This window comes from Melopsittacus undulatus, chromosome Z (genome assembly GCF_012275295.1).
Source record: "Melopsittacus undulatus isolate bMelUnd1 chromosome Z, bMelUnd1.mat.Z, whole genome shotgun sequence".
NCBI lineage: Eukaryota > Metazoa > Chordata > Aves > Psittaciformes > Psittaculidae > Melopsittacus > Melopsittacus undulatus.
Window position 1 is genome coordinate 61,364,005 of NC_047557.1, and position 247,433 is coordinate 61,611,437.

The following is a 247,433-nucleotide window of genomic DNA, read 5'->3' on the forward strand; positions in this document are numbered from 1 at the left end:
AAGAAAATGAGTCTTCCATATTTTAAAGTGTGAGCATTTGATTTCTAGTAACAAGAGCTTTTCCTCCATGATCCTTTGCAATGTTTCTAAATCAAACAACAAAAATTGTATACATATACTGCATACACATTTAGTATATACTTTACATATGGTCTTACATCATACACAGGTAAATGTAGATGCTATTGAGAATAATCCTGCTCATTCATGAACACCAAATTTCAACATTGATAAAATGTATCTGCTTTAGATGTAAGAATGCATGGCTCTCAGACTATTTTATTCATTCTGACAGTCAAGAATGTTAATACTTCAAAGTGAATATTATTTTGTCAGCCAAACAAGTTCTTTATACTCTTCATGTTTCATTATTCAATGCTCAGAATATGCAAGATAATATGTTGGTTCAAAATAAAAAAATATTGCTTCTGTTAAAAAAACCCCAAAATACCAACAAATCCCCCACCCCCTCAAAAAAAAAACAAACAAAAAAACAACAAAACAAAACAAAAAACACACACAAAAAAACAAAGAACAAAAAAATCCCCAAGCTATCCAGGAAATTATAGTACAAACATACAGAAAGTTTTGTCCATTTGATTTCTGTCTGATGGTGTCTGCCCAAGAGCTGATGTCTAGGGACCTACCAGTTCATTATTGACAACAGTCCTGGGACCTCATGGAGCTGTTTTTTTCATCTACTGTCAAAAAAAGATGGCTCAGATCCTTTGAAATTACTCATTCCTATCAACAGCAGTAAAAAACTCTTGGGGGAAAGGGAGACCTTAACATTATTTGAAACGACGAATTGACTAGTAAATGAACATGAATTGTTTCCAGTAAGCCTAATCCATATTCAATTAAATCCAAAAGGTGCTTTTGTACGGGCTTCACATTATGACAATAGAGTATAGTAAAATACCCCTCTCCTGCTTCTCTCCCCAATGCCTAGATGCATTGTGTATCAAAGATCCTTTCTAATTATTTTTAACTGATTTGAGTCTTACAGGGCGGTGTTCTCCAAAATGTTTTAACTATTCCTCAGATTCATCTGTTTAGAACCTTTATAAATCTCAACATGTTTTATCAGGTGCAACACTTGTATTAGACAAAATTTTGACTGAGTTTTCAAAAACAGTCTTATAAATTGAATGTGTAAATGTATAATGAATTTATAATATAGATAACAAATAAAGCACATTCTAACAGCATATGAAATTATTATTTCATTTATCATAGTAGCCGGTCTTCAGAAATCCCTCTCTGTACAAATTTAGTTCAGTCATAGAAAATAAACAACAATTTCAAAATACATTTTTATTGAATGCTTGCGGTTTAAACAACCTTTTCATGGCACAGTAAAACACCTCTACTTCACCAGGAATGGCTAATACTTGACAATATAGAGAAAATCTTTGCCAAATGATGAGAGTTAACTTGTCTTAGAGCTGGTGTTCTGAGGAAACCAAGGATCTAAGCATAAAAACAATCAGGTAGAAATACATGACATTCATAATGAAAGTTTAGGGATGGTAAAATGACTGCTCCAATCTACCAGAGATAGCAGGAAAAGGAAAATTAACTTATGCTTGTTGCTTTTAATTCAAATCACACATCTTTTCTACCTCAGAAAGAAAAAGGATTGCTCCAGAAGCGCTAACAGTTATTTAAACATGGTAGAAAAGATACAGAAATTCCCCTCAGATGCTACAAAGTATCTCAACTGCTTCTGTGCAACCGCAAAACATAGAAGTAAATGGAACCCTGCATGTTACCTTTCACAGATGTCCCCTCTCATTGCTGCTTTGGGGGCAGAGATGAGAAGGAAAGCATAAGTACTGCTGGCTGTACAAACCCTGGGGATCTCCCAAAAGAAGCACCCCTATATTTATAGGCAACTGTTTAGGCAGATCCAATAGCCATGCCATCATTCTATTCCCTTCTTTCTACAGCACGTGTATCCTATATAAGACAAGCTGTCATTGCACAGCTCCGTCATCTCAGCAGATCAGTAGCAGATGTTGTGTAAAGCCTGGCTCCCTTCATCCCTTTCTGACCTTGCTGCTTCCTGCAACACCATCTGCATAAAGCTGCCAAGGAGAGTCAGCCACGAGATCCAAAGAAAGACAGATGGCTTTTAGCCTGTCAGACACTCAAGCATAGGTATGAAAGTAAAAGCTAGACTGATAAAGCATGGATACTATGCTCAACCCTTTAAAAGGAGACAAAGCCTGACATGAGTACAGATGGTAGTTTTGCTCTGTAACTGATATGGTTGAAGAGACAGGAGAATATTCCAGGATATTCTTCCTTGTAGGAATTTTTTTTCCCCATTAAACATGAACAAGACTTTCCAGATCAGTAGTGCTGACAGGCTGATGAAGTCCATGGAGTCTGTGATTTGGCTTAAATACTAGTATTGGGGTTTTTTTCTCAAGTAAGGACTTCAGTAGATGCCTCCTATATTACAGTTTGCCTGACACAGGTGGTTGCCTCCCTAAACTGTCTGTGTGATTGTGACCTACACAACAATGTCACTCAAGTAAGGCACATCTTTTCTAAACCTGTTTCATTTCTATACAATATAAAAAATCACTTATCTATCAATCTTTTCAGTCACCATAGTCATCCTGTTCCTCATATTCAGTGGTTGTCAGGTAGAGATACAATTTCACAGCAGCTGTGAAAATCACACTATTTCCAGAAAGGTCAAACATGGCTCACCCCACCTCAAAACTTGTGTCCCTTTGAAGACTATTACTGGTACCTCTGTTTTAATGCAGAAAATAGAAGAGACCTTTTTATGACATTGTTTGTCCTCACCCAACTTAACTGTGTTCTCTGACCCCAAGCTTCCTCATTGGTGAAATGAGGCCATAATACCTGTCTAATAACACCTACTGAGCAGTTTCTGAGTGCAAAGTACTAAGGCCAGTCAGTAATACAAGTGAAAGAGAAATGCTGTTGCTTCTGATTTCTAGTTTCACACTCTGGGCACTGGAACTTATAGCAACTTAGTTTTCCCAAATTGCAGAAATCTGATACTGGAATTTTACAAAGACCTGAATAACAAATGCTTACATAGATAGAGCTGTTTGATTGTCAGTCCAGGACTTGCTCACAACTATGGTCTGGTTTATCAAACTATAGTCTGAAGAAAGAGTAAGCACAAAGCTGGAGCTCTTCTAATGAAGTAAGCCTGTGAAAACGGTAACCCACATGCTCCTCCCTGAAATGTGTGAGGAAGCTAATATATATTCTAGTCTTCTTTTGTGGAGGAATTTCCTTTTTTAGCTGTGAACCTCATACACACTGTTATCACATTTGACACATCTGCAGTCTCCTGTAATGCTTCTGCGGAGGTACAGTGAAACATGTATTTATGAGAGTTTTAAACTTCTTAATGAAGAGCTAGCTAGTAATTGTGAAGGAGAAACACTTGCCACTATTAATATGAATAATAACACAGCTTGTTTTGACCTCACTGAAGTCCTTCACCTTTTAAAGCAGGGTAAAACCAATGAATGCTAAACACTGCAACCCTTAGAAGAGGCAAAACACCTAATGGAGGGCATTAATTAATATGTATATTACCACAGTAATATCAATAGGATTTCATCTTGAAATGACACAGGGTCTCCAACTCCCCTCTGACTGTGGAAGCAGGAGTGAAAGGAGCAGAGAAGCAACTACCCTGCTTCCTGGTCTTGCATCCTGCTCTCCCAGGCCACTAATGCTGCCATTTGTCCCAGCAAGCCCAATTGGAAAGTGGTTATTGTTTGACTTCACAGAGGTCAACAGTGCCGAACCAGGCACTTCTCTCCTTGAGTCAGCCAGCTATGCTAGAGAGAGAAAATGTGTGCCCTTGTTTGGTCGTCTCTACAGAGGCAGAGCTGGTAGCTGTTCCATCCAGCAGTCACTGGTAAAAGCACCAACATGTGTTCAGGTCAGCTTATTGACCCACTTCAGAACCAGACAGGTCCATATGAACCATCACCTGGGCTGGAGTCTGTCCACTGTTTCAAACAAGAGTCCATTCAAAGCAGACATAGCACTCATTGGTGCTTCCGCAGAGACTCTAAATTCCAGAATCCACAGGTTTCTAATGAAGTTTGGAGAGTTTTTTGAGGAATTTATTCCCTACATGAAGGAAATACTTTCATTATAGCAAATTTTATTCTTTTATCCACATAGCTTCCTAGATCTTGTGATAAAGCACTAGAATTTTTCACTATTTCTGGTATAGACTAAAAGAAGGAAGGAAAAGCTTTATTTCTTCTGCCGTGAAATCTTTAGTAGTCTGACTGTTAATGTCGCTTAGCTGTTGACAAGAGAACTGTCTTACACACATTTAAAGTGGGGGAGAAAAGCAGCAGCAAACTGCTCTGTGTTTAGTAAGTTCAATGTGAAGCTATGCAGCTGCATTTTGTAATTAAAAGAAGTAAGTGGAATTTACTTTGAGCTTGGAGAGAAGGAAATGCTATTCTACCCTAAACCTTTGTGAAATGGTATGATTAAATGCTTGCACATAACAGAGGTGCTGTGGAAAATTGATTCAATTAGCAGGTAAAAGGCGCTTCAGTTTTATTGAAAAGCAGCCTTGAAGAAATCACCTGCCACTCTGCAGGCTGGCAGCAGGTTTATTTCAAGTTTTCACAGATTTAATATTGTTACAGTGATAACTAGCAAACTGGAACATTCATCATTGAGAGGAAACTGGTGTGAGCTATTCATATTTTATGAATATTATGAATTTTATGATCAGTGAATGGATTAATTTTACAAATGTCTCTTTCACCCAAAAGGAAGGACAAAATGCTATCAAAAAGCAACAGCTAAACAAGAATTTTACCAAAACAGACCACATGGGGTTGAGTAGCTCTTTCATGCTCCCTATATCTCTGTATGCATCTTGTGATGAAGGTTGTGAGTTTGAAAGTTACTCACTTTCTCTTGAATTCACTTCTGGTATCGCTTTGAGACTCCCTGCATCTGATTAATGTCCTGTCTATACTACACTCTTTATCACTCTCTACTCTTCCCAGTAAGGAGAAAAAGGTGAGATCTAAAAAAAGCTGATTTCCATAAATCAGGAATTCTAAACATACAACCCCCTATACCTTTTCACTGACCAAAGACTTTCAAAAATCCTAAGCCAATTGTTTTTTTTTTCCCCTCCAAATCATGGGTTAGGTTAAAAGAATTCATAGAAGATTAAAGAAGTACTGTATTTTCATTCTGAAGAAAAGTTTTCAGTAATTTTTAGTTCCCAGATATTAGTCCTTTGAAAATCCCTTAACATAGGAGTACAATTGGCTAAAAATTTTCAGGTCAAAAGGAGAAGATGCTCTTACAAAAATTGAAATAAAACTCTAATCTGATAGGATTTTTTTTTTTTTTTATTCACAGATAAAACTAACCAAATATTCCAGGCAGACTGATAATTTTAATGAGAATTTAATCAAATGCTGAATTTTCTATCAGACTTCAAGGGAAAGTCAACCCTGACCAGAGGGGATAAAACTGGAAGACATGGCAGTGTCATGGAGCTTCTAAACTTTTTTAAAACTTTCCTTACCATTCTGGGCTGCCTTCTTTCTTTCAAGGGACTGCATAAATAAAGTTTGAGTAGATGTGTAGTATGTTGGTAAAGAAACTATTTACAAGCTGTCAGAAAAACTACTAGAGCAATTTCCCCACCTGCTTTATGTTTGGCTTGCACTTAGGACAATAACTAGAATTTATGAATTGTGAGATCCTTACCTCTACTCTTAAATCGCAGAGTTGATAGGAAGGGCCAGAACTGTGTAAATGCTCCCATTTCTGCCCAAGAAGACAGGACTTCAGCCAGGTCACCAAGCCCTGTTTCTTACCTGCAAACCAGAGGTAACAGGTGACATTTCAAAGAACTGTTTGTTTCAGAAGTTATATCCTTGAGTAAGAACAGTTGTGTGTGAAAAAAAAGTTGAATTAATGTTCTGGATGTGAAACAGTTGAACTAACACACTCTCAGCAAATCTGGAGACTGATCTTAAATTTCAGAGATCTAATGCTTGAGAGAAACGGGCAAAAGGAACTATGTGCAGTATTTCAAGGCACACAGTGTTTATCAAGATAAAAGCTTATGTCAGTGAGCTTGTAGGTGCTTTTAAAAATAAAGTGGTTTGGATAATTACAGATTTAAACATTAGGTGGGCATACACAGTATTCAGTGTATTGGCATTTGTTGAAATCAAATAGAGGTTTTCAGCATAAAAATACATTATTTTAGTATATTCCTTTTGTTCTTTCTCATTTCATCTACAGTTGTAAGTAGTCTGAAAGCTTTCAGGTTTTGCCAGATGGGGAAAAAGACATACAGAACTTAGCATAGCTTTAGTTTGTGATTTCATTTAAGATACATCTTTAAAACATTTGAAAAGGGAGAAAGTGTTGCTGTCATGAGCTTCTGAAACAAACCCAGAGCACAGAAAAGCACTTCTGCTCAACAGAAATGTCAGAATAACTATTTAGGGAATAAATAAATAAATAAACTAAAAATATGTGTATATATGTATATACCTGATATTTGCTAAGCACTTTGTAATCCCTAAAACAACATCATACCCTGTAAATAAACAAGTACATATAGCTCCATTTTTCCACAAGGTAAGGAGTAGGCTTGACTGGACTAAGCAGTAGTATCACAGTATGTATGGACTATATAAAGTGTAAAATTAATGCACACTACTACTTTGTAAACCCATGGACTCTGCAATCAGTTCCTGATATATCCCAGTTCAAAGGCAAAATGAAAACATGGGAGATCATATGATCAGCTTGATATACTCCATTTTTCAGCCTTGCATGGTTATAATTTCTCTTCTCTTCTGAATAATCCTATTGATATAGAAAACATATGACTACAATTTAGTCCTGAAAATTATTACAATGCCATGCTAGGGTCCTGACTCTGCAATAAGCTAAATATACTCAACTGCCATTGCAGAAATTAACTACCCGTAAGGTTAGAAGACTGTTTGGCATCAGTAAGCACTGCAGATCAGTGCTTGGCTGTCAGTAGAGAGCTGGCAAGAAGATGATCTAGTTTGGTGGTCCTTTTCTCCATCTGTCTTCTGTGGTTGTACCTACTATTAATTATTAAATAAATAACTAAACAAATAAATAAAAGATTTTGCTGAAGAACACCACAGTTGCAATCCTACATGTGCAATAAGGATACTTACAGAATACTCCTCTAATGTTACTTTTACAGCAAGACATTGCTGTGTTTCTCACAAAGTTATACTGCATTAATCGTGACTGGGATCAGAAAAAGCCTGCTCAACAAATGTGAATATTGCCCATGCCATCGAAAGAACCAGATCAACAGCTCCCACAAGAAGAAATGTCAGCAAAAGCATATAAACAGACTGAACTGAGTTGTAATGCTCTGACATTAAAAAGTAATTCTGCACATACTGGGTGGTCTAGTCAAGCCTTCTTCAGTCATGGAATAAGCTGGTGATGGACTGCTTGTGTAGCACACACTGCTTCCCTCCCTCAGTGAGGAGAAGGTGATTAGAACTGCCATAATCACAACTGGTAAAAAATCTAGGTTCAGTGGTTTTTCAAGGCAAAAAGCAGGAAGCTATGGTTATCCTCACTCAGTAAAATTTCTCCTAGAAGACCACTGATAGTCTTTTAGAGAGGGTGTTGAGAAAAAGCAGCTCACTCGTGGCACAGCTGAAAATCCTCTTACCAAGGCATCTGAAGATTTTATTTCATTAGCTGCTCTGTCAGTTTTGTGGGTTTACAGTTGCCAACTATTAATTTCAAAAGAATGTTTCACATCACTGTGAGAACACTACAAAAGAGTATGCACTATGGAATTAACTGTGCATAGGAGAAAATACTGAAAATTACTATGTGCAGAGATTTGATAAGAGTAGAAAACAGAATTGGAATAAGGAAAAATGTATTTGCCTAATCAGTGCTCTATCATAGCATGTATTGGAAGAAAATGTAGTTAAATATAGAAACTAGCGCGATTTTTAATTAGCAGTATGCTCATCTATGTTGTATGCCTGTGTACTTCTTGGAAGGAAAGCTCAGAGTTGGCTATCTTATATGGAAATGTTAGTCTGAAGGTCATACTTTTTTAAATTTATTTTTTATTTTTAGCTTTTCTGTATTTCAGCTTGTAGCCCAAACTTTCCAATTCAGACTGCCAGCAAGAGAAATCACAACTGTTCCATTTCCATTAGTAACAGGATGCAAAACCCACCTACCCCTGCTCTACTCCACAGGTGTTCACTATCTTTATTCTCAAGCAGCCTGATAGATTACTTAAACAATTCTATCTAGCTTTTCCTTTATTTTTAATCTTGCATTTTTCTGCTTCTTTTCAGCCTTGACAAGGAACTAGGTCCAAATATCTGTCTACATTTCCCACCTGTACTGTCAGGTCTGATGAGCAATGTTTCTTCTTACACATACAAAATCTCAAACACTCAAATTAGAATAAATAAAATAAAATTAGGATGCGGCTGCCTTTACTAACCGTAAGAACTGTAGAAAGGAGCAGTGGTGTTAATATTCTGTGAAGCCTGTCATATCTTGCTGCTTGCCCTAAAATAAACTGGAGGTGGCAAAAGCTGGTGAGCACTCAGCGATGGAAAGGTTGTGTTCAAGATGTGTGTATTTGACATCGTACTTGCAGTTTCCAATGTACATATCCTTGTGCGTGTGCATGTGTGTACCGGTACATGTACAGTCTGTAAGCCCACGCCACGAAGCCTGCTCTCCCTAGCACCAGACCGGGTGCACGCGCGGCCCCGAAGCCCAGCCACCGTCGGCGGTACCGGGTGACCTAGGGGCAGAGCCGCTCCTCGCTGCTTCCCCAGGAACTGCCGGAGCGTTCGGGAGCGAGCGGTAGGTATGTGGCCGAGACCCTCGAAGAGAAAGCCTCTCCTGGTTGGGAGCGGGCACCGGCTCTCGGAGGAGGTGCCTTCCGGGCGCCTCTCCTCCGCGGACCCCGTCTGAGCTCTGTGGGGAGGCTCCGTGCACTGAGCGGAAGAGGAACACCCAGGGCGTAGAGCGGCTTCTGACGAAAACACGAGCAAATCGACGACCCGTACCGGTCCGGGGAGCCGCGGATGGGAGTGGGACAAGGAGGGAGGCCCCGATGGCCCCTATCCGCGCCCCACCGTCAGGGCAAGGCGTGTCCCCCCGCGGGCGCGGGTAGCGGCGGGGCCGGCGGCAGGTGTGCGCGGCGGAGGAGGAGCAGGAGCAGGAGCAGAAGCAGACGGCAGCCGCCCTCCCGTCACGCAGCACCGCACCAAGCCCTGCTCTCCTGGCCGCTGCCGCAGGTACTGAAGGGGCCGCGCTGCGGGACCGGGACGGGTGGTGCTGCCCGGCTGGGGCGATGCTGGGGGGGGCGGTGGGGAGCCGTGGTAGGCAGGCAGCCAGCCTTCCCGTTGGGCTGACCCTGCTGTGGTTCAAAGGCTGAGGAGCCTGTTGTCCGGCCTGAGGAGGAACGGTCCCGGGGGGCCGGTGACAGCAGGGGCCCTAGCGCCCCTTGTCAGCACCTGCGGCCGGAGGCGACACGCACGAGGTTTTCCACAGCCTCTAGATGCTCCTCCTGCGGGCGCGGGAAGCCCACAGGAAGGTGGCTCCCTACTCGGTAACCGACGACCACGGGTATCTCTTGCCAGCAGCGCTCGGCAGCTCCCGCCGGGTCCGCCCGAGAGTGAAAGTACCGGGGGTCACTTTCCTGATAAACAATAACTGCGCTACAATGAAACGAGGGTCGCTCGAGATGGCATGTGCTTAAGGAGTGAACGGCGAGGACTGAAGAACAAATTTCTCTTACCCGAATAATATGTAGAAGAGTAGAGCCGTAGCCAGCCCCTGCTGTGGTTCCCACGTGTAATTTAAGGTAAATCCTCTCACAGGCCTACTAGCGCATTTTACGGCTAGCTACTCCTAACACGTACTGTTCCATCTCGTAATTACTTTTGTTTAGTCCTGTGCAGATCTCTGAAGTATCTCTTCCTCTGATGCCATCCAACATACTGATTTTTACTCTCATGAGTGCTCCTCCACCATATTTATGGATCTTTTCATATTTATGAGTGAAGTTGAGACCATAATGCAATCCATTTTTGACAACTACGCTCTAAGCAAAAACTTGAAAACACTCCACAATTTTGCGCTTCTCTGCTTTTCTTTCTCTGTATATACACTTCCTTTTTGTCTGTGGGCTACTTTAGTACTGTTTTTTCAGTGTGGGTTTTTTTGTTTGTTTGTTTGCAAGCCATAATTATTCTGTGCTAGTGTGTTTGAGACATTTCTGATACAGGCTGTCAGTGCTATCTTCACCAGATGAAGTCTCAAATTCAGCAGAACAGTGGCAGAGACTATGAACCCATAACCCATGGTTTGCTAAAATCTGTTCTGCATTTTTTTGTATTAAGAAGGAACCCTGAAGGCAATAGCAGTGTAATATCACTGTCCAACTTCCCTATGGCAAATATCAGTTTAAGTCCACTTAGCTTTGGTTTTCAGAAAACTTCTTAAAACACAACAGCAGCGCTAAGATGGAATTGTTCGTCCTGCACGTGTACTCAGGACACATAGTTTTAAGAGGGGATTTATTTACAGATTATTTCAGGATAGAACTTGTACTAGTGATGAATAAAATACCTTCTCAATCCATATCTAAAAAGAAAAGATTTCCATAACTTTAAATGCTGAGGAGCATCTGAGCCTGCGTGCGGTAGGATTAGGTACAAAGAGGATAAAAAAAAAATCATACTTCTACACCACCTCACTAGCCAAAGTGTGTTCTGAACAGGCATAATCTTTAATCCTTCAGTATCTGACATCTTGACACTAAACCAGCTACCATGGTTGTTGTGTAGACATGGATTTTTTTAATGCCTTCCACACCTGGTCTGGGAAGGCATAAAGAAAAGTTCAATAAACAGTTATAATTAGCCCAGTTTATGGTCAAATTCTCAATTTAAATGAAACTTTGTTTCATAGGGAATGAGTTTTGCACCTTTAAAGTCAGACATGAATTTTCACTATCAAGTAAGATAAAGTAAGCATTTTTCTCAGGGCAGTAGTCCACTCCTTGTAGACAGTAGCATAACAGTATGTAGAAACAGAGGAATCTTTAAGTATCTTTGTTATCTGGAAAGGTTGCATACAACTTTAAACTTAAAAGGAAGTTCATTAGCACAATGATTGGTCTCAGAGTTTGGACTTCGTGCAAATAGTTGCGGCAGTGGGTTTGTGTCTTTTTACTTTGAAAAGTGATCAGACTGCTTTAAATATTTACAGTACACTCTGCAGTTACAAAAGAGTGTCTAACTTGGGAAGAGAACCAGGATTTTCACTTTAAGATGGTGTGTATGAGTGTGTATGAGTGTATTTGGATGCTTGGCCACACGGCAAAGAACAAGCCAGTGTTGTCCTGGGTACAGGAAGCACCTTGTCCCTGCTTAATTTTGAGCAGTCCCTTGTCTTGAAGTTTCTCTTTCTTTGTGTTTGACCAAAATTATTTGAAGAAATGAAGCAAGCTGTCCTTTTTTTGTATGCTTCTTACAGCTCTCATGTATAGAACGATTTTTGCTCTAGTATGTGTGATTTACTTTTTTTTATAAAGTGTTGCATGAAGGAGCTGTGAATGGAAGGATAAAGCACAGGGCTGAAGAACTGAAAGTAATTATATTTATGAGTAAAAAAGAAATCCTTTTGTAAATCCTAATTGTTGTCTAAGGGTTCATTTTCTTATGTTATTTCCATTTATCTCAGCAATCCATGTGAGATGTGAGACCAATCCTGGTCTGTATCTTCTCGGGAAACCACTAATTAAGCAGTACTACTTCTCCTTAAAAATCAGTAGGGAGAACTGTCAAGTTCTGGCCAGACCAAGAAGTCACTACATCCCCTCCCATGATGTAAGAAGTAACATGTCTGGAGGTGGAAGAGTTACAGGATGGTCAGAATTAAGGAGAGTAAGCAGTTTTATTCTAGGCAAATCAAATCCCACAATGAAAGTACCATTCAGTGAAGAAGGGTTTGGTTGTTCTTTGAGGGGGCTGAGGGAAGAAGACAAAGGAATTTGCTTTTACAAATATAGGTGAATTTAATGTTGAGCTCAGCTCAGAATAACTCTGGCTGTCTCTTCAGCATCTTGGTCTTCCCTGGCTTGTTAGTGATGCTGTATAGTTGGCAGATGAACAGATGCTGTGAGAATGTATCAGGAAATGTTAGTGGTAGGAGGAATGTCTTTTTGGGAAGGAGCTGTGAAAAGTTTGAGAATAGGGCAGATGAATGAGTTCTTAAAGTTTGCCTTTTTTTTTTTTTTTTTAAGAGAGACATGATGTTAAAAGACAGTATAGTGCTGTCCTACTGTACAGTCAGTAAATCTTCGGATTTTGTCTATTGCTGCATTATTTCAGCATTAGTAGATGTGTTGATACAATTTTTAAAATAATGTGAGATGCAATTCTTTTTTTAGAAGAAATTACATCTCCCTGTGGTGACCAAAAAAAAAAAAAAAAAAAAAAAAGGAAATTTACGACTTGCAAAGACAAGAACTCCTGTTAGGAAATACCAGCACTGGTGGCACAAGCAGACTCCATTTCTTCCTGCCCTGGATCGGTTGGCAAGATTAACATTGCTGCAGATTGACTTTTTTTTCCCCCCCCCTACCATTAGAGTCCCACTTCCATTTGGTAAATAGCTCTTCTGTACTTTTTTATATTCCTCACCTGTTATATTTAATCAGGTCCTGAATGTATTTAATTTTATTCATAGAATCACTGTGCATGGAAGTCCATTTAAAAAAAATCCTTCTAAATGTGCTTTTAGCACAAGTATTGTGTGTGATTTCTGGGTGTCTCATAACAAACTAATTACATTTCACAAAACCTGCAACTCTTGGCTAGATACTAGAACACATATGGCCAGATGTCTTCTAGTTCTCGGTGTCCTAGCTGACTTTCAGATCCTTTCAGTGACTGTTTCTGCCACAAAGCAGAGAACTTCTTCTCGCATCCTTTGGTCTGTCTCTGTGAATAAAAAACGAAGTGCTAACAACTACTAGTCATTTGCAAAAACTTTGAAAGAAGTCAACTTTGAGCATTCCATAGGAAATACACACTTGAGAAGGAATTCAGTTTGCCAAAAGGGCTTTCAGTGTCTGTACAGCAAGTTCATTCTTTTCCTTTCCTCTGCTGTTTGGTCATATATACACTGCAACTTCTGTAAGAAGCAAAGGGAGTTCTGTCCTTTCATGTACTGCACACTTACTGGTTTCCCAGAGCATGGTCTTTTGAATGGAATGTGCAAGGTAGAAAACTTCTGAAAAGATCTACGAGTGTACCACTGCCAAATATTGTTAATACAAATGTATTTTTTTTTCCCCAAAGTCAGTGAATTAAAAACCTAAGTTCATATTTAGCAGTAAATAATTATCTGTTGAGATCTGATCTGGTAAAGTACTGTGCAGTAGTCATTTCCTCAAACTCAGTCACCAAAATAGGCCCTGACATTCAGAAGAATTGAGCCAATACTTCGTATAGTAAAATACAAGAAGCAGTTGTTCTTACAAACAGTATTTGCAAATTTTCAAGATAACCAGGAGATGAAAATTACAGGGAGTAAAATATGTAAGGTGAGGTTTTTAAAATGATGGAAATGAGCAGTGAGCTGCTGCTCTCCAAATGTGTTTTAAAGCTACTTTGCACAAACCAACAAGCAAACATTGGCACCTAAAATTAGTAGAAAAGAAAACAAAAAAATCAAACCCATAAGACCAGAGCCTGGTGTCAAAGTTTATTCTATTCTGAACTGTAACAATGTTGATGGTTACTAGTAAGAGGCCTTTATTTCTTGAATGCATGACTACAGCTCAAAAGGGGTGTTTAGAAATCTGTTGATAGAGATCTCAGGACCACCAAATCCTGGTTTAACTAAGTGGTATGATTTATGAAAGAAAAAAGTCAATTTCTTCCTGTGACAGTGTACGTGTACATAACCCACTTCAATACGTGATAAAATTACTGAGAAATTTTTGATTTATTGTAGTGGTTTGTTTTTTTTTTTTAATATAAAAATGTCCTAAAGTGTCTCTTTTGTAGATTTTATTCTTTTGGCTTAGAATTTAAAAATTCAGATAATGATAACTGACTTAATTTTGGAAGAACCAAGCAACAACTAAGTTAAAACATGTTTTCTGTATATTTACTTATGTAGACATAAAAAGCAAAGGGAGCTCCATATAAGCAATAAAAGTCCATGAGACTATATTAAAAAATCCATTTAGAGATTAATATTCCCTGGCAGCAGCTATGTAGACTTTCTCCAATGGGATACTGTTTTAGGTGAACCTTTCTGTTTCTGGGTGCAACAAGAAAAGCAGTTCATTAACAGCACAGACTTTATGCAAAAACATTATTCTGGCAAAATCAGCCATGCTCAGGTATCTGGAGAACACTTACTGAACATAAAAATCTTGTAATATGTATGAATAGGACAGGTCAAAACCAAAGTTTTCTTCCATTACTGTCTTGGTCTTGACATCATCTGTCTCTCTGAGACCAATTCAATGGGTTTTCCCCAGCAATGGCAGCTCAATAACTCCTCCAGCAGAAATGATCATTACCTCGTTCTGTAGTGATGCCTGTGGATTATAGATAGGATTCAGTGTATATATGCACCAGTCACACTGTTTCTGTTCCTCAGAAGCATATTCTTTTGACGTTGCTGGGTTTAACCAGTCGTATTAAGGGACTGGTGCTTTAAATTACTCTGTGTGAAGAACAGTAATTCCAATGTGCCATCCGAACAATGTTTGTGGCTTATCATTGTAAACTTCTTTTCTTTATGAGATTCTACTTCAGAGTTGCCAATTTGTTAATTTAGATATTTATAGATATTATAACTATTTCCTTTTAAAACTCCATATTAAAGAAACAGAAAATACACAATTCCCACAAAAATTTCTGTGTCCCCAGTATGTTGTCACTGATTCATCTACATGTTCAATAACCGGTCCTGTCTTTACTGGCAGCATATAAAATGTAGGTCGTGGGATAAGTGGGGAGAAAGGCAGCACCTGCAGGAGGTGCTGGGGAGCTTTCTATGAAAAGAACCTGAGAGGTCTGAGCCCAAAACTGAAAAACAAAGCTCCTATGGATTGGCCTAGAGCAGGATCAACCATACTTAAAAATCAGAAACCCAGAGCAATCCCAGTTAATTTGCAGAATTCTTTACAATAAAGGTGTTCTTGACACAGTAGAAAGCTTAATCAGTGTTTCTTAGACCTACTTAGCAACAGGCTGCTCACAGCAAGCTATTTTAAGAACATTTTAAATTGCAAGAACACATTTGCCAGACACCTGCCCCTGTAAGAAGTTACCCAGGAATAGTAATTAACACCTTTCTTTAAACTACATCAGAGAATTTCAGATAGATAGAGTCAGGAACAGTAAAACGAAACAGCAAAAAAACACGGAATAATTGATTTCATAACTAGATTAATTAAAAAAAAAAGTTAGTTGCAAAATCACTGATGAATAATAATGCATTTTCAAATCTCCAACTCCTCATAAGACAGGTAGAAGTCTGCACCTTTTTTTCCTTTGTTTGTAACAGGGTGCAGTTCTGGAAGTCCTAGTCTGTGAACTCTAAAGGGTGACAACAATTATTTATATGGTGGGTAATGCAAACATGTTTCACAAGTGTTATGGCTACTATGAATCAATTGCAATACAAAGGTAGCTTGATGCATATTGTATACCTACATACATAAGGACTACACTGCAGTTATGTTCCTGACAGCTTCAGGGCTTTATGGTGTTGAGGCATCAGTTTCTGCCTTCTACACAGAGTGGAACAAATGGGCTGAATTAATTTGGTCAGCTGTGAGCCACAGAGCACCTTATGCCTCATGTTGATGTACCTGATTTATATTTCCAGATTTAGTCATTCATTTGTTACACTGGGGAGGAGCAAGTCAATAGCTAATGCCACTACAGGCATGCAAATCTTTTATATATGCATTACCATGTAGTCCAAGTGAAACCCACAAGGTAGAAATAGTTATAGGCTTAAGCATTCTTAACAAATCACTGTGTTCTGCTTATTGGCTCTATATGCCTTTTGTAAGTTACAATAATCTACTGATAAGAGCATGGGTTTGTTAACACTCTTAAATTTATTGTTCAGACCCAAATGAGCCCTTAGTCCGGCAGTGATAAGTCATGGTGCAGTTAAATACAGTTTTAAACACCAAAGCCATTGTCAAGTATCTTACCGTATCCCATGGCCATTCAGCATATGCATCCTACACCATTACATCCAAAGTGAGGATTTCATTTTTAGGACAGCATTATAGTAACAAAGTTGTTTGATGAACAGTACAGAATGGGTAACACTTGCATGTTGCTACAGCATGTTTGAGGTTTTCCATTGTTCTTTAAGAACTGCTTCACCTTAGTCTATTTAAACAAATAAAGAAAGTAGCCAAGGCTGTTTCTTTGACAGCAGAAAACATGTAAGTATGTATTTGGCTTACATTTTCACAAAACAGCATTTACCCTTGTTACTCCACTTAAGAGCATTACATGTCATTTATATCAAACTTTGCTCTGAGCTGAAAGAAAAGACCATTATCCTGTCAAGCACTGTGTAGAGAAGCTGCCCATTAAATCCTTTTCACTGTGGAAGTATATACTAGCAGTACACAAAGTACTCCTAAAAAAAAATGCCACCCACTATTTTTATTATTAAAATACTATTAAAATGAGCCTTCCAGGTGCAAAGCTAAATTTAATACGAGGTTACAGAATGCCCTGTTCCTATAGAAAGATTGTAGAATTCGCAATCATCACTCACCTCAATCATAGCAACTTATTTGAGATACATTTTAGTGTGTTTGGCTACACATTAGCTAACTGAATCTGAGCTAGAAAAAAGTATTCAGAGAATCTGAGCTACTTCATGTTTTCTTTTTATTCTTTTACTTATGGCAACCTATTATTTCCCATTACAGCCTAGAAGGCTGAGTTGTCAGCTGCTAAATGATTTTGGGTTTTGGAGTTTTCACATCCAGGAAGAAGGAGGGATGTCCACATAACACCGATTAAGAATTCAAATACAAGGTTGAGAAATCTAAGGACCTCATATTCCAAAATTCTTCTTACTGTATCAATTTGTTAATCTTAAAGTCAGGAAGAAGCTTAACACAATTGTGATAAACATCTTTACCAGACTCAGTAATGGCAGTCATCACTGTGTTTGATCTGAAATAATTGTTGATTTCGTACTTCAGAAAAGTATTTGATGTCTACTTTCTTGCTTAGTCATGTGACATGCTTTACTGATATCTCCTGTAACTGTAGTTAAATTTTGGATGACAAGCATGATGACTTTGTAGCTAAACAAAATTAAATATCTGAAAGAGTAGGATCACTTTTAACTATTAAACATTGACAGAATGAAGGGACTTTATAGACTAAGTTGAAAAGCTATTTCAGAAGCTGCATCATCGCCTGCAGTGAAATGTACAACTCACAGCTTTAGTCCAAATATTTCTTAATGCAAGCGCTAACATAAGAGTCGCAGGGATTTCTTTTATAAATAAAGACTAAGGGAATACTTGTGAGTATGTATCACTGAATACTTTGGCTAGTTATATGTAATGCTATCTGGTTCTAGATAATTCCATTGAAATTATTTTTCTTCCCATTTAACTCAGAAGCACTGTGACTCAAAGTTGTTCTTCATGTTGCAGACTTCACTACTGGAACATGCCAAGTGTATTGCTTAATTCAAATACTGATTAAAATTGTATTTTATTCATATCTACATAAGTATGAATGTTAGTGAATATCGTTAAGCTGAGCTTACATTGTCTTTCAACAAACTCATAGGTCAGTATTTTTTAAAGTGAATAGTTAGACAGCTGATAAGGGTCATTTTATTCATTATCAGGTGAAGTCAGGGGTACTAGCCTGTCAAAGTTCAGTGCTGTGTAGCTAAATGCTCAAACCCATCCAACTCACACTCCTCAGTTGCTTCATTCTGGGGCCAGCTGTAAGATGGCTGATTCTTCCAGAGGAGAATTCAGAATTTAGAATTCAGCAAAATCTCAGAAACTTGGTCTCCATGGGATGCTTCAATCTGGGATCTTCCAAACAATCTCTCATTTTGAAACCACACATTTTTCAGTATCCAAAGAATGACAGATAACACATTTCCCAAAATATGTAGCCTGTACTATGTATCTGTTATTCCCACAGCCACCTGCAAAACCAGGTGCTTTAAGGACAAAAATAACAATTTAAAAAACATTTGTTTAGCTCTTGAAATAATGTTCATTGCAAAGATCAAAGGAGCTCAGGCTATGTTTTTTAAAAATATTTTTTATCTCAAGCTAAAAAAAAAAAATGATCAGGGGGATGTATATATGAATTTTGGGGGGATGGTATCAGTCATAGCTTAGTCAATTTCAATATGGAGATGATCCATAAAATTTTGCTCATTTTTTTAAATTATTATTTCATAGATGCAAAATCAAGACATAAAAAGACACCTCCAAAAAAAAAAAAACCCCAAACCCAAACAAAAAATAAAACAAAACCTAAACCACCAACAAGAACAAAAACCCAACAAAACCCAAAATCCAAGACAAAATAAACAAAAAAAGCACATGTATGCCTAATAGGCTCAATTCAAAACCCAGAGAAGTTAACTAGAATCTTTTCCAGGCTTTGTAATCTGATGCATCTTTTGATTCTGAAAGAAAATAATGTGTGTTAAGCTCTGCAGTAATCTCTTAGGTGTTGGGAGCAGGGGAGAGAAACCAGGAATTTTTTAATTTAGCCTGAAGAATACCCATGGAAAACTTAGTATGGTAGAATCTCACAGTTCTAGGAAGAGAATGATTACATTCAGTCAAATCCAGCTAGAACTAATAATGTTTTATACTGCAGTAAGTGCATGAATATTTCTGGATTAATAACCTATAAAATTCTCTATGGCCAAGTAATTTGATGTGAGGGAGGAATATATATGAATTGTTTCTAAAGGAATATGACAACACTTAAGTTTTCACTCAGTGGGTACTCTGATCAGCTGTAAATTTTCCTGTTTCCAGCTGCTGCTTTTGCATTCCTGATGCATTCCCAGCTGAAAACTTTCCACACAATCTTTGATTGTGAATCTGCTATGAAGTGGTGACCTGCTCATTCCTTTCGTCTTCTTCCTGGTGCAGAAAGTTTTCAGATTTTCAGAAACCTCCCAAACATTCCATGGGAGCGCAGCCCACAGGAGAGCTGCCACAACTTTGGCCTCACTCTTCCTACAACTTCATTGTTCACCAGTCCTGTAGGATTAAGAGTGTGACTTCTCAGCAGTGTTGTGTGCATGTTTTGGGTTGATCTCCTTGAAGTGAAGTATTTGTTTCCTTAAAAAATGTGCTTATTCTGCATTTAATGGGAAAAAGTACTTTAGCCAATGCAATAAATGAAAATTAATTAAAACACAATTAAGCCAATTTATGACAGACTCTTATCTTCAGAAATTTCAGGCTATTATTCTGAGGAAATTAGGCACAGTCTATAATTAGTGAGAAAATGTACTGAAATGGATAATGCATGTCAGAGGCTGCCAAAATACTTTTTTTAAAAAACAAAGATCCTTCAGGGAATGTCTCAAACTCCCAATTTTATGGAGATTCAGAATTTGTTTGCAGACCTTTACATTACCAGGCCTGCATAATTACAGGGATTAAACTGTGCCCGTAAGGCTGCCGTTTTCTCCAGATGCTTTCCCTCACATATGCACTATGAATGCCAGTGCAGCTACTGGTTCTGATAGTGGGAGCAGTATCATAGAAGAAGCTCCAGGCAGCTGCCAGCACTTTAAATTTTGGTTGTCTAAACCTGCTCAGAGCAGGTCTGTACATAATAAGCAGGTGATGCTGGGGGTTAGAAGGCATCTTTGTGTTCTCCACCACACAGTTCCCAATGAATCCCTTTCTCTCCCTGTCTTTCTGCCTTCCTGAGAGCGTTGTCTGCAGTGTTCATGTGGAGTTTTGACTTTTTTCAAGGTTCTTTCATACCTAAAGATTTGCTTCTGTGAGGAGCTGATTCTTGACCTGATTCAACCACTTTTCACAGAACGATCACAAAATCCTGGCATAGCTTGGGTTGGAAAGGACCTTAAAGCTCACCCAGTTCCAACCCCCTGCCATGGGGAGGGACAACTTCAACTAGAGTAGGTTGCTCCAGGCCCCATCCAGCCTGGCCTTGAACACTGCCAGGAGTGAGGCAGCCACAGCTTCTGGGGGCAACCTGTGCCAGGGCCTCACCACCCTCAGCGTGAAGAGTTTCTTAATGTCTAATCTAATATTTCAGTTTAAAGCCATCCCCGCTTGTCCTGTCACTACATGCCCTTATAAAAAATCCCTCTCCAGATTTCCTCTAGGCCTCCTTTAGGTTCTAAACGTTTCCGCAGGTCCTTCTCCAGGCTGAGCAAGCCCAGCTCTCTCAGCCTGTCTTCACAGGCTGGAGGAGAAGATACTTCAGCCTTCTGATCTCTGATCATCTTTGTGGCCGTTCTCTGGACATGCTCCAACACGTCCATGTTCTTCTTGTACAGGCCCTTGTTCTCGTGGGGGCCTTCAACCACCCTGACATCTGCTGGGGCGACGGTATGGCCTGGCACAAGCAATCCAGGAGGTTTCTCCATTGTGTGGAAGACAACTTCCTTCTGCAAGCAATAATGGAGCCGACGAGGAGAGGTGCCCTGCTTGACCTCGTGCTCACCAACAGGGAAGGGCTCGTTGGAAATGTGACTCTCCAGGGAAGTCTTGGGTGCAGTGATCACGAGATGGTCGAATTCGAGGTCCTCAAGACAGTGAGAAGAGCGTGCAGTAAGCTCACTGCCCTGGACTTCAAGAGAGCAGACTTTGGGCTCTTCAGGAACCTGCTTAGCAAGGTTCCATGGGATATAGCCCTAGAGGGCAAGGGGGCCCAAGACTCTTGGTTAAGATTCTAGGATCACCTGCTACAAGCTCAGGAGTGTTGCATCCCAACTAGAAGGAAGTGCAGCAGGAGGGCCAGGAGACCTCCTTGGATGGATAAGGAGCTGATGAGAAAAATTCAAAGGAAAAAAGAGGCTTATAAAAGGTGGAAGCAAGGACAGGTGGCCTGGGATGAATACAGGGATGTTGTCAGGGTAGTCAGGGACCAAGTTAGGAAAGCTAAGGCCCAATTGGAGCTAAACTTGGCAAGGGATGTTTAAGATAATAGGAAGGGATTTTATAGGTATGTAGCGGCTAAAAAACAGACTAAGGACAATGTAGGCCCCCTCTGGAAACTTTCGGGAGAACTGGCTACACAGGACTTGGAGAAGGCTGAGGTTCTGAATTACTTCTTTGCCTCAGTCTTCACTGGCAAAGGCTCTGACCGCAGCACCCGAGTCTTGGAAGGCAGACGCAGGGACTATAAAAACCTAGACCTTGGGCCCACTGTAGGAGAGGATCTGGTTTTGAGGCCATCTTAAGAACCTGAATGTACAAAAGTCCATGGGACCTGATGTAATCCATCTGTGGGTCCTGAAGGAGCTGGCGAATGAAGTTGCAAAGCCACTGGCCATCATATTTGAAAAATCATGGCAGACAGGTGAAGTTCCTGATGACTGGAAAAAGGGAAATATAACCCCCATTTTCAAGAAGGGGAAAATGGATGACCCGGGGAATTACAGACCAGTCAGTCTCACCTCTGTGCCTGGCAAAATCTGGGAGCAGATTCTCCTGGAAGGCATGCTAGGGCACATGGAAAACAACAAGGTGCTTGGTGACAGCCAGCATGGCTTTAGTAGGGGGAAATCCTGTCTGACAAATTTGGTGGCCTTCTATGACAGGGCTACAAAAGTGATGGACAGGGGTGGACCAGTTGACGTCATCTACCTGGACTTGTGCAAAGCATTTGACACTGTCCCACATGACATCCTTGTCTCTAAATTGGAGAGACATTAGTTTGACAGGTGGACCATTCGGTGGATAAAGAACTGGCTGGATGGGCACATGCAAAGAGTTGTGGTCAACGGTTCAATGTCCAGCTGGAGACCAGTAACAAGTGGTGTCCCTCAGGGACTGGTGTTGGGACCGGTCTTGTTTAATATCTTTGTCGCTGACATGGACAATGCAATTGAGTGTGCCCTCAGCAAGTTTGCCGATGACACCAAGCTGTGTGGTTCTGTTGATATGCTAGAGGGAAAGAATGCCATCCAGAGGGACCTTGACACACTTGTGAGGTGGGCTGATGCCAACCTCATGAAGTTTAACCATGACAAGTGCAAGGTCCTACACCTGGGTGGGAGCAATCCCAGGCACAGCTACAGTTGGGCAAAAAGGAAATTCATGGTAGTCCTGAGGAGAAGGACTTGGGGGTGTTGGTCAATGAGAAAATGAACATGAGCCATCTGCAGTGTGCACTCACAGCCCAGAAAGCCAACCATATCCTGGGCTGCATCAAAAGGAGCATGACCAGCAGGTCAAAGGAGGTGATCCTGCCCCTCTACTCTGCTCTTGTGAGACCTCACTTGGAGTATTGTGTTCAGTTCTGGTGTCCTCAACATAAAAAGGACATGGAACTGTTGGAACAAGTCCAGAGGAGGCCACGAGGATGATCAGGGGACTGGAGCACCTCCTGTATGAAGACAGGCTGAGAAAGTTGGAGCTGTTCAGCCTGGAGAAGAGAAGGCTGCGTGGAGACCTCATAGCAGCCTTCCAGTATCTGAAGGGGGCCTACAGGGATAGTGGGGAGGGGGGGGGGACTGTAGTGATAGGACAAGGGGTAATGCGTTGAAACTTAAACAGCAGAGGTTTAGACTGGATGTAAGGAAGAAATTCTTTCCTGTTAGGGTGGTGAGGCACTGGAATGGGTTGCTCAGGGAGGCAGTGAATGCTCCAACCCTGGAAGTGTTCAAGACCAGGTTGGATGAAGCCTTGGGTGATATGGTTTAGTGTGAGGTGTCCCTGCCCATGGCAGGGGGGTTGGAACTAGATGATCTTGAGGTCCTTTCCAACCCTAACTATTCTATGATTCTATGGAGGCTCCAGAGCTGAACGCAGGACTGCAGGTGGGGTCTCGGAAGAGCAGGGTAGAGGGGCAGGATCACCTCCTTCGACCTGCTGGTCACGCTTCTTTTGATGCAGGCCAGCACACGATTGGTTTCTGGGCTGCAAGCGCACACTGAAGCTGGCTCATGTTCATTTGCTCAACAACCAACACCCCCAAGTCCTTCTGTGCAGGACTGCTCCCAGTCCAGTCTCCACCCAGTTTGTAGATTGCCCCAACACCTTGCACTTCACACTATTGAACTTCCTGAGGTTGGCATCAGCCCACCTCGCAAGCATGTCAAGGTCCCTCTGGATGGCATTCCTTCCCTCCAGCATATCAACAGAACCACACAGCTTGGTGTCATCGGCAAACTTGCTGAGGGTGCATCAATCTCACTGCCCATGTCACCAACAAACATATTGGTGGAACAGTCCTAATGCTGACTCCTGAGGGACACCACTTGTTACTGGTCTTGAACTGGACATTGAGCCATTGACCACAACTCTTTGCATGCAGCCATCCAGCCAGTTCTTAATCCACCGAGTGGTCCATCCGTCAAATTGATGTCTCTTCAATTTAGAGACAAGGATGTTGCTTGGGACAGTGTCAAACACTTTGTACAAGTCTTAGATAACATCAGTTGTTCTTCTCTTACCCACCAGTGCTGTAACCCCATCACAGAAGGCCATCAAATTGGTCAGGCAGGATTTGCCTGAACAGATCTGAAGCCGTGTTGGCTGTCACCAGCCACCTCTCTCTTTTCGATGTGTCTTATCATAGTTTCCAGGATGATCTGCTACATGACCTTGCCAGGCACTGAGGTGAGATTAACTAGCCTGTCTTTCCCTGGGTCTTTCTTTTTTCTCCTTTTTAGAAATCGGGATTATGTTTCCCCTATTCCAGTCAGTGGGAACTTCACCAGAGTGCCACAACTTCTCAGATATGATAGGTAATGGCTTAGCAAGTTCATACACCAGTTCCCTCAGGACCCTTGGATGCATCTCATCAGGTCCTATGGACTTGTGCATTTTCAAGTTCCTTAGATGGTCTCTAACCTGATCTTCTACAGCAAGGGTTCTTCATTCTCCCAGTCCCTGCCTTTGCTTCTGTGACTTGGATGTGTGGCTGGAGCAGTTGCTGATGAAGACCAAGACAATAAAGTCATTGAATACCTCAGCCTTCTCCATGTCCTGGGTAACCAGCTCTTCTGTTTCCTTCTTGAGAGGGCCCATTTTCCTTTGTCACTGACATACCTATAAAAGCTCTTCCTGTTGCTCATTATGTCCCTGGCCAGATTGAAGTCTGTGTGGGCTTTAGCTTTCCTAACCTGATCCCTGGCTGCTCAGACAGTTTCTTTGTATAATTCACAGTCTACCTGTCCTTGGTTCTACCCTCTGTAAACTTCCACCTCTGTAAACTAAACAAGTTTGAGCTTGAGTTTGTCCAGTAGCATCTTGTTCATCCACACAGGCCTACTGGCATTTTTGCCTGACTTTCTTTTTGTCAGGATGCATTGCTCCTGATCCTGGAGGAGGTGATCCTTAATTATTAACCATTTGTTTTAGGCCCCTCTTCCCTCTAGGTCTTTATCCCATGGTACCTGAATTAGGTGATCCTGTCTCTACTCTGCTCTCATGAGACCTCACTTGGAGTATTGTGTGCAGTTCTGGTGTCCTCAACATAAAAAGGACATGGAACTGTTGGAACAAGTCCAGAGGAGGCCACGAGGATGATCAGGGGACTGGAGCACCTCCTGTATGAAGACAGGCTGAGAAAGTTGGAGCTGTTCAGCCTGGAGAAGAGAAGGCTGCGTGGAGACCTCATAGCAGCCTTCCAGTATCTAAAGGGGGACTACAGGGATGCTGGAGAAGGACTCTTCATTAGGGACTGTAGTGATAGGACAAGGGGTAACAGGTTCAAGCTTAAACAGGAGAGATTTGTGTTGGATATAAGAAAGAAATACTTTACTGTAAGAGTGGTGAGGCACTGGAACAGGTAGCCCAAAGAATTCTGGAATTCTATGATTTTGCCATACCAAGCAGATCACTAGAGAGGCCAAAGATGGCTCTATTGACATCCAGGGTAGTGAGCTTGCTGTGCGTCCTCGTCACCACACCAAGGATCTTAAATTCACCATTTTGTGGTCATTTCGACAGCCAAGGCTGTCCTTGAGCTTCCTACTCCCCACCAGCCCCTTCTTGTTGGTGAGAACAAGGTCCAGCAGAGCCTTCTCTCCTCATTGACTCCTCTATCCCTCAGAGAAAGAAATTATCATCAAGGCATTCCATGAACCTCATGGATGGCTTATGCTTTTGGGTGTTGTCCCCTCAATAGTTATCAGGATGGCTGAAGATCCCTGTGAGGACTAGGGATGTGAATGTAAGGCTGCTCCTATCTTTCTATAGAGGACCACATCCACTCAGTCTTCCTGGCCAGGCAGCCTGTAGCAGACAGCCACTAAAATGTTCCCTGTCCCTACCCTCCCTTTAATCCTGACCCATAAGTTCTCAGTCAGCTCCTCCTCCATCCCAAGGCACAGCTCCATGCAGTCCAGTTTGTCATTGACATAGAAGGTGGCACGATCCCACCCCTATCTCCCCTGCCTGTTGTTCCTGAAAAGCCTCTATCCTTCTATTCCAACACTCCAGTCATAGGAGCCATTCAACTGTATCTTGTGATGCTAATAAGATCACAGTCCTGCAAGTGTGTGCAGGTCTCTTGCTTATTCCCCATGCTACATGCATTTGCATTGGGGCATTTAAGCTAGGTCCCTGACAATGAAGCCAGCTTGCTGGCTGGAATGGCAGGAATTTCTTTGTTCTGCTCTTCACGTGGTCTCCTCCTGACCTGCCATCCCTCTCCATGCTCTGAGCATCTCTTGCTGGCACTGGCATCAAATTCATAGGACTGGGATGGACTGAGGTTTCCCTCCCCTGTCAACTTTAGTTTAAAGCCACTTTGCCTGCTCCCCTGTTGCAACATGTTTGAAAACTGTGAAGAGCAGTCAGAGTGGGAGAGGCTTTAATACATCAAATGAAGTTAGCCTGTAGCCTGTTTGCTTTCCCCTCTCATATTCTTATCCACCTGTACTGAAGAGAAGGTGTATACTGCTACTGAACCTTTTAACAGCGAGAACAGATGAAGGTGGTGCATTCCCCCATCCCACCTCTGCTTTTATTGCTTATAATTAATTTTTTTACTTAATCAATCTATAGATTCAGCAGCTGGTTTGCTTTGTGCATCTGGTAGCATCTAATATATTGCCAGGCAGTTAACCTGTTCATCTTGTTAGCTAGTAGGGTCTGCGGAGAAATCTATGAAAACATTAATTATGTTAGATGATTAATAGCTTCCTTCATTCTTTCACAAATAAATTTTGCTCACATTGAGCTGTGGAAGCAATGGTACTTTATCAGCAGATTGTCAGAACTGCCCTGTCCTGCAAGTTACCTGCAGTAGTTCTGCAAGCCTTATACAGCTCTGCTTTCAGTTTTGGTGATAGATTTTTCAAATAGGATGTTAACTTCCACCAGCAGCCCATCACTGCTGCAAAACACAGTTTTCACAGTAGTTTGAACTGTTTAGATTTTGGGTTATCACAGCATGTCAAATCCAGACTCTTTGGGATTGTCTTGGGTTCAGCTATAACAGTTATTTTTTCTCCTTCCTAGTAGCTGGCACAGGGCTCTGTTTAGTTTTTGCATTTAGTCTGAGAAGAATGCTGGTAACACAACAATTTTTGTTGTTGCTGAGCAGCACTTACCCTGACCAAGGGCTTTTCAGTCTCTCATGTTCTACCAGTGAAGAGAAGAACAAGAAATCAGGAGGAAGCAGAGACAGGACTCCAGACCCAAACTAGCCAAAGGGCTATTCCATACCACAGCATATCATGCTCAGTATATAGACTAAGGGGAGTCACCCGGACTGGCGGATGTCTGCGTGGGTCAGGCTGGGTATCAGTCGGCGGATGGTGAGCATCTCTTGTATTTATTTGTTGGGTTTTTTTCTCCCCTTCCCTTTTCAGTTTTATGTTCTCTCCCCTTGTTATTCCCCTTACTAGTAGTAGTAGCAGGAGTAGTTTTATATTATACTTTAGCTATTGGACTGTACTTATCTTAATCTGTGGGGTTTACATTCTTCCGATTCTTCTTCCCCTCCCCTGGGGAGCAGGTGGAGAGGAAGGGGGGGAATGAGTGACTGGCATCAGCTTAAACCATACAGCCAGGATATAGAGCTTTGAAATAATACCTCCCTTGGCCTAAGTCCAAACTATGCTGAAGTTCATACACTGTTCTGAACAACAGGCTTTCTTAGGACTGAAGTGATTGTATGATTGACAGATCAGAGAACATCAGTGATAACATACCCTGATCTTGCCTGCTGGCATTGCTGTTTAGTTTAGTTCTTGTTTATTATATGTCATATCAGAGTACAAAAATGCTCTACTGTTGTGAGTGCACTTACATGCAAGCATTCTGCAGAATCAGATTCTGAATATAGGCAGTTTTCAATTCAAGAAAGTCTTGGAAAAGCTGTTAACTTAAACAAATGCAGGGATATCGCCAAAGTGTTAATATAGCCACACTCATTTATAAGAGAATTATAAGATAAGTTATATATGAACATACTTGCTTCAAATATATCTATATAAACATTTTTTAAATGCTGAAAGGCTTAACAAATGCAAAATAGGCAAGAAAATGTTTTTTTTTTTCTGTATATCCACATTTTTTTAATGAAATAAGCATTTTGAACATACAAAATATTTCTCAGTTTGAAGAATTAAAACTTTTTCCCATCCAGAGATGCAGCAACCCAAATAGAAAATTCTAGTGGAATTCACTGATAATATTGACAAATGGTGGATTTAAGAGTTTTTTCTTAAACTGGATTTTAAAATAATTCCTAAGTGACTCTTTAAAATGTAGTGTAATTCACATATTTTCAACCTTGCACTGTTTTCTTAGTAAAGAATAATTGGTGGAAAAACAGACTTTCAGTTGTGTAAGACAGTGATAGCTTGCATGCTAATTATAATGTTCACTAAAGGCACAAGTGTTAAGAAGAACAAAAGATGCTGTCTTGTAGTGTTTTGAAATGTGATAAAGAGTTTAGTTTCATAATGTTTCTGTTCTATTTATGTAATATGGAAAAGTGTGTGTTTTCACTCCTGGTTTTGGACAGTTCTGTGTTGTATGTTGTTAAATGATCACTAGTGGCACAGTCAACACCTGAAGAAGGAGGCTACATTGTGCAACAGTCACAGCTTTGAAACAGTTTACCTGAACATAGCTTCTTCCAAGAGTGCTCAGGAACTGTTATGCTACCAGCGTGTATGGTGACCATGAATGCACTTGTCCCTTCTTAAAGATATTGTAGCCAGTGTAAATAAATAACTTTTCCTTTGCTTTTCTAACCTCACAAAATCCAGTGGGGGGAGGAGGTAAGGGGGAGGGAAGAAAAGAAAAGCCTCAGTGCTAATATAACGTTAAGGTGCCAGATCTGAATACAGAGCTTGGAAATGAAAATTAAAGGTGCAGTTGACAATTCCCGCAGCTGACGATATTGTCTGTTCAGCAGCTAGTATGCTTGGTGTTGCAAATGACTGACCTAGTCAATGCGTTCTAGGTACAATTATCAAATGTCCTTATTAGACTTGCTAGACTCACTAGACTCTTACATATCAGTCTCACCAGTTTGGCTAATGTACAACGCCAGGTACATGGTAACAGAAATGTATTAGAATATCTTTCCCCTCACCCTCTGCCCCTCTTTTATTCTTTGTTCAAAATAAATTAAAAACCTACAAACTAACCATCAAACAACCGAAGTGTGGCACTGTGGGCAAAGTAAATCACACGAGACTGTCTCTGGTTCTGTAAGGACTACCACTTTCCTCCTGAAAATCTGTCGCCTTGGCAAATCTGCTGCCCATAAAAAACCTCTGCAAATACTTGTGCAAATGAAAATAGATTACGAGAAGGTGGCAGTGTGATTTTTAAGTATGAATGAAGCTGCTGGTATATTTTCATAACAGCAAATGTTTGTGTTTAAAATATCTCATTTTTCTTTCTTTTGTGTGTGTGTGTGTGTGTTTTGGTTTTGGTTTTTGTTTTGTTTTGTTTAGGTCAATCTAGGATGAAGAGACTGACCAAATCTAGAAAATGGGTATTTAAAATGAAGTCACTTGAGAACATGCATCTACTACAGTATTTGGGCAACATCTTTAGGCTGACCATCCTCTCTCTGGGATTTTGTTGATGTGTTGGTAAGAAAGTCCTAAATATGTTATTGCTTTATGAAAAATAGTTAAGCAAACACTGTCTCTTCTCTGCAACTGTTGCAGACACAGAATTAAAAACTGGGCCCATTATCAGGGATTTTTTTTAGACCTCGTAGCCTAAGGGATAAAAACCAAATCACACTAGAGTTACTGTACAGTGTACTGTTTGATTGATATTCAGATGTTTTACATAACAGTGTGTAGCTTCTACCTGAATTTTGGTTTTCTGTTTTAGGTCAAACAAATCACAGTAAAAGATTACACAATTCCCACAGATGCCTTTTCAAGAAGTTCTTTTATGCAGAGCTGGAGGGCAGGCAAGATGTTGGCATAGCTGTTGACCTAAAAACCTGCTATGCCAACATATTGTCATCTTTCCTTTCTGTTTGCGGCAGAGGGAAATTCAACATTGTAGTAGGCATTTGGAACAGGGTTTGGTCTTTATAGATAACTTGAAATGCCATTTCTCTGGCACCGCTTTTGAGTCACATGTTTATTATGTGCATAAATACTAAAAGAGGGACAGAATGTGTGAGGTGGTTTTGCTACTAAAACAATGGTGCTGGGGAAGCTGTTTGTGGACAGGATAAGAATTGAGTGTTTCACTTCCTGTCCTGTACATGTTTGCAAAGAGATTATGAGTTGTCAGTTAGCAGCCTGCTTAGCAGGAATTTTGTTTACATAATTTTTTTCCAAAGTCTGGTTATATGTACCTTTCCTATGTACTTTTAATGTCTGTGCTTTCTGTTAAGAGCCATTTAGTAAAGGGTTTTGTGCAACGAGAATACACTGGTAGTCAAAAAATGAATGAGCACCCAGTAAAGAACTGTTGTAGCTGCATTCCACTGATCTATTTCCAGTACATAAATAAGAATAAAAGAACAGTAAAACTTTGAGGAAGGCCTCATGATTGCAACACAGGCAACCTCAAGAAAAATGGAAGTTATATGAATGAGAAAATTTGCTACATGTGCTTGTTATAGATAAGATATTACTTCACAAAATTAGAGTTCTGCTTAGAGAATCTAGAATTAGAGGCTCCATCAGGAACAGCAGTGCTACTTAAAAAAAACAAGCATAATGAAGAACTTGATTCCAGATTCTGTACAGTGGCAGTAGACTTTTACACTCACAGCTCTTCATGACACTCAAATATTGAGTTTGATCTGTGTATGGAAAAATAAATTAAAAAAAAAGGGTAAAAAGAAAAAAAGGATACATTAATTATGATTAGGTTGGGAATTTTTATATAAAAATAAAATTCTGACCTTTTTGGTAATTTTTCTGATGAATAAGAGCTTAAACTTTATCAGTTTAAAACATAAACTCATCTTTCCAGGTTTCATGGAAAACACTTCTAGAAAATGCTTTTTCTGTGCTTTCCACAGCATCTATGGCTTAGAAGGGTAGCACACTGGTCAGGCACACTGCTGCTACTCCTGTCTTAAGTTAAGGGATAGCTATCTGTATTTCTGGCAATTGCACATTTGCAGGGAATGTACTTCCTTGCTGATGAGTTTCTGGGCAATATCTTTTAGTTTTTGCTCCTAATAAGCAGTGCACATAGAACGCTATACAAGGAAAGCCCCGTTTTTTGAGTAACCATCTAAATAACAGGTCCTGGGTCTTCCAAAATTGAAGTTTCTGTCTGTAGGTTAGTTTGTATGTCTGAAGACAGTTTTGGTCACAGTTCTTCAGTGTGACATATCCTCACACTATTTTTCCTCTCCCTCCTCTCAACTCAAAAGATTTTCAAAAGCTGTTTGTATTCTATTAAATTTATATGTTCACCAAACATGTGACACAGGAATGGTCTATGTATTTTTTTGTCTCAACTTAGGCACAGATAATGATCTTTAAAACTCATAGCACCACTTACAAAAGTATTTGCTTTTTTCGCCCTTCCTTTGTGTTCATTAGGAAGGAAGTTATTTTACATTTGTATACTAACATTTCATAGATGCTTCATGGCAGCTCTTTCATCTTGAGCTCTGTTTATTATTATGTTGCTGAATTGTATGGTCTGCACTATACTTGAGCGATGACCCTCAGAATAGTCTTGCAGTTGTGGGCAGACAGCCTTCTTTCATCCCAAAACTGTTTCAGAGCCTGAAGTCCATTACGTGTCACCTCATGAACAAGCTAAATTAGAATAGGTCTCAAAAATAACCAGTCAAACCCAAAACCCCAGAAAATTACAACTCCAAATTTCAAAGGAAAAAAAAATTAATGTAATTCCATTTGAGAATTCTCAAATTTAGTAACAAGCCAAAGGAAGTCACATATTTTTTCTTTTAAAATTTTGAGTCTGCACTTTAAAAAATCACTTAGTGAATTGAATATTTTTTGTCTGACCCTTCTCCCAGATAAATGTCACTGTTGTAATGCAAACGTGTTACCCTGTCCTCGTAACTTCAAAATGTTAAAAAAGATGGTTCCAGGTAAAGCAACCCAGGCAAGATATACTTGGATCCATACTGACATGCAGACTGCTGTTTTCTTACACCCTTCACTCTGAAAAATAAGGCATTTCAGCAGGACATGGTGAAGAAGTTTTGATGTGGGTCAAACTGACTAAAGCCTGAAGCAATTAACTAGACAGAATATAACAGCATTCATTACAAATGACAGTACGTTATAGGATGCTTCTGATGATAATCTGAGATTATACAATGTTATAAATTCACAGGGTTTATGAGAAGAGGAATCTGTTTAGGCATGTATTTTAGTGTTTCAGGTGTTTTATTTTGACTGCTGCATTAAACTGCATTTCCTTCAAGTAATAATGGATTGGAAACTGAAACTCACATTCTGTGAACCATTCAGAATTTCTTGAGGTTTGTTGGACTGGCTCAAGAAGTTAAAATTTTTTAAACATTATGAAAAGTTTTGTTTTGACATTCATGAAAAATTGCATTTCAGCTGCACTGAAACATTTTGTTTCAGCTCCAGCTGTACACAATGCAATGTTTCAGTAATACACCTGGAGAGCATAAACAGTGTTATGCCTTATCCTCAACAAACTACATAGGAATAACATATTTTGTGAAGAGAGATTTATTACAGCAAAATCTTATTATTTCTCTAGGAAACTACTGCACCACAGAAATAGTATGTGTGGTATAAATACAGTAAATCATATCTACTATATCATGTAAAACATTCTCAATAACTCCACTTCAAGTGAAGGATAACATGTTTACTTATTTTGTGTGTGTATATTTAAAATTTACATTAAAGATGGTCTGATATTTCAGAATAATGATAACCAGTGCAGGAAAGAGCTGAACAGGAACAAAGAAAATGATCCATATCTTTCTTGCCAAATACAAGACTGGGCAGAGGTATAAGGAAGGGAAAGGCAATGGCCTGGGGTGAGATTCTGACCTTGCTGGTGCCAGCATAACTGCTGTTCCATCCCTTTCTAGGATGAAGACACAGTTGTGGAATTAAGTTTGTTGTTAATGAAGTTTGGTTTAGAACTTCTCTTTTATGAACTATAATCCTTAAAAATGCTCTGGTGCTGTACTTCATTTATCACGATCCTCCTTGTTACTAGTGTGTGTATACTCTGCTCCCCCTTTGACACAACAGTAAAGGGAGCTTGGAGGCCTCTTGGTGTTGCCAGAGGACAGAATTTGTCCAGGAGGGAGCAGGCAAATGCAGCACATAAGCACCGTCATTTTTTTCAGTCAACTGCAAAGATTTTTCTGTCCTGCCATAAGGAGTGCAATTGGATGTATAGAAGACAACAAGGTGAAGACTTGAATAAATAAATTAGTTTGAATCTAGGTTGGCTTTCTTAAAATATTATCTTTCATAATCAGGTAATTTCTTAGATTGTTTCCAAGAGCATATCTGTGTTAGTACTTGAAGAATACTCAGTTTTTGATAGCTCCACTGACAAATGTTCCCTAGCATTACATATTTTGGATGCACTTAGAAGCAGTTTCATTCATAGCTTCTGTCAGCTCTCTATATAGGATCTTTTAATTATTCAGGGGTAAATTGCATCAATTCTGATATATGGTTTCTTCACTATTAATTGATTATTAAGATTAGTTACTTATGTAAGTTGTGGGAGCACACTTTTATACTCACTGCTACATTTGTGTTCCTTTAGAGCTGGAGAGTTTTCCAGTGCTGAAATACATGCCTTATGGGAGTGTAAGAAAAAGGAAAATGGACATAACTGAATAGGAAATTGAATTAAACTGTCTACCTATTGCCATTCAAGGAGGAAGAAGTAGGCTTACTCAGGAAAGACAAGACAAGATAGCAAAGCAGTTTACTTAAGAACTGGAAAGAAGTGGAGGAAAGTTGCAATGTTTATGAGGAAGACTATTTCAAAGCTCTTCCTTCCTTTTCCATCACCTGATGGAACTTGCTTGTATCTGCTGCTGACCTATGTGCATGTGTAGAAATGTTTATTGATTGATTCATAAGTAGTTAAATATGTGTGTTTGTGCCCAGTAGCAATTCTGGAATATCTTGGTAAGGATCTACTTAGGTATTTTAATATTAACACAGCACCAAGTAATTCTTTAGTTACCTTTCCCACCTCAAAATCAGCAAACCACAATAAACATTAAAAAGGGCAAACACAAACATCATTCCCTTACACAGCAAAAAAGGAATAGCTACAATTCTTGTGAATAAAGTCAAGATTTCTTATACCTCTCTTTTACAGTCCAAAAGCTGGTAAATAAGAAATCGTCATGAAGAGCACAAGGAATTGCTCATGTCTGTCTCTAAATGGCTGTTCTTGAAGAGTGTGTCTGGATTATTTCTAATTAAGGTGGTACCTCTTCAGGCAATATACTGGGTTTACACTAATAACTCTCAGCTGGATCTGGGCTCCTGGCCATTAGCTTACACAAATACCCCATTTTCAGGCATAATATACATAACACAGCAAATTGATGTGATAATTTCTCTACTAGTTGTTAAGCTATTCTCTAGAAATATCCCAGAAAACACTATGCACACTCCACTGCTTCTGTCTTCTGCTGAATTTATAGAATAGGATGCAAGAAATCATCTGTATATATATTTAACAGTGCCTGGATTAGCATATTCTCATAATGATGTCATAAATCAGCTCAAAAGGGACAAGAAGGGCCCGTCCAGAATTTGGGTGGCACGAAAGGTATCCAGTGCAGTGTCACTTCTGAGCAGGGGTGACTGCAAAAATGTTATCTAGGAGAGGTCTGCAGCTGCTTTATGCAAACGTGTAGACCCCCTGTAAGGATGCTAGAAGATCACATAGTTTTTTAATACTTCTGTCTTTGACTTCAGACAGGGTAAAGAAAGGATGAAGAAGGATGTGAATAATAAAAACTTAACAGCTGTAACTGGAGGGAAGGAATGCCATCCAGAGGGACCTTGACACACCTGTGAGGTGGGCTGATGCCAACCTCATGAAGTTTAACCATGACAAGTGCAAGGTCCTACACCTGGGTCAGAGCAATCCCAGGCACAGCTACAGGTTGAGCAGAGAAGAGATTCAGAGCAGCCCTGAGGAGAAGGACTTGGGGGTGTTGGTCGATGAGAAAATGAAGATGAGCCGGCTTCAGTGTGCACTCACAGCCCAGAAAGCCAACCGTATTCTGGGCTGCATCAAAAGGAGCATGACCAGCAGGTCAAAGGAGGTAATCCTGCCCCTCTACTCTGCTCTTGTGAGACCTCACTTGGAGCATTGTGTGCAGTTCTGGTGTCCTCAACATAGAAAGGACATGGAACTGTTGGAACAAGTCCAGAGGAGGCCCACGAGGATGATCAGGGGACTGGAGCACCTCCTGTATGAAGACAGGCTGAGAAAGTTGGGGCTGTTCAGCCTGGAGAAGAGAAGGCTGTGTGGAGACCTCATAGCAGCCTTCCAGTATCTGAAGGGGGCCTACAGGGATGCTGGGGAGGGACTATTCATTAGGGACTGTAGTGATAGGACAAGGGGTAATGGGTTAAAACTTAAACAGAGTAAGTTTAGATTGGATATAAGGAAGAAATTCTTTCCTGATAGGGTGGTGAGGCACTGGAATGGGTTTCCCAGGGAGGTTGTGAATGCTCCATCCCTGGCAGTGTTCAAGACCAGGTTGGATGAAGCCTTGGGTGATTTGGTTTAGTGTGAAGTGTCCCTGCCCATGGCACGGGGGGTTGGAACTGGATGATCTGAAGGTCCTTTCCAACCCTAACTATTCTATGATTCTAACTTCAGTAACTCAGTACCTAACTTCAGGAAGCTTATTTGAGTAACTGACATCACTTTGGTTGTGTCTCTCAGTTCCCGGCATAGAACTCGTTAGTGCAGCCTATTTTCCTCTAGCTTTTCCACTACAAACCCGGACCAAAGTTACTTCCAAAAGCAGAAGTCTCCACGCAGTAACCAGCACCCTCTTGTGTTCATGGTGAGCTCAGGCTAAACCCTGTGCTAGGTAACTCAGGAGTCTCGCTCGCTGCTGAGGGTACCTTCATCTGACCCAAATCTGATGCACGGCAGGAAGCTGAAGGTTTACACATGCTCCTTCAATAGCTGGCTATTGCGGTAATTATGTACATCACAGTTAATTTGAATAAAAACAATTAGAAATCTTCAGTCTGAACAACTTCTGCCCAGTATTTCTCTGGGGCTGCCAACACCTTTCCAGGAAGCATGGAAGTTTCTCAAAAAAGAGTATACCATGTCTTCAATGGAAGGCAGAAAATCCTCAATAGGCTCTTCAGATCTCCAACACGATACTCTGTTAAGGATTCATGAAATGTAATTTGCATACGAAATAGTGCAATAACAATGAAATTGCATAAGTAGCTCCAAAGCAGAACCAGTGTCTAAATAAAAGCATAATTGATGCAACATACTTCTGGCCATAATAATTTCTTCAGAACCAGGGTATGCTACAAATAAATGAGCTAATTCAGCTTTCATTCTGCACTTTGAGAGAATTTAGGATTGCCATCTTTTGCCTAAAAAAAGCAGCTTGAATAATGTAACATGCAGACTGTACTGGTTTTTTAAGATCTGTGCTCTAATGCAGAAGAATATCCCCCTCTGCTGGACTTTGCGAAGATGACGGTTAATTTCATGAATGCAAATGAGAGAAAGAATTTATGATTGAGCTAGAGATTTCATAGCATCCTCCATGGATACAGGGCACCAAAGTGACATCCCTCCAGTCTGTCAATGTCTCTCCTATATGGAGGGCTCAAAGTGGACATGATATGCTGGTGAAGTCTGATGTATACCAATCAGAGGGGTATAATCGCTGCTCTTGCTCTCTGGGCTGAGCCCTTTTCACACCACCCTGGGTGCTGCTAACCCTTGTTGCTGCCCAGGCACTTGACTGATCCCTGCTCAGCTCACTGGCTACCAGGGCCCATGGTCCTGTCCATGGCATAGTCCCATTACATCAATGTTGGGGCCTGCCAATGGAACACAGAAGAGTTAACCAGACCCTGAGCTTGCAGCCATGCTCCCCACCTCTCTCAGGGTGAATCCTGTGTCTGCAGTTGGAAGTTATACCTCAACATTGAAATTAGTAGCTGAATGGAGGAGAGCCAAATCTCACAGAAGAGCAAGCATCTGCCTTCATTTCAGTTATCCTCACAGTACAGACTGGAGACTTATTCTCTCCTTGCAGGAAGGTGACCTTGTGTGTTTTTTGCCTCAGTTTTGCATCCAGATATTCCTTCCTATGTGACTTAATTTCACTGCAGTGTTTGTGGACCTGACAAACATGTCCTTTTTCCATTTCCATGACCATACCTGCCTTTGAGTCTGGGAGGAGTTAGAGCAGAGAAGGTGATCTATTCAGAAATGAATCTGTCAGACACTCTGTATCTGTTTTGTGGTCACCACACTCTTCTGAATGTAGCTCTAGAAGACAAAAACAGTGAAATGAGTTATCAGAAGTAATAAAACCAGAAGAAAACCCCACCTTAAACCTTATGCCAGTTTTCTCTTAGGCCCTGTTCTGATGCTCTGTTCTCTGTAACTTCTGCTGCACCAATGGGAAATGCTTTGGAAAATGACATCTCAGGCACATACTCAGTCTGAGTATAGAGCATCAGATGTCAACATAGCTTAAAAAGTAAACAGTTCTGGATAGAGCTCACTCTGATAGCACAAGTGCAAAACAGGACACTAACAGCTTACCACTGTCAGGTTTTACCAATAAGGCATTTTTCATCATTGCATGTTTGTCCTAAGAGGATATGGCAAAACACAGACTGGGATGAGCTGGGTTGAGCAAGCAATGCCCAGTTCCCAGCCCCACCAAAAATGCTTTTGGGCTAAGAGCACCACACTTCAGCGCCTGTGGTTAACGTGCATGTGTAGGACAGAACATCTGCTGTATATTTTATTTCGTTAGTTTTGCTACTGAACTTCTAGGGAGTCTTTCAGCAGGAGTGCGCTGCCACAGTGTGGTATCTTGAGCACTCAGAAACTCTTCAGCTTCTCGAAGAAGCAGTAATGCATTATGGAAAAGGGATTTGCAGACCCAGCCTGTAATGATCCTCTGTTCATCTCCATATCTCTTGAGCTGTCTATGGGCACTGTACCCCTCCTCAGCTGAGAGGTATAAAAGGCAATTGACCACTTTCCCAAATAGTTCCATGCAGCTGCTAATAAGGAACTCCACCAGCACTTGCACCTGCACATATCTACACACTGGTTTCAATTCAAGGGGCAGGAAAGGCATCAGCCTTTCTGACTCCTGACCCTTTCTTATCTGCAAAAAGTTGTATTCGTGTCCCTGCTCTTATGAAAAGCTCCTCCACAAGCATTTCACAGAGGTAACAGCAAGGTACTTCTCACTGGGAATGCTCTGATTGGTCCAGATTGGTGTAACAAGTTGACAAATTCAATGTATTTTCTCTTTTACCTCCGTCAGCACTCCCCACAGAAGCAGGTTCTTGCTCAACACATTTGGTACAGTGCAGATGGCAAGATTGCTTGAGTTGGTCCTGCTTGTTGGTAAGTTTTGCCTGACACAGTACAGCAAGAGACAGAACTGCTTGAGGATTAGCAGGCTGGTTCTAGACATTTTGCCAGTAACCCTGAGGAAACATGAACATAATGTAGCACCACAGTGGCTGCTACTACTTTATACTGAGACTACTGGCCACTCCTTATAAGGGTAATTCTGTGGAGCAACCTCAGGTCCTGAAAGAAGTGTTCTGACTTGAGAAATACTTTCTGTGCCTTTTTTCCCCCCAAATCTCACCTCACAGCATCAGTAAGTAGCTGTCAGAACCAAGGGGATTTTACAGGAATTTATCAGTTTGCAGGGAAGTCCCAGGCCTCTACCAGTCCCTCCATACTGGTGGCACTATTGCAAAACTTACTCCTTCAGTTCTCTCATCTTCTCTGAGGGTCATATCCAGTCCTCAATAGAGGTCAGCCAGCAAAAGCTTCAAGGGTGTGTTTCAGGGTAAGTCTTGCAATGCCAACAGCTTCAGATAATGCTCTGAATGCTCCCTCTGATACCCCAATGACGCTGGCTTGGAGGAGGCAGGTTGTTTTCTGCAGCACTGACAGAGCAGGCAGCTGCTGGGGTATGGACCAAGCAAACTCACACTAAGCCTGCTAGCAGGACTCCCCATTCTTCTCTGCCCTCTGCTATCCCCTAAATGTCAATGTGCCTTCATGAGGGTAACACTCAGGAAGACCATGAGGGGAGTTTCCCATGCCAAGAACAAGAGGCAGAACAGGAGGAACAGAAAAGGAGGCAGAGAATAAAAACACTCAACTTGGAATTGAAATCTGAGAAACAGTTTGGCTGCACTGTAGCTTTAGCCTGGGCTCCTGGTGAGGACAAAGCCAGTCACTGAAGAGGAAGCTGCAGCATGGCAGGGAGATCTTGCAACCCCAAATCAGAATTCACCTTCACAACCAGCACCAGCAGCTGTACAGTTTGGCTTCTCCTGTTAACATCCCCTCCTCTGTCTAGGGCCTCTTTCAGCTCCCAGTGTGCTTTCTTGCTGGAAGCTGGTCCAAATAGCCCCTCAGCTGATGGCCTTTTCATGTACAATATATCCAGGAGTTCCTGTGGGAAACATGGGAAACTGATGAAGATAGACCCTATGCTATGTAAATGTTGACGCATGAGTCCCGGACAACATGGAGATGATCAATGCGATCAAGCGATTGCCAAACTTTATTAGATACAGCACTCTTCTTATACCCTTACACCCTTAGGTTTCTTACGTAACAGCCTTGGATACTGATCTCTTATTGGTTAGTCTAGAGTTTACTACCATTTACAAAGCTAATGTTTATAACTTGTTATAATTGCGATTAAATACCTTACTCTAAAAATACAGTGGGAAACTACAACCTTGGCAGAGATCATTCTCTGCACGTTTTCAGTGGAAAATTACAGAGGCCTAACAAGACAATTGACCTTACTTATGCCTGCCAAGAATCTTCTTATTTTACAGTAATAAGGCTCAGGGTATCGGGATCGCTCACTATGTGGCCTTGTCTCTTTAAGAATTCCCACATGTAAACCTCTCTTGGAGACAGAGGCAAGTTTAGACAGGAACATGCACCATGCTTTACTGTGATGGGATCTAGATGTTGCTCCAGGGAGATCACATTGGGATAAAGCTCACGTTCCGCCAACACAGAAGTCATTTTATGCTGGTGAACTCCTCTCACTGCCACAAAGACAATTCTGCTTCCTTCCTAGGAGGAAACAGGGCACAGTTCAAGTCTTCATAGAATCATAGAATAGTTAGGGTTGGAAAGGACCTTAAGATCATCAGGTTCCAACCCCCCTGCCATGGGCAGGGACACCTCACACTAAACCATATCACCCAAGGCTTTGTCCAAACTGGCCTTGAGAACTGCCAGGGTTGGAGCATTCACAGTTTCCTTGGGCAACCTGTTCCAGTGCTTCACTACCCTCACACTAAAGTACTTATTCCTTACAGCTAAAAAGGGTCCCCAAGCCCCTGCTTGCAGAACAAGAGCAAACAGGGCTGAGATTAAAGGCTGAGCAGCATGGCTGCAGCAAGGTCTGTCTGCTTCCCAAGGTAAGGTGAGCTGGAGTTAAGGTGGACCCCAGCACAGGCAGTGCCCTCACCAACGGTGCACAGCTGGGTGCTGGTAACATGGTCCATCACCAATCCCAGGAGAAGCAAGTGATGAGCCAGGTCCACAATCCATCTGGGGAGTGCAGTCAGAGGAGACGGGGATGGAGATGGGACTGGAGGAAAGCTACAACATCTGAATACGTGGTCTGTGTGAAAGACAAGATGCCTTTGCACAGGTTGGAGCTGTCTCCAGGAGACAGGGCTGGGGACTGCAGGCCCATCTGTGAGCTGAAATGGGCCTCACACAGGCAGAGTAAGGAATAGGGTGTAGGAGGGAGGAATGTGTGTTGGGGGGTTTGTGTGATGGCACCAGGTAAGACTGCCCAGGCCCCTGAGTCCCTTTCAGTGCACAGTCCTTTCCCAGCAAGAGATGACATCCACCTTGCAGAGATGTAGACTTAAAGGTGGCTTGCTGGGTGTTGTACGTCAGGCAAAGTATAGGGGTGTGCTCCAGCTTGCTTTAATGATAATAATTAAATATTAATTAAAATGATGAATAATGTAAATTAATAAAAATAATTAAATAATAATAATTTTAAATCAACACGAATCTCATTCATCACAGTTCAGCTAACACTCTCATTTAGACAGAGACGGCTGCTTCCTGAGAATTTATTTCGTTCCAACACTGCCACCTCTTGTTCATCTGCAGATATTATTTTGCCCAGCTCCAGACTGTGGTGGATTCACCACCAACACAAAGGCATAAAACTTCCAGTACTTGTGTTAAGCTCACAGAAGGTACAGCATATACCTCACAAGGTATAGCAACTGAGCAGATGCAAAATCATGTACTTCCATGAAAACTGAAAACACATAGAAAGCCTCAAAACATCCACATCCATCATGTTGACTGGTATGTAATTGTTTCTTCTGGTAACTCAGCAAATGAGGTGCTGAAAGAAAGTTTCCTTTTTCAGGGAATATTTTTAATAATAACAAAACACCAACCAAAAATCAACAAACCAAAAAAATGTCACCACATTTTTGGCACAACAACAACCAAACAAAGAAACCGAACCCCAAGCACCAGCAAAATCCACCCCAGTGGAAAATGTCACGGGATTTTTCCATGGAGCGTGATATGTACTGTGTCCATGCAATGTTATCTCCTAACTCTGACTTCTGATGTGAGTCTCAGTTGTCCTCTCTGTACTTTCCCCATCTTGTACCCCAGAGGCTGCCACCCAAAGGCATACATTTCCCTGATGCTGATTAATGAACAGCAGTGTCTGCTTTGCCTCTGCCAGGGACACCAAGTCTGAATTGTGAGGAAGCCTGGAGACGACTTGGCTGCAGATGAGCAATGTGAATTGGTCATCTTTGTCTCTGAGTTTCTGACCAGGTGTTTTCTGGGAAGAGGTTCAGCAAGCCCCAGTGAAAGCAGGACCAGAGGAAGATGATTCACACTCTGTGCTAGAAGTAGAACATGGGCAAGGCCCGTAGAAACCAAGGAGAATAAAAAATCAGCATAACCCAGATAAGCCTAGCTCTCCCACTGCTTGGCATTTGACTAGCTCATTTAATTGGGGTCAGACTAGTGATAAGGATGGGTTTCCTGCATGGGTTCCCTTTCCAGCTGAAAGATCCAATGAAAAAGAAAACTAAGATCTTGAAATGTGGTTGCCAGCAGGCAAATAGATTTACTATGGATGAGTCCTAATGGGCTGACACTTCAGGTAAATGGGGATTTTTATGCCATGATCAATAAACACATTATTTCTGAACCACAGGTTTGAGACCAGCTCTCTTGCAGCTCTCTCTGCTGTCTGAATCCAAGATGAACCCTCAAAAGCTGTGGTGCTTGTTTTGGGTACTCAGCTAAGCTAAGTTGTGTGTAGGGTCCACCTTGGAAATGTTAGTATGCTCCCTTGCCCCCTCACTGATGTTGACTAAGAGAGCCTCACTTTCTGTTCTCATAAGTGTCCCAATCCAGTCACAGGGCTCCATTACCTTTTCTGAAGGCTCCAAAGTCAACTGAGACACAGGATATTCCAAGAAGGGTTTACTCTTGAATGGTGTTTCCACAACAGCTCAGAGCTATGGCAATAGGCTTTAGGTACGTCTGTTGAGATGCTCTGGGAGGGTCCTCCTTTCTGCTGTCTGAAAGACTGCCCTGCTGCTTAATCCAGCAGATCTGTTGGGAATGTGTCCTTGATGTTGACCTCATCAGTGACCTTGTACTCTGGGATCAGTGTCATAGGGAACTGGGTAGGAGCTGCTCTGCCCCTTCTCTCTTCCTTTTTGGTGGTAAGAAGGTTATAGTTGCAGAACCCAGACCCTTTGCGAAGACGTGAAGCTGAGACTGCTACAAGGCCACATCAAGTTCCTACTGAGCTGCATGGTGTGGTAGGACCCAACTCTCCCACCTGAGCCAAGAGAGGCTGTTCTGCTGCCTGGGGCTATTCTTCTCCAGACACATTTCGTGGATTGAACTGCATGGTTCACTTTGGATCGTCATCCAGGTCATCAATAAAGATGTCAAATGGTATTGAAGCCACTATTGCCCATGGTGTACACCCGTGACAACTGGCCTCCAGCTGTCCATCTCCCACAGCACATGTGGACACATCCTGTCAGCCCTGGGGTGCATCCTGCAGGGGCTGCTGGGGGCTGGGACCATTAGAGGCTGCCCCTGCTGTGGCCAGACCTGTCCCACTCCTACCCCACTCCCCAGAGGGAGCAGGGCAGGCACAGGTTTTCCTCCTCACCTGCTTTTTTCAATCTGCAGGGTAGAAATAACTGTAAAGTAATGTAAGAGGTCATGAGCATAATCAACATGATAAGATCCCTCAGGCTGGTGCACACAGTATCGCAGAGAATATTCTCACAATGACAGCATTACGCAAGTGAACCATAAAACCCTGTTTCTTCAAGTTAGGTTTTAAATTTAGAACTGGGATCTTTATTTAAACCACATTATAATTCTGAACACTGTTACCAGGCAAAATAAGAACTGTAAAACAGTCACACAAGCTTATTAATTTTTGACATATTTTAGTCCTGTATTTCATGTTTCAGTCAAACTTTGCATAAATGAACCACCAGTAAAAATGTTGCATGCAATCTACGCAGAGTTCAGTTCATTGAGCTGGCAGGGATACCTGGGGCTGGACTCTGGGCTGAGGGGACCACCGAACAGCCTGCATGCCTGAAAGCAACCAGCACCTAAATAAGCCCTTTTGTAGTATGTGTGTGTGTATGGGAACCAAGCCCAGATGCTACAAAAATGATTTCAATATTCCACAAGAGATGAAGAGTAAACACCACTACAGTGTCTCTGGGAAATACCATAAAGACACCCACAAGCACAGGTTCCAGTTTACCAGACCTAATGCACACCTCCATCTCTGGGAATGCACCATCACACCTCTCTTCTGCAGGCCAGCACCAACCCATGGGCACAAAATCTGCAGTCACATCTCGTAGCCACCTCTGCCTGGAAAATCACACTTCTGCATCCCTTCTCACTACATATCCCTTCCCCTTTGTAAAGTCCTCCCTGAACAGTGTTCCCACCATTTGCACCATGGTGCTCCCCTACTTTAACACCCCCCTTCTCCCCCTCAAATCCCAAAACATACAGCTCCCCCCTGACTAGTACTGCTTTGCCCATGTATGGCATCCCCCAACTATCTGGTCTTGTCTGCTCCACTAGCTTTCACGCCCTCTCTGCATGCTTTCAGCTTCTGTTTGTTTTCTTTTTCTCTCAGGGATATTAAGAGCTCATCTCTGTCCTGGAAAAAATAATATTAATAGTGATAATGGTAACAACAGCAATAGTAATTACAACAATAATAATAACTGTAATAAAAGCCACAATAGTAATAACTATAATAGACAACCCAGTGTGATGTCTCTTTTTGCACTCGGTTTTTCTGTACCTGTTTCAGCCAGGCTTCCTCCTGTTACTCCTTTACTGTTCAGGAGTTAAGCAAGGGCCTTACATATTTCTCTTTTCTCTCACGAATCTATGGGTTTCTCACTTAAATCTGTGCTCTATTCAGCACCAAATATGAAACCTGTTTGGAGGAGTGCTCTTTCCCCAAGCCTGCCTTGGCACTCACAGACCCTCATCTCCCAGCTGGTAGAAATAAAAGCTGATTCTGGCATGCACAGACACACAGATGAATTATGACTGATGGAGAAGCAAGAAGTGCTTTCAGAGGTCCATCTTTTACAGGAATAAAATGCAAAGCAGCAAAAACATGGTGATTGCCCCCCTGCATTGCCTTCCCAGCCCAAGTCTTGTGGCTGGGATGGACCCTGCACTCTCCCAAGGGAAAACCTGAGGTATAAAGTGTCTGTGTTCCCCACAGTCCCTCTGGGCACCAGTGGAGCAGGGAGCAGGTGTCAGCCTAGCCGCCAACCCCAGTTTCCAGCCCTGTCCTGAGCTGACTGTCAGCCCAGCTGAAGCATGAAGTGATGCAGGTGATTGCAGTAATTTTGGAGTAACCCTCAGCGTCTCCCTCTGAGTGCTGGGGATTCCCGTGCTTGAAATTAAAACTTCTTCCAAAACACTGTCATAAGAACAGTGGCTTTATTAACGGAGACAAAGGCTTATAACACGTTATGAGTTTGCTAAAACACAGTGTATTTATGGAGGACAGACAGCTTTCTGTACATCAATTCGTTGTAGAAACGTGAGCAATTTGGTCTAGATGATTAGGATATCCCCTAGTATTTTGCAACGGATCCAGTCAGCTTTCTCTCCGTGGTGGCTCCCGTAAAGTAACCGATTCCCGCCGGCACCCCCCAGCCAGGATCCCGCCGGTCCCCAAACACAGCTACCCCCGGGTTGCGCCGAGCTGGGACCCCCCGGCTGGGTCAGGGCTCTCCGCACACACCCGCCCCCCGCCACTTCCCGGGGGATCCCCTGGGCCCTGCCCCTCCGCTGGCCGCCACGGGAAGAAGCCGGGCGCCCCGGGGCACGGCACGGCGCCAGCCGCGCTTCGGGCACGGCTCGGCTCTGCACCGCACGGGAACGACTCTGCAGCTCCCGGTACCGGCACCTCTGCTCGGCAAGGCACGGGCTGGGTGTTTCCTGGATGGACAGCGTCAGACGGTGAAGGAGGGGAAGGAAGAGAAGGGAGAGGGAAGGAGAGAAAGAAAACAGCTCCATGGATGTCGGATATCGCGGACGGCTTTACACAGGCGACGCGGGGTCTTCTCGCTGCGTTTCCCAGGCGGACGAGACGCCCCGGGTCGGCACGTTAGGGCGAGGAGACGTCGGTGCCTGCGCTCCCGGCGGCTCCTCCCGGGGCGCCCCGCTCACAGGCACTTGAGGAGGAAGGAATTGCACGACGTCCCCCGGGGGCAGTCGCACAGCTTCCCGATGCGGGCCCCCTTCCTCACGGCGCACTGCTCCCCGGCGTCACACTGCGGGCAACGACAGGCGGTGAGGGGACCCGTCCCGCCACGCCCCGTCCCATCCCGCCCCGGCACTCACCATGGGCACCTGCCCGAACTTCTTCTCGTAGTGCGGCACCCGCTTGCTCTTCAGCTTCTCCAGCACCTCCTGCAGCGCCTCGATCTGCCGAGAGATCCCACAGCCCACGTCAGGCCGCTCCCGCCCGCCCAACGCCCCCCGCCCAGGCCTCGGCCCCCTGCCCCACCAGCTCCTTCTCCCTGGAGGAGCCGCCGCCGCCGCCGGCGGATCCCAGGTCGCGCCCGCGGCGCGGTGGTGTCGGCCCCTGCCCACGGGCACTCAGCAGCAGGGCGGCCGCCACCGCGCAGAGCGCCAGCGCCCGGCAGCTCTCCATGGTGCTACCGTCCCGACGGCCGCCGGCGCGGCCGCATTTATGGCGCCGTGCCCGCCCCCCCGTGCGTCAGCGCTCCCCGCTGCCGCGCCGCTCCCCGGATCCGCACGGCTCGGCTCGGCTCGGCTCCCCCTCTCCCAAGGGCCCAAGTGTTTGTGCCCCAAAGCCTCTGTCCCCTCAGAAGGGCTCCCCAAGGGGTAAACGGGCTGCTGCCGGACATCGGGTGGCTTGAGCCAGGTCGGTCCCATGTTGTGGGGGAAGAGGGACCCTAGCCTGTGGTGGTCGGGAAGGACAAGAAAGCAGGAAGCTGGTGGACAGTCAAAGGAGAGAGTGGAGGCTGGGCCATTACGGAGACCAGTCTTGGAAACCAAATCAGGGACCTGAGACAAGGGAGTCAGCAGCCCGTGGGCTAAGGAACAGCACAGTGCAATGGGAGGAAGACCCAGAGTGGGAGGATTAACCTGAAGATAGGGGAAGAAAAAGATGGTGAGCAACCAGCTGATGAGGGTGGGAAGCTTGAATGAGGACAGGTGCCAACAGGGTGAGAAGGCTAAGGGCCACCAAGAGTAAGGTAAAAAGCAACATCAAAATCCCCAAGATGAAAGCAATTGCTGGTACTTGGAGCAGAACTGTGAAATGATGCTTGATAATACCGCATTATTGAGCTGGTGCTCCATCAGCATCATCCATTGCCTGTGTGAAACAAGGCCACCTCCTTCTGGGATGAGGAAAAGCACAGTCGCCAAAAGGAGACCCAGCACATCCATTCAACTCTTCCTGCTAGCGTTTGGCTCTGCGAGCTCGGTGGCCTCATGTTCATCCACACTGCAGCCAAAAAGCTCCCTGACAGCGCCAAGCCTGCCCAAGCTTCATGGTCAGGATGGGGACAGGAGGAAGGCTCGAGCAGCTTCCCCCGATAGGAAGGGCAGTGCTATACCAAGGAGAGCATGCACAGTAAGGGGCAATGCTCACCCCTGTCTAGGGTCATGCCTCCAGGATGAGGCTAGCACAGAAAAGTGGGGAGCAGAGCAGCGGCTTTGCTTGGCATGAGACATTGGTCCCTCTGGCATGACAGCTATGGGGACAAGGAGCCAGTGAGGTCTGCCTGTGGGAGGGCTCTGCTCCCAACTCTGCAGTGGCACAGGGATGATCCTGACCTCCAGCCAGTGGCAGCAGGAGCTGGGCTGGAACTCTATGGGTGAAGGGAGCATATTCTGGAGAAGGAAAAAGGAATATGGAAAACCTCATTAACAAACCTATCCTAGCTGGCTGTAAGGGAGCTAGATACAGTCTGAAAAGACAAATCAATATGATCCAAAAAACCTCAACCGGTTGTTCAAAGAAAATCAAACAGGCCCAGGGATGTATTTGGCCAAACAGAAAGGCAGTGTTTAAAGGGACAAGATGAGTGTGGCTTATCGAGTGAATTTCAGCAGCACCATTTTGTTTGAGGCAATAAACAGACTCTGGTCTCTCCAGCTATCATGTTGCTTGTTCCCAGAGCTGCATGTTCATCTCTTGCTGTTACCTCCTCCCACACGCTCAAATTGATCATCACATCCAGCAAAGGTCTCCTCTGTAATTGCTGTTCAGAGTAGAGATCTTCTGCATGTTTGCATTAATCCTCCAGCCTTTTTTTGCCACAGGGAAGGCTGAGATGTCAGACATCAGCGGATCCCACATCCCAGGCTGGTGGAAGAACGCAGCTGCAAGAAGTATTGGAAATGATGGGCTTGCCAAAGAAGGCTTCTTAGACTAGAGGAATAACAGGCTAAGAAAAATGCAACACTTCACACGGAGAGGCAGATATATGGCCTGCTCAACTTTGAAAGCAGCGTCTGTGGAGCCTGACCAAAAATTCAAGCCATATTTTATAGTATGAGGATTACTCATGCAGGGCAGAGACACTACAGAGGTTCTCAGAAAACACCACCTTTTCCTTTCCAACTTCCACTTCCAGTACAAACCTGAATTTGTTAGGTCCCCCAGTAAAATTACTGTTGAATGTGGAGGCAATTATAAAATTGTATATCCAAGAGCCATTGTTTCTGTCTGGCCACAGACATGCACAGACCTGTAAGTTTCTGTGCCTGCTGCTGTCTCTGCAAATATCACTGTCCCCTGCTCCCTGCTCATCCCTTCTTGTGGACTTTGTCTCCAGCACTAGGGCATAAAAAAGCCATAGGACATGGGATAGCTGAATCATTAAATAGGAGGGTCAGAAGTGACCTTGTCAAGGAGCAGAATAGGGGCAAGGTATAAAAATGCACTGTTTACAGCTACAAAAAGGTGAGTACATTTTGGCAGCATCAGTAGCCTGTCATAAGACAACTGGCTATGAAATCTGGGGAGTCTATGGCACTGCAGGTCTCAGCTCCAGGTAATCCATACAAAATGCCATCAGACCTCAGAGACAGACAGCTTTGTGATAGATGGGCATTAGTTCAAGCTTCTCAAAGTAAACTTATTTTCTCTGTAACGAATATTACCGCAGGTGACGCACAAACAGGACACAGCCAATGTGCATTAATAACTATTATCAAACAGGCAGTTTTTGAAGTTGTACATAGTATATGCTCTTTCATAATCACACCCTTCCATCATGATCAATTAACTGAATGCAATTCTAAAAGTGGGGAAATAATAATGCAGGTGTCTATTGACACTGGTATCAGAACAATGGAGTATCCATTGAGCAGTTTTGGTGCATTTATGTGTTCTAGTTTTGGCTTGACATAGACACAGAGTTGGGTGGATTTTATGACTACTAGACCATAGAGATTAATGTGAAGCATTTGTTCAAGTGCTCCACTGAATCAGAGCCATGAAAGTGGACATCTGGTTTTAAATGGATGCTTTAAGGCTTTGCTGAAAAGCAGTGGGATTTTAGAAGTGCTTTGTTGAATTGCCTTAATTTATCAACCTCAGTTTAAAAAGAAAAAAAAAAGTTAATATATTGTACCACTGCTAGTTTTCTGAATTAAGACATTTCTTTGGCTAGAATCTGGAACAGGAAGGAAAATTTAAGATAAATCAGGGTTCTGCCACATTTGAAGCAATAGTAGAGTCCAGAGGCATACTTGAAAGATAACATCTGCTTCAGCAGAAGATACCAATTCATCTGGATCAGTAATGGATTGGAAAATGCCATCTAAATAAAACACGGGTTCTCACAGGAACACGAAATAACAAATGCTAACACAAACATTGAGGCTACAAACTCGCCATTAGGATAACCCCAAAATGGTGTTAGCTCCCCATGGGGTTAGCTCTGGAAAGACCAGAAGGGAACAGAAAGGTCCCCTGAAAACCTGGAGCACTGAATTCAAGGTCCTGGTCCCCCACAGCTTGTGTGCTTGATACAGCAAAGCCATTTCCCTTGTTCCTCAGCTGCCATCTGAGAAGTCAGTGTCATCCTAATTATCATGCTTTCCAGTAATTAAAGAGATTAATGGTTGAGCTGCTCCAATACTACAGTGAATAGGTGATACATACCTGAGACAGGTAGGACAAGTCTCAAAACTGTCACCCACAGCTCTTAATTTGCCTCTACCATCAGGAATCCTATGCCCTTACAGTGGCAGCTACCTTTTGTTTAGGTTTATTTCACATTCCTTTCATTAAACATCAAAAGGAGATCCTACTGGTAGAGTGATGGCAATGGGAAGTGAGAGTGACTGTGTACTGGAGTCCATATCATATAAACCTAAACAGTAGCTGCCACTGCAAGGGGTATAGACAGCATAAACCTATCAACATCACAAATGTGGTATAGGCTTGGAGTTCAATTCTTCTCTCCTGTTGGGTCCACAGACCACAGCTTTTCCAGCAGATCCCTGGGTGGCAACAGTCCATTTTTGCTATCAGAGCGCTGCACAGTGTGCATCGTGTACAGCCAGTGCCTACATACAAATCACAGCATGTTAACCTGCAAAAGCTTCTCCAAAATAGTCTGCTATGCAGTGGGGGAGCAATAATCACTAGTGATTCCTTGAATGGTTAATCTGCAGGGAAGGAGGTCTGGTTCTGTAACTCCCCTAACCAGAACAGGCTGACAGGATGCTAACAGCCCATGTGGATGAATTATATTTGTTAAATAAGTTTCCAAAAGTAAGATTTAAGGCAGAACATGCTTATTTATTCAGAGACATGTTTTGACATGGTTTGCACACATATTTAGAGGAAGCAATGTTGGTAACTGCAAATAACTGTCCTTTTAGACATAACAAGTTATAGGGAGTTCTCTTTCTCAGAAGTACAAATCCTCTTAAGTCCATCTACTTCCACTATCTGTATCCCAGGATTATCTGTTAACTGTCTCCAACTCAGAATGATTTCATTACCAGTCTCACTGGAAGATTATATTCAAAGAAAAATACTCCAAAGAGATTGATTTTCCTAGCATAAAAAGGCAGTACTTCTTATGGCTTTGGGAGAAACACTTGGGGGAAAGTGACCCCCCACAACTGACAGCAGAGAAACAACAGGTGCCTGAACTGATTACTCAACCATAGCAGGAGAAAATATGGAACATTTCTTCATATTGGAAGCTATTAATAGCAATCATTTCAGGCTTTGAAAACTTTTGTCTCCCTGGCTACATTTTATATATACATAGGGTCTTTTAAAAGGCATTTCAGAAGTCCAGCAACCATAAATAATGTCACTGCATTTTAGGGATAAAGAAATCCTAGGCCATACCCAACATGGTCACAGATTTGAGTTGTAAGACAAGAACAAGAATCAGTGGCATAAAAGCACAGCTCTGTGCTCAGCTGCCATTAACTGGAGTGCTTTAAAGTCTTACTCTCTGCTAAACGTGTATTTAATATATTAAGAACATGCAAGCACAACAGTAGATCTCATGTGTGCAGACCTACAGAAGTAATTTTACTAGCAGTGAAGAACACACCAGATTTTGGACATACTTCTCTGCAAAATGAGAGAGAAAAAAAAATCTTTTAGTGCAATGCAGACGCATACCAGAGACTCCACAGCTCAACATATCCTCTCCATCAGGGATTGTAGCAACAGGACAAGGGGGAATGGGTTTAAACTTAAACAGGAGAAGTTCAGTTTAGATATAGGGAAGAAGTTCTTTACTGTGAGGGTGATGAGGCACTGGCCCATGTTGCCCAAAGTATTAAGTGCTCCATCCCTGGTGATGTCTAAGGCCAGGTTGGACAGAGCCTTGGGTGGCATTGTTTAGTGTGAGGTGTCCCTGCCCATGGCAGGGGGTAAGAACATGATGATCTTAAGGTCCTTTCCAACCCTAACTACTCTATGATTCTATGATCATCCAGTCACAAAACCGTGTCACCCAAGGCTCTGTCCAACCTGGCCTTGAACACTGCCAGGGATGGAGCATTTACTATTTTGGGCAACCTGTGCCAGTGCCTCATCAACCTTACAGTAAAAAACTTCCTCCTTATGTCTAACCTGAACTTCCCCTGTTTAAGTTTGAACCCATTCTCCCTTCTCCTTTCACTACAGTCCCTAAAGAAGAGTCCCTCCCCAGCATCCTTACAGGCCCCCTTCAGATACTGGAAGGCTGCTATGAGGTCTCCACGCAGCCTTCTCTTCTCCAGGCTGAACAGCCCCAGCTTTCTCAGCCTGTCTTCATATGGGAGGTGCTCCAGTCCCCTGATCATCCTCATGGCCCTCCTCTGGACTTGCTCTGACAGTTCCATGTTCTTTTATGTTGAGGACACCAGAACTTCACACAATGCTCCAATGATCTTAAGGTCGTTTTTAATCTAAGCCATTCTATCATTCTACGATTCTATGCTGGGCTGTGTGTATTCTGCACTGAAAATCCCTATTACAAAGAATTAGTTTTCACTTCTGCATCTGACATAGCTGTGGGGACAAGTAGTTAGCTGACTTTCCCTCCACCTCCTGGGTACAGGTGAACTTCTCTGTCATGAAAACTCAGGAAGGCTACACTAGCATGTTATCCAATACGATTATTCCTATTAGCAATCTTTCCTCTCCACACAGGCCAGCACAGGATAGGAACTTGATCCATGTACATTAACTCTTCCTGAATTTGATTCTCAGTCAGTATTTCTGCCAATGGCTATTGGCAGAATACCAATAGCCATTGTATAATAGAACAAAGGTAGATAAAATCATCTTCCAAGTACAGCTAGCACAGTAGTTGCCTTCTTATTCTAGGCACACTACATACCAAGCATGTAGTTTCTAAAATGTACAGTATTTCTAAAGAGAACAAATAAAATGCCAGGCACTGAATTCTTGAAAAACATTACACTGCAACAAATTATGATAAATAGAAGATTAACTATTCAGTTAAGCGGTTCAGCATCCCAATATCACTGAAGTCACCAGGAGTCAGCTATGTGCTCTGGGTGAAACACTGATCAATGCAGGGAGAATGCTTTGTCTTCATGAAGTTAAAATTGCCAGAAGGATCACACAGCAAGATGCTGAAACACCTTTGCAGCCAACCCGCCCTCAAAAGTGCTCTCAGCACTCTGCAGCTCCCACAGATACCAGTACTCTCCCCAGCTCTTCCAGAAAACACTATGCATCCATCAGGTTCTGTTGTTGTTTTGATTTCAGGGAACAATACAGAAAAGCAAAGCTTTTTTGGATGAAAGCCAGAGACAGACCAAATGCCAACAACTGTGTGAAATCTGTAATTTCATGCTGAACTCCCTGGCTGCTCTTATAGTACTTCTTTTGCAAAAATTATTTATTAGCATGGTTTTAAATGAAATGCTTATTGTTGAATTGTAAAAATATTTTGCATTTATAGGAGACATACAAAGAAGAATTAGAAGAAATAAAGGAGCTGGTAAGTACCAAATGTGTAGCTTATTTTGTAAATTTATTTATATAAGAGATAGCATCAGTAGTTTCTTGTCAAACATTAAACATAATGGTACAAGCTGCAGCTTATTCATGAAATGCAGTGTTGTACAAGCACTGTGACTGATCTCAAATTACTATCAAAATACTAAAGCATTGTGTGATGATTCCTCAGTGTAAATAAATAATTACAATATTCATATTAAAATCACTATTGTATAAATCTTTATTTTTAAGTCACATTGACATTGTGGTTAGTTTGCCCTCCAGCCCAAATTAAAATATACATAGGTAATTCTGAAGGGCATACGTTTAAGTTTACATCCTGAAAATCCCAAATTCTGTCTTCTTTGTAGGTGCATTTAATGCTGCACTGAGGCTAAGGCCCAAAACCAGTCTTGTGTCAGCTGGATCAATAATTCCATCATCCCATAATCTAGAAAAAGCAAATAAATCAAGCAATCATTATAAAGGATATTAACACACACAGCAGGTAGGTCTTCAAGCACATGAAGCTGGAAATGGCTATACTAAAGAGAGCGGACTAAAGAGCTAAATTATACTTGAAGTCATGGAGTTAATTAACCTTAACCATTAACGCAATGGACTGGTATGTGTTGCTCTGGAATCTGTCTTCTAAAAGAAATTCTGGACAAAAGAAGAACGTCATGTCTACATATTTCAAATGACATTATTCATACTTCCTTTTAGTATGAAATCACCACCTTAGAGAAAAGAGACCCTCTTTGGTTTTTTAATATTTACACGGACAATGACCTTTTATCAATTACCTATCTTCTTCTAGTAAGAATGCTACTATTTTAAAGACTGTATTATATCATTTTTTACAATACTCAGGTTAGTTCAGATGCCAGATGAGAATGACATAAGTTTATCCTTTCATCATTAAAAGACCAGAGTAAATTCCAAGTATTTCCAGTATTTGTGGTATTTATTTTTTCTGAAGGCCATTTCTAAACAACTACCCTTAACTCAGACCTGAAATCAATTAAATTATAAACAAGCAATTACCAAATTCCCAAGTCCCCAGAATCTAACACATTTGTATACAGTCTCTTTGATATTATCTAAAAATTTAAGTACTTGTGGCATCAGTTCTCTGTGACAGCTGTACCCTACCCAAAATAAAATCCATGTCAAAACTCCCAGCAGGCCACAAAACTATAAATATTGTATAACGACTACCTCCCCAGCACAATACTTAAACAAGATACCACGTTGCTCATTGCAACCCAGTCTTGCTGAAATAAGCATGCATTGTAATCAGGGTCTGCAAAACATACACACAATATCTCTGGTTAAGACAGTGATGCTCCTCATCTATCCCATCTGCATTCTTTTTTGAACTTACTTCAGTGTTGGCTAATGTTTCATTGTTTGTCTATGGAAAATTAAAAAATACAAGAAAGTGTCATGAACAGGGACCAAAGGCTGACTCCACCAAGAGAAAGCACAGCCACTCCTCCCTAATTGAAGTTTCCAGCTGCAAATTTCCAGCTGCAAATTGACTATTGTTGAAGATTAAATGAAAAAAGAAATCTGTTAGACAGGAAATCACATATTTTGCACTCTCCTCTCAGTACTAAATGTGCCAGCCTCATCCCCTGAAGAAAAAGGACTGTAAACTGTACATAAACACATGCTGTTAAGTTCAAGGCAGCAGCAGACACTTTCCATCCTTGCTTTGTTCGCCATTTCCTGTGAAAGTTAATATTCCTTAAATCAGATAAAAATATTAAGAAACTGACATGCATTTTATTTTACAACAAATACATATGTCTGTCCTAGGATGCACAAAGTGGAGTTGCAGTAAAAGACACCTGTAACAAAATGAGGCATGACTCAGCCTAGGAGCCTGCTCTCCAACTAGCAGGGAGAGTAAAGCTTACCTAACTGAGAAAGTACATTCTAGTATATCTTATCCTGGTGCAGCTCCCAGGGTAGAGAAGACTTGTTACCCTAGATAGGGCACAAGAGCAAAGTTCAAGTACAAAAGAAGAAAGGAGTTTGGAAAAATTCACTGTTGGCTGATCAAAATTACACTTTATGATGGAAGAAATTTTACACCATGGTAGCTGTGACAAGAACTGACCTGACAGGTCCCAGCCAGTGCAGAAAGAAAGAAGTCTGGTAAAAAAAAAAAAACCCAAACAATTTCTTTCAAGGGGAAAAAAATGCTATCAACCCAAATTACAAACATAAGGAAACTAGCTCTATCTAATTTGTTCTCATTTTAGGATTCTCAGTTATCTCCTTTCTAGTGGGCTAATAAGCTATGCACTGGAACATTCAACAACCACACTTGCGTCTGCACAGAAGTGGTACTATCAGCAGATTTTATTGCAGAAGATACACAAGAATTGTCTGTATAATATTCTGGATAAGTGCATTGTATAAGCTCTTGTAGTCTGGTTCCTGTCAATAATTCCTTTCCTAATGTTAGATAGCTTTAAATTATAAGTAGTAACTCCTTAAAATATTTTGGTATATTTCAACAGTGCTCCATTCAAAAGAGACTCAGAGTTAAGTGCTTCTTTACCATACAGCAAAACCACTTAGAAGCTCTTACACAAAATAACCAAAGGACCACATATAAACTGATTTTACTAAGACTTACTTAAGAGCTATTTAAATTCTCTTCATTTTCCCCAAGATAGTGGTTATACCTATTCATATATTTTAGCATCATAGACTGGCCGAGACAGAGTATTTCTACAGTACTCCCAACATCATCCAGCATGCTTTGCCAGAGTTTAATGCATATTCTTTCTTTTCCCCCCTCTTCTCGTATGTTAATCTTGGTTTACTCTTGGTGAATGTCCTCAACATAAAAAGGACAGAGCTGTTGGAACAAGTCCAGAGGAGGGCAACGAGGATGATCAGAGGGCTGGAGCACCTTCCATACAAAGACAGGCTGAGAAAGCTGGGGCTGTTCAGCCTGGAGGAGGACTCTTCATCAGGGACTGTAGTGACAGGAGAAGGGGGAATGGGTTCAAACTTAAACAGGGGAAGTTCAGAGTAGGTGAGGCACTGGAACAGGTTGTGGTACAAGAAGTGGTAAATGCTCCATCCCTGGCAGTGTTCAAGGCCAAGTTGGATGGAGTCTTGGGTGGCATGGTCCAGTGTGAGGTGTCCCTGACCACGGCAGGGGGTTGGAATTAGGTGATCTTAAGGTTCTTTCCAACCTAAACCAGACTGTGATTCTATGATTAATCTTCTGAAGGGATGGAGAAGATACCTGTTAATAGTGAAAAGCAAAGTAGTCTGGTAAGGTCAAAGCAACCACAATCCCTTTGTTTTCTTAGGACTGTGAAAAAAACAACTGTAAGAACAATGTCAGTTATAGTAATTTCTATTTTTAAGCAAATTGGGGTTTTTGACTATTACAAGTTTGGTTGCTCTGCATACCAATTTTTTTATTGAATACTTGTAATTAACTTTATTTATGAAACACACTGAAACTGAATGAAGGAATTGACACTTTGTTAATAAGTCTGCTAAGGGCCTGGGAAGGGCAGGGATGAATTGAATAACAAAGAATCGCCAACTTAATGCAGTACTTTCCAAGCTGCAGCTTCATAGTGACTACCACTGTAATAAACACTTCCAAATATAAAGCACGTTTTAACGGCAGAGTTGTTTTTGTAACAACACAATTAACTTATATTGACAACCACAAAGATTTTATGTTGCACAGAAGTCAAGCTGCTTTCATATGGTCACCCCTGGCTTCTGCTTCTCTTTGTTTAAAGGAAACTACATTCTCTACAGGGATGTAACATTAATAATTAAACTACCTATTAAAACCCCACTGCTAGAACATGAGTCACAACTACACTCATAAAAAATGTGCAACTGAGACACTGTGAGTAAAAGAAATAAAGTTCCCAAAAGTGAAATGCTCATGTAACTTGTTAAGATGCAGACTTAACATTTCACTGAAATCCTTTTAGAAACCTGCAAGCAGATTGATGTAACTCATTAAAAAGGGTACTGCCTAACGACTCCCGTTAATTAAAACTGCTCACTGTGAAAGGCTCTAATCAAATAATTGATCGAAGTTTGATTAGAAAACACAACTGCAGGGAACATGATTGACATCCTGTACATATAACAAGTTGTAATTTACAAGCAAAATTTTAGAAACAGAGTAAATATGGAAATTTGTTTATACTTGTAACATCGCTAGGGCATTTTCCTTCCTTCTCACTACTATTGCTAAAATTTTAATGCAAAGCCTAATGAAGTCAACTGCAAGAATCACATCATTCTCCATGGACATGAAGGGTGAGGCAGACTAGTCCCATATTTTAGGAGTGAGGACAGCTTGAGAGAACCTCCAGACCAGCTGCATCTGAGCAGCAATACAGACAGCAGATTTTCTGCCCATCTATCATTCATTCCTCTCAGCACTGCAAAGCTGCTGGAGTGCTCTTGTTGGAGGGATCCAATTAACTCTGACAAAACTAAGGCTATCCAGATTCAATTTCAATACAGCACCCTGACATTTGGTCAACAATCAACTGTTCCTTTTACCATGCTTGGAGCCAGACAGGAAGCATCCTTTTAGAGGAAAAGGAACAGGTTACTTTGTCTGCCTGACCTATGGCAAATACTTGCCAATAAGCAGCTGCTATGTTGGCTGACAAATGGCTTGGCTTCAAGGTGACAGGTGGCTAAATCCCTCCTTCATGTACATTTCTTGCTGCAAAGGCAAATCATACTTCATTTCATTGTCTCTGCTTGGGCAGCCTATTCCACAGTAATGAAAGCTTTTGAGCTTATCAGTCTGAGCTCTTGCTTAGGAATTAACAATAAATGAAGGAGCAAGCCACACATGTCATAACACTGGCAGGAAAGCACAAAATCAGAGCAGAAAACATGAGAATATCTAATCATATACCTAATTATCTCTAGTAGACAGCAGAGAGCAATTAAGAGCTCCTAGACAATGCAGACTGTACCTACATGTACTGAAGAGATAGAGATAACAGCCTGGAGTGCCTTGACCTGCACTAGCCTTCTCACGAGCACTCTTCAGTGAAAAGGGGCATTTCACTTTCCCTGCTTTTAGCTAGATGGACTTCAGCAGGATTTCAGCTCTGACATTTGACTTCATGTCTCAGTTGGGCTTATTAGCTTGAATACAGTAACACATGAACTCAACCATGTGCAACCCAAACCCACACTAGTTCTCAGTTAGCTCACATCTGTGCACGTTAAGTTTCCTCTCCAAGCTACAGGCACAGTAAGAAGTACGTAATTACCCTGCTTTTTTAAGTGAAGGACAAGATGTCTAGTATTAATTAGCATTTCCTAACTCGTAGGCTAGGCAACCTTAGGCTATTTCCTGAGATGCCTTCTAGATTTGCAACATAACTTCACAAAATGGCCAGATATTCTTGAAACATGAACTGGTAGAAATTGCTCAGTAGAAAGTTTCTTGTCTAAAAATCACTGGACATTAGTAAGAACTTAGAATCTGACTTTTTTATTTTATTTCAAACTTAATCTTACATGTAAAACTTTTTTTCTGCAGATCAGTAATTTACTGTGGTAAATACTAACAATGGTCTGCTGATTTCAGAGAGAGGACATGTTTTTATATCACTGATATATACCGAATAAATAGTATGATAAATATATCCAATTATTTTCATTCACAATTACAAAGAGACTATGACTGTGTTTCCAGTGAACATATTGAAAAAAGCAAATGTAAAAAAAGAAATAAAACAAACCATTCAGATTATCTTCTCCTCCATGCTAGGGATTAATTTTAAAAACAGAAAGTTTGACTTATTTTTCAAATGTTATTATATCAGTGGAAAATTCTTCTCCTTAAAATTCAGTTACAGAAGATGACAATACATGTTTTCATTTTTCCTTCTTGTGTCAGGGCACAAGGCTTTGTTATACAGGTACTTGGCTTAATCTTTAAGGGCTAGTAAGAGTAATTTTTAACAGCTGAAACCATCTTTCAATTTGGGGAAACCCCCGTGAAATTTAAATCAATTAAAAAGATATAAAATTAAAAAGATATTAAAAAAAATTCTAAACCAGTGTTCCACCAAAAACCCCGTGTCAATAACAATTCAGGATTTCACAAAAGTATCCTCACTCATTACATGTAAAAACCTCAATACATAGTAACTTAGTAGCAGTGGGGGTTGTACACATGCATAAAGCCTCAGGAAGTTGAGAATATCTAGGACTCTGCAACACTACCACATAGGAGAAGCAGAGACCAAACACTGATGAGACTAAAACCTACCCTAAATCCAGGACCCACATGCTGTACAACAGCATCACTGATACCTGCCTAGATGAAACCATAAACCCTGTGCTACATATCCTACTAAAACAGGGCAAAATGGCAAGAGCTTCCATTTGATAAAGACACTAATCTGATTAAACATTAAAATGAACATAGATCCCCCAGGTACAATGATTTCAGTTAATCACACTATTCCAACAGAAACCAGCATAAAAGCTACCATTAATTTTATATCTTCCTTTAGATCACGATAAACAATTCATAAAGGAGCTCACTGATGCTATGCTGCTGCTGTATCAAGTTTGTCATACACAAGATTATGCAGGTAGGTTACCAGGTTACACAAAGAGGTCCCCTAACTCCTTCTCTTATTGGCATCTCTGTGGCACTGTCAGCATACCTTGTACCCACCTGTTCACACCATTTCTGCCCATGATGCCTACATCAAAATTTATCAAATCCCAACCACTCTGTACTTAGTTTGTTTCCAGACTTTCTTGCCAGCATGTAGGAAAATCATAAGTATCTCTAATTCAGCTACACAAAACCAGACAGACTTACAGTTATATAAGAGTAATATTCTTTCTGCAAAATGAGAAGCCACAGAGGCACAGCAAAGCTGTGTTATTACATGCTACCCTCTACCATCAGCAGCAGCTCAGGGCCTGTGCAGAGCTGGCTTTTGGATCCCACAAGCAGAAAAATGTGCTGGTAAACTAGTACAAACAGGATGAAACTGATGCAGAGTAACAATCAGAGACCAAGAAAGCCTCCAAAGTCAGTTGCCAGAGGATACCAGGATGCCATGTTGCTTCATGAGCCTCACTAGCTCCTGGGCATTTACTAATATTCCATTAACCTGAGAACAAAATGCTGCAAACGACTTCCCAACAAACATAAATATGCTGCACATATTCAGCCAATGACCTGAATCATCCAATACAGTCCCCTACCAAGATAACGACATGAGATTTGCGAATGATTTCAGGTCTTTCTGGAACTTCCGCTTTACCACTGGTCTCTTCGACTTGCAGAATCCCACTAAATTAATTCTTCCTAACATATGTGCAGCCACTCATTACACTGTTCAATGGGCTTTTGAATAGTGACCAGATACTACTTTGGGAAAAACGATAAAACTTATCCAGAACAAAATACTTAAGACAATAAACTCGATGCTACCATATCATTACTTACAGAACCAGCAGAACAATTCCTACAAGTGCATGCTATCTTCTGAAACAGTACAGAAGAGAGACTACAAAGTCTCTAAGACAGATAAAACATCGATTTGAAGCTTGTTGTGTTATACTCTTGTATACCAAACACAATCTTTGTTTCAGATTGCTCCCTTCTGTTCTTCAGCACCAAGATTTAGATACTGTTATGTCATGCGATTACAATTGAGATTTGGAAAAGTCATTTATATGTTACCTTGCACTGGAATAATAAGGGTTTCCTTCCTCCTCGAACCTCTTTATGATTGGCTCCTTCAAAGCTACTTCTTCTGCCTCAGATAACTAAAAAACCAGGCAAATAAACAAACAGATATTCTTTAATATTTTCTCCCACAATGACAGGAGAATTTTGTATGCAGCACCCAAGTTTATACCCCTTTTTATGTGATGTTGTCAATTTCATGTATTTGACAATGAAATTAAAACACCACTTTTCAAAACCCGTGGGTAGGAAAAGGAGTTCCAAAAATATACTTAACTGAGTATAAGAATAATTGGGTATTACCATCTGAAAAACTCCTGAAAAAAATGCTGTACTCAACAAACCCTATTCTTTTAACAAAACAAGTCTATGCTTTTCTAACACTGGGCTTCTCTAAGATCTAGAGTGGTCGCCACTGTAATTCAGAAAATTTTCAAGTTTCTAAAACACTTTACTGACATTAACTACAACTGTTTTTCTTAAACTTCTTTCTGTCTTTCATTCTGTCCATCTTAGGGATTTGGGAAATCAAGACAGAGAGAACTGAGGATGAATATATTCTATTCATGGAAAGCTCAAGTAACATGCAGAAAACAGAACTGTTGAGATAACACTTCCTTATTATGAATATGCAAAATATAAGCAAGTTTAAGACATCACAATAAAATCACCTATGAGATCAAGGAAACAGTATAAACACGAACTATGTAATTTAAAAAACACAGCAGAAAAGAGTATACAGAGAAACAAGAAAAGATTATTAAACAAAATTATAAAAAAGTAATTTTTAATTGGAATGCTGAAATGAGTCAAAACCTTCTAGAAACCTCTACAGACTTCTCCTGTCATAAGTTTCATAATTGTCAGTCACTGAGTAATTTGAAGTTGTGCTTTTTGTAAAACTGCCTAATTCAGAAGTAAATGGAAAGACGCTTCATTCTCACATATTCCTCTGCCTTCTCCAAAACCAGGGAGGATCCCTGGCGGCTCACCAGAACGAATAATCTGGTGCACAAAACACAAAAGTGGATGATATGAGAAATACTCCTCTTTTTAGGCAGACAAGAAATGCAATGAATAATCTTCACATTTACAAGGTGTAAAAGATAACATTTCACAAATCTTTCATGTTTGTCAATGCACTAGGTGGCATCCGGAGAATGACTGGAGTCTCACTCCATCACATCCATTCCTAGCTCAACAAGTGAGCAACTCCAGTGAAAGAGTAAACAATAATGACATTACTGTAAATGAAAGAATAAAGATGTACCTGTTTTCCCTCCCTTGCTTTTTGGTCCTTAGCTATCGTAGCTAGAACAGTTGCTGCTTGTTCCCCTCCCATCACCGATATGCGAGCATTTGGCCACATATATAGAAATCTTGGACTAAAAAAATACGTATTAAATACCAAAATAAGACATTGCCTTTTTTCATAGTAAATAAATACTTCACACTCAGCCAAGAATTCATTTTTATGCATGACAGTCTTACAGTGTATTGTTTTTAAAGACTGCAAAGTAACATCAATCCTTGCAGCATTCGGTTTGAAAATATTAAAGTTCTGTTTATTTCCTATATCCAAGCCCCTTAAAAAATTATTTCTTTCTTGAGACTCTTAATTTAATACTACCATCACCCAACCACCATTCCAGAATTTTTCTCTTTAAAAGTATTACCAATGACTTCAATAGTAATAGGGACCTTGAAAAATGAAAAGAATATTTATGTGAGTCTTGTCCAAAGGGTAAAAAAAAAATAAATCCTTACAGATTCTGCAAATATTACTCATAAAAAGAGACCCATGAAAGTGAATAAGGATTTTTTACACAGGCAGTACTCTTCACATGAATGCAGAATAAAGGACCAGCCCAAACTAGCTAGTGACTCTTCAGGATTATACAATATTTCCTCCAGGAGAAAATGGGCAAAAAAGCATGTCAATATATTTACATGTTAGATCTCCTGCATCACTTAATTCGAGGTTAATAATGAGCCTATAAATCTCTACAGGTTAGTCAGGCTGTTTTTTGCTTATGATGATATTCAATGAAAATTGTTTTGTTTTCCCAATAGCATAACTTCCGCAAGTACCATAATGGTACTTCCAGGATATGTTCTCTCAACTTAGTCTTATCTCCTGTCATAACTGGAAGTAACACTTACCTATATGCTCTTCCACACATCCCATAATTTCCAGCTCCATAAGAACCACCAATAATTACTGTTATTTTAGGTACATTGGCACAAGCTACAGCAGTTACCATCTTGGCACCGTCTTTTGCTATCCCTTCAGCTTCATATTCTCTGCCAACCATGAAACCTAAAGAATTACAATATGAAAGAAAGGCCCAGTAACTTTGTATCAATATAATATGCTATATGTCATATTCTGTGCTTTATAGCACATGCAGAAAAAATTAAGAACAAATAGTAATCCAAGGCCTTCACAGGCTGATGACAGGCTGCTTCCAGAACAGGCTGGAGATGTAGATGCAACAAAGCACACAAGATGCTGTATAAAAGTTACAGCCTCAACAGTTAACAACAAAACCTGCAACACAGTGAAACTTCAAAATACTGAGCTTACTCACCAGTAATATTCTGCAAAAACACAATGGGAATATTTCTCTGGCAACATAACTGGATAAAATGTGTACCCTGTGGAGAGAATAGAAAGGAAAAAAAAAAAAGGATAAGATCAAAAAAGAGTAAGCCATTAAAGTTGGTTAAGTGACCCTACTTTTACCAGCAATCTGAAGACTGTAATAAGTCTCCTTCCACTGAAGTCCACAAGCATCAGGAAGTACTGCATCATACAAAGTCAACTGCAAAACATATGTTCATTCTAGAAGAACATGTCAAAAGTGTGTGAGTTCAAGGGTGAAGCAGAAATTATATCCTTAAAAGCATTACTGCTGATACTGAAAGGCTGAACTGTTTTGACTCAGCCAATAGCTGGTTAAAACCACAGGCAGCTTCACAGTGTGGCATTTGATACTGAGTTTTGAAGGACTGTGTCGTAGAAATTAAGACAACCAGTGAGAAAAAAATATCTCCCTGTTTCCTGTATAAAAGAAAGTATACTCTGAAGTAGGTAAAGGCCCACATAAACCATTTGCTCATGGCCAGACCAATTGCTCTAACACTTCTTTCCTTTTTCTCAGGGCAAGTGCCTTCTCCCCATTTTCTAGGAAAAGACCATTTTCCTAGAAAAGATACAAATAGCAGATTCCAAGTTTCTGTTTCACAGAATCACATAATCAACTCAGTTGGAAAAGACCTTTAAGATCATCAAGTCCAACTGTTACTCCAGGAACTAGAGAAAAAAAAACTCTAGAAAAACATTATTTCAACCAGAAATAATCAAAATCAACAAAGCTCCTCACGTTATTTACACACTGCTGGTGAAAAAAAAAAAGTGTATATATGTATAAAAGGATGTAGCAATGTAGCTCAGCAACTGAAAAAAAAACTCTTCAAAATACAAAACCAGCAAAATTCATGCAAACAAAGAGAAAAATCATACAGCATAACTTTCAGGTAGCTTTTTCAGAGAAGCATTCGAAAAGTATAGTGACAATCACAGGAAAAAGATGTATCTAAATGTATTACAAAGATGCCAGAAGAAAAAAAGGAATATTGTTAGATTAAGATGCTTACAGAAGCAACATCATGGACAAAGCTCTCACCAGAAGTGAACCAAATGAAACGCTGCCATCTCCTTTTGCAGTACTGACATGGCAGCAAAAGTCAGGAGAGGAATGTTTCTTATTTATTTCCATTGGTAGGAAAAAAGTTGCAGCACTAAGTGATCACAAAAATACTGACAGTATTAGAAATACAAAGAGTTATTTTCAACTTGGAAACATATGTGTTAAAGCAAACGCTAGCCTAAAACAATGTCACTTACTGGCAGTGCTCCAAGTTGACAGTATTCCTTCAGTACGTAAAACTCAATTTCATGTATTATTTTATTACATCAATAATTCAAGTAAAATTACTTTCTTTCTCCAAATATCTCTCACGGCTTCCTTTTTCCTATAGATTTTCAATACTGATTTCCTCGCCCTTAGTTTGAGGAGCTTGCTAGAACAAAACTACCATATATAAATATTACAACAAAAATTCAACTGACAGTCATTTCTTGAAAAAATTTGGTAAGACTGCACGTTTTCACTCAGTCTAAGCCAGGAGCTGCTGCTTCAAAGTATAAAAATTAAACCGCTGGTAACAAATGAGCTGAGCACTCAAATCCAAGTTTGAAATTCTCTAGTAATAAATTACAGTATTTCACAGTTTACAGGTTAGGAATTATAACTAGTAGAGTAATTTATACGATCGCCATGGACTTTTCTTGTAATGGCTATAAATTCCAGGATTAGTATCTCATTTGTGGTGTTGTCACACAAATTCAAATGCTGTTTTTTCTAACTATATTTTCCTAATGATCTATCTCTGACCTTTCCTACTGGCTTTGTACCAGAAAAATCTACAGAACACTGTTTCTAAAATATGATCAAATATTTTTACAGCCTATTTATCTATTTCATGTTTACAGGAAAATTTGGAGCCAGTCTGCTTTCATATTATAAAAAGTTTCTTGTTTCAGTATCAAGTTGAAACAAGAAACAACGCAACAAGCTGTGTGGTTCAGTTAATACACTGGAGGGAAGGAATGCCATCCAGAGGGACCTTGACATGCTTGTGAGGTGGGCTGATGCCAACCTCATGAAGTTTAACCATGCCAAGTGCAAGGTCCTACACCTGGGTCAGAGAAATCCCAGGCACAGCTACAGGTTGGGCAGAGAAGAGATTCAGAGCAGCCCTGAGGAGAAGGACTTGGGGGTGTTGGTCGATGAGAAAATGAAGATGAGCTGGCTTCAGTGTGCACTCACAGCCCAGAAAGCCAACCATATTCTGGGCTGCATCAAGAGGAGCGTGACCAGCAGGTGAAAGGAGGTAATCCTGCCCCTCTACTCTGGTCTCGTGAGACCTCACTTGGAGTATTGTGTGCAGTTCTGGTGTCCTCAACATAAAAAGGACATGGAACTGTTGGAACAAGTCCAGAGGAGGCCCACGAGGATGATCAGGGGACTGGAACACCTCCCATATGAAGACAGGCTGAGAAAGTTGGGGCTGTTCAGCTTGGAGACCTGATAGCAGCCTTCCAGTATCTAAAGGGGGCCTACAGGGATGCTGATGAGGGACTCTTCATTAGGGACGGTAGTGATAGGACAAGGGGTAACAGGTTCAAACTTAAACAGAGGAAGCTTAGATGGATACATAAGAAAGTTCTTTACTGTGAGGGTGGTGAGGTACTGGAATGGGTTGCCCAGGGAAATTGTGAATGCTCCATCCCTGGCAGTGTTCAAGACCAGGTTGGACAGAGGCCTGGGTGACATAGTTTCGTGTGAACTGTCCCTGCCCATGGCAGGAGGGTTGGAACTAGGTAACCTTAAGGTCTGTTCCAGCTCTAATTTTGCTATGATTCTAAGTTGTACACCGTAAGTTTTGTTTTCAAGTGGCAAAGAAGGTAACAATTTATTTATTTACCTTTTTTGCCGACTCTGAGAAAAGAACTCCATTGTTTCCAATAATTCCTACTGGATAACCAAATATTCTTGCAAATCCTGAAGGGAAAAGATAAATTCATGAGTTTTCAAATATATTTATTTTATCATAGTGTATAAAGATAAGTCTTTCTTTTGGTAACATAAAATACTATTCTTTTGAAGAAAAGAAAAATGTTATTAAGAATATCAATGGGTGAGCCAAACAGAATGAATCCAACTGCAAAACCTGTGGGAACATATACAGAATAATTATAATATATGTCTAAATACCTGTAATTAAAGTATCCCCATACAAGGCTTTGAATTCATCAAATTTACTTCCATCTACAATTCTAGCAATGACCTTAAGAAAAAGTAGAAAAACAAAATTAAATTCAAAATCCTTCATAGTTTTTAATTTGTTTAGATGGAGACCAGGCTAACATATAACTTAAAATAAATGCTTTCCATTTAGAGAACATCAAACAGCCAATCATATAAATAGTCTTGAATGGCAGGCAAAGCCCATTTACTTTTTAAAGTGCAATTTTTCTACATGATAATGAAAAATAGAATTTCAAAATTAAGAATATTCTAAAAGAACAATTTCAATTATACAGAAACAAAGTTTACATATTAGTTAAATTTTAAAGAAAAATGCTACTGCTGCTTATAATGAACATTCATCAACAGACTGACATCTATAAAGAGAAAAAAATACACAGCCATAAGCCGCTTTCTTAGAGAAAAGTTTATTTTCAGCTTTTCTTACATTTGTGACATAAAAAAATAATGATGATCTGTTCTGAGGTTCCTCTGAGAGGCAAAGCAGCCATTTCAGATAAATATAGATCCATTGACAGCAAGCTATTACAACTTTTGAGAGTTTAGTGTCAGACTCAATAAAAGTGTTTACTTTTCTTTACCTTAAAGCAAAGCAAATCATAGTAATTTCTGACTAAATATTTTAAGAAAGGTACATACTAAGACATTTCCTAAAACAATTACTTGGTTGGTAGTGAAAAAGGCGCCCAGTATGGGATCTATGCAAGACATGAGAAAATATATAGTCTCAGATGAAGGTACTCAGGCATATAATTACACTACACCTGCAGTAGTGTCCAATAGTCTCCATATGTGGTTAGGGGAGCACCGAATTGTTTGTCTTCCTTACACTCTATAAATCTTTAAATATTTGGTTTTTACTTTCACAGGATTAACAGAAAAAGAAAGCTATCATATCACTCAGCCTGTCTGTAGAATGTATTGAGAAGGCAAAGTTCCCTATTTTCTAGCAGCTTTTTCAGAATGTTAACAATCTTTCATCCTTGCTCATCCTTCCTAAAAGTATAACAAAAAGAACATTATATTTTCAACATGTCATTGCCACTGCAATGGATCTGCTGGGAAAAAGAAAAAAACAACAAAAAACAAAGACATAAAAACCAAAACCAACCAACCAAACAAGTACCCAAATCAGATTTCTGTAGATGATGATACAAACAGTGATTTCCCACAAGAAAAATGAGTGCATGCTTGTATGGACATGTGGATCTTGCATTTGTGTTCATACCTCTTTGATGTCGAAGTTTCTTTTTAGCTGGCCGCCAACTATTCCGTATATTTCATCAGCAGGAAATAAAGGCTCTTCTGATGGTTCTATAGTCACCTGTAGTAATTTAACAAAACAATTTACACAACAAAGGAATTGTTAGTCCAAATTATGTCTTAAAAGAACCCAAACAATAATTACTTAGCCAACAGCTTTGAGCAGTCTTCTCTTCACCAACCACATCAAAACACCTGCACCAGCTTGTCCTCATTTTGCAAAAAGATCAAATTTCTTAAACTAAAGCTTGATAACATGTTCTCACTTACTGTTACCTTTGTTTCTGCTCCTGTGTATACCTCTGTATGTGCTCCATTTCTTCCATGTTATCAAAAATTAAGCATGTCCTCCATTTGCTCACTTACTCCCTGTACCCTATTAGGCAGGTAGTATCCTAAAAAACTGATAAAGACTTTTGCCATGATCAGGTGCTGAGGTTTACTCTTCAACTCATCCTTTCACATCTCCTGACAAATCAAGGCAATTTCTTCCCCATAAGCTATTCATTATTTTCTACGAGGAATTTTTAAATTAATAAAATATGATGACATGATTTAGGTCTACCCCTTCAGTTTTATACCTTTAATAGTCACAGAAAATGTTACTCAAAAAGATGCTTTAACAGGTATTTAAGTCCACAGGAACAATCATGTGGGCTTAAAATTAAATTAAGCATCTTGCAAGCCTGCGTTAATTTTAAAGCACAATTCTGTGATTCTTAAGCACTGTTCTAGTTACTTCACTCTTGCATGTAATCCCAGTGATTTACTGGAAATAATGCAGAACCAAAATACTAAAGAAATCTTTAAGGACAAGAACCACATCTCCCATTTTTAAAGTGTCTATAGTCAGAGACAAAAAAGGTGTTGAATAAACCAGACAAAAAAAAGCATTCCTAATTTAAACAATGCAGTGTTTCAGACCCTATACACTTACGTTTACTTTCTTTTGGAGATTTAAATTTCTTACAGCTTTCCTTGCTAGATGAAGTGCATGACTGTCATCCAAAGCATAGTGATCTGTTACACCAGATTTTCTGTATGTAAATAACAACAGCAACAGGAAGACTTATAAAAAAATAATCATCTGACGATGAAAATCTGAGGTTTAAAAACTTTAAAGACTTACAAAGTTTTATATTTATCTTTAAAATATAGATTCTACAATACAGCTCTCCATGTTTTGATATGAAATTACTTTCAAAATAAAACCCACACCTGAAATTTTCTTTGGAACAACACATTCAAGTTATCAGACATGATGTAAAATAGAAATTTTAAGTAGTAAAAAAATCTAAATGACAATATAAAAGATGATAAACACAGTACAAATGGAAATTAAAATTAATTTTAAATTATAAAGAAAACATGTTAACAAAAATGTATAAACTTCCCTGAAAAAGAATTCTTTGTTCACTTTAGTGAAGTAGAAATTACGCATTTTTGTAAAGTAACCTAACTTCATTTACTATTCTTTTAATTTTAGAACTAGAAATTGTACAGAATTCTTAATTTTGATAAGTATTCTTTTACAAAAAACACAGATTATTTTGATCTTGTTTGTAGTAAAGTTCTAACTGCCAGTAAGAAAGATACAATCTGCAAAATGCATTAATCTCTCTCCATGTGTATTATCCTTCTAACACTCAGTATTAAACAGTACAGAAAAGTTTACCACATTATGTATGATTCTGCAGTATATTACACATGCAGGTATTTTAAAGTAGTAAATGAAGGCAACAAAATTCTAACTAGAGTAACATAAGGTAACTGGGCAACTCTTATAATAAAATAATTCATCAGCACCAGATTAGGACACAGGAAATCTTACTTTTCAAATCTAAATACAGTTTTTAGAAGATGAAAACCAAACCAAAACCAAACCCTACTAAGGTCTGAAGGATGGAAGAAATTAACCCTAGGAAAATATTTCTTCAGACCTGCAGTGAAGATCTGCCCCTCCAAGATCCTCTGCTGATACCTCTTCACCTGTTGCTGCTTTAACCTACCACAAGAAAAGGAAAATGAGCTTTAGAGTTTACACCTGTCTTGAATTATTATTTATACTGGCTTTGTTAAAGCAATAAAAAAGATCTTTGAACTTTCATTTTGACAAAATTTTTTTAGCACTTAACAAACAACTTCAAAAGTGATCCTTTCCTGCATTGTTTCAAACAAACCTCAGTTGAAACTTAGTATTCTTTGAATGCTTTTTCTACACAAACTCTTCAGTGAATTTTAACTTACTTATGTAAGTGTTAACCGTAAACCAATCATTAGCAGCTTTTATTTTCTCAGTCTTCCATTAAACACACAACAATGTAGTATGAGTAATTTTCCTTTAAAAAGCATATTAGTGGCATAAAACTGTTCGGTTCAAGTATGATGATTCCATAAAAATACCTGGAATGCCCAATCTAAACCCTACATGTGTCAAATCTTAGACCTGACAGGATAATTTAAGAGTGAGCGAACTCCTTCCTAAAACAAAGCAGTACCATTTACTGCATGTTTTTAAAAAACACAGTTCTTGATGCATTTCCACTCAACCATAAATGCTTGAAAAGGATTCCTTCTAAGCTGGTGAAACCATTATTCATTGCACGGAGCACAGAGGTAGTGTAAGAGACAAGAGGAAACTATAATAATTTCTAAACCATATTTCAGTTTCCAAGTTTTCAGCCTAAACCTGAAGTACACTAAAGTTATACATATATATACATACACATACTTCCAAACTGTCAAGTTTGTAAAATTAAATATAGATATTTCTTCTTGGCTTTTAAATTTGAATGGCTACTCATGTAATACAAAGGTGTGACATTCTGATACTAATTAATGAAAAGTTTAAGACAGAGACATAATTGAGTCTTCATCAAAGAGAAGAACATACTTTTATGAGAAATAAGGAAAAAATCTCTTTCTTAAAGAAAAAAACACTGGAACAGGCTGCCCAGCAAAGTCAGTGAGTCACTAACCCTGGAGGTGTTTAAAAGATACACAGACGTGACACACATGGCTTAGTGGTAGACTTGGCAGTGCTAGGTTTATAGTTGAACTTGGTGATCTTAAGGGTGTATTCCAACATAAATGATTCTGTGATTCTATTCTATGATTCTATTAAATAGTTCTATACGTCTCTCTCAACGCATCTGAAACAGTATGCAGTTATAACATTGTGATTGTGTGACTACTGCAGAACTTTGAACAAACCTGAATAGACCACTGATTTCTCTTAGTAACAAAATCTAGACACTCATTTTAAGAAACTCTACAAAAATGACTTTTTCATCCTCCACAGAACTGAAGTTTTCCTTTTCGAAATCAGAGAATCAGAGTTGTGAAGTCTGTCACCCACCCTGAGAGATTGCCTAGTTTAACTCCCCTGCTCAAAGCAGGGTCAACAACAAGAGGCGGCTCATGATCACGCACAGCTGACTTTTAGTGTCTTTAGGAATAGAGGAGTCATAACCTCTCTAGGTAACCTGGTTCCGCATGACCACCCTTGCAGTATATAAGTGTTTTCTTACATCTAAACAGACTTTCCTACATTTCAGTTTGTGACCTGTAGCCTCCTTACCTGCCTGTCATAGAATCATAGAACAGTTAGGGCTGGAAAGGACCTTAAGATCATCTAGTTCCAACCCCCCGGCTATGGACAGGGACACCTCACACTAAAGGACATCACCCAGGCCTTCATCCAGCCTGGCGTTGAACACTGCCAGGGATGGAGCATTCAGAACCTCCCTGGGCAACCCATTCCAGTACCTCACCACCCTAACAGCAAAGAATTTCAGAAGTCAGGCTCTGCTATCTTTACTCCCCACTCCTAGGTATTCACACACACAGACAAGACTCTCCCTGAGCCATCTCTTCAACAGACTGAGAAGTCTCAGCTCTCTCAGCCTCTCATCATACAGCAGAAGCTTTAGTCATTCCATCATCTTCAGGACCTCCACTGACTCCCTAAAGTATGTCCATGTCTTCTTGGTCTGGAGAGCCCAGAGCTGGACCTAGCACTGCAAATGGGTCTTACCAGTGCTGAGCAGATGGGAAGGATAACTGCCCTTCACCTGCTGAAAACACTCTCCCTACTGCACACACAGAATATTGCTGGCTGTCTTTGCTGTAAGGGCACATTGCTGACTCATGTTCAGCTCGGTGTCCATTGGGACCTACAGTGTGTTTCCTGATAGGCATCTTCCTAACTGGCTGGTCCCCAGCTTGTTATGGTACCCAGGATTATTCCTCCCAAGGAATATCTGCCTGCTGTGTTTAACCTCAAAAGGTTCTATTCAGCCCCTTTCTCTAGCCACCTGAGGTTATTCTGAAAGGCAGCACAATCATGTGTCCTCTTAACCAGTCCTCACAGGTTTTAGCATCTGCAAATTTTCTGATGGTGAACTTTGTACATTTGTCCTGGTCATCAATGAAGATGTTTTAAACAGTACTGGTCCCAGTAATGACCTCTGGGGTATACCAGTGACCTGCAGCTTAAGCCCACCATTTCAGCCAGTTCTCAGACCACCTCACTGTCCATTTACCTAGTTCATATTTCAACAGTTTGTTGAGGATGTTACAGAAGACAGTGTCAAAAGCTTTGTCAGAGTCACCATAGACAACATCCACTGCTTTCTCTGATTCCACTCAGCCAGTCATCTCAGCATACAGGGCTATCAGTCTGGTCAGGCCTGATTTCCTTATAATAAATCCATGCTGACTACTCACACTCAACTCTCTCTGCAGTGGTTTTGGAAATAGCTTCCAGGATTACTTGCTTCATCACCTTCCCAGGCACTGCAGTTCAATAGAGCATTCTGCAAACTAGTTTAAATAGTACAAACTTTCTTAAAGTTAATTAAACTCTTAACAGACTGCAAATACAGTGTTGTTAAAGTATGTAAGCATTTTTAAAGAATTGGCTGTTTAAGCTACTTCAGCAGTCATCAGGAAAAATTAACACAAACTTTAGATAAAGTGTCCATTTCCCACAATAGATCAGGCTAACATGTACAAGTCCCCAGCACATAAACATACATTAATTTGACAAACTTATCCCTTCTTACCAGACTTTCCTTCGCTGGTGATCACAGAGAGTATCAAATTTTATCTGGGAAATAGAGACTCAGAAGCTTCTGGAATGGGAGGGAGAAGCCTACATGTCAACACAGCATCCTGAGCTACCAAGACAAGGGTCCTCGAGGATACAGATACCTCAGCTTGGGGTGTACAGAAGAATGGCCCTATACATTACTCCTACTGTGACACATCTCTTACCACCAAGATCTATCTGTTCATGAAGTCATTACTCCTCACCTTTCTAAAAGGAAGGCCAAAGAAACCTGCACTTTAGACTGTACCTACAATTCACTTTTTTTAGCATACACATCCCAACACTAATTATAACTAACATCAGGGAATTTCTTTTGCTTCCTTAGGATGTTTTGTTTTAGGTAGGTAAGCGGTGAAATTCAATCCAATTTTCTCCATATAGAAGAGACATTTTGGGGAACAGGGCATACACTGTAATAGCTACAATATCTGCTACAACATGGAATGGAAGTTTCTATGGGAATCTGAAGTAATTTTGATGCTTATACAAGGGTGAGCAAAATATTTTCAGTGAGAATATGAAAACCTCTACCAAACAGAAAAGCTGACAGGTGATATTAAAGTTTGATCTATACGCACAAAGATAAGGATCATTACATCTACAGGTTGCTAAGGAACAAATTAAATTGGAGGATAGTTGTGAAATCTTCCCCTGGAAGGGGTGAAAAATTCTCATCCTTTCTAACTTCACAACAGCCTTGCAGTCACTGGCTTGCTTAGCCAAGTCCTCCCTTTGATAACTGGCTCAGGCCACCTGTTTTCAGCTGCTTATCCTGGCAAAACTGTCCTGTGCTACATCCCAGTGATAGCATGTATAACCTAAATTCCCTTGTCATGTTAAATGATTATAATTTTCTTAAAACAACAGAGTCTAGTTCCCTTTGTTCAGCTTCCTGGGCAGTACTGGTTACTGGCTGTCTTTTTTTCAACCTGTTTAATGCTGGAGCTTGAGAAGAACCAGCTTTAAGGAGGCTCTCCAGGACACAATATTCAGTGCAGCTAAGGGGTCCTGGAAGGTCTGATGAACCTTTCCAGCTCTAACATAGCTCCAAGCAGAATCAAAGAGCACAGCTCTCCCCAGCACTCTTGCCAATGGAAATGCCATGTCAGAAGAACTGAGTTTGGTCAGCTTACTGAGCTTCTGCAACAAATTACTCCGAGGCTGGACAAGCCCCAGAGGCAGTACTACCACTTTTAAACACCACTGACTCTAAGCCAAAGAACTGTGCAGGGCCCAGAAAGGACTCAGGTCTTCCTGCTACCAGGGCAGTTATTTGTAACATAATAACCAAGCTACTAACAGTGTGATGTAAAAGTTAAGTTCTTTCATTGTACTTACTATCTCAACAAAAGTATGCATGAATCACCTAACATTACTCACTCAATTAATACTATTCCCAGCTAGTATCTTCATTCATATTTATGCTACCTTCACCAAAAAACTCCTAATATCTAAATTACAGTGAAAACTGCTTAATTTTGAGGGATGATTTATCTTTGTTTACCTATAACCACAAGCTGAAAGAAACCAATACAATATAGAAAAGAACAGAGACCTAGATAGGATGCTTGAAATTGCTGCCAAAGAAATTCCAACAAAGAAATTCTACAATTTTAAGTTGTAACATGCAGTAAATAAATAAGTGTTAAATCACACTGTCGGTATTAATTATTTCGTCTGCTTTTGCCAATTACTTTGTTGTTCTTGTCAACTTGGAAAGCCTCCACTGAAATCATGAAATACTTCAAGCTATACACCTTATTTTATTGTGGTATTTTTGTAGATAGAGGTGTGTGTCCCCTGCTGCTGCTTTCTGTATGTCAGGTACATTCTGAATTTAATTCTGTTTTGGAACAGTAATTATCATTTACCAGCCACAGAAAACTATGTCTGCATAAATGACAAGTTGGTTTGGGGTTTTTTTTAAGCTGCACAAGAGTTTAAAATCCATCTATGCATTACACTTTCAAAGGAAAAAAGGGTATAATATGCTAAATCCACTTTTAGCATCAAGATGACATGTTAGCATCCAAATGAGCCAGTGGGAAAAGAAACAGCTGAACTAAAGGAAAAGAATTAAATGCAAAAATATACCATGAAAATTTGAGCAGTGCTATAAAAGTAAATGCTAAAGGATGCCACAGGGTCAGATCATCATGCTTTTAAGGAAATTACCACAACCATGCATTAGGAATTGGTCAACAAAAAAATCCATCAGTGGTTGCCTTTCCACAGACCTGCTACATTTTCCCAGTATCTTAAGCGGTGGAAAGAAGTGACTTCCAGCAGGCTTTGCCTCTTCTGTTACTAGGGGAACTGAGTGGAGCATTATCTTTATTAACAATGCTGTTACAAAGCAATTTCTCCATTGCTCTAGCAGTAGCATAACATTTACTACTGGAAATTCCTTTCTTCTCATAAAGCATGTGTTGGGTAAAACAATCTGTCAGCAAAGGTTACTGTTTGTATCACTATAAAACTCAGCCTACACTAGAATATACACTGGTACAGCTGTTAAAAACCCCCAACAAAAACCTGTACTTGAGACTTCCTTTGCTGTTGAAGCCAAGCTACTGTAATTTTTAAACTGTTTTATCCTGCAATATTTTGAACAGTCATAAATTTCACTGTAAGTTTCATAATAAAGCCAGTTTCAATTCACAGGAGCTTGTCAGGTCAGTTTCCTTAGAAACAATTTATTTAGTAAGGAAACTATGACAAACTCCATCATATGTGCACCTCCTTTGCCTGTAAACTGACATAAAATATAGCAGATCAGTCCTGCTTCTGAAGTTCTCTGATCCTGACTCTGAGATACAATATACATGCTTGTAACTTTTATTTATTTCATATCAAACCTAGAGAGTAATTAATGAAATACAGGAAGCATTTTTATAATTCTAAATGTGCATGGCAATCTAAAGGCAGTACTATAAAAACACCTTAACGAAGTCTGATTTATATATACAGTTCTAATAGACAGAAGAGATTTAATTAAGTACATAAACATTCAGATATATTTTAAAAATGCAAATCAACACACAGAATATCTGGAAATACCTCACCAAGAGAAGTCTCAATAGTTTAAGCTGTACTATTGTTTGCAGCGCAGTTTTTTGGGGGGCTATGTTACAACTTCAGTATCCTTACCAGCGGTGGCCCTCCCAGGAATATTGTTCCCTGTTTGCCAACAATAATACTTTCATCAGCCATTGCAGGAACGTATGCTCCTCCTGCTGTACAGGATCCCATTACTACAGCTATCTATTGGGAAAACACAAAACGCAAGTTAATGTATTGTCCAACTCTTAAAACAGCAAATGCACATGATATTATAATATATCATACTGATCTTAATACAGTTTCTGGGTCAGCACTGCAAGATTTATTTCTGCCTGACACAGCAAACTTTTTATTTATATTTAAGCTTTTCTTAGAAAAATGGGAATCTTTCTTGTTTTCAGCAGTCTCTTAAACTATGATTTTCAGGCTGCCCTGCAGGAAAATTCATATGTGAAGTACCTTGAACTACATACATGAAACGTTTGAAGAGGCACATGAAACTACTATGAAACTTGTTCTGCCATGAAACTCTTTTTACTGATGCATGGTAAAAAGTTGAAATGTAAAGGCTGAAACCTAAAGGTTGCTCCTTGTATTTATGCTTAAGTCAGAGTTTCAGTTGCTGCTTACTGGCCTAATTTCACCAACGTTAACATCCTTTGAAGAAAATTCCTCACATCTACTGGTATGTAACTTCAGTTCTTCAATGGATAAACTAATTAAGCCTGCCCTTTCAGGGTGTGTTGAGTATCTCGTTATGGGCTTCAGCGTGAATAATCTCTGCTTTATTCTTTTTCCTAATTTTGAGATGAACATCCAGCCATTGAACATTTTCTACCAGTAACATTTTGGTGACATTTTCACAAAACTGGCTTGACACCAGATATGGTGAAAATCTCAGCAGTGTATGATCATGAAAATGAAGTTTCACACTTCACCTTCAGGGGAGCTCCTGCAAACAGGAGCCTTTAAAACACCTTGCAAAATGGAAGAAATTAATTGAATACTCATATGGGAAAAGCAGACAATAAGAAATGCTTTCTTGCACAACCACAACTACAACTCTCTCGCTAAATAATGTGATTTTATGTTGACTTTGAAATATTTCTAAAGCGACATCTAACCGCGTTCTGTGTTAAACGAGAACTTAATGTTTCCTCTTAAAAGAAAGAAATACAGAGATACACTCAGAAATAAATCTTCCAAATCACATTACCTGTATCTAAAGGAGTAGATGAACTATGCCAACCTGCTATGACCAAACTGAACAGCTTTTTCAGTATCTTAACCTATACTCAGAGTCATGTGATTAATCTGCAGTATTTGTGTGGTGCATTTAATAACTACCTTCTAGTAAATATGAGTAACATAAGCCCCTAGAAAATGGAGAAAGGATGGAGAAGGATTTGGGCTTTTTTCCTACTCTTAATTTTACCATGCTCATACTGAAAAGTGTGCCTGCATTTAAACTTTAACTTAAGTGTCACTTTTTCTAATATATAAATTAGAATATGTATATACTGAAAAAAACCCCAAAATCTACCTGTCAAATAGCACAACCTTGAATTCACAACTAATACTCTACTTCCTGACTTCCTTGAATTACTGCATAGGAAATTACTGAGGAGCGCAATAAAAATCAACAGTTCTGCATGCACACACAGTATTTCGCATCCACTGATCAGTTCCCCATTGTATCCATGCAGCATATGAGTGTGAGATTGCTTAGGAAGCAGCTAATGAGAAGCTAATCACAGCTTTCTGATTCACAACCACACAGACATCAATGCAATTTAAAGCTGCAGTAGGATTATATTAGTCACAGGTAAAAGTGGAGGGGAAAATTAAAAGCACCATAAGCAACGGGGGAAAAACATAAGGAAAAAACTCCCCAACAAAACAACAAAAAAACCAAACAAGCACTTTAAAGGCAATATTGAGAAGGGATGATGAACCCTTCAGGCAGGACACAACACAGAATGACAGGTAGAAAACTAAAAACATCCACCATCCCACGTCAGAAGAATTAACCAAAATGGAAATCAGAGGGAGCATCATTTCTTAACACCATTTCCAAATGAAACATCTTCTCAGACAGGGAAGATGACCTTAGTTACACAGTCTGTTGGCACACAATCAATATCAGATTTACAAATGTTGTTAGTGCCTTTCTGAAATGAGACAAGGGATAGAAAAATCTCCCAAACAAAATGTGCCTATATTACATCCTTTCAATGAAGGAAGCACTTCCATAAAACATTTTCCCAGTCTTCCATAAATATTTTAAGAAAGTTACCTTATCATACCATGAAAGAAACGTGTTTTATTAAAAGCCAAATCTTTCCTACCCTAAGCTTTTATTGTATAGAAGTACAATGCTACTCCTAATAAAACACTATATGGTAATCAAAATAAAAACAAATTCTACTTTATAAGGAATTTTACACTGAAGTTGTTTCAAGATATTCAGGAAAAAAACCAACAGCACCACTTTAGGGCCAGGCATTTCTAGAAGGGTCCTGCCTAACATCAGTAGTTTCAGCCTTGCAAACTGGTTTTATGTATCCATCTTTGACATAGCATCTAAAAATCACTACTCCCCTATTAGATCATGATTGCACTCTCTAGCAAAAACTCCTTACCAAAGCTTCTCCTAAGAAGATAATTCGGCAAAACAGCTCTGTAACTGTCTCCTTGGACACTTGCTGTTCCACAAAAATACCTGGACAAATTTTATTCACGCATATAAATCTAGAGTACAACCTAGACCTGTCAGTGACTCCGCATGATGGCCAGCTTATAAACTGTCTTTTTTCCTAAATATTTTCACCTAACTAAACAGTGCTTTTCCCCTGGAGATCTAGCTTATTAATACAATTGCTCCACTTTTACTGTGGGGAAAAAAAATAACTGTAAAAACTAAATTATGTCAGACTTTATGAAGAGATTTAGTGTGTTGTTGGAATTTTCAGCCTTGGATTTCTGTGGAGGCAACAGATTTCAGCATTCTTTGGTAGAGAAAAAGAAGGTTAAAGATACAAAGTCTGACTTGTTTCCCAAATATGCCAGAAAGGTTTCCTCAGAAATCATGCACAGCTATGTAAGAATGAGCTGGAATACTCTATACTTGATCTGCTACACACTGAAAGAAAATATTAGCTTCTACTTCCTCCTTTGGAAGATTAGGAGATTCAAACAAGCACAGCTTCTCACAGAGAATAAATAAAAATGGTCCCATCCCAACTCTGCCTCTCAATGACATGTTGGTAAGAACGAAGAGAATAAAGTCTTGCTTCCACTTTACATCAGTGACGATTTCAACAGTCAAGTATGTCACGAAAGTCTTCCCCACTTCCATGACAGCACTCAAATGAAACAGCAAGTTACCTAAACTTTTACTCTCCCTGAGCTTATACCACCTACTTCTAAGCCTAATGTTCTAAACCATTTTCTCTTCTCAAATGCAATATCCTGAAAATTTCCTTCACCTTCTTTCATCTAGCCAATATAAAGTTATTTGATTTAAAGCATTGATTTAACAACTACACCTAGGAGCAGGCTTTTGAAATAAGATAATTCAGGGAAATCACCAGCTCACTGCTCAGCAGCCAAAAAAATATCACAAATGTTAGGAATTACTGGCAATGGAATTAACAGAATAACATTATGCTATTTTATATATACCCATCATTAGTTGACACATTGAGCAGTGCAATCTGACTCCTTCATCTCAAAAAAGATACAACAAGACCTGAGAAAGGTAAACTAAGACTGTCATAGGCATTGAACACCTTCTGTAGGAGTAACAACTAAGCTTGAACTCTTTAGCTTGCAAGGGGGAGTACAAGGCTGGTAAATGTAGAGGGCTATGCAACCATATGAAGAGGCTGGGAGCTGACTGACTAGACAACTCTGTATGAAAGACCCACCTGTCTGCTTTCCTAAAGCATTTTCTTTATTTGGAGGAGGTTACCTTCGAAGACACCCTTCCTGGAAGCCTCTCTCAGGTCCCTGCTGACAATTCCCTTAACAAGCTCAAGACTACGCTCCTGAAGTCCAGCGTCTTCATCCTGCTACCTGCCTTCCTCACCTCCATTGGGACCTTATACTCTGCCCTCCACTTTCACTGTAGACAAAGCTGCCATTAGCAATCACATCTTCAAAAGGTCTGCATTCTTCATGACTACCAGATTCAGAAGCGCACTGCCCCTAGTACTCTATCTGCGTCAAAGAACTGACCCCAGTGCACCCCTGAAACACCCATGACACAAAACCACTTCTAAATCCAGGAACTGTGACTAACACTAATTCTGTGCATTGTTAATACATTAGAAAATAACCACATTCTTAGGGCAGTTTTATCCTACAGCACATCAGTACATAAAATGGATATATAAGTATACACATACCCCTATCAGTAGAATGCATGTCTCATTTACTAGCTGCCATCAAAGAGGTCCTCACCTTTACAGCGATGATGCAGAATGGTAACTGATGCAAGAGATTTCTTAATGCTTCTTCATATGGCCCTACCTATCATGTTGTCAAGTCTTTTTCCCCTCCCACTCCAAGATAGAAGCAGGTAGGTCATGTCACTAACACTAAGGCAAAGAAAGAAGATGGTTTCTTCAAAACTATAAATGACTTCTTGTGGACCATTACTGTGTTTACAGTCCCTCCAGTATCCAGACTGGGCCATTAGGTCAGCACAACACAGTGCTGTCAAAAACAAAGCACGAAACCAGATAAAGGCAGCAAGCATAAAAACTAATTAGTACATTTCACTCTGAAATAAAAGCAAATTACCTGTGGGATTCCTTGTGAGGACATGACTGCTTGATTATAGAAAATACGGCCAAAATGATCTCTATCTGGAAATACTTCAGCTTGCCGAGGTAAATTTGCTCCTCCTGAATCAACTACAGTAAATGAAAATATATTAACATGTCTTTGAACAGTGTTATCTAAGTTTTTAATGAAGTATCCGCATGTTTCAAAATACACAGCAATTACTATCACTAACACTATCCCCATGAACCTAGGTATATTAGAATATTCTTGACAAAAAGAAAAAAGAAGAATAGTAATGTCCATACACACAAATAACATCCATTCTAATGCAAAATAAATTCAAGTATGCTTAGCAATGCAATCATACCTCTCTATACAACCTTCTAAACTCATCTTGCTGCAAAACACTTATAGGAAGAACATTTTCAATGTACAATTTTAATTCAATTATCCTATTGCAATTCTCTCACAAGTTCCAGAAAGGGCAACACGAGGTCAGGGAGCATATCATGTGTACTTTCATGCCTTGATTATTCAGACATACCAAAGATCTTACACTGTCTCTAGGAACCTTCATTTATTATGTGTCCTTGCCTGTGGTTTACAGGTCCTCAACTGCAGCTACCTTTCCACTCCCAAATAAGGGAATTACATCATGTTGTAAGACCCTGAAAAAGGAAAGGAGACTAGAAGAAAATGCAGAGGGAGGCCAAGCATTTATGAGAATTCTGGCTCCTGGCAATAAATTTTCACCTATGAGCAGCAGTCCACATGCACATTCACATGTTTCATGACTGCAGCCATTAATGCCCTACATTCAACTTTGCCATGAAGCACATGATTTTCATTCTTAGCCCTGCCATTGCAGAACCACTCTCCCAAATCAGCATCAAGACAACCTCCAACCTGGTCAACAAACCAGTGTTGTGAAATGGGCCACCCCTTAAAAGAAAGATACCCACGTGAGTAACATCAGGTGTCCACATCAGAATTAACATCTAGGAAGCTAACACAGAGGGAAAAAAGGCAGTTCAAATGGCATGAAAATTACATGGTCAATGAAGCACTCCCTCTTGATTGCACAACAGAAGGGAAAGGAGTAAGTGATAGTGGCATAGTTGCGTTTGTTCCTTATGAACCCAGCCTTACAGCAGTACAGAACAGAGTGTTGAGAAGCTATGAGTACCCTCCAGTTAAAACTTGCCACCAAATCCACAGAGGTCACACAGTACTAGTAAAAATACATTTGAGTATGCGCGTCTAAAATACGTACCTGGTTAGTCAGATCTGGGGACACATCAGTCTCCAAAATGTTTATTTAAAGAAGCAGCATCTTATCTAGACATCCCCTGCTCCCCTTAACAAAGGACATCTGCTATTTCTGCAGTGGAACTTACCCAAATACAGGCAAGGGAGATGGTTTTGCATTGCAATTTCTTGAGCTCGTAAATGTTTCTTAACAGTGATGGGATAGTAAGTACCACCTTTGACAGTAGCATCATTAGCAACAATCAAGCATTCCACCCTAAAAATAAAACAACCTTATGAGAGAGAAAAATATTTCTAATGACTATAAATATGTCTGTTGGTTAAGATCTGTAACATGCTATGGACTCTCAAAGTCCTGATGCTCAGAGTCCTCCTCACCTGTACTCCATCAAATGAACACTGTAACTGTAGTCTCAGCACTATGACGTCTTGTTTCACAGTCCCTTAATTCCCTAAAATAAAGCTCTACGGCATTATATTTAATTTCAACATCAGTTTTGGAGGTACCTTTAGTGAGTAAAATTAATTCTAAGCCCCAGATAGCCTCACCCTGTTTTATTTTAAACTGCTGTAGGTACTTAGTGATACACTAATCTCTTTCCTTCATTGGACACCGAAAACTCTGTATGTGTTCTGCTTCAATATGGGATACACTAACTAAAATAAAACATATAAAATCACTTTCTTTTTGTTAAGACTGAATAAATTAAGATACCAACATTGGTGATTTTTTCTGGGTCAAAACTGAAAGACTAAAAAGTGCTAATAGCTTAATACTGGAAACTGAACAAAATTATACCTTCTTCCATTTCATATCATCAGTAATATAGACCACTGGTATCTCTCACCCAGACACTCGTCCAATGCCTGTGATAACGCCTCCTGCTGGCACCTCTTCATTACCATACAACTGGTAACCTGCAAACTGGGAGAACTCCAAGAATGGAGACCTGAATGATGACAAACAGAGGGCCATTTTAAAAACAAACTGGCCATATTTGTCACTGAATTGCATTTAAAAGGTTACATTTTTAAAAACATTATTTTTTTTTCAAGAGAGGTGACTATTTTGAAGAACACTGTAAAATCTCCACTGTGTAATTTGCCAGTGTTTATGGAACCTAAAGAAAAACCAAGTCTATTGGAGTATCTAACCACAAAAGAGAACCTGAAATGTTTTTTAAAAACCAAAATACCTACCCAGGATCAATAAGCCTGTCAATTCTCTCTCTGGGTAACAGTTTTCCTCTTGATGTGTGAAGCTTACGAGCTTTTTCTCCACCTCCTGTGATACAATAGTAAATTGCTGGATTTACAAAGGACACAGATAAATCAACGCTTATATTAAAACTTCAAATGGAAGCACTGATGAGTTCCCAGTTTTGAAGTATGGATCTTATCAATAAATTTGCTTCCACTTCAACCAGATTTAGGATATTGATAAAAAAGCTAGCTTTTCAGAATCTACTCCATTTTCCCCCTCATTTTTGATAGTAGTCTTGAGGTACATATTTTAATAAACAGCTGTCTGAAACCTTCCCTCACTGCTTGGCAACAAACCAAAGGGCTGAAAACACAAATGTACAGACAAAGGCACAGCAGTAAGAACTACTTACTATTCCCCCAGATTGGTTCAAAATAGCTATGCTGATTCAAGTCTTGAAAGACTCAACACAATCTGGATTCATTTTCTTAGATCACTCCAAAACTGTAAGAATTGCTCAGACACACAGCATTTAATACCAAGTGTATCTTTGCTTCATTTCAACCCTTTACTTGAGGTCATCCTAAATCATATCTTTTGCTCTCTAGAGCTTTCTGTCATTCAATACCTAAGATTTGTTGACACGCTTCAGCCTCTTTACAACAGCTTATACAAACATTGTCTCTCTATGTAGACAGATCACTGATCCACCTCATCAGTCTAAAATTGTCTCCTCTGTCCAAAATAAAAAAGTGCTATTTTGCTACCATTTTTCCTGAGACTTCAAGATTTCTTTGTCATCTAAGCATCACTGAAACAAAGCTTTTAAGCCTACCTTTCAAGCCTTTATGCTCACCTCCTTCCTTGATCACTACGTACATTATTTCCTACCCGTTAGGCATGCCAGAAACTCCACAATTTATTTCTGATTGAGCCTGTTCGTTAGGTCTGTGTATCCAGCCTAAATCTGAATCTTGAGAATTTCTGTACAAGTTTCTTAAGATACAACCTCTCATATCCACCTACAGAGCGAATACTCTCATGCAAATTTTCAGCATCCCACATCATAGTAACTACAATATTCTTCCTTACCTCTACCTTGCCTTTCCCATTTACACCCACAGTGACGCTGCACAAATAATTTCCCATCCTGTGACTTCATGTATCTCTATACATTCCCGCTCTTTACAAACTAGTCATAAATGCTTGCCCTCCAGGCCTTGTAGCCATTCTACTGAATATTTCTTGACCATTTGCTTTACCCTAACTGATGTCTATTCTGTAGACTGAGAAGCAGCAAATGGAACAAATCTGAAGGCATTTAATTTTAAATCCTTTCTTTACTTTCTCCTTTACAGTAATGTCTATAAGAACTTCACTGTGGCTGCTGATATGCTATGATTGCTGTTAGTCACAGAAACTAAAAGTATCTCAAGTTGCTTCTTGTGCTTGTTATCAGAAATCCATCTGTTTTAATTTATCATAGCCTATAAATTCTGTGATGGCAGGGGCCATCTTCTTGTTGCACAGCTGAGGATTACTCAGTATAATGGGGCTGGGGTTCACAAAAGCCTTATCCACTGAAACAGAAAACAAAGAATGAAGCATTCACTGTATTCCTTACAAAGACCTCAAGCAAGAGCTCATCCTCTGAAAGACAGCTTTTACTAAGAAAAAAGGTGTTGCACTTATCACAGAATCCCAAGGGTTGGAAGGGACCTCAAAAGATCAACTAGTCCAACCCCCCTGTGCAAGAGCAGGGTAACCTAGAGTACATCACACAGGAACTTGTCCAGGTGGGCCTTGAATATCTCCAACATAGGAGACTCCACAACCCCCCTGGGCAACCTGTTCCAGTGCTCTGTCACTCTTACAGTAAAGTTCTTCCTGATGTTCACATAGAACCTCCTATGCTCCACTTTACACCCATTGCCCCTTGCCCTATCACTGGATATCACTGAAAAAAGCCTAGCTCCATCATCCTGACATCCACCCTTTACATATTTGTAAACACTGATGAGGTCACCCCTCAGTCTCCTCTTCTCCAAGCTAAAGAGACCCAGCTCCCTCAGCCTCTCCTCATAAGGGAGGTGTTCCACTCCCTTCATCATCTTTGTGGCTCTGTGCTGGACTCTTTCAAGCAATTCCCTGTCCTTCTTGAACTGAGGGGCCCAGAACTGGACAAAATATTCCAGATGTGGCCTCACCAAGGCAGAGTAGAGGGGGAGGAGAACCTCTCTTGCCCTACTAACCACACCCTTTCTAATGCACCCTAGGATGCCATTGGCCTTCTTGGCCACAAGGGCACATGCTGGCTCATGGTCATCCTCCTATCCACCAGCACCCCCAGGTCCCTTTCCCCTTCACTACTTTCCAGCAGGTCAACCCCCAGCCTGTACTGGTACATGGGGTTGTTCTTCCCCAGATGCAAGACTCTACACTTGCCCTTGTTGAATTTCATCAAGTCTCTCCCTGCCCAACTCTCCAGCCTGTCCAGGTCTCGCTGAATGGCAACACAGCCTTCTGGTGTGTCAGCCACTCCTCCCAGTTTAGAGTCATCAGCGAACTTGCTGAGGGTACACTCAGTTCTCTCATCCAGGTCATTGATGAAAATATTAAACAGCACTGGTCCCAGCACCGACCCCTGAGGGACTCCACTAGTCACAGACCTCCAGCTAGATTCTGCCCCATTGACCACAACTCTCTGCCTTCTTCCTTTCAACCAGTTCTTGATCCACCTCACTACCTGATTGTCAAGCCCACACTTCCTTAGCTTATCTATGAGGATGCTGTGGGAGTCAGTATCAAATGTCTTACAGAAATAAAGAAAAACCACATCTACCACTCTACCATCATCCCTCCACCTAGTCACTTCCTCATAGAAGGCTATAAGGTTGGTCAAACATGATTTCCCCTTCATAAAACCATGTTGGCTGTTCTTAATGACCCCCTCATCCTTGATATGTCCAGAGATAGTGTCAAGAATAAGTTGTTCCATCACCTTTCCAGGGATGGAGGTAAGGCTGACCGGTCTATAATTACCCAGGTCCTCCTTCTTGCCTTTCTTATAGACTGGTGTGACATTCGCCATCTTCCAATCCTCAGGCACCTCTCCCGTTTCCCACAATTTATCAAAGATGATGGAGCGTGGCCTAGCAATGACCTCCACCAGCTCCCTCAGCACTCGTGGGTGCATTCCATCTGGACCCATTGATTTATAGATGTCCAGATTGCATAGCTGATCCCTAACCCAATCCTCATCTACCAAAGCAAACTCGTCCTTTGTCCTGACTCCTTCTGGGGCTACAGGAATCTGGGGCCTTTGGGGAGAGTCTGCAGGAGTAAAGACAGAGGCAAAGAAAGCATTCAGCACTTCTGCCTTCTTTGTATCCTCTGTCTCCAGGGCACCCACCTCCTTCAACAGTGGGCCTATACTGCCTCTTGTGTTAGTTTTATTTGCTATGTATTTGAAGAAGCCCTTTCTATTGTCCTTAATCCGACTAGCAAGATTAATTTCCAAGGAGGCCTTAGATGTCCTAATTGCCTCCCTACATCCTCTAACAACTGTCATATATTCCTTCCAGGTGGCCAGCCCCTCTTTCCATAATCCATAGATTCTCCTTTTCCACTTGAATTTGCCCAGCAGCTCCTTGTTTAACCACGCTGGTCTCCTAGATCCCTTACTTGATTTCCTACTCATTGGGATGCTCTGATCCTGGGCTTGGAATAAGTGGTCCTTGAATGCTGACCAACTATCATGAGCCCCTTTACTGCCTACTACCCTTTCCCATGGGACTTCCCTTAGCAGTTGATTGAAGAGGCCAAAGTTGGCCCTTCGGAAATCCAGAACTGTAGCCTTGCTAGGTATTCTATTCCTCCCACACAGGATCCTAAACTCCACCATCTCATTGTCACTGCAGCCAAGGCTGCCATTTACCATCACCTCTTCAACCAAACCCTCCTTGTTGGTGAGTACTAAATCTAGCAGCGCTCCTCTCCTAGTTGGTTTGTCCACCATTTGCATTATGAAGTTATCGTCAATGCACTGGAGGAACCTCCTAGACTGTGAATGATTGGCTGTGTGAGTCTTCCAGTAAATATCAGGATAGTTAAAATCCCCCATGAGGACTAAGACATGTAGTTGCGAGGCTACTTCCAGTTGCCTGTAGAAAGCCTCATCAACTCCTTCGTCCTGATCAGGAGGTCTATAATGGACCCCACAGCTGTATCACCTGTACCAGTCTGTCCCTTAATTCGTACCCACAGACATTTCACTTTCTCCTCATCTGCCCCTGGACAGAACTCAATACATTCTAGTCGCTCTCTCACATAAAGAGCAACTCCACCACCTCGCTTTGCTGACCTATCTTTCCTAAAAAGGACATAGCCATCCATGAGCACATTCCGGTCATGTGAGCTGTCCCACCATGTCTCTGAAATTGCCACTAGGTCATAACCTTTAGACCACACACAGACTTCTAACTCCTCCTGTTTATTCCCCATGCTGCGTGCATTGGTGTACAGGCATTTCAGGGAGCGAGCAGAGCATGCTGATGGCACCCTTGGGAGGTGGGAGGCCTTTTGGTCTTCATTAATAGTAGAACAATGCCTCACTAGTTCAGCTACGACCCCCTTGCACTTTGAATCTAACCTGAAGCTCTGTGAGTGAGCTCTGCTAACTCTTGCCCTAGTACCCTTTTTCTCCTGCGGGACAGGGTCTAAACTATCCTTTCCCACAAATGAAACAATAGATTGATAGTCCTCCCTAGTCCGCCATCCTTCAAGCCCTAGCATGTTTCTCTTGGGCTTGTCCCTAACAGGCTCAGTTAAATCCCCTCCCCCCTTCATATCTAGTTTAAAGCCCTGTCAATAAGCCCTGCTAACCCCTGCCCCAAAACCCTTTTCCCCCTCTGGGACTGGTGTATCCACCTGCCACCAGCAAACCAGGTGTCTCATACAGCAGCCCATGATTGAAAAATCCAAAACCCTGCCTATGGCACCAGTCACGTAGCCATACATTAATCTGCAGAATCTTCCTATTTATCTCTTCACCCTTGCTTGTAACAGGTATTGAGGCAAACACCACTTGCACTCCAGCATACAGGTAACAGGTATTGAGGCAAACACCACTTGCACTTATCCTTCAGATGTATTCAACGTAACTACCTAATTCCTCTTATACTTAAATGATGGGCAAAGCAAGCTCAACTGATGTCACTCAAAATGGTGTATTAATATCCTGGTGGAGCTGCCTAGATGGAAGAAAGATGAGGGCCATGTTCTTGTCCTGTTATTACGTAACGGGCAAGAACAGGAAAATAGCAGTGAAGATGGCCATGATCATTATCTCATGGGCCACACAGGGAATTGCTGAAGTCTCTATATGCAGTAAAAGACAGGGGTAGTCCAAGCATTTCAGCATCTCCTCAGGATATCCTGGAGCTTTGCTGCACAGCAACAAAAAAAAAAAGGCACAAAATCTTAATTGTGCTTTATTCCAAAGCCACAAAATAAACTTCATTATATAAGAACAATATATATGAATAGCACACAGCATTATGATGGAAACAAGAAGGAAGAATTAAAGCTGTGTTCAACCCCTGGCAGTGAAGTCAAGCAATTATAAACCATTTTAATTTTATTGTCCACATTAATTACAGGAAACTATACTTAATTCAGGTAGTCTTAAAAGGATGAAATAGATTTCAGTCTTACAAACTATTACAGACTTGCTTTTGTTTGCCAGCACAAATACAGTTAAGGTCTTTTAAAAGACCCTGACATTAAAAAACTATAAAAAATGTTTCTGTAAATACATCAAGCAGCAGAAGGTGGGCTAAGAATAGTGTCCATCCTCTATTGCATGCAGGTGGAAACATAGTGACAAAGGATGAGGAAAAGGCTTAGATAATTAACGCCTCAGCCTTTATCAGTAAGACCTGTTGCTCTCTGTGTACTCAGCACTCTGAGCTGGAAGACCAGGATGAGGAACAAAATGAACCCCCCCATAATCCAAGAGGAAATGATCAGTAACCTGCTACACCGCTGAGACACACACAAACCTTTCTATGACAAGGTGACCTGCTTAGTGGATGAGGGAAAGGCTGTGGGTGTTGTTTACCTGGAATTTACCAAATCTTTGACACTATTTCCCCCAACATTCCTAAGGAGAAACTGGCTGCTCATGGCTTGGATGCATGTAGCGTGTACTCTTTGCTGGGTAAAAAAACTGGCCAGACAGCTGGCCCCAAAGTATTGTCGTGAATGGAGTTAAATCCAGCTGATTGCTGGTCACAAGTGGTGTTCCCCAGGGCTCAGTACTGGAGCCAGTTCTGTTTAATATCCTTATCAGTGATCTGGTTGAGGAGATCAAGTGCACCCTCAGTAATATTCAAATGACACCAAGTTAGGGGTGTCCCTTTGAGAGTACAAAGGCTCTACAGGGGGATCTGGACAGCCTGGATCGATGGACTGTGGCCAGCAGTATGAGGCTCAACAAGGCTGGGGCTGCACTTGGGCCACAATAACCCCATGCAGCAGTACAGGCTTAGGGAAGAGTGGCTGGAAAGCTGCTCATGAAAAAGGGCCTGGAAGTGCTGACTGATGGAGCTGAACATGAGCCAGCTTGTGTCCAGGCAGCCAAGAAGGCCAACAGCATCCTGGCCTGTATCAGCAATAGTGTGGCCAGCAGGGCCAGGGCAGTGATCATCCCCCTGTACTGCACTAGTGAGGCTGCACCTCAAATTCTGTGTTCAGTTCTGGGCCCCTCACTCCAAGAGAGACATTGAGGTGCTGCCAGGGGGTCAGAGAAGGGCAGCAAAGCTGGTGAAGGGTCTGGAGCACAAGTCTGATGAGGAATGGCTGAGGGAACTGGGGAGGGTTTAGTCTGGAGAAGAGAAGGCTCAGGTGGGACGTTATTGCTCTCTACAACTGCCTGAAAGGAGGTTGTAGTGAGGTGGGGTTGGTTTCTTCTCCCAAGAGATAGGATGAGAGGAAATGCCCGCAAATTGTCCGAGGGGAGGTTTAGATTGGATATTTGGAAAAATCTCTTCACCAAAAGGGTTGTCAAGCACTGGAACAGGCTGCGCAGGGAAGTGGCTGAGTCACATCCCTGAAGGCATTTAAGAGACTTGCAGGTGTTCTGCTTTAGGGACATGGTTTAGTGGTGGACTTGCCAATGCTGGGTTAACTGCTAGACTCTATGATCTGAAAGTTTTTTTCCAGCCTAAATGACTCCATAATTCTATGAAAATCCTCTTTGCACATGAAGAGACTAACATGCAACTTGAACAGAATCACACTGGCCAAACACAAAAGTAGGCAGCAGTGGGTGAAGCAAAGAAGCAGGTGAAGTGCTTATCAGTAAAAGCCTTTTATTAATAACCCTATCTATTTTCAAAAATTAGTGCCATTAGAAGCATACATTCCATTAAGATTTTAATGATTAAAAATTAACCAATTCTAAATATCTAGTTCTCACTACCTTCCTGCTTACTTTTTGGCTCTCTGACAATGAAATTAATCTTCCATTTGACTAAATCTGCCTTGTTTTTATTTATGTCTGCTTTCAGTAATTTATGGATTTGCTTGCATTAGGATATTGCTCTGATAGTCAACTGGCAAGCAAAAAAGCACAATAAAACACTTGATATTGTGGTAAACAAAGAAGTGCTAGTGGTATGGACATTTTTCTTAGCCAGCCTGAGTTACTTTAAAAAAAGAATAAATCTCAACAAACAACTAAATTCTGAACCAAATTAGCTTGGACATAAACCTTTCAAGATGTTCAGATGTCACAAGGTGGTAAATCTAGACTTAAATAGATAGCTAAAATTTCAGCATGACTGCTATAATCCAGCAAGTATGTTGTATCTGAATGAACTGATTGATGAAGATACATCTATAAGGGAGAAAAAATCTGAAGAACTAAACTAAACCAGTGTTTAGAGCACATGTTCTAAAATCTACCATACTTACCTAATCTGATTTTTTCTGCTTGCTGTTGGAGTTTGGTTACCAGTGCTTTCATTCGTTCATAGTTTTCCTAAGTGGAGAACAAACCAGCATTTTATGTTTAATCAAGAATGACAGTATTGGTTTTTAATAAACAAGCACAGAATGTTCAAGATTTATTTCTCTTCCAAATTTCACTTTACCCTATTAAATATTATTAAATAAATCTGCATTGTCTTTTAAGTAATAACATTTCTACCTATGTATTGTCTTTCCTCAAGCATCCCAAAGCATTTAATAAAAAGAGTAAAAAACTCTGAGCATGTTAGGATTGTAAAAGACTAGTTCCAAATTTAATAAATAAAACCAGAATTATCCGTTATAGAGTTGAAGTGCTACTTTTCAGGTTTTGTTAATTAGTACAGATTTGCTTTTTTAATCTAGTTTTGTAAAAAGTATCATGTGGATTAAATTAAGCACTGCTAATTTATGTCTTGTTATATGTCTTTATGTCTTATTTTGTGTTTTATACCAAAAGATGAATGACCTAGACCAAATAGAATTTGGTTAATGTTTTTATATTCTTGTTGTTCAGGCAGAACATAAAGCTTTTAAAAAACAGAAAAGTCTGTTCTTCTTAGTTTTGAATATGACTGATCCAGTACTGAGCTCACAATTTCTATCAGAAGCTCTGTGTGCTTATTACAGCAGTTATTTACCATTTATTACAAATTAAAAGGTATTAGTCAAGCTTAATTTGTTGTTTGTTTTTTTTTCCCCAGACATTAATAGCTACATTACCTCTCAAAAAAGTGAAGCTCCAGATATACATAGTAACTGCTGCATTAAAATAAAATCATACTGCCTTATCTAATTCTAATTTAGAAGATGTTAGAGTCTACTTTGACAGAAAAAAATAAAGATCTGGTGACTCTTTATATTCAGACTCAAACACTCACAGTTAACATTTCCCCTAAAAGCAACAAGTGTCGCAGTTAAGTTTGTTCAGCTCTGTGTTGGTCACTGAAAGGCACCAATATGCAAAGGAGGAAGGAATAAAAACACGTACACAGACACTGTGCATTCAAGCCAGTTTCATCACTGTGGCAGCATCCCACAAGCTAAGAACAAAACAAGACATGTCATGTTAACTTTACTCTGATGCTCCTATGAGAGACTACAGACAGCTACTGTGGCCACACAACCACCAGCAGCACTGAAGGAACCAAAACCTACTTTTAATCCTTTGCAAAAGACACTTTACAAGTTAACTGGTTTTGCCTGTGAAAAGTCTGTGAAACATCCATTGCAATTCCACACTTTTAAAATCTGCAGTTGTCACAACACCCACTTCTACTGTATGTGTTCAGTTTGCTCAGCAGGCTCATTTCGCAGCATTACGCATATATTTTCCCTGATTTTCCTTGTCCATTCAGCCTGTTTCCTCTAAATACACTTACTTTTTGCACACAGTAATGAGCTTAAAAACTCACCTTTAACACAGAAAAAAACAAACCAAATAAACCCAGCTAAAAATGGCAAAGCAAATTAAAAGGGGCACAGCAATTGCAATCACAGGCTTACTAGCTTCTGAATTAACAAATCACGGTAACTACTTTAGCTACTCTACATAAAACACTGTGAAAGGATGATTCAGATAACCTATTAAAAAAACACTGTATTCAAATATTACAATTGCTTAAATTCACTTCATTTCTAGCCTTATCTTTCATGCCTTTAACCAGAACACAGCATCACTATATTTTACAAAGGAATCCTACAGTAGGTTTTGAACACACACAGAGAAAAGGCTCCGCTGAGAAACAGCCGTGCTAGTTCTACCATATATTTGTGAGCTTTTTATTAATTAATGACAAAAAGGCCAGTGAAGTGACACAAGTTGTTATGGAAACTTGCCCTTCCAGCAGTAAATTCTGTAAAATCCTACTGTTAACATGAGGGCTTCTAGAAATGTTAAAGAAAAACTGAGAGGCAAAACCTGCAGACTAATCCTGAAGTTATTACACAGGCTAACTGAATTACTGCTACATGAACTAAGTGGCTACAAAATCTAATCCCTGGAATATTTACACAGATTTCCCAGAATTCAGACTCTCTTATTTTTAGATTACATTTTTACTTGCCTGGTTTGAAAGCCAGTTTATATTATGAAGGCAAAGGTGCCTAGCTGAATTCACAGCCAGAAACACATTAGCTAAAGAAGACCTTTAATACATATCCATATGCCTTCATGTGTTTGCACCTTTATTCCCCGTATTACTTTTGTTTCAGATGGTGAAGTGCCTCACAGCAGGGACCTCAGTTCTCTGTCTTTAAAGCACCACATGTGTTTACAGTGCTCTGTAAATTATTTCTACCAAATACTAACACCATTAGATACTTTACCAAGCTTTGCTTTTGAAATCAAAAGATACACACTCATAAAGGCAAACCTAGAGACAGCTTAGCTTAGCAAACACATTTATAAAAATACTACTTCTTGAGAGTTTTGGTATGCTAAACACAAATATGCACACAAATATACATACACACACATATATATATATACACACCCACTCCACATGCACAAGTTTTGTACATGGTTGTATATAAACACGTACTGAAATTCCACAGAAGTTTCAGTCACCTAACTTCTGTCCCCAGATTTAGTTTCTGCAAAACCAAACACAGAACCAAAGGCACCATTTAAGAAAAGAGTTGCTTCTCTTGCTGTTTGATATTTGACTTGGAACAAATGTGAAAACAAATGCATGCCCTCCTGCCAGTTTTGATCCACACCAAAGCTGTGTTTTTCTCAGCCTAACCTGTGACACAATTTTTTTCTTGAACATGATGACGACAATATAAATATGATGCAGCTGATATGGTGTGTTGTATCAGAAGTGCGACCAGCAGGTCAAGAGAGGAGATTCTCCCTCTCTCCTCTGCTCTGGCGAGACCCACTCTGCAGTACTGCATCCAGCTCTAGGGCCCTCAATACAAGAAGAACATGGAGCTGTTGGAGCAACTCCAGATGAGGCCACAGAGATGACCAGGGGGCTAGAGCACCTCTGCTACAGAAACAGGCTGAAAGAGTTGCACTTGTTTGGCCTGAAGAGAGGCTCTGGGGAGACCTTAGTGCAGCTTCCAATGCCTAAAGGGGTCCTACATGTTGTTTGGAGAGGGACTTTTTACAAGGGCATGTAGTGACCAGACAAGGGGGAATGGCTGTAAGATAACAGAGGGGAGATGTAGATCAGATGTAAGAAGAAGCTCTTCCCTGTGAGGCACTGGCACAGGTTGCCAGAGAAGCTGTGGCTGCCCCATGGCTGGCAGTGTTCAAGGCCAGGTCCTATGGAGCTTGGATCAGTCTGGTCTAGTGCAAGGTGGGTGGGCTCTGTGCTGTTGCAGAAGGTTGGAACTAGATTAGCTTCAAGGCTCCTTCCAAACCAAACCCTTCCATGTCATTCTGTGCTAGTAATGTCCCATAAAAACCAAAACAATATATACCAGACACAAGTACTGGTTTCTTCATGAAGACAACTGGAAATCCACCTATACTTTTTGTTGCAAACATGATTCCTTCTGCTGCTGCTAGCATTCTGATTTAAAAAGGAGACATGTAAAATCATCCATAATGAGGCAGCAGACAGTGCAAACCCAAGGTCTCTCTCACGTGGCACCTTTACACTCAGCATGAACTAAATACAGCCCTCGCCACCGAAGGTGCCGGTCAGCGAGCGCAGCGCGCTAAAACCGGGCCGTGCGAGGCGACCCGGGGCTGACGGCAGACGGTGTGCGGCTCGGCCGCGGTGACACAGCTGTAACACCGCTACCGCACCCACACCACGGCGCCACTCGGGCCATGGCCCGACGCCCACTCGCCGCCGAGTTCCGCGGCCTCTCGCAGCCTGCGTCCCGCGGACGGGGCCTCTCCTCAGCAGCCCACACGAGGGCGCGGAAGCGGGATGCGGCCGAGTTGCAGGCCGGAGCTAGGCCGGCAGCGTCAGCTCCCAGCCCGGCCCCCATTGCAGAGGGAAGACCAGATCCGGACTCCCGCGGGTCCCGGGGGTGGACACCGCTGCCCGCCCATGGCTCCCCACCGGTGTCGCCCATACGCGGCCTGCGACCCAGGAGGCGGTGGGGGTCCGGGCTGGCGTACCTGGTAGACAGTGGAGCCCGTGTCGGGGGGTGACCCTACCGCTGCCACCGCCTCACCCCGGTAGCCGCGGGCTGGTGGGGCGCTGCTCAGCAGCTGCCAGCGGCCCAGCAGCCGCCGGGAGCCCAGCAGCATGACGGTGCGTCGAGCCGAGCAGAGCCAAGCCGAGCAGAGCCGGCAGTCCCAGGCCCGCGGGGCCCCTCCTCCCGCCGCAGCCAATGGGCATGAGCGGGGCCCTGGGACCTGGCAGGTCAGCACCGTCGTTACCAGCGGTGTGCCGTGCCTCCGGTCGTGCGGCTGTGACCGTGAGAACCGAACTCGTACAACGCAAAAGCCTTTCTCTTTGGCGGTCGGCGACAGGGTACCGCAACCTCCCCCAGGCCAAGGCTGCAAGACAACGCTGAAGAACTCCCGTCGGAAGCCTTTTGTTCCCAGCCGGGGTTACACACTTGTGCCTCCCCAAAGAGTCCTTGCCCTTTTGTTACCTGCAGAACCGCTGAGATGCTACAGCAAGAGTGGCAGATCATTTATTTTTTTTTCTATTGTCCCTTGTGTGAAAGCTTTGCTGTTTTTCCAGCATTCCAGTTTTATTTTGTATTTACAGAGAGAAAACAGTGTGAAGCCCGGTAGAAAGTCAGTTAGGCTTGTATGCTAAAACATACCTCAAACCAGAGACACCCCCACCACACAATCCCTGTTCAACTATACTTAAGTCTGTTACCATCGTGTGCACCCCAGTGCTGCAGTCAGAGCGTTAGCCATCCATTTAGCCTACACTTTCACTAACTTACTATACCTATGAACATTTAAAAACCACAAGTAATATTCCAAGAAAGGGATACAGAGGCAATATAAAATAATTTATTCACATAATTCATAGCAGAGAATATGACTACTTTCTTTGAAACAGATATAAGCAGCGATAAAGGGTGTTGGACAACTCCAAGCAAAGAAGTCTTATGCCACATTTTCACAGAAATGCTAAACTAATAGGGATTGAGATTTCTACATTTTCTTACCTAACTTCACCATTATAAAACTTTCATACACAAACAGAACACAAAGTGGTCATATCCTTATTCAAATTAAATTTGTTCTTAAGGAAAAAAAAACCCAAACAAACCCAAAACCCTCTAACAAAGTGCATGTGACTAACTGCAGGGGAAAAAAATGTGTGTGTAGCCCAAACTAACAGGTAGATAAGGCACCTTAATTATTAGTAATGAAATAGTTGGGTGGTTTTTTATCTTGTAATAAGAATGCAAGCTAAAATGTATAGACCTAAATGTGGAATGGTTATCACTTCAAAGTATTTAGGGCAATTATTTTATAGTGACGCCCCACAAATCTGTTCTAGTCCCTTGTAAGTGCAAGTGATTTAAACAAGCCACATGTATCTGGAATCTAACTCATACATAAAATAATATCTGCAAGATATACAATACATGGCCCTTTATGTGTAGATCAATCTATGTTTTAACATTTACAAGTAAGACAATATTTAGATAAACATTTCAAGTTGTATGGATTAGGCAAAGGACAAGATACTATCTGAACATAAACTGATGGTGATGGGTGGTTTTGGGGTCTTTTGGATGGTTAGGGGGATTGAGAGTATGGTTTCAAGTAAGTTCACAGTGGGACTGTTAGTCCCTTTTCCATCACTTCAAGAAGATACTTCTGCTAGACACATTTGATTGACTGACGCCTGCTAATGTAGAAATTTGGAGTAACAATAGCTTTTCTGTTTATTTTTTCTCATGGACAAAATTTCAAAGATTCCTTTAGAAGCCTTGCCTTCTGAAAAGACAAGCAGTCTCACAAGTACTTAAACTACTTATATGAAAATCTCTGCCAGTAAATGATCATCCAGTCCAAAGCTGAAGATAGGTTGGTTTGTTATGCTCCTTAAAAGCATAACAATACCATTTAAACATCGGTTTAGTAATAAATAATTTGTTTTGCAAAAGTACTTGCTGGTATGAAGTAACAGGAGAAAAATGTAGAGTGCTTAACTCTCCACACTCATTTTTGTGCAAGAAGCAGTTTCAGAATAAATACTGACATGTGGGTGACCATCTGACTTTGAGACTGCATGAACCTTATTGCCTCAAGAAGACAATCTTCTTGACGAGGCAAGTAAAAAAGTCATAAAACTGCATCACCATTTTATAGTGAGTTGCAGCACAAGCAGACATCCAACATGAAGAAAACCATTCAAATCCTACTCCTTCAAAGTAGCAAATCCTCAAAGCAATCACATTATCTAATCATGATGTAAATCCTGCCTCTTTGCACTACTTTGCACAAGGGAAACCAAGGAAATCAGCAGATACACAAACACCTACACATAAAACCAAAGAAAAGAAATGGTATTTATCCCCTTGTTTTCATATTTAGAAGGAAATTAGCATCTGTATTAGGAAAGATTAACCTCTTCCTCCAACTCCAACAGGACTGCTGCAAAAATTAATGCTGCATGGCATTTTTAATAAATTGTGTTTTTCCAGTTATTCTGAATAACTTTTTAAAGAACTAAACCTATTTGGCTTTTCAGCTAGGATCTTTCAATTAATGTGGTTAAAAACACTTATAAAAATACATCATTTGAAGATGTTAATAAAAATACCTGCAGTGCTGAACATACCTATGTATTTACTACACTACTTCCAGTATTTGCATCTTTATCTACGGAGATTACACTAAAGATAAAAGGTTCATTCCTCCTTCTAACACACTAACGTAACATACTTCACAAAAAGAAGTAAAGAACTTGTACAGCCAGTACCACAAGCTTTATCATTAAAATTCAAAAGGATACTTGTCACAAAAATTAAGCATTTTTTCATTGCACTTTTCTCGAAGATAGTCATGCATCCATTATCAGTATCTAAAGTGAAACTACAAGCTACCAGGTGCTGCTTTGGTACAATGACATCAATGTAGAGGTTTAGATTATATCAACATTTTAGAAGTATCCAGGCGGCTTCAGAAGAAATACATTTCACCTTTATGGAATTAAAACCACCTTGGCTGACATAAAGTGTGGTATAATCGACATAAGAACTTTGAAAAAATACTCTTTTCTTGCTGCATTACACTCTCAGATCCTAGGTTTTTATAAAGCTGACTTGCTATTCTGAATCATCCACTTCCATAAAGATGTCACTGAAAAAATACTCGGAGATTCTGGTTGGTTCTTCCTCCTTCTCTTGATCTTTATCACAAAGGGGTGGCTTCTCAGGTGGCTTGTTACTTGGAACCTAAAACAAAAAGAAAAAGCTCCTCTTAACAGTCTTAATCTGTTCGTCTGTACATATGTATATATATATACGCACACATACATACACATGCGCAAACACACACACATATATATATGCACTTGAGCTTTCAATTTAGATAGAAAGGTTAGACAAAAGAATCAGTGTTTACTGAATACAGGAAACACGTATTCATACCTGCAGTAAAAAAAACAACTCACTTCCCTTGTAAGTTTCCAAGATATGCACAAGTCACGATTTATTCACTGGGATAGGGATCTCAAAACACAAATACTACATACCACCTACCCACTCCTGAAATAACTAGTTCACTGTTCTTCATATCTCAAAATAGCAAGGGCATTCAAAGGTAAACACATACTGGAACTGCAGCATCAGCAGCTATATTCTCATACTCCACAGATGATGATGCGCTTGTAGAGGGAAGAGAACAAGATTCCCTGTCGTCCTTAGGAGATGGAGTGTGGTTTTTTGGGTTTCGCTTTGGACTCACAAGCCGAGGTTTTGGGATCTTCCCTCTATTCCTTTTGGAATTTTCTGCAGCCTCAGAACTACTTTTTGTGCAAATTAAAGATAAAAATCCCAACGGTTTTCGTCCACGTCTGCTCAAAAAAGAAAAAGCCAGGATGTAACAGGTTTGCTCAATGAATGGAAGATATGTATATAGAGAAGTCTGACTCATAACAAAGGAAACACACACCTCTGACATCTATGAAAAAATCCAAGAAAAAAAACGAACAAAATCATTCTGAGAAAGGCTTTTGGATTACAGAATATTCTGGCACAAGATTTTATTGAAGAGTTGCAGAGATGCTCAACAATCTCCATCCCTGAGAACAAGAATGTACTATTTGCTCCTAAAGCAGAGCCGGTAACAAGCCACCACATCTTCAGAAAGAAATTCCCAAAGGAACTGAGACATACTCCCAAAGAACGAACAGAAAAGAGCATCCTTTATGTAATCAATGGAAAAAGAAACCTGATTCCCAAGGATGGGGCTACAGCAGACTATCTGCTGCAGCCCATTACCAGCATCATACCTAGTACTAGTACACTTACAGGTACACAGAGTATCAGCTTTTTATGTTGTTAAAAGAGTTTACAACTTAGTAAAACTTAAAGGCAAAGATTCTGATGTCAGTGCATTGTCATCCCAGTTGCTGTGGAAGTCTCAGTACAAATAACCAGGTTTGGTACTCACACAAGCATAATGAAAGAGTAAACGACAGCATCAGAGAAGACCAATAGAGCACCACAACTTCAGTGAGCAACAGAGAGCAGGAACCCAAAACACTTAAGCATTATAGAAATATATATTAAAAACATCCACAATCAGATGGTTAAACAAAAGGAGTATTCTCTGAGCTGTCAAGACTGAAACTCCTTTGGGGATATGACACATCTTAAGTTAGTCCTAAAAATCCTGTGTGCTGAGTACCATACCCGTAACAAATCTTATTGGCAGAAGGACAAAAATCAAAACAAGCGGATGGGTGTATATATCACAACATTAGACTCACCTCAGGAAAACAACAATTATTCTAAATCTGTATCATGGCCAACTGATGTCTGCCTCACCAGAGGCATCTGTCAGTGTCTAAAGTAGACATACCATACTTCAGTAGTGTCCCTTGGTCAATCTGCTCACTTAAATGAGTAACTCAAATTTCAAAGCAGACAATTTGTTTCTTTCTAATTTGCTGAAGAGGATACAAACTGTAACTCTAGCCATATAGGTCATAAACAACAGTACTGCCCTTCTTGTAATACTAGGTGGAAAAAAGATATGAAAATCTCAATATGGGAAAATGGTCCTTTTTTACGGAAAAAGCCAACAAAGCATTGCATAAATACCTGACTAATGGAGTTTTTGAAGATGATGCTAGGCTTCCAGCATGTTCCACCTGTTCAGATTCATGCACTTCCCCCTGCTTCCCTTGTCCACTTATTTCTGCTTTTCTGTTAGGGGACAATCTAGACACCACTTCCTCTTTCTCTCTGGATGCTGTATTCTCCAAAGTCTCAAGTTGGCTCCTGTCAGCCAGTGGTGACATAGATTTGGATACCAGCACAGAGGGAGGTACTTTCTCTTTTGCTGAAGCCTCTGTCTTTTGAAAAGGATTCCCTGTAAAAGTAGTTGAGAGTCATTTAAAGACTTCTGTTACTCAACTTCAGAGATAACAGAACAGCCCCAAAGACACGTGTGATGTTAAGAAGGCTTGCAACATTACAAGAGAAGGGATGAATTTCTTTCTTTTTTTTTTGGTAATTTTATTTTCTGAAGTCCTCACTAAGGATTAAAGGTTCATGGTCTACTTTTAAAGTCTGTAAGATCTTACAGATGTTACGGCAAAAAGCTGGAAAAGCTGGTAGAAGTGTGGTTTTACAGCACATGCACACATACACACTTTCAGAACACCACTACACTTAGTCAAGTCATCTGGCTGTTTAAGCTTCTACAATTACACCTTAAAGTCTTTCTCAGGGCCAAAAAGCACTTTGCCAAACCCTTCACAGGCTCATTGAAGACTGCATTGTCAGCACTGCAGCTTTCTCTCTGATTCTTCAGAGGCAGACAAGATTTTCAAACAGTTATGTTTTGTGCATATTTTTTAAAAAAGACAAAGTAAAATAAAAAATGAATTACTGTGGTTAAAAAATAGTACAGATAAAATATCAGTTAGTGCCTGTGCTTATTAGTGCTCTCCAACAGGTGGAAATATTAAGAGAAGATATGTTTAGCCCCGAAAACTTCCCAAATTTCACAGACTAGCTACACAAATGTTTTTAGAACCTTTATTAAATTAACAATTATATAATCCAACACAGATAGTTCATACCAAAACACATGGAATAGTGATATTAAGCTAAACTTGTTCCTATTTTTACGTTGGATAGCCTCAGACAGGACAATTCAGCACAATAACAGCATTAAATTGTGATGTATTAAGCATTTATATTCATTATATACTTTGGTTTACAAGTTTAAGTATACCTACCTGAAGTTACCACTGGAGCATTTGTGGATTTAATTGAATGAGTCTGTATTTTAAAAAGAAAGAGAAAGGTTATTTGTCTTTTTTTCTCAATACAGAAGAGAAAATGAAAGCTGATACAGCCACATCACACATGTACAGTTCTATGAACAGCACTGATACAGAAGACTACATCTTCAGTACAGTGTCATTCATGACTTAACTCATTTCCTAAGCAGGCTTTTCAAGGTGTTATGACAAATGATTCAAGACAAGGATGTCAAGATGAGAGATCAGTGAAAAGGCTTGTTAACTAGTCCTTCCTAGAAAAGCTCTCTGAATTATGCAGGGAATGTTCACTCATTCCTTCACCCAGATATACTACACAATCTTAGCTTACTCAGAAAAAGCAGTGGCAGTCACTGCTATAAACTTGGACATATTCTAAATGCACAGAAGGAAGATGGAAACATGCTGCCTAGTTTTTATTTGTAGCTTGTTCTTTTAAACTAATACTTGTGATGTTAAAATGAGACAGGAACATATATCTAACTTCTTCATGAAGCAACAGACACCATGAGGAATCATAACACTGTTCAGTGAACCAGACAGTTGCCAATCATTCTATGAAGATCCAGAGTTCCACCTCCAACAGTGTCATTGTTGGAAAGGCTGTAGTGAATGAACCAAGACAGTCACATAACCAGTTTGCCTACTAGGAAGCCTGATAATAAAGCCCGAGAGCCTATAGAATCTCCAGAAGAACTGATACTATATTAACAGTCCCTAAACTGTTGTGAAGTTCAAAATAAAAAGTAATCTGTGAATGCTGATTTAAGTTGTACAGGCAGCTCATTTTTACACAAGTGACACCAATAAACAAAAAACATAATTAAGATGCTTGATTACATTTTATGCATCTACAGTTTGCATAAAGACTCGTGGACTGAATTATGATCTCACCTCATAAGTGGTTTCCAAGTTATCTTCCACTACAACAGTAGAGAGAATTTTCTTGGCTGAAGGAAAATCATTCTCTTCAAGGTTAGCAGCTGATCTTTTCCGAGTTGTCTGTAAATTTGGGACAGGCTCCACTGATGCACTCTCTAGTTGTTCAGTTTCCATATTGCTGTTTAAAGGTGCAGTAAATTCATCAGCTGCAGTTATTGAGGATCCAATACTGTATATATACGAAGCCATTACGACGACTGTACAAAAGCCCGAATTTACTTTGCATAACATTTCTGTATGGAAATTACACATGGATCTGTGGGATACTCTTTCTTGCTTTATATCTAATACTAATTTCAAATGTACTATTTACTACTGAGAAACATTTTTCTGTGTTATTTTGAGTTAGAGAATTAAGCTTTTCTAGTCATAATTCAACCTAATTACTTCTAGAAACTGTTCTATTTGAATTTGAATTGTACTTGCTATTTTAATAAAATGTAAAAATAAGACAAGTGATTAACTGCCTAGGAGTTCCTACAATATAGTATTATCTATACATACAGTTTAATCTTTAGCCCATGCTCCCACCCTGTCCTCCACTCCCCAGTATGGTCTCAAAAGACAACAAGTCATCTAGGGGAGCAGCAGACTTGGGAGATAAGGTAAAGCAGAAGGGAACAGTGAGACAGATCATATACCCTAACTCTGTCTACTAGCAATTCTGTCTACTAACAGTAGTTCCACAGGAGTTAGAATTCTTAACATTTTGTAGCCAAAATTCATAGTGTTGCCAGAATTCATTGTGTAGCCAACAGTCACCCAAAGACCTATCCTTTTAATAACTCAGGGAATGACATCAACATTTGATGTTACATGGAAAGTTATCCACAATGATGTGGAATTGCATCACACCTCTCGCTGTGATCTGAGGACCTATATTAATATAGCAATAGTGCTTTTTACAACTTTGCAACACTTCTTATTCTTCAGAATGCCTTTTTCTCCTGATGTGGGGTTTTTCCTCCTAAACTGACTTGGAGATTAAACTGTAATGCTGAAATTGCAATTTTGTTATATTGCATTGAGGAGTACTACTTGCAAAAGAAAATCAAACCCTTTGCATTGTAGTTCTGCAAACCAGTTATTATTGAGTAATTAATTTGTTTGCTTTTTCAGCTCTTCTGCCCTTTGAACATGGAACAAACTCAAGAGAGTATCTGAATTTATGTCCATGGTTTATCATGTTCTCCAGAACATTAAAAACTAAAAATCTACACTAAAAATCTGAAAGAGCAATTGATAAATACCCACTTTACAAAACTGTTACGGCAGTATAAAAGTGTAAACATACTTAGGTATTTCATTTCAATTACTTTTCATTCTAAGTATCCATGGCAGAATAGATTCAGACTGGACAAATGGTTTTTGCTAAAAGGGAAGACCTGCTCTTAAGGGTAAATCAGAATTAAGATTGACACCAGAATCCCAGCTAACTAAAACACTAGCTTAAAACTACTGAAGAGATCTTTCTCAAATCTGATGAGTGCCCTTTCCACTTCCTTTTCTCTGCCAAAATTACTTCCTTTTGCCTTTCTTTTTTTGAGAAGTTCTAATCTGTAAATGTCATCAATTTGATAGGTGGACCACTCGGTGGATAAAGAACTGGCTGGATGGTCACACTCAAAGAGTTGTGGTCAACGGTTCAATGTCTGTCTGGAGATCAGTAATGGGTGGTGTCCCTCAGGGATCGGTGTTGGGACCGGTCTTGTTTAATATTTTTGTTGCTGACATGGACAATGGGATTGAGTGAGCCCTCAGCAAGTTTGCTGATGACACCAAGCTGTGTGGTTCTGTTGATATGCTAGAGGGAAAGAATGCCATCCAGAGGGACCTTGACACACTTGTGAGGTGGGCTGATGCCAATCTCATGAAGTTTAACCATGCCAAGTGCAAGGTCCTACATCTGGGTCGAAGCAATCCCAGGCACAGCTACAGGTTGGGCAAAAAGGAAATTCATGGTAGTCCTGCGGAGAAGGACTTGGGGGTGTTGGTCAATGAGAAAATGAACATGAGCCGGCTGCAGTGTGCACTCACAGCCCAGAAAGCCAACCGTATCCTGGGCTGCATCAAGAGGAGCATGACCAGCAGGTGAAAGGAGGTGATCCTGCCCCTCTACTCTGCTCTTGTGAGACCTCACCTGGAGTATTGTGTGCAGTTCTGGTGTCCTCAACATAAAAAGGACATGGAACTGTTGGAACAAGTCCAGAGGAGGGCCACGAGGATGATCAGGGGACTGGAGCACCTCCCGTATGAAGACAGGCTGAGAAAGTTGGGGCTGTTCAGCCTGGAGAAGAGAAGGCTGCGTGGAGACCTCATAGCAGCCTTCCAGTATCTAAAGGGGGCCTACGAGGATGCTGGAGAGGGACTATTCATTAGGGACTGTAGTGATAGGGCAAGGGGTAACGGGTTGAAACTTAAACAGCAGAGGTTTATACTGGATCTAAGGAAGAAATTTTTTACTGTGAGGGTGGTGAGGTACTGGAATGGGTTGCCCAGGGAGGTAGTGAATGCTCCATCCCTGGCAGTGTTCAAGACTAGGCTGGATGAAGCCTTGGGTGATATGGTTTAGTGTGAGGTGTCCCTGCCCATGGCAGGGGGGTTGGAACTACATGATCTTGAGGTCCTTTCCAACCCTAACTATTCTATGATTCTATGTAATGTACATTTAGGAAACAAACAAGGCTCACAAAAAATACTTCACTTTACTCAAGAATAAAGCATTTACCTCTCCTCTTCAGTCACACTTGTTTTCCTTGCATCTTTTGGGCTGATAAGTATTGGGGCTGGTAGTGGTTCTGAAGTTTGTTCCAGCAAAACAGATGCATCAAACTCTTTTGAATCAGCTGGAATTTCCACCAATGTTAAAATGAATGTATGTTCCTCCTCTGGATATCTATGATCATTGTTCACTACTATCATTTTTTCAGGGAAATAAATAAATAATAAAAATCTGTTAACTCAAGTTTGAAATCACACTGTTCTTTTCATGCCCTCCCTACCCCAAGTAATTAAGTTTTAGGCACTCATTTCTCCACAGAAAAAGGCAGTGGGGATATTCTTGAGACAATTCTTTTTAGATGAGATATACATTGTCACCCCCTGGAGCCTATTCATTGCAGTGGAATCCTGATTACTGTTCAGAATGAAGAATATTAAAAATGCCTAGTAGGAATGGAGCTTTTTAAATGGGTGTTCTGGCATTAAAGAACAATTTGCAGTTTAATTAAACTTGTGTAATGGTGGTCAAGTGGTCCTTTGTCTTTAATTGCAACTGTCAGGTATTGTTACTTCTTTAAATGGCAGGAGTCTGCTGTTTTGATGGTAAACAAGGCTTTTTCCCCTTACTTCAGGCTTGCAGAAGAGAACCTGAGAAGTATAGTCTTGAATTTAATAAATGAAGAATATAAATGATTTAGTCAACAGGTGGACATTAAAAGATAACTGCCAAGTGCCACCCATTAGAATGAATTTAAGGTGAGAACATTTGTAAAGTTTTCAAAAGACCGAAAACAGTACTGCACCATTACTTAAGACAGATTCCATTCTTGACATAAAGCTGCTGTTATTTCAATCTCAAATCAGCTTTGATTCTTCATCTAATTAAAGATTATTTAAGATGCTCTGTCACAAGATTCTTGTAGTAACAGAGCATAACAATAGACGTCTAAGAAGTATTAGCCCCATCTTTCTCAGGAGTTAAAAGTTCAGACTGCAGTTTCTATGTAAAGTACATGTTCTGGGCTTTTGACACTGTGATTTTCCCATACCTCAGACAAGTATTGGTTCCAAAACAGCTCCATTTCAATTTGGTCTAGGGAAAAGAAGCCATCACCTTCATTTCGTTCATCACATCTAATCAGTTAGGCATTAATCTGCTGACTCACTACAGCTAAAACGAGGAAAGTCTGGTTGCCATCTTCTTTTTCCTTCTCCGATTCTTCTTCCTCCCCTGCTCCACACTTGCACAGTCCATCCCTTGTACTCACACAACTCTGACACTTGGCAGCTCTATAGCTCACTAAACCAGTGGAAAACTACACAGGTTTTCTCACTCTGTGACATCCACCTTTTGATGGACAAGTGAGTCAGAGGGTCATAAAACCTCTAACAACTGCTAAACCTAGCCCAAGTTAAGCAGCAGGAGCTCACAGCAGGGAGCAGAGAGCAAGAAGTTTTTCTTTCACTGATATTTAAACTTAATGAAGTACTATTCAAAACGTTCACAAGTTTGGTTTGTATCGACAACATTTAGTAAGAGGCTCAGGGGTGGAATGCACTTTACTGTGGGTCACTGTTTTTGTTAATGAAATAGATTTTTTAATAATGTAAATGAGAATGGTTTTGTTTTTTTCTTCTTTGTGTAACCACAAGATACACCACTGTTGGCTTTTGCTAACTTAGAATATTAGCACATTATACCTGAAGTCTCTTCTGTTCTGCTTATCCATTGTTGTTGATCATCCTGAGCACAAGCTTCATTCTAGAAATAACACAGTTGAAATAAAATGTTAATAAACCTGAGAAATAACTCTAGAAAACAGGAAAGAAACAAAGCACATCAAATGCTGAAGAGCCAAAATATCTAATGACATCATCATAATTACATTTGTCAGTTTTTTACTTCTAGCTATGCTAGGTTGAAGGATATTAGCCTAACAAGGACAAGAGACACTTGGGCAATATAAAAATTTATATGCAGCTCATTGTCTGTATTGATGGTTTGTCAAAATAAATCTATACTTCCTACAGCACAACTCTGTCAGAGATGACTCACACAATAAATTGCTCAGTGGCACTCAAAAAACAAATGCCACCAACCATTACAAAAATCACTGAGTGCCAAAGAAAAACACCAAGCTCTGCAACTCATCCATCTCTTTTTTTTTATGGCATACACCTTTGCTAAAAACAGGTATACTCTACTGCAAGTAGCCTCTTCTAACACTCTCTGCCAGTCCTGTAAGACCAAATCATTCTTTTACCTTGTTCTACCATAAGATCACCGTGACACATTAACAGGTTGCACTGAATGAATACAAGTCCAAGGTAACTTCTTCCATCAAAACTCTTTAAAAAATTGCCCCAAAAATTTACTAGCATTTATTTATCACTTACTGCTGAAATGCTATAACTGAGGCTTGCAAAGATTAAGGTTGTAAAAAAAATTAAGTTTGGTTATGCCTTTGTAAAAAAAGGAAATTTAATACACCAGCTGCCTTCAAAATGTACCAGGTCTTTAAAATGGGAGAGTACATTTTCATGGAAAACCTCTTCCTCCATAGGATTTCAGAAACTGGACACTTCTAGACTGTAATTAAATGGAGTTCTTTACCTGAGTAAAGTTGATTGTGCACATACTGTTCTCAGAAGGATAAAGATTTTGCTCGGGAAGTCCATCCACAGAACTCTGATTTGGACAGTCCTCTAGTCCAAGGTGAGACTTTTCAGGTGTTGGTGATGTAGTTCGCAATTCTCCTGATTTTCCATGAGCATCTCTCATGTCTTTATCTGTTCTGTAAGGTATGTATCTAGTTAATTTGAAATCAGTTTGAGATGGTCTGTGCATGGGCTAAATTCTGTACAATTACGCATTTAATATGAAGCCCATGCAGTAGTTACAGAGAAACAGGTCACTTGTTTAAATACTAGATCATTCTACTGATGAGAACACATAATGCTCAAACAAGTCTAAATAACCTATTTCAGGAAAAAGCCTCCCTAACATCACCAATTCAGATCTTATTAGAAAAAGCATGACCAAGCAGGAAGTCTTACAAGCTCATTAACATCTCTAAATTGATCAAATCCTTAACATTTCAGATGCAGTTTCATGGGAGACAATCAAGCAGCAAAGTGATTACTAAGTTCTGAAACAGCAAACAGAAGTTCATGTTTTTGCCTCTAAGATCTGTAGGACAAGAAGGAAAACCCTTAAAGTAACAGTCTAACCTGCACACTTAAATGCATAAACACACAACATATGTAAGCACAGCTTCCATCACAGACACATGCTATATATTCACTTCAGCTGCACATTTTTAAGAAACTTCAGGAATAAAGCCAATATCCACTGATGATTCTTCCTACCTCTCAATTTTGTGTGCTTGCTTGTTAAGTTCCACACTTTTAGTTGCAAGGTCATGAAAAATTGAAGAATCATCTGTAGCTGGTCTGACCTGTTCTAGTTCCACCTTCTGCATTTCTGCAGTACCTGTCAGGGTTGTAGACTCTTAAGATAAGTAAGGATGAAAATCCAGTTAGTATTTTTTTGTGTGCGTGTGTATACATACATATATATATATGCACATATATACACTTATATTTTTATATATAAGCTTTTGTATATTAGAATGTATATATATATAGATAGATGTGTATATATAAACACACTACAAAATTATTAACCCCAGAATAAAAAGTAGGATTACCACTTTGAATTTGCTCTGGTTGTTCCACAAGTATATTTGTAGTAAGTGACTTCTGAATTATGTTGTCACTGGATGTCAATACTCCAAAGGCTGGCCCAGGCGCTAAGAGCCCACCTCTTGTCAGTCTCACACTATTCACTGTAGGCAAAGAGCTATCACTGCAAGTAAAAAGGAAAAACGCCATCAATACAGTTCTTGATTTTTGACAGTGCAGAGAAGAGATAAGAGAGACGGAGTAGATAAGACAATGAAGAGCTGAAATACAGGTGCAGAGGAGACAGAAGACTGTTTGGCAAAAAATTGAAGAGTATCTGGGAATTGGAAAAGTCAGGTATATTGCCAACTAGGATATTCCCTACCTACAGAAAAAAAACAAGTAATTGAGACATTTAAAAAATACAAAAAGATCAGAAATGTAACACCAATCAGATGTCAGAAAGTTCTGTTTATAACATAATAAAAGAACCACTGGATTTAAAATAATTTGTCTTTGATTATAATTTTCAGAGGAGTATAATCTGATAGTTTGTCACAGCAACCAACAAGTTAAACAGTCTTTTAAATAGTACATGATCACCAAGAGATTTTTTTTCTGAAAAGATGTTCCATCAAGCTGATTCAACATGCACAAATACTTGAGCAAAGTTAAAAAACAAAAGCATTAAAAACCCCATAATGATAGAAGATAAACCAGTTCCTTGCCATCTCTGTGCCAAATCTTTGATAAACATCCCACAGCAGCAGTGACACATAAGCAATTTCCCTTGGCCTAATTAGCGGTACGTTGGGAAAATGAGCTTGGTAATTAACAGTGATCCATACTTAACTAAGTCTGAACATTCTTTTCTCCCCACCATGGTAAACAACTTCAGGAGTAAAGAACCAAGTTTTAGATCCCCAAAGTTGTATATCAATGCCTCACGAAAGTTGTAAGAAAGAAACAAGAAGGGTTTTTCAGATTACATACCAAATTACATAAACTGAGAAATCTTTGCTAAAGCAAGGCTGTTTGCAATTCAACAAAAATAAACCTAGCAGAAGTAAGCAATGTCAGAAGACTTCTCTCCTTAAAGAAAATAAGTAGTAATTTAACCTGGTATATGTAGCATTTTTCTCAAAATATTCTTTGACATCTGTTCTTGTGCCAGTTCTCTGATTCTCTACGTTAATGTTGCTTTCATCCTCAAAAGGGACCAATTCCTTGGTAGAAGTGTCCGAAGAAAGCAAATGATGACTAGAAATTCTCTCGTCTCTGGAGCAGGCAGAGCTACTGGCCACATCCAACTCATCTTGAGTGGGTAACATATGTGTTCGTTCTGGTTAGAACAAGCAACAGAATAGAAAAGCATAATTTAAAAGACTAAGGTTTGGCACATACATAAAGCTGTTTCGGTTACCGAACATCAAATCTTGTTTAACAAAGTCTGCATTCTCCAAAGATGCAAATTCAAATCCCAGGTAAATACAGTCCTAAAGACACACTTTTGACAGTAATAAGGCAGAAACTAGCATTCAACCAACGAAAGCAGATCAATTCTAAATAGAAGACTACAGAAAAAGAAAAGACTAAACTCAGGTAATTTCAGATTCTAGCTAGTTAGCCAGAATAAGCTATCTTTCAGGTTAAAGGCCTGAAAGCATGACTGAGGTATGGTCATTGAAGCCTGATTCCTTTCTTTTGTCCAGTTTACATGACCAGCTTAATTCAAACATGTTCTTCCTAAGCCAGGTCTCAGAAACACTTTTCTAGCAAGGTGCCTTACTTTTTCCAGCCAAGCTGCATTGCCTAGTCTCAATATGCATTACATTTTAGCAGGGCTAAAAGCCTCTTGACTTTGCTGTGCACCAACACATGGAAGAGCTATACAGTCACTGCTCTGTCCCTTCTTAGGTGGACTCAAAGTTCAAGCAAGGGTTTGTCCCATAAATCAGATCATACCTTCAGTACTTGTTTTTAACTGGAACATTGGATCACCCATTGCAAGTAAAGTCATAGCAGCTTCAGTGCTTCCATCATTAATTCCTGCAAAGTTGTTCATACATGTTAAAAGCCACAAAGCACATTAACCACAAATCCATTTATCTGTTTGCCTACCACTAAGTGGGCATATTCAAAAAGACATTTCCATCCTCCATAGCTATTGTATTGAAATAAATTGAAAGGACAAAGTACGCTTCCCCTCCTTCAAGTAAGACACTAGGTACACCCAATCTCCAGTGGAGTCTGTATTTAAAATGTGAAAGCTATTCTAAAAATCAATAGATCCATAAGAGTTTGTAAAATCCCACATGGAAAGAATATTTGCTTCTGGAAGACTGTGATCACAGAGATCACAATCTTCATGCTATTTTACAGATTTAGGTTATTAAGGTCAGAGACCACAGTGATGACAAAGCTACAAATCTGCCCAATCTTTGTCTTAGTCACACATCAAGCAAGTGGCAAGTAAGCAACTTGTGGACAACTACCACAGCACAGGAAGGAGGTAGATGGGATACACAAAAGGCAATTCTGACCCTAGGAAACACAACTTGGCAACACTTGGTCCCCCTACTTGACAGGGAACAGTAAGAAAATAGTTTAAATCTTCTCCAAAACATAAAAATATCTAGTATCTCATGAGCAGGTTTTTTAAATAACATATATAAACCTGAAAACTTCCAGCAAGAATAACTACATACTGGTAACAAGTTAATGGGAAAGATATTAACAATATTGTTTCATATCTACCTTTGTCCACCTCTGGATTTTCATGCATGGTTGTTTCCTTAAATAAAAGAAAAACAGTATCAAAGTTCTAGATAAGATGAATGCATAATTTTAATTCAGTTACACACTTAAATTACAGGTAAATTCTGTCCAAAGTTTACCCTGGCTAACAACATTCACTTACATAGTTTTTCCAAAGCTGTGTCCTTATATCTCTACAGGACAGGCAAGAGTCTATTAAGTTATACCGTTACAAGCAGAGATGGCAGTCAGGCACAGGCACTTTCTATGTACTATGAAACAACAACAAAAAAACCATTCTTACTGCCATTGATGTGCTTAGTTTTTCCTCCCTCTGTACCACTCGATAGACAGATGCACAAGAGAGACTTTCAGCATCAGCAGCCACCCGCACATCTGGTATATTCACAGGTATTTCCAGCTATAAAAATAATTTTGAAAATATTTCAGGTTCTCAGCCCCAAAAGAAAATCTGTCAAATACAAGTTTTTTATAAACCACATATAATTAATAGATCTTAAACATTTAGTGGGATCCTTCCCAAAAATCAAGTCTTACACTACACACTTTCTGGTTTAAGACAGCACCATTTGTATGAACTGGAGACAGTGCTGCCTGTAAGTAATTGGAAATATCAGATAACCTAAAACTGGGTTTAGTTGTTGATTATTCTACCAAACTAAGTTATGCAGCTGAGATCTTCTATGATGGCTGTTTACTTCAAATGGATTTTGCTAGTTTTCACAGTTTTCTGCTTTTTAAGTCTTCAGGAAGTTGAAAACAGCTCAGCCTTCTTCCAGAGACAGATTAGGGAATACACACCTCCCTACTCCCCACCCCCCCAATTACTTTAGCTATTTATTTTTTAGTTCTTCTCCTTTAACACTGTCTTTGCACTGAGAGCTTTAGACATTTGGTATTTTCAGACACAAGGAACTGAAATTTGGCATAAAGGTTGCAGTATTTCTAGTGAGGTTCTTATGAAAAACACTGCTCAATCTGAATAGCTTTCAAAGGCTTGCACTTTTCATAGATGCTTTCCACTGATCTATTTAAATTTGACAACAGCTGAGTCCTCAGGTATCTAACCATATTCCTTCCTTACTAGAACTCGTGGCTCTTATGTGTTAAATCAGGAAACACACATGACATATATTCCACATCTTTGAAATGAAGGGATTCAGCAAAACCTTCTGTGCAGGAACTTTGCTGTCCATTACTGTTCTAGAATCACCCTTGGTGTTTTGACTGAGCTTTAAATTTTTTTACTCTTTCACCTGGAGAAGGAAACAGTGTGATAAATTCACTAGACAAAGATAAAAAAAATAATTAAAAAGAAATAATTAAGATTTCAATGAGAAGAGACGAAGATGACTCTCTCTTGTAAGCAAAAAGAACTGGAGTGAGTGAAAAGTAGTGATGAAAACCTGAAGAATGAACTGAACAGGTCAGATAAACAGATTTCGAGCAAAGTAAAAAGAAAAAAAAAAGAAAAAGTTGTGAAGAACATCACTAAGACAGGCCAGAAGGGCCAAAAAATGCAAAGATAGGGAAAAAGAGTAGACAAATGTCTAAACCTCTGAATGCAATCCCTTTCAAGAGACTTGAACACAGAGTCCCAAACTTCAATAGTTCCCTCATAACAAGAAATATGCCAATTCCTCTCTAGTGACTGGTCTTAGTAGATGTGATACCAAGTCTTTCTACAGTCTAACAATCTTGAGTTGTGTTCTAGTTTAACAGCAAAATTAAAACATGGGCCTGCACTCTAGGCTTAAACTTTCCAACTCTGCAAACTGTCCACAAAGAATAAAAACACATAACTTTCAAAAACTGGACCTCAGACTGATGGAGTATTCTGTCCAAAACCATGTGCCAGGTAACACCTCTCTACTCTCAGTGCCATTGTTAACAACATGAACTAAACTGGGATAAACCCCAATTTTTATGAGATTGTATTAGAATAAAAGCTTTTTAAACAATTGAAACAAAAGTACATATGCAGAACAGAGCTACATGATACCTCCTCCATGGTTTCCTCTATCTGAACAGGAATAGGTTCTGGAGATCGAAGACCTTTAGGAACAAACACTGGAGCTTTGTTTACTTCTTCCGGTGCAAAGCATTCATCTTCATCATCATGCTCAAAGTCATCTGCTGCCTCCTCCTCCTCCTCCTCTTCCTCCTCTTGAGAAGCCCGGAGGGTCACCAAGGTTATCTTTGAACTTTTGTGCTCCTTCACAGATTTCTTTCTATGTATAGCTTTCAAACTTTTGCCTCTAGTAACACTCAGTTTAACTTCTTGCCTTTGATTCCCCTTCTCCCTGCAATCAGCCTCACATTCAGAGGAAGAAGAGGCAGCAGTTCTTGGCTCAGAGACATGTTTTGGCAGCATTATCTGTTTCGATGGCCTCCTGGACTGCCTTCTAAAGTAAAGAACAAAAGCATGTTTAAAAAACAACAAAGTCCAACACATTCCAAACAAAGGGGTACTACAAATAACACCAAACTCAATGAGTAAAAAGGGACCACTGTGACCAACAATACAATCTATTTACTTCCTAATGTAAAGTGACAAAAATTCATCCACATACCATTTAATCAGAAATCCTAATTTCTTCATGTGTGCAAAAAATACTGATTATTAATCTGTAATAAGCAGTTTCAGAGCTTTGGAAAGCTCTGAAAATTTAATTTAAATTTAATTAAATTTACAAGATACAAAATTCTTTTATTAGAAAAGCATGAATTCATTTTCATTTTGAGGGATGTGTAAGTCAAATGCTTTTTATCTCATGGGAACGTTTCCAGTTCTCTTTTGCTAAGGCTGTACTAGGAGCCCCAAACTGTCACACTTCAGTTGATCAGACTAATGTCTAGAAACTAGAACTGTTAGATAACTAATTATCTGCTCCGGTTTATCACACAGGAATCTCTTCCCTCATCAGTTGCTGTTTCCCTCCTCAAAATTATGGGCATCGCCACTTGGAGTACCAAAAGCAATTCCAAACATCCCTCAAAACAACATCCTCCTTTGCAAACTGTTGTGGAGAGGAAACAAATAGCAGCAGTTCTAGCCTCCCTGGTATGAGACATGGAAATACTAGAGATGACCTGTCAAAGGGCCATAAAGATGCTGAAGGGCCTGAAGCATCTCTCCTGTGATGAAAAACTGAAAGTGGGGATAGTTCAGCCTGGAGATGGAGAAGGCTCAGAGGGATCTCTTCAATAGCTGTACAAAAACCTAAACGGAGGGTGCAGAGAGGATGGAGCTGTGCTCTTTTAGTGGTATCCAGTGACAAGACCAGAGGCAGTGGGCACAAACTGAAACACCAGAGGATCCTTCTGAACATCAGAAAATACTTTTCCACTGTAATTGAGCACTGGCACAGTTACCCAGAGAGACTGTGGAGTCTCTGTCTTTGGCAATAATCAAAAGGCATCTGGGCAGGGTATTGGGCAACCAGCTGTAGATGGCCCTGTGCAAGCAGGTAATGTCTGGAGGGCACTTCCAACCTCAACCATTCTGTGAAATTCTGCCACCACAGGAGCCACGAGGATTGTATGGCAAGCCTCTTTTCCTGTTAGCACAAAGACTCTGGGATATGATTTCAATGCAAGTTACAGAAGAGATTTTACACAGAGGCTCAGAGACAGATGGAAACGGGAAGCTAATTTCAGAAAACAGCAAAAGTAAATTGAGTTGAAGATGCTCTGTATCTGTTAAGATTGAACAAAATGTAGCTTATAACATAATCCAGAACTATTACATCTAAATGGCACTATTTGATTCATATTGCATGTACATAAAAGGTATCCTCTCCACCAAAGAACTAGGACACTGCACATTGTTGCATGAATTTTCCTGCTGGAAAGATAAAGTGAAGACTTAGAATACATCTTAGACAGCGTGCCCATTTCATGTTATTCTACCTACCACTTGGCAATTCAAGTGATTGCAAAAGGCACTGCTCAGTCTTTCTTTTAATGGTCCACATTTCTAGTGCATTGTACCCTAAGAACTGTACCCTGTCTGAGAAATCCAGGCAGCTAAACTCTTCATTATTTGCTTCTACGCTCTCCTGCAAAGTACCTTCTAAAAAGGAAAACCTTGGGAAGTCTGTTAAAAACTCTTGTACTACCTAAGGATGCCACCTAGTGACCTTCACAGTGTATCTAGTACAGCTCAGAACCTAACACTTCAAAAAGCAAATGCTGAATGAAAATAACTGGACAAATAAAAAAAGCTCTTTAAAAACTTTGTGTATTTTGCCAACAAGAAACTTCACCTTTCTGAGGTATCCTGAATGCTTCCTATTGTATCTTCAGATAGCTGTTGTTCTTCCTTATTGTGGCAGTTAGGTGGCATTTTAGAGGAACGGAGTGTTTCTGACTTCCTTCTTTTCTGATTTATGTCTAGATTGTCATCCTTGGCCAAACTCCCCACAGACAGCAGTACTTCCATGTCATCCTTTGAGTTGAGGGGGAAGAAAACACAAATAAACAAAAAACCAAATAGAATTAGCACAATATGTATCACCTGTAAAAAAAAATCATTGCAAGTTATAATCAAGACTTTAACCTGAGCCAAAATTTCACTTAAAAACTTCCATAAGCTCAAGGAGCTCAGAAGAAAATGAGCAACAGAAATATGACATGCAGGTAACCTCATGTATCATGAACATGACTGAAATTTCAGATTTTAAGTGAGATCTTTCAGATTTGGTAACAGAAATACACATAGTTCAAATATTAAATAAGCACGTATCCTTACTAGCCCAAAATGAATTTATGCACTTAAACAGCTTATTCAGATGTCCTACAAACAGCGGGTGCAGAACTAATCATTAGAAAGCATAGTCAGAAATATCTGAAAGGATTCTCACTTTTGAAGAAGGAGGTTCCTCAGATTCTCCTGCCACAGGCAGATTTTCTCCTTTATTTGCTTCTTCCGCAACTGGAGCAGCAGGGGTTTGTGTCACTGGAGATTCTTTTTCCCTATAAGCTCTTTTTAGGTTCGGTCTAATTCTTGGAAATGTTTTCCTTATGAATTGTCCTGATGCCAGAGCACCCAGCTTGCCTTCTTGGGAAGTCGATTTTTCAGCACTAGTAAATTTAAAGCAAATAAACCAAGCCAAAATTATGTCACTTGACTTTGGCTGGGAGAGGACAAAAACAGTTCTGAATTGATTAAGTTTTAATCAACAGTTATACAAAAGGGTTAGACTGATATACTGTCTTGTTTAAAATTGAGACAATTATCTTTTCAAATGCATATTTCTTATTTTGGGCATTTATCATTAACATGCACGGATAAATAAAAGGATTTCTTTGTCAAGGCATTTTTAATAAAGCAAAAAGTTGTGTTGCTAACCATACCAACATTAAAGTATCTGCAGCCTAATAAATGCTTAAGAGCTTATTTTAACAAGAACAGCAGTAAAATAGAAGAGCACACTGGAATCAACAAAAGACACATCACTCACATTTTACACAATTTCTATGTGTTTCATTTATAATTGCTTTATATGCAAATACAAACTAAATGAAAGAAAAGCATGGTCCAAAAGAGCTATGAGCTCATGCAGATCAACTGTGTACCAGATAAACAATGACAAGTAGTTCAGCTCAGCTAGAAGTGTGCTCTGAAAGCGTGGGAAGAAGCTGTCTATAGGCATTGAAAATTAAATGCTGGGGAAAGACAGCTAACAAGAAACGAAAAGAACTGACATATGCAAAGGTATCTCATGCACCAATTAAAGGCTTTTCAAATGCAGTTTTGCTAAACTCTAGCCTCACCTGCTTTGTTCACATAATGTGCTTTCAGAAATACAGGGCACCTGAGGTACCTCTTCCTGTTTCTGTTCCTCTTTGCTCAATACATCTGCTTGACACAATACAGCTTCATTTTTACCCTTTAATTTGCAATTAGGAAAAAAAAAGCATGAAGAAAAAGACAAGCAAGTTATTAAACCAAACTTGTATACATACAAACTACAGACCTCTGAGCTGTTTTACCAATCTGGATCAAAAAAAGATTCATGAGGGTAATCTGCCTAAGCATGTATTTCAATTTACAGATAAGCATGAATAGAAGTCTTAGTCCTGGGCTACCTAGAATTAGGTTCATAAATGCTATATGCACCCAAGCATTACGGGTTCTGTTTAGCACAGCTCTATTTAGTGTTCAATCAACTCTATGGAAACAAAACACTTTGGCAAATGGAAAAACCTTTTAAAACTGGACACTGCAGAGAACAGCACAGACACATGCAAGCCACTACAACCTCATATTCATAAGGCTTTATTACTTTTATTTCTGTATTTGCCATACTAATTCCACAAATAAGCCACTCAAACACGTCCCTCAGCACTTCAGGTTCATGACAGCTTCGTTAGTACCGAAGAGCATCAGACCTGCTGTGTTTCTACAGATTTCCATAGCACAGAGCAAATGTACATGCATGGTCCACAGGTCTAAAATAGCCAAAGCTGAACTGCAAACAACTACCTCAGCTAGGGGTTAGCTGACACTGCGGCACTAAGAGGCAAATTACAGATGCAGTACACTTGCACTCCTCTGTGGGATCATGGCACATAAGTACTCCAAGCTAGGTCTACACAGGTGCAAGAACAAAACAGCTGTAATCACTCAAAAAAGAAAAAAAAGGAGTCACTCTTAAAAAGCTTAGTTATGTTTGAGATCTAAAGCAAGTCTATGCAGTCATGCCTACACCACTGGCATGATTCATGAGCAACCCACAAAAGGGTTACAGAGATTTCATCATACTGGCATGGCTTTCAAGGATTTCAGTACCTTTTACAGTGCCTAGTAAAGTGTCTGTGGGTACACAGTATAGGTGAATGATTCAGTTTACCTATGTAAAGTAGATGAGTGTCAGTGACTGCTGTGGTGGAGCCAAAGCTTACTAAATTAGTAAGACTTAAAATAAAAAAAAAAAACCAACAAAAAACCCAACAACCACCAGGAAAACTGATATCCTGTACCTTTGCTTGATATTCTATACTAGATTCCTCAATACAGATTTGATTCATCCAAACAAGAAAGATAAACAAAGAAGCTAATACTTCTGTATTACAATATCATTAAAAAACATGGCAGTCAGGTGAATTTCCCAACAACTGGAATAAGGGAAATATAACCACCATTGTCAAGAAGGGGGAAAATGGATGACCCAGGGAACTACAGACCAGTCAGTCTCATCTCTGCCTGGCAAAATCTTGGAGCAGATTCTCCTGCAAGGCATGCTAGGGCACATGAACAACAACAAGGTGCTTGGTGACAGCCAGCATGGCTTCACTGAGGGGAAATCCTGCCTTACCAATTTGGTGGCCTTCTATGACGGGGCTACAGAACTGATAGACAAGGGTAGAGCAGTGAGGTACTGGAATGGGTTGCCCAAGGAAGCTGTGAGTGCTCCATCCCTGGTGGTGTTCAAGGCCAGGTTGGACAGAGCCTTGGGTGATATGGTTTAGTGTGAGGGGGGCAGGAACTTGATGATCTTGATAGGTCCTTTCCAACCCTAACTATTCTATGATTCTATGAATATAAAATACATTTTTATTCTAGTGTTTATGTTAAATGTGGCATACTCCTCTTCCTATAATGCAATCCAATCAAAATCAGATCTTCATATACCAGAAGACACTAATAGCATAAGCTGTAGATTTCACTGATTTAATCATATTGGATGGCTTTCAAGGATTAATACAGTGCCTTTCACAGTGCCTAGTAAGGTGTCTGTTGAGGTACCTGCAATACCTCAACATACCAGGGTTTGGGAATTTTTTTTCATCTAGTATAGCATCTCAGCTTCAGGGAATGCAACTTAGATATTCTATGTTAACTTCATAAAAATAAAACATGCAAGTCAGAACCATCCTTTTGAACACAAAGCACCTATTAAGACTTACGACGAGAGAACTGGCAGACTCGTCTTCTTGCAATACTGACTGCTCTGCTTCAGGATTTTTCTCCATCTTCTTTTCTGATATTTGTAATTCCCTCCTTACAACAGCTCTTACCAAGTTTGGCTTGTACCTCTGGAATCTGCGCCGTACTAGCTGGGCAGGTTGAAGAGGTGTTTGTTTACATTCTCCAGTGCTATTTTTGCTATCAGTGCAAAGTCAGGAAAAAAAAATCCACAACTTAATTCAAAAGCACATTATTAACAAACACAGGTTCATTATGTGTAAATATAAAAAACAACTGAGTTTTTAAAAGAAACTATGTAAAAGTAAAGTTCTGCTGAGTTTAAGTTGCAAACACAGAACTTGGTTTCACCATATATTTCTGTCTGGGTTCAGCTGTAGCAGCTACCTTTCCTCTTCTTAGCAGCTGTTGCAGAGCTGTGTTTTCGACTTTAGTCTGAGAACAGTGCAGGTAACACACCAATGGTCTTAGTTGTTGCTCTATAGTGTTTACTCTGATCAAGGACTTTTCATCATATGCTCTGCCAGTGAGGAGGGACACAGGAAACCAGGAGGAAGGAGGGACAGGACACCTGACCCAGACTAGCCAAAGGGGTATTCCATACCACAGCACTTCATGCCCAGAATATGAGCTGGGGGGAGCTACCGGGAAGGACAGACCACTGCTCAGTTTGGGCTGGATATTTATCAACATGCGGTGAGCAACTGCATTGTGCAGCACTTGCATTTATTGTTTTCCCTTCCCCTTTTAATTTTATATTCTCCCCCTTGTTATTTCCCTTATCATTATAATTACTGGTGGTAGCAGCAGTGGTTTTGTGTTATACCTTAGTTACTGGACTGTTCTTATCTCAGTCCATAGGAGTCACATTCTTTCAATTCTCCTCCCCATCCTTCCAGGAGCCAGGGGAGAAGAAAGTGGGGCGGAGCAAGCGAGCAGGTGCATGGTGCTAAATTACCTGCTGGGCTTAAACCACGACAATTTCAAAGCACTGGTCTCCTATATCTCCTAAGAATTAATTAACTTACTAGAGGCATTAACTTACTGTCTGCCTACTACTATAAAGCCAAAATGATTTTCACATGATTTCTCTCATACCAAACTAGTGTTCCTCTGCTTACATGAAATGAATTTAATGTTTCAGATGATGAAACAGCTGTAAAATGAATGCTCACTAATTTAATGTTTAACATAGAAGTAACTGGAATTTTAGTATCACTAGTGTCAAATCTATGAGAACTAAGATTTCATTCAGTATTTTTATTAGATTTTCTATGCCAGTTAGCAATCCATTGGCACAATTTCCTTTTAAAATACTTTAATTGTATAACTTAAGAAACAAAAGTAGCTAAGCCCTTACTCTGCATTAGTGGCTGACGTGTCATCTTGGCTAATTTTGGGTAGATGAGACGTGAGTTCACCATCCTCTGATCTTGAAATTTTCTCTGGGGGCTTACAGCTTGAGCTCTCAGAAACCTCCTGAGAGCCAAACTTCTCCTTTCCTAAGAGTTCCAATGGTTGCAGGACTTTCTGTTTTCCTCCATTCTGAAAAAAAAGTAAACACAAGAACCAGGGAAAAGTTACGATACTAAACCAAAAGGAGACATTATGATATCCACAAAGTCCAGTAGGACATACTCCCTGAGTGTTCCCTGGAAAAAGCCCTCTAACTTTTCACTAATAATTTCCTAGTGTTTCCAGGACAAACACAAATTTATTTAAAACAAAACAGATTAAAATATAATTTCTTCTCTGCCATGTTCTATTAACTTTTCTTTCTTCACTGTCAACTCTACAAGGCCATCTTAAGTCAGAAAGACATTTGGACACATAACAAGAGAAACAGAATGGATGTAATCTTTTTCTCCTCACACACAACCAAGTAGAAAGTACAGTTTTCATGTGGAAAAAAATCAGCTTTTGAAAAAAATTGATTCAAAAAATATTAACTTTATATTGCTTAAATCATCAGTATTTAATTTCACAAGGCCAAAAGTTCAAACATAACTAAAAAAGGGGAAAAAAGAAAAAGGTGCCTTACATCTGTATCAGGAAGGATGCTACATTCACTGTCACACTGTGTCAAACTTCCTTCCATGTAGGTATCTTCCTGTGATACACCTGTATTATTTACATCCAATGCTTTCTTTCTACTAGTTGCCATATTTAAATTTGGCTTTGGTCTCTGGAATCGATTCTTTAGTACTGACGACACAACAGGTTTCTCCTCTTCCTTCTGAGGACCAGACTCCCTACAAAAACAAACAGAAAGAACAGCTGAAGGCATAGGACAACAGCAGTTCTCCAAGTCAGGAATGACATACTTGCATGTATTTCTCTTCAATACAGAAGCCAAGTATAAAAAAAGTTACCTTTCTTAAAGGAACACTAAAGTTAATTATATTGTGAAAAAAGATCCAACAAAAGCACTTTGAAAGCCATTGAAAACCTGTGTCTCTTCCAAACAGGTGAGCAAAGATAGGTTAAAAAAAGATGTCATGCCAGAACAACCTGCATGCACGATTTGACAGTATAAACATTTAAAAAATTACTTTGTTGAATCATGTTTAAAACTTAGCAATAGATTTACAGCACATTTGTGGGTTTTGTTTTGTTTTGGGAGTTTTTTAAAGAACAATTCAATGAAAAAACAAACCCTTTACATAAACATACTGATGCACTGCTAGGACCAACATGGAGAAGATAACTACAGGAACTGAACATCAGGCTCACAGTGTAAAGATCAAATTAATCTCTAAGGGCATACATATTTAGTGCTTTTGAGCTCTTGGGGATTTGCTTGTTCAAGTTTAGTACTGATTAAACATCTCATTATAGATATAGAACTTGTTTTAATGCTGAAATTGACAATACCTAGGGATATCAGTGGTTTTGAACCACTTTTTTCCATTTAAAAAATAACCTTACCTTGTATTAGAATCTGGAACCTGTTTCAAGGTATCTGACAATCCCTTTTCACAGCTTTCTGCTTCAGAGGACTTTTCCTGTATTGCGTTCATCTCAGAATCTGTAGAAACATCCCCTTCTAACATTGCACTGCCTGGCTGAGTGTCTGTATGAGCTGTCACATCCTAAAAGGAGAATGTTTCACTGTAAGATTGAAAGAGTTGCTCAACCTCTCTTTTAGATGAGCAAGTGGAAATGAAAATGTTTATTTTAGTATCTCTTACAAAAACACTCTTGTGTCTCTTGCTTCCTGTTCATCCAATCAGACATTTTAAAAGTAAAAATTTGTTATTTTCCTATTAACTTTCTATCTGAAGTGGTCTCTTTTCCAAGAGTGCTCTTTTCTCTGCACTTCTCTTTTCAGATCTGGTATCACAAATACAACCAACTGAAATATAATCCATTTGTCCATGTAAAATAGAACCCAAGTGCAATCACATAAAGGAATTTTATAACAATTCAGTTTATTCTAAAAGGATAAACAAAGCATGATACGTCTATGCTTACAAATTGTGTGGTATATACCCAGATCTTTGATACTAACGGCTTCTACTTAGGACCTATCAAAACAGTGTGCCTAAGCAACTGCTCAGGAAACTTACGTTTTCAAGGCATGGATCGCTGTTTTCATTCTTATGGTGTATCACACCTTTTTCTAGTTCTCCACCTTCAGTTTTCTCCTCTTCAGGAGCTTTTTCAGCTGTCAGGTCTTTTTGTCTTGCAACACTTCTTCCTAGATTTGGTTTTGGTCTTTGCAATCTGACTCTCTTTAGAGGTGCTGGTTTCAGTACACTCTTTTTGCTATCTTGTTGCAAACCAGCTGTTCTATTAGATATGGAGAAATATGTTAGATCCATAATTACATACCATATATTGAAGTGAAAGAAGTCTTGGAGAAGTGTGGGTTTTTTGGGGTTTTTTTTTGTTTTGTTTTTTTTTGTTGTTTTTTTTTAATCTAATACAGACTTCTATCAACTTCATGAAACAATAAATTTAGAAGTGTATCTGCTAGAGACTGAAAAAGTACCTGACAAGTTTAAATTTATCTTTGCCCTGTTCTTTGGCTTTTCCCATTGGAGACAGGATACCACACTAGACAGCCCTTTTTCTGACATAATGGCTCTTCTTGTATTCCTATCTGGTCTAGAGGCAGATGGACCTAATTTAATGAAGGGTTAGAAAAATCACAAACACTTAGAAAATACATATATAACTTCATAATCTCACTAATCTAAAAATATCGGATACACACTAGCCTCTTTTTAATCCCTTTCAAAATAATCTCTCCTGTAAAACATTTCTCCTATTACACTACAGCTGCCACTTCTTTCTCCATGGAAAAGAAATATAAGGAACTCTTCCTAGCATGTGCACAAAAATGCCCACATGTTGAAATTTTTCCTGTGTTTTTATGCTTTATGTTTGAGTACTTAGACACTGAAACTGACACTTTTCAGTATTAAAGCTAGTAGAGAAGACTTGGTTTAGCTTTCAAGGGACTTTTTTCTGCATTTATCATGATTGACATCTTAGTTAAAAGCTACTCTTTCAAAAAAAACCAAAAATATTTATTCATTTGTTAATCATGCATTAAAAAGATTTCCATTCTTTCCTCAATTTCTGTTTTATTGCTGAAGTTTCTTCAGAAACTTCTCTAGTTACAATAGGATGTAATACTTCCAGAAGTGAAAGGGAGGGCAAATTGCTGGAGAGTAGCATGTTTTCTCATTTTTCACATACTTACTGAGGCACTGTCTCCAGGATTTTATCACCTTTTTCTGCAGCTTCTTCACTGGTAGCATCAGACCTATCACCCTGGTCAGTGTTCTAAATACAAATATAACATTAAGACATTAACTTTCTTGCATTTATAAAGTACAGCATTACCTAACAGACCAGGTAACTGTGACAGGATACAAAGTGGATTGTTTGTGACAGACACAGATAATTACAGGGGTACATTTCACATAGTCAGAAAGGTGCAGTAAAATCTGTATCAAATTAAAGCTGCATTTGCTGCAGGACCTGAAAGGTTATCGGCATCTACTGTTTGTGTGACAAGCTCCAGCTTAGCTGAGGCCTCTGAACAGTACCGCACTGTCACTGCAGGTTAATAAGTGGTTGATTCCTGGTCATACTCAGGGGAAAAAAAAAAAAAAAAGGAATTAAAAAGATAACATTGCTGTTTTATCCACCAGCTTTTCAGCTAATACATTATCTCCAGCTAACTTACTCTATTAAATACCTTTTCAGTTTCCTCCTTAGGCTGTCGATGACACACTGTCTCATTTCCTCCATCTTTTTCAGGCTCTTCTTTCTTTCCAGATGCTCTTGTAATATTAGGCTTAAATCTCTGTCGATACCCTCCAACTACTGCCTTTGCAATTGCATTTTTTTCAGGTTCTCTGCACAAAGGATCCACAACAGCAACATTTACTCCATAATATTTAAGCCTATGTAATATTCAATGACTTGCACAGCTTCTTTTAGTGTAACTGGGCTGTCTTTAATAGAATTTGCACAAACTTATGCAAGCTTCCTCACAAGAGAACCAAACTTTCGTTAGTATTACAGAGTGTGGAAACTACGTTATCACACAGGGGAGGAATCTAACTAGACTGCGTACCATAGGTGTTTTTGCAAGTGTCAGAAGCAGAGCTATTATCTGGCAACTGAGGCTGGGAGGAAGGCAAAGGCATAGTTATCACTTCTCTCTCTACCCCTTCTGAAATTCCAAGCACAGCTGGTACTTCATAAAGTAATGCTTTCCTCAACTTCCCAAAAAAATAAGTACACGCTTTCTATCACAGTACCACTTGATACCATCCAACAAAATTCTGAAGTCAAATTTAAGACTTATATTAAAACTTCACAATTATTGTTGCCTTTTTGTAAAAGCATTACGTAGAATAAATCAACAATTATGGTCAGTTCATTCAGGAAGACTGGAAAAGCGATCTCAATACTTACTCAGACTTAGTATCCAAAACCATGCTCTCTGCTTCTGTGGCTTCATTTCTGTTTCCTCTACTGTTTTCCTCAGAGCACTGGAATTGAGGCAAGGAATATTACTCTTAGACAAATGTACAGATGCTTCAGAAGCAGTTCTCAGAATACTACTTATTAGACTGTAGCCAATCCACAGTACCAGCACTGACGAAAACAGATACAGCATCAAGAGCATAGCATATTAGGCAATGCTCCTCCTTCTGACCTTTTCATCAGCATTCACAGGGTTCGAAGAGGAAGTCTCGGCCTCCGTTTTCTTCTGTGTTGCTGCTTCTCTCTTCACAGATGTTCTCACTAAATTCGGTTTAGGTCTTTGCAAGCACCTTATGCCTGCTAGCATTTCAGTTTTCCTTACGATATAAAAAGAGGTGATACATATTATTATCAAAGAGAGGCTTGAAGTTTTATATGATCCAAGATGTACTTCAAGAACACCACAGACTGTATGGGTAACACAGCAATAACCATAAAAAAATTACATCTTTCTGATATTAGAAGGTATGTTACTACTAAATGCAAAGAGTGTCAAATAAACTCTGCTGGCTTGCAGCAGAATCTACATTTAAATATTTGAAGGAAGCTTTACTGTTGCTGTTACACAGGGGTTAGTTTTTTTCTAAGCTTGCTTAAGTTTTCCTTCTCCTTCCCACATAAAATCTTAAATCTTGGTCAAAGCATTACTACTCAAAAGTTATCATGATCTACCATCTAGTCCAGCATACTATGGTCAATTAGAACTGTATCCCAATTAAGTAAATGCAGGTTAAGCTCAAGTAAATTTAAGGAAAATGATTTTACCCACATGATTTCAGACTGAGAATGGCTTTCTGATGTACTCTGCTTTTCATCTGGTCTATGTAAGTCATACACTTCTTTGTTCTGAATAAAAAAAAAATACAGAAAGGAACTGATAAATGTAGGCTCTTTTCTGTGACGTAAAAAAGAACCAGAAACAAGATTCACAAAATGGTTGAGGTCTGCGGGGTCCTCCGGACATGATTTGCTTACACAGGGCCATCTACAGCTGGTTGCCCAATACCCTGCCCAGATGCCTTTTGATTATTGCCAAAGACAGAGACTCCACAGTCTCCCTGGGTAACTGTGTCAGTGCTCAATTACAGTGGAAAAGTATTTTCTGATGTTCAGAAGGATCCTCTGGTGTTTCAGTTTGTGCCCACTGCCTCTGGTCCTGTCACTGGACACCACTAAAAGAGCCCAGCTCCATCCTCTCTGCACCCTCTGTTTAGGTTTTCATATAGCTATTGAAGAGATCCCCAAGCCTTCTCCATCTCCAGGCTGAACTATCCCCGCTCTTTCAGCCTTCCATCACAGAGGAGATGACATTGAACATGAGCCAGCTTCAGTGTGTGCTTGCAGCCCAGAAAGCCAACCGTATTCTGCATCAAAAGAAGCGTGACCAGCAGGTCAAAGGAGATGATCCTGCCCCTCTACTCTGCTCTCGTGAGACCTCACTTGGAGTATTGTGTGCAGTTCTGGTGTCCTCAACATAAAAAGGACATGGAACTGTTGGAATAAGTCCAGAGGAGGGCCACGAGGATGATCAGGGGACTGGAGCACCTCCCGTATGAAGACAGGATGAGAAAGTTGGGGCTGTTCAGCCTGGAGAAGAGAAGGCTGCGTGGAGACCTCATAGCAGCCTTCCAGTATCTGAAGGGAGCCTATAGGGAACCTGGGGAGGGACTATTCATTAGGGACTGTAGTGATAGGGCAAGGGGTAATGGGTTGAAACTTAAAACAGCAGAGGTTTAGATTGGATCTAAGGAAGAAATTCTTTACTGTTAGGGTGGTGAGGTACTGGAATGGGTTGCCCAGGGAGGTAGTGAATGCTCCATCCCTGGCAGTGTTCAAGGCCAGGCTGGACGAAGTCTTGGGTGACATAGTTTAGTGTGAGGTGTCCCTGCCCATGGCAGGGGGGTTGGAACTAGATGATCTTAATGTCCTTTCCAACTATAACTGTTCTATGATTCTATGATTCTTTGCAGCCAGGACACATTGTTGGCTCATGTTCAATTTGGTGTGCACCTGGGCTCCCAGGTTTCTTCTCTACACTGCTGCTTTTCTTCTGGTTGGCCACCAGCATGTCCTGGTGCCTGGGGTTGTTCCTCCCCAGGTGCAGGACTTTGCACTTCTCCTTGTTAAACTTCATGAGATTCTTGTCAGCCCATTTCTCCAGCCTCTCTGGGTTCTTCTGGATGGCAGCACAACCCCGTTGTATCAGGAACTACCCCCAGTTCCGTGTAATCTGCAGATTTGCTGGGGGTATGTTCTGCCTCATAATCCAGATCATGAGGGAGGAGTATGTGGCATTATAAACAAAAACAGCTTGGAAAAAATAACCAGGAACATCATAAACATGAACAGAAATGTCACAATGAAAGTACAGTTCTCATCAAACTACAAGCCGTCATCTTAAAACGATCCAAATAATACACTTTTTAAATGAAGTAAATAATTAAAGGAATGAACTTTAGCAGTCAATTCACCACAAAGGTAGATTTATGCAGTAAAGCAGCTAGACAAACTCACAAGCAGGAGGTGCATCAAGGACTTGAAAAGATGCCAGACACAATTTCGTAATGCTCCTAAACTGTTGGACCTTATTAGACTGTACTCAAAGAAAGACCATTCAGTCTTGGTCCGGTTTCCTAGATCTTTCCTGAAACACCTCAAGGCAGCCAGTACCAGTGGACAAAGGTTTACACAGGTTTCCATCCTTAGGCAGCATGAACAACTCAACTGCTCAACCTTCTCAAATCAGTTCACACCCTGTGCTAGCAAGTGTAAGCTAAAACTTGCTCTGAAGTTTTACTGTTGATATTATATTGCTTCAGTTTTTAATAATTAAACTATTCAGCTGTTTAAATTGTCTATGAGATAAGCCAAGCATGCATAGATACTCTCTGAATAAATGCAGTGCAACAGACAATCCAGTAAAGCCAACCAAATTGGTAGCATTTAAATTTTGGTGAGGTTCTTAGACTTGTTGCCTTTTTTCCGCCTAGTGGTAAAACCATCACAAAACCAGTCAAGAAAAAAAGAGCTTCGATTTACAAATAACACTTTAATGGTTAAGACAAATTGCTTAAGAAGTAGGAATTACACAAAAAAAAATTATATATATACCTTTGTTTCTCTAGTTTCTTCAGAATGTCCTTTACTTCTGATATTTGAAACTGGTAAGTCTGAAATCTGGCTTTCCTGTGATACATCATCTCTAGTATCTAGGGTTCTCAGTTTAGCAGGTTCCATTTCTAGTGTAACATCATTGCCATCTTCAAAGCTGAAGTCAATAAAAGCAAACAAAACCATATTACTGTATTTCAATTAGAAAAGCATTATTCTTTACAGATCTGTCAAGTTGTAGAAAAATTACACAAATTTGACATTAATAATGTGTTTCAGAGTATCTGCGAAGTTCTTGTGACATTTGCAGGATATGAGCTTTAAAGCAACTTTTGTAGTACTATTACAAGATGTTAAAATCCCATCTAGACTTCAATATAAACTGTATGCAGAAACTTTTTTTCTGATTTTCTGTAACAATCTCTACTGAGTTCAAAGACAAATCTGTTCTTTCAAATGATTCCAATCAAGTATTAAAGCACCTAAAATTTTCTGGGAATATGCATGAAGTAACAAATAGTACAACACAGCTAAGTACAACAACTGATACATTAAATTCTGAAGCAGCAGTAACAGCTTCATAATGACTTTTTAGATTTACCACTTCCTTATATAATAAGCTTAATAAACATTCAACAAGTGAATAAACATTACTCCTTCTAGTAAGAGAACATCCGAAACTGACACCAAAAGCTTGCCCCTGACCCAGGTTCTGCACAAATAAAATCCAAGCAACATACCTTTCCTACCAGAACCATGTTATTACAAACAGACATAAATCCCAAGTGTATAGCAATATTACTTAGCAACATTACCAAAGAGTGCTTTGAAACAAATATTAGAGAGTTAGGATAAGCTAATAGCCTCCATGAACACTCAAAAAAGTGAAGCAGTTTTAGATGGGATTTTAGTATTAACGTAAATCAATTTTTACAAGGGCAGCCCATCAGGGGACACTGACAGCGTAAAGTAAAAACAGTTTAGAAAACCCCAAGAATAGTCCTCAAAAACAATAAAACCCTGCCCACTCTGTGCCAGTTAACATGATGATAAGCATGAATAAAACCAATATTAAAACTCTGAACTATCCTTATTTTGCCTAAGCTTTTAAGATTTTAAAACATAACCTAAGATTTTAAACATTACCTGGGTAAGTTGACATCATTTTCTCTCTCCATTACATCATTCACTGGTAAACAGGACTCTAATCTCTCTCCCTCTGTAACAGCAGTCTCATCTTGTTTTCCTTCCATAACATTGTTCAGTTCTTCTCTACAGGTAGTATGATCATCTTTGTTTGCACCACATACCACACTTTTTTCTGTTACTGAATATGAATTAAATCAATTTGGACATTCTAGGCAAAACTTACAATTTTGATTCTCAAATCCTAGCTACAATGAAGCAAGAGTTACTTTAAGAGAAAAAAAAATCCCAGCAGAAAATGCCTAAGTATTAAGATTTAAGAGAACTGTTCTCAGCTAAAATAAAGTATGTTTAGACTTAGCATGAAAGCTGATTTTGAAAGCCGTTGCTCCACAACCTCCCAACGTAGATCAAAACCCAAGTTTGCATATTTTAAGTTTGCAATGTCTTTATGTAAAATTTATACTTGAATATTTGAAAGTGAGCATTTTTGCATCTTACTTTTCTTAGAGGACTTCCCTTCTTCAGCAATTTTTGGAGAGACAGCCATTTCTTCTGCCAGTTTCTCCCCTTCCTGTTCAAGATCATCTTTTTTCTTCTTCTTTCTCTTCTTTTTTGCTAACACTGGCTCTAATGCAACCTGCTCTTCTGCCTGTTCAGAAATGCCCAAAGAGTCCTCATTTTCTTTCTCAGCCATCACAGCATCTGCTTCTGTTTCTGCACCAGAAATTCTGGCTTCATGAGAACCATCTTGATCATCAGCAGCTTCTGTGCTGGCAGCTTTTCCTTCTGAGACAAAATAGTTCCTGTTTAATAGACTGGTGAAATATTATGCAACCTAACTAGCAAAGATATCTCCACCAGCAACATCTTGTAATTCATACATCACTGTAAATATACTGCCACGAAAATGAGCAGGACCATAAGAAGGCAGTCACTGACTTACCAGAAAAGCTTCAGCACAGATTTAACTTCAACACTAAACACATTCTGCACATGGGACAACACTTCACCAGGGTAGTCAATATAAGATATAAAGCCAATTTAGTAAATGTTTTTGTTCCTATCCTTTTTATCAGGCTGCACAGACACCAGGAAAAGCAGGTATTGCTATTCCTGAAAAGAACTGTATCTCTTTGGAAAGAAGTGATGATAGCTGCAGAAAGTATGCCATGAAAATGCAATTTTAATAATTTAAATTTTTAATCAATAAATGTATAGTAGTTAATGATTTCTTATTTACATAAGAAAGATAAATTATTATCTAGTTAATAATACACAGATTTTCTTCTGGTTTTAACAAGTTTCTAAAATTCTCCTCCCTCTCCTTGCTCTTATATTTATGCAGAACATCAACCACCAAGAACCTTTCCTATTCTTACACAACCTTGTTCCCCTGTAACTAAAAAATCTAAAATACAAGAGAAGTATAAAGGCATACTCAAATTCCTTCACACATAAGTACTTTTAATCTACCACTGAAGTCTACAAACAGGATTCTGTATGTGGCTCTAAGTCCTAATAGGTGGAATATTTTACTTAATCAAAGCTGAAATCAAGAAAAGCAGCAGCTATGTCAATTTTAACACTTAAAAAGCAATGTAGCTTCCTAGCTAGCATCCCCTTTAAAAACGTTGTTCACTTGTTTGTTCCACAATACCACCTACGAAGAAAATGGGTCCTTGTGGAACAAACAAATTAACAACCTCACAGAATTAGCAGGGAATTTATGAAATGGTGGCTCTATCACTGTTTCTAATTTAGGCACATCTCTGAAAGGTCCATAGAAAGCACTGAGGTAATAAAACACTATATGGTGATCAACAGTAACTAAACAAAATCTTTACCCTTTATTTTTAACAGACCAGAAAACTAAAACAACTCTTATAAGACTTCTTGAAAAGAATCACACCATTCAGACTCAGGGAGTCAAACTGTAATTAAAGGAGAAACAGAACCATTAAAAGAAGAGAGTTTTAAAAGTAAGAAAATTTTAAATTGAAAGTCACAAAAGAGCTTGCCAAATACAGTTTTAGCTTGAGGATTCTAAAAGTGAATTTGTTAGCAACTCATGAAGACACTTATAAACTGCTAAATTAGAATACCCTGTTTAGAACATCAGTGTTTCAGACTGTGGAAGAGAAGCAATTTAAGGGTGGTCTCAAATTCCTGTCCAGAGAAAACTCATCTCAGGAAACAGGCTGCTACCAGTCATCATCATCCCACACAGCAGTAAACTACATCTGAAAAAGTTATGCTATGTAGCCAGGATCCTCTTGCCCTCTCTGCAATAGGGAACGAAAAGATTCCCTATGTGATTTTTCCCCTGCTGGCAATACATTACTGACCACTGCTCTGTGAATGCTACCTTACACATTCTTTTGATGTACCTTTTGGCTTCTTGTGAAGCCTTGGAGGCTTCTTTTCCCTTGCCTTCTGGCTTTTAACAGTCTTTTGTTTCCTCTTTTCCTCATCTGCTAAGACCTTCTCAAGCAACTGGGCAAAGAATTCAAAGTCAAAAGGCCGCTTTTCTTCTATAAGATTAAAGCAAACAAAGAAAATATTTCAAAGTTTATAATTTTTCCAAGTTTCTGCTTTGTAAAATAATCAGTGGTACATGTTATGATGCTAAAAAGCAAAGATTATATAAATGTAAACAAAATTCTTTCTTAAAACAATTTCTGTATCACTTGAGCAGGGACTAGAATTGACATATATATGGATTATGGTAGCTTGGTTTTGGTAATCAGGTTACAGTACTTAGTAGTTTAGAAAATTGAAGAAGTGATGATACAATACACGAATTGTGCTATAATGTCAAATAATATATTAACATGCTGCTCTAGGACTTATGTATGAAAAACCCAACTACAATTTAATGACTCATTGTAGGGTGGGGGTACATTTACTTTACTTACTGAAAGCTTTGTCTATTCTCCATCCATTAGCTTTTTCCTCACGTTTGAACTTGTTCTAAAAGCAAAGGTATAACTGTCCTTTTTAGTAACATTATATTGTACAAAATGGCAGATCAAGGTAAGCTTTCAATGCAACAAATTTCCTACCAACTAAAATTATTAAATTTACAAGAATACTCACAGAACACAAGTTTGTAATTAATTTTATATATATAATCTGTCACCAGTAGGTAACACAAGTCATTATTTTTTTATTATTTTCAACATTTTTGTTCTTACTTCACATCTAAGCAGGGCTTGAAATATCAAAGATTTTCCCAGCTGGATACCATGAAAGAGGCCACATAGGCAACCCTCACCAAACATCCAATTATGCTTATCAGCATTCTTCAATAAAAAGAAAATACAGACAAACTGTGTCTAGGTATGCCAGATTCACTGAATATTGAATGGAATTCAACTCAGCATATTAATGTTTCAGATACTTAATACCTCTTGGGAACATGTATTAAAGAAAGCATTGCTATAGATCCAATTAACATCAAAATTATTGAAACTAACAGAGGAAGCATAGGAATAGCAAATGAGAAAAAGAAAAGTGAAAACAAACATTTACTTGCTTTACTGAGTGTTTTAATTTTTACCTTAATTTCTGCTCTGTCTCTATGAGGGAACAGCCGTCCAATCAAGGAGAAGTCTGTTCCTACCATACTGATTGCTAAAAAGAACATGTCTGTTTCTGGAGTGAGGGGACAAAAAAGAAAGAAGATTCACACAATTAAGTATCTAGTTAACCATCCTTTTGGCAACCCAAAATAAAACCACCAAACTTAATGCAACCAGATCAATAACTTTAAGGATATTTACTGTTGCTGCAAGTTCAGCTCAGCTGGAATATGTGTATTATTTCACCTACATACTTCCAATAATATATCTAATAACATTGCTGACTGGCCTTTTAACAAAAGAACTGTCTAATCTGTTATAAAACTGCAGAACATGAAAAGAGAATCCAGAATCCAAAATTATATTTTTGATAAGGCAGACTAGATTTCCACAGTGTCTAAACATCCATAACAGAAAGAAATCAGAGACAGCCTTCATATTACAAGGCATGGGGTTTTTTAAAAATGCCACTTCCCACAGCAAGCATCGCAGCTCTGCTTATTCTAAGCGTTTGTAAGGTTGAGACTACGTCATGCAAACAGATCCATTTACTCCACTAGAAATAAAAATTGTTGAGCATAAAGTATAAATGGAAAACTAAGATTTTTTTTTCAGACTCAAAACTTGAAACCAAAATATGCTCACCTTTATTTGACCATGGTTTTGTGTAACAACTTCTCCTGAAGCTAGAATATGTAGTTGTAGAACCACGTTCAAAGATGGGGTCATTTTCTTCTACAACACATGGGCCTTTTGTTCTTAGAACTTCTACAGTTAAACTGGAAAAGCAAATACACAGAGAGATTTATCTGAAAACAATGCTTGTAAGACACATAGTAGACATTTACAGGCCAGCCACAAGTCAGTGTTTGTACTGTGTAATCAGGTTTAATAATTACATTAACATGCATTGTAATGAGACAACACAGCAAAAAATCATTATTCTAGCCCAGCCTGTACACATAAATATGATTTTTTGTAGGATATAGTATAGACAGGCATAATTAACTTAAATAAAAGAAAAATGCTGCCTTTTTAACATTCAAGAAAATTATTTTGCAAAACCACAAGAGCCTCTCCATATTCTTTTCGAATACTTTCAAATTCTTTTACCAGGACTGCTCTATCCTTGGCCTAAATCTCATGCTAAGAACACATTTGGGGAACTCAATAATTTGATAATCATTACTTCAAGAAAGCCATATTATAAGCTAAATTACTGAAAACATATTAATAAGTCTCTATTGATATAAATACATAAAGCAGCAACATGCAAAGCTGGAGCAAGTCACACTGACAGCCAAGTAACAGTAAGCAGACACACATACTGTGAGAAACAAAGAAAGGTAACTAAAAAGGTGGCATTGAGAAGTTTAATGAATATTCAGTATTCGTTCACTATAACAAAATATGACATCTTCAGCTCCATCTCCTTCTCCAAAAACATTTCTCATAGAGAAAGTCTGCACAATTACTGCTCATATTTTGCCATATGTTTGTACTGCTTCCTAAGTTAGGACAGATCAGACTTGCATTTGTCCCCATCCAAAGTAACTGTTCTCTATTCACAAACTAAGCAGCAATGTACTGTATACTGTGCATGAGTCAGGCACAGAATTTCTTACCTTTCTTCATCCAGAATAATTGAACCATCTTCTGCTACTTTCACACGAGGAACTAGAAGTGAACCATCCTGACTCTCCTCCCCATTCTCTACTTCATCATCCTCCTCCTCATCTTCATGATCAGGAGTACCTTTCTCTTCCTGTCTAAAATTTTAATAGATGAAGCAAAAATATTAGTTTTGTTAGTGTTCTGAATTGCTGCTCTGTATGACAGACATTTAACACTTCAAAGAACCACCCAGCAATTCAGGCCATCAGCAAGTTATTGAGTACATAAACTCTAGAATCTGCTTTTATTCTATTGTAAACGGACAAACCCAAGCCACAATACGGAAAGTAAAATGCTCTTTAACCACCCTCCCCTCCCAAATTGCAATTTCTTATAAATATGGACTGTGATATTGAAACAGTAAAAAAAAACAGCACCAAACAAAACCTAAAAAAACAAAACCAAAACCAAGCAAACACACCCCCCTCCTGCCCCCAAAAACCCCACCCTTAATATCACCACAGGAACATGGGGGTTTTTCAACAACATCAGAAAACTTTAATTATGACTATTTCCACCACCAACTTACTCTTTCATTTGACTTAGTGCAGAACTTTTTTCTGTTCTATTTTCTTCTGCCACTGAAGACCTAGAATTTTATAAAAAGGTGGAGATGTTTGTATAGGTAGATTTCTGCTTCATTCCACAAAATCTGGTTTATTGGGTAACAGACAAAGAAACACAAAGGTTTTTTTTCAGTTCTTTGTATCGCATCTAAACTTAGGTCTAATTGAAAACCACCACTGCTCAATGAATTTTGTAGGGTTTTTTTGTATAAGCAAGGACAAAAAAAGATATTTCAAGCTGTAAACCACTGTAAAAATACAGAGGATGTGAGAGCAGCTGGTTCATTACCTGCTTAAGGATTCTTCAGTGTAAAAAAAAACAACAAAAAAACACCCCACAAAACAACAGAAGCAATAAATATAATACAGAAGCACACAAACATTAACAAACAGGTGGTAACAGACAATACCAGAAAACTGATCTGCTACTGAGAAAAAGAACAGGACTTAGCTGTACTTCTGTTTATGTGACTTTTTTTGGTAGACACAGCAAAAAGGCCCTGCTCTGCTGTGGCAGTCTGTGCAAAACAGCTATACTAGCATTCCTTGTGTATATACACTTCTGGGATTCTCACTCAGCCTTGTTACTAGCAAAACCTGCAAAGGGAACAGTAGCACCTATATCCATCCAGCTGGAATGGAAAGACCTCAGGGGTCTTACGTGCATTTTGCACTTCACCACCTGGAATAGAGAAATCCTTAGCTTCCTGTAGTCCACTAGATTGAGCAGGCAGTCATAACACCCCTAGCAGTCATAACTAAAAGTTTAACAGCAGCTAATAAAACAAAACAAAAACAAAACAAAAAAAACCCCAACCACCTAAAGCCAACCAACCAGAAAACAACAAAACACAAAAATAACCCCAAACAAAAACCCACAAAAAATATTTCCATTACTCTGCATTTGCACAGAGATAAATCAACACTGGAGACAGGTTCATATTTTCATATTTCAATAAGTACGCTAATCTCCATTCTTATTTCTGTATGAAGACTGAGTAGGTGAGCAAATGTCTAAAGACTTTTGTTACAATACTGCATCTAATAATCCAGATTTAAGAACTCTCAATTTCACATTAAATTGGTAGAAAAAAGAAAAATCAAGGAAACAGAAAACACTCATACTTACTTCATAGGATTGTTTTCTGGCAGATAGTATATCAAGTCTCTCATGGTCATTTTAGAACGATCTGGTGGAGAACGTCCCTCAATTATTGGAGGCTTCTGTTTCAACTGTTTCCACATAACAAGATAAAAATACCCTTAAATTCACAATGAAAGTACTTTTCTATTTCACAAATGAATATTTTTATTTATTTACAGAACACCCCATTCAAGAAGGTTTGCTGTTCCCCCCCCCAACGTTATCTTAAAAGTCAGAGAGAACACCTCTGACTTAAGTAACTTACCCTCTCAAGAGAAATTTAATACTTGGCACTAGTGAAAAGTTATTAAAAATTACAGACTTTGGTCAACAATCAAGTTGAAAAGATATGAGGAACCCCAAATACCCAGCTTTTAAATCATATTTTCCAATTGTATTACCAACCGTGAAACTTAAAACCGCAGGTCTCATGCAAAAAAGGCTTATGGGGCTAAACAAAACACATATATAATTCCTGTATTATGAGGGAATACAATTCTACTACTGCTTATAAACAAACTACATACACTTGTAAGAACACAGACTGTTAGCAGCAGGCAACTAATGAGCATCAGAAAACACCTCTGCAATGAGACAGTTAGGTGCATCACACATTTGCCCTTCACAGATGAGCACTACAGAACACAGAGGCCTACCATCCGTTCTTTCTTCAGCTCTTCTTTAAGCATTTCTCTTAACTTCTGTGCTTTGAGGACCCTTTCACGGTCAGAACAGACTCGTTTCTCTTTTAAACGAGCAGGTTTCACAGGTAACTTCTCCTCCTGTGTTCCTGATCTTTCCTGTGTTGGTCTCTCCTTGAGTGGGGAAGGTACATTTTTCCGCAAGGTATCATCATTTCTTTGAGCAGTTACATCTATAGTTTGCTCTTCATTTGCTGATTTTTTCAGTGGGGAATTCTGTCGCACTTTTGGTACAGGTATTTTCTTTTTGGGCAGCATAGGAGACTCTAAAGAGCTTTCAGAATTACTGTCCTCTGATGGAGAGGAATCCTTCTGAAGTGAAGCATTGCCTCCAGGAGCCTGTGATGCTTGCCCCAGTGGTTTTGATGCTAAACGCTGAGCAGATGAAGGTCCAGCTCTAGGTTTCAGATTGGGCACAGTGGAAATACGTCTTCTTCTCTGCACAGGCATCTCTGCAGGTTTACTAGCTTCTCCAGCACCATTCGATCTATCAGCCTTGTCATCACTGAAAAATTTAAAGGAGTATTCTGAAATACTTTACAGTGACAGACTCTTACTTTCAGTATATATTTATGCACCAATCAGTATGAATGTAGTGCTAGAGAGAAAAACAGTTACATAGAAGCCACAACACTAGAACCAGCCTGTAGCTGGTACTTCCTCATAAACTTGCTGGCTACAAGCACCGGTATATTATTTTCTAATATTAATTATTAATGTTACTGTTACAAGCTAGTTGTCTAGTAATGCTAAACTCACATGTTCCCATCCAACCCAGCCTGCTTTTTGAAATGCTGTCTACTCCCACCAGAGGATGCCAAACATCATAGTACATACTAAGAGTAAATGATAAAGCTATACACAGGTAATTTGATGACTTTTACAACTATCTATCTGAACATTCTTCATATACATTTATAAAAACATGACACGTAAACTGAATGCAAGAAAAAAAAAAAAACAAAACCCTTCACCAGTCACAGAATCATAGAATAGTTAGGGCTGGAAAGGACCTTTTAAGATCATCACGTTCCAATCCCCCTGCCCTGGGCAGAGACACGTCACCCCAGACCATGTCAACCAAGCCTCTCTTCAACTGGCCTTGAACATTGCCAGGGATGGAGCATTTCACAGCTTCCTTGGGCGACGCATTCCAGTGCCTCACCACCCTAACAGTAAAGAACTTCCTCCTTATATCCAATCAAAACTTCCTCTGTTTAAGTTTTAACCTGTTACCTCTTGTCCTATCACTACAGTCCCTAATGAATAGTCCCTCCCCAGCATCCCTGTAGGCCCCCTTCAGATACTGAAAGGCTGCTATGAGGTCTCCACGCAGCCTTCTCTTCTCCAGGCTGAACAGTCCCAACTTTCTCAGCCTGTCTTCATATGGGAGGTGCTCCAGTCCCCTGATCATCCTCGTGGCCCTCCTCTGGACTTGTTCTAACAGTTCCATGTCCTTTTTATGTGGAGGACACCAGAACTGCACACAATACTCCAGGTGAGGTCTCACGAGAGCAGAGGGGCAGGATCATCTCCTTTTGCCTGCTGGTCACACTCCTTTTGATGCAGCCCAGGATACATTTGGCTTTCTGGGCTGCTAGCCCACACTGAAGCCAGCTCATGTTTAGTTTCTCATGGACCAACACCCCCAAGTCCTTCTCACAGGGCTGCTCTGAATCTCTTCTCTGCCCAACCTGTAGCTGTGCCTGGGATTGCTCTGACCCAGGTGTAGGACCTTGCACTTGGCATGGTTAAACTTCATGAGGTTGCCATCAGCCCACATCACAAGCGTGTCCAGGTCCCTCTGGATGGCTTTCCTTCCCTCTAGCGTATCAACAGAACCACACACCTTGGTGTCATCAGCAAACTTGCTGAGGGCACACTCAATCCCACTGTCCATGTCACTGACAAAGATGTTGAACAAGATCAGTCCCACCACTGACACCTGAGGGACACCACTCATTAATGGTCTCCAGCTGGACATTGAGCCATTGACCACAACTCTTTGCATGTGCCCATCCAGCCAGTTCTTTATCCACCGAATGGTCCACCTATCAAACTGATGTCTCTCCAATTTAGAGACAAGGATGTCATGTGGGACAGTGTCAAATGCTTTGCACAGTTCCAGGTAGATGACATCAACTGCTCCACCGCTGTCCATCAGTTCTGTGGCCACATCATAGAAGGCCACCAAATTGGTCAGGCAGGATTTCCCCTCAGTAAAGCCATGCTGGCTGTCACCAAGCACCTTGTTGTTTTTCACATGCCTTAGCATGCCCTCCAGGAGAATCTGCTTCAAGATTTTGCCAAGAACAAAGGTAAGACTGACTGGTCTGTAGTTCCCTGGGTCATCCATTTTCCCCTTCTTGAAAATGGGGGTTATATTTCCCTTATTCCTGACTGCCACGATTTTTCAAATATGATGGCCAGTGGCTTAGCAACTTCATTCGCCAGCTCCTTCAGGACCCGCAAATGGATTTCATCAGGTCCCATGGACTTCTGCATGTTCAGGTTCTTAAGATGGTCTCAAACCAGACCCTCTTCTGCAGTGGGCCTAGGGTCTTAATTCTCACAGTCCTGCATCTGTCTTGCAAGACCTGGGTGGTGTGGTCAGAGCCTTTGCCAGTGAAGACCAAGGCAGAGAAGTCATTAAGAACCGCAGCGTTCTCCAAATCCTGTGTAGCCAGTTCTCCTGGTAGCTTCCACAGAGGGTATACATTGTCCCTAGTCTGTCTTTCATTTGCAATGTACCTATAGAATCCCTTCCTGTTATCCTTAACATCCCTAGACTGTCCCCCATCGCTGCTCTCCCTTTAACCCTGACCCACAAACTCTCTATTAACTGATCACCTGTCCCCAGACAGAGTTCCATACTCTCCAGCCTATCCCTAACATAAACATAGAAACATAGAATCATAGAATAGTTAGGGTTGGAAAGGACCTCAAGATCATGTAGTTCCAACCCTCCTGCCATGGGCAGGGACACCTCACACTAAACCATATCACCCAACGCTTCATCCAACCTGGCCCTGAACACTGCCAAGGATGGAGCATTCACTACCTCCCTGGGCAACCCATTCCAGTACCTCACCACCCTAACAGTAAAGAATTTCTTCCTCAGATCCAGTATAAACCTCTGCTGTTTAAGTTTCAACCTGCTACCCCTTGCCCTATCACTACAGTCCCTAATGAATAGTCCCTCCCCAGCATCCCTATAGCCCCCCTTCAGATACTGAAAGGCTGCTATGAGGTCTCCATGCAGCCTTCTCTTCTCCAGGCTGAACAGTCCCAACTTTCTCAGCCTGTCTTCATATGGGAGGGGCTCCAGTCCCCTGATCATCCTCGTGGCCCTCCTCTGGACTTGTTCCAACAGTTCCATGTCCTTTTTATGTTGAGGACACCAGAACTGCACACAATGCTCCAAGTGAGGTCTCACAAGAGCATCAACTCCCCTTCTGAGTCTGCAGAGCCCATCTTTTCTAAAGAGCCTGTTACCTTCCATTCCAACACTCCAGTCATAGGAGCCATCCCACCATGTTTCTGTGATGCCTATTATATCATATCCCCCTAGACGTGCACACATCTCTAATTCCTCTTGTTTGTTCCCCATGCCACGGGCATTTGTATAGAGGCATCTGAGCTGAGCCGCAGATGAAGCCGGCTCATTGGCTGGAGTGGCTGGAATGTCTCTGCACTGTTCCAAGCATTTATTATATGTGCTGGCAACTGACTGGGTCTGTTGGGATAAAATGATGCCCCCCTCCTCTAACACATCTAGTTTAAAGCATTCTTGACCAGCCTGGCAAGCCTCCTACCAAAACCGCTCTTCCCCTTCATTGTCAGACCAGCTCCACTAGCCCTCAGTAGACCTGGCCTTTCAGATTGAGTCCCATGTTCTAGATACCCAAACCCCTGACTATGGCACCCCCTTTATAACCATTTATTAACCTAGCCAATCCTCCTAGCCTTTGGAAGGTCCTCCCCTTTATCCTGGAGAATGGATGAAAAGACAATCCTGAGCTCCAGAGTCCCTAGCCACCTCTCCCAGGGCTCTGTAATCCTCCTTTATGTGCTCCAGGCTACTGCTATCTATATCCCTAGCACCCACATGGATGACTAGAAGTGGGCAATAGTCAGTGGGACTTACTATAGCAGGCAGCATCTCTGCAACATCCCTGATCTGAGCTCCTGTTAGGTAAAACACCTCCCTTGAGACTCAGTCAGGCTGACAGGTGGGTGCCTCTGTGCCTTTCAAAGTAGAGACCACTACAACCCACCGTTTTTTCCTGGCAGCATCAGTAGAGATCATCTTTACTGGTGCATCAGTCAGTCATTCATGTTGCAAGTGTGTTTCCTCATTAGCCCCCTGCAGAACTGCAGAGTGGTTCTGGGTGGGGACATAAGATTTAGGAGGAAGCCCCTTGCTTGTAAGGGGCTCTTCCTCCTTTTTTTGTTGGCTTTTTTTTTTTGTTGCTGTTTCCCAGTTTCCTGGGTTAGCAGCCGAGCTGCAGTGGACACTTGAGGTCCCTGCACAGTTTGGTCCTGGAGCAAGCATTCCTGCTTCCTCTCAGCTTCCCTGACATCTTGCAGCCTATTGACAGCGTCCCGTAGCTCAGCCACCTGCTGCAGGAGGACCTCCACCAGGAAGCACCGAGTGCAGCCCTGCCCATTCTGCACCTTTCCCTCACCAGACCAGTGCAGGCACTCTCTACACTCCGAGGTCTGCACTGCAGCCTCCCCTCTCATCAGCTCTGTCTGGGTGCCTACGCTGGCCACGGCCGGGGCAGCCACAGCAGCGCTCCCAGACCGGGCCCTGGGCATAAAGTGAGTGCTCACCATCCCGCTCGCCTGCTCTCGCGAACAGCCGCAACACGCCCTATTCCCCGCGCTCCCTGGGGCGGGTTTATAACCACTCAGGGCTGGTACCGCTCCTCCTGGCACCGCCCCCTGCGAGTCAGCTGAGCTGCTGCTACGCTGCTGGTTATGCGTAACTACATCAGAAATAGCATTTTAAAGGCAAAAAAGTTCAGCTTTCCTGGAAAGCTTTCTTAAATATTTTCCATCCCTTATGCAGAAATCATTTTCAAAGTGCAAGCTGATTCGGAGAAAACTCCATGAACAAACTCGCCAACAGAGTTTCAAGTTGACAAGCAGGTATTCTTTATTGCGGCGCCGGGAGACACGGGGGATAGCTTCTCCTAACGTGTGTCCCCGTATTGCTCTAAAGGCCATCCTTATATAGTCACTGGGAATATTACATCATTTCCAGAAAGTTTCCCGCATTCATACAAAAATGTGATGGTCGTTCCCAGCTTAATTAACATTACAGACATAGCAATCATCCTGTTCTTTTACTTATCAATAGGTTTTAACTGCTGCCATCCCGGCCATCAGCTAGTCCCAGGTGCTACCAACCCCCTGGTCGTTTTCCATTCTGTTTTTGTCACACCTTTTGTATTGAGGTTCTGAGGACCTGAAACTGCCTTCAGGCAAAACGGTTACTTTTCATTACAAAGCCAAACTTATCATTACTTTAGAACTTATTACATTTTGTGCCTCCTTGTTTCAAAGCACAGCTGCCAACCATTACAATTTGCCTGTATCTGCAGACTCCTGCAGTGTTTGGCTCTCCGGCTGTTGCTTACAGTAAGGCAGCACAGAATCATAATTGAGTCATAAAGAGTTCTTTTTAATTTTACACTGGAACTATGCTTTGCACCTAAAGACAACCACACCCACGGTTCACTTAGCTGTCATCAAGGAGAGTCACAAGAAAATGCCTTGGAAGGAATAGAAGAGCATAAACCCGCAGAAAAACTTTCCCAGATCCTCTCCAGCTACTGTCTACTACTCAGACAAATGTTGCAGATGATAATTTTTGTATTTAACAGCCTCTCTTAAATGGCTGAATCAATTTGTCCTACACTGTGAGTTAATATACATTTTTAGTGCACAGAACATCCCTCAGCAAGTTCAGCAGCCTCACTACCTGGTTGGTGCCTGTCTTGAATAAGATCCTCACAGGTTCCATTCAATATTGTCTTTTTCTATGGCAAGAGACAGTGGAAGGCAATTCTTTGTTCATCTTTTCCACACCACTTGTGTTTTGTTGAGTTTTAAATTAGACTGCCACACCAGACTTCTGTACAGTTAAATACAATTTAGCAGATATACAAAGATACAGGAAATAACTGCATTTTTATGCTCAGAGAATTTTCACTTGCCTGATAATCAACAAAACACATTAGCCATTCAGAAAACAAAACAAAGTGATACTACAAACACAGGATTGAGCAGCTATGAATGAACACCTTAGGCTGGAACGATAAATACACAAGATACTCTCACATTCAACTTCACTTTTCATGCAGACTACACACAAACACATTGTGCAGTATGTCACCAATTACTGCTCCCAGGAAACCAAATTGTGTGACCTTCAAATACACTCCTTCTTAACCTTCAGACACAAGCAGGTGGTCAGTCTTTAAAATGCACTACCTAGAGACAGCTCCCAAAAAAAAAACAACTATTATTGCCTACTCTGTGATAAATCCCTGGGCCTGATTTCTCCTATTTGGTTGCTACATGCCTTCAAAAGCAACCAAAAACTAAGAACCAGCTCTACAGTACAGTTTAGGGTGACCAGAGGCAAGAAGGCAACAGCTCTCATCTGTGCATTTTCTACTTGCTCCCAGGACTAAAAGTTCCCCTGAGACTCTCACAACAGTTTTATGCTGATCATTACGTTCTCTGCCCAGCTGAGCTGTGAAACCCACCACAGCATTCCAACGTGTCTCTTCTTGTAAGTACGTAATTTTTCCAAACCTGCACTTTGCCCCAGAAACTGCTTCCCAGCCATATCCCATATATTTCTCCGCACTGGCAAGCTGAAAAGGTTTGTACTCTATGTTCAGTATGAAAAATTTTCATCACAAACTATCTTAAGTTTTTTATAACTGCTCCACTTTTTCTTTAAAATGGGTGGAGGCACACCTAGATATTTTCCACATTTATTGAGTAAAATATTTTGCAAGCCTGTTATTTATATGGCAAAGGTCTACTTTTTAAGCCATGTGAACAGATCCCTTAGAATATTCTTCCTCTCAGAACAGCACTGATGTCTAGTTTTGGAATTTACAAGTAATTTACTCTGAAACACACAAGTCTTTAATAAATCTGCTGAATCTGCAACAGTACCACACAACTAAAAAATAACAATTATAACTTAATTTAAGAAAAATGTATCAAGTAACAAAAGATCCAATAACCTGATTTCTGCAACACATAAATTTTGTAAATAAAAACTGAAAGAAAAATATCCTTATACACAACACAAGTTTAAGCATAAAAGATGTAAAATGTATTTAAGTATAAGAAATGTAAAGTACAAGCTGAATAAAAGGCAGCATGTGTCTACTAAAGATATGCCATGCTAGTTAGTCTGAACCAGAATTTTTAGTCACAGAAGACTGTAAGATGACCTTGTATTATACCATTCAGGATGACTTTCAACCAAAATAATAGAGGTATTCAAGCAGAATGCAAAACCAGCTAGATAAAAGAAGTGAGGTTATTCTGGAAAGCAGTTACCAAACTGGGGAAATGTCCTGAGGAACTGGTCTATACTGCTTTTGATGGGGTAGTTATTTTTTTCACAGTACATTTCAGCTGTTGCTGAGCAGTGCTTATACAGAGCCAAGGCCTTTTCTCACATTGCTCTACCAGCAGTAAGGCTGGGGATGCACAAGGAGTTGGAAGAGGACACAGCCAGGACAGCTGACCCCAACTGACCCAAGGGATATCCCATACCATATGGTGTCATGCTCAACATAAAAGCTGTGGAAGAAAATAGGGGAGATGTTTGCAGTGATGGCTTTGTCTTCCCAAGTAACTACTATATGCATGAAGCCCCGCTTTCCCGGAGATGGCAAGAGGTGAATGAATTCCTGATTTTGCTTTGCTTATAGAAGAGGCCTTTGCCTTATCTATTAACATCTCAGCCAACAAATTTTTGGCACATTTGCCTTTAGGTTCTCTGCCCATCCCAGCAAGCAAGCAAGCAAGCAGCAGTGTGTGGGCCTTTAGGGGGTTAGCCCACAACAGGGCAGTGCTGAAGGACTGACTGATCTTAGAATCAACTTTACCATGCATTTCAACTGCAATAGAAAGCACTTTAAAAAATAAACCAAAGTGTAAAAGGCAGAGAGTTCTCCCTTGCTAATGCATGAAGAAGTGAAGGCAAAACAGGAAGCGCTCTAAGGATGCAAAATCAAATAATTCAGTTATGGAATGCTTTTTTTTTTTTCTTCTTTGCCGTACACAACAAACTGGAGCTCCCAGCTACTGCACTGACATTAAAATGAGTATTGAAACACACTAGTCCCCTCCTTTGACGTCTTAACTTACATATTGTTTCAAGCCCCTAGAGTGGAACTGCAGTAAAGAAACGCAGGTTTTGCTTAGGTTGCAAATGCGTCAGACACCCAGAAGTTGTTGTCCGATTGCAGTCACCAGGCACCAAACAGGGCGCAGCGCTGCACCTCTATTTCAGGAGTTTTCAAGGGGAGACAACGCCAAATCAAAGCAGGTGTTACCCGGAGGCGATGAGTCGCTACGACGAGCGTTACCGGAGCGACAGCCACCGCTATATTCCAAGAGCACCGGGGAAGGGTCCTCCCCCTCCCCAGACCCGTCCCGCTCCCGCGGATAAGCAGGCGGCCTCTGGCAGCGACCCAGACCGGAACCGCGCGGAGCGGCACGGCACGATCCGGCCCAACCCCACCCCCGAGCCTCCGAGCGGGCCCGAGTTGGCACTCACCTCTCGACCCGCGGAGCGGCCGGCGAGGGCTCGGTCACGGCTTCCGCCACAGCTTCTGCTCCGGCTCCCGGCGGGGAGCCCGAGGCATGAGGCTCCGTGTCTGTCGCGCTGCCGGCAGTGCTGCTGGCGGCGCTGCCGGCGCTCCTGACCCCGGGCCGCACGTTGGGCCGCACATTGAGCCGGGCCCGGCGGAACATGGCGGTGGCGGTGGCGGTCGCAGTGGCGGAGGCGGCGGCGTCAGCGGCTCGCGGCTCGGTAACGCCGCGAGCTCCGCCGTCTCACGGCATGTCACCCGCCTCGCGCCCGGCGAGCCCGGAGCGTCATCATCGCGCGGCGGCAGGAAGAGGAGGGGCGGCAACGGTGCTGGCGGGGACTACGAAGCAGTTTCCTGTTAGGAACGTCTGTGGAGCAGCTTTCCAGGCGTTAGCTGTGCCGACTGTGGCCCCGTCGAAACGAACGAGGCGCGTTCCTGCGGCTGGGAAGAGTTTTCAGTCGGAGGACTTGAGCGGTGCTGATCAACGCGCCCTCGGGCGAGGAAGAGAGGGGGTTTGCTCTCGTCCTGTAGGGCCCGGAGAGGAAGGGGTGCCACAGAAAGCAGCGGAGGGGCGGCTTGGGGGTTATTTAGTTTCGCTTTGTGTGCTTTTATTGTCCTTTTTAACTTTCTGTGGCGATTTGTTGTTGTAGTGAGGTGGGGTCGGTCTCCCGGGTAACAAGCAGTAGGACAAAAAGGGCCTCAAGCAGGGCCAGGGAAGGTTTAGATTGGATGTTAGGAAACATTTATTCACAGAGAGGGTGCTCAGGCATTGGTAGAAGCTGCCCAGGGCAGTGGCGAAATCACGGTCCACGGAAGCTTTCAAAGAGGCCCTCAGTGACATGGCTTAGTGGTGGTCTTGGTAGTCCTGAGTGATTTACAGAATAGAGCTTTATAAAGCAGGTATGTTTATTGAGGCACCAGGTGGGAGGGGGATCGTTCCTCCTGACTCGCACACCGAGAACTGAACAAGCTAGTTATTACACACATACATATTCATCAGATTTCACAAGCATTGGAAGAGATTATAATTAGTTCCAAGAACTCATTAACACTATTCCCCTCCCCTCTACGTCTGTGCACTGCCATCTAGTGGTCTTTGGCCAAGGTCTTCTGGATGAAGTAAGAGGTCTTCCTCACCATGCACTTTTCACCCTTGGCAGTTTCCTCAGCCGGCAACCTCAAGTCTTACAGAGACTACCTGAAACAGGTTCTTGTCAGACATTCGTGTTCTTGAGGGAAAAGGGTCTCTGCTTTCAGCGTGTTTCAGCTACCTATTCTGAGTTATAGTTTAACTGGCAAGAACAGAAACATACCTGTTCTCTATCTTAAGACAATTCATAGTTTGAAGAAAATTCTCAACTCTTTCCTTAGTCTGTTACTATCCCTTGCATAACTGAGGTGATGATAGGACTTGATAGCCTGAGAGGGCTTTTCCATCCTAGTTGATTCTGTGATTCTGCAAGGAAGACATGCAACAAGAGAACCTGTATCTTCTTTCAAACCAGTGTGGGCTTTCCTACAGCTGGCAAGGCCTGGGAAACAGGTAAACAACTGTGAAAGTAAACAGCTAGAGGAGCCTCTCAGGGCTGTGAATTATCCCAAACAAGAATATACAGTTAATTGGTGTTATAAAAATTTTGTCTTAGCCATGATCTAATCCAATTAATTTTATTTACAATTGATTAATATCGAGAGGCAATGAACAAGCAGCGCTGGGTGTGCCTAGGAGTCTCCACTCCACCAAGGATGCACACCGTGATCTTTGGAGTACAGTCTCTTATACTTCTCAGTCTTGGGTTTTAGCCAATCCTGTTGTCTTCTTTACCCGAATGTCGACATGGCCCCTTTCCTTTGTTCTGTTCTTGTTTGCTGGGGTCTTTCTCCGGTGAAGACATTGCTGAACGTTCTTAGTAATGTATTAACAGAAAAAACGCTTACAAGCTTAACCCTAGTCTTAACATTTTGTTCTATACCTTGTATGGTTATTTGCCTAGTACCCAAGTTTGCAACATCCTGTAACAAAATATATCTCTTGGTTATCTAACCTCCTTAAGCCAGTCAAACAGTTAAACAGAAGCACCCTTTGAAAAACAAAGCAATTGATTCGGAGAGATTATCCCCTTTGTTTCTCCTTATTGACAGCAGCACTTATGGTAATCATGGTCACAAAGGAGGGCTGGTTTCACACAAAGTGCAATGGTGACAAGTGTTACCAATGAGTGAGCCAATCTCGTTTCAAAACCAAATTTACAAATTCATAAAATAGAGCAAGTGATAGCAGAAAAAAAAACCACACTGGGTGCACCCCGGACTCTCCGCTCTGCCCAAAACACGCACCCCGGTTCTTTGGGGGGCTGTCCTTTATCCTTCTCGGTTCAAGGCTTCAGCCAATCCCGCTGCCTCCTTTCGCCCAGCTGTTGACGTGGCACTTTTCCATTGCTTCCCTCTGTTGTTAGGGTCTCATCGTCGAGAGGTTTTGAGAAGCTTCCAGAAGCTTCCAGAATCATCTGTTACCAGCACCACCATCACCGGAACCTCTATTCCTTATATGGTGCATGTAACAAGATATATCTTCAAACTACCTAACTCCCCCTCCCTCCACCAGCAGGGTGCACTCTGAACACCAGCTCGATCTTGCTGGCTCCAACCTCAGCACCAGGCTCGGGGCTTCCTCTCCGCCCCCAGTCCCATGCAACAATACAACTGACTTCACCTTTGTAACTCACAAAGTACAGTAATTCCAAAAAAAGGAAATATGGTTCCATACAGTGACACAGAGTGTCTTAGAGTGTAGCAAGCAATATTTCCCTTTAAACCTTTTGATGAACAAACCCCACACATTACAATTTCCCCCTTTTTCTTTTTCATCATTTTTGTTCATCAAATCATTGTAACACATATTGACTTAACAGCAGTGAACTTTCTTGTTCTATAGGTTCGTATTTAGTTCCTATCAGCATCAGGTGAATTGCTTCAAGTCTATTTTGTACAATTTCTAATACATAATCCAAATGTTAATCCCAATATGGTATCAGGGGACCTGCTATTGTTGACAAGGTTGTAAACCAGGGAGATAGACTAAACCGAGATTCATACCAACTGCGTTGTGCCTCTCATTCTTTTCATTAGCCCATGTTTGAGGTATATATGTTATAAGCAGCATAATCAGAATGTCCAGGATGTGCCAAAAAGGGTGCAATCTTTTCAATTTCTTTGTTATTAATAGTTTTGGATTAATTGTACCAATATTATCACTCCAATTAGAACCTTGTGTATATTTTCCATAGGGGACTTTCAGGTCCCTTTGAGCATTGAGGTGGTCCTTCCAGTACTCCCGTGTAGCTCCAATGATAGGAGTCAGTTCTCCACAGTATTTTACCTATCTGGCTCGTCGACTCGGTTGCTTTGAGCCATGAGGGATAACATCTTCTCGGTAGCAGGGGCAGTCTTTAGGAGAGGGGAGTGCTATTTCAGGTGTTTGCTGCCATTTATATAGCTCTCTTACCTGGTTCCTTTATTTTTTAAAGTAACAATTTAATATATTTAACTTATATACATATATAAGCCAATATATTCTATTACCACAGTTCTTGGCACTCCTGCAAACAACTGATTTCACACTAATCTCAAAATGTTATTATTACATATCCCAGTCCCCCCCTGTGTCCATTTAAACCTTCTTGAGGGTGCCTTTCAGATCTCCAGGTGGGCTTACAACTTCCCAAGACTGGTCCCAGCCTCTGATAGGTCCTTCTACATGGCTTGCATGAGTCCAACCCTTCTCTGCTGTCCAGATGGCAGTTTCTGTGGTGAGCAAAACAAAACAGGGTCCCTCCCAGCGAGGGATTAATGGGGATTCCTTCCAAGTTTTAATTAATACCTTATCCCCTGGTTTTATAGAATGAATGTGCATATTTAAAGGAGATCATTGAGATGTCATACCTCGTTTGCCTAACTCCTCCCTTCGTTTGGTTAGATGTATCAGATATGGTTTCAACATTATGTCTTCAATTATTGGATGTTCAACTGGCATTTCTGTATTATAAGGCATACCGTATAACATCTCAAAGGGAGAAACTCCCAAGTTGGACCTGGGTTGTGTTCTGATATTTAACAAAGCTAATGATAGACATTTAGTCCAAGAGAGTTTTGTTTCTATCATGATTTTAGTTAACTGTTTCTTGATTTCTCCATTTATTCTTTCCACCCATCCTGAGCTTTGGGGATGCCAAGGGGTGTGACATTCCCATTTTATGCCCAGTTGATTCATTGTTTCCTTAACTACCTTTGAAGTGAAATGTGGGCCTTTGTCTGAATCTATAACCTCAACAATTCTGTATCTTGGAATTGTAAGTTCTAAACGATTTTTTATCACAGCTCGTGTCATTGCCCGGGAGGTGGGAAATTCCTCTACAAGATGGGTTAGATGATCTACAATCACTAAGAGATATTTGTAGTTACCAATCTTAGGCATTTCAGTAAAATCCATCTGTGTTCACGAAAAGGGTCTTGTGGCTAACTTGTGACCTCCTGGAACTGTTTTTCATTGATGTTGTTTATCTTTTGATAAGTTAAGCAAGACCATATCATTTTGTTGTATCATATGTTCCTATACACATATATTGCAGGGCTAATTGGTGATGGCTCCACCCGAGTCCACGAGGAACTCAATTTGTTGCCAGGGACCCACAAGTTTATCAAGGGCTCTTTGGTCTCTCCAGTCCCCAGCAAATAGAGCCCCTGACCTCCTCAGTCCTCCTTCCACATTTTCTCATATTCTGGCCTCTGGGGACTGAGTCTCTTACACCTTGCATTATTATAGTCCTCAGATCTTGCATACGACCCCTGTGTATTTCGTTTTCATTATTCCAGTTAGGTCTCTGTAGAGGCCATTTTATATCGGTTGTGAGACCCTGTTGGTGGTGTTGGTCCCATGTTCTCGTACCAGCTCTCCTGATCATATCCCTCTCTTCGGCTGTAAACAAAGTCCACAGTAGAGCTTGCAACTCCTCCTAAGTATATATGCTCGGTCTTAGGAATTCATCTACTCTCTCTGCAACCCCCAGGGGATCTTCCACCAAATTCCCCATTTCTCACATTTCCTGAAACCTGCTGGATTTAAGGGTACTAAAACATATCCCATTTCTGGGTGTGCCCCTCCCATTGATATTTCCCTTAAGGGATATAGTGGGGCTTCAGTCTGTTTCTTGCTTTTACTTTGTGTGACCGGTCCCTTGGTCTCAAGAGTATCAGGAGGTGTGCCTTCGGGTCCCTCGGAATATTAGAGGGGTTCTTGGGTGGAGGTGGAAGCAGAGGTGAAGGAGGAGGTATATACGGTGGGGGCGACATAGGAACCTCCTTCTCTGTCCTAGTCTTTTTTCGTCCCCTTTTTCTTTTAAAGGGTATAGATTGACCCGAGTTTCTGGTCCTATCCACAATTGGGCATATTCACTTTCTTCTAAATTAAAAGGCTCTTTTGAATTAACATATATAATCAGGGCCTGACATATCCAATTTTCAAAAGACCCATACACTGGCCAATATAGGTGATCAGCCCTAATCTGCTTACCTCCCCATACTTCCAAACAATAATGTATCATTTTTGCCTTATCTTTCCTTTCCCTAGAGGGATAATCATTCCAACACTTAATCATTAAACCTAAAGGACTATCTGGAGGTATCTGAGGTGAAGTTCTCCTCAGAACCTCCCATGGGATCAGAACCCTTGCTCTTTTTCTGTCCCATCTTCCGGTGTGCCTTCTTTCACTCAGCCTTTAATATGCCCTCTCCTCGTAGCCCAGTCCCTCGCGGGAGATGGGAACTGCACTACCAACAGGTCCACACTCACTTCATCCGCACTTGGACGTCTCACTCATGCACACACCGGGATCCCAACCCCAACCGAACGGATCTCAGTTCGCAATATACTCACGTCCTTGTTTCAGTCCTCTTCGTTCGGGCTTCGTGTACAAAAATTATGAGGTTGCCGGCTTCACTTTTTATCTGCTATCAAGTTTTAGGTTCGTCGGTGGAGAAACTGGCGGAGTCACAAACAGGGGGCCACTCCTGTGAGTGGGGCGCCCCCCCCGGGATGTAAGTCCCGTCAGAATTTCTCCATCCGAGTCACGGCACCAATTTGTTATCAATGAGTGAGCCAATCTCGTTTTAAAACCAAATTTACAAATTTATAAAATTGAGCAACCGATAACAGATAAAAAACAGCGCTGGGTGCGCCCGGGACTCTCCGCTCCGCCCAAGACGCGCACACCGGGCCTTTGAGGGGCTGTCCTTTACCCTTCTCGGTTCAAGGTTTCAGCCAATCCCGCTGCTTCCTTTCGCCCGGCGCTTTTCCATTGCTTCCCTCTGTTGCTGGGGTCTCATCGTCGAGAGTGGTTTTGAGAAGCTCCCAGAAGCTTCGAGAAGTGTCCGTTACCAGCCTCACCCTCACCGGAACTTCTGCTCCTTATATGGTGCATGTAACCATACTACCTAACTCCCCCTCCCTCCACCAGCAGGGGCGCGCTCTGAACACCAGCTCGATCTCGTTGGCTCCAACCTCAGCACCAGGCTCGAGGCTTCTTCTCCCCCCTCCAGTCCCGTGCAACAATACAACTGACTTCACCTTTGTAACTCACAAAGTACAATAATTCAAAAAAAAAAAGAAATATGGTTCCATACAGTGACAGTGACAGAGAGTGTCTTAGACTGTAGCAAGCAATATGTCCCTTTAAACCTTTTGATGAACAAACCCCACACATTACAAGGACGCCTAAATTCCTGGCACGAATAATTCCTGTGTATTTCACATTGGCAGGACTGACCACGTATTTCAATGTCTTTATCTAACGGATTTCCACAAAAGGGTAGAGCGAGTGGGGGTATTTCAGACCGAAAGCCCGGCTTTGTCACGCTGGGGTATTCCCGGACACAGTACGACCGACCCCCCCGCGGCGCGGCCGAACCAGGCAGACCCGGGGTCCTCACCCTTCACTGCCCGCCGCCGGCCACGCTTCTCCCCCCAACCTCCAGCTCGCAGCCCGCTGATTGGCCAAACCGCCGGGCGGTGTACTGCCTTCCGCGCGCCACGATGACGTCAGGGATCAGCGACGATTTAGAGAGGGCGGTGGGGAAGCAGAAGGTTCTGGCAGCCGGAGTGGACGTTTCAGGGGTAGCGGCGCTGCGTGGTCCGAGTGTTTCGCGATGACCCGTGAGTGCTGCAGGCCGTAAGGCGACTGCTCTGGGCCCCGCCGGGGAGTGGGGCGGACCGGGCGGTGGGCTTTGTGCGGAGAAGCGCGGCCTGGGCACCACCCCGGGGGAAGCCCTACGTTTGGTCCGGGGTCGAGAGGTTGACCGCAGCGTGGTGTCGGGCCTTGGGGCTGTAGCCTCCCCGTGGCGAGTTCGTGGCCGCTGCGGCTGAGACTGCCTCCATCCTGCCGCTGGCCCAGGCTTGGATCAAACGCCTCCTCACCTCGGACCCTGTTGTGGCTGTGTTGAGGGGTGGGGAGGAGCAATAGCGGTATGCTAGAACAACAGTAACGTGCAGTTTCAGTCCTGGTTACCGTCCAGTCTGCAAAAAAAAAGCTTTTGTGTCACTGCCGAGTATTTAATATTGCGTTAAGTGGTGGTAGTTGGGTTGTTATTGAAAAGGCATCAGTACTTGCTAATCATCACCTTATTCAAAAGTAACGATGGTGTATCTACTTTAAAATGGCGGAGAACTATGAACCAGACATAGAATGTTCTGGTTCGCCTAATCGGTGGCGTGGCTGATTTGGCTTGTGTGTTACTGTACTGGGCAATACAGAAACTGCCTGTATTTAACTGAGGAGGTGCTTTTACTTTCACACTTCAAAATGCTACTGTACTGCTGGAAGAGCAAATAACGGACCTGGGTCAGAAATAGTTTGTGTACAGATCGAACCTTGAATGTGAGAAAGAAGCAGGTTTACATCTTCTGTTGATATTTTCTCCCCTGTTCTGAATGATACTAAAATACACATGGCTGAATGCTAAAAAGAGGCACAGCATCCTACACCCAAGCATAGTAGAACGATAACATCTAACTTTTGGAGGATCTACTTTAATATAGTATCTGCAATACTAGAGGTGTAGAAATTGTGGTGTGCTACCATACAGTCTACCCTTAGCTTTAGTATGTATTTCTGGAGTTCAGCTCTTTGTTGTCAATCAGATGGAGATTAGACCCTGTATTTTCAAATGGATGCTTAGTAAAATAGATTGTTTATTAACAACTATTGTGCTTCTCAGTTCATAAATTCATGGTACTTGTGCACTGCCAAATTTCAAACTACCTGAAATGAATAAATTTATGAAGATGGGGGTGACTAGATGAATCTGAGAGGGTTTATGTCACTAGTCTCCATTAATTGTTCTTTTATCAAACAGTTCTATTCATTTTTGCTTTCTGGTTTTGGGACACAGTGTCATTGTAATCATTTGCTGCTCAGGAAAAAATTCTAGGCATGATGACCTCTGTAGCCAATTCTTGCTGTTCTCTTTCACCTGCTTACAGTAGAGATGATCACTGCTTGTTCCAGTGCTATCCAGAGGTGTTATGCTTGTTCTCTTCAAGAACAGCTGAATCTTGGAGGAGCACAGACAGGTTGAGCTAAGGCGTATGTCTTGTAGAGGCAGGCATGGATGGGGATGCTCAAGCATAGGTACAAGCAGAAAGAGTGTACTGGCCTTTACGTTGCAGATCATGCTTGAATGTCACATTACAGGAAATTGAATTGTGGATTGCCAGGACTGTCCCAGACTTCATGGAAGATTCAGGTTGTTGTTACAGAATGTAGAAAATGGCACAATCCTCCTTGGAGCAAGGGTACTCATGCATCATCCCAGGCAGAGTACTGGGTTCAGTTAGTTCTTGGCAATGTTTGCTTGCAAGCAGGGGTGATACAAGTAATCTTTTCAAATAGATGTTTGGCTTTGGATGCCTTGTGTGCATACTGTATTAATATATTTTTCCACCTCCTCTGTTTTGCAAGTGGCAGCCAAGCTTTTCAGTGATGCTGTTCAGTTTGTTTCTGAAATTTAAAGTCTTATCATGTTGTCTTGGGTTCACCTGTAACAGTTATTTTTCTCTTTTCTTAGTAACTGGTGCAGTGCTGTGCTTCAGCTTCAGTCTGAGAACAGTACTGGTAAGACACTAATGTTTTAGTTGTTGCTGAGCAGCACTTAGCATGATCAAGGGCTTTTCAGCCTTATGCTTTGCCAGTGAGGAGGGCTACAAGAAGTCAGGAGGGAGCAGAGACAGGACACCTGACCCAAACTAGCCAAAGTGGTATTCCATAACACAGTATGTCATATCCAGTATATGAACTGAGGGGAGTTACTTGGAAGGACATATCACTGCTCAGGTCAGGCTGAGTATCAGTCAATGGGTGGTGAGCAATTGTATTGTGCAGCACTCCTGGTTTTTGGGCTTTTTTGTCCCACCCCTTTTAAGGTTTATATTTTCTTCCCTTATTTCCATTTTTAGTAGTAGTAGTTTTGTATTATACCTTAGTTACTGGACTGTTCTTACCTTCACCCATGGGGTTTACATTCTTTCAATTCTCTTCTCCATGCCACCTGGAGGGAAGGAGGAGATGGGTGAGTGGCTGTGTGTTGCTGAGTTACTAGCTAAGCTTAAACCATGAGGTGTATGGGGTAACTGCAGACACCAGGCACAGTGCTTGCTTAGAAAGGAAGGAGGCATATGAGGATAACTGCTGTGTGAATTCTGGCTATAGCAGTGTGGTTTGACTGCCTGCTCCCATTTCTTTATGGTATAAGAAGATACTTAATTTCTTTAAGCACCAGCAAAGAACTGTTGCATTGCTGCTCACTTGTTTATAGACATTCCTGCCCCCTGAACACCATGAAGCTGAAGAACCATTTATAGCCTGGAATGTATCATCTGCTCATGAGTCACCAAGTTATAATCAACTCAGTTGGTGCCAGAGATAGCGAGGTGATTTACTTTATGAACAGTGGTCCTTCTACCTGGAATGTAGGGACAGGATCTCACTCAATGGTAGTGAGAAAGAGAAGTCCTGTTCCACTCTAGTTTTTTTCAAAAGATAGTACTTGATATCCTGTCATAGGTGAGGATTATCTTCCAAGGGAGGAGCAGCCTTTGATCAGCAGTAGTCATCATATGCTGTTTTCATTTGGGCTTCTGGTACCTCTTGCCATATGGTACATGTACAGGTGTGAAAAATGCACAAAACACCTGCTTTTGTGGGGTAGCTCTTGCCTACATGTTGACATAATAGGTACCTTTATTGGCTCACAAATGCGATGAATACAAAGTGGTGAATTGTATCAACAGGTTGTAGTTTAAAATTGACCTTATCCTAAACTGTTTCTTTATACTTGAAATTACAGGCACATGAAGATTGCAGAGATCTCTCTTTGAGATTCAAATATGGTGTGCATAGTCGTAAGACTGGAGAGAGAAAGAGGAACAACCCAAATTACAAGGAAGTGGAGTTTCATGTTAGAGCATAGGAAAATGTGATCATGTTTGTACAACAGCAAAAGTTACCATTGTCATTTTGCCCAGGTTATTTGTGGGATGGTCTGTTCTCAGTCTTTTATGAGAAGCTGCATTGCATTACTGGAGAAAATGTTGAAATGGATCTTGGTGATCTCTTGCACATAACCTGTAGAAATGTAAACAAACTAGCAAGCTTTTATCTTTCAGTTGTGCACTGGAAGGGAGACTGGTGGAAGGTACCTGCCATACTAGCTCTGCAGATAGAGCCACACCTTACCACTTTTATAGTAGTCTTCTTCACAGGCAAACTGTAGCATATGAGGATGGACTCCAGCTGTGGTGCAATTAAAGATGTTTGAGTGAGCTTACAGGCTTTTATAGTACTGTGCCTAGAGGTTAGTAGCAGTTAGCTACTTCCTTACTTTTCCATCATGAAACAATGTTCTTTCTCCACAAGCACACCCTGCATTTTTCCAGCCAATACCTTACTGATCATGTGCCTTTTGGCCAATCATATTACTGTCCACATGTCTTTGCTTAAGCAACTATTTTTACACAGATATATAAATGTGTTTCTCTGCTATCACTTGCTATGTTGTTACTTTCTGTTCTCCTTGAACATACGTTCTTTGTCCCCTTGGCCCACATTTCCCCCTTTTTTTTTGCTAAGGTTTGCAAAGTGAGCACAATATGTGTTTGTGCAAGCATCACTTGATTTATGCATTAGTCTATAAGTCATTGAATACAAGAAAACAAACATGGCAAACAGATCATAATCATTAACAGTACTATAAGCCCTATTGCAACAAAGCCAACTATGTGTCTAAGCCAAGGACCAAAATTTCCCAACCAAGAAAACAGTCCAGAAGGCTCCCATCCTTGGTTTTGTTGCAGTTCCCCAGACAGTTCCTTCAAATCCTGAATGCTTTTGTGAACTGACTTGGAGTGATCACTGAGATTCATGCAGCACATTCTGTCAAAGTCTTCACACCCATGCGTATGTACTAAAAGCAAAAAATTTGTCTCTGCCCTATTTTGTTTTGCACAGTCAAGGTGGGGAGCGCTTTGGCTTCAGTTCTTTGCAAATTGGTAACAAGCGTCCAGATGACATGGAGGAAAAGCAATGTGATGGCCAGGCTCCAAAAACAAGGTTTCACTAGTGTTGTGCTGGCCAGATATACTGGGAGTCTCAGGAACCTGGAGATAGATGCTGTTACTTCCAAAGACACAGTCCTTGGCTGTCTTTATGCCCTTCTCTGCTTCAGGAATCTTAAATCACAGAAGAGCTGCTTCTTTACATTAGCCTTTGAGAATAAAAGATTCAAATATAATAGTTATATTACTATTAGTTATAGTAGTTACCTGTGCTAACTTTTGCCCTTTTTGTTGTTGGTGTTGGTTTTTTTTTTTTTTTTTGTTTTTTTTTTTTTGGGGGGGGGGGGGAAGGGAGGTTCTGTGAGGATTGTGAAACTTGCTTTAGATTACTCTACCTGAGCAGGGGGTTTGGGCTAGATCATATTTCATGCCAACCACAGGCTATTTGGCCAGCCCTTCCCTCCTGGATGGCCCTCTTATAAGGGAGGAGGCCATCCCTCACATCAAGGTCTGGCATGGCATGTGACCCCACCAATTAGTGCCTGCTGGGTTGCAGCCAGCAGCGGAGCAAAAGGTTCTTAGTGGCAAATGCAGAGGCCAAGCCAGTCTTGCCCTTGACTTATGGTAGGAGGCATTTGGCCAACTTTAGTCCTTGCAGCTCATTGTCAATGCAGAGTTTCACCTGCCTGACCCAGTAACAAGTCGTTACTATGGCAAAGCACATACAGATTTACATTAGCAGTATAACTATTACAGGGTGTAGCAGCATGTTGAAGATGCTGGTGACAGTGGGTGACTCAGCCAAAGAAAGAATTTCCCACTAGCGTGATTCTCCCACCCTCTTAATTGGTTCCATTACCTGCTTTATAACACCATCATATTAGAATCTTTCTAGCCTCTGCCTTAGCATTTTCTATCAGCTGCTGTAAATTTGCGTGCTCTAACATCTCTTTTACAAGTGACAAATCCATACAATACAAGGTGTAGTTTCTTATTAGCAACTGGCTAGTAAATACAGGTGGTTTATTATAGCTACATTGCAAGCACACATTGAAGTCATTACTTTTCAGTTGACCTGAGTGATGTTTTTCAGGTAATTCCTTTTTCTCTTCCTTTGTCACTTTCTGCTTGGGGTCTTCAAGGTCAGCTTCTGCAGCTGAGACATCGGGTTCTTCAACTTGTCTGTCCAGCTCATGGTATGGCTTGACAAACTTTGCAGGCAGGTGCCATGGACCTGTCAGTAGGAGGACACAAATATACCCCCTCCCCCAGGTTATCAGTTCACTGGCCCGTCCTATTTCTGCGAGCCCAAAGGATCACAATATGACATTTGCTTTTAAGCCATGAGGATTTACACCTATGGCAAATGAGGACTGAGGTGTTGACTGACAGTGAGGGCAAGACCTGACAATTTGCTTTGCTTGAGAAGAATACAGGTTTAAATCTTTCTTTAAAGCAAAGGCATTCTGATGAAAGGGGGAATGTGAAGCACCTGTAAAAGGGAACTGCACAGTATTAACAGTCAAGGAGCTTGCTATGTCATTACCCACAGTTAAAGGGACAGTCAGGTTGGAATGCGAGCTAATATGACCAATAAAACAAAATAATTAATGCAGTAGCCAATACAGAAGTTCTGCAAGCTTCTGCTCTGACATCTCAACATGCTCCAACCAACAATGTAAACTTTTCCGCTGATTGGAGCTAACACAGCCCCCCAGTCCCCACCTGCACCCTCATATGCAAGCCGAAATAAAAGTGCACGAGCAGCCTCATGACCATCATTCTGCCTTTGTATAGCATTGTCCAGTTGGTCTGTAAAAGACACATAGGGTTCCTGAGACCCCCCCTCCGCAAACACCCGTGAAAGAAGTAGTCTTCTCCCCACCTCAATCCATGTGCTTTCTTCCAGGCCCAACCAGTCACATGTGTGGCCCACTGGAGCAGCAGAGGGTTTAGAACTGAGCTATGAAGCCAAACAGAAACCACATTGACCACAGTGGCTGTCTTCACTCACTATAAATTCCATTATATAAGCAATCACTCTTCAGGCTGCTTCCCAGCCCAGCATTGCATGCACAAACACTCCCTAGCCTGCTCAAGACCCAGGTGCACAATCAGTAGTTCTTCTTTAATTATTCGCATAGCATGAACAGGACGGCTTACAGTTTTGTGTATCTCCTCCTTTCCTGCTCTCCCCTTATTGCAAGCTGCTTTGTCCAAGCCCAGCCCCAATAAATCCCCTGACTGGCTTAGCTTTTCAGTCACTTGTTCTGTGGGGTTTCCTTGTTCATTGTGTCACATGCTAGTCAAAGGCTGGAGTGCAGTTTTGCTTGTATTCTCAGATTCAAGCACCAAGGAACTTTATTTGCTTAACAACAAATTTCAAAGAGAGAGAGAAGGAAGGAAGAGAAGGAAAGTAAGAGGAAAGAACAAAAGAGCTTCCAGCAACAGCTACCACCCCAGAGCTGCAGTGTCCCGACAATCCGGTCTGTTTCCAAGTCCAGGGGGAAAAGCATTTCTTCCAATGCAGTTTGGTGCCATTCCTTTGTAGAGCTGAAACCACATCCTCCACCCAGCGGTGGCACACATGCCCTCCTTGGGGTCTTCTTCTCCCCCATTTTTTCCAAGGTGTTAGCTGGGGCAGGGGGTAAACATCCTGCATAAACATCTGCTGTGGCAGTGGTGTCAGCCATGTTGGTTCTCACCAACGCCATCTTCACCAATGCAATCTCTTATATCTCCTGGTGGATCAGCATTACTGTCTCAGGAAGTGTTATCCGTGGTGGCATGAATGATAGAGGTGGGGAAAGAGATAGTGCATGATGCAGTAGCTAGTAATGTCTAATAGCTAACAACATCTAATTAATTTTGGCTTAACAATTATATCTAAGTAACTTTATTGTTGTTGCTTTATTATTGTTGGTTTCAACAACATCCAAGGGTTCAGAAGGAGAAGAAGAAAGTTTACAGGGGCAGTTACAAAGGGAGCAATACCAAGGCCAAGTGACCTGTATCAAAATAGTAATTAAAGTAACAGCTAGTAGACCAAAGGCTATGCAATAGATTGATACAAGTTCTTTCAGGTATTCCATTATTTTCCACGATTTCAGTGGAATAAAGTTGAGCAATTGCAGACTTGGCAGTTCACGTGGCCTGCTGTCCTGGTCTGACAGAGTTGGAGTCAGGATACACAGCAGGAAAATTAATTTCCACGTCCCCTTAGCTTAAGGCACATGTGCTGTTTGGTTCTGGAAGCTTCTGTCTCAGATTAGGAAAGTGAAAATGAGCCCTCCATCAGGTGAATCAACCAGTTATGGGGTTTCTCTCCTGGTCTCTGCTTGTATTTATCCAATAAGTCACTAATTTTCTCAGTACTTACAGTCTGTCAATTTGCCTGTTCTTACCTGTCCGTTTGCGCTGCTAATCATTTCACCTTTAAGCACAGGAGCTGCACGTACTTCTTACCTTTTCATGTCTGCCTCGGCTTCGGTATTTGATTCTGACTTGCTCGTACCCCAAATATCGCCATTCCATGTCTCTGGGTCCCAGTCAGGATCAGACACAAGGGCACAGACCTGTGGCCTCACTGCCCTCATATCCTTTTTATTGCTCTGTAACTTTTTTCTTGTTTTCCCCTAAGTCTCACCCTGCTCTGCAGCAGCTACAAATGCCTGCCTCTGCAACATCACTTCTGCTTTAACCCTCTCTAGCTTGGAATGTAAATCTGCTACTTGTTGCTCCAATTCTGTGTTCTTATCTACCATGCCTTTGTAGGCAGGCAGCAAGCAGCCTGTCTTGCGTCCGGCATGATTCAGTCGCTCCCTCAAGCAGGTATGGGGTGTTTCTAAGAACTCAGCCCAATACTTTAACACTCCTGTGAGGTCCTTAGCTCCCCACAGTTCAGGTCCTACGTTAGCGCAAGTCTCTGTCCCACAGCATGCTCCACAGTTCCTGCATTCACCCTGGCCGCTCCACAGGAGGAGCTACAGCCTAAGGCTCTCTCCTATGAAATATAGCAATAGTGTGTTACACAGCAACTTTAAAGCAACCCTGACAGCATACACTGACCAAGCCCTGCTTTCGCACACACAGAACAGCACCTGTTGGTGCAGTTACATGCCCCGCTCTACTCGTATTATCCCAAAATGTTTCTCACAGTCTCTCAGACCTGGAATCCCATCCTCGTTGCCAGTTATGTTCTGGGTTCATAGGATTCCCATGTACAAACACTGTATACCAAACACAATGTAAACAATCAAATGCTCTAGTCTGTTTATTGAGTTATTATTGCAAAGCAAATATGTATATATTAATACGAAGCAGGTTACATACATGCCAACCCCTGGTTGAATGGGATGCTGCCAAGCAAGAGAAGGAGATGGAATATGTTTCCTGGTCAGGGGGGTGGTAGTGTCGTCAGGTGGTAGGCAGCGTGTCCCCCAAATCAAGATGCACATCTGGCCTTGTCACCTGTCCATCCCTGCACAGGTCCTTATATCCCCCCTCGGGTTGGAGTGGAAAATTACCAGTTGCAACATCAGCACACCCATGGCCAGCATGTGAACAGAGGTTTACTGGTATAAGTCTCCCTTTTGCTAACAGTGGTGTTAACTTGCCTGTTTTCAGGTTATGTTCCCACAACCTATGTCAAACAGTACTTTTCTATTTTTGTGTGTTTCAGCATGGACCATTCTCTTTTGTCACTGGTACATGGCACCCCATGGTCCATGGTTGGAATACAAATTTTACCATCTGTACCACAGTTGTACAGCATACTCTCTGTGAGGGAGCAGATTAGCGCTAAACAGCAAGGAATACAACATAAAACACATAAAAACCCTATATCTATTACCACTAATAATATAACAGCTTTTCACAGCCAGTTTACACCCCCACATCCATCCCTGAAAGGGGTTCCACCTGGTGTTTTCTGCTAGCTGGCTAGTGAGGGTCTTTAACTTTTGTATTTGTGCATGTATTGAACTGGAGTGGTCACGTAAATTCATGCAATATAACCTGTCAAAGGCTTCTTTTGGGTATCTGACAACTTACACAAAATCTCTATACTGTGCTTCTGGTCCTGGGATAAGTTCCCTCCCATGATTCCCTGAGTGCTCACCTATCCAGTAGTTGATGGGCATGCACAGTCCTTTCATAACCCCTAGTTCAGTTGGGCTATGCCACCAGTCTGGACTCGGTGAGTCTCCTGCTCCAGTCCCTGTTTGGGTGCCATTTTTGGCCTATGAGGCACGGACTCCAGTTGTGGTGCAACTGAAGACATTTATTCAGCTTACAGCTTATATAGTACTGTGCCTAGGGGTTAGCAGCGGTTAGCTCCTTTGCTACTTTTCCATCATGAAACAATGTTCCTTCTCCACGGGTGTGCGCTTTTCCAGCCAATGAACTTACTGATCACACGCTTTTCAGCCAGTCATATTATTGTCCACATGTCTTAGCTGAAGCAACTATTTTTACCCATATATATAAACATGTTTCTCTCCTACTACTTCTTGTTACATTATTACTTTCTGTTCTCCTTGAACACACTTTGTCCCCATGGCCCACAGCAAACTGTGTAAGTAAAGTGGTAGTACCTATATAAACTGTGTATTATTCTACAGGTGGGAACCAGCGTGAACTTGCCCGCCAAAAGAACCTGAAGAAGACTCAGGAAATCCATAAAGGGAAGAGGAAAGAGGATAGCTTGTCTGCTTCTCAGAGAAAACAGAGGTGAGACACAGTAAAGTTGAGGGAAAGATGTGTCAGAAAGAATCCGGTCTTCACTGAAACAGCATTTAAGTACTTTATTTTGATTTGCAGTCCATTCATATGTCACAGCATGAACTGTGAATATGGGGTTTACTGCATCTGTTATTAAATACTTTTTTTAAAAGAAAAACACTGCAAAGCTTTTCTTTCTTTTGAGCAGCTTTTTGCCGGCAATGAACAGGGAATGGTTGTGTAATACTTTCTTGAAGATGTTTGATCCATTGTGTCCTTTACTTCTAAAGTCAAAAGATTTAAAACCAAAATAATTATATAAGGTATACTAATAACTTATTGCCTCATGGGGTACTGTACTGAAAGGAGAAAAAAAAGGCAAACCAGGGGTGTGTAAACAGTGTGCTCATGGCTGAGAAGTTTCTCCCATTCTTAAAATGAGTGTTGCTAAAGGTGTTACTAAAAACAAGATGGAGAAGGCCCTGCTTAGAATCCAACTTTCTTTCTTCACAGAGACTCTGAAATTATGCAGCAAAAACAAAAAGCGGCTAATGAAAGGAAATCTCTGCAGGCAGGAGCAAAATGAGCTGCCTGGAGGGAGTGCACCAATGAAGAGAAGGGCCTGGAAGATCATTCACAGAAGTGTCCCGCCATTAAATGATTAAAATCTCATCTTGAGGAGTTGCTCAGCTAGCATTAGTTTAGAGTATTTTCTGGTTAGTGTAGGCTTAGTTGTCTGGAGTGCTCCTTGAAAAGTCACTACACCCTCTGCATGCATATAAATAGAAATACCAAGCAATAGTACTTCAGCTTTTGCTGTGTTTGTTGGTTTCACTTAGTGGTTCCAGTGACAATGAACTTCTGTATTTGCAGTTAGACCAGATTTGCTTGTCTTAATTCTTGAAGTACAGCTTCATTCAGAATGGAAAACACTTGTAAAATGTGCTTAACCTTACAGAGGTCTGACTGTAGATCTCATCCTCAATTATTTTTGCAATAAAATGTTGCATGAAATACTGTCTGATCTGAAGTGGTCATGCTTGATAATCAGTTGATTTCTGAGAAGCTACCAAGAACACAACGAATTGATGGAATTGTGGAGAAATGCAATATAAGTATAAATAGAGGTATAAATAAAATTTGTAATATAAGAAATGCATATTAAAAGCAATGTAATATGCAGTGGTAAGTCTGCACTATAGAAAATAGTGGTGTGTTGCAGACTTCATCAGTGTATGTAACTGAATCTACTGCTGATACTGGATCTTGAAGATGGCATGTTACTAACATGATATAAAACTGCTGCTTAATGTAGCCTAAAGTACCAAACCTGGCATGAGAGTACACAGTGCTCACTTCACAGGCAGGCTGAGTTGTGTATTGATTGAGGTAAAGTGTGACCTCTCTGGGAACACAGAAGTGGATGCCTCAGCTTGTGCACAGCTCCCACTGCAGTATGTTCTGAAGGAACACATGTGCCCTCCTGGGTTTGGCCATAACAGTTAATTTTACTCGTTCCTAGTAGCTGGTGCAGGCTGTGTTTTGCTTCAGTCTGAGGACAACACTCATAACACCTCAGTGTTTTAGTTATTGTTGAGCAGCACTTACCCTGATCAGAGACTTTTCAGTGTCAATGCTCTGCCTATGAGGAGAGGCACAAAAAACTGAAAGTAAGATAGGACGCCTGACCCAAACTAGCCAAAGGAGTATTCCATACCACAGCATGTGATGCCCACTATATAAGCTGGGTGGAGTTACTCAGATTGTTGCTCAGGTCTAGCTGAGAACAGTTGGCAGATAATGAGCACTTGTGCATCACTTGTGTTTATCACTTTTTTATTTTTTATTTTCCCTTTTTAGTTTTGTATTCTCTCCCCTCATTGCTTACTTCACTATCAGTAGCAGTAGTGATTTGTGTTATACCTTAGTTACTGGCCTGATCTTACCTCAACCCTTGGGAGTTACATTCTTCCAATTCTCCTTCCCATCCCACCGGGATGAGAGTAAGAGGGAGGTGAGCAAGTTGGCTGCGTGCTGCTGAGTTACCGGCTGGGCTTAAACCACCACCAGGTGGCTCAGTCTGGCAGCTGGTAGGAAACCAGCAGGCTCCTTTGACTGCTCCGAGCTGCCGCCGCCCCGCTCCCGGCCTCGGCTGTGCGGGCCAAGCGCCCCGCTCCTTGCAGCGCTGCGGGACACACCGGCGTTGAGGACGTGGCAAGGCGCCGTGCGCTGGGCCGGCGCAGACCCCGCCCGCCACCGCTGCGCGCACAGCTGACGCCCGACGCTGCCTGTAGCGTGGTGTGTTGGCTGCGCGCCGGAAGTGACGAGTGCTTCGGGTTCGGCCATGGCGGAGCAGGTGCTGTTCAAGCGCGGCACCGAGCAGGTGGGCGTCAGGCGGGCAGGGGCTGGTCCGGAGGGGTGGAGCGGGACTCGGAGCGCCTTAAAGCGGTTTGTGGCCTCTGCAGAGCGACGATTCGGATATATGGGATGATGCGGCTCTCATCAAGGCGTATGATAAGGCTGTAGACTCTTTCAAGGTAAGGGGGGCTGTCAGAGCGCGGCGGGCCCAGGCTGGTGGATGGTGCCTTATCGCGTGCCTCCTTTGTGTTCCCGAAGAACGCCTTAAAGAATGAGGAGTGTTCGGAGCTTTCGGGCAAACAGGAGCAACGCCAGGGGATGAAGAGAAGGAACAATAAAAAGAACAAAAACAAAAAGAGGACCAACATGGTGCCTTCGAAACAGGTAATCTCATCTGTGAATGCTAGTGGTGCTTCTGGTGTGCTTTTCTTTGATGCTTACTAGTAGCTTCTATGTAACCTCGAGAGTAATGTTCTGTGGTGGGTTGATAGCATTTGAAACTTTACTTACAGGTTACACTGTGCAATTTTGCTAATATAGAGAAAAAAAAACCCTGGGTGAGAGTCATATTCCTGCTGGGTGGGGCAAAGAGCAGTTAAGGAAAAGGAATCTTTGTCTCTGAGCTTTGGTGTAGGTATTTACTTGCCTCTCTCTCTTCTGTTGCAGTGGAAAGTTGGTGACAGCTGTAATGCTGTTTGGTCTGAGGATGGTAATGTGTACCTAGCAACTATTGCCTCCATCAATCACAAAAGAGGCACATGTGTTGTTACTTACACGGGATATGGAAACCAGGAGGAGAAGAGCCTGACTGATCTACTTCCTGCAGCCAGCAATGAAATAGTAAATGGGATGGGGGGTTCTGGGAAGGTGAGGGACACTTTTGCTCTTCTGAAAAGAGAAAGTGGGAGAAACAAATTTCTAAGTATTTCTGGTACCACTGTGGTGTTCAGAGTGAAAATCAATACCTGATTCCATTGTGAATGAACACAAGCTGATACAGGGAATGAAAACATCCCCTTACTTCTTGAACTCAGCATGGAAGAAAGAGAGGGGACAAGAAATTCATGGGTGAAAGATAACAGATAAAGTGGTGAGCAGGTAAAATTCTGAGGTTGTAAAATCTTTCCTGTGTAGGACAGGGAGGGCTACAGAGAGAAAGGGGTGGAATGGGGCTTCCCAAGCTTTTTTTGCACTAAAATTGCTTGCAGTAGTGCAAGCAATCTTCTTTAGTGCATCTCATAAGAATGTCTTTGTTTTCTAGAATGAGACTCCATGTTCAACAGATGGAAGTGAAGGATCTCAGTCACCTGGAAACAAAACCAACTTCATTAAAGGAAGATTCTTCCCTCAAAACCTACGTTTTCCTGTACCACCTGGAGTCCCAGGCCTGGGAAGGGTAACCTCAGCCTTAATAATTCATATACTGTTAATCCCAGTATTATTACTATAGATTCTGAGACATCAGGATGAGAGTCATTATTGTCTAGAAACCAAATAACAGCATTTTGAGAATGGATATACAGATACGTATGTTGGTGGTGTCAGTATGTCACTTTACAATAATCTTTTGCAGTGCTGCTGTCTAGTGAGAAAAGTCTTCTCCCTGGCTAACACCTGCTTTATGAGTGCCTTGTAACTTTAAGGAGGGATGTTGTTTCCTGGCCTGTGATAGTGCTGTTAAGTTTACATTTTTTTCTAGCCAATTGTTATGTGTAACCACACAGGGCATTGGAGGCAGCACAAATGGTGTCCAGGTGTCATAGGAGCTCTCGGCTGCAGCTTATCTAGTGAATTATGAGGACTGTGATATTAATACCCTCTTCAGTTTTCATGTTGTGTAGGAGTCTAAATGATAGTGCACTTGAACACAGCACTATATCTTCTAAGTGTCACTGTTTGTGCAAAATCTTTTTGTAAGGTTTTCTTCGATCTTTTTTTTCTTTCACATCAATAGATTTGTAACTAAGCTCATTTTAAAGATATTCACAAGCATAATGGAATTTAGTCAGCATGTGTCCCCAGCCACATGGGAGCACAGAAATTTCCTGTTTGCCCATGGGCAAGCATCTTTTTTATTTGTGAGTGCAACCAGTGACTTCTGTTTAGAGAACTTTCTTAAATGCTTGTATTGACCAGGATCGTGTTTCAGCAGTGTTTACTACAGTAACACGTGTAATGTTCAGTTTTACTTTTCCAGTCATGGAGTGCTCCACAGAAGCAGCTAGTCTGTGTAGTCGCTGTAGTTTCATTAAATTGCTGGGATGGGGTTGGATATGTCTTTAGTTTAAGGTACGTGAATTGCTTCAAATCTCTTACAAAATTGTAATGCCTGAAATCTCTTTTCAATCTGCAATATTTAATTCTTTCACTGTAGTCTGGATCAAAATTCAGGGCACCTCCATCGTTTTTGTCTTGCTGTCCCACACCCTTCCCAGCAGGACCACTGGTAAGTCACAGGAAAATGAGGAAGTGCCAGAGAATAAAAATGATTGTGTGCAGTCATCCTAGAGGAATCCTGTTTCTCCCAGGCTTTGAATTTATTTTTTTTTGTTTGCTTGTTTCCTTGAGAAAAGATGATTTATTTTACTCCTTTTCAGCACATGCATTGAGTATATACTAATGGTTTTCAGTTTTATATTTTGATCTTTGTTCTAGAACTGGTTGGTGTTTAATCTGGGATATGCACTACTGAAACAGACATTTCCTTTTTTCATTTCTTAGTTGATTCCTCCTCCACCACCTATGAGGCTGGATTCTGAGGATGATGAAGCACTAGGGAGCATGCTGATAGCCTGGTATATGAGTGGTTATCACACTGGGTATTACCTGGTATGTGCCAGTTTTGTCTTGGAGTGTCTCTGTAATTTTGCTTTTGTGTTGCTGTTTTCATCAATAAGTTAGACTGGTTTTTAGATCTCTTATTCTAACTTATGATAGCTGTATTTAAGGGTATTCTATATTGTATAAGTATTCTTGTGCTTGAGTATGAGTCACATGAGCCAGCATATATGCATAGGTGATGGTTAATTCTTTGCTCCTCTGGAGGGGTCCCATTAGGTACTTCTATAGCTATTCTGAAACAACCACTTCTGTCTTTGCAGACAGGTGGAGTAAATCTGAATATATTTATTAATCAATGGTCTTCTCTGTATTTGTCAGTAATGTGATAATACCACATTTTTTGTCAGATCTGGCATCCAACCCAAACTATTCTGTGATTCCATTCTATGAATTTTGCAGAGTATTCATCAGTAATTGTTTCAGGTGACTGTGAAGGTGCAGCAGGAGCTGTCAGTGTACTTGTGAAAAATCTGTGGCATGGAGTATTGATTTCTATTTCCTTTGTACACTCAAGAATAAATTACAGGAGGAATTAAACTCTTTGCATTGGGGAAGTTGGAAAGGGGAAATTTGGTGCCATAGGTTATCTTTGAAGGACTAGGTCTAGAATTTGTTTTTTCAGATTACATGTAGTTGTGGATTGAAATGACACTGCAGAGCCACTAATTATGAAGAAGACATGTAGTTTGGCTTTTGTCCTTTTAAAATCACCCATTCTAATTTACCCAAAGAGTACAAAGCTATTCTTGATTTGTAAAGGGCTAAAAGAATATTGTAAAAAAAGTGTTGTCCTGTGGCTAAAGTTTTGATTTCCATGTTACTAAAACCAAGATTATTCTGCTAAATTGTACCCTGTAGGGTTTAAAACAAAGTCGAATGGAAGCAGCGCTGGAGCGACAAACACATGCAAAATAACTGAATATCCATGATGGTTCTGAAAGAATTGTGAGCTCATCCTTTTGGGCTAAATGAAGATACGGTGTGGCTTGACCAGTCTGAAACTACAGTTCATTTTGCAAGCTCTCAACAAGTTCTAAATTCTGTGAAAAAACTGTGAGCCTTGGGACTTCCACCCACTCTTACATCTCTGTGAAGACCACTTCATCCAGTATTATCCCTTCTTTGCTTACCAGCCATGGAATAGCAGCCATCTTGGCTAGAACAGAGGCAAGTATTTCTGTAATGAGAGGTTTAACTACAGCATGCCTCTACATCAGGCTTACTCAAATTACCAAAAGTTAACCTTATTTGTTTATGGGCTACTTTGAAAATAAAAGGTTATGTGATGTGCAGTCTTTTCATCTGTGTGCACATGTTCAGAAGCAATTCCTTCCTATACAGTGGGATTGCAGGATGTGTAGCTGAACTTCTTTTCAGTACAAGGTCAACATTTCAGTCTGATATTGTGGAGTGATTCTGTTCTCACTACTTCAGTGCTTGAGCTTTTATTTGAAATCTTTTCTTTAGACTCCTACAGTATATTGTTCAGTTCCTTATAGAACAAAATTGTATTGTCTTGGGGATTTCTCTTTTCCAAAGCAATATCTGATTTGTTTGCAGCTGAGTAATTCATTCAGCCAGGTACAAATCTTTCCTGCATGGAGGTGTATGTTGCTTATTTACAGGTGGTTGTTGGTGAAGATCAGAATTTTTTCAAGAAATTAATCTTAACATTTTGTTAACACTGATCTGGCTCTGATGACAAATAAGAAATAACTTGAGACTAGTAATTGTGTGAACTGAAATTGCCTATTTCTTACAGACCTCTGGTCAAATGTATTTAGAGAGCACTGTAGCAATAAACTGTTTTTTACTTTCCTGGAACAATTTTCTGTCTTTTTACCATGATAGATTTTAAGTCTTTTAACCCCATGTGATGATTTAATTTATCTGTCATTTTAACAGCTCTTGTATTCCCTGGACTTTTTATGTGAATGACAACACCAGAACCTAGTGATTACAGTATACTGTTTTAGGAGACAGCTGTAGCAGCAGTATATGTTACAGTGGCCACTGGTAGCAGTGGCCTGGAAAACAGTATACCACGATGCTGAAAAAGGTATCTTACAGCTCTATTCTGAATGTGACATATGACAGCTGGATTCAGAGAGGCTCATTATATATTTTTTTGTTTCAAATGCTTGTGGATAGTTTTACTTTTCAAACTTTGAATTTAGGGATTTGTTTTGTTTTGGAGGGGTTTTATTCTTAGCTTTTGTAGACAGATGTATGTCGGATGAACAACAGAAATATACCAGAAGGTTTTGCTGTGTGGCCTTTTCCCAAGTACCCTATAACTAAAAGCAAATTAGGAAAAGCAGACTGTGAGAAGGTAATGGTAAGTGTGGACCAAATAGATTTCAGCCCTTAAAAACTCTCATAGAATAGAGGCTGCAGCTAAAACTCTGGACAGTAATTTAGTTCATGCCAGAATGCTCCTGTATCTCTCCCTCTCCTCCCTGTAACATTCCATCCCAGAGTTTTGCTGTGTGCCTGTAAAAGATCCAAGGCTGAGCTCTGATAAGACACTGATGCATAACCTTGGCACACACCGCTGCAGAGATAGGGGAAAGATGCAGGCAGAGCAATCAGGGTGGCTGTAGCAGACACCCTTTGTTTGCTTGAGCGGGGTGCTAGGCATGCTGCTCAGCCCCAGAGCCCTCAGCATCCCATTTACCTTTTGCATGAGTTTGCAAGTAACTGCTTTGTCTTTCTTAGTGTATATGCTCTAGGTGCCTGAACAACCCAACCCAGGAGGAGTTGTGAGCATCTCCCACAGGAGCATGTCCTGCACAAAACCTGTCCACTAGCTTCTTCCAGTCCCACAAACTTGGACTTGGCTTTTTCCCTCCCACCAGCTCCTCTGCAGCAGTTCTGTGGCCATGCTCAGCATGCTGGGTTGGGGTAGTTTGCTGCCAACAGAAAAACACGCTGACATTTGCCAGCAAAGGATGATTGCTGTTCATTACTGCAAAGCTGATTGCCATTAACTGCCCTGCAGAAATGCTTTCTCCAAGCTGGAGTCAACACCTGCAGGCAGGCAGCCACTGTTTGGGAGTAGATGGTTGAACACTGCAGGTATGTGAGCTGCAGGTCTCAGAAACACCTGCTGCTGCAGAAGGGAGCTGTAGTAACTAAGCAAGTAGTTGTTTTACTGCAGTCAAAAAACTTTAAAAGGTCAACTGTTTCCAACATAAGTAGTGACAAGCAGGAATTGCATGGTCCTTAATGAAAGGGAATGTAATTTTTATTAACTAAAATACTATCAGTATTTCAATAGAGTGGGTTTACTGACACTAGCCTTCTCAAATACAGTTTATCTTGGAGAAGTAATAACATCTTGCTGCTAGCACTGCCGTAAGGCAACTGTAAGAAAAAACTTTGCTATGTTGTGCAGCAGATGTCTACAGATCCCTCCAGAGGGATGTGTTTTCTCAAATAACTGATTCAACATTCACCAAACTAACTCATTTTTAAGGGAGTGACTCTAAATCCAGAATCTCCAACTGGTTGATTTTTCAGTGTCTGTAAAAACTATATTCCCACAGGAAAATGTGTACTCCACAATTTAGTTGCTTTCAAATCCCAAGGCAGAAGGTGCTACAAAAATTAAAAAAGTTTTCAAGTTCTATTATATTTTGCAGAATTACTGTGGTGGGGTGACCCTGGCTGAGAGCTGTGTGCCCACAAAAGCAGTTCTATTGCTCCTCAGCCAGACAAGGGAGAGAAAAAAGTAATAAAGGCTCCTGAGTCAAGGTATGGACAGGGAGAGCTCATCCAGCAAGTACTGTCTTGGGCAAAACAGGCCTGATTTAGGGAAATTAGTTTAATTTATTACCAAACAAACCAAAGCAGGGTAATGAGGAATAAACCCACATCTTAAAAACACCTGCCCCCACCCTTCTCTTCTTCCTGAGCCAAACTTTACTCCCAAATTTCTCTACTTTCTCCCCCTTCAGGGCTCATGGAACGGGTGTAGTTGTCAGTTCATCAGATGTCGTTTCTGCCGCTCCTCCTTCTCAGAGGAGGACTCCTCACACTGTTCCCCTGCTCAGTGTGGGTCCCTTCCACAGGGTGCAGCCCTTCAGGAACAGGCAGCTCCAGCATGGGTCCCTGTGGGGTCACAAGTCCTGCAGCAAACCTGCTCCGGCTCAGGTTCCTCTCTCGATGGGGCCACAGCTCCTGCCAGGAGCCTGCTCCAGCATAGGCTTCTCATGGGGTCACAGCCTCTTTTGGGCATCCCCTGGTCTGGTGTGGAGTCCTCCATGGGCTGCAAGGCAATCTATTCCACCATGGACCTCCATGGGCCACAGAGGCACAGCTGCCTCACCATGGTACCTGCACTACAGGCTGCAGGGGAATCTCTGCTACAGTGCCTGGAGCATGTCCTGCCCTCCTTCTCTGCTGACCTGGGTGTCTGCAGGGCTACTGCTCTCAGAGGTTCTTACTCCTCTCTGGCTGTAGTTGCTCCTATGCAGTAAGTTTTCCCCTTTCTTAACCTACTTAATTACTTAACCTTCTTAATTACCCTACATGTGCTCCCACTGCTGCTGATGGGCTCATCCATGGCCAGTGGCAGCTCCATGTTGGAGCCATCTGGCATTGGATCTATGAGACATGCGTGAGACTTGTAGCAGCTTCCCACAGAAGCCACCTCAGTATCCCCTGCTACCAAAATCTCCCCATACAGACCCAATACAACTTTCATGAACTGCAGTACAGGTACCAGATCTACTTTTCCTCTTGCAAATCTGATGACTTTTAAAAGAAAACTAAGCCACTCTTGATCCTTCATCCAGGAACCTGCTCAATCCAGTAATGCTTCAGATCTACTACTTTATGGCATTTTTTCATCCATAAGCTAGATGCCAATTGAAAATTAAAATTGTTCCTCATGTATGGCCTCCTGGTCTGTCTCGTGCAATACGTTCTTCAGGAGCTGAGGTTAATGCAAAACTAAACCCAGACAGTTCTTTTATGCATATTTTAACTATGTATTTTAAGCACTTCCAGTGTTGAAATTAGTTATGACCATTAATACAGATGGTATTTTTATTCCTGCAAGGAGAGTATAAAGTGGAAGGAGAGCAAGGGCACTCACCTCTCTGAAATGCCCTTCCCTCCACATGACAGTGTGCCTTTCAAACTTCTGAAGCCGTCTCTTCAACCCCACCACAGAATGGTTTTGTGTTATTTTCCCTCAACACCTTATGTCCAAATTCATGTATTATGCAATGTCTTCAGGAAGTATAAGAATTCCTCACAGGCCTGCTAATAACTCTATTGATCAACTAATCTTGTAGCAGATCCATTAAGAAAATGCAAGAGCAGGAATTAAGCCAGCTGTGGCTTCCCACAAGCAAAAGAGACTTGAGATCCAGTGAACCCCAAAGAGTACAGATGAAGGAAGCATTTCCTCCATGCTTTGTATTACAAAGGCCACAGTTGAAAATTCTTGGTGCCTCAGAGCAATGCCCCAGTGGTGATTTTCCAGGACCTAGTTTGAACTGCACATTCTATCCTGTGAGAAGTACAAGCCAAATTATTACTTGGACCACAAGCAGAGAACAGGATATGGTCACAGCTTCTGCTTCCAAGTATGTTATTTTGGTATCTGGTAAGAGAAAAACCTAGAACAGATTTAAAGTGTTTTGACCAACCCCTTTTTTTCATTAGGAAATGCTGATTGTGAAGATGAAAGTATTATCAGAAAACTGTGTTAACAAGACATTATCACCACCATCAGAATATCTAAGAAACACGTGCTTTCTAAGAAACTAGAACACACTAAAATCCGTGAGTATGCCCCTTTTCTGATAGATTTTACAGCATCCTTGGAGTAATAGGCACTGCAATCACCTGGTAGCACAAGGGGTTTATAGGGATTGTTTGACACAGCACAGTAAAACACAGATGCTGAAACACTCATTTTCCTGCCAACACGATAGAATTACTGCAGCATGAAGGCATACAGCAGAAAAAGCACAGGAGTTATGCTGACAACTGGGAATCTGCATACTGAAAAAGTTGCCTATGAAAAGTAGCATGTATTCTTCATAAGCAAGCGGTGAGCTTGAAAACTAAAGGCAAAGGTTTGCTTTTTTCATTTGTGCTTTTAAAGAGTCAATGGTTAGATTAGATTAATGCTGTTCCAAATCTGGCAATGAAGGTCACAATTTAAAAAATCAAGTCAGACACATCAGTGACTGAGTTATTCAGGAGGTATTATTACAGATGTCATGACTTCAGAAAATCAAATGTGGCATGCTGCATTAGACACTGCACCATCACAATCTCCTTTCACCGAGATGTGATGTTACATTCCCACAAGTTCACACTGTAATGACACTTTGAGTACACTTTTCAAAATGGCAAGGAGTGTCTTGCATTTGTCTCAATTTCCATTCCTCAATGTGGGGATAAGGACACATGCTTCCACTTCTTCCCCCACCTTGCTGTCTGTTGCTCTGGGGGTTTAGCCAAGGAGAGAAGGTGACTTGCTGTTGTGGCAATTCATTCGAGCCTCAGAATCAAAATAAGATCACTGTCTTCAATACTGTGATCATCAAACAATGAATTGTGAAAACTCAGGTCTTAGACCTTTGCAAATGCATTGCCTTTCAGTAACCTTACACTCCCACAAGAAAGTCAGACTTAAACCACACACCAACACACACAGCAGTCACAAAATTCAGCTGGCTTTGAGCTGTACCATTAAAACTCAAAATGTGTTTTCAGCACATTTGTAACAGCTGTATTTGAACTGCCCTACTGCAAGCCAAGGTGAATAGCCATGCTACTTGAAATTACTATCTGAAATGTCTCCCAGTTAATGCTCAAAAATTTATTTATTATTTAAGTACTTTAAAAAATAATAATAATTTTGATCTATAAAACTGTATTATCCACTAAAACCTGGAGCTTATGGAAATATAAATGGATATATAAACATATTTTCAGGACTTCTGAACATACAATGAAAGGTGAATTGCCATATTATCATAAAACCAGTTTCATTACTTTCACATTTATAAATATACATATTATTCAGAGTAACATTCAGAAAACCAGAGCTTTTGGACAAGAACATAGATACACAATAGCAAAATCATTAATACATTAGTAAAAAAGTTCCTCCCAAGCCAGTGTTCATCCTTCTGTAATCATCTATTTCCTCGTTGCTTCGAAGTGCCTCACCGAAAGCCATGGCTGAATATGCAAACCGGATTTATGCAGGAATTACACTGATATGACATTATGCAGATGTGGCAGTAGAGTTCCTATGAACACACCCAGGACAGCAGTGCAGACAATCATGAATAAATAGATCGCAATCCACGCAAAATACATTCTGACACACTTTACATACGTAAACCTGTGTGGAAAAGATATAAAACCAAGTCAAATTTAGATTAAAGAAGAAAAAATAAAATAGTCCTGCAGTAGGTCAACAGCTGTGTCATCAAGACACTGTAAATAGACTAAACTGCTAACATCACAGAAGCCCAGTTGAATTAAAGTTTCTAACAGCAAGTATGTCCAAAAGGCTGAGCTTGAATCACTGTAGATGCCTCCAAATGGCTGAGTGGAAGCTTATTTATGCAACTATTTAGGAAATCCCTTCCCACACCTTTATAGTCTTTGCAGTCTAAAAGGCATGACTCTGTAACAGAGAAGTAAACCGTAAGATAAACTTCCACACATATTTTTCTCATCTTCAGAAGACTATACTAAAGGATCATCTCTACTTCTGACACTCCTTCATGAGAATTCCAGTGCAGTTCAACATACTTACATTTTGATCTTTCATTTCTCCTTGGCAGCCTTGACAACACCTAAAAGCAAAATTGTGTATTTTAACAGAAAAAAAAAGGTCATGATTGTGTGAAAGTGTTTAAGAAACATCTCATACATAGTAACAACTTACGGCAATTATTTCATCTATTCAACTGAACATACAGGATAACTGTTTATGGGAACAACAAATATTTCTTATTGTAGGTGCCCCAAACCACCTAAACATTCAATACTGTTTCCACACCAAAGAAGCTACTGCCAGCTATTCTTACTTTCGTGATCAAAAAATTACAGGGTCCACAAGTACACTCATTATCATAAATATGATTTGCATACCGTTCTCCCTGATATTCTGCCAGAGGAACTTCCTGAAAGGCATCCAAAGGAAACAAGTGATGGTAAGACCGAGCCAGATGAGGTGCAGAGACTAATGTGAGACCTGCAAATAAAGAGACATCAAAATTGTTACAAGAGAGGACTCACTGAAAAGCTTTTCTGTATTAAACAAAGGGAGGGGGGGAGAGGAAATATTTTTAAATTACTCAGTGGTTCAGAACATTTAAGAATTAAAAACCATAAAATTGTTTCTTAGTTTCCATAATCCAAACCTGTAATCCTTTCCAGAGTTAAATCCACACACAAAGAAGTCCAAATTTCTAATGAAAAGGTTTCGCTCAATATTTAGAAGTACATTCACAATGCACAGTTGTAAAGTTAGCAAGTTTTTCATCCTCATGCAGTTAAGCAAAATGCAACCATAGAGGAATCATCTGTTTAAATCTAAATGCACAACTCCTGTTTGGAAACAATAGTTCTGCTATTTCATGTCACTAGTTAAAACGATGCCTAACTACAAAGCTCTAATTCAGCCTGCTATAATACTGCGATACGATGCCGCAGCTCTGTTTCAGCTAACGCAGGTCTACTTGTTTTGGCTGGGGTAGAGTTAATTTTATTCATAGTGGGTCTAGGCTCTGTTTTGGATCTGTACTGGAATCAGTGTTAACAATTCAGGGATGTTTTAATTACTGCTGAGCAGTGCTTACAAAGAGTCAAGGCTTTTTCAGCTCCTCACCCCACCTCACCATTGAGAAGGTGCACAAAGACCAGGGAGGGGACATAGCTGGGACAGTTCACCCAAACTGATCACAGGGATATCCCACACCATACAGTGTCATGCTCAGCATAGGAAAGTAGGGAAGAAGATGGAAGCGAAAGGACACTTGGAGTTATGGCATCTGTCTTCCCAAGTAACTGTCAGACATGACAGACACCTGCTTTCCTGGAGATGGCTGCTGATGGGAAGCAGTAGATTAATTCCTTACTTTGCTTAGCTTGTGCACATGTTTTTTGCTCTACCTATTAAGCTGTCTTTACCTCAGCCCATTATTTTTTTCACTTTTACTCTTCTGATTCTCTGCCCCATCCCACTAGCAGTGAATGAGTGGCTGTGTGGGGGTTAACTGTCAGCTGAGGTTAAACCATGACAACAGGTTAGGTGGGGTATGGGCTGGCACAAACTTCTTTATCACTCAAATGCAGTGTAAACTTCTGAGCTCTTGTTCTACTGACAGCTACAGCTGTGGGGAATCCGTTGTTGATACGTAGCATTTCTCCAGTTACACTACTGCTTTGCTGAAATGCAACTCATACTGATATGAAAACCTTCACATAAAACTAGGACAAGGTGACCCAAGCTAAAGTTATTTCATTCTCTTGCCAAATACATCTTGGTAATACCTACAATTTAGTTGTGCCTGTAAAAGCTAACAGGAGGACAGCTGTTGCTCACACTGCATTAATACTCTAAAAAATGCTGATCCTCCCTCGTACCCTCATTAAAGCATAATATGCCCCCCTATAAAAGGGGGGGGGCACCAGTGGTTGCATTAACTTTTGCAAGACCAAAGGGCTTCTGTTTACAACCCTGTAGCTTTTCATGTGTCACTGTGCAGCCTGACCTTGAGTTCAATTTTGAAACCTCTCACCCACATACGCCCAGAGGGGTCCTTCAAAGTCTACCTTCATGGCATTGCACTGAGGAGTCTGAAATATTGGTGTGTCTGTTGAATCAGGATTCTTGAGGAAATTATTACCATTCATATATGAATCACCCTTCTTCCTTCCTTTGTTTTAGGGTTTTTAGTTCACAACATACTAGTGAATATGATACAGCTCTTCTGTTACAGGTATAGTCCTGAAAGTCCCTTGTACGATGCTGACATCTCAAGACACAGGAACGCAGGCTTCTTAAAGCAGAGCTGGCTTTTAATTCCTAAGCGTAGTTGAATTTTTCTAACCCTTAATTTTCTCAACATGAACTCCTTATTCATCTGCTCACCTCTTCTTGTCACTCACCGCAGATTTTGCACTCCACTGGAAGTTCACAGTATTTGGCTCTACACTGGGGACAAAAATATCCACCCAGTGAAAGACTTGGCTCACTGTTGTTTTCCAGTTGCCTAGAGAGAGACAATTTAATATCTAAGAGGTAACACCACAGTACAAATACTACACAGTTCTCACAATAAATACTTGGAAAATTTTCAGTAGCTCCCATGCAACAGTTCCATGTGTATGGAAGTTTCAGAAAGCAACTAGTAACCCTAAGATATCAGTAACCACGTCCTCCCACAGAAGGGAGCTTTTCCCACATGAGGGAGCTAATGCGCCTTTATAAAATAGCTATGAAAGAGATGGAAGCCTTAGCATTTCTCCTTACAAATGCAAATATTCTGTATTGACTTTTAAGATGGACGTTGGTACATAATCTTACAAACAGCTGACACTTTCCTTCTGAAAATTCAGACTCTCCTATCATCCCTGAAAACTGTGATTCCATTCACTGAGAAGAGCCCCAGTACACTAACCATATGAAGCCTCTATTTTAAACTTCCCTCTAAAGTCACATTAGAAAATAGATAAAAAATACTTTATTCCAGAGAATGCTCTTCATCCTCATCATTATCTTTACAGTGACAAAAATACTTGAATGAAGAAATGCAAGTAAAAATTGGCAGTAATCACTTTGATACCTTGTAGCCCCCTTGTGCTCTAATCACCGCACAACATTATTAAAAGCCATTTACTACCTTAAAAAAAACCCAACAAAAAACAGTGAATTTTAAAAAGTATATTTAACAGATGTAACCATAGGTAAATACTGGATATACAAATGGAACTAAATTTTCTACTGAGAAGTCACAGGACATTACTATTTTTTTCATGTTATTTTGCAATATTTTCACTGACAAGCAGATTTTCTAAATATGACTGATTATTATTGAATTGTAATCAGCTAAGTGAATTTGAATTCCACTTACACCATGCTAAAGGATGGCTTTGCATCTTGATCAGATAGAGAAGCAATATAATGCTGAGGAAAACCTGAAGAGAAAAACATCCCATATTACCAATTATAAACATGAAACTAATCCTTCTGTTTCTTACTTCAATGGATAAGTTCAATGACTATTCTAAACATTAAGGCCTATCCCTTTTGATCGTTTATTATTACAGAAGTAATACACTCTTTACTAGCTATCAAATTCTTCTCTACCTTCACACACCAACAAATCCCTCACTGTATTCCCTCCAACTGAAAAAAATATTTTCATAGACTTCATATTAACTGAAACTTACTAGAACCCATTTCTTATGAACAGCTAAAAAGAAAATTATGTGCAGTGGTAGGAAAGCAGAAAGAGCACTATATGAATGTTTACTTGAACAACAGTTTCTATTTGGGGGCAAAATCTTTTTATGTGCAGACACCAAGTACATATTCACTTTCCAAGTGCAGTATATGACAAAAGAGACTATAGCACTTTATGGATGCTGTAAAAGATACCATTCTTTCCACCACTTATTTTTTACAGCTCATGTCAAGCGAGCAGTCAGCAGTTTCCAACTGCTGCTCAGGCTTTACCTGTAACAAATTAATATTTTCAGTACTTAAATCTACACATAAGAATACATATATTCATATCTGTGAAAATTTGCCATATTTAGTTCTTAACTTTATTTAAAAGCTGACTACTTTGCAGGAACAACATCAAGAAAATTTGTTTATTTAGCAAAATAAATATTAAAAAAAATTCAATGTCTTTATTATACTTCTAACTATTTTTATGGCTTTGACACAGATGATGCAAAGAAAGAAAAGGACAAGACTTGCAAATCTTGTGCTAGGATTTTAACAAAACCATATCCTACCCATTCGAATAAGAGAGCACTCAGAACTTGAACTGGTAGGCAGAGGACGAACATGATGCATCAGCAGCTCCTTGTAATGACTTTCATCTAAAATAACGTGGTATGTCCCTGTCACGAAGAAATGCTTTACTCTCAGATTACCAGCAGGTAAGAATATAAACATACTCTTCAGATGACAGAAAATAACTTAAGTAAAAAAAAAAAATTAAAATTTAGCTAACCCTGTTCCTAAAAACTAGTCCTGTCAATGATACTGAAAATAACAAGTTTTTAAATTAAGAACAATGTTTAGATTAGTAAGAATGTTTAATGAGATATGAAAGCCCATAGCTTTTTCTCCAACATTACACTGTAGTAATGTTATTGTAAGAGCTACTACTGTAGTAATTTATATTAACAATATCAACAATTCTACATCACAGAGCTTTATATGAGCAACACTAGGGTTTAAAATATATATACTTCTCTCTAGAGATGCAGGTACCAACTGATAATTTCACTGAATATTGTGTGTTTCGCAGATTTGAGAAAACCTTCAATTTTCTGCCAGCACAACAGAATATTCATCCTTAAATATCAAAATGCCTTAAGGAATATATGACAAATTAGTTACCTAATTTTTTATTTAGAACTTGTATTAGTAGTATAACTACTGAGCTTCAGATACATACCACCAGTTTCTCGGGCAAGTACTGTACAAACTCGAACCTCAGCACTCAGGCCGATGATGGACACTCTGATCTTACCTGCTTTTAAACACTGCAAATGGAAAAAGAAGGAATACTCAAATTTATGTGCAGAACAGAAAACAGTAAAAGGCTCAAAGTTTTAAATTAAAATTAATCAGCAATGACTCTGCAACTGTCTTAGTCTAATGCAGCAGTCAAACTGGATGTTCAATGTAGTAGCCAAACTTCACTTCTGTACCTTAATCAGATCATAGATGTTGGCCGGATCACATGTTGTCAGGCTGCTGAAGACTATCAAAACCTCTCTGCTTGTATGTGCTGGCATGTGCCTGAAGAAAGTATATGGTTAATTTACTTATAAACACTAATCTACTTGTATGTTAAAATTTCCAAGGACTTCTATGATACTTAAGTGAGAAGGTGACATATGAAGTCCCCTACAAATTATAAGACTGTGGTAAGATCCTTCTCTAAGTACCAGAATTTCACCTTCCAAAAGCCAAACCTTTACAGTATCTAAAACACAGTATTTGATTGTGTAGTTGTTACCTGTTTGCTCTAATGCTTAAGTTATTGCAGTACCTCATCTGTACTCTCAGAGGTAAAACTCACCTTCAAACTAGCAACAATGCAGTAAGTCTTCCTGACTTCTTAAAATAAAAATATCAGTTTATAGGTGTAAATCCATTACTTTAAACTAGTTTTTTAGCTCTTAATGGAACTCTCTTCCAACTAGTCGTTCAAATAATTTTATGTCATTTACTACTATCTTTATTCTGCCAATGTTTCTAGCTATAATTACTTGTTAAAAGTCTTCCACGTTTATCCAAACTACATACCACACATAGCAAAAAAGTTTTTTAAATCCATCTTACCCAAAAATTTACCTTTCTAAAGTATGCCAAAACTCCCACCAGATTATTGTAATTCTTTTCCTTCATCATTAACTCTAACTCCACTCCCTTTCACACCTTAGCCCTCTCGTAAAAAATAACTGCAGGGTCTTTCATCAGCATATTCATACACAACATAAAACCACCTACTTAGTTTTAAAATATTGTTGCTTTCTATAAGCAACACATCTCTAAATAGAAGCATCTTGTGTTAGAAAATTAACTTCTGCATAACTAGCATATTTAACTTAACTTCTGCAGAACTAGCACCTTTAACTCAACAGCTTGTATTTTAAGAAATCATAAAGCTGCCATTCAGAGACTCAGGTCAGCACAATGCACGATGCTACTTGTAAAAAATACTGTCTCTGCCCCTCCAAAAATTCACAATCAGCATTATACCGATTATGTAAAACAAAGAAAACAAAAATCCTGCATGTATATACTAACTTTAAAGTCTGCATAGCCAAATTTAGGGCATTATACAGAGATGGCTCTCCACTGCAGTTCATATCCACTGCTTTCTTCAGAGCAGTTAAGTGCTTCTTTGTGTTACCTGTAAGTGAAAAAAACAATGCACTTGAAATAACAAGTTAAAATAATTGAAATATTGAAACTATTTATTTAATGAATTGTACTTTTACAATAAGATTTTTCAAACTGAGACTTGCAACTGCTTCACTTAGAAATTAACCTCTTGATCAGAATCAGAAAACAGTAAACCAACATACTAACAGGAAGACATTTACTCTGCAAGCACTCTATTATTAGAACGTTTAAGAAGTCAGAAAGAATAAAATCCCTGTTGTGTGTCACTGAACGCTTGAATGTGAAGAGTCTCACAGAGCGTTTCAGCAGAAGAGAGTTTATTTTCCTCTGTTATCTTCAAAGTATTGTTCAAAGATTGATGGATCCTCAAATTCCACAATAAGGTTGCTCCAGTTTTGCAAGTGAATATAGAATATAAAAATAACACTTCATCTCTGAAGCCACAGGGATTGCTAGTGACAGAAGGCAGGAACCAAGAAAGCATATTTATTAACATCTAATCCTATTTCACAAAACACATGGATGTCATAAGACACAAAATTAACAAACAACCAAATCAACTATAGGAGAAACAAAATGTATTTTAGTTGCAATCTGTCTAGGGCTTGATCACGACCATGCACATGATAACAATTCTAGATCAAAACAGATTAAAATAAAGACTCTGGTGTCAAATAACTTTTTTTTTATCAAAAATGTTATGTAAACCCTACTTCACCTTTAGCAGTGTCAGCCAGGTAGAACTTAGAATATCAGTGCAACTGATGGAAACATCTTCAATTTAAAAAGAAAATATACTAACTCCCCTACCTGAAAGCTCTGTCATTTTTTCAGCTCTTTTACTCTTGCTTACAATTAAGCCAAGCTGGAGAAGGGAAAAAAAAATAAGAGACAAAACTTTTCTTAATAAGTTTAAAAATAAGTTGATTTACATTTCTGGTATACTTTTCCTAATATTTCTTCATGGATCAAAATTAGTTAACTATATGAATTTTTTTGTAAGTGTAACAACAGCAGCACAACACTACGCATCAGTTAACATATATTCCTGTATTTCCAGTGCTTTTGTCACAAGGTATAAAAAAAATCTTCTAAAATTCTGAATACCTGAAAAAAATCTTATCAGATCTTCTGTATTAGAACTTAAGAAAAAGGGGCCAGATGGGTTCTTATTTTCATCAGTTCATCCATCAGGGATGGTAAGGAACACATTAATTGAAAACAGTTTCCTAGGTAGTGTTAAAACTAGACCCAACTTTTCAAACAATTTTCAGTTACTTGTCTCTTGCAGGTTGTACGTACCTGACTAATAGGATTTTGGTCAAAGTACTCTTCAACAAAATACTCCAATAACTATAAAGAAAAGGTAAGACAATTTAAAAACGACATACAGTTTTATTCCACATGCTTTAAGTAACATGGTACTTGCAATCAATATAAAAAAAAAATTGGAAAAAAATTGAGAGAGGAATGGGCCCTCCCTTCCATTTTCCTCTTATTTTATTCACTTTGTATGTTAAAGTTCTACTGTTGGTTCAAATGGAGGTTCATTATCCACCAAAAAGTGCTAATCTGTACAAAAATCATCAAACCCCAGGATTTCAATATGTAGTGTGGTTAAGAGAAGACCACATAGTACAAGATGTACAGTTCAAGTCCTCCACAGTCTGAAGGAGCAATCCAGTTGAACTGTCTAGCACCCATTCAAAGCAGAATTCATCAAACACAACTGTAAGGGAAAAAAGTTATCTAGATGTATAATGAAAGCACATTTGTTCTTTTCATCTCTTATTACTTGCAACACTTCAGCTTAATTTCCACACTTTTCATAATGTGTTTTACCATAATATTTCTCTACAAAGTGTTTTTATGGTACCAAAGCGCTCGTCAAAAGCAAACTAATCAAACTGATGTTATACAGATTTTACTATTCAAAAAACAGGTAAATTACAGGCTAGTAACAGAAATAAGAGACAAAAAAGTAGGAACAAGAAAGATGAGTCTATGCATGTATGATACGCATGTCACAGAAGATGTTAACTCATGTAAATGCAAAATGGAACTGGTTTACAAAGAAGCAATGGATTAGTAAGAGAAAACAAATTCTGAGTACAGAAATACCTTCAAAGTGCAAGTAAGCCTGTTCGGTTTTAAATCTTGGTCTTCCATTGCTCTTGATCCATCAATAACCACATAAAGGTGACGCATCTGCATTTTCACCATAAGTAATAGTCACTCACACAGCATATTTAAATGAACTGTTCAGCATTACATTTACTTAAAAAAGCAACTACTGGCTCCCTTAAACAGGAGAAATTCAATATACTGAGCTATGCAATCAACACTGTCAATGAGCAAAGAATTAAAAAGAATAAAGGCTTGTGGAAAACACAAGCTTTGGTCTCAAGCACATTTAGTCAGCATAAGTGTATTTCAAATTAGACATACCACCTCTAATCAGTTTTGGACTGAGGACAGACAAGGGTTAAGACATCTACGTACCATTCCAAGTCGAACTTGTCCATGGTGTTCATAGAGTCTAATAAAACAAAAAATAGTTTAAGTAAGATGCAAACAAATGAATGGCTCCTAAACCAAAAGTCTGGAAGAAGGCCAATACAAACAGGAAGCAGTTACAAACACAGATACTTATTTACAGCAAAAAAAGGACAATAACAAACAGATTTCATGCCTCTCTGAAAACAAACAAAAAATATTTCTTACATTTAAAATTTCATCCACATTTGAACATTTTAACATAATCAGAAGTAAAACAAAACTAGATGTTATGTAGCAATTTTTCTGACAATTTGAAACACAAATCTGGTGCTGTGATACCAAAACTCAAAGCATGATTTGAATGTTAAAAAAATGTTTAAGGATTTTCCCTAGACAGTGTAAATTGGAGTGGCAATGCTATGCACCATGTTTCACTAGATCAAGACCTCACCTCATGAGCTAGCGTACATCTGGGCTATCCAGCCTGTGTACATTCAGTCTTAATGTCATAGACAAAAATAAATTGCACTGTCTTTTCAGGGAGGCACAACTAATAAGTAGCTGACAAGCAGCACACATCTGGAGCCCTGAAGGGGTAAGGACACAAAAATGCATAGCAGGGGTGCCAATAGGCTCACTGAACTTAGAGGAGCCAGTCTCAGAATTAAGCCCTTTCAACTGACCAAACCAGGAACATTAGCAGGCTCCTGGCAACACAAACAATCATAGAATCAACTAAATTGGAAAAGACCTTCAAGATCAAGTCCAGCTGTTACCCTAGGATTGCCAAGTTCACCACTAAACCATGTACCATGCCTCATCTATGTGGGTTGTGAACACTTACAGGGACAGTGACTTCACCACTGTTCCAATGCCTGATCACCCTGTGAAGAAATTCTTCCTAGTATCCAATCTAAACCTCCCCTGGTGCAGCTTGAGGCCGTTATCTCTTGTTCTATTGCCTGTTACTTGAGATAAGACACTGACCCCCATCTCCCTCCATCCTCCTTGGAGCCTTCTCCAGGTTAAACATTCCCAGTTCCCTCAGACTCTCCTCATCAGACTTGTGCTCCAGACCCTTCACCAGCTCCACTACTATTCTCTGGACCCATCCCAGCACCTTAATGTCTTTCTTGTAGTGGGGGGCCCAGAGCTGAACACAGGATTTGAGGTGCAGCCTCACCAGTGCTGAGTACAGGGGGATGATCACTGCTCTGACCCTGCTGGCCACGCTATTGCTGATACAGGCCAGGATGCTGTTGGCCTTCTTGGTCTTCCTTCTGGGAACAAGCTGTCTCATGTTCAGCTGTCTGCTAACCAACATCCCTGTATCAACATCCCTATATCATCATACCTTTTCCTCTTTGCTTTGAAAAGGATGCTCTCGATGGTCGGTCTCAGCGAGCCAGATTCATCTTCCTTAAGAATTTCCCTAGGCAGAACAGACCATTAGTGAGCAGAAGGGAGATAACCTCGGTTTTTTCCTCGGTAAGAGGGGAGGGAAGTTTACCATGTTCTCTCGTAACCTCCTTCCCAGCGCTTTGTCCGTTCGGGTTCCTCTTCCATTTCTGCGGCTCCGCTCTCCGCTGCGAAGGCACCGCCGCCTTCACCGCCTGAGGGGAAGCCCGGTTATGGTGCTGCAGAGCGAATGAACGCGCTGTGACCAAGTACCACCCCCAGCACGGCAGCCGGGAGGGCCGAGAAGCACCGGCCTCGCGGTCCGCCTCGCCAGCACGCAGGCCCAGTCACCGCGCCGTCCTTCCCCCCCTTGACCCGGAAGCGCCACAGAACGCCTCCTGCCTCTTCTGTGCGCCGCCCGCGCCGCCGGGCCACAGTTCCGGGCAGGAGCGGCGGCGGCCCGAGTACGGCGCAGCCTCGCAGCAGAGGCGAGGCCAGGCCTGGTGGCTGTTGCCGGTCATACCGGCTGTGACTGGCACCTACCTTCACCCCGGGCGGGAAGCGGGTCCTCGGCGGGAGAGCGTCTGCCCTGCCTCAGCGGCGGCTGTGGCTGCCGCGGCAGTGCGGTGCAGGGTGTTTGTTACAACAGCAACAACCTGCTCCGGTGAAGTCATTAACGCTGCAATGCGTCGTGAGGTACAGCTGTAGGGGAGCCTGCGGGAGGTCCGTCAGGTCAACCAGGCCCTCTCTGGCCAGGTAGCAGGGTTAAAGCACTATCAGGGTTTTGCATGGTATTTCTGTAAGTAACTGAAATAATTTCAGTAATTAGTAGAAGAATGTAGGAGCCTGGGAAAAGGCCATTAGTTACTTGCACTAGAATTATGGAATCAGAGAATTGTTTGGGTTAGAAGGGATCTCCAAAGGTCTACTCCAACCCCGCTGTCATGGGCAGGGACACCTTCACTAGGTAAGGTTGCCTAGAAACACGTCCAGTCTGGCCTTGGGTGTCGCACTGTACCACTGAACTTTAATGCCCATCAGTCACTTCATGAAAATAACTGCCTATTACCCTGTTAGCAAAAGCACCTCTTTGACACTGTTGTAAAGCTCAGAACTTGGAATTCATTCATTGCTGAATTTATTGCTACCTCCAGAGAAGATACCTGAAATGCTTGGAATAGTGATTATCTCCATGTGCAGGCAAAAGATGGGTTGTGCATCTCACTGAAAACAGGCTATTGTATTTATAGTTGCTGACTAATCACCTTTCACAGCTGCTGTAATAAAGATTATAAATCTGTATTTAACTATGTAACTTTCTTCTATCACCCTTACTTTGCTATGCCCAGAAATTAGAATTATAGAATGGTTCTGGTTGGAAAGGACCTTAAGATCAAGTTCCAACCCCTGCCATGGGCAGGGACACCTCACACTAAACCATATCACCCAAGGCTCTGTCCAACCGGGCTTTGAATACCTCCAGGGATGGAGCATTCACAGCTTCCCTGAGCAACCCATTCCAGTGCCTCACCACCCTTACAGTAAATAACTTCCTCCTTATATCCAATCTAAACTTCCCTTGTTTAAGTTTGAACCCATTACCCCTTGTCCTATCACTACAGTCCCTAATGAAGAGTCCCTTCCCAGCATCCTTAATAGCCCCCCTTCAGATACTGGAAGGATGTATGAGGTCTCCACACAGTCTTCTCCAGGCTGAACAATTTTGCAATACCGTACCAGTTGTTGCCAAGTGGAGTATGACATGGTCCCTACATTTAGGAGTTTACAACACCAATTGGTTCACCTTTTGAAACCAAGAGGATGATTTGTTTAAATACAAATTAAAAAGCCATTCCAGTTGAATAGATTAAAGTCAGAGTACTTCAGGGACAACATGGTGATCAAAAGTTGCCACAGGATGAATTGGCCTTTCTGAGAGTGAGGCAGCAAGGAAAAAACATATTCAAGCATACAGTGGAACAGAGGGACACATCTGTTCGCAGGAAAAACTCACTAATGGAAAAACAGGATCAGAACTATGAAACATTAAAAACTACCAAGATCTGAAATCTGCTGTGGAAAAGAAAGAAAATATTTACATATGGTTTACACATGCTTATATATATATATTTTATGTATCTCCAGAAAAGAATATTACACACAGTGATAGAAAAAGAAAATTACTGTAACTACCTAATTACAGGTAGATGAGAAAAAGCCAAATGACATCTACAAAGTGCACATATTTTAGGAATAGGAGGGAATAAGCAATCTTTTCAGGATGAAAGAACGCATACATCATAGCCATTTTACGTGTTAATTCCACAAGGTCTTTATATTTAAACAGGACCACAGCACAGGTTATGGAGCAGTATGAATCTCTCAAACTATTTTGTAATGGGTTCAGACTTAAACAGGGGAAGTTTAGATTGGATATAAAGAAGACGTTCTTTACTGTAAGGGTGGTAAGGCACAGGAATGGGTTGCTCAAGGAAGTGGTGAATGCTCCATCCCTGGCAGTGTTCAAGGCCAGGCTGGGCGAAGCCTTGAGTGACATCGGTTAGTGTGAGGTGTCCCTGCCCGTGGCAGGGCAGTTGGAGCTATATGATCTTAAGGTTTTCCAGCCTAAACCATTCTGTGATTCTATGATTCTACCTAAAGTAATTCCAGACAGCACTGAACCATCTCATGTCACCAAGAGTTTTCATTTCATAAGCATCACAGTGAGGATCATCTCAATAAAGCTAGATATTTAGCCAGTTTTTCTGCAGAGCAATCATAACCTTCCTGGATACAGTGGATGTGTGCCAAAACTGGGTTTGACCTCTTGAATTACAGGAAAGTTGCCGAGCATCCGCTTTTAAAGGGGTGTCATTCTGCATCCAAATAAGACAATGAACGAGGAAGAAAACATTTAAACAGTAACATTTCCTTAAACAGGAGTGGGGAAAAACTTACTGCTTCTGTATCCTTCAGCCTGTTGCATTTATCAGGAGCAATTTATAGATACAGAGGGAACGGTGAAGGAATGAATTGGTTTTCAATTAAACCATACCTGGGAAAAATCCAAGATATTGTGAAGGAAAGCAATGAAAACTACTGAAGATGGAAAAAAAGGGGAATTCTTCTATTTAAGAAGTAAAGATTTCCTTCTAGGAACTGAAATAGAAGTTGTAGTTTGAGCTACTCCCATTGGATCCCAGCATCCTTTCTTAAGAAGGAAAAGCTTAATTTATAAAATGGAAATGGAAGAATGGCTGCAAGCTGCAAATCTTAATAGAAGAGAGAAATGAGACTTATTCCAGAAAAGGGATATTTTATCATTGTCAAGTCCAAGAATTTAAATGCTGGACAGGAATGCAGGATATACAATCATTTTGTAGATTATGACTGTCCAAATGGCTCAAGTCCCACCACTGTTTTGAGATAAATAAATACTGGATAGCTGCTTCTACAGTTTCACCTCAATTAGGTTTTTCATTACCACAAGTTTTTTAATTGAATCACTGTCATGGAAATTGGCCCACCATACTATGCAATACAAAGTTTCGGTTACATCTGTTAGGCGCTGCTTTATCTGCCCTGCAAAAATGTACAGATTAGGTAGGGGTTTGTTGCCACAGTTACCTTGATCAAGGATATCCAGATGTTTATCAAGAAAAAAAAATTGAAAAGACCGTTTATGAATTTATTCAAGTCCAGTTTGAAAACTATTATATAACTGGAAACTCAAAGTCTCTTAGGCATTTCCTTTTGTACACCCGTGGAGCCAGGTGGGCATTTTCTCAGAGAAAGACCAAAGGATAAAAAGTTGTTAAACACACTCTGCATGTGAGGACAGGCTGTCAGTGTAAGTGGTTGCTGTATACCCACTGATGTAGGGCAGTGTTACTTGATAAGATTTAAATAAATGTTAACTGCCTTTTGTAGAAACCCAGTCACATGCATAAGACCAGATAACAGACTGTTCACATGTACATGCATATTAACAAAGCTGAGGCTGAGAGACTGAGGTGATAATCATGTAATAACTTTAGTTTGGTCTGAAGTATACCTTCTTTGAGCACATCAAGAGACTACTTTCCCCTGATAGTTAAGTGACAATTAGTTGCAGTTTCTGCCTAATTTGTGTCTTGCATTTGACTGGCTTTAACCCCCAGCCGTTAATTCTTATTTCATTCATCTCGATTTCTCTGAGAGAGAAAATTCTTTCTTAGACTAGTATTTTTTAATCTGGCAAGTTCAGAGCAACATTGACAAGACCTTTTTTAGTCCTCCATTGATAGGTTAGAACAAAACCAGCTCACCAGTTGTATGCACCAGAAGTGCCTGCTTAGCAGTGTCAAGGTTCCTAACAGCTCCAAGACTGAGCAAGTAATTTACTCTAAGGGGTTGCCCTACTGGACTTCTTAAACTGCAAAGGTAAATACCTTCTCCTGGGGTTCTATGCACTACACTAATCCTATCTGAAACCCAAAAGGCTAGCAGAAGGGAGCATTCCTGCATATCTTCTCTCCCTGGCTTTTGGAAAACAGACCTTTGGCACTTTACTGGGAAATGCGGAGCAATTCCGTACAGATGTCTCTCTTCCCTTGGTTTATTTCCTTGTGCCAGCCACAGGCAAGGCTTCCCCTTTTTTCATCCCATCTGTTCGAAGCTTTGCAGGAAAGGAGCATGATGGTCCTGCAGAGGCTTTGCAGGCATTGGCTGAGGGGCCAGGAGCCAGTTTTTCACAGACTGAAACTCAGACCACTGCCAGAGGAAGCCTGGAGCTGGGTGTCAAGTGTTCTACTAGAGGAAGGCCTATTAAAGGTGCACACTGAATCTTCCATTCAGCTACTTTTTAGCACTTTCTAAACACCAGAATGATCCTTAAACTTGGATTAGAATTCTTCTGGTATTGATGGAATGCCCAGAACCCTCATCAAGAAAAAAAAAGAAATCTGGATGTACAGTGAGAGGTCATTTAGATTGCAGGGATTTGGACAAGGACCTCTTATACAATTAACAGCTTAACAAGTATACAGCACAACAGGCACAGAACCCTTGGCCTAGCTCCTTTATAGGGTAGAATCTGAGAAAGGCACGTAAGAGAGGGAACCAAGGGACAGCACTGACTACCATCTGATTTCAGCCTGAGGAAGTACTGAGACACTTTCCAGGTAGATGAGACTGAAGACTTTCAAATTAAGGAGTTGTCAAGTTTTCAAATTCTTTCAGCATTCCCATGGTGCCTTCTGTTATTTACTTAATCCACTAAAACTCTTGTAATTAAGTGGCTGATAAAATTGGAATGTCAATTTTATAAATATGAAAGTGTGTTTGTAGACATCAGGATTGCAGTGTGAATGATAAGGGCTCAAAAATCAGATGGAGTATAACTACCTGAGCAAGGCAGATTAGTTCATTTGCAGTACTGAAAAAAAGAGTTCAGAAGAACCATCGCTGTTGCTGGAGAGGGTCCCTTCATCAGGGACTGTAGTGATAGGACAAGGGGTAACAGGTTCAAACTTAAACAGGGGAAGTTTAGATTGGATATAAAGAAGAAATTCTTTACTGTAAGGGTGGTGAGGCACTGGAACAGGTTGCCCAAGGAAGTTGTGAATGCTCCATCCCTGGCAGTGTTCAAGGCCAGGTTGAACAGAGCCTTGGGTGACATGGTTTAGTGTGAGGTGTCCCTGCCCATGGCAGGGGAGTTGGAACTACATGATCTTAAGATCCTTTCCAGCCCAAACTATTCTGTGATTCTGTATCTTTCCTTTAATTAAGGCAAAAGTTAAACCCCTTTTTTCTAAAACAAAAAAAATTAAAAAAAGAAATCTGTTAAGAAAAATTTGAAATAATCTTCATCAGAGTACCTTCTAACACAATGTCTTTATAAGCAATAGAAGAATAACACTGCTACACTGGTGAGGGTTATTTTTTCATATTAAAATGTATTGCTGAACAGATAAATGGCAGTTGTAGAAAACTGTACAAAGAAACTATCAATGCTTCTAACAATTTTAGTAAGTAAAAAAAGTAAACAAAAATGTGGAAAAGATACAAAGAAAGTTTATAAGTTTATGAAAACATTTGCATATACAAATCTATCCCCAAGGTAAAGTATAAAAATGTATATTGAATTTATGCAGATACACTCTGGAAAGCATGTCTATTAAAACATTTTTCTTGGCCTTATAAAGGATACTAATAATTTATATTCTTGATGAGAATTAATTTTGCAGCACTTGCTCTCTGAATGCCAAGTTCACAGACAGCTGCTGCTTACACAAAACATCCTGTTACTTGCTGACAAAGAATAAAGTGTTTTGCCTTTAAACCTATTGTTTCCTTCCAGGATGACCTAGAAAAGGTGTGCAAAGGTACTAGCCTATAGCAACATTAATGGAACATTAACACAAGTCTCATCCTGGACCTCTGTTCCCTTAAGGCCATGTGTAAATTTGTTGCATTACATTGAAAGAGGTGAATAAAACAAACCACAAAAAAAAACCAAAAACCCCACAAACAACAAAACACCAAACAAACAAACAAAAACCCCCAAACCAATCACAGACACAAAACCCCCCAAAACAAAAAACAAAACCAACCAACAAAACCCCAACACAACCTACCCCTTCCGCCCACCCCACTCTCTAAATAGGAAGTGATTTTGCACCTTTCGGGCAAAATTCCAGATGATTTCTGACATACAACAAAGCTTTTGGAAACACAGTACAAAGTCTTATTAAATTGATTTTCGACTTGCCAAAATTATTCAGCATGATTAAGCACTCCACTAAACCCCAGCAAGAAAGAACAGTGCAATGCTTTTCGCTATCATTAAAATGTCACCTATAAATAGAATCTGAAATTGTTAACAGCATCTCTGCACACTTTTGACATGGTATTTAGAACTGCTTTCTCCAGTGTGCTTTGCAAGTTTGCAAGTACAGTATTTTCAATCAAAGTATTCATACTTAAGAGGCCAGGCTTTGTACTGTGTTAGTAAGAACAGAATGTTAGCACAGGTTTTCTAAACTTACCAGATAACTTCACTACGTTGATTTAAAACTGGATCTGCATACAAAACCTACCAATAATGTACAACATCCAGATAAGCAACAGTGATTACGTAATCCCCTTAATTGTTCTGAGAGCAAATAAATAGTTTAAAATACACATATCAATTTAAAACATAGAAAATAACATCCACAAAGTGAAAGCATAGCTAAGTTTCTACACTCCAATTCATAACTTTATCATAGTCCTGAATTCGTTGTTTTATGTGGGAAAGCTTATTCTTTAGGTATTCACAACGCTCCTTTTTCTCCAGAAATGCAGGATCCTGCCAAAAATAAAAACATTTACATTAACACATTACACTTTCAGACTCTTCCAAGAATACTGTATTATCAATTATGTTCCTAATTAAGGACAGTATCTAAATATTCTCCAAAAAAAAAAATCACACTTTTCCCCTAGCCACTGTTTCTTATTTCCTGCTTCTCCTTCCTTTATGAAAGACTGGAAAGAGGTTCTGCTTTTATATGCTGTAGTTACTTAGTACACAGAGCGGTTTTTAAACAGAAATATGCAGATATAAGTTACACACTACAAAATAATTTAGATTTTATAGGTATGTCATGATATGTCTAATCCCTCTCCCCCAAAAAAGAAATGAAATTTAACAAACAGACATAAAATTCAAATTTCATGGGGGGAAGGGAAGGAAAAAAGGTATTCATAATGCATTACGTTTTTAATGGAACAGAGGTACCTGTGTACTGCCTGCATTTAAAATTGACAAAGTGAAACTTCTTGGATTACACCGAAAATTGCTTTTTGAGAGTCTAAGTTCCAAGCCACAAAAATACAAAACTTTTCAAGGGTATGACTATGTTTTCTGTTGTTAGCTTATCTGCTGGCTGTGTCAGCCAGTGAATATAAATGAGCTGGATCCTCAAAATAACCAGTCTTTTGAATGCAGAATGCTGAGAGAGGAGACATGCTTTCAGGAGATGAAAAAGCTTAACTGTTGGTTTAGGTTTTTTTTTTTCTCTCCACATATGGCTAATGGAATAATTATGCACAAGCTGTTGCATGAGTGGAGAGCACTGTGTCCCGATTTTGCCAGAGTAAAATATATAAAAGCCCTGTAATCACTACATGAGTTGTACCAAGCATCACATTTGCTATTTACATTCTCTTTGCTGTTCATTAGTTTACTAGCCACGTAAAGCTGAAAACACTCACATTTTTCTTCTTCTCGTATTCTTTCAGAACTTTTGATATCCTTTCCTGCTCCTAAGGAGAGAGACCACACACTTTTAAACATTTTGAGTTTGCTCCGTGTCTTCATGTAAATTCTACAGAATACATGTCAGAAGTAAAATTCTGATTTCATCAGTCAGATCAATCTACCCTAGTTGTAACATTTTAGTTGTAAACTTTGCATCTGAGAAATAGTGAAAATACATTAACTGTAACTCACTCAAATGTGAAAGCGACTATAGTAGGAAAAAAACCCAACCAAAGAAAACAAAACACACAAAAAACCAAGAATACCAGAAAAAACAGGTACGCAACTTAACTGCAACGTGGTATACTTGACTGATGACCAAGCAAGAAATAAAATATTTTGGAAAAACTTTCTCTCCCTCTAAGTCACTGCCAGTACAACAAGAGATTGTGCCCTAGCTAAAGAAAATGAGAAACTACCTAATGCCACACCTGATTTCACAGGTACTTACATGTATGCTTTCAGGATGGTGAAGAAGCTGTCTCAGCAATGCATCCAGCTCATCAAATTTTTTCAATACAGCATGAACTTCCACTGACAGCTCTTTATACTCAGCAAACTGATCATTGAATACTGCTTTGTACCTGTCTCGCATTTCATTTGTTTGAATGGCTGGGTATTTCCTTTAAAAATAAAAAAAAGTTTTCAAGGACTAGTTTTAGAGATAGGACTTCAGCAAACACATGGACCATTCACCTTGATACTGTATTTCTGTACTGTTTGTTAATCTCATAACCTGCTGAAATATGCATGTATATAAAGCATTAGAATCACAGAATGACAGAATGGTTGAAGTTGAAACAGATGAATGGAGGTCATATGGTTCAGGCCCCCTGCTCAAGCGGGGCCACCTAGACCAGGTTGCCCAGAAATGTGTCCAGAGAGACTCCATAGTCTTCCTCGAAGAAGATTTTCTCAATATTCAGGTGGAACCTCCTGTGTTTCAGTTTGTACCCTGGTCTATGGCATATAGTATAAAAGTTAATTTATGCTCCCACACTTCACCATGGAAAGACCTGCCTTTTAAAAGAGAACATGGTAATAGATTTAGCACTTAGAAAATACAAGAGAAGTCAAATTTCAGACACGTATTTTCCCCATGTATTGTATTTTTTTCTAAATTGTCTGGGTGGTGGTCATCTGTTCCTTTGGCAGTTATTACACTTGCCATATTATAACTTTCTGCTTTATTGTCAGAAGTGTTGGGGTTTTTTTTTAAATTTCATTTTCTCTATTTACATTACCGGTCCTATGCCATTGATACTAGCCCCCATAATCTCCATTTTGAACACTGACTTGACAAAGAATTACGAGCCCACATAATGCAGACATGGCTAAGAAGCCATAAATGTATACATGAGAAATGGTGAGTAAAAAGCATCATTGAAGTATTATCCATTAAGTCTGTTCATCAAAGTCAAGTCACTTACGCTAAGTAGTCTGGCATCACTATAGGTTTAGGAATGTGGCCTGCAGGTATATGACCATTAAGTACTTCTGGTTTTCTTTCCACTGATTTAAGCTGCCTGTAATTGACTTCTTCTCTTGGTCTGTCATCACTTTCATACTGTTAAGAAAAAAAAAACAAACAAAACACCAAACCAAAACCAGTTCTTAAGTCGGTTTTACTTAAAATGTAATATACATAAACCGCAAAATACCCAAATCATCTGAAGACAGTCATACAACTATTGAGCAGGAAATCATAGATATTTCTTGCAACCCTTATTGTAATTAGAAAATTCGTAATGAGTTACAGTAACGTTGCTCACATAATCGCCACCTTCAGTTTGTCCTAACAGCAGTACCAGTGATAGAAAACAAAGGGGCTTGAAAAGATTCGTCTTTCATATCTTAAAAGAATAATTTAAGAAGTTTCCTTGGATATCCATCTAATTTGTGAATGAACAGGAATCACTCAGTTTTCTGGGATTCCCTGTTCCCCCTTGTTTTCTATTTCCCTTTATCCAGAAATGAAAGCAGGTGGAATTTTCCTGGAACACATAAAAAAGGATCAAAATCTGGTACTGAAACAACGCAGAAAACAGCGAAAGGAAACTCACAGTATCTAACACGAGACATTTAAAGCTGAAATAAACACACCATAATTTTTCTGGAAGTCATCAACATATGCTGTTAAGATCCTGTATGATCTTTGCAGTGTATGCAACTTTGTGTGGCAGAAGCAGTAATGCTGCTGCTTCAAAACCAGCAGGGAGATCTTTGGAGCAGCCTCAGAGTTACAGGACCAAGCTCAAATCACAAAGCACCTACTACTATGCTTCCACATGCCCTCCCCAAGTTAAGCAGCCAGCCAGGAAGAAAGGGAGTCTCTAAAACCCACAACACATTGGAAGACCTACTGTTTTAGCTATGTCAAGCTAAATTCTTGTGATATAAGCTACAGAACTTATCACTTCATAAAAAAGGGTAAGTGCACATACAGAAGCAGTCATCAGATTTGCTATTTACAGTATATTATATAACCTAGACCAACTAGTACTACCTCCCTTACAAGGTTCTTGTGAATCTTCTAGGTAGGAGAATGTCATCTGGACTACGCTAAAGAATTAAACTTACTAGTAAGTAAATAAATAGATAGGTCAATCAAAATAGTCACAAGAAAATTGATAACCATTTGAGAATACTAGAAAACAGAAAAATAAATTCCTACTTCCTACCTTCTTTTCTGGAAAGGGGGGCTGTGTTTTCATCTGTCAAAAAAAAATTAATTCTTAAATTTTATTTTCAGTAAAAGCAGTATGCAAACCCAGACACTGATAATATCTAAACTCTTTCAAAATCATGCTGTTCAGAGAATTACATTTATAATAAGGTATGAAGAAACTTTGTACAAGGAATATTTCCAGAGCAGTGCTTAAGAACCCTGGAACAAAAACAACCACCCAAAACTCACAACAATGACAAGAGCTCCCAGAGTATAGCTCTAAGAAAAAGCTTGCAGGAATTACTCAAACCACTTCCCAGCCTCCTTTATTATTTCACATTCCAGTCTGTATTAACTCACTGACACTCTACAGCCTAACTCACTGCTTAGAAAACAACAGTGTAGGAAGCAGTAGCTTAACCAGCAGCTGTTCTGAATAGCACTCTACAAAGCCTGACCTGTCTTTTATAAAAGTATTTCCTTTAGAAATTTTAAGTAACTGAAAGAACACAGATAGTAAAAGGGAAAAGTGTCTGAACACCTTCTGTGTAATTCCAGCAATCACCTCATTCTTTCAGGTCATACCAAAAACTGGTTAAAAAACTTCAAAGAGAGAAAATGTACTTTTCAAAGGGAGAATCTCAGTTTTATGCAAGATGGTGGAACAAAAACCAGTGTTAAATTAGAACACTGCAGTCACAGAGCAGAGGAAATGTGACTTTAAACTTGCACTCTCCTACTGGAGTCACCTAAATACCAGTTCACATCTATTTTTATGCTATATTAAGCTTTATTAATTTTAATTTTTTTGGTAGTGTTTTCACGTAAAGAAGGTTTAAAAACAATGACTCTGAATTCTCTAGGTAAGAGTGCTACGTCTCTACTACTACAGTTTATCATTAACCAGGTATCAAATGCCTCCAGTAAGGGCAAGGCCAGCAGCAATACAAAATACTTGATGTGAAAAAGATTAAAGTGATTGAAATCTGAGATATGAAAACCCAGCCAACTTTGTCAATACTATTATTTTCTGATCACTACTGTAAGGAAATCTGAAAAGATACAAAGAAATAACTTGGAGTTTTGCTTGCAAAGTAAAAGCTGGGTATTTCATGTGCTTATGGTTATTCACACTAGCACTTACTGTTCTGAAAGCACAATTTTCATATACATGTTAGTATATTAAACCTAATTTAAGCCTAACCCTGCTGGTCAGCTGAAAAAGCACATTGCTCATTTTTTCCTTTGTTTAGAAAATACATACCAGGAAGCACTTCATCAGCTGAGGCAGGAAAAGAGCTGAGTGTTACAAACAAAACAGAGCCAGCTCCTTACTAAAGTGAATAAAGTAAGAGTAGTAAGAGTCCAAGAATTTGCATCAGACGTCTTAAAAATGCCTTTCATTTGGTGAGTTAAAATGCTGTTAAGACTAGCAGAAGCTCACCCCCTGGGCACCTGCTACAAACAAGGCACCTGGTCCATGGCACAGAAATATCCTAGAGAACTGCTTTACCTGTGGCACAGAAAGATCTTACAAGTGCTCCCCATCACACCATACCCTGTAGATACAAAATGATAACTAATGACTTACCTCCTGTTCCATTAATTCCCTGTGCCTCCTAGCTCCTTCATGCCTCCATAACTTCAGAGAAACCACCGCACTAATTAGATAGATGATTACCGTGACAAACAAGAATACAATTGCTGCTGTCTGACCTCCTTCTACACGGCAAAAAGACGCATTTATCGGTGTCTGAAACAGCTGGTAATAGCAGAGCCCACCTCTGTTGATATCATTCACGTACACTATGGCAGCTGACATGTACAGAAAGAAGAGGGCCAAGTTAATTCCGAACTCGGTCAGAGGCCACCAGTTGGAATCCAGGAGAATAGTCCGGTAGTACATGGACATGCCCAGCACCAGCAGCACTACCGTGACTACCCACGACATTCCAGCCGCCACCAGCACAAAGGGCGTTTTGGGTCCCCCATAGGAATAGCCTCCGTAGGTGTTGCCAACCACATAGCCGTAGGGCTGCGAGTACCCGAACATGTTGTCCTTGTGCACATATGCCGTGACACAGGCGAAGACAGCGGCACCCAGCAGCAGCTCGGCCACACACAGGATTCTGAGCAAGCCTGCCCAGGACTTCATGTAGGCGTACCGCTGGTGGTAGGCCTCCACCCGCTCGCTGTACGTCTGACCGGTTCGGCGCTCCAGTGACCCGAAGGGCTCCGCGGGAAGCATGGCTTCGGCCTCCTTCCGCGACGTGTAGCTCCCGCCCGAACCTCCGTATGGATCCTTGTAGGAGCCGGACACCGACTTGCGCTCCGACGGTAGACATGCAGGAGAGGCCGGCGGCGAGCACTTGACCCCGTCCGAGACGTACCTGATGTCGGAGGCCGTGCTGTCCCAGCTGGAGTCGTTGTGGCGTCTCCCTCTAAAAAAGTTCTTCCACGAGTCCGGGATGAACCGGCGGACCGGCTTGAGCTCGGCCGGCGCGGGGCTGGCCTCCGCGGGGCCGAAGGGAGGCTGCAGGGGAAGCGGCGGAGGCAGCGGAGCGGCGGCTCTCGGCTCTGCGTCCCGGCCGAGCGAGACACCGGGGCTCGCCCCACGGGGCAGCAGGGACCCGCCGGGCCGCCCGTTCTGCGAGCCGGTGCTCCTCGACATGGCTGGCGCTCGGCCCGGCGTCAGGCGCTGCCCGGCGCCGCTCGGCCACCTCTCATTCACCCGACGGGGAGAAACTGCCAGGGGGTCCAAAAGGCGGTCGAGGTCGGGCGGAAGGACGATCCCGACAACGTGTGTGAGGAGCCCGGCCCAGAAATGCCCGACCCCGGTCCCCGCCCCGCAATGGCACCTGCGCCTTCACCGCCCCACCCCAGCCGCCTCACCTGCGGCGGACGGGCGGCCCTGGCCCTCGGAGGCGGGAGTGGCGGCTTCCGGTTGGCCAGCCACGGCTGAGAGCGGCGGCCCTTCCCGATCCCGCACCGGGGCAGCGGAGCCGCGGCTCGGAGGTGAGCGGCGCTGGGCCCTTCCGCGTCACGAAATGCGTGACTCCTGTAGCCAGCGGCCGCCGTGGAGCCATCCCGGCCCCAGGGAAACCGAGGGCTTGAAGTGGGTGCTCGGACGGAGGTAAAACACCTCCTCGTGTCATTCATTGACCGAACGTCTGGTGGGGACAGGCTGAGAGAGCTGGGCTTGTTCAGCCGGGAGACGGCTCCTTAAGGGCAGACCTGCGTGCAGTTTCCAGTGCCTAAAAGGGGTTTACAAGAAAGCTGGAGGGGGACTTTTTACAAGGGCATGTAGCGATAGGACAAGGAGGAATAGCTTTAAGCTGAAAGAGAGGGGATTTAGAGTAAATATAAGGACGAAGCTCTTCACGCTGAGGGTGCTGAGGCACTGGCACAGGGTGTCCAGAGAAGCTGTGTCTGCCCCATTCCTGGCAGTGTTCAGGGCCGGGTTGGATGAGGCTTGGAGCAACCTGCTCCAGTGGAAGGTGTCCCTGCCCATGGCAAGGGGTTGGAACTGGATGAGCTTTAAGGTCCCTTCCAACCCAAACCATCCTATGATTCTGTGATACCTTCCTAGCTTAACTCCAGCCAGTTGCACAACAACGTACAAAGTGCAAACACTTGATTTTTATCTCATCCTTTTACTTACCATTCATAAGAAATACTGTGTTTAAGTTACACCAATAGAGTCTGAAATTGCTGTTCATGGTATTTCACACAATCTCAACGTGTGTGCATGTGGGGGCATGATCCTCACTGACTATCCCAAGTGACAGGGAGAGGGTTCTGTCACACTTTCTATGTGTGTGTTTGACCAGGCTGAAAACCCTGGGATGTGGTAGGGGAGACACAAGGGAGGACTTTGCCTCCATGGACAGATCCTTCCCAGCTGAGCCACAGGAACATGACAAATTCATACAAAGGGAGAACTCTTCAAGCTCCTGATGCAGCACATGGTGCAAGAGGGTTGTGGCAGCCCTGGGCTCCTGTTGCTGTGTGCAGAGCTGCTGATACTGCCAGCCTGCTAAGCACAGTTCTCCCCTCTTCCAGTTTCACTGCTTTACCAGGGATCATAGTTTCAATAGTGTAGCAATAAAAGTTGTAATGTGCTTTTTCCAGTGTGCAGTCATTGATGGTGACTGATGGTTTGACAGAGGCACCTGTTACGAGCTGGAGGGGGGATCTTGGAATTAGGAGTACGGAAACAGAGACACCCACAGCCTGTCACTGCTGCTCTAATGCACATGTTCAGTTAGCAGAGGTCAGTGCCTGTGCATAGAAGACACATAGGCGAATGGTAGAGTTGAGAAGGGTACAAGCAAGGCTGGGACAGGCTCTGCTGGTGCCTGAAATAAACAGCAAGGGACATGAGGACATTCTATTGCTCCCATCACAGTTTAGCATTTCATGACATTGTCACCACCAGTTAGTGATGTTGTGGCAGGCATTCTTCCCACCAGGCACAGAGCACCAGATGGTGAGGCTGGAGATGAGGAGCAACCTTTACCCCATGAAGGCATTCCGGCAGTGAGCCAGGTTGCCTTGGTTGTGCTATTTCCATGCTTGGAGAATTTCAAGCCTAGCCAGACAAAGCCCTGAGCATCCTAATCTGGCCCCAGGGCCAACCCCACTTTGGGCAGGAGGTTGGGTGAGAGACCTCCCAAGATCCCTGTTACCCTATGGGATGGCTGCCACTTCTGTTACCTTGTCAGTACAGGTTCATAACTTGCTGGATGAGCATGGGGCACAGAACACAACCAGGGTTGTGTTTTGAACACCAGAGAGATCACAGCTGTTCAGAGAAGAGAACTGTACTGTGGAGTTCCTTCAGCATCCCTGGTTCAATTTAAACACACCCAGGTGGATTCTAGTACTGCAAAGAAACACTGCTCTGGAGCCAGTGTACAGTTGCTCCTGTTAGCTTGTGTGCTGACAGAAATGTTCATCCTGTGTTCACATATTCACACCCTCAAATGGCAGCATTTGAAAGGAGTTCCTAACACTGCATCTCCAAAGTCCCCTTGTACTCTTACCAGCAGGTAAGTTTCATCCTTTTTGTAAGAAAGGCATACATAGCCTTTTCTTGAATGATTTTACAGCCCAGTATTTGTGTCTCTGCATGGCTGTGTCTGTGAAGAGGGCAGTGGGGAAAGACAGGGTGTAAAAACTTGCTGCAATGTTGAGATGAACATGCTTGCCCAAAGAGACTGTAAAGTAGCATGGGAATGGCAACATGATTCTCAAAACAAAAGGCAACAGTACAACTTCCCAGGAATCCTGTAAAGATGAATTCATGTTTCCAGGGGGACACCCCTCCAAGTCTGCAGTCCTCTGTGGCTGAGAGCTTTCCTAAGCAAAAAATAACCTTTTTTGTATTGAAAGAATACAAGGCTGGTAGAACGTTTTCTCCATGTAGTTTTTCTCTTGCCTTTTGAACTTGTGTACACTTCGTCTACAAAGTCTTTAACATAATTCCTCATTCCTCTGGGAATCAGAATACAATGAGGAGCAGTGCACTGGATGAAAGCTAGAAGTCCTTTCTCACTGAGCTACTGCTCCTTTTCTGAGAGTAAATAATCTAATTTTTCCTTTTTTCAGTTTCCTCATCACTAAGATATAAATACAGTGTCCTTCATTAATGCAGATTGATGAAAGGTGATGTGAAAGTGCATTAAATCCTTATTATTACAAGAAGGCTCTACAAGAGCTCATGACAGCTGAGTGCAATAAAGCAGTAAGTTGGACTGCAAAGCTGTGAAGCACCTGGCAAGTAAATTTTTTCCTTATTATCAGGTTTGAATTCTAGGCTGCTAAAATCTGTCACCACGGATCCCCACCGAGGACTACAGGAAGAAGAGTTGAAGTTGGGTGGAAAGCCAGTGTTAAGTATCTGTAACTGTTAATAGAAATGCTTAATACGTCTTTGCCTCATTTAAACAACTCTATTTATGAACCTGATTACAGAGGAATCAGTAAAACCAACCCTGTGAAATGCTGCAAATCACCCCTTTGCTTTGAATTAGTGAAAATCTCAGTTGTCACTGCATTTAATGAAACAAGGGTGTTAGCAGGGATTCCTTCCAGAACCAGATGTGGCTTTTAATGGAAATTCCTTCCCCACGCTCACTGAGGCAGAAGGCTTTGTGCTTCCCTGGAACACTGCCTTGTCTGCAACATGGGAAAGAATAACCTTTCTTGCTTCAAAACCACATCAAAAGAGGTGGTTTTCCACACTTCCACATTGCCATGTGGAAATGAAATACCTGTTGAGATGTGTGAGGTGTCAGGGGGGTTGGAACTAGATGATCTTAAGGTCCTTTCCAACCCTAACTATTCTATGATTCTATGTACCTGTTTCCTTTTTCATCTGATACTACCATCTGGGTGTCCAAGCCTCAGTGATTAGTAAGACTGTGAAGGGCTGTCTCTGAAGAATAGCCACAGGCAGGTTGAAAGCTTATGAGTAAGAATTAGCAACCAAGGCAACTGTGTTTACAACAGGTCTCCCAACCAAGGGGAGCTTACTGATGAAGCCTTCTTACTGCAGCTGCAGGAGGCACTGTCACCATTCTAATCCTGTTGAGGGACTTCAGCCACCCCAACATCTGCTGGAAAAGTAGCATGGTAAGCTGTAGACAAACCACTCCTGTAGTACATTGAGGATTAGTTCTTAAGCCAGGTAAGAGCCCTACCAGGGGGATGCGATGCTGGACCTGATGGTTTCTAAATGCAAGTGAGCTGCTCCAGGTGCAAGACCGGAGACAGTCAGGGCTGCAGTGATCATGCACTGGTGGAATCTGCAGTCCTGAGAGATATGTGAAGAGTACAGTCAGGACCCTGAATTTTAGGGAAGTAAAATTCCAGCTGTTCAGGGAGTTGGTCAGTGGGAACCCCTAAAGAACCTGCTGCTGAATTGCAGGGTCAGGCTTTAAAAATTTCTTTCAGTACTTACCTAATTTTATTTCTTTGGTAAAATAATGAGCTTTCAGTGGAAAAGTACTTCAGACTACAAGTGATCTTAAGCTACTTACAAATTCTGGGTGCCAAAGCACCTAAAAAGCCTTCAGACGACTATGGTTGACCGTAAGAACACAACACTGAAAGAGAAGACTTAACCATGCTTCTAGACAAAAGCTTTTTTTAATTCAAGTACAGTAAATATTGAAAATTTCTGAATGTACAGCAGTAGACACAGGAGAAACAAACAGGCAGAAAAAGCCATTCTGGAAGGTGCCCACACAAAACAATGATGCCTAGTCTATCTGTTTTTAAAATCTGAATTGTTATGTGGTAAAATTCAGGAAGAAGCTACACAATATAAAGGCTCTTCAATCACACATTTAGTTACTACAGCTACATTACATTTCAAGTGTATGTCTCATTAGACGCTAATTGGATGTACCTTTGTAGTGCACCCCCCATTAACTTTGTATCCCCAGAATTAACATGAAAACATGCAGTAGGCCCCAAGTCAGTCCTGGCATCTGTAGTCAAATACTTTGAATTCCACTCCAACAAGAAGAGATTTCTGAGTATTACTGCCTGCCCTGCTAACATGCTCAGCAAAGGGCCGGTAACACTACGTTGCCGAAAGCAGAGTTCTCCCAGTAACCTGAAAGCACAGCCAGTTATGAACAACAGTGAACGGTACACTTTGTTATATATGACAGAAGCAACAGAAGTAATAATCAAGTGCCACGTGGTAGATTCACTGTAATGTGTTAAAATACAACCCAAATACTCAAATCTTTAAGTTTTTTTTAAAGACTAATGCTCCCCACTCCCACATGCAAACAAAACAACCAGACCACATTCATATATTAATTTTTATTTTCCCATACAATATTCACAGGGTCTGCTTTTTGTCTTACTCAAACTAAACTTCTTTTTTTTTACCTCCAAACTAAAAAAAAATGACATTACAGGACATGAAAAGAAGTTCTGTAAACATAAAACATCCAAGGAATAGCTGAAACCCAGGGCCTTTAGCAATTAAGAAAGTTATATCCCCTTTAACGCAGGCTGCTTACTTGTGCATCACACCATTAACCAAACTGTTCTTTTCATATATTAAAAAGGTGCAGCTTTAAACAAAAGTCACTATGTATTTCTTCACCTGCTGCATGTTAGCATGTGTTTTACTATATCCTATTCAGTCACTTATTTTAAAAACTATATACAGCTATGTTTAAATGTGTATTTGTGCCATGTTTTTAGTAACACAAAAATAAAGGCATTTTTATGCTATTGCTGCATATTTTGCAGCAGGATACAAGAGGATTGGTTCAGATACCTAACTAACTTCAATGCAAAAATCAAGTCCACTAAACTTCTGCAGTGGGAGTAATTTTGAGCTGAACAGTCCCACTTCACACATTCAAACATTATGAAAGAATAAAGACACGTGTATGTGACGTCCAACCATTATCTGTTATACCCCCATTTACCAATTTTGACAGAACACAGAGTAAATCAGTGGAAAAAAACGCAACATATTTCAATCTTAGAACAAATAATTTTGTTGTGATTAAAGCTACACAAGTGATCAAACTCCAGAAGGTAACAGTGGACACTATCAAAATCAAATCATATTTTCAGCCGACACTTGCACCCAAAATGTACCACTTGCTTTATTTTGTGTGCAATGCAACACAAAAAGTACTGAGTATCAGCTGCTGAAACACAGAAATAAAGCATATAGGTACAATCAAGAATAGTGCTTGCAGGCACAGATTTGTATTATGAGAAGAATACAATGTTTTTTTAGATTTTTGATCTTTGTAAGCCTAACTATTTTCTGGGAAGCTTGCATTCCAAAAGGGGACTGCAGTATTTAGAATTCAGTACAGCATAGGAAGACATTACATACAATCCTGCATTTTACATACATTAAGCTTTTTAATACCCCTGGGGCCTTTTAAATACTTTTTGAGCTGTTTGACTTTTTTCTTATTTCCAAAAGAGCAGTCATTCAGTTAACAGAGAGTAGGTGGCCTTTTGTTTAATTTTTTCAGCCATTATATGATATTAAGTAATTTTAAATCAATTCTTCAGACTGCTCAAGTGTCACCTGCACATGTAATTCCACATTTTTGCTAGAAACAATACAGGCAATTGATAAGGGTTTAGCATCCTTTCTTGAGTTGCTGGAAACCTGTTTAAGAAGCATCTTTTGATTTAGCCAGTAACGTATGACAAATTTTTTCACCTTTTTTTAGTTTGTGTGCACTTAACAGTTGGTTGGTTCTACTTAATCCTCCAGAGCCACTTAAAGGAGTTTAACCTTGTTATGACCAGCTCAATTCAAGCTACTCATATGTACATACATCTACTACCTTCCACATCTAAATAAAACAAGACTCTACAGTACATAAGCTACTAAAGACATGAGCAGTGGAAACAAGGCAACTGTAACTACGAAAAGATAACCCGAAATATTTAAAACATTTCCTGACCACTAGCAAAAAAGAGTGCCAGCTAGATACACAAGGCCATCATGTATCAGTGCACCACACACAGGAAAGTAAAATTTACAGCACTTGTGCAATGCAGTATCAATATCAAATTGGCCTTTTAATAAGAAAACAATTTAGTAAGAAGTGTCCAGTGCTGGTGCTGTGCTGCTTAACAAACCAAGCTACCTAAGGTATTAAAATCCAAAAAGCAGCAGCAGCATGTATTAGTACAGAAACTGCACAGTTTTAGTGACAAAAGATTCCCTATTTTACTGCACGTTTTAAAATAAACTTGGAGATTTGGATTTTTGAATACAGGAAGTGGATTTCCTGAGTAGTCTCAGTTTATAATTTAGTAAAATAAGAATTTTAAAAACTGTTCTAATACAAAAGAATGCATGTTTAAGCAAACATACTCAAGTATACAATTTAGCAAGTTTTGAAGATGGAGTTAGCAGGCTGATAGAAAATTTGCACTATGACGTAATGCCAAAGCTTGCAACAATTTTACAAATAAAAAAGGAGTATTACTGGATTATTTTTTCTAACAGCACATCAAACCAGCACACTACAATTCATCACATTTGCTTTTGTGTAATCCAATACAATCAGCCTGAAGATTAAAATAAAACAGAAGTTTCATATGTATTGTCTCTCAGATCAGATGCTAGACTGTTGGGCTGCTTTAAAGAGTTATACTCCAGATGGCTCATCTTACTGGTAAAATCAATCTCAGTAAAGGTGAGGGTGGTCACTGCCAAGTATTTAATACACGAATCAGAATACATGTAAGTTGCAAAAAAATATTTCAAATCCTGTGTCCCTTTCATTATCTTTTTGGGTCTGTTCTGTGATTTTTAAGGGATGAGGAGTAGACTCATTTAAATGTTGCATACATTCACATCCTTTGTACCTATAATTAACTGCAGAACGTTTAACTTCAACAGAAAAGTAGCACACAATGACATGAAGCATTACCACTACCAGTTATGATCCAACACGTGTTGTCGTGGTTCTTTTATCTGAGAAGAAGCTTTTGAGGAGAAATACCTGCCCGATACTAACGACAAGAAGAATGATTGCTTCCCCTATTGACCAGTAGGCCACCCTCGTGTTTAAATCCTCAGCTCTGCTGCGGCCCTGCGCTTCCCTCAAGCGGAAGTGAGTCTGATAATCGATGACAGACTTCAAAGCTTCATGAATTGAAACACATGCAGACTCCATCTAGAGAAACAAACAAATACACACCACTGGATTAAGAACCCTCCTAGTGCTCTTTCTGTGAAGTTTTGTGGTTCTCTAAAATTACGATTCATGTAACTTTGTAAGCTAGGGATTAACTCAGTCCATTGTCAGACTGAAATACTGTAAATGCAGGAAAATTTAACTTGCATTGACCAAATTCTATGCAAAAGAATGCAACAGACTTAAATACAGAACCGTGCATAACTGTAGATCTAATAAAAAGCAATGAGCAATAGGCTCTTAGAACTAAACAAACCTTATATGTATGTATATTTGGGCTCAAAATGAACATTAGAAACACTTTTCAAACGTCAGTGATCCCCCAGTTAATTCCACACCTACCAGGAAAGCTAGCAGTTGGTTTTAACTTTAAGATACATAGTGTATATTAAGCTAGCAGTTGGTTTTAACATTAAGATACATAGTGTATATTAAATGTTTATCTGTTTCATTACATTCTTCATTGCATAATTATGATTCTCAGTTGAGTTATATGACACACTAAGATCTATGCTACTGAATTCAAAATGTTGTTTTGGCAAGAGACCCTCCTTAGTCATGTACACAAAAAGCAGTTAAAGAAAGGACAGTTCTGTTCCTTTCAGTGTTCCCAAATGCTTCACATAATCATACACAAATACTTAGGAATTTAACCAACTTGTCATTTTTCATAAAAAGTGTTACCAGTTTTCCAAGCCCTAGATAATTTTTCACATACAATTCTACTTTCAGTTTATCTTCAATAAATGAAAGTCAGTAATTCTCATTGTATTTTGATCACCAAGAGATTAACCAATAGATCTTCAAAATACTTAATTTCTAGTCACAATTATTTTTTGTGTCTTATGGCTAAAAACTAGTATTTCCTGAAGATCAAACATCACAAACTATTGTAAAAATAAATGTTTAAGACTCTAATAGGACCCCTTTCATTTGCCCATATCTGTGTCTAAACATCTTTTCATCTTGATGATCTTCAAGACAGGTGTCTGCACAAGTCTAAGATAGTCACTTAATACATAGTGTCTTATAAAGAACAAATATATACAAGCCAGCTAAATATGTCTGATTTTGTTATTTTGCTATACCTCAGTTTTAAAAATGTTATTTACATGAGAGGTCAGCCTAAGTCCTCCCCACCAAAACACTTTTACTATTTTAAATGTAAAAACAATTCTTGATTTTTTTCCGAAGTTTGGAAACTTTTAAAACCCCGATGCACTGATATTTGTGAAATCTAAATTCAAGAAGTACACAACCATGGCAACAAATGGAAGCTACCTTAAAAAAGAAAAAAAAAAAAGAAAAAAAAAGGAAAAAAAAAAGAAGCTGGCCTAGAATTTAACTTTCTACCCTAATTTTTCTTAAGCACTTGGTGATTCCTTCTCAGCTCTTATGGAACAAATGAGACTTATGTGTTCCATAACTCTTATCTTCAGAATGAAAGCTTATTTGTAGTCATTCAGATTACTTTAGAAGCTCTAATTTACTGATTTTCAAAAGCGATATAGGTATCTAATGCAGATGAACTTGAAAAAAACCCCAAACCTAAGAGCTAACAGCTGCAGTCAAACACAACAGTGTTTTACCTGGGTAAGTGCAGTTACTCTGTTCTCACTAGGAAACAGTGGAGGATCTTCTCCAACCTGGAAATCAAAGTACACAGTTTTGTGTGTGAAAGTAGAGAATTCATTGCTGAAGCAGAATTTGTATGTTCCATTTCTGGATGCAGTAAACGTGAAGCTATCATATTGTTTCTTCATCTCTTTGTATAATACAATGCCATCAGGATCTTCCAACCGACAGTCAACGTCATAATGGCCTCCAGTGATCACCTGGAAATAAAACCCAAAAATTGTCTTTTTAACAAAGTGGACATTTATACATTTCTTTTAAGTATGATTTATCGAGTGGCACTGCAAAATGTTGTGCCTTACATGTTTTAAAATATAATGCATTAATTTGAAAAATCTTTCAAAGCAAGTCTGAAAAATTATTTTCTTACATAAGACACACAGAATGCAATTCAAAACACTTTAGGTTCAGCATACATAATGTCAACTCTATTTCCAAACTGCTTACAAAATGTAACTTTAATTGCTTTGTTGTAAACAGTTGTACAATAGCAAAAGCTACAGCAGATGTAACTTGATGGGGCAGTAAAGATATCACAGTAACAAATAGACTGCTTGCTGTATCCACAAGTCCTGAATGGAATTGGTTCAGCCAGCTGACATTACTAATGTCGAATAAAACTGCTCCTTTCCTTATGGTGTACCCTACTATTAGCTCAAGCTGCTTTAGGATGCAGGAACTGTGTTCAACTGGTAGAACAGGTATTTCAACCTGCCAGTCTTCCTGTGCTGGTGAATGGGTCAATGTTTTGCTGCCTCCCTCCTGCCCAGATAGCCACAGCAGTTTTTCCCAAAACAGCACATGCTGCACAACAGCACATAACACATACAAGTGACTCCAAACTTAACATGATTGTCTCAAGGTGTTTTTAGGCTTTGATTCTTGTTGGTCTACAGCATGTTGCTCTGTAGGCTACCTATCCCACCTCTACAGAAAGACTAATCAGTAGCTTCGGTATTCATAACTTGGCATCCTGATGACTCTTGGGCTAGCAGTTTTACACTTAATCCTTGATCCAACGCCTTTCAAGATAAAGCACTCTGAAGAGCAAGAGACTTATAGCTAAAGGTATGTCCCTTTTTTATGTGTGCAGAAATCACTGTAATATTTTACTGTCTGAAAATCTGCAATCCACATAGCATTATTTAAACTCACTGTTTATTTAGGTATCAAGTTATTAAAATTATAACATTAACAGTACAACTGAAATAACAAGAAATCTCAGCAGTAGCTGCTTTGCAAACAGGAAGTTTTAAAAACACTCAGTTGGCAAGCAGTATCTTCATGGTCTTTCTAAAAATGTGCTTTGAATTCAAAACAGGATACAAAGAGAGAGGAAAAAAAAAGGACGTCTGGATCTCTAGATGTCTCTCCCTGGATGTCTGCATCTGGCATTTCATACAGAAATGCTTACCTGGTTGGAAGGAGAAGCAAAAAATTAGATTTTCCACAATGAAAAAATGGATAATTTTTGAAGTCTTATCTCAAATTTGACAGGGGCATGCTTTTTACCAATCACGAAAATCACTCACAGTTGGTTATACCATGCACCCTGAAAGGGCCAGTTTACTTACACATGGTAAAGATTTGCCAGGGCTTTAAAGCTACCCTAAAATTCCTTCTTAGAGAGGTTGCTTGAGCCTCCCCTCTGCCAAAGGGTGAGCACAGAGCCCTTCAGTCTACCAGCAGTTGGTCAAATCCAGACAAGGCTACTCCTGTCCTTATTATGTCTGCTGTGACAACCGCAGGCATATCTGTCCAGCAAACTCCAGTGCCATCCACTTAAAAACAAGGGTGAAAGTACTGCACAGAAAAGACTTTATGAAAGAAACAGGCAGGGACAAGAAATATTTGCATGGGGAAAATGGTATCTTAGAACATGTAGGCCAGAGTAACAGAGACATATACTTGGCATAAACATCCCCCAAAATACTAAAGGCAGGAGAGCAGCTGGGAAAGCAAAAACCCCACAGGGCTTCAACTAGAAAAGCTGGACCAAAAAAGTACGCAGTTCCTTCAAAACCCCCCAAAGATAACTGTGATTCCCAGCATCAAGAATGATTTCTGTTGTGCTGCTGCTGTACTGTCCCTGAGTTCACTAGCTGTAGTGACACACTGAAAGCTTCCAACCCCGCAGATATCCTCAAAAGCACAAAAATTGTCAGAGCTCTCTCCCCAGCAATTCTCAAGGCTGAACAGTGTGCTGTATCATGATGGCTCCATGTTAAAACTGTTAAGAAGCTGGAAAAAGTAAGAAAAACTGGCCAGCATCACTTCCTATGTACCTGCTTATCGCTCTTTAACAAGATGTTGGTTCACATCACAGAATGGTTTGGGTTGGAAGGGCTGCCCATGTTTTATTTTGTGTTAGACTCCTGAATTGCTCTATGCCTGTGACACTTTGCTGTATAACTATCTTACTGTTTGCTATAACACCCCAGTTTGAACCATACTCTGAACCGAGTAAGCATTAGCTCCTTATGTTTTACCGTGCTCACCAGGCACATGCTTCACAACCTACACATGCTGTGGGGTGGATGGGTACTGGGGTTTTGGAGGGATAGTGGGGTGGGGAGGAGAAAGGGATTGGTTTGGGTTTTGTTTTGGGCTTTTCTTTTCAGTCAAGAGCATTCTGTGTGTTTCTTTCCAATCCAAAGAGTGAAATTTTGTACACAGCTTCACTGTAGCTTCCTATCTGGAGCTCTCCCATGCTTAATTTTCTGTCTGAGCTTCCCTTCTCTTTTTTGTCTTTTTGGTTTTGCTTTTTTTCTTAGCCAGTCCCCAAACTCATAAAGACAAGGGGTGATGGCTTTAAAATGAAAGAGAGAGATGTATCTGAGGCATTTACAAGAAATTCTTCCCTGTGATGGTGGTGAGGTGCTGACAGAGGTTGTCCAGAGAAGCTGTGGCTGCCCATCCCTGGCAGTGTTCAAGGCCAGGTGGACGGGGCTTGGAGCAACCCGGTCTAGTTCAAGGTGTCCCTGCCCGTGGTAGGGGGTTGGAACTGGGTGAGCTTTAAGGTCCCTTCCAACCCACACTATTCTTTATCTCTGTGACTTCGGCGGCACGCTGTTGGGCAGGCAGGTTTATGTACGCGGCACGCTGGACATAAGGGACCCCGAAGGTCCGCGTTCAGGGTGCGGGGCTGGCAGGTTTTGAGGGCCCGCTCTCATCCCCCCGCGGTGCACACGGCAAGGGGCAGCGTTTGCTGCGCAGACTTCAGCTGCTGCCCCGTGCAGACACCTCTCCCCGCTACAGGGCCCCGAGCACCGCACGAACGAGGAAGCCGAGAAGCCCCGGGCCGAGCCGGGCCCGGCCCCACCAGCGCTGCGGGGGGCGGCGCTTCCGGGGATGACGGCCCCGGCCTCCCAGCTACCTGGAACTCGAGGGTGCACTTGGTGCCCTGGGCGATCTCCTCGTAGAAGCACTGCTTCGCATTGTCGGGCAGCTCGAACGTGATCTCGGAGGCCCGCGCCGCGCAGGCCGCAAGCGCTAACAGAAACAACAGCGGCAGGTGGGCCCACGGCCCCGAGGCCCGGGAGCCCCACAGCGGCATCGTCAGGCGCGGGGAGAGGCGAGAGGGAGACGCGGAGCGAGTCGGGACAGAGTGCGGCCCGGCGGCGGATGGCGGCGTGGCGGAGCGGCCGAGCGGGCAGGCGCTGCACCCGGAACCACTCGCCCTCCGGGACAGTTTCCGGGTGAACCCCCCTCCCCAGGCCGCGGGAGGGGTTGCGGACGTGGTGTGCGGGGCCGTCGTGGCGCGCCCCCCGCCGGCGGGAGGGCCGGGTGCGGTGCCGCGTGTCCGATGGGTGTAAGCGACCGAGTCTTTGATCCCGAGAGGCAGGATCTGGAGCTGGAGCAGGGCGAGCACAAGTGGGAGATACACGCAGTGCTCTCTCTGCGCTGCAGACTCGAATCAGAAGGGTTCTGCTTCACAGGTCGTGAAAGATTCGTTGCTGCAGAGATCAAAACTCATCACTGTGCTCATACTGAGTGCGGGGATGTCGGCATTAAGTTCTCCTCCAGTAAATACTCAGTTATCTTTACAAAGCAGAGCAGATTCCAAAGGGGAAACAAAGGTAACTTCCATCCCTATATTCCGTTTAAGTTCCGTGGTAAATCAGGCAAAGCAGGAAGAAGAAAACTTGGCTCCAGCCTTCCAGGCAGGAGAATGAACGTGTGAAGGGGTAGGCCTGGCCTCCCGTTTGATCCCGTGAAAACGATGTGACTGCATGTGAAGTGTCGAAAGCAGCACCACACAGGAATGTGTCTTCCTAATCCTTCAGCCTGAGCCTGAGCCTGCTTGTGGAGCCTGTGAATTTGATTCACAGCAGTGCACAAGGACCCTGGGCACCTGAGGACTGTAAATTGTACAGAAAAGAGGCACCCAGAACTCATTCGTTCAAGACTCTGCTAGATTTGCAGGTGTGGATTAAAGTGAAATGGCAGATGCTTTACCAAGTATCCGCCCCACGTTACCCACCTGCAGTTAACCCTCAGACCTCTGCTGTTTTCATTCAAACACTGGGTTTACTTCAGATGGTAGTTAAGTTCTGGCTAATAGCTGAGGTTGCTCAAAAGCAGATTATAGATCTGTGCCAGAGGAGGCAGCTTTAGCCATTTTGCTTAAACCAGTGACTACAGGCCTGTAGGACCTGTATACCAGTGCAGAGTGTTCCAAATCACCTTCTTCTTCACATGGCAAGAACTGCATTTCAGGAAGACTCACTCCATGATTTTTCATTGCAGCTTAAGTGGTCATGTGCAATTTAAGGTTTTTCCTAGTTTACTCTTTCCAGCTATTTTCTTAAAGCCTCACTAAAAAGGCAAAATCAAGCTTACCTGAGAAATGGCAATTGGTTATCTGTCACCAAATAACCAGCCAAATAAAATGGAAGGGGAAAGAGGCATTATAAAACCAAGGCAATCCCACAGAACAGGCAAGAAACATGTCTGATGGTACCTCCAGAATAAGCAAAACACAGAACTTTTCCTGATCCCCAAAATAAGTAATCAAAAGCAGATGTGATGACTTTCTTTTCTTTTGAATCAAGGACACAGCATGTAAAATATCAACTGAATGAAGAAGAAAGAAGGCAAACTGCTTCCAAGGAGCTCTCGAGCCCAACTGTATTGGCTTTGGTGACTAAGGACCACCAAGTAGTGCAGCCATTGTCCCTGACTATGTAACATCAGCTCCACAGTGGTGTGTGCTCTCCGTTCATCTGGGATATATTTCTTAAGGACTTAATTGCTTTGTATATGTAGTGATAATGATTTAAGAACATTAGCAACCTGAAGTGTTTACAAACAACAGTACTTCTTTTAAAGCTTGGAACGGGCTTGATTTGCTAATTTCCTAAACATGCCAATCATGGTGATGTCCAATTCTATAAATCATATATGAAATTCTATATCAATTTGTAATACTAAGGATCTGAGTCTTTGTACTTGTTGATTTCATTATAATTTTTCATGAGTTAGCCAGCTAATGATTGGTAATCTTTACAAGGAATAAAAAAATTAGGTTGCTGGTTTTCCAGGTTGCTGGTGCTGCTGTTACTGTTGCTAAATTCTTCCCAGTTTCTGTTGTTCTGTCTCCGTGTGTGACCATCCTGTTTGTGAAATAATAAAATTTCACATGTTGTCTTTGTTGTCTTACTGCACAAATAATATCTAAATGTTAGACCTAAAATAAATGCAATAAATATATTTTAGAGGAAGTCATATGAAGAGTTTTTCTTTCCTACTGGACAATCTAATTAGGGTTAAGACTCAGTTTCAGCACAGGTCTTTCTTGAGAAAAAGCCTACACGCACAGCATGCATTGCTTTATATTGTTACTCAGACTCACCCAGCATGGTCAAGCTTCACCATTTCAAGTACCTCAGCTTTGAAAGTCTTTGCTTTAGGCTTGCTTTGACAGGTTTTACATAAATAATAGACTTTGATATCCAGATATTAATTCCTGCTTACTTTCTGTTACAGTGCTCAGTTTAATAGATTAAAATAAGCCAGTCATGTTATAATACAAATTAATCTTAATTTCCACTGTCCTTCATACATGAAGAAGCAGCCCTGAACAACTTTGGCACCTGCAGAACACTTGAAGCGCATTCAAGTATACTAACCACTAACTAATGTTTTCATCCCAGTTCAGTGTGATTTGTGCAAAGTCATGGTGTGAAGGAAAAAATCACCAGACCTTAAAACTACTTGAATTTATCCTTTCCCTTAAGGTTCAGTGATTTTCTAACCTCTGTTCTCAAAACTACAGTGAAGAAGAAATGAGCTTGTTTGTGTCTAAAAATTCAAGGAACTACTTTCTGTGCTTGTGACAATTGACTACATAAGTTCCAGAACACATCCAGACAGGACACCCCAAGATAATAGTGCATTTAAATAAATGTTTTAGATGAAAAACAATTTTAGCTGCTCCCAAAATAAAGCATTGACTGCATTTCCGCATGTGCAGATTCACAGAGGAAGAGGTTGAGAGCTGCTGCTAGTACAAGGAGTTGACGATCATGGAATCACAAGAAGGGAAATTATTAGAAAAGTTTTGATCCTTGTACTGTCTGAAATATTCCACATGACACCCAGCTTTTATTGACAAGAAGGATTTGTCAACCTGTATGCATGGAAACATTGTACTTTGATTTTCAACTTTATTAAAAACTATATTTGTAAGTAAGAATTTCAAATGGATAACCAGTTGTTTCAATATGCCAGTTATATGGGGTCTTTTCCCCTTCGCCTTCCTTTCCATCCACTCCCCTTCCCTTTTCCTCTTCCCCCTTCCTCTTCTCCTTTCTCTTCCCCCTCCCCTTTTCCTTTCCCTTCTCCTTCCCCTTCTCCTTCCTCTTCTCTCTTTCTTTCCTTTTCCTCTTTTCTCTTTCCTTCTTTGCTACTTTTTGCTCTTCCTGTGGCACACAAGAGGGAGCTCTTGGTCACAACTTTCCTTCCCTCTTCCCAGTTTTTGTTCAAAGTATATCTTGGCTTCTCAGCTTTTCTTGCTTTCAGATTGGCTCTCTCAATTCAGTGATAGATAGGTATTGGAAAGCGAAAAAAAAAAAAGAAATAAAACAAGTTACAGTCTCAGCCATGCATAATGTAGGTGCAGTTCAATGGAATGTATTACAACGCCCAAGGTTTATATATTGGTCAGGCAGTGAAAGCTGCATCTCACTTTAGTCACAAGGACTCCCTATATGTAACATACAGTCATCTCAAGCAGTGAGGCTTACAAGCACATGTATCCTGAGCAGGGAGCTGCAAAAGCTGTTCCATGAGAAATGAAGGAAAGCTGGTCCGTGGGAAATGACATCTGTGACAAAGATGGCCTGCTCTCAGCAGTGGGCAGGAGCTAATCTCTGATCAACATTCACAGCACCCAGTCCTCTCCAGGGACAGGCACCTGCACCAGCCTTGTTACACAGCGTGCAGTGCTGGGGTGAGGCAGGAGGGGCCACTCTCGGTGAATCAATGTCTTTAGGACTTAGAGGGTTCAGGATGTGTGAAAGGCTGTTCTCTGGCTGAACGTGGACTTCAGTGGACTGTGTGAAGGAGAGAGATCTGGGGAAGGGCTGAAAAACTTCAGAAAGAGGCAGACAATGAAAGGCTGGCTGCACTGAAGTAGGTAGGAACCCTGAAATATGCCCTGGGCAAATATTAAGTGAAGAATCTGAAGAATCCTGGCATCCTTCCCACAGCACTCCTCCCAGTGGCTCACCTCTCACCTTATGTTTGGTTTGGTTTTGTTTGGTTTTTTTTTCTCCCAGTTGTGGCTGAATTGGGATAACACTCTTAACACCTAATGAAGAAAAACACTTCCATATGTGCATCTTCATCCACTCAGATTTAAGGTACTTACAATATGCTATGAAACACTTGGGCTGGTTTTGGGTAGGGTGGAGTTAATTCTCTTCACAGTAGCTGGTGGGGGACAGTGTCTTGGATTTGTTCTGGAAACTGTTGATGTCTTTGTTACTGCTGAGCAGTGCTTACACAGAGCCAAGGCTTATTCTGCTCTTCACCCCACCAGCAAGCAGGCTGGGGGTGCACAAGAAGCTGGGAGGGACATAGCCAGGACAGCTGACCCCAACTGATAAATGGGTATCCCACACCATATGGTGCCATGAGCAGCATATGAAGCTGGGGAAGAAGAGGTATGGTGGGACACTGGGATTGATGGTGTTTGTTTTTCCAAGTCATCATTATGCATGAGGGAGCTGTGCTGTCCTGGAGATGGCCGAACACCTGCCTACCTATGGGAAGTGGTGAATGAATTCCTTATTTTGCTTTGCTTGTGTGCATGGCTTTTGCTTTATCCTCTAAACTGCCTTTATCTCAACCCATGAGTTTTCTCACTTACACTCTTCCAGTTCTCTCCCCCATCCTTCTGAGGAGGGTGAGGCGAAGTGAGCAAATGGCTGTGTGGGGCTTAGCTACTGGCTGGGGTTAAACCATGACAACAACTAATAAAAATAGTCAACTCTTTACAACCGTATGTAGTCAGTCTAATAAAAGATATATTTCTCTCTCCAGAAACTGTTTCAGTTAAAGCACTTTAAAGTGGCTTCATAAGGAATGGACAGGTATTAAACAGCTAAGAGCACCTTTATGTAAAAATAATTCTTTATATTTTTCTTTTCTGTTACATACCTAAATGGTTCTTCCCCATTCATAGTAATCCCAGCTGTTCATGCTCAGTATATAGCTATGCAGTGAGAAATGAATACGTTGGTCTGTTACCTTCTGTCATGCTGATTACAGCATGACAGCATGACAGAAGCGTCTAAGCATTAATTATAAATTATTATAAATTATAAGTGTTTAAGCAGCAGTCAATTGAACAAATGAAGCTTTTAGGATGCCTGTGTCTCTAATAAATATGCTACTGTTATTATTTCCCCAAGGGATGCAATAGAGAATTTCATATGAGTGAATAAGTATACCAGTCTGGTACATTATGTGGCTACCCAAGTGTAGTCTGTTCGTTCAAACCTCATCTGTCTTAATCCTGGGTAAAAGAACACAAGATACTGAGTATTAAAATATACTAGACAAACATCAGTATCTTGAGTATCTTCAATATTCCAATCCAATGCGAATTTCCACATTTCATCTTAGATATAGCCAATACAGCAGCAGTGTTATTAATATCTTGGAAAGAAAAATAATCAGATATGCTTTGAATCAGCTGTGATTTTATTTTGTGGCTTTTCTCATTTGTTCTGTATGCTCTGTTGCTTTTAAGATGTTTGACATACCGGTACCTTCAGTCGTTCTTTCAGAAAATGGAAACGTCTGGAAAAGCAATATATTGTCAAGGTGTTTAAAAATAGGAGTCCAAGCCTGGATATGGAAATTTGTCACAGGTGAAATCTAGGACAAGATTATCCATTAAATAAGACCAGGGAAAAAACCCCACGTACTAGTGTCATGTGTAGATAACACAAGAAAGAGAATCAAATGCATTGCTTGAGTGGAATGAGAATAGGAAAAGCAGATTAAGGGAAAAATCAAACACCTTAGGTGTGATTGAAAATAAGAACGGCAGAACCTGCTACCTAGGAGCTCACAGCTATTGCAAAATTGCCTTGCCATTCCGCAGAACAGGATACAGCCACATCAATGTGCATTTAGGACTTACAATCAGATGAAGAAAAATGGCAGCTCTTTATAGTCATTCTCCTTTTAGCTATAAAAGAAGTGAAGGGTCTGTAAAGTGCATATTGCAGGAGAAGTCAGCCTTATACATTTTTTGTATGATTCACCAAAGCATTCAACAAATATAACTGGCAGGTGAAGACCAGCTAGAAATGCTCAAAATTTGGGTGAAAGATGATGGCTTCTAACCACTGACAGACTGAAGGGTTGTCTACCATCGTCACTAAGAAAATGAGAGAGGGAGGCTCTTTGAACAGTTACACAAAATGTTTCACAAACATTATGCTGATATGAGTGTGTCCAAAAAATCTTGGTTCTAAAAAGTGCCTCAGTTTGTAGAGTTGTGCAACAACATTATGGACACTGTTGTCTGGAAGTAATAACAAGAGAAATAGGAAAGGAGCAGGAAACCCCACAAAATTATTCACTTACAAGAAGACGAGTAACATGCTGACTATTTTAGAGCACAGAGCAACCTAGGATTTTACATGATGAATGAAGTTGTGGTTGTGACAGAAAATAAGCTGTTGAATCTTGTGTTTCTTTTTCAGAAAGAGAAAATTATATGCACACAGAATTTCTTTCACCCACTTGTATAGAAAAATGTGAAGAATTAATTAATAGGCAAGAGGTACAAGAAAACTGTATGCCTCCCTGATCTGTTCTGCAACTACTTCATATAAATGCAGGTATAGAAACCTAAAAATGAGCTTATCTACATGTAAATCCAAAGCCTAATTTGATGGAAATCTCAGAGAATATGCTAGGACAAGGCTGATAATGAAGATCTTCTGCCCAGAATGCAGTCTTTCAGAAAATGGTTCTCTTTGCCACAAATTGGCTCAGACTAGAAGCCTCTAAAAAAGAGCCTTACCACAGATGCACAGAGCTTTCTCAGTGCACATTGCTAAAGACTTTGGGCTGGGAGCCTGGAGTCAAAACTGAACAAAAGCCTGTCTGCTTAAGAAGAATTTATTTCCAGCAATCTCTGTTCCACAATGGCAGAACTCTGCCAGCCATATGAGGCACAGCAGGAGGAAGAAGAGAATCCAAGGGGAAACTTGGCTTTGTACATATTGCAGTCTTAGTCATGCTTTTTGAACAGAATTCAGCCGTCAGCCATGTGGAAGACAAACACCTGCAAGGAAATACAGAAACAGCTGGTACTGGGGGTGATACTGAACCAGCATCTGCTGTGATCTTTACCAAGTCCTGCTGTTCTGCTAGGTGAAAACAGTAATGCAAGTCTTGTCATAAAAACTAATGCATTGGGATGAAGATAACCAACAGGCATCTGAGACAAAATTTCTTGGAAAGAAAGAACAAGGATGATGCCATATTTTAATGGATTCATCATCACTGGCACAGTTCTTTATCTTGAACACAGGGAAATAGTAACACTGATGGACAATAAACCCCTCTCACTTTCTTCCTCTTAAGGTTTTTATTCCAGACTCATACTTTCTGTTTCATCCTCCTATAATTTCTCTGTTAAGCATCTTCTCTGGCCCTTGAAAAGATATTTTCAAAGTATTTGCTTAGATAATACACCTAACATTTGTTTATTGTTTGTCTTCATAAGGAATACTGTAAAGTCTATGGAACTTATCACTATGATGTAAAACAAGTAGCTATCACTCAGTTAATAGATAATCAGGGTTTATACTAGAACTATGAAACATCTCCATGCTTGTATTTTGAATTATGTATCAAAAGCTTTGATGGTGGATGGTACTTAATCACAGACTTAGAATGATATATTTGTGCCAGTCTGCAAAATTCAATGCATACCCATAGCTGCCCTCAAAAGATCATTCCAATAACTTCTGTTGGCAGTTTTGCAACATACTTTGTCTCCCAGGAGATCACAGTGCAAAGAGTCAATCTGTTCTGTTAGAGAAAGTGTCAAACAGATAATCTGACAAACCTGGTCTGGTGTGATAGAGGTGTTTCAAAGCAGTAAGGGAGAATTTTAAAGGGGCTGTGGTGGGGAAGCAAGACCAAGAGCGTTAGGGTTTGCTTCAACAGCTGGGTTTGCTTCAACAGTTAGGTTTGCTTATGGGCAGAGAAGGAAATACACACTATAAAAGATGAGTGAGAGGCTGGACCTAAAGTCAGTCTACTAGGAAGGACATTTGTTTTACATTTTGAGTGCTTCTAGATCTTGGTAGTCCTAAGAACTGCAGTTGTCTATGTCTCAATTTCTCTTTATAACTGAAGATACTGTTTCATTTTCCATACAAAAATAAGATAGACTGAAAGCTGAATATGGTATGAAAGTATGTAGTAGTTAAAGTTGTAAAGAGAAATAAACCCCCTCAAGATTCTCGCTTAATGTTGTAATATGCTTTTAATTCACTTAATAACTTACCAAAGTATGGACAGGATTTTGACAAGGGCTTTTTCTATATTAGGTGAAACAGAAAGCTGATAGGAAGAAGCACTGCAGAGAAAAGAAAGTATTTCAGGCTATTCGGGGTTTTAATTTAGAATACCTGTTCCAGTTTTAAAAGTCACAGGAGCCTGCATTTTAGTTCCAGAGAACTCTAAAGATTACACCTGTGATTATGTTGTAAAATACTGATGTTGATATCAATAAACTTTGTAGAATGAGGCTTTACAGTGGTTGCAATCCAGTTTTTGTCTGGAATTTAGGTGTTCAGAGTACACGTTCTGCTCACTTGTCTAAGTTTGTTTTTATGTCTCTGAGTTGAATTTATTACTCATTAGTGAGGACTTTAAATTGTACGGCTGCATCTGCAGAACTTGTAGTAATCATCATTACTGCTACAAATAATGTAAAAGTCTGGACACCAATACATGTGGTTATGATGGCAGGGAGAAGAGGTAGTTTCTTTCATTCAAAGATACCCTTTGTATTTGCACATTTTTAGTATACTAGAGAGAAAATGGGAGAACATGAGAAAACAGCAATATTATCTTTCCTTCCTGGAACAGTAGCATGTCATGTATTTATTTATGTTCTTGAAGTGAGTTAGGGCTTGGACAAGTGGTAAAAATAAAACTAGGGCTATAAATGATACTTTTCATAACAGTAACTTTAAAAATTGGAGAGGAAACATTCATAAAATTACTGGGTTTTTTTTCCCCAGTATATATGTCCTTCTCGTTTTAAAACATATTGATGTGTCTCTGCAGATTATCAGTAGCTGTTGACCAATCATAAATTTTTGTTTCAAAGGACATGTGCTCACTTGTTCAGAATATTAACTATATTAGGGGAAAAGAAATCCTTCATGGCTGTCCTCAAGAAGATGTTTTATTTTATCAGTGTTACATAGAGAGAGGGTAGAGTAAACACTTTAGTCCTTGATCTCATCTGTCCAAGAAAATACAAAGGAACACAAACAAGGAAAATATATTCTTTTTTTTCTTTCTCTGTGTTACTTCTACAGTATTGCACAAATCTTACAACTCAGCACAAAGATGAACCAGGCAACTAGGTCGAGTGTCATTGCAGACAAGAACTACAGTACTGAATATGATATATTCGATCAGAGGGTAGTGGCATGTCAAAAATGAAGGTGTTCTTTATCCTGTTTTCATATCAGTAGGTTAAGTTGCACATTTATACAATTAGTCATTTGCCACACCGATTAAAATAGGAAGCATATGCAGTTATGTAATGGGACATACATGGTTGCAATTGCCAAATCATTTGCACCTTAACAAAGGAAATGCAAAGTGGAGCTGGTTTATGCTTGCTTTGCAAAATGATATACTAATAAAAGATTGGGAAATAGATGTAATCAGAAACAGAGAGTGTGGGCAAAGGAGGATCTTAAGTTTCTCTTTTCTAATAAAAGTGGCTTGGAGCAGTGATTTTATAGACTGATGTGCCTGAAGAAGGCTTGTCTCCTAATTTGTGCTATAACATACTATTATGTCTGCTTCTAAAGAAAGTATTCCCTCTGTCTTTCCCCCACAAAAAGAGAGAAGGAACTGCCATCCTTTCTGGACAACAGAAACCATTGGTACAACTAGCAAACTAGATGATTATTTAACTGTAAAACACAAAAGTCACTTGTTCCAAGACTGACTAAGGCAAATCTGTTTCTCCTGTGAAGAAACACATTTAAAAGGAAGATACATTTGAATATGTAAGGTTAACATTTGCCTTCCTGAAATTCCTCCATTTTTTGCTATATCATTCCACTCTTTCAGCACATCAATGGTAAGGTCTCCCAGTGATACTTCTCATCTTCCTGAAATGATGATCTTCAGTTCATGTAATTTTTACAATTGTTACAGCATGCCTAGAGAAGACATTCAAAGCCTTCTTCCAAACCTTAAAAACCTTGTCTTCCTCCACTCTCATTTTTGCTTTAAGCCCTTTCGGGAAGATCAACAGAGATGTTTGATTCAATAAAAGCTATAGTGCTGAAAATAGAGTATGAAGGTTATCTGGTATGGTATAGTTTGGAATACTCAGTAAAAAACAGTGATTCAACAGACTGTGGGTGAAATCCAGGCTGTAAATTAAATTAGTGGCAGAATTCCTATTGACAGCCTTATGCCAGATGTTCTCCCTAAATACCCAGTAGGCAACTTGGGACATGATATCTTAATGTATTGGCTGCAATAACAAAGCAGTAGATTCACATTGCAGGATCCATTGGAGCACAGCACTGAAACTCAGGTTGGTTAAGAGTCTTTACTCAAACTTTGATTTTATCTGCTTCTCAAACGAAAGCTCATCTGAACTGTAGTTGCACCTCTGCCAGCCAATTAAAGTCAAAGTAATGGGTTTTGTAGTGCTTTAGATTAGATTGCTTACCTTCTATTTAAGGACATACACAAGTAATACTTACGTAAAAGCAGCGTTGGTCCTTCCTTCCTGTAAGTGAAGAACTCTACCCTTGTGTCCTAGAGCACCAAGCTTGAGAGAAGCTACAAAGTTTGTAAATTAGCTTAATGTCTACATTATTTCACTTCAGAATTAAGATCCTCTTTATTTTGTGAGTCCTGGGCATGAAGAACAAAATGGTGACTCCACAACAGAGAACAGGAAAAAAACGTTTTAGGAAGAGAAAAATAATCTTTGTTATTTAAAAAGTTGGGGGTGGGGACTGGCTGTTTTTGTTTGGTTTGCTATCTGCTATTTGTTCTCAATAAATTACTGTAATGAAAATTTCAGGGAGGGACTTATCAACATTGTGTCTGTACTTAGGAACTTGTGGTGATACTTTTTTTTTGTTGAGCAAGTTCCCAAGTCCAGTGTTTGTATCATACACTTCTCAGGGTCGAATAACAAACATCCTTCTATTCCTGTTTACAATCTCCATGACAATTAATTTTCTGACTCCCTCTGCAGCTATATGTATACAACATCACCCAACAGGCATTGCCCTCTAGTGCTTTGTGTGTACCCAACGTGTCCACACCTAAAACCCTTCCAGATTGCTGGTGATCTGGACAACAGCCATTTCACCCAGCTAAAACCATCCAATCTGTTTACAATGACATGCTGTGCTCATGCACACAAAGCATGCATTTAGGCTGATTAAACACAGTTTTTTTATCAGCAGGGTGTGCACAATCAAGCATATTTGACACAAAAACAGAAGCATAGATTGGTTTACTCAGTTAAAAGCTTTGATCTAGCCACTACAAATCTCAGGTTGGAATCCACGGTGCTTGTGAATCCTGATTTACTTTTGGCCTCTAAAACAGAATGTTAAGGGTAGGCAGGAATTTCTTCACTGGCACAAACCGAGGATTGAGTTCCTGAAAGCAAGAGGTGCATTATTCCTCCTAATAACTTTGCTTCTTCACACAACCTCCTCTTGCTAGTCTGACACAAATAGGCTTCTAGATATTCATTATGCAGTATCAAGTGTCCCTGACTGCCTCAACTCAAGAGACAAAACATTAGCTGCAAGCTGTAGGAGCCTTGCTGAGACATACTCAGAAAAGGAATCCTGTCCTTGTTCAAGGGCATAAAGTTTTCTTTCTTTTCATCCATTTTGGTAGGTGAGTGAAGCCAAAAAAGGTAGTTGTTAAAAAGGATACGTATATTTTCTAAATATTCCTTCAGGATGTGCCTGCCACCCTGAGAGTTGGAAATAGTCAAAATACTTCGTTCTGTCTAAAGTATTGTTACAAAGGTAGCAAAAATTTTTATGACCATTAACTTGAAACCAGTGGAACGATTTAGCTATGATCCTCAAAATTACTGATCAACATTTTTCGCCTTGTCAGCTATTTGTTGTGGCAAAAATTGAAGAAAGAGTTGCTTAGATGCATAGGAAGAAGCTTGTTATCATTGCAAAAGTGTGGAAGTGCGTGCACAAGCAAAAGAACTAAAATAGCTTTTTACATTCTGTTTTTTCTGTTTTTAGTAGTTACCACTTGTCTCATTGTTAAACTCCATCTGATCATTTTTATATTCCTGCTTCCTACTGCCTTAAAAAGCATTCTTGATTTTTGGTTGTTTTTTTTAAGCATTTGCCACATTCCCAACTGTTACAAGAAATTTAAGCATACAGATTGGTTTACTCAGGTGTTTCGGCTAACAAAGGTCAAGAGGACCGGGTTATAAATATGTAAATGATTAATTATAGTGTGTGTTCCTTTTACTGTGATACTGAGAATTGCACAGGAGAAGAGAGGCTATGGTTATTTTCCACCTATGCTGGAGTTAACTGCCTTGGTGCAAGAAGGCATCTGCTCACTTGTATTGGTTCCTTCCTGCCAGCCACTCGAACGTCCACAAACATCCGCACAAGGCCAGGTTGAATGGGGTTTTGAGCAACCTGATCTAACAGAAGGTGTCCCTGCCTGTGACAGGGGGATGGAACTGGATGAGCTACATAGGTCCCTTCCAACCCAAACAATTCTATGATTGTAGGAAAGAAATAGTGTTACACAGAGTTTTCTATGATTAGAGTCCATTCTCTTCCTACAGAATAGAGCCTTGGTTTAAAGCACTGTAATACCAAATACAGTAGGGGTGTCAATATGCCATTTCATCAGATGCTTCGATGCCAATGTCTGTTTATAACAGCAAGGGACTTTAAACAGAGCTGTGAGCTCATAGCCTCAGGTGGTTGATCCTGGAGCGTTTAACACATGAATATTCCCACTGAGTTCAGTGGGAACATTTCTGAGCTTAAGTAAAGCTTGTGATTTTTTTAGTTATGTATTGGTGTCTATCTGAGTACCTGGTGAATAAAAGACTCCCAAAAATATGCTTGCAAGTTTTGGGTTAAGCCTACTGCTCCATTGTGGTACCTTCTGAGGTTAGGCATTAGTTGTGGGGTAAAGATCAGGGATATGGGGCAGATCTCTCCTCGTGCAGCCTTTGAATTTTCAAATTGTGGTGGTTAATCACAGAGGTCTTCCATATGGATATCACTGACAGAGTAGTGTTGCACTCAGACTTAACATGTTCCATCTCTGAGTGTACATTTGGACATATGTTGGGGCTCTGGGAAAGGGCAGGCTGCCCCCATCTGAATTGGTCTGCAGAACTTGGCCTGAGGTAGTCTCAGTGGGGCTTTGGGAGCTGCAGTGTGGCTGACTGGCAAATTGGGACTAAAGAACAGGCTTAAACTGTGCTGAACTGACACTGCAGACATATCCAGGGCATGTAGTACTTCATGCATATGCTTCCCATTGCAGAAGAGGGATCACCAGCAGCAGCTGCTGCTGAAGTGAAGAACTTTTAATATGCAAGATGCTTTCTTACCAACAGCAAGATTGTACTCAAGGAAAAGCTGGAGGAGCAAGCAATGAATGCTTACAGAAGAGGCAAAAACTGTGAAGTATCTAGCTTTGAAAAAGGATGTGTAAGAGCCCGTAGTGAAAGCCATGCTAATGTTCTGGCACCCAAATGCAACTAGCAACCTTTGACTTTATGCCAGTTCAGCACTGAGTGTGAAGCTCTTGGCAGTTTGCCTCCACTTCACAGCATTTTTAGGTTTGGAGACAGAGGGAGAGAGAGTGCAGAGACCTGAGTATTCAGAATATTTTATGAGTCTTGTTTCTGTTTCTCTTTTCTACTTGCAAGAAACTATTTGTACCTTTTGGAACTATGGAGGATCTAACTCGTAAAGATCAGGTTAGGGAAATAAACCACATACCCCGTTTATTTAAAATTGTGATTTAGAAGAATTAAACTGTATTTTGTGCTCCTTTTACACAAAAAATATTTCTCGTCAAGCAAAGGTGCTACTGGAAGTTATTTTCGGGAAGTGATTTCTCTTTCCAGCTTGAAACTTCAAACTTTTCTGTTAAGAGACATGATTTTTTAACACCTTCCCCTCTCCCAGAAATATCAGATAATGGTAAGAGCATCTGGAAAGAAACGGTCACAGCTCCTAAAAAAATTAGGAAAAAGTAAAAACAGAAGAATATTTATTTATTTAATTGGTGTTTGACCATCAAATACATCATGATGCTTAACTTGATGCTTCAACCAAAATAATTTTAGGTTCAAGGGGTACTTTTCTATTCAGTGGAATAACTTTCCTTGTGCTTGCAGGTGTTTACCTGAGTCAGATGAAAATATATATATATATAATGTGTAGGATAAAATCAGAAGTCCTTTCACTAATCAAATATCCCTGTTTCTAAAAGTTTAAGTTAAGGGAACAAAAGTATCTTTGAGATCCTGATAATTGCTGATTTGCTGAGAGGTCTTCTGCCTGACTGCTGCTTATTGCAGCAGTCCTCCTGTCACTCGGAACTGCGTGTGGAAGAAGGAGGAGGGCAATTTGTCCTTCCCAGCATCACTGCCACAGACCTCTGCTGCAGAAGGCCCAGTTGGGTAGAGAGAGTGATTTAGAAGCAGCAAGATTAACAATGGCAATGCCTGCTAACCTCAGGTCACCAACATGTGAAAGCATTCCACTGGCACTTTTCTTCTTCGCTTGTAATACCATGCAGTCGTGTACAGTGATTTCGGTGCCTGAAGTACCAGCTTTTATTGCCATTATCTTCCTCTATGGGCAGCCCAGCCTTCAAATTTACTCCTTTGGTTATTCCAGCATTGCTTTGGGAACCTCAGTGCCAAACATGACTGCGCTACTTGTAAGCAGTGATCCTGCAGGAGCATATTGTGGCAGCTTTACAGGCTTTACTGAGAGCAATAGTGTATCCCACAATTTGTTAATGTACGTGCCTGATTTTTCCCATGCTGGTTTGGAGAAGGAGGCAGAGCAGCCGGGAAGTTGGTTTTTCCACGTTGGCAAATCCTATATTCCCTGTTTGGTACTATTCATACTGTTTTGTTCCCCTGCATGTCTTAATAGGATTAACAAATAGAATTTTTCCTTTAAGCTCCGATGAACTTTACCAAGATGCTCAGAAACTGTGTCAGAAGTTTTAAATAGTCTTTCTCACTGGTGGTTCTCTTGGCACCATAATTTCTTTCTTTAACAGAGGCACTGACACTTTGTCAGTGGCAGTTCTTGTTCTATATTACTGTCAGAGTGTGTGAAATATTAACTTTAAAGCAACATAGGGGTTTTATTTGCTGGTACAGATCTCTTTAAATATTGACCCCTTTAAACATTAAACATTAAGGACAAACACCTCAGAACTGATGATGCAGGGATTGCAAAATAAATTACTGTTTAAACAGTGGAATGTGCAACATGGCAGTTCAGAGCAGCTGTCAGGGCCACGTCCAGACACCCTCCAGAAAGTGCTCTCGCCAGCTGCAATATTGGTGCTAGCAGTGCTTTCAGACTTATTTCAGGAAGCATTGTCATCAAATAAGCATACTGATTAATTGCTTTAATGACTCCAAATCAATCTCTTAATGTCCCTCTGACTTAGGGAGAGGTTTTACTTTGTGAGTTATTACTTTGTGAAGAATGCCATGGTGCTGGCCATTTGGGCACACCAAAATTAAAAGTATGTGAAACTCAAGAGTTTTAAAACTTCAGTACTGAAGCTTTTATCTCAGTAATTTCCCCTCCAGGTAAGCATCTATTTGTCAGATCTTTGCTTGTTGAAATCACTCTGGCATTTGTGTCAGGGAGCTTGCCAGGGTCCAGTTTCAATTTCCTTGAGTCAAACACTTTGCCTGAAGAAGGGAGAGCAAAGACTCAGCCATTACCATCCCCTGTTAGAGTTTTCCTGCTGCATCTGTCTCCTTTTCACTACACTTGAAAAACAAGAAACAGCTGTTCTCTGGCACCTGGAAGAGTGTAAACAATGCTGTAATTATATGCTATACACCGGATAGGTTTTACTTCGGTTCAGAAATAATCCTTTTGCAAGCAAGCTTACCTCTAACCTAGTAGGAAGACTTTTAACAAGGGAGAAGCTCACAATACCATACCCAGACTGGGCACTTACTGCAGGATGTACAACCAATGATCTGTCTTCAGGACAGAGTGATAAACTAGGATTCTACACTGCATATTAGGTGAGACTAAGCATACAACTTAGAAGTAAACTTCCTGGCATTTCCCACATGCCACACTGCAGAGAGGTCTTAAAGCGTATTATCTGGATTACCCACAGATAACACTAATCTAGAAGATGTGCCCCTGGACTGGTCCAGCCACTAATGAGTTTTCCATTCACAGGTCAGATCAGAACAGTCTGAAGTAAAACTTACTGAAGTCAATATGTAATAGAATACAGTCCTCTTTTACTCCACAGATCCACTCCTACTGTGTAACCCTACTTGTCAATATGTACATGGTCTTCTGATACTCAGTTACCATCCATTAGATTTCCAACAGGAGTATCACCTTTGATAGGTGTTGAATAATAAATAAACTAGCAAATGAAAAAAACACAAACAAACCAACAAACCATCCAACCGCCCAGCAACAACAACAACCAACCAAAAAACACAAAGCAAACTAAGAGAAATGGTCTTTGGTTCAAAAGAGAAATGCCACTTCTCTCTAATGTTTTGTTTTCTGCTACTGCAAAGCATCCAAAGGAAACACCAAGAACTAGGGTTTCCAGCCATAAGCAAGGTTAGGGCTCAAATGATTTAGTCACTGTGACTTCATAGACTTTGGTGGACAAAATAACTACACATCCCAGATGGAAGATCTAGGGATGGATTTTGCTATAAGCCCCAACTGCAAATTCTAACCTCAAGGATAGATTTTAATGACTATAGTAAGGATACTAGCCAGGACAAATAACAAATCCAACCAGCTTTTGGAAATTTTTTAAAATATTGAAAAATTGAAAAAAATACTGAAATTGAAAAGATTTGGAAAATACTCTTTATTCCAAGCCTCCAGTTTTACTACGGTAGCAAGGACTGGCTGGAAGGAACTCTGTTGCCAAGGTGAGTGCAAGGGAAAAAGCAGTTCCATCTCACACAGCTCCACAGAAAGTGAGCCAAACACCTACACTTTAGCTTCATTTTGAGTGCTAGATTTTTCTGTATATATCCCTCCGTTTATCCACATGCATATGTTCTCAGCTCAGGCAGTATTTAGGAATTATTTCTGGCTCAGAAGTTTACATCTGTTTCCTCCTGTTTGAGCAATCTTGTGTTGATCTGCTTTAAATTAAGAACATGGGCTATACCTCATAGTTTTAGGGAGGTTTATCCAAGCTGGTGTTCTATCCAGTGGTATTCCCCTCAGCAAGCTAGCTCTCCACCTAAAGATTCACAATAAAAGCAGATAAATTGTCAGCTTTAGCCAGTGTATCCTTTAATCCAAACAAGTCTGAATAGTCAATTTTGCACGTGTGATTGTGCAACTCAAGATAACCGCTCCAATTCTGTCCCACTTCTCTTCAGTTGGTTATCACCTGCAATGTTTTCTGCAATATACATTCTTGAGACTATACTATACAGATAATGATAAAATTGTATGTAAAAAAAGTGTTTTCTTCATGTATGTGAGGCTCTTCTTTTCCTACTGCCTCTTAAAAAAAACTGCTTCTCTTTCCTTGCCTCTGTCACTGCTATTTGTAGTTCACAGTCAGAAATTCTTTACTTTATGTAAAAACTACTTTTTTTACTGCAGGAGTAACAGCCTCAGTGGAGACACTCGTGAAAGAGAAGCAAAACATCTCCAAAGCTGGGCAGCAGTTCAGCAATTATTTTTTTCTCTCTCCAAATCCATGAGTAGTTCACATCATCCCCATATTTAACATCAGGGATATGCTTACCTGACTTAATTGCATTGGGACATTACATGGAAAAAGACTTTTTTGAATTCTGACTTACCTCCTGCTTTCTGTTGGTGCTACCAAAGAATCAGGCTGAGCCTGTGACACTGAGTACAATCAGCATTTAAAAAAGGAAACAGTACAAACCCAGATTCTTCCAGGTAAGGAAATCACTCAGCTTGGGGATTTACTTGGCAGAACCTGTAGTATATCAGATCTGACTGAAGATCTGGAAACTGCTCAGTGTCTTGCTAATGCCTTTAAAAGGGAAACTTGCTCAAGATAAATACAATGACGACTGCAGATGCTTCATGAATGTGAATAAAAATGTAACCAACCAACTCACACAGATAAGAACTGCTTTTCTAAGGCACACACCTGTACTCTTGGACTGCCTGATGGTCAAACCTCAGAACACAAGCTTTCCTCCCTCTGACAAAGAGCATTCAATTTTAAAGAGTTTATATGGTCAGCTTTTTAGCTGTGAAAGGCTGTTGAAGCATTTCAGGTTTGTTTTTCACACACTGTCAAAGGTGTTTTGTTTTGGCTTGTGTGCTGTAGACAGCAGAACAGAAATATCTACAAAGGCTCTATTCATGTCAGTATTTAACTGTTGATTGACAACTCTTTCCTCTCTGTGCAAGTGAAAGCCTGCTGAACTGTAGCTTTGGCTGGAAGGAGCTGAAAGTGAAATTGAGCACCTGTTTCTTAATACCAGTACTAAATATCTGTAAATCTAAAGGGCCTTTTGTTGAAAGAGTACTGAGTTTCAGAAAGCTAGGCGAGGGAGGAAAGTTGTTCTCTTTTTGAGTTCTTTCTCTGTGCTTATTGGTACAAAGACCAGCTCTGCCCCCTGAAATCGAGGTAGATAGTTCTATCATCCTCATCAGCAAAACAATGAATTTTTGGTATCATGTATTTTTAAAAAAAAAAGTGATTTCAATGTTTCTAAGTTGAATTTACACAGAATTGTTGACTAAAAGTAATTCAGCAACATTTCCAAAAAATGGCTGGCACTTTCACTTTTTTTCTAGTATTTTGAGTTTTCATTTATAAATCTTTGCTTTTAAAACATGCATCTGGGTATTGCAAGACAAACACGCTGGACTTTGTCTTTCAAATACGTGGAAATAGCTTGGCATTTGCATGGGCCAGGATACTTAGAAAGGTTTCTGTTTATTTCAGAGGTCGACTTTTGCATGCTTGTACAGCAGGTGAAACAGAATCAGCCTTTATATTCTACAGTAGAAGAGTATACCAGGAATAAGAGGTCTAAGCGTACATTAGCATTTGTATTGTCTCGCTGGCATGAGAACAATTTATTTAATTTAATGTTTCAGAGTATTCTGACACATCAAACAAATGTGAAATAATTGACTCAACAGAAATATAAAGAAGATTATTTTTAAAACAAGCAAAAGATAGTAAAACCAAGAAAAATAAAAACCAGCAAAAGGTGAAAAGCAAGCTATTCATAAATGCACATTTCTTATCCAGCATTTTGACAAAATTTTGTGTGATATTCTGTTCTAATACTTTTTCCACACTCCTAAGTGTGTTAACTCTGAAAGAGTCACCTTTGTCTCAGGAATCTTCACCTATTCAGGTATTCCTCCATTTCTTGACACAGAACAGACCTGCTCTTCACATTCTTTTAAAATTCAGAACACATTAAAGAGAAGACTGTGGCAGGCAGGCAAAGGAGCCTTAGATCAGCTTTTCATACAGTCTATCCTGATAAAGGTGGTGTTTCCTCACATTGCTTTAGTAAAGTTGCTTGTGTCATCAGCCTCTCAACAGTCAGCATGTCTATGGATCTCTTTGCAACCTTACCATCAAGCTTTCATTTGAAACTGGTATTTTATGTTGTTCTATCAGCCTTTTATTATGACTTTAAAGACTATATTCCTTCAATAAATGATTTCGCTCTTGAAAAAAAATCAGTGACCACTTGTGGACATCTTATGGACAAGATTTTGAGAGAACAATGGCAGTAGAAGAGAACTTTGAGTAGAAGGAATAGATTTAAATAGCAATTTTATCTTTCCCTTTTTAAACTTTTTCGTACATAAACTTAAACCAGCAAATCTTATAAAGGAGAACTATTTTAAAAGCTTTTGGATGAAAATCAGGAAAATGATCCTACCAAAATAAAATGAGAGCTTTGCCTGAAGCTATGCAGACATCAGTTTGATAAGGCCTGTGTACATGAAATACTCCAAAACTTAATTACTTATCTAACTAACTAATTAGCTTATTAACTAATTAACTAAATTCTTAAGAAGTTTGAAAGGAAATTATTGTTCTGTGTATACCTCCTTAAATGATACTGCCCTACAATGCTTTTTTTCTACTTTATATTCATGTAAGTCATACACATACATACCTGAATACATAGATACAGGCATCAACGTTCTTTCAAATTCAGTTTTCACTTTTTCCTTTTTTTTCATTCAGCCTATTCCGAAAGCTGATTCCCAGGTTGCTGCAGGAAAGGACTATTTCACACCAGAAACACACTGCCAAATTTAGTACAACAGCCTTAAACATTCATATTAAACTGCACAAAATGGCTTCAGAAATGCATGGTCTCTGTCAGAAGCATAAAAATATTTTAAATAGACCTATTCTGTGCTTCTTTCACCCCAGCAGTGGCTGTGGTCAGGTGAGCAAGGCTGTCTTAGGACTTCATATAAATCTTCATAACCTCTTTTTGCCAGTTAAGTTGGTTTCTCTCTTCCCTGTGTCTGTCCCTGTACCTAAAAGTTTGATCCAGGTTATCCATCTGGTCAGCTTTTTTCCCTTTCATGATGGGAGACACCTGTACATATAAACCACCTGTGGATCTGAGCTACTTTGGTTTGTTACTATGTGCATTTGTATTCTGCCATGCACAATGTTAAATATTACCCTAAGCAAACTGGAGTGGAAAAATTCTCAGTTGCCTCGTCCAGGAGCAGTGAGCACAGCTCCTCAGGGCACTACAACCTCTGGTAGCTTTGAGCAAATAATATTTCTTTCTTTGCCTAAGGTTTTTGTCTCAGAAACTGTGTAGTAATTTTTCCTTTACCTAAAAACTCTTCCTGTTTTGTCTTCATACAATGTAAGCTCCCAGTGCAGGAAGCTCCTTGCCGTGCCTTTGACTGGAACCGGAATGAGGAAACTCTGCCTCACCTTCAACATTCTGTGCACTCTGTTGGAATGATGCTAAAACAAGTGCTAAATGTAGTTGTTCAGTTCTGTTGAGGCCTTTCAAACTAACATTACTTTCGGCTGTTTTCAGCTTTTTCTCATTGTGCAAGATGATAGGTTTAAATATGTTATTAAAAGAAATTATTTTAACAGTTTAATAGTTATCAGCTAAAACACAATTTTTCATGTCTAGGGGGAATTTCCAATAAGAACTGATGTAATACTTCTGCTTGTGAAGCAGACAGGCAAGGTAACCTTTGTCATCCCTGGGCTGCACTGCAAAGCATATCTTTGTGTCAACAGGATAAGGTGACGTGTCCTCATCATTGATGCAAGTGTTCTGGCAGCTTGGAGAACTACAGTTCACAAAATCAGAAGCTATCTTTGTGACGTTCCATTGGGGTCGGATGATGGGAACAGACACCTCACTTTACATGAACAAAAGGAAAGAAAATCAAATTTAAAACAAACTATGTTTTTGATGTATTTTCTACATGTAGAGAAAAGCCAAAGCTAATACGTATTCTGACCAAAGGCCAAACGCTCAGCCTTGGCTGCATATGCTTGGCTCTCATTGTCGGCATCAGCAGCTCCGTGTGAGTATATTGAAGGTCAGAACTAAACACTCATTTGAGCTTAGTTCAATATAACCACATGATTTCATCAGCTGCACCTAAATCTAATAAAGTAGAACTTATGCCATCATACCACTGATCAATGTGTTTAATGTATAAGATGCAGAATTTCATTTAAATAAATGGCAGCCCAATTAAATGAAAGTAGATGTAAACCAAATTAATGCCTTGCTGTACAAAATGTAAAACACCCAGCCGTTTATCACAGTGTAGCTTAGTTATTCTGAGTGCAAGACAGTAAATCTGAAGGAATAAGAGATGTACTAAGAAACCAGACATTAAACCTACAGAAGCAGAAGCAACTGATAGGTTAGTTTAAGTCAAATGTCACCTCAGCTACAGTGCAAAGGCAAACAATCTTTATCCTTGAGTGATAAAGAGTGCTGGACATCTCCAGTTGCATCCAAGAGAAAAGTACACAAACTGTTCTCCAGTCCTTTTATCACCAAAGAGAGGAGTGTTTTCCCTTTTCTGCTGCTTTGAGTTAGCTTTGCATCCTGTTTCATCTGTGCCTGCCATGGTGTCAGACTACAGCCAATCTTCTTTTTCCAGAACATCATAGTTTTCTTCCCGCACTCTGTCTTGGGTATCCCTTAGGAAGATGCCAGTATGAAACACAGGTTTTGACACACAGCATGAGTTAAATCCCAAGGCTGCTTAGCAGCTCAGGGGCTGAAGTAAAGGTCAGCTCTAACTTTATTCCAGCAGAAACAATGCAGGACAGCTGCTCTAACTCTGGTCATACATCTATGCATCCTATGAAGGCAGCCGTGCAGGAACTGATGTTTACATTTAGTTATTGAATAAATTATTTCTATTTCCTTGTTTATAAGCAGGCATATATACAGTCTGTATATACAGATATAGATACAGTTCAGAGTTGGTTTGTTATATGAACATTTGGTTGCATGTAACAACCTGTCCTAAAATGGCACATCTCTTATTCTAATAATTTTTATTAAAAAAACCCAAAAACTTTTGGCAAAGAATCTTTCTCATCCACTTCGGATGCACTACTTGATTTGCGTCCCTACGACAGGAAAAATTACCCCTCAGAGCCTTCCCAGCTTGCTTTTCTGTGAATATTTAGTTTAGCTGAGTTTATCTATTTAGAAGGTAGATTGCATTTAGAAAGTAGAAAATTAGTACTGCCAAAGAAAGTATAAAATGTTAAATAAATCTGAAGTGTTTGCATATTATGAAACAGTTTTTAAGTTTTAAAGTTTTTAAGTTTCTGTCTTCCCAAGTGGAAGTGGAGATTAGTGTATTATGATGTGACATAATATGTGCTCTATTTTAAACTATAATATGACTTTAAATATTTTACTACTAAAGGAGAAGGGCTAAGATCTTAAACAAGCCAGACTGTGAGTAAGAGTCAGATGTAATTTTAATGTAATGTCTTCCAGCTGTTACAGTGCAACATACCAGCAGAGTCTTTCCTGTTAGCTGCTAGGGTTCATGTTACCTTTAAACTTGAGCTGTGCTAGTCATGTGGGGCAAGGTTCCACTTCCCTACTCAGTCATGGTCCCACTAGCGTGATGATGCATCGTCATCATCATGGCACAGCAATTAAGATGTCTAGCAGGGCTCCTCCAGAACATACTGAGCATTCTGTTTGCACAGACAGCAGACCTGGCTCTTCAATTCTTTCTTCTTGCTTTCCTTAGCCACATACAACATCTGAGAGTCTGGTCTTAAGCATTAAAAGGGCTCCCAAGAAAAGATCTTGCAGATTGTGATGACTTCTCATTCTGAAACGAAAATGTCTTAATTATTTCAATATCCTGCTCCCCCAATGTCCTAATTGTAACAACAGAATTCTATCTATTTGATGTAAAGCAATAAGCCTTAATGCTAGGAAATATGAGGTCCCTAAGAGAACAGAAACCTCTCATGTGCAGAGGCCTTTTCACTTTGATATAACCACCACTAACAAAGAGGGAGAGGCAAGAGAGAGGATACTATCAGTTTGGTACATTTGTTTAGCAGGCTTGAAATAAGATTCAGTTTGAAGATGGCTGCAAAGAATATGGTAGAAGTGTGGAAGAAATACATCTTCCACACTAAATGTGTTGTTTTGCCTGTCAATTTAAACTCTGCTTTGTCAGAGCTTCTCCAAATAATGAAATTCCCTCTCCTGCCTGTGGCCCATGATGCATACAAATAATATGAAGGTGGTGGTGGGAAGAAACTAAGATAGAAAGTCAGGGGAAAAAATGAGAGAAAACAAGATGGAAAGACAAAGAAAGGAGGAAATAAAAACAGATTATGAGCTAATACTACATTCCCACAGATCCAAGACACTGAAAAATAAGGTATAAACCACATGAAAACTGTGCTTTAAAATGCCTGCTTATTTTCACTGATTTTACTCCAGTGATGGATTACTGGTCAGCATCCAGCAAAGAAGACACCCTTTTAACCTCAGAAGACCTTCATCTGTAGTGAAAAATATAGCTGCAGACCAACCAGTGTTCTTCACTGAGTAATAATGCTACTTGCTGGCATAAGGCAAAAACGTGGAGAAAAATAAGAAGTATCTAATCAGAACTGGAGGGAAAAAATGTGTCTGTATGGAAAAAGGTAATTTCTGAGTTGAAAACTAATCAAGAAAGAAGCTTGAAATAGTGGAAAACAGTAAACAAATTCCTGTGAGATGAACTAACACTGTGCCCTGCACTGAAAAGTAATTGGAAAGTAAAGAAAACAAGGGGTTTGGAGCCAGAACATGACAAAAACCATCACAGAGTCTCAGATCTCAGCTAGCCCACACACTTGTGGTGCTAGGTTCCTCTTGGAAGAACAGTCTGTCTCCTTTTCCACTCAGGAGAGGTCACAGAAATTTATAAATGATAACTGCCTCTGCTGAAGAGGGCTTAACAGGTATAAAGAACATTACTGAGCTGGTGCTGCCCTTTGCAAACCCCCAACCACCAACACTCAACGTTACATCATTAGGACAGAGATCAACACCACTGAATTCAGTTCTGGTTTTGTGGAATCAATGGTAAAACTCAGATTTATTACAAAAGCACTTGTCTGAACAGCTTTTCTGAACTTAATCTTTGTGTTATTTTGCAAGTTTCCTGTAAATCCTTTTTTTTTAGGTGGGGGTGGGGAGTGGGAAAGATAATGTTACTGTTCTATGCAAAAATCCCAAGTCCATTGTTCCCATAAACCAGCAGATAGAATCACAGAATGTTTAGGATTGGAAAGGACCTTAAGATCACCTAGTTCCGACCCCCCTGCAATGGGCAGGGTTTCCTCGCACTAGACCATGTCACCCAAGCACTGCCAGGGATGGAGCATTTACTGCTTCTCTGGGAAACCTCTTCCAGTGCCTCACCACCTTCAAGTAAAGAACTTCTTATATTGAAACAAGGGGAACACAAAATCACAAAATGGAATATATAAGCCTTTAGAATTAGTTTTAAGCAATGTTAAGTTCGATGGCTTTGTAACAGTAGCAATGGAAAACTACCGAGGTGCATGGTACATAGAAAAAAATAGAGTACAGCTAGAGAACATACTGGCACAAGATAAATCATTATAGTTGACGCAGTTTAAAGAAAAACAGTCTAGAAGAAAAGGACACAGGGATAAGGAGTATCTGGGAATGGCAGGTGTCCAGGGTGCGCTACAGTTAAACTGACTGATAAGTAAGAGGATAGGAGGATTATTATGTCTCTGGTGCTGACGAACCAATTAAACTGGTATGAGCATCTACTGCGCGTGCCTCAAAGGCTGCCAGAAGTGATGAAGATTGTTGGAAGAAGTAAACGACCCTCAGAGACCACCACCACATTTTTGTATGCATGCAGGGAAATTTCTGGAAAATAATGTAATCCATATGTAACCTCATGAATATGTATGTATGCCCAGGGACTATATAAGGATGGCTTGTGTAGCAACAGGGAGACACACGTTAGGAGGAGCTATGCCCCGTGTCTCCCGGCGCCGCAATAAAGAATACCTGCTTGTCAGCTTGAAAACTTTGTTGGCAAGTTTGTTCCTGGAGTTTTCTCCGAATCAGTATCTAACCTGAACTTTCGCTGTTTAAGTTTCAACTCATTACCCCTTTTCCTGCCACTACAGTCCCTAATGAATAGTCCCTCCCCAGCATCCCTGTAGGCCCCCTTCAGATACTGGAAGGCTGCTATGAGGTCTCCATGCAGCCTTCTCTTCTCCAGGCTGAACAGCCCCAACTTTCTCAGCCTGTCTTCATACGGGAGGTGCTCCAGTCCCCTGATCATCCTCGTGGCCTCCTCTGGACTTCCTCTTACAGCTCCACATCCCTCTTGTGTTGGGGGTCCTAGAGCTGGACACAGTACTCCAGGTGAGGTCTCATAAGATCAGAGTAGAGGGAAAAGATCACCTCCTTTGACTTGCTGGTTGTGCTCCTTTTGATGCAGCCCAGGTTGGCTTTCTGGGCTGAGTGCACACTGCCAGCTCATGCCATTTTAGACATAAATTCCTCCTGAGATGAAATCCTATGTGCTCATTGTCTTCATGTGGGATGTTCTTGAAATTTGTCCATCTTTCCTAATTTTACTAGCTGACCTAATGCATCTTGCAGAAAGAAATAATATTTTGTCTTGTGTAAGTCTCTAGGGCATTATTCTTTCTAATTAGAAATTAGAATTAGAAAAATCAATTTCAAGGCTGACCCTATTGCAAAGACTCCCCATGATGATCACCTATAAGCCATTTACCTTCCTTGGTAGGAAACTTGCCTCTCTGGAAATGTGATGCCAAATGATGAGTGTACAGCAGCTACTGACAACTGTGTAAGAGACAGTGGTAAACTAAAAGTTACCTGAGAAAGAACTGGAAGGAACCTAAGAAGGGAACTGGCCTGTGAGGTCCCATGCCAACACACAGGTAGCTAGCTAGTAAAGATTCTGTACTTAGGAGAAATGCCAACAGAGCTGCAACATCCTGAAAGCATTTAAGAGCCCAGTGTGTACCCCAGACAACGGTCCAGTGAGCATGCTGCAGCAAATCTCTCTCAACCAGCAAAAAAAAGGATAAGTCCAGATATACCATAATTTATTCAAATTAGATGGTGATACTTGCTCCTGTGACCCATGATGTCCCCACCCTTTCAGACAAGTTGATGTACTTTGGCCCCTAGTAGGAACTTCATGTATTTACTGAGCAAAGATAATTCTCCTCTCAGCACTCATAATGCTTGGTATAAGCTATTTGCATCACAATAACATGGGTAACGATAATATTGAGAAACCAGCACTCCTTTCAACTGCTAAGTCATTGCCCTTTCACCAGTTCATAATTCCAGATCTTTTCTAAGGGAATGTTTTTCCTAGAGTCCCCAAGGGAATCTTACATGGGGAAATCTGATGTGATCTTTGGAAGCAAGGACTGAGTTGATCGAAGACTTCTATAAAAAGTTTATTTTTTTATGAATTTTTGTGTAGGCAGCTCAAGTCTTGGAACCTCATGATTACTGCCATTAGGACTACTTGGTCCAAGATCATTACTTTTCCTTCTTTACTGCATGGCTCCTAATGCATGACTATTTAAATTCTGTTTACTTGAATATGGGATCACTTCCATGAACCCAGAGCATGGGGCAGTATGTAGGTTACATCTATGTGCTAACATAATGTACTGCTGCTTTTCATTAGTGCCAATGCTTTTCATTAATACCATCAATAAGCTGAAGCTGATTCAAGCCACTGTATTACTTTAACAACAATGCTAAAGCATCTGTGTAGAGGTTTAAAGCAAGCACTACTAGTACCAAGTTGTCATGTCAGTGAACAGACGATATAAGACCAACATGTTTTCTTTCTTCTGATCCTGAATCTGAAGGAGGTAGCTGACAGTTGAAGTGATTGCTGCTTCCCTGCTAACTGAATGTGACCTGACTGCCACACTTTCCACTTTGGACCAAGGACAGCAGAAAGTATGTGTAGTTCCTCATGAACTCTGGTGATTTACTGCTCCACATGTAACAAATCTGGACTAAATTTCAGTGTGTCCTCCTATGAAAAGCTGTGGACTGTTGTGGCTCAGAATCAGCTTTAGCCTGCTATGAGCCTCCAGGCTTTGGAAAATGGGATGGGCAGATAGGTAGCTAGAAGTAGCAACTGCTTGGCCTGTCCACATTAAATCACTGTTGAGTCTTGGTCCTGCTTGATCCTTGCCGAACTGTACAAATGTCATCACACAGTTAATACTAGTGAGCCTCCAGTCCACGGCAAAGCCTGAGTCTGGAAGTAATGTGCCATGCAGTATAGCTGGCTCTCCACAGGGGTTGCAAGCCCAAGCTTGTGGTGCTGTGAGCATTCAATCATTTCGGTTTTTCCAAGTGACTGTGAGATATCCTTTACAGCTATTGAAATTACAAAGAGAAGCAACTGCTTTAAAGAAGCTACTTATAATTAGCATAAGCATTTAATGACTCTGTAACTCACTCATTTACTTGGGATCCTTTTAGTAGCTGCTCCACAGGTGCAAATAGGGGAATTCCAACAGCAAATCAATATTTGGGTCTTGTTTTGTTTAGAACTAACTGGTTTCCAAAACCCCACCTTTATTTTAGTATGAGTCTATGAAAAGAATTTTCCATTTGTTTGGAATAGTTTTCAGCTCTGTTGAAAAGACCTCCACAAGTGTTTAGGACTTTCTGGCTATGAAAGAAGCTTTTATTACATGTTATGATTGTGACTTCAGTCAAAGACTGCTGCAAAATATTTAGTGTTATTTCATTTCCTTTGGGAACAAGCTTTCCCTGTAAAGGACCATTTGATATTTCCAGATCTCAGTTGAACCTTTTAATCTTACAATAAAAGTGCAAGGTAACTGATGCTCTATAAGAAGATTTACTTTCCCTATATTTTAGCTCTCCATGCAAGCTGATTTTTTTTTAGGCAGCAATAGAAATATAGGGTGGCTGTATGTATTGGAAACCAACATGGATTTTGCAACACCTTTGTAGAGCTATCTGCCCTGTCTGGTAGAAGGTCACTAATTTCACTGTGGCTCAATTCCCTTATTATTAAAGAACTTGATATTACTCACCCGACAAAGGCTTGGTACAGTAGGAATAAGTATTTTTAAGACCACAGGTGCTGAAGCATTTGAGGCTATACAAGTTACTTGGGCATAATTTAGCATATTTGGTGTATCAGAGTCTAATTCTCTAATACCTATAACATGCTTTCATGATTCATGGAGGAATGGCACTAGTGGTATCATGTTACATGTAAGAAGGCAGAAAATAATTTACATTCTTGTAAATGTAAATGATATATTTCGTTTTCACTGAGAACCTTGAGTACTTTTCCTGCTTGGTTTGAGAAAGTTTACAGTTGGAATATAGCACTGGCCTGCAAACTGTGTTATCAAAAATTCCAAGTCTGAGGAGTCTGTGAATGACTTACTTAAGCTGTTCTTTCAAGTGCTTCGTGCTAACAGAGTAGGGCTCAAATTCAGACCAGAAACCTTAACACAAAGGTTTCATTTTTCCGAGATACCAGAACCCCAAAGTAGATACAATAAATGAAATTACCTCCTTGATTTGAGTTTATGTTGTGATAAAGCAATGAAGTGCAAAAGCAGAGAAACATGCTATAAGTTTTAATTTATGCAATGATGTAGGAAGAGGTTTTCGTCTCACACTTGTCTGGAAGCTCTAGTTCTGCATAACTGTGGCCAACATGAAACACTGGAAGTTAAAGCTTTTCTCAGGCAGTATGTTTTCGCTCATAAGTAACCACGTTTGGGGAGGGCCACAGTTTGACGTCTCAGGTGATAAATGCAACCAGGATTAAACACTCAGTCTCAGTAAAGACTTAAAATAAGAGCCATTGTTTCAACGAGTGTAAAATATTGTAAGTCAGTTGATGACAGCATTGCTGTTCCAACCTATATGGAATAAAGATCTAGGCCAAAAGGTGATAAGGCTTCCTTTAGCCTCTGAGTTTAAACAGGGCTATTTTGCATATTTACTTTGAAGCAAGCTTTTACAAATGCATTTCTTTCCCAGTGAATATACTCAGTAAATAGTCTCATATCAGCAGTCCAAGGCCCATTCAGACCCCTACCCTACAACAGAGGAATAGCCCTGTGAGTTATTAATAGCACTGTTGGTCCAACTGTCTCCCAGCAGGTTTATCAGTATTCCAGTTAAAGGGTCAAATTATGGCTTCTCTAACTGTATGTAACCAGACCTTAAATCATAGAATCATAGAATAGTTAGGATTGGAAAGGACCTCAAGATCAACTAGTTCCAACCCCCCTGCCATGCCAAATGAACTTGATCTCTGCAGTAGCAACAGTCTCTCAGCATTTACAGGGTAGTTCTCTAATCTCCAGAGATATTCCTGCTCCTCAGGATTGCCTGTCCTTATGCTGAGGACATGCACTTTCAGGGCCATCCTCTGAATGATCGATAGGAGATCTCTGCTGCTAGCACAAAGCATTCATACAGCCGTTATGCAATTCTCTTAGGGGCAAAGCTTTGTACCTGCCTGCAGATAGAAACAAGTGAACAAACATTTTTCTGCATGCTTTTTTCATGAGAGTGCTTGTTGCAAACAAACGATGTGCTGCAGGGGCTGGAGAGAGGTTTTTTTTCTGGCTCCTCCTTTCAGAGGCAGCGATTTACAAAGAGTATCAAACACTTTGCATTCACAGTGTGATTTAAAAAAACCCTCAGCAAAACAACCAACCAAACAAAAGAAAAATCAGAGATACTGAGGGTCTGAATCTGAATACTTAATGGGAGCAGAGAACTGGAGGTAGACCTTGTTTTGGATCAGAAGTTTTGCTCTCTGGTTGGGGAATGTATTTTTCACTCGTGGCAACTTTGTGACCCATGCATATCTCAGGGAAACTGGACAGATCAGAGCAGCATGTGCCACAAAATCCTCTTTCTCAAATTATTATGAATTAAGGAAGCAGGCTAATGAAGTTGCATCTTCTAAGAAGTGCATTAATTAATATTGAACCATCATGTTTTACAATGTTCTTCACCATTGCTGATCATAGTTAACTAAACCTGGGAACCCACAGGGCCCTTTAAGAATATACATCTAAAACAAAGAGCTACACGGGCATGAAAATTAAACCAAAGCATGGGCCAGAAAACATTTTTTCTTTGTGGTTCAGAAAAGGATATTTTTCTTCCACTCAGAAGTGAAGTGCAAATAGAGTTGGTTTTAACACTGTACATTCCTCTGAACAGGAGGGAGGCACACCTCAGATGTCAATAAATTAGTCTTTAAGAGGAAACAATATACTTGTCTGTCTCTGCTGAAGGTTTTTAGGGAATTGGAGAGTAAAAGCAAACAGGAAACACATCTGTAAAAGACATAAGATATTTCATTATTTGTTAAAAAATGGACCAGATATTTCTTGAGTAGCATGCCGAAAAGATCAATTAAGTTAGGAGACCTTTATTTGAGGGATCACCCATCTCTGAAGAAAAACAGTGCAATGTAAAGTACCCAGAGGTTTCAAACATTTGAGGTCTAATACTGAATATAGCTTCATATGAGCTACAAGTGTCAGACCTGGTCTTGAAGACTTGCAAAATCCATCCATGGTGGTTTTGCGTCCTTTACCAGACAGGCTGGAGTGACTGTCGATGCCCAGAACATGAGAGACTCTGACATTTAAGGACAGCAGAGTCTTCCATGAGCTAAACCGGTAAGAGCAGAATGTTGTATGTACATATGTATGTATGTATAGTATGGCTGAAAAATACTGAGCTTTATGTCATTCTCCTTTTCTCTGCAGTCACTGTAGGCAGGTCACCTCTTTTAAACTCAAGAAGGCTATATTCTTGCAACACAGCTTTCTCTTGACCATGAGAGGAGTGTGGAAAATATAATATAAGGTTTAGCTGGTGAATAGTACATATTATATCTTTGTGGTTTAGGGAAAAAGCTTTGTAATGGAAGCAGGATTATATATAGGGTGGATGTGGATTCTGCTGTGTTCCTCTGTACATCAGCAGTAAAGAAGAATAATGCTCAAACATCAACAGACTTAACAAAGTGTTACCCTGGCATAAGGAACAAAGTGAACTGATTAGAGTATGCTGAGATTTTGTAGTCAGTTAGACTCAAGGTTTAGTTATCTAAAAGAACATAAGAAACTGTTTATGCAGTAAGGGACTCTCTCTGAGCAATGATTCCTGTTAGGGGCTTCAGAGCTCCCTACGTACATGTCAGTATGAGGAGATTAAAAGCTGCTAACCTGCTAGTTATACAGAGGTGAATATTCCCAGAACATATGTCCTGAGTTTCTGTGAATCTTGTTCTCATCAGCCACAGCTACACAGGCTGCAATAGCATTCCATTCCCAGAAGAATCCCTGTTGCCAGCTTTTCCCTTGCATATGGCCTATGCCTTCCCAGGGACTCTTCGCTACAGAGCCTTCCCATGTAAAATATGATTTTGATAGAAGACGTTTCTTCCAAAACAAAGCAAAATTACTGAACCTTTTTGCATTTTGAGGAATTCATGTAAATACTGCACTTCAATACACTCCTGGCATTACTTTGTCTCCCTATGTCTTCCTATTGAAGCTCCTTCATTGAAATCTCAGTTAATGTACCAGATGATAGACTGAATTCCTCCTGCTGTTGTCAGCCTGAATGATTTAGTAGTATTAATGGTTTAAGGCAGTATCTCTTACCACTTAGGGATCTTAGCTGTAACGCAGGTAAATGCCAAACTCTCTTCAATTGACAGTGAAATAGCTCACAACTACCTTCTTAGATGAAAGCACATGAAACACTAAACATGGTCATAGCCCAGTGAAAGCTAGTAGTCACATATTGCTACCTCATCAGTTGGATGGTTAGCACTGTTCCAAAGCTCAAGGACTTCCATATGCTGAAAAGTTTAATACCTTGGCTGCTCAGCCATAATAACGTGTGAATATTATTTTGTTGTTATGGTTTCTATGTTTTAAACCAGAACAAGTTATGTAAACATATATGTGTGAGTGAAAAGGTGACTATTTCTCATTGTATCAGTTGATATTTATGAATTAAATATTGCTTTTGGTAGATACTAGCTTTGTGCTTGTGCTGTACAGAGCACAAGATGCATAGCTAGTGCTTAGGGAGTGACAAAGGTGGTGGCTGTGGTATGTGTTCTAAGGACTCTAGACCCAATCAGTCATTTCTCCAAAGGTTTCCTGTATTTGTATCCTTTATGTTGGATAGGCTACCCCTCTTCATTTC

At 40.6% G+C, this 247,433-nt stretch overlaps 8 protein-coding genes and 1 long non-coding RNA gene across 12 annotated transcripts; 3 read left to right on the plus strand and 6 right to left on the minus strand.

The window, feature by feature from the left end:
* The first annotated feature begins 9,222 nt into the window (after nt 1-9,222).
* Nucleotides 9,223-34,884, plus strand: LOC115945480 (uncharacterized). 2 transcript variants are annotated; one of them, XR_004079809.1, is made up of 4 exons: nt 9,223-9,350; nt 9,696-9,919; nt 29,257-29,397; nt 34,711-34,884. It is a non-coding gene; the product is annotated as an uncharacterized lncRNA (long non-coding RNA). The 2 variants fall into 2 exon arrangements; XR_004079810.1 differs by having other exon boundaries at nt 9,265-9,350; nt 9,699-9,919.
* A 10,879-nt stretch (nt 34,885-45,763) lies between these two features.
* On the minus strand, nt 45,764-46,271 carry CARTPT (CART prepropeptide). Its single transcript, XM_005142985.2, has 3 exons — nt 46,122-46,271; nt 45,956-46,039; nt 45,764-45,885 (listed from the first exon to the last, which is right to left on the minus strand). Exons 1-3 carry the CDS (start codon nt 46,266-46,268, stop codon nt 45,778-45,780), a joined length of 339 nt encoding a protein of 112 aa, XP_005143042.1. The 5' UTR covers nt 46,269-46,271; the 3' UTR covers nt 45,764-45,777.
* Nucleotides 46,272-53,301: 7,030 nt separating this feature from the next.
* On the minus strand, nt 53,302-95,737 carry MCCC2 (methylcrotonyl-CoA carboxylase subunit 2). Its single transcript, XM_005142984.2, has 17 exons — nt 95,553-95,737; nt 91,415-91,481; nt 83,434-83,518; nt 83,082-83,183; nt 82,362-82,489; nt 80,980-81,092; nt 76,261-76,374; nt 69,938-70,002; nt 68,935-69,034; nt 67,963-68,058; nt 66,681-66,753; nt 66,391-66,467; nt 63,429-63,495; nt 63,001-63,157; nt 62,108-62,222; nt 60,832-60,917; nt 53,302-53,535 (listed from the first exon to the last, which is right to left on the minus strand). The coding sequence occupies exons 1-17, from the start codon at nt 95,682-95,684 to the stop codon at nt 53,418-53,420; spliced, it is 1,695 nt and encodes a 564-aa protein (XP_005143041.1). The 5' UTR covers nt 95,685-95,737; the 3' UTR covers nt 53,302-53,417.
* Nucleotides 95,738-96,388: 651 nt separating this feature from the next.
* Nucleotides 96,389-146,885, minus strand: BDP1 (BDP1 general transcription factor IIIB subunit). The gene is made up of 40 exons (XM_031043590.2): nt 146,689-146,885; nt 137,824-138,372; nt 137,152-137,262; nt 135,986-136,045; nt 135,408-135,551; nt 134,428-134,561; nt 133,761-133,855; nt 133,117-133,171; nt 132,589-132,732; nt 130,700-130,984; nt 130,199-130,379; nt 129,053-129,209; nt 126,711-126,787; nt 126,114-126,258; nt 125,870-125,946; nt 125,145-125,304; nt 124,644-124,726; nt 123,502-123,733; nt 122,861-123,024; nt 121,974-122,184; nt 121,293-121,477; nt 119,914-120,112; nt 117,778-117,893; nt 116,865-117,084; nt 116,268-116,449; nt 114,002-114,404; nt 112,283-112,399; nt 111,979-112,015; nt 111,187-111,270; nt 110,341-110,563; nt 109,248-109,405; nt 108,907-109,048; nt 108,152-108,332; nt 107,239-107,299; nt 105,545-105,728; nt 102,769-102,985; nt 101,830-101,872; nt 100,685-100,955; nt 99,192-99,432; nt 96,389-98,812 (listed from the first exon to the last, which is right to left on the minus strand). Exons 1-40 carry the CDS (start codon nt 146,883-146,885, stop codon nt 98,684-98,686), a joined length of 6,654 nt encoding a protein of 2,217 aa, XP_030899450.2. The 3' UTR covers nt 96,389-98,683.
* A 6,939-nt stretch (nt 146,886-153,824) lies between these two features.
* SERF1A (small EDRK-rich factor 1A) lies at nt 153,825-165,064 on the plus strand. Its single transcript, XM_005142983.2, has 3 exons — nt 153,825-153,929; nt 163,946-164,054; nt 164,559-165,064. Exons 1-3 carry the CDS (start codon nt 153,923-153,925, stop codon nt 164,629-164,631), a joined length of 189 nt encoding a protein of 62 aa, XP_005143040.1. The 5' UTR covers nt 153,825-153,922; the 3' UTR covers nt 164,632-165,064.
* A 1,291-nt stretch (nt 165,065-166,355) lies between these two features.
* Nucleotides 166,356-171,065, plus strand: SMN1 (survival of motor neuron 1, telomeric). 2 transcript variants are annotated; one of them, XM_031043591.2, is made up of 8 exons: nt 166,356-166,428; nt 166,511-166,582; nt 166,662-166,787; nt 167,070-167,243; nt 167,665-167,799; nt 168,778-168,849; nt 169,125-169,232; nt 170,103-171,065. In XM_031043591.2, exons 1-8 carry the CDS (start codon nt 166,390-166,392, stop codon nt 170,157-170,159), a joined length of 783 nt encoding a protein of 260 aa, XP_030899451.1. In that variant the 5' UTR covers nt 166,356-166,389; the 3' UTR covers nt 170,160-171,065. The 2 variants fall into 2 exon arrangements, with proteins under 2 accessions (XP_030899451.1, XP_030899452.1); XM_031043592.2 differs by lacking the exon at nt 168,778-168,849.
* Nucleotides 171,066-176,116: 5,051 nt separating this feature from the next.
* GTF2H2 (general transcription factor IIH subunit 2) lies at nt 176,117-187,644 on the minus strand. The gene is made up of 15 exons (XM_005142991.2): nt 187,397-187,644; nt 187,241-187,318; nt 185,890-185,926; nt 185,509-185,595; nt 184,690-184,740; nt 184,198-184,252; nt 183,289-183,394; nt 182,184-182,274; nt 181,928-182,015; nt 181,257-181,364; nt 180,365-180,428; nt 179,400-179,503; nt 177,378-177,480; nt 177,040-177,079; nt 176,117-176,619 (listed from the first exon to the last, which is right to left on the minus strand). The coding sequence occupies exons 1-15, from the start codon at nt 187,450-187,452 to the stop codon at nt 176,500-176,502; spliced, it is 1,188 nt and encodes a 395-aa protein (XP_005143048.1). The 5' UTR covers nt 187,453-187,644; the 3' UTR covers nt 176,117-176,499.
* Nucleotides 187,645-193,231: 5,587 nt separating this feature from the next.
* Nucleotides 193,232-201,108, minus strand: LOC101872388 (MARVEL domain-containing protein 2). 2 transcript variants are annotated; one of them, XM_034073189.1, is made up of 6 exons: nt 199,828-201,103; nt 198,250-198,282; nt 196,999-197,135; nt 196,020-196,191; nt 195,523-195,573; nt 193,233-194,614 (listed from the first exon to the last, which is right to left on the minus strand). In XM_034073189.1, the coding sequence occupies exons 1-6, from the start codon at nt 200,905-200,907 to the stop codon at nt 194,498-194,500; spliced, it is 1,590 nt and encodes a 529-aa protein (XP_033929080.1). In that variant the 5' UTR covers nt 200,908-201,103; the 3' UTR covers nt 193,233-194,497. The 2 variants fall into 2 exon arrangements, with proteins under 2 accessions (XP_033929081.1, XP_033929080.1); XM_034073190.1 differs by lacking the exon at nt 198,250-198,282 and having other exon boundaries at nt 193,232-194,614; nt 199,828-201,108.
* Nucleotides 201,109-206,055: 4,947 nt separating this feature from the next.
* TMED7 (transmembrane p24 trafficking protein 7) lies at nt 206,056-214,393 on the minus strand. Its single transcript, XM_005142981.4, has 3 exons — nt 213,960-214,393; nt 210,538-210,783; nt 206,056-208,927 (listed from the first exon to the last, which is right to left on the minus strand). The coding sequence occupies exons 1-3, from the start codon at nt 214,137-214,139 to the stop codon at nt 208,691-208,693; spliced, it is 663 nt and encodes a 220-aa protein (XP_005143038.1). The 5' UTR covers nt 214,140-214,393; the 3' UTR covers nt 206,056-208,690.
* Nucleotides 214,394-247,433: the final 33,040 nt, after the last annotated feature.

Coding starts and splice junctions, on each gene's coding strand:
- GTF2H2 (XM_005142991.2), bottom strand. CDS start 187,452: ATGGAAGAGGAACCCGAACGGACAAAGCGCTGGGAAGGAGGTTACGAG. Junction 181,365..181,927: donor ACTTGCCCGAGAAACTGGTG/GTATGTATCTGA, acceptor TCTTCGTGACAG/GGACATACCACGTTATTTTA. Junction 177,481..179,399: donor AGTGGAGTGCAAAATCTGCG/GTGAGTGACAAG, acceptor CTTTATTTGCAG/GTCTCACATTAGTCTCTGCA.
- CARTPT (XM_005142985.2), bottom strand. CDS start 46,268: ATGGAGAGCTGCCGGGCGCTGGCGCTCTGCGCGGTGGCGGCCGCCCTG. Junction 46,040..46,121: donor CCTCCAGGGAGAAGGAGCTG/GTGGGGCAGGGG, acceptor ATCTCTCGGCAG/ATCGAGGCGCTGCAGGAGGT. Junction 45,886..45,955: donor AGTTCGGGCAGGTGCCCATG/GTGAGTGCCGGG, acceptor CGTTGCCCGCAG/TGTGACGCCGGGGAGCAGTG.
- BDP1 (XM_031043590.2), bottom strand. CDS start 146,885: ATGTTCCGCCGGGCCCGGCTCAATGTGCGGCCCAACGTGCGGCCCGGG. Junction 136,046..137,151: donor CCAGAAAACAATCCTATGAA/GTAAGTATGAGT, acceptor ATAAAATTCTAG/GTCTTCAGTGGCAGAAGAAA. Junction 130,380..130,699: donor AGGGAAGTCCTCTAAGAAAA/GTAAGATGCAAA, acceptor ATTCATATTCAG/TAACAGAAAAAAGTGTGGTA.
- TMED7 (XM_005142981.4), bottom strand. CDS start 214,139: ATGCCGCTGTGGGGCTCCCGGGCCTCGGGGCCGTGGGCCCACCTGCCG. Junction 210,784..213,959: donor AGTGCACCCTCGAGTTCCAG/GTAGCTGGGAGG, acceptor TTTTATTTCCAG/GTGATCACTGGAGGCCATTA. Junction 208,928..210,537: donor GAGTAACTGCACTTACCCAG/GTAAAACACTGT, acceptor TTGTTTCTCTAG/ATGGAGTCTGCATGTGTTTC.
- SERF1A (XM_005142983.2), top strand. Junction 164,055..164,558: donor GCTTCTCAGAGAAAACAGAG/GTGAGACACAGT, acceptor CTTTCTTCACAG/AGACTCTGAAATTATGCAGC.
- LOC101872388 (XM_034073189.1), bottom strand. CDS start 200,907: ATGTCGAGGAGCACCGGCTCGCAGAACGGGCGGCCCGGCGGGTCCCTG. Junction 198,283..199,827: donor GGGAATTAATGGAACAGGAG/GTAAGTCATTAG, acceptor TTTTTTTGACAG/ATGAAAACACAGCCCCCCTT. Junction 194,615..195,522: donor AATACGAGAAGAAGAAAAAT/GTGAGTGTTTTC, acceptor TATTTTTGGCAG/GATCCTGCATTTCTGGAGAA.
- SMN1 (XM_031043591.2), top strand. CDS start 166,390: ATGGCGGAGCAGGTGCTGTTCAAGCGCGGCACCGAGCAG. Junction 166,583..166,661: donor AGGCTGTAGACTCTTTCAAG/GTAAGGGGGGCT, acceptor GTGTTCCCGAAG/AACGCCTTAAAGAATGAGGA. Junction 167,244..167,664: donor CTGCAGCCAGCAATGAAATA/GTAAATGGGATG, acceptor TTTGTTTTCTAG/AATGAGACTCCATGTTCAAC.
- MCCC2 (XM_005142984.2), bottom strand. CDS start 95,684: ATGCTGCTGGGCTCCCGGCGGCTGCTGGGCCGCTGGCAGCTGCTGAGC. Junction 69,035..69,937: donor GGGGCAGATCTTCACTGCAG/GTCTGAAGAAAT, acceptor ATTTACATACAG/AAAATCTGGTGTAACAGATC. Junction 63,158..63,428: donor GTTTTTGCAGAATATTACTG/GTGAGTAAGCTC, acceptor GTAATTCTTTAG/GTTTCATGGTTGGCAGAGAA.